The sequence below is a fragment of the Macaca fascicularis genome, chromosome 14 (genome assembly GCF_037993035.2).
Source record: "Macaca fascicularis isolate 582-1 chromosome 14, T2T-MFA8v1.1".
Classification (NCBI taxonomy): Eukaryota; Metazoa; Chordata; class Mammalia; order Primates; family Cercopithecidae; genus Macaca; species Macaca fascicularis.
The window spans coordinates 92,692,191-92,980,548 of record NC_088388.1 but is presented as its reverse complement, the minus strand read 5'-3'; the positions used below and the strand labels follow the sequence as shown (position 1 = coordinate 92,980,548).

The following is a 288,358-nucleotide window of genomic DNA, read 5'->3' as shown; positions in this document are numbered from 1 at the left end:
TCTCAGCTCTAGTGCCCCATTTCTTGTCTACTTGGGAAACAAAACAGGGACACCTACCTAGTCCGGCAGCCCATCGTGCTGCTGGGCCTATCATGCTACTGCTCTTTCTCCCACCTGGTACTACTAGAGGAAACCTGTGGGAATGTCACCACAGACTTTACAAATGTATCTCCCATTTGACAAACAAGAAAGGAAAACCCCAGAGAGACTGAGTGACTGCCCAAATTCACGTAGCTCTCACTTTAGAGCTGGAAGGCATGTTTAGGATGGCAGCTGATCTTTGAGCAACACAGGGATTGGGCGCAAACCTAATAATAGATGTTATTCATTTATCAAAGAAAAAAGGAGGGGAGGCTTTAGCCAAATAAATTTGGGATCACTGGATTAAAACAAAGTTTATAGGTTTCTCTACTGCAAGACTTGGGAACTTTTACAAAGCGGGTACATTACTAATCTCCAGGAAAAGAAAAGCAAACGCACAATGCCCCAGTCTTGTTTAACCACAAAAACCATTTTCTCCTGGGACAATTTTTATGGAGCTAACACCCCATGGGCACACTTTAAGAAATATTGTATGACTCACAGCAATGGGGTAGAACCCACCACATTTAACCCTTAAGAATCCAACAGGCTTTTTTAAACACCAAAGAAGCAAAGAATCATGGGATAAAACAGGTTAAAAGCTACTCATCTATGTTTTCTAAAAAATTAAAAAGCTTTGCTGTAATAGCTGGAATCAGAAGGGCTTTTCCAGATTTTTGTCATAATTATTTGCCATGATTACAACAAACGTTTTTCAGAACTTAATGAGTGGGTAGAAGCTATGGCAGTTCTTAAAGAGTTACCAGACAATGTCCCTGCTTCAAGAAGCTTGTAAACTAATATATCTTGCAGTGCTGACTGTTTCCATAGCAAAACCTAGGGTTTCTGCTAGCCCAAATAGCACCTTTGCTCAAACTGGAGGAGAAAAAAAAAAAAAAAAAAAAAAAAAAAAACTTGGAGAACATAGCTTGGCAAGCAGACAGAACCACTGGCAATTTTTTAACGGTTCCCTTTCCTTCAGGCTGATGAAGCCCATACTGGGTTGAAGAGTGTCCCCTAAAAATCCTGTTCAAACAGAACCTCGGAATGTGACCTTGTTTGGAAATCGGGTCTTTGTGGAGGCAATTAGTTAAAATGAGATCATACTGGATTAGGGATGGCCCCAAATCTAATATAACTAGCATTGTTATAAGAAGAGGAAAAGAAATACACACAGGTACAAAAGAAAGTCCTGTGAAAACAAAGGCAGAGATTAAAGGATGCTGACACAACCAAGGAATGCTAAAGATTTCTGGTAGCCGCCAGAAGCTAAGAACAGATTCTCCCTCTGAGCCTCCAGAATCCAGATGACCTCTTGATTTCAGACTTCTGGCCTCCAAACCTGTGAGCGAATAAATGTGTTGTTTTAAGGCACCCGGTTGGTGACAGTTCGTGACAGCAGCCACAGGAAACTGATACCCAGCCCCATGGCAGGCATAGGTCAGCCTGGCACAGGCTGGATCTCAGCCCCTGACTCAGGCCCTGGATGCTCTGTGCCTTGCCCAGAAACAACCTGCTCAACAAAACAGGGTGGCCCTGCTGAAGACGCAAATGCCCAACAGTGCTGCCAACTCTAGATACTTCTGTAGCTTCCCTTTAGCTCTCCCTCTGGCACGAAACCAGACACAGACTACCCAGAAGATGAACTGAGCACTCTGCAATGGGCCCAGTACGCTACTGCACCTGAGATCATCCTCTTGGCCCTAACAACCCTGGGGGGCTGTTCTCTCTCGTGGAGAAATTGCGCCTAGGGAAAGGACATCTTTAGAACAGTCAGCCCACCAAGCAGAATGACTCTATGCAGCCCGAATACTGTTTCCCCAGGAGGAGAAAAATCCAAAGCATAAACTTTTATAAGCTTTTTTAAATTAAAACACTCTTTGTAAAGTGACGGGTTTGAAGCAAGGGAGGAGAAAGGTTTTCTGGCAAAAAGTGGTGTTCCTTTGGTGAGCAAAAGGAACTCAACTGATGAAAACACCAAAGCACAAACATTCTGTGGCCAGCAAAGTGGGTGGAGGGGGCAATGGAGACAACCTCAGGCAGGGCCCAGCTTGTAACGCTGGCAGGGCTCTGTTAATGTGCTCCATAAAGGGCTTTGGAGGGCAGGAGGAGCACCACCAACATTTTAAATGTCAGGCCAACCATAAAACAATTCATGATTAGTCCACTAAAACGTGTTTATTAGCAAATAGAAAATAAGCAGGAGCAGCTGATTTTCAAGGCTGACTTAGGGCTACTATTCAGCTACTCAACAATTATATCCTAGCCAGGTGCAGTGGCTCACGCCTATAATCCCAGCACTTTGGAGGCTGAGGCAAGAGGCGAAAAGTTCAAGACCAGCCTAGGCAACCTAGCGAGACCCCATCTCTATGAAAAATTTAAAAATTAGCCTGGCATGTGGCTTGTGCCTGTGGTCCCAGCTACTCAGGTAGCTGAGGTGAGAGGATCATTTGAGCCCCAGAGGTTGAGGCTACATTGAGCTGTGATCGCACCACTGTACTCCAGTCTGGGTGACAGCGTGAAACCCTGTCTCAAGAAAAAACTAAAAGTAAAACAAACAACAACAACAACAACAAAAACACAATTGTTTCCTGAGTTCCTACTATTTGCAAAGCAAAAGTGCCTGGAGACAGGAGGGATCAAGGGGCTCTCAGTTATAAAAGAAAGGGTTTAAGTGGAGGGAAAAGTCTCAGAGCACAACACCCAGACATAAGGCAGAAATGGAGGAGGTGGAATTTCCACTTTAATCTCTGTGTCTTTAAGCATATCTCATCTTTTAAAATTCCTTACTCTCATTAAAAAGACAAAATTTAAAGATCTTAATTCATCATTCTAGAATCGGGCAGCTCCCAGAACCAGAGCACGTTCAAAGGACTCCAATCTGCCACGTAGTCAGACAGCGCTGATGAACAGAAAATGCAAATGAGGTACAGAAATGGAAGTGAGGTATGGAGACAGCCCGATTGGTTACTGCTTGTGGTTTGCCGTATTTGAACTTGGTCTGAACAGTTGGCTGCCTGTGATTGAATGAAGCTCAGCTGCTATGATTGGCTGAGACTCCGCTATCTGTTTCCAGTTAGTTTATGTATTAAGTTAGGCTGCAGTGTGTTATGTGAGGACTCCTGTATGGAGACATCCTCAGGTCAAATTTAGTTTAATTTAACACTCAAAAGAAACCACATGTTTTCCAGACCAGAGTTGACTGATATTGTTTTCCAACTCTCATTCTGTACGTTTATAACCATTGTTACATCAAGATACAACAGTGTGCATACACGTGCTATTGGAAGTGTTAAGAATATATCTTTCATTAGTGAATTTGAAAAGTCTTTCCATTTTACCCTATACACTATATGCATAGCATAAAAATTCTCGTGTTGTCTAGAATAAGCAAAAATGCCTTTTATAAACATATGTAGAAAAAAATCATTTTTCTAATTAAGCAAAGTTATCTAAAAGATTCATCTTTCTGCCAAGCCTGGTGAAATGCTCTTACATCCTGACACTGACTTGAGGGAAATATCATGGTTCAAAGGCTCATTGACAAACCAACATCCAGTATTTCTTTCAAACCAAATGGGTAGAAACTAATTTTAAAAGAGGCAGATGCACAGTAGGGAGTGGGGAAAAAAATAAAGCTAATATAAGTAGCTTTAGAAAATTTGGAAAATTATGTTTTGGCTTTGAAAATTTGGAAAATGTTGGAAACTGTAAGGCTAGAGACAAAGGAAATTGTGCACAAACACTGTACTTTAAAGTTGCTTCTCACAGGGGTATAAGTTAAGAATCATGAAATTGCTATGCATGTAAACTAGGGTTGAATGATGGATGGTGAGAGCCAGTGTTCTCACTCTTAGAGGAAGATGTTACAGATAAGCAGAGAGAAGGCTAGAAGGAGTCCATGTGGTGATAGATCAGAGTCAGAGACATCAATCTAAACTCACATTTAGCTTAACATAGATACAGATGGATAGATATAGAAATATATATATGTGTGTATACATGGATTATTATACATACATATGTGTATTTCCTAGCTCTGTCTGCTGCAAAAACTAGAAACAGTTATACCTCAGTAGCAATGAGCATACCCAGAGCCAAAATCTTGAACTCCACTGCCATTCTCAAAAAAATAAATAAATAAAACAACCAGAACTCCGTGAAGAATACAATCTTGATTCTAGGGATGGTGTAATATCATGACATAATGAGAAATATATATTTGGCCTTCATCCCAGGTTCCTAGCACAGAACTCCTAAACTCTTAAAGTTTCCTGAGTGATGGGGTGAGAGGAGTGCCTTTTGTAATAATATTTGGTATTTGTTCCTGGCTCCTGACACAAGAGAGTCTAAAACCCTTGGAATTTCCTGAGTGACAGGAGTGAGAGGAGCATCATTGAGTTACTTTTCCTCAGAAGCCCCTTTTAACCATACTTGAGTTTATGCTGATGAGGTGTCTCTTGGTGGGCCCATACATAGCTTCAGGATGGGAACTGGTTACCAGAAGATCAGCCAGTGATTAGATGGTTGAAATTTTCAGCCCCTCCGTGTGACCTCCAGGATGGGAAGAAGGGCTGGAGATTGATTAATCACCAGTGACCAATGATGTAATAAATCATGCCTACAAAATGGAGACCACAGAAAAACCCTCAAAAACTGGGTTCAGAGAGCTCCTGGGCTGGTGAACACATCAAGGTGCAGCTTGGGGAGTACATGGAAGCCTCGCACCCCCACCTTCATGCCTTGCCCTCTGCATCTATGCTGCTGTTCCTAAGTTGTAGCCTTTATAATAAACTGACAATAGTGAGTAAACTGTTTTCCCTGAGGTCTGTCCAGGGATAAGTTCCATTTGGTGATGGCATATAATCCTTTTTATATAGTTCTAGACTTGGCCAGTGCTTTTTCACCAGTCACAGCTATATCTCATAGACTGTCTCCCAAAGCAAATCTCCTGTGGTGGTACTAGATCATGTCTCTGATCTTAAAAACTGCTAAGTGGCGAATAATAACCAAAAAGCTGAACACGACTCAGCTGGATTCCTCAGGAGGCCAGAAACTTGATGAGACCAGCCACAAAGGTGGCTCAGAGGAGAGAGTGGTGGGAACCCCCAATTTATAGCAAGTTAGTCAGAAGTACAGGAGGCCTGGACTTGCAACTGGTGTTTGAAGTGGAGGAAGGCTTGTGGGACTGAGCCTTTAACCTTCAGAATCTGACTCTAACTCCAAGTAGATAGTGTTAGAACTGAACTGAATTGCAGGGCACCTTTGCTAGTGTTGGAGAACTGGTTAGAGTAGGGAAGAAAAAAACACACAGTTGCTGTCAGAAGTGTCATGGAAGTGAAAAACAGATCTTTGTAGATGGAGATGAAAAATACAAGATGAGCCTGAAGTACCTTGTTCCTGAAAGTAAGGAAGTACTCAAAAACCAAAAGGGTGGGGGCATGCCAAAAGGACACAGAAACAGAGGTCAACCTAAAATAGCTCCCCATGGTCAAAGCAGAAACCATTTGAGCAACAAAACAAATAAAGCAATGTCATGTGTAAATAAATATAAAATATTTATAACTGCATACTGATGTAAGTACATAATTACATAAATAAATGGGGAAGGCTAATCTTCCTCACAGAAGAATTCCAAATAATTTATGTAGATGCTCCCTTCCTAGGAAATAGAATTTAATCCCCCCATCCCTTTGAGTATGGACCGCGCCTAATGACTTACTTCTAAAGAATAAGAGTATAGAAAGTGGGAGGAAAGTCATCTTACAGTGACAAAAACTAGAAAGGACCACCTAGGCCGGGTGATAAAGATTAACATCAGTAGCGATGTCATGTTGATAGCATGTACCACTTAAATGATGTGAATGAAATACAGCTATGTTAGCTTCACCTCTATGGTCTTCCTCCCAAAACCCATAACCCCAGTCTAGCTATGAGAAAAACATCAGACAAATCCAGTGGAGGGACATTCTACAAAATATCTGAACAGCACTCCTCAAAACTGTCAAGGTCATCAAAAGCAAGGACAATCTAGAAAACTGTCATAGCCTAAAGGAATCTAAGGAGACATGACAATTAAATGTAATGCGTTATTCTGGATGGGATCCTGGAACAGGAAAGAACATTAGTGGGAAAACTGGTGAAATGTGAATAAAATGTGGAGTTCAGGTAATAGAAATATCCCAACACTGATTTCTTAGTTGTGACAAGCGGTAATGTTCGATGCTCACAGTAGGGGAAAACTGGGTGGGGGGGTATATGGAAACTCCCTGTGCTATCTTTGCAACGTTTTTGTCATTCTAAAATAAAAAGCTAATTTAAAAAGAAAAAGAGGCCGGGCGCGGTGGCTCACGCCTGTAATCCTGGCACTTTGGGAGGCTGAGGCGGGCAGATCACAAGGTCAGGAGATCGAGACCATCCTGGCTAACACGGTGAAACCCCGAATCTATTAAAAATACAAAAAATTAGCCGGGTGTGGTGGCGGGCACCTGTAGTCCCAGCTACTCGGGAGACTGAGGCAGGAGAATGGCGTGAACCCGGGAGGCGGAGCTTGCAGTGAGCCAAGATTCACCACTGCACTCCAGCCTGGGCAAAAGAGGGGGACTCTGTCTCAAAAAAAAAAAGAAAAAGAAAAAGAAAAAAATGGGTTTCCTTGACTAACTCCTTGAGTTTCCCAGTCTACTCAAGCAGAAGTCTAGGAAACCTGAAATCATTCAAAAATAGAGAGACTCAACCAAGTCTTCCTGTGTCTGAGTATCACTGTCTAAACAGTGGCCCTATCCACAGATGGCTAGAGTGAGCGAAACACAGTGGAAACACACAGGGCCCTTTATGCGAGGGACACTGATTTGGCCCCTTTCTCTAAGGCAGTATGCTGAGAGTGGGTCTAAAGAAATTACATCATGGAAACGCACCACGCCATCCGACCCCTGACAGGCTAACATTTGGCTGTAGAGTGACTGAGAACATGAGTTCAGGAATACAACCATGTCGTCTAATGGATTCCTTTGTATTAGATGTTTTCTTGCCCTACCACATGCAGTCACATGCCCAGTGTATGCCGTCTTACCTTCCATGCAGACAATGCCCTTAGAATAATTGCTGGTCCCTGGTTTGAGATAGGTGCCCCTTCTGTTCCCTAGACGTATCTTAATCACTGCATCCATCTTGTTGGTCACATGCCAGCTCCCTCAACCTGGCTGTGTTGCAGGCATGTGCCTTATTCATCTCTGTATCCACAGTGCCCAGGGCATAATAAGCTCTCAACAAATGTTCAGTGGATGACTAAACATAAGAACAAGTGACTGAATGTTCCAAATTCGCAAAGGCAATCAGGAAATGTGATTATCCAAAGTAGCTTACACAAACTGAATGCACAGCTCTGTAAAAAGTCAGCTTCCTTCTTTTTCTCTTCCTCTCTTTGATCACCCTTTCCCAAATATGGAAATCCCAAAAAGGAACAAAGCCAGTTCTGAGCAGGATTTCATTTTGCAACTGTAGTTAAAATGTACTCTGTCACTTGTCACCAGCATCACTGGGATGTATATGTTCTTAGTAAGAGCCACGCTGTTCTAGATGAAGCATAAAAAATCCTGTAATGATTATGTCTGGGATCTTTGCATACGCTGAATCATCTCCAAAGCTTATTTCCTACATGATCATACCTGACCCTGGAACAGCCTTGTCATGTCTTCCAAGTACAAATAGTTATCAGAATTTACTGAGGAGGAAATTGAGGCTCAGAGATGGCTGTCTGATACGAGGCAGATACGAGGCTCAAATCTGAACTTTTGACTCCAAGTCAAAGGTTTCTTCTATGGAATTTCACTGCTCATCACCTAGAAGAAGAGAGAAAGACCAATACAGAGAAAGGAACTCGAGGGCACCGTGATGTGATTGGAGCAGTAAGGGGAGGGCTTTGGACAACAGGGACTTGAGCTGGATAAGTGGGAAAGAGAGGTTGTCCAGGCAGAAGGAACAGCAGGGGCAAAGGGAGGAAGCAGGAGCTGGCAGGGCCTCTGAGAGGCACCCTCAGGGGGCCAGTGACTGGGACAGTGGGGTAACACAGGCATACCTGGGAGCAGAAAAGCCCTTCTACCTGTGAATTTCAATGGATGGACACTCACACAAAGCTAAGCTGAACCCTGGTGCCAAAGTGCCTTTGACGCAAACATGGTGTGAACATCCTTTTGCCCTCTGCCATATTGTAAGGGCACATACTCTACGCTAGGATGGTTGTAAGGATTTACCATAACTAATTTTTTTCCTTGAGACAGGGTCTTGCTCTGTCACCCAGGCTGGAGTGCAGTGGCACAACCATGGCTCACTGTAGACTTGACCTTCCAGACTCAAGCGCTCCTCCTGCCTCAGCCACCTAGTAATTGGGACTACAGAAATGCACCACCATGACCAGCTAATTTTTTTAATTTTTAGCAGAGATGAGGTCTCACTATATTGCCCAGGCTGGTCTCGAACTCCTGGGCTTAAGTGATCCTCTGCCTCTGCCTCCCAAAATGCTACTATAACAATTAAGAAGAAGAGCATCCTTACAATGGAAACAAAAGTAGCCATTAAAAAGGAGGCTGAAAGTGATAAGGAAAGAACAAATACTATACATCCTAATGTCTGAGGCATTTGACAATATGAGTGATTCTCAAAATCAAATAAATTTCTGCCACATGTGAGGAATGCTATAACTTTGCGATGTATAGCAGTCAGAGATGAGTAAAATGCAAAGATTTTGAGTATGCAATTTGCGGATCAGCATGAACTCTAATTACACATGAGACTATTGTTAGAAATAGGCTAGGAGTTTACTTATTCAATCTTTCCATAAATATTTGTTGAGAATCTACTATGTGCCAAGAACCATTCTAGATACTGAGTATAGAGCAGTGAACAAATCAAGTCCCTGTCCCCATGGAGTTTTTATTTTATAAGGAGAAATGGATGACAAGCAACATATTTATCAGGTGCTGATATGTGTCCTGAAGAAAAATCAATCAGGACAACTGAGTTAAAGAGTACTGGTGTGGGAAGGCCCAAGGAATATTGATGCTTGTGTTCAGTGGTCAGCTAGACCTCTCTAATAAGGTGGCTTTGATCAGACACCGAAGTTCTTTGAGATCCAGAAGTTTAAATATGATGAAAATGCCATCAATGAAACTTTTTGTAAGTTTTAACTTTTTTAATTTTAATTTTAATTTTTTATTCTTTTGTTTTTTGAGACAGGATCTCACTCTGTCACCCAGGCTGGAGTGCAGTGGCACAATATTGGCTCACTGCGACCTCCACTTCTCGATCTCAAGCGATTCTCCCACCTCAGCTTCCCAAGTAGCTGGGACCACAGGTGCACACCACCATGCCCACCTAATTTTTTTTTCTTTTTACTTTTTGTAGAGATGGGGTCTCTCTGTGTTGCCCAGGCTGGTCTCAAACTCCTGAGTTCAAGCAATCCTCCCACCTCAGCCTCCCAAAGTGCTGGGATTACAGGCATGAGCCACTACACCCTGTCAAGTTTTAAATTTTAACTATTTATTTAATTTCTATTTATTTAGTTTGAGAGGCAGTGAATTTATGCTGCAAGACACAGCAAGTCCAGTAGGCTCTAGAAGGTAGGTCCCAAGAAATGTCATCGCGCTCAAGAGACCTGCATGTCAGTCGTGTGGACACCAGAACTGCCAAAGCTTTCTCAGACAGTTGCAAGAATCCTCAAAGAGCAAGGTTACCTGCTTGCCTTGCTCCCGCCTCCTTCAACTGCAAAAGGAATAAAAAGGTGTCTCTTTTGACAAACAATGTGTAATAAAACAGTCACCCCTAATAGGCAATGAGTGTGTCTGAGTTTAAAGCTTACAATTAACTCACATTTCTATTAGGTCGAAACGATCTGTGAGATACAGACTTGAACTCTTTTTGTTCCCTTGGCTTTCAAAACCTACGTTGTTGGTGAGCAGGTAAGGCATGGGAACTCATTTTCCTCTCATTTAGCCCTTCACAGGACAGACACAGAGGCATCTGCTTTGCTTTACAGAGAATGCTGGTAAATCTCTGAATGCTGGGATTTTCAGGCTCTGCCAATGAGTAACATGTGCTCTCAGCTTAGCCCAGAAGGAAAATTCTTTCCAATTTGGAGGGTGTTTTTCACGCATCATGTTGGCATCGGCCTGCCAGTCACATTCATAATTCAAACCCAGCCACATTGTGTGACAAGGCAGAGCAAAGCAAGCAAAGCTCAGAGGAAACTCAAACCAGCCCAGCCACAGCCCTGATGGCCTGACTCATTCATGTCCTCTATCCCCATGGAAGGTGGGTTGGCCCATAATGAATCTCCCACAAGCCAAACAAAGGACTCTGAGCCGGACTGTTCTGGGAGGGAAATGAGATCTTATCCCTTAATTACTTAATGTCCCTAAACACTCTAAAATCCCTCCTCTATGCTGTTTGGACCACAAGCTCTGGGGTCATTACCTGAATTTCTGTCTCAGCTTCACCACTCGCTGTGTGACTGTGAGCAAACTGCTCGGTTTCTCCACCTCATAGGAATGTTAGGATAAAATGAAATTAAACAAAACGAGAACCTACTATGTGCCTAGCACATAGCTCAAAATCACTGCTAGCTAGTGGTATTATTTCTGCCCTTTGTCTCTTGCCTGGACTATTGCAGTGGTATCCTAATGGTTTTCTACCTCCAGTCCCCCACTAAAGCCATCCAAAACATTGTTGCCAAAGTATTCTTTACTCACATAAATAAGATTCTAAAACCCTGCAGTGATTCCTCAGTGCCCTCAGAATATATCTAGATTCACCTGCAGGGCATATAAAACTCTTTGACATCTGACACCTCTGTATACCTGCACTATGCTGTTTGTTCAGCCCAGAATGCCGGTTTCTCACCTTGACCACCTGCTAAGCTCCTGCTCATCCCTTGAGATTTGCCTTGAGCATCATTTCCTCCAACCTCTCTCTCTGTCAATCATAGTCAAGCATCTTTTTCTTTGCTTCCTGTGGAACACTCAGTATTGACTTTATGATGGCCCTTAGTACATTGTGCTGTCATTGTTAGCCTGGCTTTCTTCCTTTATAGCATGTTCAGTTTAGCCATAAGAGTGAGGCCAAAGGACAAGAGAAAATGACAACCCACAGTCAATGGGATGCCTTTACTCTATTTTTTCATCACCTCAGCCAGCTAGCAATACACAGAATACACGCAAAGCCATGCCATCCTATGCTTGTGATGCTAAGGATGTCAGATTTTATTGCGAAGAGGCAATAGTTGTAAGTAGGGAAGTAAAGTGGTTGGTTTGGGAGAGATTGAGAGATCTTACAGAAGCAGAACTGGCAAGGGTGATGACCGACTGGAAAGCAAGATAAAGAAGGAGTTGGTTGGAGATGTTACTAATACAGGTAACCCAGAAAGAGTAGAAGTCTAGGAGAAGCAAATAAATTCAGTTTTAAAACACACACACACACACACACACACAATCAAGGGTACATAACAATGCAATTGGACAGTGCCCTCCCTGGTTCCCAAAGAGAATGTCCAAAGTTCCAAAGTTCAGGGGTCTCAACAGACTGCAGGGAGGAAGGAACTTGCCAGGTCTAGAAAGCCCAGAAGTGAGGGCTTTCTGCCTTTCACACAATTTTAGGACCAGGCTAAGAGTCATATAAGATCCCATCACTGGTCCTAATGTCTGGATGTTGGGTTCATAATATCTTGCAACACCACAGTTAAACATCACACAAATGCAAAGCTGGCTTGCCACACTGCGCATGTTTTGCTGACAGAGACTATTTATATCTACCTTTATATATATATCATATAGTTAAGTGTTCAATAAATGTCTCCTGAATAAATAAATGGAATCTATAAGTGAAGATAATAATACCAACTTCATAAGGTTGTATAAGTTTAATGTGATAACTAGGTAAAGTCAGGCCACTACACACACACACACACACACACACACACACACACACATACACACACACACACACAATTCTAGTGGCATTTACTAGACATTTAGGTAACCTAAATGTTTAGCCTTACCCAAAGAAAATTAAATATTGTTTCATATTCATTCAATCATGCAATAAGTGTTTCTGAGTGCACATTATGTACAGTACATGTCAAACAAATACACATCAAAGAGATTTACAATCTAATGACTAAATGCTATGAATAAGAAGAAATAGCAGGAGGGAATTAAAATCGACAGATGGTGATAACTTTATATGTCAGAGAAGGCTTCTCTAAGGAAAATATTTGAAGAGATACTTAAATGAATTGAGGTGTTGTACAGACAGACCTCTGAGGGAAGACAGTTCTCAGCTGAGAGAAGAGCAAATACAAAGTCCCTAAAAGAGCTCTGGTTCATGTTTTCCTATTTTTGGCACGTCTAGTAGTTTTCATCTGGAAACTGGATTGTTGAGTGTTGAATTTTGCTCTATAAAAAGAGTTTCATTATTTTCCCAGCAGGTAGGCAAGTCTCTTGAAGTTCAGCCTGATCCTTTTGAGTCCTATTGTTAAGTTTTGTTAGGGGGGTCAAAAGGAACCTATGCTCTAGGGCTGGGATAACCCCACAACTAAGGCATTGTCCTTTTGAAGTCTTCACTGAATGCACCAGGAATTCAGTGGTACTTACCCCTTTCTGATTAGAACATAAATGTCTTCTAGCCCTATGTAAGCTCTGGAAATTATTGAAATTCTAGGACTCCAGTCATTCTTTGCCTGGCCTCTTGGAATTATACTCTGTGAGGGCATAGTTTGGTATTCAGCAACAGACTCGAGGAGACCACTATGCAATTTCTTTCTCTGTGTGGCTTAATTATCCTCCTCATTAGTCTGCCTTGAAAATTGTAGCTGCTTCAGCCTCTTCAAACTTCAATCTCTCCTCAGCTCAGCAAGACTGCTTGAATTCTCCCTTCCCACACTATAGTTCAGAAAGTGCTTCCAGTCAGCAATCTGGGGTAACCACAGGGTTCACCATGTTTGTTTCTACTTCTCTGATTTACAGTTTTAAAAGCCCATTCTGACTGTTCTGTGGAGAATAGAATGAAGGATACCAAGAGTGGAAACACAAGACCAGTTAGGACACTACTAAAGTAATCCAAGTAAGGTAGGGTGGAGCAGTGGAGGAGGTGAGAAGACGTTAGGTTCTGGATATACTCTGAAGGTAGAACCCATAGGGTTTACAGGTGATTTAGATGTGAGAGGTGAAGGTCAAGGATGATTCCAAGGCTTTTTGACATGAGCATCTAGATGAATTGTGGCACCATTTACAGAGATGGAGGATTGTCAAGGAGAAGCAGGCTTAAGGATTGGGAGAGTGATGAAAAGTTGGGTTTCGGGAATATCAAGTCTGAGATCCTACTGCATCGCAGAGAAATGATACATAGGCAGTTGATAATGTGTGTCTGGAAAGCATGGGAAAGGTTGGGATTAGAAATGTAAATCTGGATTATAGAATAAATTTAAAGTCAGAACTAGATGAGGTCACCTGGTGAGTGACTGTAAATAGATAGAAAATGTTCAAGGCCTAAGGCTTGGGTGACTTCAACATTTAGAAGGTGTATTAGTCCATTTTCACGCTGTTGATAAAGACATACCCGAGACTGGGCAATTTACGAAAGAAAGAGGTTTAATAGACTCACAGTTCCACATGGCTGGGGAGGCCTCACAATTATGGTGGAAGATGAAAGGCACGTCTGACATGGCAGCAGAGAAAAGAAAAGAACTTGTACAGGGAAACTCCTGTTTATAAAACCATCTTTATAGACATATTTGCTATCATGAGAATAGCATGAGAAAGACCCACCCCCATGATTCAGTTACCTCCCACTGGGTCCCTTCCACAACATGTGGGAATTGTGGGAGCTACAATTCAAGATGAGATTTGGGTGAGGATACAGCCAAACCATATCAGAAGGCAAGAAACCAAGCAAAACAAATTTATATATTCTCCACAGAGTCATAACATCATTTCTCAGCAGCATCTAAGACGTGAGATTTCTGGGAAAAAATACAAGATACATGTCACAATCCAGCCCTGAAGAGCCACATCTTATGCTTAGTAAACCTGGAAAGTACAACCACCAATGTCGCCTGAAGATAAGATTGTGTCTGAGATCTGATTTGAAAACAACCCAAGCAGAGCCAGAGTGAATTTATAACTAAAGTACAGTGTGTGGTGGTGACAAAGGCACAGAAACAAGCATCAAGGGACATGAGTTCTAGTCCAGAAAATGGCTTTAACTAACTGTGTGAACTCATGCAAACACTGACCTCCCTGAACTTTGGTTTCTTCCCTTGCAAAATGAAGAGATTGAATAAAGTGGTCTTTGAAGTTTCTTCCAGTTTTTTATCCTAAAAACTGTGGAGAAGCCATTTGAAAGATTAGAAAAGAGATATTTTCTAATTCTAGCCTCCACTGAAAGATCTTCCCCCTAATTTACCTTTGAGATCTCTCTAAATATTCTGGAACAAGCAGTGCGTCTTCAAGTATCTATCTGCTCTGTGCAACCTGTGCCTTCCTTCCAGAAATGTGGATACCTAGAGAGGAGCCACCAACTCCTAAAAAGGGAGCAACTTATTATTAGAGCTCTCAGGATTTTCTAAGACTCAGGGTATCAGTCAGAGTGCAATCACCTATGCCACACCAACTACCACATCAGGGTTTTTTAAATAGATGTTATCTTTAATACACATTTACATTCACAGCAAAATTAAGCTATATGCCCCCTGCCCCTATACATACACAGCTTCACCCATTATTAACTTCCCTTGCCAGAGTGCCACATTTGTTACAATTAATGACAAATCATTATCACCCAAAGCCCATAGTTTGCATTAGGGTTCACTCTTGGTGTTGTACATTCTATGAATTTAAACAAATGCATTAGGACATGTATTCATTATAGTACCATACAGAATAGCTTCATTGCCCTAAAAGTCCCCTGTGCTCCACCTATTAAACCCCTTGCAACCACTGATTGTTTTGCTCTTTCCATAGTTTTGCCTTTTCTAGAATGTTATACAATTAGAATCATACAGTATGTATGTAGACTTTTCAAATTGGCTTCTTTCATTTATTAATGTGCCTTTACATTTCCTGCATGTCTTTTCGTGGCTTGATAGCTCATTCCTTTTTAGCAATGAATAATATTCCACCATCAGGATATATCACAGTTTATTTATCCATTAACACTGAAAAACATCTTGGTTTCTTCCAAGGTTGGGCAATTATGAACAGAGCTATGATAAACATTCATGTGCAGGTTTTTATTTGGACATAAGTTTTTAACTCTTTGTGTAAATCCCAAGGAGTATAATTGCTGGATTCTTTTGCAGGAATATGTTTAGTTTTGTAAGAAACTGCCAAACTGTCTTCCAAATTGACTGTAGCATTTTGCATTCCCATCAGCAATGAATGAGAATTCCTATTTCTCCACGTACTTGCCTGCATCTGGTGTTGTAAGTATTCTGGATTTTGGACACCCAAATAGGTGTATAGTGGTATCTCATTGTTTTTTAATTTGTATTTCTCTGATGACATAATGTGGAGCATCTTTTCATATGCTATTGCATCTTCATATTGCATATGAAGATCTATACATCTTCTTTGATGAGGTATATGTTACAATCTTTGGCCCTTTTTTTTTTTTTTTTTTTTTTTTTTGAGGCGGAGTCTCGCTCTGTCGCCCAGGCTGGAGTGCAGTGGCGCCATCTCGGCTCACTGCAAGCTCCGCCTCCCGGGTTCCCGCCATTCTCCTGCCTCAGCCTCCCGCGTAGCTGGGACTACAGGCGCCGCCACCACGCCCGGCTAATTTTTTGTATTTTTAGTAGAGACGGGGTTTCACTGTGTTAGTCAGGATGGTCTCGATCTCCTGACCTCGTGATCCGCCCGTCTCGGCCTCCCAAAGTGCTGGGATTACAGGCTTGAGCCACCGCGCCCGGCCCTTTGGCCCATTTTTTAATTGGTTGTTTGTTTTCTTATTATTGAGCTTTAAGAATTCCTTGTATATTTTAAATAACGGTACTTTATCAGATATATCTTTTGTAAATATTTTTCCTACCCTGTAGCTTGTCTTCTCATCCTTCTGTCATTGTCTTTGACAGAGCAGAAGTTTCTTAATTTTAATGAAGTCTAGCTGATCAATTCTTTCTTTCAAGGATCATGCCTTTGGTGTTTTATCTAATAGTCATTGCTATAACCAATATCATCTATATTTTCTCCTACGCCATTTTCTGTGCATTTTATGGTTTTGCACTTTACATTTAGGTCTGTGATCCGTTTTTAGTTAATTTCCATAAAGGGTATAAGATCTCTGTCTAGATGTACTTTTTTGCATGTGGATGTTGTTCCAGTCCCATTTGTTGAATGGGCTATCTTTGCTCCATTTTATTGCCTTTGATCCTTTGTCAGAGAGTTATAGTTTACTGTATTTATGTGGATCTATTTCTGGGCTCTCTATTTTGTTCCACTGAACTATTTGTCTATTCTTTTGACAGTTTCACACTGTCTTGACCACTATAGCTTTATAGTAAGTCTTAAGGCCAGGTATTGTCAATCTTCCAACTTTGTTTTTCTCCCTCAGTATTGAGTTGGCTATTCTGGGTTTTTTGCATCTACATATAAACTTTAGAATCGGTTTGTCAATATCCACAAAATCTGGTATTTTCATTAGGATTTCATCAATAGATGCAATAGAATTGCATCATGATTGAACCTATAATAGCTAAAGTTGGTGCTGAAAGAAATCATAGATGACACAAACAAATGGAAACACACTCCAGGCTCATGGATTGGCAGAATCAATATTGTAAAAATGACCTAATTGCCCAAAGCAATCTACAGATTCAATGCAATTCACATCAAAATACCAACATCATTTTTCACAGAATTGGAAAAAATCCTAAAATTAATACAAAACAAAAAAGAACCTGAATAGACAAAGCAATCCTAAGCAAAAAGAACAAGTCTGGAGACATCACATTACTGGACCTCAAGTTATGCCACAAGGCTATAGTTACCAAAAAAACATGGTACTGGTATAAAAGTAGGCACATAGACCAATGGAATAGAATAGAAAACAGAGAAATAAAGCCAGATACTTACAACCAACTGATCTTCAACAAAGCATACAAAAACTTAAATTGGGGAAAGGATATTCTACTTAACAAATGGTTCTGGGAAAACTAGCTAGCCACATGCAGAAGAATGAAACTGGATCCCTATCTCTCACCTTATACAACAATCAAACCAAGGTGGATCAAAGACTTAAATCTGAGGCTTGAATCCATAAAAAATTCTAGGAGAATACCTTGGGAAAACATTTATGGACATTGGCCTAGGCAAATAATTCATGACTAGGACCCCAAAAGCAAACGCAACTAAAACAAAAATAAATAAATGAGACCTAATAAAACTAAAAAGCTTCTGCACAGCAAAAGAAATAATCATCAGAGTAAACAAACAACCCACAGAATAGGAGAAAACATTTGCAAACTATGCATGTGACAAAAGACTATTATCCAGAATCTACAAGGAACTCAAACAAATCAGCAAGAAAGAAATAATAATAATCTCATCAAAAAGCAAGCAAGTGACATGAATACACATTTCTCAAAAGAATATGTACAAATGGCCCACAAACATATGAAAAAATGCTCAACATCACTAATCATCAGGAAAATGCAAACTAAAATCATAATGAGATACCACCTTACTTCTGCAAGAATGGCCGTTATTAAAAGGTCAAAGAACAATAGATGTTGAAATGAATGTGGTAAGAGAGGAATGTTTATATACTGCTGGTGGGAATGTAAATTAGTACAACCTCTATTTTAAAAAAAAGAAAAACCAGTATGGAGATTGTAGATTCCTTAAAGAACTAAAAGTGGACCTATCATTTGATCTAGCAATCTTACTACTGGGTATCTACCCAAAGGAAAAGAAGTCACTATATGAAAAAGACACATGCACATGTACATTTATTGCAGCCCAATTCACAATTACAAATATATGAAACCATCCTAAGTACCCATTGACCACTGAGTGGATAAAGAAAATGTGGTATATATACAACATGGAATACTACTCAGCCATAAAAAGCAATAAAATAATGTCTTTTGCAGCAACTTGGATAGAGCTGGGGGCCATAATTCTAAGCAAACTAATTCAGAAATGAAAAACCAAATGCCATATATTCTCACTTATAAGTGGGAGCTAAGCTATGAGTATGCAGAGGCATACAGAGTGATATAATAAACTTTGGAGACTCAGAAGGGGGAGAGCAGAAGGGGGATATAAACTAAAAAACTACATATTGGGAACAACATACACTTTGCTGATGGGTGTACTAAAGTCTCAGAATTCACTGCTATATAATTCATCCATGTAAAAAAAAAAAAACCACTTGTATCCCAAAAGCTATTTTTAAAAAATTTAAAGAAGAAAATGAAAAAATAATCATAATAGATCAAGTTGGAAAGAATTGACATCTTGTCAAAATTGGGTCTTCCTATCCATGGACATGGAATATCTCTCCATTTATTTAGTTCTTCTTTGATATCTTTCATCATAATTTTGTAGTTGTCCTCATATAGATCTTATTCATAATTTGTTAGATTTATGCCTAAGTATTTCATTTGTGTGTGTGCTAATTTAAAGGCATTGTGTTTTTAATTTCAAATTTTGCTTTTTCATTGCCAGTATATATGAAAGCAATTGACTTTGCATATTAATCATGTATCCTGCAGCCTTGCTATATGTAGGAAACCAATTGACTCTTATATGTTAACCTTGTATTCTGCAGCCATGCTATAATAATTTACTAGTTTCAGAAGTTGTTTTTTGTTTTTGGTTTTTTTGTCAGTTCTTTATGATTACTTACACAAAGGATTATATCATTTGCACACAAAGTTAGTTTTATTTCTTCCATCTTAATCAGTGTAACTTTTATTTTCTTTTCTTGTCTTACTGCATTAGCTAGGACTTCCAGTATGATGTTGAAAAAGAGTAGTGAGAGGGGATATCCTTGCCTGCTCCTGAACTTAGTGGGAAAGTTTTTAGTAGGTTGTTACCATTAAGGATGATATTAGCTGTAGGGTTTTTCTTAGATATTATTTATCAAGTTGTGTAAGTTCGCCTCAATTGCTAGTTTACTGAGAATTCTTATTATAAATGAATGTTGGATTTTGTCCAGTACTTCTTCTGCATCTATTGATATGATCATGCAATTCTTCTTCTTTAGCCTGTTGATATGATAAATTATATCAATCAATTTTTATATTTTGAACCAGCCTTGCATAACTAGGATAAATCCCATTTGGTGGTGGTATATAATTATTTTTATATATTGATGAATTTGATTTGCTAATATTTTATTGAGGATTTTTGCATCCAGACTTATGAGAGATATTGGTCTGCAGTTTTCTTTTCTTGTAATGTCCTTGACTGTTTTCATATTATAGAAATGCTAGCCTCATAGAATGAGTGAGGAAGTATTTTCTCTTTTTCTATCTTCTGAAAGAGGTGATAGACAATTGGCATAATTTCTTCCTTACATTTTTGGTAGAATTCACCAGTGAACCCACCTGGGCCTGCTGCTTTCTGTTTGAGAAGGTTATTAATTATGGATTCAATTTTTTAATAGATACAGACCAATTTGAATTGTTTGTTTCTTCTTTTATGAGTTTTGGCAGATTGTGTCTTTCAAGGAATTGGTCCATTTCATCTAGGTTATCAAATTTGTGGCCATAGAGCTGTTGATAGGATTCACTGATTATTCTTTTTTTATATTTTTGAGACAGAGTCTCCCTCTATCACTCAGGGTGGAGTGCAATGGTGCAATATCGGCTCACTGCAACCTCCATCTCCTGAGTGCAAGTGATTCTCGTGCCTCAGCCTCCCAAGTAGCTGGGATTACAGGTGTGTGCCACCATGCCCAGCTAATTTTGGTATTTTTGGCAGAGATGGAGTTTCACCATGTCGGCCAGGCTGGTTTCAAACTCCTGGCTTCAAGTGATCTGCCTGTCTCAGCCTCCCAAAGTGCTAGGATTACAGGTGTGAGCCACAGTGCCCAGCCTGATTATTCTTTTAACTATCATGGGATCTGTATTAATTTTCTCTCTTTCTTTTCTGTTGTTAGTAATTAGTGTCTCTCTCGCTCTCTCACTCACCTCTCTCTTATTCATTCTAGCTAGAGACTTATCAATTTTATTGATGTTTTCAAAGAACCAGCTTTTGGTTTCATTGATTTTGTTTATTGCTTTTCTGTTTTTAATTTTTGGATTTAATTTGCTCTTGTTTTTCTCTTTTCCTATGGTGGAAGCTTAAATGATTGATTTTAGATCTTTCTTATTTTCTAATATATATATTCAATGCTATAAATTTTCCTCTAAGAACTGCTTTCACTGCTTCTTACAAATTTTGATAAGTTGAATTTTCATTTTCATTTAGTTCAAAATGTTTTTAAATTTGTCTTGAGATTTTTTTCCTCTGGCCCATATGCTATTTTAAAAGTGTGTTGTTTAATCTCCAAGTATTTTGAGATTTTTCCAGCTATCTTTCTTTTATTGATTTCTGGTTTAATTCCATTGTGTTCTGAGACCAAATATTGTACAACTGCTATACTTTTACATTTGTTAAGGTGTGTTTTATGGCCCAGAAGGTGGTCTATCTTGGTGAATATTACACGTGAACTTGAAAAGAATGTGTATTCTGCTGTTGTTGGATGAAGTACTCTGAAGATTTTATTTATATCCAGTTGCTTGATGATGTCGTTGAGGTCAGCTATGTATTTACTGATTTTCTGCCCACTGAATCTGTTCATTTCTAATAGAGGAATGTCAAAGTCTTCAATTATAATAGTGGAATTATGTTTCTCCTTGCAAGTCTTTCAGTTTTGTTTCATGTATGTTGACATTCTGTTGTTAGGTGCATACATTTTAAAGACTGTTAAATTGTCTTGGAGAATTGATTCCTTTATCATTATGCAGTGCCCCTCTTTTATTTTAATAACTTTCCTGCTCTGAAGTCTGCTCTGTCTGAAATTAACATATTTACTCCTACTTACTTTTGATTAGTGTTAGCATGATCTTTTTTTTTTTTTTTTTATTAGACTTTAAGTTGTAGGGTACATGTGCATAACGTGCAGGTTTGTTACATATGTATACTTGTGCCATGTTGCTGTGCTGCACCCATCAACTCGTCATTTACATCAGGTATAACTCCCAATGCAATCCCTCCCCCCTCCCCCCTCCCCATGATAGGCCCCGGTGTGTGATGTTCCCCTTCCTGAGTCCGAGTGATCTCATTGTTCAGTTCCCACCTATGAGTGAGAACATGCGGTGTTTGGTTTTCTGTTCTTGTGATAGTTTGCTAAGAATGATGGATTCCAGCTGCATCCAAGTCCCTACAAAGGACTCAAACTCATCCTTTTTTATGGCTGCATAGTATTCCATGGTGTATATGTGCCACATTTTCTTAATCCAGTCTGTCACTGATGGACATTTGGGTTGATTCCAAGTCTTTGCTATTGTGAATAGTGCTGCAATAAACATACGTGTGTATGTGTCTTTATAGCAGCATAATTTATAATCCTTTGGGTATATACCCAGTAATGGGATGGCTGGGTCATATGGTACATCTAGTTCTAGATCCTTGAGGAATCGCCACACTGTTTTCCATAATGGTTGAACTAGTTTACAATCCCACCAACAGTGTAAAAGTGTTCCTATTTCTCCACACCCTCTCCAGCACCTGTTGTTTCCTGACTTTTTAATGATTGCCATTCTAACTGGTGTGAGATGGTATCTCATTGTGGTTTTGATTTGCATTTCTCTGATGGCCAGTGATGACGAGCATTTCTTCATGTGTCTGTTGGCTGTATGAATGTCTTCTTTTGAGAAATGTCTGTTCATATCCTTTGCCCACTTTTTGATGGGGTTGTTTTTTTCTTGTAAATTTGTTTGAGTTCTTTGTAGGTTCTGGATATTAGCCCTTTGTCAGATGAGTAGATTGCAAAAATTTTCTCCCATTCTGTAGGTTGCCTGTTCACTCTGATGGTAGTTTCTTTTGCTGTGCAGAAGCTCTTTAGTTTAATGAGATCCCATTTGTCAATTTTGGCTTTTGCTGCCGTTGCTTTTGGTGTTTTAGACATGAAGTCTTTGCCCATGCCTATGTCCTGAATGGTACTACCTAGGTTTTCCTCTAGGATTTTTATGGTATTAGGTCTAACATTTAAGTCTCTAATCCATCTTGAATTAATTTTCGTATAAGGAGTAAGGAAAGGATCCAGTTTCAGCTTTCTACTTATGGCTAGCCAATTTTCCCAGCACCATTTATTAAATAGGGAATCCTTTCCCCATTTCTTGTTTCTCTCAGGTTTGTCAAAGATCAAATGGCTGTAGATGTGTGGTATTATTTCTGAGGACTCTGTTCTGTTCCATTGGTCTATATCTCTGTTTTGGTACCAGTACCATGCTGTTTTGGTTACTGTAGCCTTGTAGTATAGTTTGAAGTCAGGTAGCGTGATGCCTCCAGCTTTGTTCTTTTGACTTAGGATTGTCTTGGAGATGCGGGCTCTTTTTTGGTTCCATATGAACTTTAAAGCAGTTTTTTCCAATTCTGTGAAGAAACTCATTGGTAGCTTGATGGGGATGGCATTGAATCTATAAATTACCTTGGGCAGTATGGCCATTTTCACGATATTGATTCTTCCTATCCATGAGCATGGTATGTTCTTCCATTTGTTTATGTCTTCTTTTATTTCACTGAGCAGTGGTTTGTAGTTCTATTGAAGAGGTCCTTTACATCCCTTGTAAGTTGGATTCCTAGGTATTTGATTCTCTTTGAAGCAATTGTGAATGGAAGTTCATTCCTGATTTGGCTCTCTGTTTGTCTGTTACTGGTGTATAAGAATGCTTGTGATTTTTGCACATTAATTTTGTATCCTGAGACTTTGCTGAAGTTGCTTATCAGCTTAAGGAGATTTTGGGCTGAGACAATGGGGTTTTCTAAATATACAATCATGTCATCTGCAAAGAGGGACAATTTGACTTCTTCTTTTCCTAACTGAATACCCTTGATTTCTTTCTCTTGCCTGATTGCCCTAGCCAGAACTTCCAACACTATGTTGAATAGGAGTGGTGAGAGAGGGCATCCCTGTCTTGTGCCAGTTTTCAAAGGGAATTTTTCCAGTTTTTGCCCATTCAGTATGATATTGGCTGTGGGTTTGTCATAAATAGCTCTTATTATTTTGAGGTACGTTCCATCAATACCGAATTTATTGAGCGTTTTTAGCATGAAGGGCTGTTGAATTTTGTCAAAAGCCTTTTCTGCATCTATTGAGATAATCATGTGGTTCTTGTCTTTGGTTCTGTTTATATGCTGGATTATGTTTATTGATTTGCGAATGTTGAACCAGCCTTGCATCCCAGGGATGAAGCCCACTTGATCGTGGTGGATAAGCTTTTTGATGTGTTGCTGAATCCGGTTTGCCAGTATTTTATTGAGGATTTTTGCATCGATGTTCATCAGGGATATTGGTCTAAAATTCTCTTTTTTTGTTGTGTCTCTGCCAGGCTTTGGTATCAGGATGATGTTGGCCTCATAAAATGAGTTAGGGAGGATTCCCTCTTTTTCTATTGATTGGAATAGTTTCAGAAGGAATGGTACCAACTCCTCCTTGTACCTCTGGTAGAATTCAGCTGTGAATCCATCTGGTCCTGGACTTTTTTTGGTTGGTAGGCTATTAATTGTTGCCTCAATTTCAGAGCCTGCTATTGGTCTATTCAGGGATTCAACTTCTTCCTGGTTTAGTCTTGGAAGAGTGTAAGTGTCCAGGAAATTATCCATTTCTTCTAGATTTTCCAGTTTATTTGCGTAGAGGTGTTTATAGTATTCTCTGATGGTAGTTTGTATTTCTGTGGGGTCAGTGGTGATATCCCCTTTATCATTTTTTATTGCGTCGATTTGATTCTTCTCTCTTTTCTTCTTTATTAGTCTGGCTAGTGGTCTGTCAATTTTGTTGATCTTTTCAAAAAACCAACTCCTGGATTCATTGATTTTTTGGAGGGTTTTTTGTGTCTCTATCTCCTTCAGTTCTGCTCTGATCTTAGTTATTTCTTGCCTTCTGCTAGCTTTCGAATGTGTTTGCTCTTGCTTCTCTAGTTCTTTTAATTGCGATGTTAGAGTGTCAATTTTAGATCTTTCCTGCTTTCTCTTGTGGGCATTTAGTGCTATAAATTTCCCTCTACACACTGCTTTAAATGTGTCCCAGAGATTCTGGTATGTTGTATCTTTGTTCTCATTGGTTTCAAAGAACATCTTTATTTCTGCCTTCATTTCGTTATGTACCCAGTAGTCATTCAGGAGCAGGTTGTTCAGTTTCCATGTAGTTGAGCGGTTTTGATTGAGTTTCTTAGTCCTGAGTTCTAGTTTGATTGCACTGTGGTCTGAGAGACAGTTTGTTATAATTTCTGTTCTTGTACATTTGCTGAGGAGTGCTTTACTTCCAATTACATGGTCAATTTTGGAGTAAGTACGATGTGGTGCTGAGAAGAATGTATATTCTGTTGATTTGGGGTGGAGAGTTCTATAGATGTCTATTAGGTCTGCTTGCTGCAGAGATGAGTTCAATTCCTGGATATCCTTGTTAACTTTCTGTCTCGTTGATCTGTCTAATGTTGACAGTGGAGTGTTGAAGTCTCCCATTATTATTGTATGGGAGTCTAAGTCTCTTTGTAAGTCTCTAAGGACTTGCTTTATGAATCTGGGTGCTCCTGTATTGGGTGCATATATATTTAGGATAGTTAGCTCTTCCTGTTGAATTGATCCCTTTACCATTATGTAATGGCCTTCTTTGTCTCTTTTGATCTTTGATGGTTTAATGTCTGTTTTATCAGAGACTAGTATTGCAACCCCTGCTTTTTTTGTTCTCCATTTGCTTGGTAAATCTTCCTCCATCCCTTTATTTTGAGCCTATGTATGTCTCTGCGTGTGAGATGGGTCTCCTGAATACAGCAGACTGATGGGTCTTGACTCTTTATCCAGTTTGCCAGTCTGTGTCTTTTAATTGGAGCATTTAGTCCATTTACATTTAAGGTTAATATTGTTATGTGTGAACTTGATCCTGCCATTATGATATTAACTGGTTATTTTGCTCGTTAGTTGATGCAGTTTCTTCCTAGCCTCGATGTTCTTTACATTTTGGCATGTTTTTGCAATGGCTGGTACCAGTTGTTCCTTTCCATGTTGAGTGCTTCCTTCAGGGTCTCTTGTAAGGCAGGCCTAGTGGTGACAAAATCTCTAAGCATTTGCTTATCTGTAAAGGATTTTATTTCTCCTTCACTTATGAAACTTAGTTTGGCTGGATATGAAATTCTGGGTTTAAAATTCTTTTCTTTAAGAATGTTGAATATTGGCCCCTACTCTCTTCTGGCTTGTAGAGTTTCTGCTGAGAGATCTGCTGTTAGTCTGATGGGCTTCCCTTTGTGGGTAACCCAACCTTTCTCTCTGGCTGCCCTTAAGATTTTTTCCTTCATTTCAACTTTGGTGAATCTGGCAATTATGTGTCTTGGAGTTGCTCTTCTCGAGGAGTATCTTTGTGGCGTTCTCTGTATTTCCTGGATTTGAATGTTGGCCTGGCCTACTAGGTTGGGGAAGTTCTCCTGGATGATATGCTGAAGAGTGTTTTCCAACTTGGTTCCATTTTCCCCCTCACTTTCAGGCACCCCAATCAGACGTAGATTTGGTCTTTTTACATAATCCCATACTTCTTGCAGGCTTTGTTCATTTCTTTTTCTTCTTTTTTCTTTTGGTGTCTCTTCTCGCTTCATTTCATTCATTTGATCCTCAATCGCTGATACTCTTTCTTCCAGTTGATCGAGTCGGTTACTGAAGCTTGTGCATTTGTCATGTATTTCTCGTGTCATGGTTTTCATCTCTTTCATTTCGTTTAGGACCTTCTCTGCATTAATTACTCTAGCCATCAATTCTTCCACTTTTTTTTCAAGATTTTTAGTTTCTTTGCACTGGGTACGTAATTCCTCCTTTAGCTCTGAGAAATTTGATGGACTGAAGCCTTCTTCTCTCATCTCGTCAAAGTCATTCTCCATCCAGCTTTGATCCGTTGCTGGCGATGAGCTGCGCTCCTTTGCCGGGGGAGATGCGCTCTTATTTTTTGAATTTCCAGCTTTTCTGCCCTGCTTTTTCCCCATCTTTGTGGTTTTATCTGCCTCTGGTCTTTGATGATGGTGATGTACTGATGGGGTTTTGGTGTAGGTGTCCTTCCTGTTTGATAGTTTTCCTTCTAACAGTCAGGACCCTCAGCTGTAGGTCTGTTGGAGATTGCTTGAGGTCCACTCCAGACCCTGTTTGCCTGGGTATCAGCAGCAGAGGCTGCAGAAGATAGAATATTTCTGAACAGCGAGTGTACCTGTCTGATTCTTGCTTTGGAAGCTTCCTCTCAGGGGTGTACTCCTCCCTGTGAGGTGTGGGGTGTCAGACTGCCCCTAGTGGGGGATGTCTCCCAGTTAGGCTACTCAGGGGTCAGGGACCCACTTGAGCAGGGAGTCTGTCCCTTCTCAGATCTCAACCTCCGTGTTGGGAGATCCACTGCTCTCTTCAAAGCTGTCAGACAGAGTCATTTGCATCTGCAGAAGTGTCTGCTGCGTTTGTTTAGTTTACTGTGCCCTGTTCCCAGAGGTGGAGTCTACAGAGACAGGCAGGTTTCCTTGAGCTGCTGTGAGCTCCACCCAGTTCGAGCTTCCCAGCAGCTTTGTTTACCTACTTAAGCCTCAGCAATGGCGGGCGCCCCTCCCCCAGCCTTGCTGCTGCCTTGCTGGTAGATCACAGACTGCTGTGCTAGCAATGAGGGAGGCTCCATGGGTGTGGGACCCTCCCGGCCAGGTGTGGGATATGATCTCCTGGTGTGCCTGTTTGCTTAAAGTGCAGTATTGGGGTGGGAGTTACCCGATTTTCCAGGTGTTGTGTGTCTCAGTTCCCCTGGCTAGGAAAAGGGACTCCCTTCCCCCTTGCGCTTCCCAGGTGAGGCAATGCCTCGCCCTGCTTCAGCTCTCGCTGGTCGGGCTGCAGCAGCTGACCAGCACCGATCGTCCGGCACTCCCCAGTGAGATGAACCCAGTACCTCAGTTGAAAATGCAGAAATCGCCGGTCTTCTGTGTCGCTCGCGCTGGGAGTTGGAGACTGGAGCTGCTCCTATTCGGCCATCTTCAAAAGGAAGATCAGCATGATCTTTTATGCTATATTTCTTTCATGCCATTTACTTTTAATCTATATGTTTCTTTTTATTTAAAGTGGGTTTGGGGTTTTTGGTATACCACACTACAGTCGAGTCTTGCTTTTTGATTCACTCTGAAAACCTCTGTCTTTAATTGGTGCATTTGGACCATTAACGTTCAAAGTGATTATTGATACCATTGAATTAATATCTATCATATTTATACTATTTTCCATGTTGTTGCCCTTGTTTCTTATTCTTATTTTTTCCTTTCATGCTTTTTCTGCCTTCAGTGGTTTTTTTGTTTTTTTTAACCACAACTTTTTGTCCAAACCTTCAGTAGTTTTAGTTGGGTATTTTATTATTCCATTTTATGTCTTTTCATAGTATATCAGTTATACTTTTTTTTTAGTGGTGGCCCTAGAGTTTACAATATACATTTTCAACTAATACAAGTCCCACTTTCAAATAACACAATACTATTTCATGGGTAATGTGAATATCTTATAATAACAAAGTAATCCTAATTCCTTCCTCCCGTTCTTAGTATTATTGCTGTCATTCATTTCATTTATACATAAGCCTTCATAAGAATCTACTTTCTCCATAGATGAGAGATAGGGGCTGCACACAGTGGCTCACTCCTGTAATCCCAGCACTTTGGGAGACCAAGGCGGGTAGATCACTTGAGGCCAGGAGTTCAAGACCAGCCTCGCCAATATGGTGAAATGTCATCTTTACCAAAAAATACAAAAATTAGATGGGTGTGGTGGTGCCTGCCTATAATCTCAGCTACTCAGGAGGCTGAGGCACGAGAATCACTTGAGCCTGGAAGGCACAGGTTGCAGCAAGCCGAGATTGCACCACTGCACTCCAGCCTGGGAGACAGAGGGAGACTCTGTCTCAAAAAGAGAAAGATAAGTAGGTATTTATAATTGAATATACTGTTGCTATTATTATTTTGAATGAACTATTATCTGTTAGAACCACTAAGAATAAGAAAAATAAAAGCTTTTACTTTAAATAGTTTTTTCTCTGATGTGACTCCTTTCTTTACATATATCTGAGTTTTTGACCCATATCGTTTTCCTTCCCTCTAATGAACTTCTTTAACATTTCTTATAAGGCAAGTCTACTAGAAACAAGTACCCTCAATTTTTTTTGTCTGAAAAATTGTTTATTTCTTCTTCACCTTTGAAGTATAATTTTACAGAGTACAGAATTCTAGGTTGGCGGGGAGTTCTCTCTCAAAACTTTAAATATTTCACTTTACTCTCTTCTTGCTTGCATGGTTTCTGAGGGGAAGTTGTATGTAATTCTTATCTTTGTTCCTTTATAGGTCAGTTTTTTGTTTTGGTTTGGTTTGGTTTGGTTTGGTTTTATTTGCCTCTGGCTTCTTTCAGGATTCTTTCTTTATCTTTGATTTTTTGTAGTTTGAATATGATATGCCTCGGCATCGATATGCAACAACATCGTTGTTGTTGTTGTTTAATTGTTTGAGGATTTTGTTTTCATTTTGTTTTGCACTTATTCTGCTCTGTGTTCGCTAAGCTTCCTAGATCTGTAGTTTGATGTCTGGCATTAATTTTGGAAAAATTCTCAATCATCATCGTTCCAAATATTTCTTTCTATTCCTTTCTCTATTTTCCTTCTGGTATTTTCATTACGTGTATGTCACACCTTTTGTAATTTTCCCACAGTTATTGGACATACTGGGACTTTCCTTTGTCTTCTTTCTCTTTGATTTTTAGTTTTAGTTTGATTTTAGTTTCAGATCTCTTTGATCTTAAAGTTCAGAGATTCTTTCCTTAGTTGTGTACAGCATACTAATAAGCCTATCAAAAACATTCTTCATTTCTGCTACAATGTTTTTCATCTCTAGCATTTCTCTTTAGTTCTGCCTTGAAATTTCCATCTCCCTGCTTACATTGCCCATCTGTTCTTGCATGGTGTTTACTTTATCCATTAGAACTTTTAGCAGATTAATCGTAGTTTTTAAATTCTGGTCTGATAATTCCAACATTTCTGCCATATCTGAGTCTGGTTTTGATGCTTGCTCTGTCTCTTCAAACTGTGTTATTTGCCTTGTAATTTATTCTTGGTAGGCAGACATGATGTTCCGAGTAAAAGGAACTGCTATAAATAGGCCTTTAGCAATGTGGTAGTAATGTATGGGGGAAAGCGAACCATGCTATAGTCCTGTGACTAGGTTCAGTCATTTAGTGAGCCTGTGCCTCTGGACTATGACCTTCACACATGCTTCTGAGTTCCTCTCTCCCCTTTATGTGGAACAGGATGGCTAGAGTGAACTGGAGTTGGATATTTCCCTTCTCCCATGTGAAAGGCCAGAAGCAGGTAGAGTTGGATGTTTCCCTTCCCCGAGGTCAGTAAGGCTCAGGAGGGAAAAAAAAAAAAAAAAAAAAAACAGCAGGTAAATACTTTACCTGATTAAAAAGTTTCTCCTGAAGGCAGACCTTGTTAAGAAGAACAGAAGACTCTGGTATATTTCAAATGCTTCTTTTTTCCTGTCCCTGCTGGAAGCCAAAGGGGATTTTTCTCTCATGTTCACTGAGAGAACCTGGTAGAGCTCCAAGAAGCAAAACTCAAAAAAGCATGGGGGACCCTGCTAACTTGGTCCCTGGAGCTTTTATCTATCAGGTTTGTCCGCACTAAGCCTCCAGCAATTGGTCAATTATTATTCAAGTTTTCCTACATTGGCAGTGGTTCCACAGAGGTTTCTGCTAGTGGATTTCTGCTCCTATAAGATGTGATTGTGTGTATTTGTCTGTCTCTCCAGTTTGGAAAGCACAATTTTCCCAGTGAGCTCACTTCTCTTGTGGATCTAAGAAGAGTTAATTTTTTTTAGTTTGCTCAGCTATTTACTTGTTAGGATGGAGTGTGACTTCTAGGATTCTAACATGCCAGACCAGAAATCGTAAGTCTCCATGCCAGCTATTTTAACAGAGAGAATTTCACATAAAGAATGGTTAGTAGATTCGGAGGAACTGAAACAGCAAAAAGAGAACACTGAGGTTTATCACAAAGGTAACAAGTGCAGGATGTAGTTCCCACCCTTAGGACTGGGGAAACAAAGAGGCTGCAATTATTGAGACCTAGAAGCTTAGAGGAGGGGTTTTGTGGGGCCTAGAACCCTTCTGAGGAAGAGGCACTGGCCACTGGAGCTGGTGGCCCAGGTTAGGCAGAGAGCCACCTTGCTGTGAGGCTGATTCTGCAGTTGTTGGGGAAACCACTAATTGGATTCAGCTGATGCCACTGAAACACACTGGCCCTACCAAGGTGAAGAAGCATTGCTGGGGTATCTGAGAGGCACAAGAAGCCAATGAGAAGGGCCGCGTATCTTTCTCTTCCTCCAGCCTTCCTCTAGCACCCTCTACTGGCAGAGTCAAAGAGTGAGCAGTTGTTAAAGGAGAAGGGTGATTTGCAGCGTCCCAGCCCCAAAGCCCATGTATAGGAAGCTGAGAACCCAGCGCTTTGGGAGGCCAAGGCGGGCAGATCACGAGGTCAGGAGATCCAGACCATCCTGGCTAACACGGCGAAACCCCGTCTCTACTAAAAATACAAAAAAATTAGCCGGGCGTGGTGGCGGGCGTCTGTAGTCCAGTCCTTGGCAGGCTGAGGCAGGAGAATCGCTTGAACCCGGGAAGCGGAGGCAGTGAGCTGAGATTGCGCCACTGCACTCCAGCCTGGGCAACAGAGCGAGACTCTGTCTCAAAAAATAAAAAAGAAAGGAAAGCAAGAAAGCAAGCTGGGAACCAAGAATTTAATCATTGAAGCTGGGAACCAAGAGTTTAATAATTGACACACTCAATTATTTTGAAATTACTAGAGACAATACTGAGTTTATAATCTGTAATATAAAATGCAGCATTTTAAAAACTTCTCTATTGAGCAACCTAGAGCTTCCTTTGTTTACTCTTTATGGCATCCAAATTCTGTATCTATAGGTATCCTTTTTATGCCCAGTAAATAAATCCTCCCCACAATACCCAGTAGGTATATACTTAGCACATTCCATTACACACCCAATCATTCTGTCATTCAGTCAACCAATGTTCGAGTGCTTATTCTATGCCACGTGCTATTTTAGGCCCTGAATTCTTAGCTATGTTATTTGAGAGTGACCTGAAATGGAGTTTCATCTGAGCATGACAATAAAGGAAAGAGTATGGTCTTCAGAAATCTTAATTAAAATGCAGACATTACCTGGCATGTTGGTTAGCCCTCTAACTATCTCCCAGCACTTTTTATAAATCCCTTCCTCCATGTGGCCCCCTACCATTCACATTCATTATCCAACTGATCCCCAGAACAACTCATGTAGAAATAGTGAGATATCAATGTACTCATGTCACTAAGCAAAAAAGGCAAGACTCAGAGAGGTTGTCAGTCGATGCACAGTTTTGTGTGTAATTACACACAAGCAAGCACTCAAACCCGAATCTTCGGATTCAAAATCCAAGGCTCTACCCATCACACTGGGCTGACCTTTGTAAGAATTAGCTTATCAGAATGGCTAGTGCTATAGACCTTCTGGGAAAAATTCAGAAACTATTTCATACTCTCCCCACGGAGGCAGACAGATCACCTGTAGCTCCACATCATTACATCAAACCATCTTAGCCACCTCGCCTGAGGGAACACAGATAGCCCCTTTTCTGAAATGCTCCAAGGAGGAAATGCTGGAGCAGTCTGGCAGCTCAGTGGGCAAACTAAGGACAATGGAGAGATTCAGCACGTTCATGACTTTTTCACCAAGAAAACCCGAGAACTGCCAGAAATGATGGCCTGGAACACACAGGGGTTTTTCTATCAACAGTGACATTTCTCGGCCAGTGGAAACAGAAAAACAAAAATTTTAATTGGTCTAACCTGAGGCAAATCTTGGGTGAGCAAGCACCATGACTTCTGAGAGATGCATTCAAGCCTCTAGGCATTACTTCAGAGGTGCAGTAACCATTGCAGGACCTGGTTTCTTGAGAATAAAACTCTGGCCCAAATGCCTAGCTAAAATTCACTGGCCCTCCCACTATAGCAATCAATTCTGATTTTCTTAGAGTTGGACATTTTGTTGTTGCTCTACATTTGGTATTCATTACACTTTCACCAACACATACACTCATATCCTTAAGGCTAGGAGCTCCTATGCATTGACCCTTATACACTCTGACTGACATGCAAAAGAAGTAAAAGAAGAGTGCTTCATTCCTCTCCATTTCACCACCTCCATCCCCCACCACTCCCCATGTAAACATGCACGGCACCTCATAATTACATATCCAGTAGTTACAAGAAGGGATTGTCTGAATGAAGAACATCGGAGCCAATAAGGAAAACCAGATCAGAGCCCTCCTCACCTTCATTAATGAAAACAGACATTTATAGAGCTCCATTATACAGAAGGAACACTGAATCAGGCAGTGAGGATACAAAGAGGTGTATTGCATGTCTGATGTGCACAAATTATTTAATTCCCCTCCGTCTCCAATAGGAGACAAACATATCAATGAGAACTAGTAAAACTCCTTAAGAAATAGAGCATAGCCTTTTATCTCAGGAATTTCAAAGAACCTTTGCAAACACTCATTAGGCCCAACCCATTCCATAGTCAGTGGGTAGAAAATCCAACATTGGCCATAAACTGGTCTCTGCCTCTATCTCTTCCAGTTCATTCTCACACAATTACCTCTCTTGAATACAGCCCAATTAACTGACCATTTTGCTTTACTCATTTGCTTCTTTTATTCAGCCCTCAGGGAGCTAGCCACATATGTTCCTTAAGAAAAAGCAGCTATATGGCTGCAGGGTGGCCTTCTGCTTAGTAACTATCCGAGGAGTGTAGGATGATCACTAGGAGAGCATATTCAGCAAGACAGAGTGGGAGGGACTGAGGCAGTCTCTGGCTTCCATCCTCAGGGCATTTGGTTATCCCCCAAAGCTGAAGAAGTATCAATCCTACCACACTCCATGTGTTATATTTATCATAGGTAATAGCTTATCTTGACTGTTTACTTTGTTCTTAGTGCTTGCACATATCTTCTCATTACAGGGCTGAGAGGCTACCCCTGGAGTCAGAAAGATGTGGGTGTCATATAATAACTATGTGACCTGGGAGCATCCGTTTCCTCATCTGTATAATGAAAATCATAATATTAGTATCAATCTGATAGAGTTGGTGTGAGAATCCAATGAAGAAATTCCTGTAAAGCACATAACATAATGCCAAGCACAGATTAAATGCTCAATAAATATTTTCCAATATTAAAGCTCACCACAAGCCCATGAAGCAAGTATTAGATATTATTATTCCCTTTTTATAGATGAGAAAATGAGGATTCAGAGATAATATCATTTACCAAGGTCACCAGCTGTAAATGATAGCCTAGACTTCATGGAGGTGTGACTGACCCAGATCCCATGCTGACAACCACCACAGAACGTACAGAATGGGTAACTGTGCCATAGCAAAGGGAGCTCGTGGTCACCATCTCAACCTGGCCACAGTCCAGTCATCCCAGGAGAGGAGGGCAAAGAGCACTTCAGGCAACACAGAGATGGGGAAGGCAAAAGATTGGAAGCCTCAGTTATCATGGGCAGGAAGCTGGAACCTTCATATGTAAGTACCAGAGAAACAGCAAGCAAATACACATCTGACTCTGAAATACTATTGTCCTTCCTTTCATTAAAATAAGAAAATTGAGGCTCAGAGAGGTAAGCTGACCTTCACTAAGCCACATAGCTAGTAAGTAGTAGAGCCAGGATTAAAACTCAGGCTTTCTGGTGCCAGAATCCACGCTCTGAACCTCTTCACATGGCCCTAATTGGTTTCACGGCTACAACCCCACAGCCACCACTCACTCTTGAGTCTTTTCTGGATCAGTGGCTGCAGAGTGTGTTTTTGACTCAACTGAAAGAAAAAAGGAATAAAATCAGCATGTATTGAACACCTCCTGTGTGCTCACATGCTTGATAAATGCCTCACAGACATTAACTTAATCATGACAACAACCCAGGAGTTAAATTCAATTTTAGAGAGAAGGAAACAGAGGTCCAGTCTCCAATTAAAGTAAATCTCCCCAGGTGACCACCTCCTAAGAGACTGGGAACTTGAAACTCCACCTTTGCCTACCCTCCCTCCCACATTGCACTGCCTCTGGGGAAGCCTTGGGGAGAGCACCTTTTATTCCTGAGCATAACAGGTTCTGGACATCCTTAGCCATTTGGAGGTTTTCCTCTAGAACTGGTGCAGGAGCATCTCACACTGTTGGGAAAAGTAGACTCAAACCACCATTTTGTGCCCAGATGTGAAGCTGTCATCAAACTCATCAGAAAGATAGATAAAACCTGCCACGTAACACCAGCCTCTTGGATACTCGAAGAGGAGAGATAAGGTGTCAGGACTGATAAGATAGCCCACAAACCTGTAAATTTTTACAGAGAACTCAGGATTTTTATCCTCCTTCCTTTATCTAGCAAATAAGACTAATACATAATAATGGTGTTTACTGCGGAAAGCCATAAACTCAGAGAAGTCGACTGACTTAATTCCAAACTTAAGACCACATTTCAGCTGTGATTTTATCTATTATTTTGCTCCAAGATGATTTCCTGACTTTTTCCCCTTTACTGCAGATGTATTTTTGGCTGTGTGCTATAATTGGAGTCATTAATATGCCAGCAGAAATTGGCTATAATAAATTTTTATCCCTTGGGTTTCTGAGTCTTTTCTTTTGAATTATTTGTATTGTTTAAAAAGCAAACAGGCCGGGCGCGGTGGCTCACGCCTGTAATCCCAGCACTTTGGGAGGCCGAGGCGGGCGGATCACAAGGTCAGGAGATCGAGACCACGGTGAAACCCCGTCTCTACTAAAAATACAAAAAATTAGCCGGGCGCGGTTGTGGGCGCCTGTAGTCCCAGCTACTCGGGAGGCTGAGGCAGGAGAATGGCGTGAACCCGGGAGGCGGAGCTTGCAGTGAGCCGAGATCGCGCCACTGCACTCCAGCCTGGGCGACAGAGCGAGACTCCGTCTCAAAAAAAAAAAATAAATAAATAAAAAATAAATAAATAAAAAAAAAATAAATAAAAAGCAAACAAAACAAATAAGCAGAACCAGGTAGAAAAATTGAGAGTCTGAAGTGGGGGAATCTGCTTTAAGCTAGACCCTTCCCCAAGTCATAGCATGGATAGTGATCCACATTATAGAATGTTGCTGTGATTTGAGCTGGAGATCTAGATGGCCTGGCTATAATGACAAACAGGCTGAAAATTGGGGCATGTAGTCTGATGTCAGACTACAGAAATTTGAAAGTAGGATTGATGTTGGAGATTTGGAACACCAGCTCACTAAACTCAAATGCAATGCATGAACATGGCTCTCTTACACACTGGAAGAGAAATAGCAGCAGCATCTCAGTGCTTCCCCTGAACCACCTTTGTGGCTGGTCTCATCAAGTTTCTGAGGGCCTCCTGAGTAATCCAGCTGAATAGTGTTCAGCTTTTTGGTTATTATTTGCCACTTAGCAGTTTTTAAGATCAGAGATATGATCTAGTACCATGACAGGAGATTTGCTTTGGGAAAGAGTCTATGAGATGTAGCTGTGGCTGGTGAAAAAACACTGGCCAAGTGTAGAACTATATAAAAAGGATTATATACCATAACCAAATGGAACTTATCCAGGAATGCAGGGTTGGTTTAACATACAAAAATCAATCACTGTAGTATACCATATTAATGGAATAAAAGAAGAAACACATGATCCTCTCAATGGTTAGAGAAAAGGCATCTGACAAAATCCAATATCCTTCTATTGTAAAAAAATATTCAACAAACTAGAAATAAAAGGGAACTTCCTCAACTTGATAAAGGGCATCTACAAAAAAACCCATGGTTAACAACTTGCTTAATGGTGAAAGACTGAATGCTATTCCCCTAAGGTCAGGAAGAGGACCAGGATAGCCACTTTCACCACCTCTATTCAACATTGTACAAGTGGTTCTAACCAAGGCAATTAAGTAAGCAAAAGAGGCCGGGCGCGGTGGCTCAAGCCTGTAATCCCAGCACTTTGGGAGGCCGAGACGGGCAGATCACGAGGTCAGGAGATCGAGACCATCCTGGGTAACACAGTGAAACCCCGTCTCTACTAAAAATACAAAAACTTAGCTGGGCGAGGTGGCAGGCGCCTGTAGTCCCAGCTACTCGGGAGGCTGAGGCAGGAGAATGGCGTGAACCCGGGAGGCAGAGCTTGCAGTGAGCTGAGATCCGGCCACTGCACTCCAGCCTGGGTGACAGAGCGAGACTCCGTCTCAAAAAAAAAAAAAAAAAGTAAGCAAAAGAAATAAAGTCATCCAGATTAGAAAGGAAGAAGTAAAATTATCTTTATTTGTAGTTGACATTATCTTATTGATAGAAAATTCCAAGTAATCCCTTAATAAACTGTTAGAAATATTAAGTGAATTGGCCAGGCGCGGTGGCTCATGCCTGTAATCCCAGCACTGCCGAGGCGGGCAGATCACGAGGTCAGGAGATGGAGAAATATTAAGTGAATTCAGCAAGATTGTAGGATACAAGATAATACATTTTAAAATTGTATTTCTATACTCCAGCAATGGGCAATCAAAAATAAAATTAAGAAAGCAATTTCATTTATAATAGTATTCAAAAGGACGAAACACTTAGGGATAAATTTAACAAAAGAAGTACAAGAATCATACACTGAAAACTACAAAATATTGTTTAAAAAATTATAGGCCCACAGAAGAAAGAGAAGACCACAAAACAACCAGAAAACAAAAAACAAAATGGCAGGAGTAGTCTTTATTTATCAATAATAATACTGAATGCAAATAGACAAAACTTTTCAATCAAAAGACAGACAGGTTAAACAGATTTAAAAAAAAAAAAAAAAGACCTAATGATATGTTGCCTAAGAAATACACTTCACCTATAAAGAAGCACTATACACTTCACCTACAAAGAAGCACATAAGCTGAAAATAAAGGGATAGAAAAAAGATTTTCCAGGCAAATGAAAACCAAAATATAGCAGGAATAGCTATACTTATATCAGAAAAATTAGACTTCAAGACAAAAACTAAAAAAAGTTGATTATTAGGCCGGGCGCGGTGGCTCAAGCCTGTAATCCCAGCACTTTGGGAGGCCGAGGCGGGCGGATCACGAGGTCAGGAGATCGAGACCATCCTGGCTAACACGGTGAAACCCCGTCTCTACTAAAAATACAAAAAAGAAATTAGCCGGGCGTGGTGGCGGGCACCTGTAGTCCCAGCTACTCGGGAGGCTGAGGCAGGAGAATGGCGTGAACCCGGGAGGCAGAGCTTGCAGTGAGCCGAGATTGCGCCACTGCACTCCAGTCTGGGCGACAGAGTGAGACTCCGTCTCAAAAAAAAAAAAAAAAAAAAAAAAAAGTTGATTATTATATAATGACAAAGTGGTCAATTCATCAAGAGGATATAACAATTATAAATATATATGCACACAGCACTGGAGCAGCCAGATCTATAAAACAAATATTATTACAGCTAAAGAGAGAGATAGACCCCAATACATAATACCTGGAGACCCCAACACCCCACTTTCAGCATTGTACAGATCTTCCAGACAGAAAATCAACAAAGACACTTTGGGCTTAATCTGCACTATAAACCAAACAGACCTAATAGATATTTACAGAACATTTCATCCAACAGCTCCAGAATACACATTCTTCTCTTCAGCATATGGATCATTCTCAAGGATAGACCAGATGTTAGGTCACAAAACAAGTCTTAAGAAATTTTTTAAAAATTGAAATCATATCATGTATCTTCTCTGACCACAGTGGAATAATACTAGAAATCAATAACAAGAGGAACGTTGGAAACTATACAAATACATAGTAATTAAACAATATGCTCCTGAATGACCAGTGGGTCAATGAAGAAATTAAGAAGAAAATAAAAAAATTTCTTGAAACAAATGAAAATAGAAACACAACATACCAAAACCTATGGGTTTCTACAAAAGTAGTCCTAAGATGAAAGTTTATAGCAATAAGCATCTACTTTAAAAAAAAATATAGAAAAACCTCAAAAAAAAAAAAAAAAAAACCTAATGATGCATCTTAAAGAACTAGAAAAGCAAGAACAAACTAAACCCAAAATTAGTAGAAGAAAAGAGATAATAAAAATCAGAGCTGAAATAAATAAAAGTGAAATAAAAAAAAAAACACAAAAGGTCAACAGAACAAGAAGTTATTTTTTTGAAAAGATAAATAAAATCAACAAATTTTAGCCAGACCAAGAAAAAAGAGAGAAGTCCCAAATAAATAAAAGTAAAGATGAAAAAGAAGACATTACAACAAATACTGCAAAATTTAAAGAATCATTAAAGACATAATCAGAAAAAATGTGAGCAACTATGTGCCAATAAATTGGAAAATGTAGAATAAATAAATTTCTAGATGAACATATCCTACAAAGATTGAACCATGAAGAAATCTAAAACCTGAATAGACTAATAACAAGTAATGAAATCAAAGCCATAATAAAAAGTCTCCCAACAAAGAAAAGCCCAGGACCTAATCACTTCAATGCTGAATTTTACCAAACATTTAAAGAAGAACTAATAGGAATTCTACTCAAATTGTCCTGAAAAATAGAGAACATGTCCAAGCTCATTCTACGAGGCCAATATTACCCTGATACCAAAACCAGACAAAGACACATTAAAAAAAAAAAAAAAAAAAAAAAACCCTATGGGCCAATATTCCTGATGAATACTGATGCAAAAATTCTCAACACAATACTAGCAAACCAAATTCAGCAACACATTAAAAAGATCATTCATCATGACCAAGTGGGATTTATTCCAGGAATGCAAGAGTGGTTCAACACAGGTAAATCAATTAATTTGGTACATTGTATCAACAGAATGAAGGACAAAAAAACATGTGATCACTTCAATTGATGCTGGAAAAGCATTTGATAAAATTCAACATTGTTTCATGATAAAAACCCTAAAAAAAACCCATATATAGAAGAAACATACTTCAACATAATAAAAGCCATACACAACAGACCCACAACTAGTATACTAAATGGGGAAAAACTGAAAGCTTTTCCTCTAAGATATGGAACAAGACAAGGATGTCCACTTTCAACACAGTTATTCAACATACTACTGGAAGTCCTAGCTAGAGCAATCAGGCAAGAGAAAGAAATAAAGAGCACCCAAATCGGATAGGAAGAAGTAAATTATCCTTGTTTGCAAACAATATTATCTTATATCTGGAAAAACCTAAAGATTCCACCAAAAAAACATTAGAACTGATAAACAAATTCAGTAAATTTGCAGGATACAAAATCAACATACAAAAACCGGTAGAATTCCTATATGCCACTAGCAAACAATCTGAAAAAGAAAATAATCCCATTTGCAATAGCAACAAATGAGATCGAAAAGTGAAAGATTTCCACAAAGAAAACTAGAAAGCATTGATGCAACAAATTGAAGAAGATACAAACAAATAGATATTCTGTGTTCAGGGGTTTGAAAAATCAATATTGTTAAAATGTTCACACTACCCAAAGCAATCAATAGATTCAATACAATGCCTATAAAAATACTAATGACATACTTCAAAGAAATAGAAAAAATAATCCTAAAATGTATATGAACCACAAAAGACCCAGAGTAGCCAAAACATCCTGAGCAAAAAATAATAATTAAAGCCCTAAATAAATGGAAAGACATCCCATGCTCATGGATTGGAAGACTTAATAATGTTAAAATGATAATGCTACCCAAATCAATTAACAGATCCCACACAATCCCTATCAAAATCTCAGCTGTCTTTTTTGCAGAAATTAGCAGGCTGGTCCTAAAATTAACATGAAAATACAAGGAACCCAGAATACCTCAAACAATCTTGAAAAAGAAAAATAATCTTGGATGACTCACACTTTCTAATTTCAAAACTTACTACAAAATTATAATAATTTGGCATAAGGATACACACACAGCTTAATGGAATACAATTGACAATTCGGAAATAAACTCATATTTACTGTATAGTCAATTAATTTTGACAAGGGAGCCAAGACAATTCAATGAGAAAAAAAATACATTTTTCAATGAAAGGTGCTGGAACAACTAGATGACTCCAAGAGAAAAAATGAAGCTAGAACCCTATCTCACACAATATACCAAAATTAATTCAAAAGGAATTATAGACCTAAATGTAAGAGCTAAAACTAGGAAGTTTTAGACAAAAGTATAGAAGCAAATATTTGTAACCTTGGATTAGCCAATGGTCTCCTACATAAGGAACCAAAAGCACAAGTAACAAAGAAAAAGTAAATAAATTATACTTCATCAAAATTAAACACTTTTGTGCTTCCAAGGATACTGTCAAGAAAGTGAAAGGACAACCCACAGAATGGGAGAAAATATTTGCAAATCATATATCTGATAAAGAATTTGTAACCAGAAACCAAATACAGTTCTTCAACTCTTATAACAGTAAAAAGACAAATAATCCCATTTTTAAATGTGCAAAGGATTTGAATAGACATTTCTCTAAAAAAAAAAAAAAAAGATATACAGGTGGTCAATTAGCATATTAAAAGATGCTCAATATCATCAACCATTAGGGAAATGCAAATCACAACTGCAATGAAATAAGACTTCATATCCTCCAGGATGGCTAAAATCAAAATGACAGACAATGACAAATGTTAGCAAGAATTCAGAGAAATCGGGACTCTCACATACTGCTGGTGGAAAACTCTGAAAAACAGTTTGGAAGTTTCTCAAAATAAAAGAGGCAATTCCACTCCTAGGTATATATGCAAGATAAATAAAAACATATGTTTACACAGGAACTTGTACACAAATATTCATAGAAGCATTATTCTTAATAGCCAAAAAGCAGAAACTCAAATGTTCATCAATTGGTGAATACATTTTTAAAATGTGATATATTCATACAATAAAATGTTACTCAGCAATAAAAGGGAGTAAAGCACTCCAAAAAAGAAAGAAAGTAAAGGAAGGAAGGAAGGAAGGAAGGAAGGAAGGAAGGAAGGAAGGAAGGAAGGGAGGGAGGGAGGGAGGGAGGGAGGGAGGGAGGGAGGGAGGGAGGGAGGGAGGGAAGGAAGGAAGGAGGGAAGGTTGCCAGATGCTCAGGGGATGGAGATTGATTGCTAACAAGTATGGGGTTTTTTTTTTCAGGGTGATGAAAATATTCTAAAATTAGTGGTAATAGTTGCATAACATTATTAATATACTAAAAAGTACTGAATTGTATCCTTTTTTATTTTCACTTTTTTTAGAGACAGGGTCTTGCTCTGTTGTTGGAGTGCAGTAGCTCAATCATAGCTCACTGTAGCCTTGAATTCTAAGGCTCAAGTGATCCTCCTGCCTCAGCCTCCTGAATAGCTGGGATCACAGGCATGAACCACAAAGCTCAGCTCTGCACTGTATATTTTAAAGAATACATTTTCTGCTATGCAATAAAACTGTTATTGTGGGGGTTGGGGGGAGGAAAGGAAAAGTATTCGACTGGGAGTCCGACCCAAGTTCAAATCCCAGCTCTGTACTTTCAACCTTGGGCAAGTCACATCGCCATTCTAAGTTCCTCCTCAGCCCCTTATATATGACACTAGTTCCTTTGTAGGAGAGCATGTACCCAGGCCTAACTCAGAGAGCTTGCTCAGTGCATCTTATTTTCTCTCTTCCATCTTCTGTCCTCCCAACTCAGTCTTCCCTCCTGGATAATAGAAAAAGGCGTCCCATCTCCCCAGAGCATGGATGATCTTCATAACCATTCACCCAGGCTTGGCACTTACTGGTAGCCATTCAAAACTAAAAGATAAGAGAGAGAAAAAATTAACTAAAAGACAAATTCATAGAGACATAAAGTAGAATAGTGACTACCAAGGCCTGGGGAAGGAAGGCAATGGGGAGTTACTGTTTAATGGGTACAGAGTTTCAGTTTGGGATGATGAAAAGTTTTGGGAGATAGATGGTGGTAATGTTTGCACAACAATGTGAATGTAATTAATGTTACTGAATTGTATACTTAAAATAGTTAAAATGGTAAATTTTATGTATATTTTACCACAATAAATATTCATTAATTTACAATGTGTCTTTAGGCCAGGCACGGTGACTCACGTCTGTAATCCCAGCATTTTGGGAGGCCGAGGCAGGAGGATCACTTGAGGTCAGAGGTTGCAGACCAGCCTGGCCAACATGGTGAAACCCCGTTTCTACTAAAAATTCAAAAATTAGCCAGGCGTTGTGGCACGCACCTGTAATCCCAGCTACACGGGAGGCTGAGGCAGGAGAATTGCTTGAACCCAGTAGGCGGAGGTTGCAGTGAGCCAAGATCATGCCACTGCACTCCGTCTCAAAAACTTTAAAAAATTAAAAAGTTAAAACAAAATTAAAATTAAAGTAAAATGTATCTTTAATTAAAATACATTATTAATCACAAATAATTTTATTCAATCAGCCCCACCTACTGAGAGAATGTAGCTGAATGAGTAACAGGTAGGCTACCTGGCTCTTAGGAAGGAATAAGGCAAGGAGAGAGAAGCCTCTGGATTCGAAGGTTACAAGCTGGGGAAGTGGGTGAGGGCAGAGGTGATTCTGCTTTGATGAACAGAAACTGGGGAGAAACACTATAAAAAGAGTTCAGGACCTTGTCATAGACTGTGCTATCATAGGACATATCATTCCATCCTGTTAGCATGACAAATTGAATCTCAATACTCTTTCTCCAGTTCTCCTGGGAGATAAAATATGCTAACCTATCCAACCAAAATACTCTCCAGGAAAATCCACTAACACCGAGTCCCCCGTAAACCACATCCAATGCAAAGGGAAGCATGAAAAAACCCATCGCAATCTTCTACCCAAGAACCAGGGTGCTCAAACAGAAGCTGGCCAATTTCTCCTTTGTCAATAACCCAATAAATGACCTTTTTATCCTTTTAAAACTGGTATTCAGTTTAGGAAGCGATCATTTGGGTTAAAGCTTGCAGATGGGCCAGAGGAGGATTGAAATGGGCTGTGTGAATCTTCACAGTAGACCTGCATGGATGTCTTTGGGGCTTCCCATTTTCTTGGAGCACCAAAATATTTGCAACTTTTTAAAAAATTAGAAAAAGCTGCCTTATTTATTTTCAATGCATTTCTCCAGGAAGGTCCCAAAGCAGTCTTCCATTCATTCTACTGAGTGCCTGTGGGCATTGGACTCTGTGCTAAGCACTGGTGCTGCAGTAGTGAGCAAGCCAGCTAAGGTCCTTGCTCTTGTGTTGATTACAATCCAAGAGCGCTCAAAATCTCTAATCCTCCAAATCACTGGCCTTGAAGCTCTCCAGTGGATTCTCAGTATTCATCTAAGGCATTAGAGTGTGGTGGTGCAGGTATGGGATTTAGATCAAATAAGACCTGAGTTCAAACCCCATCACTCTCTTCCCAGCTGTGCTACCTTGAAAAAATGTTTTAACCTCTTGAGTCTTAGTTTGTTGTCTGTGAAGTGTGACTGATAATCTCTTCTGCTACGTAGGGTTGTTGGAAGAACTGAATGAGGTAATATATGCAGAGTATTTCCAATGACACCTGGCCAGGTGTGGTGGCTCACTCCTGTAATCCCAGCACTTTGGGAGGTCGCTTGAGCCCAGGAATTCGAGACCAGCCTGGGCAATATGGCAAAATGGCATCTCTACCAAAAATACAAAAATTAGTCGGGTATGGTGACTCATCCTTGTAGCCCCAGCTACTTAGGAGGCTGAAGTGGAAGAATCATCTGAACCTGGGGAGGCTGAGGTTGCAGTGAGCTGTGACTGTGCCACTGCACTCCAGCCTGGGCAGCAGAGTGAGACCCTGTCTTAAAAAAAGAAAAAAAAAAAGAGAGGCCGGGCGCGGTGGCTCACGCCTGTAATCCCAGCACTTTGGGAAGCCGAGACGGGCGGATCACGAGGTCAGGAGATCGAGACCATCCTGGCTAACACGGTGAAACCCCGTCTCTACTAAAAAATACAAAAAACTAGCCGGGCGAGGTGGCGGGCGCCTGTAGTCCCAGCTACTCGGGAGGCTGAGGCAGGAGAATGGCGTGAACCCAGGAGGCGGAGCTTGCAGTGAGCTGAGATCCGGCCACCGCACTCCAGCCTGGGTGACAGAGCGAGACTCCGTCTCAAAAAAAAAAAAAAAAAAAAAAAAAGAGAGAAGGAGGAGAGGGAGAGGAAGAGGGGGAGGGGGAGGGGAAGGAGAATTTTGATCCTGCAACTTTCTTCAGAAGAAACAAGGCCTGATAGGAGACACAGATTCAGGTGTCAGGGAGTCCAGGGTTTAGTCTCCATCCACATCTTCAAAGGTGTCACGAATTTACCACCTCAGTCTTACCAGACATAAAATGGTAATAACACCCACTGCCTCCTTGCTCTGTTGTAAGGATATTTTAATTACTTCTTGCAGGACACTTTGAAGCTGAAAGTGCTGAGTAAGTATCACAAATTAGAAAACAAAAAAGTGCATCATTTATTAGAAAAACACCAAACTGGTGTCTGTCCCTTTGTCACTAGAGATGTGGCCCCCACAGCACCAGCTTCTTTTCTTTGACCCACGCTAAGTGAGATCAGTTTAAATAACACCACGATAAATGGCACACCTCCACCTACCACCCACCTCCAACACAGGGAGAAAACGGACATTTCCAACCACTGTGTTGATAAAATGTGCTTTCAGGATTTTGACAATAATTAGAGATTGCATGTGCATTCCTAAGATGCCAGTGGCCACATCCCAAGGAGTACAGCATCAGTCAGGGTTCTCCAGAGAAACAGAATGAACAGGATGCTATATATGGATAGAAAGATTTGTGTTTTTTTGTTGTGGTGGTTTTGTTTTGTTTGTTTGTTTTTTTGAGACGGAGTCTTGCTCTATCACCCAGGCTGGAGCGCAGTGGCACGATCTCGGCTCACTGCAAGCTCCACCTCCCGGGTTCACGCCATTCTCCTGCCTCAGCCTCCCCAGTAGCTGGGACTACAGGCGCCTGCCACCTCGCCCGGCTAGTTTTTTGTATTTTTAGTAAAGACAGGGTTTCACCATGTTAGCCAGGATGGTCTCGATCTCCTGACATTGTGATCCGCCCACCGCGGCCTCCCAAAGTGCTGGGATTACAGGTGTGAGCCACTGTGCCCGGCCAGAAAGATTTGTTTTAAGAAACTAACTGGCTCATGCAATTGTGGAGGTACGGCGAGTCCACAATCTGATGATATAAGCCAGCAGGCTGGAGACTCTGAGAAGAGTTGTGGTTCAAGTCCAAAGGCAGTTCACTGGCAGAATTCCCTCTTCTTCTGGGGACATGACTTTTTCTCTGAAGGCCTTCCACTGATTGCATGAGGCCTACCCACATCATGCAAGGTAATCTGCATTATGCAATCTACTGATTCAAATGTTAGTCTCATCTCAATAACAACAACCACAAAAAAGACCTTCACTGAAACATCTAAAATAATGTTTGACCAAAGATCTAGGTATCATGGCCTCGCTAGACCATAAAATCAACCATCACAACTGCATGTTCTCAGATGTGTTGCCAGAACCTGCCTTAGAGGGTCACCATCTTTGCTGCTAGGTCCACCTCTGGGGCCCTGGGTTGCTTGCTCCCACTAGCCACCCATATTGATGCCTCATGCCTTCGGGAGTTTCTTGCTCTATGTTGTCGCCTACCCACAGCCTGCCTGTGTGTGGAGAAAAGCCTGCTCTGGCCCAGCCTCCTGATCTTCTCCCTCCCCAAAGAAGATAGGGTGAGTGGAAGACCAGACCAGCTTCCTCCATTTGTTCCCCAAAAACAGTTGGTCTCAAAATGTAGTCCCCAGTCCATCAGCAACCACTTCACCTGGGAACTTGTTAGAAAGGCAGATTCAGGGGCCTCTCCCCAGTCCTACTGAGTCAGACACGCTAGAGTCGGACTCCGCAGTCTGGTTTTAGTAAACCCTCCAAGAGACTCTGATATACAATCGAGTTTGGGGGTCATTGGCTTAAGAGAAGTACAACAAATGCTGCAGGAAAGTAACTCCTGGGAACCTAGTTTTCTCTTTTCTTTCTTTCTTTCTTTCTTTTTTTCAGAGTCTCATTCTGTCACCCTGGCTGAAGTGCAGTGGCACAATCATGGCTCACTAACCTCCGCCTCCTGGGTGCCAGCAAGCACATCCAACTAATTTTTGTATTTTTTAGTAGAGATAAGGTTTCACCATGTTGGCCAGGGTGGTCTCAAACTCTTGACCTCAGGTGATTTGCTTGCCTTGGCCTCCCAAAGTGCTGGGATTACATGCATGAGCCACCGCGCCCAGCAGGAACCTAGTTTTCTTTTCTCCTTTCTCTATCTTTCCTTTCTCCTTTCTGTATCCTTTCTCTATCTTTCTCCTTTCTACTATCTTGACACTATCTAGTAAACACCTTCCCTTTGCGAGATTTCAGGACTGGTTTCTCAGCACACAAGAGTTTCCTAAAGCGTGAATCACACTATGGACTAGGCTCTTTTCTAAAGTGCTTTAATTACATTCAATTGATTTCATTTAAAATCATGTATTTTCTAAGTTCGGGTGTTTATCCTTCTGAAGGGCATACGGCTTAAAACTACACTAAGACATTGGAATATCCCCTATCAGTTCCTTTAATCCTCACAAAGATCCCATAAACCAAGTACTAATATTATTGTCCTTATTTCACAGATCAGGAAACTGACATGCAAAGAAGTTAAGTCATTTGCCAAGGAATCTGGTTCCAGAATAACATCTCTAACCACCATACTGTCTTGCATGGGACTCCGCTCTTCACTTCTGAGATGTGTGTACCTTAGCCTTGAAGGCTGGTTAGACCTTACAGTGGACAAGATAACCTCCATCCAATGTCGCCCACATCTAACCTCGGGCCTCCGCTAGCTTGTGGCTTGCTGGGTGTACCTGCTTCTAGAGCATTTCCCCAAGGGTCTGTGAATTCCCTCCAAGGTGTGTTGCCTGCATCAGTAAATCATGTAATTTGTTCAAACTCTTTCAGCAGCTCCTGCCTACAGTGACCAAGGTCGTCAAGGGGAGTGTGGGATTGCTAAAAAGAGTTTGCAACATGGTCCACTTACCAACTCTGTAGGACCTGGGAGAATAGCTCAATATGAAAGCTCAAGCTCACATGTTTAGCAGTATTTAGTACAAGCAGAAGTTTATGTACTCAGAACTTTAAAAAGTACAAAAAACTGTTCATTACAAGCAGCATCAAGGACTGTTTCATTAAGCAAACATTCTGATTAATAGAAAGCTGCCATATGTTCTGTACATGCCTTGTTAATTTAGACAGATTCCAGAATCATAAATCATACATCTTGGAGAGTTGAAAGAGGTGTTAGGATTTAAGTCAACATACCTTCTCAGTGTCTACATCCCCCAGTCACCATCCCTGTCTTGTTTATCTGACATTACTTGATGGGAATCCATCCCCAAGGCTGTCCGTTCCACATCGGGCAGCCAGAGAGTTTAAAGTGTCTTCTTTCCAATGAGCCAAGATCTTTCTCTCTGCAGCCTCCTAGTTTGACCCCTGGGTCTAATCCATCTTTCAGTTACCTTCAAATACTTGAAGACAGTGTTCCTGTCTTCTCCAAGTCTTCCCACGAGCTCTCAGCTCTGTGATTCCTTTCACCAGTTGAGCATCAGCTCCAACTCTCTCCAGTTTTATCTGTATCCCCCTCTAAGTGTGGTATCCAGAATGGACCTCCGTACTCCAAGGGATGTTCTGATCAAGAAAAAGAAGAACAAAGCAATCCCCTCCCAATAATGAATTGGGATACAGATGTATCTGATGCCACCTGATATGTCTTTGTGGACACAGATGTGAAGTCCATTTCTAAGTGCACGCATATAAATAAACTCCAGATACCTACACAACACATTACTCATTCGCACCATTCCTGAGCTCTTTTATGCTTTCTTCTTTTTTCCTTTTTTTTTTTTTTTTTTTTTTTTTTTTTTTTGGAGATGGGGTTTTGCTCTAGCCCAGACTGGAGTGCAGTAACATGATCATAGCTCACTGCAGCCTCAAACTGCTGGACTCAAGTGATCCTCCCCACTCAGCCTCCCGAGTAGCTGGGTCTATGAGCATGTACCACCTGCTCCTGGCTAATTTTTATGCCTTCGATTTCTATTAGTGTCATGAACACTGCAACAGTGGTTGGTAAATTCCAAAATCAGAGGGTTGGAGGGCCACCGCAGGAGCTGCCCCAGGTCCTCCCAACTTGAGTACTGGATTACTGGGTTGGGAGGTACACCTGCCCCACTTCACAATATATAGTCATGCCCTTGGATGGATGAGGCAGCAACAGGACGCAGCCTCCCTGGGAAACCTGTCTTGTGGTCAGGCAACCTGGACATTTTCCAGCAGCTTTATAAAAGCAGATACAGCTTTCTTCAGGCCCTCTGCAGGGAAAGGGAGGGAAAATGTGTAGAAGACCTATTATGTGCCGGGCACGATGGAATTATACACAGTCTCTCTTTTTACTCCTTTGCCATTTTATAAGGGACATGCGTTGTCCTCAGGGAGCACAGAGCGGTTGTGTAAACTGCTCAAAGCCACATAGATAAGAAGCAGGTGGGAATAAGCCTCTAGGAGGGCAGCCCAGGCTGACGCATCCCTCTGGCAGGCTCCACCCAGGAAGCCATGTGGGTCATCACTCATAATCAAAGGCTGCACTAAACACTGCACTCTGTGAGATGAGCTGGAGGGGTCTGAATGGGAACCACAAATCAGGTCCCTTCTCAGGCGCAGGGATCTGGGCTCTCAGGAACCCCAGGACCCAGTCGGGTCTTAGCATTGCAGCATAATGAGTCACTTTGGTTCCACCTTGGGAAATCAGTCCCGCACTGGTACACAGATGTCTGGGTTTTCTCTGTGGTCTGGGAAAAGCAAGAGCCGGTGCTGGGGATAATCAGTACATATTAATTAATGATAATGAGCACTTTTCTCCCCTCCCTTCAAATCTGGTGAAATGCTTTGAATTAAACAGATTATTCATAATATATAAAAATTGCTATTTTTCAAGTCAGATCATTTTGGGAGAATGTCAAAAGAGAGGGGTAAGACAGAGATTAAAATCACTTTCAGGATGACTGTACATTTTCAAGGCTTTAAAGGTTTACTGTGTGGCCAGCCTGGAGGCTGTAATGTCTCTTGTTTGATTGAAGAGCTGAGAGGCAATTAAAGGACCTCAGCCAAAAGGGCCGCCTCCCAGTGTGTTCGAAGAAGAAAAATACCATTAATCATAATAATGATGTGTACTTATATAAGGTCTTTCATCTGTGCCTCTCAAAGTGCTTTAACCACCATTAATTATAGCTCCCAGTGCACCTCTGAGGTAGGTAAAAGTTAATATACCCATTTTACAAGTGAATAAAGGCCTACAGGGTGAGTAGGAGTGAATTATTTGGGGCCACACATAAACCAGTGGCAAAGGAAGTAGCTCCTGCCCTCCAGGTCAGGACTGAGGCTACCCTATTCTTGGGTGCCCTCCTCTCTGAAGGATTGGGCTCTGAGAGAGAACCAAAGATGCTTCTGTGATGCCACCTCTAAGGGCTAATGGAATTGATCATTCTTAGCCTAGGCTCTTAAAAACAGAAAGTGGCCTGTTGATAGAGAGCATGAAGGCAGGATATTCTCATTATTTGGGCATTGCCCCTTAGGATACATGTGGCCAGTGATCAACAGGATGTTTCGGACCCGTCTTAGGGTATGACCCAGCTGCCTGGGTCTCTCTCCAAGGTGTGTATTTCAGGAAAGTCACTGAGATGGTTCTCAAAGTCAGTCTGAGCAAACAAATTCCCTGCACAGCAGCTCCTCCCTGTGACGAGCGTGCACACCTCTCTGTGGCCCCCCCTTTGCTCTTACTTTCCATTCCCATCACCCACACCACAGGAGCACCTAGCAGGGACACTAACCTTGTCTTGGAGGCTTCCAGAGAAGAGCATGAGTAGGTCAGACTCTTGGTGGGAAAAGAAAACACTGTATCTGAGGTAACAGCGGGCAAAGGTCCAGCTTTCCAGAGGTGAGAGAGAGCCTGGCGGGAGGAACTCCACCCCGTTCTTTACAGATGACACCAGCATGCATGAGGAGGAGTAAGTGGTAAGAGCCAAGATAAGGAATTTTATACAGGGGCATCGGTGGAGAGTGGTGAGCTGTGGAAATACGCAATCAAGTCTGTATTTTCAGAATAGGAAGCCCAGGAGGAGGTGCAGTGCAGGGTGCAGCAGAAATGCTGATTCAGTTGGCACTGTTAATTTGAGGTGCCTGCACAGCACCCAAGTGAAGATGTCCAGTGGACTTTGGGTACTGGGGCCCAAAAGTCAAAATCTGGAATACAGATGGAGATTTACAACCGGGTGTGGTGGCGTGCTCCTGTAGTCCCCGCTACGCTGCTGGACAGGAGAATCACTTGAACCAGAGAGATGGAGGTTGCAGTCAGCCGACATTGGACCCCTGCACTCCAGCCTGGGCAACAGAACAAGACTCTCCCTCTCTCTCTCTCTCTCTCTCTAATATATATATATATAAAATATATAAATATATATTTATATTATATATAAATACAATATATAAATATAATATATAAATATATATTAGCCCAAAGTAGAGAATTATAATATGTATTATAAAAATATATAATATTTTGTATGTATATATAATAAATATATAAAATTTAAAAATATATAACACATAAATATATACGATAAATATATTTATTTATTTTTAGTATGTATGTTGGACCATTTTCCTCTTCTGCTGGGAACCCTCCAGAGGCTTCCATTTCCCTAGGAGTGAAAAACAGAGCCCCACTCGGCTCCAAGCCTGGCCCCTGCATTCTGACCTTCCCTCCCACTCTTCCCTGTATCAGCTTTTTTGCCAGTCTTACTCAAGCAAGCCCTGCTCCCGCCTCAGGGCATTCGTCCTTCTGTTTCTTCTGCCTGCAAGTTCTTGCCCTTAGAGCCACTGGTTGCTCCCTGGCCTCTCCATGCCTATGCTCAAGCATCTTGCCTGGCACATGACCACCTATTTAAAACTGTAGCTTCCTCCTGCCTCCTCACGTACCCCACTCCCTTTGCCAGCCGTGTTCTTCCCTCTCACCACGGTACTTCATGTATGTAGTCCCACATACCATTTACTCATTTATTTTGTTTGCTGTCTTCCTCTACTCTCTACCGTCTCCTGAACCACTCTATGTCTTTCTCTACAGCTCTAGAATATAAGCTAGACATGAAGGCAGGGATTTTTACCAATCTTATTCACTGGTAAACAGTGAAAAATAGAACAGTGCCTAGTACACACAAGGTACTCAATAAATACTTGTCAAAAAAATCACTTAACTAAAATTGATACAACAAAAAGAAGTATAAAGAGTATTATTGGAAAAACTGGGAAATTTTTTTAAATTTTTTTATTATACTTTATGTTCTAGGGTACACATGCACAACGTGCAGGTCTGTTACATACGTATACATGTACCATGTTGGTGTGCTGTACCCATTAACTCATCATTTACATTAGGTATATCTCCTAATGCTATCCCTACCCCCTCCCCCTTCCCCCCAACAGACCCCAGTGTGTGATGTTCAACTTCCTGTGTCCAAGTGATCTCATTGTTCAATTCCCACCTATGAGTGAGAACATGCGGTGTTTGGTTTTCTGTTCTTGCGATAAAAACTGGGAAATTCTAAACATGGATTATAGATTAGATAATATTACTGTTATTACACACACACCAGTATTAAATGTCTTGAACGTGATATAGGTTATGCAGAATATCCCTGTTTGAGGGAGATACCAGCTGTAGTATTTAGGGGGACAGTGCTATGATATTTACAACTTGCATTCCAATGTTTTAGCAACATATACAAATATTTGGGAGTGGATAAAGCAAAATAACTGATGAATCTAGGTGAAGGGCATATAAATGTCCATTATACTATTTTTTCAAATGATCTTTAATTTGAAATTATTTTCTTCAATTGTGGTAAAACACACATAACATAAAACTATGCTTCTCAGCCAGTTTTAAGTGTAAAGGCATTACAGTTCAGTAGTGTTAAGTACATTCACCCTGCTGTGTCATCTCCAGAACTCTTTTCATCTGGCAAAACTGAAACTCTGTACGCATTAAACAACAACTCATTCCTTCATCTCCACAGCCCCTGGCAGCCACCATTCTACTTTCTGCCTCTATGAATTTGACTACTCTGGGCACTTCATATGAGTGGAATCATACAGTATTTGTCTTTCTGTGACTAGCCTAGTTCACTTAGCAAAATGCCCTCAAGTTTTATCCATGTAGCATGTGTCACATTTCCTTCCTTTTTAAGGATGAATAATACCTTATTGTCTTTCAATGCTTCTTAATTCCATTGTGTGTGCATGTGTGTGCAAATGTGTGTGTGCTTCTGTGTGCATTTACATATATTTATATTTACATACCACACTTATTTTATCCATTCAATCATTGATGAACACTTGGGTGGCTCCCACCTTTTGGCTATTGTGAATAATACTGCAATGAACAAAGATACACGAATATATCTTCAAGACTCTGCTTTCAATTTTTGGGGGGTGGTATATGTCCAGTGTGGAATTGTTGGATTATACAGTGGTTCTATTTTTAACTTTTTTGCTTTTTTTTATTATACTTTAAGTTCTGGAATACATGTGCAGAACATACAGGTTTGTTACATAGGTACACAAGTGCCATGTTGGTTTGCTGCACCCATCAACCTGTCATCAACATTAGATATTTCTCCTAATGCTATCCATCCCCTAGCCCCCCATCCCCCAACAGGCCCCAGTGTGTGATGTTCCCCTCCCTGTGTCCATGTGTTCTCATTGTTCAACTTCCACTTATAAGTGAGAACATGTGGTGTTTGGTTTTCTGTTCCTGTGTTAGTTTGCTGAGAATGATAGTTTCCAGCTTCATCCATGTTCCTGCAAAGGACATGAACTCCTCCTTTTTTATGGCTTGTGCCACATTTTCTTTATCCAGTCTATCATTGATGGGCATTTGGGTTCCAAGTCTTTGCTATTCTGAACAGTGCTGCAATAAACATACAGGTGCATGTGTCTTTACAGTAGAATGATTTATAATCCTTTGGGTATATACCCATTGCTGGGTCAAATGGTATTTCTGGTTCTAGATCCTTAAGAAATCACCACACTATCTTTCGTAAAGGTTGAGTTAATTTACACTCCCACCAACAGTGTAAAAGCATTCCTATTTCTCCACACCCTCTCCAGCATCTGTTGTTTCCTGACTTTTTAATGATCGCCATTCTAACTGGCATGAGATGGTATCTCATTGTGGTTTTGATTTGCATTTCTCTGATGACCAGTGATGATGAGCTTTTTCCATATGTTTGTTGGCCGCATAAACATCTTCTTTTGAAAAGTGTCTGTTCATATCCTTTGCCCACTTTTCGATGGGGTTGTTTGGTTTTTTCTTGTAAATTTGTTTAAGTTCTTTATAGAGTCTGAATATTAGCCCTTTGTCAGATGGATAGATTGCAAAAATTTTCTCCCATTTTGTAGGTTGCCTGTTCACTCTAATGCTAGTTTCTTTTGCTGTGCAGAAGCTCATTAGTTTAATTAGATCCCATTTGTCTATTTTGGCTTTTGTTGCCATTGCTTTTGGTGTTTTAGTCATGAAGTCTTTGCCCACACCTATGTCCTGAGTGGTACTGCCTAGGTTTTCCTCTAGGGTTTTTATGGTTTTGGTCTTATGTTTAAGTCTTTAATCCATCTTGAGTTAATTTGTATAAGGTGTAAGGAAGGGGTCCAGTTTCAGTTTTCTGCATATGGCTAGCCAGTTTTCCCAACACTATTTATTAAATAGAGGATCCTTTCCCTGTTGCTTGTTTTTGTCAGGTCTGTTGAAGATCAGATGGTTGTAGATGTGTGGTGTTATTTCTGAGGACTCTGTTCTGTTCCATTGGTCTATATATCTGTTTTGGTACCAGTATCATGCTGTTTTGGTTACTGTAGCCTTGTAGTATAGTTTGAAGTCAGGTAGCATGACGCCTCCAACTTTGTTCTTTTTGCTTAGAATTGCATTGGCTATACGTGTTCTTTTTTGGTTCTGTATGAAATTTAAAGTAGTTTTTTTCTAATTCTGTGAAGAAAGTCAATGGTAGCTTGATGAGGATAGCATTGAATCTATAAATTACTTTGGGCAGCCCCTGGCAGCTGCCATTCTACTTTCTGCCTCTATGAATTTGAGGCAGATTCATAGAGGTATGAATCTGTATGGCCATTTTCAGGCCATGGATAGGATTCTTCCTATCCATGAGCAAGGAATGTTTTTCCAGTTGTTTGCGCCCTCTCTTATTTCCTTGAGCAGTGGTTTGTAATTCTCCTTGAAGAGGTCCTTCACATCCCTTGTAAATTGGATTCCTAGGTATTTTATTCTCTTTGTAGCAATTGTGAATGAGAGTTCACTCATGATTTGGTTCTCTGTTTGTCTATTATTAGTGTATAGGAATGCTTGTAATTTTTGCACATTGATTTTTTACCCTGAGACTTTGCTGAAGTTGCTTATGAGCTTAAGGAGATTTTGGACTGAGACAATGGGGTTTTCTAAATATACAATCATGTCATCTGCAAACAGAGACAATTTGACTTTCTCTTTTCCTATTTGAACACCCTTTATTTCTTTCTCTTGCCTGATTGCCCTGGCCAGAACTTCCAATACTATGTTGAATAGGAGTGGTGAGAGAGGGCATCCTTGTCTTGTGCCACTTTTCAAAGGGAATGCTTCCAGCTTTTGGCCATTCAGTATGATATTGGCTATGGGTTTGTCATAAATAGCTCTTATGATTTTCAGATATGTTCCATCAATACCTAGTTTATTGAGGGTTTTTAGCATGATGGGGTGTTGAATTTTATCTAAGGCCTTTTCTGCATCTATTGAGATAATCACGTGGTTTTTGTCATTGGTTCTTTTTATGTGATGGATTACGTTTATTGATTTGTGCATGCTGAACCAGCCTTGCATCCCAGGGATGAAGCCGACTTGATCGTGGGGGATAAGATTTTTGATGTGCTGCTGGATTCAGTTTGCCAATATTTTATTGAGGATTTTCACACTGATGTTCATCGGGGATATTGGCTTGAAATTTTCTTTTTTTGTTGTGTCTCTGCCAGGTTTTGGTATCAGGATGACGCTGGCCTCATAAAATGAGTTAGGAAGGAGTCTCTTTTTTTCTATTCTTTGGAATAGTTTCAGAAGGAATGGTGCCAGCTCCTTTTTGTACCTCTGGTAGAATTTGGCTGTGAATCTGTCCAGTCCTGGGCTTTTGTTGTTGTTGTTGTTGTTGGTAGGCTATTAATTACTGCCTCAATTTCAGAACTTGTTATTGGTCTATTCAGGGACTCGACCTCTTCCTGTTCTTCCTGGTTTAGTCTTGGGAGGGTATATGTGTCCAGAAATTTATCCATTTCTTCTAGATTTTGTAGTTGATTTGCAGAGAGCTGTTTATAGTATTCTCTGATAAAACAGACTTTAAACCAACAAAGATCAAAAAAGACAAAGAGGGTATTACATAATGATAAAACGATCGATGTAACAAGAAGAGCTAACTATCCTAAATATATATGCACCCAATACAGGAGCACCCAGATTCATAAAGCAAGTTCTTAGAGACTACAAAGAGACTGACTCCCACATCATAATAGTGAGAGACTTTCCACTGTCCATATTAGACAGATCAATGAGACAGAAATTTAACAAGGATATTCAGGACTTGAACTCAGCTCTGAACCAAGCAGACCTAATAGACATATACAGAAGTCTCCACTCCAAATCAATAGAATATACATTCTTCTCAGCACCACATTGCATTTATTCTAAAATTGACCACATAATTGGAAATAAAACACTCCTCAGCAAATGTAAAAGAACAGAAATCATGACAAACAGTCTCTCATACCACAGTGCAATCAAATTAGAACTCAGGATTAAGAAACTCACTCAAAATTGCACAACTACATGGGAACTGAACAACCTGCTCCTGAATGACTACTGGGTAAATAATGAAATTAAGGCACAAATAAATAAGTTATTTGAAACCAATGAGAACAAAGACACAACATACCAGAATCTCTGGGACACAGCTAAAGCAGTGTATAGAGGGAAATTTATAGCACTAAATGCCCACAGGAGAAAGTGTGAAAGATCTAAAATTGACACCCTAACATCACAATTAAAAGAACTAGAGAAGCAAGAGCAAACAAATTCAAAAGCTAGCAGAAGACAAGAAATAACTAAGATCAGAGCAGAAATGAAGGCGATAAAGGCATGAAAACCTCTTCAAAAAATTAATGAATCCAGGAGCTGGTTTTTTGTAAAGATTAACAAAATAGACAGCTAGTCACACTAATAAAGAAGAAGAGAAGAATCAAATGGACACAATAAAAAACTATAAAGGGAATATCACCACTGATCCCACAGAAATACAAACTACTAGCAGCTGCTATTTGAATCTGATGGTAGGGATAGAAGAGGTGAGAGGAGCTCCTTGTCCCTTCTCTCAGACACTATTTCCCTTTTGATATAGGCTGAAACTTTGAATCAGAAGAGTAAGGAGCTAATGGTGGAATTTCAGATATGAGTGAGTGACAGGTAACTGAAGAGCTATGAAACGGATTTTTTTTTTTTTTTTTTTCCATACGAACTTTCACTCTTGTCACCCAGACTGGAGTGCAGTGGCGTGATCTCCGCTCACTGCAAGTTCGGCTTCCCGGACTCAAGCGATTCTCCTGCCTCGGCCTCCCGGGTAGCTGGGATTACAGGCACCTGCCACTACATCCGGCTAATTTTGCTATTTTAGTCGAGATGGGGTTATCACCATGTTGGCCAGGCTGGTCTCAAACTCCTGACCTCAAGTGATTCACCTGTCTCAGCCTCCCAAAGTGCTGGGATTATAGGCGTGAGCTACCACGTCCAGCCAGCAGATTCTTATTCTTCCAGCTCAGGCCCTTCACCCAGGCCCCACCTTCCCAGTGTCTGCTCAGAAACTCCTGACACCTCAAGTTCCCTCAGTCCTGACCCACTTAGCTTTCATCTTAACCTAATTTTCATATCATAGAATCTGGGACTTAATAACCCTGGGCATGGACCTGTACCAGAAACCCACCAGGTCCTGCCTTCTCTTGTTCCCAGAATCTTGTCCATGTCCTGCTATGGGTACTGCAGGTCCACAATCCTGACCCACCCAGGTCCGCTCTGCTCCCCCAAAACAGGCCACGGGGGGCTCTGATACACAGACACAGGGATGGCATAACATGAGAAATCAGAGCTGCCAGCCTGTTGGTAAGCCCTCCTGCCACTGTGCCCTGCAAAGCCCTTCTTTAGGGGTCAAGCAGGGCCCCTTCTCAGCAGGTATAGGTGGTTCTATCAGAGGGATTGTCTCCCCAGGTGTATTTAGTCTGAATCCTTACTCTGAGCCTGAGATACTATTAACTGGCTTGTGAGGAAGAGATACCAGTTACAGGAACTAAAAAGCTGTGTTGGCCAGGAGCGGTGGCTCATGCCTATAATCCCAGCAATTGGGAGGCCAAGGCAGGCGGATCACCTGAGGTCAGCAGTTCGAGACCAGCCTGGCCAACATGGCGAAACCCTGTCTCTACTAAAAATACAAAAAAAAAAATGAGTCAGGCATGGTGGTGTGCGCCTATAATCCCAGCTACTCAGGAGACTGAGGCAAGAGAATCACTTAACTCGGGAGGCAAAAGTTGCAGTGAGCCGAGCTTGCACCACTGCACTCCAGCCTGGGCGACAGAGAGGGACTCCATCTCAAAACAACAACAACAACAAGCTGTGTTATCTCAGTACACCTTAGCACAGCATGAGAACATTGACCCCACTTCATCCAGTAGGTTGGTTATTCAATTAACAGCTCTATCTCCTAGTAGACCTTGTTAGTTGTGCTCACCATTGTATTCCCAGAACCTATCACATAGCAGTGATTAATAAATGTTTGAAGAATGGGTGAATAAATGAACAAATAAATGGAAGACTAGGAAGGGATAGGATTCATGTTGACTACACTCTAAGATACCTCTTCCAGGATCACGGGGGGAAACAGAGGACAAATGGGAGTATAGAGTGGTCCAAAGGTGCACTTAGGAAGCTGAGGGAGACCCCACATGGTGCTTTCCACTTGAGCTGTGAATTGAGGCTTGGAGAGTAGAGAGTCGCCTCCTGAAACAGCGGGATGGGATGAGCAAAGAGGGAGGAGGGAGGACTGAGAAGTGAAGGTTTAAAACAGCTACTGCAGGAATGGGACTGGATGCCAACTGGACTCATGGAGAAACTGCCGAGCAGCAGGGTGGCTCTGAAGTTTTAACTCTAATGCCGGGGCTGGCAGACACCATCAACCAAGAAAGGGAATGGAGGAGGAGGAAATGTAATTCAGGGAAGAGTGTATGGGGTCAGGCTTCCAGACAGAGCTAACTGTCTCAGATTAACCAGAATGTATCAAGCTCCTACTATGTGCTGGACCTTGTATGCAGTACAAAGAAAAATAGGAGAGCTCTGCCCTAGAGGAGCTAGAAAATACTCCTCAAATCTGAGGGAATCATAAATGCCTAAGTAAAATCACAGAGGATCTCGTACTATGGCTCAACTGTGAATGAAAAGAATGCCAAGACCAAAGGTTCTTCTTTTCTCCCTCCCCCTTCTCCTTCTTGTTCCTGTTTTAAACCAAAATGCACAGATTGCAGCTCCTTGGCGGGTGAACAGCATTCTTTTTCAGCAAGTGGGAGCTATACTAGGCAGTCTCGGAGCACCCTCTGTTGGGTCTTCAAGGTATTAAATAGTTAACTGAAGATAAGCTTCTAGATTGTAAACATAGGAGAAAAATGCACTCATTCAGCAAATACTTATTTTTAACAGGCACTGTGACTATAAATATATGCCCTCAAGTTTCTTCCAGTCTAATAAGAAAAAAAATGGCATTGTTCATTAGGACTGGCACTCATTTCTAAACGGAAAGGCTGTATTGAAAGCAAATTTAATGGGAACTCAGATCTGTTGACTGAATTATGGTTACCCCAAAAAGACAAGAGAGTATAGTATCCTGTTAAGTAGAAAATAGAAAAAAATCTAGTACCTGTAAACCGTTTTTCTTCTAGGTCTATTCTCATCTTTTCTAGCTCCCCAAATATTAATCTGATCAGGCACCAGAAAACACTGCAAGAAGCGCTCAAAAACCCACACCTTCACAGGTGCCAGGCGGGGAGGCAAATGTGGGTCAGGGAAAGCGGACAGACTGAAGTCAATAGTTCTGAACTGGAGCTAAATAAAACCATGCAAACTTGAGCAAGTCTTTTTTTTTTTTTTTTTTTTTTTTTTTTTACTGTAAATCAACAAACTACAGTTGTTTATATTCATGGAGTACAAAGTGATGTTTTGATATACATATACAGTGTGGAATAATTAAATCAAGCTAATTAACATATCTATGACCTCAAATACTTACCATGTTTTGTGGTGACAACACTTGAAATTCACTCTCATAACAATTTTGAAATATGGAATACATTATTACTAACGATAGTCACCATGCTGTGCAACAGATATCTAAACACTTAGTCCTTCTGTCTAACTAAACTTTTATCCCCTTTGACCAACATCTCCCTATTCCCTACCCCCAAGTTGCTGGTAATCCCCATTCTACTCTCTGCTTCTATTGTTTGTTTTAGATTCCACATATAATAAAGTCCGCAGTATTTGTCTTTCTGTGCCTTAGTGCACTTAGCATAATGTCCTCTGGGTCCATTCATGTTGTCTCAAATAGCAGAATTTTCTTCTTTTTCAAGGCAGGCAGAATAGTATTTCATTGTATGTATATACCAAATTTTCTTTATCTGTTCATCCATTCATGGAATGAGCAAGCCCTTTTAGCTTCCTGAAATTCTGTTTCCTCACTAGTAAGATGGAAATTAAAATGTCTATTTTCAAGATAGTTATAAGGATTAAATAAGATTAAAATGTAGGAAACTTTGCTTTTTTTCTGCCCATATAATATACAGGAAAGGGAAACACTTTTTAAACTGCTGATCACGCTATTGAAATGAAATATGGAAAAGAAATCAAAAAGCTAAAGTGTTGATCAAGTTTTGGTTATTGCAGTTATTAGTCCACAGAAGGGCACCCTCCATCAGGGAAAAACATGCTTCTGTCTTTGCTGGTGAGCCATCACTGACCCAGGTAAATGAGGGGAAGGTGAGGTAAATGCAGAGGTCTTATCAAAGAGTCTTTTTCATTTCACAAATAGTCAAAGTTTCACAGAAAAAATTTATGTATCTGTGGCAAACAGACTCTACCTTTTTAGCAGCTTCAAAAAAAATATGAAGTGCCTACAAATAAGTATGACAAAATTGTGCATCTTAATGGGAAACGTTGTAAAACATATTGAGAGATATTAAAGATAGCTTAACTAAATTAAGAGATATGCCATGTTCATAAATTGGAAGACTCGGTACTGCAAACATGTCAAGTCTCCCAAATCATTTATAAAATCAATGAATTTCCAGTCAAAATGCTAACGAGGTTTTAGTGGTATTCGAAAAAACTGATCCCCAAATTTATGTGAAGATGCAAAGGACAAAGAATAGCCAAGATATGGAAGAAGAAGAAGAAGAAGAAGAAGAAGAAGAAGAAGAAGAAGAAGAAGAAGAAGGAGAAGGAGAAGGAGAAGGAGAAGGAGAAGGAGAAGGAGAAGGAGAAGGAGAAGGAGAAGGAGAAGGAGAAGGAGAAGGAGAAGGAGAAGGAGAAAGAAAAAGAAGAAATGTAGGACTGGCACTGTCAAATGTCAAGACTTTCTATAAAGCTATAGTATTTTAAACAGAATGGATTGGTACATGGATCAACAAACAGACCAATACAACAGAGTCCAGAAAAAGAACTTTGCATTATATGAACACTTGATACATAATACAGGCAACACTGCAGGACAATGGGAAAGAATGGTTTTTAAATACGTGCTACTGGGACAATTTGCTACCCATATGGGTTAAACAGAAATCAATTCCAGGTGTATTCTAGTCCTTAACAGAAAAGGCAAAACTAGGCCAGGCGCAGTGGCTCACGCCTGTCATCCCAGCACTTTGGGAGGCCAAGGCAGATGGATCATTTGAGGTCAGGAGTTCAGGACCAGCCTGGCCAACATGGTGAAAGCCTGTCCCTACTAAAAATACAAAAATTACCCTACTAAAAATAAAAAAAAAAAAATGGTGGCATACGCTTGTAGTTTCAGCTACTTGGGAGGCTGAGGCAGGAGAATTGTTTGAACCCAGGAGGCGGAGGCTGCAGTGAGCCAAGATAGCACCATTGCACTCCAGCCTGGGCAACAAAGCAAGACTTTGTTAAAAAAAAAAAAAAAAAAAAAAACCACAAATGAAAGAAGTGAAAAGAAAAGAAAGAAAAAACTATAAAGCTGTCAGAAGATAAAATGGGAGAATATTTTCATGACCTTGGAGAAGATAGTTTTCTTAAACAATTACCAAATGGCCAGGCGCGGTGGCTCATGCCCGTAATCCCAGCACTTTGGGAGGCTGTGGCGGATGGATCACGAGTTCAAGACCAGCCTGGCCAAGATGTTGAAACCACGTCTCTACTAAAAACACAAAAAAAATTAGCCAGGCGTGGGGATGGCACCTGTAATGCCAGCTACTTGGGAGGCTGAGACAGAGAATTGTTTCAACCCAGGAGGCGGAGGTTGCAATGAGCTGATATCGTGCCACTGCACTCCATCCTGGGTGACAGAGCGAGACTCCATCTCAAAAAAAAAAAACAATTACCAAATGAACTAACTGTTCAAGAAGATACCAATAAGTTTTTACTACATTAAAATTAAGAAGTTCTGCTCATCAAGTCTTCACCATTAAAAGAGTAAAAAGGCAAACTTACATTCACAATACTTATAACTGATTAAAAATTCATACCCAAAATATATAAGGAACTTCTTCAAATCAGTAAGAAAAACAGACATACCAATAGAAGAATAGGAAAGATATTAGAACTGAACCAGTACTTTACAAAAAAAAAAAAAAGGAAAAAAGAAATATAAATGTCCTATAACTTTTCTTCATTGCAGGGAAATGCTAAATTAGAACCACGATGATATAACAGTATATAAAAAGCAAACACTTGGCCAGGTACGGTGGCTCACACCTGTAATCCCAGCACTTTGGGAGGCCAAGGTGGGTGGATCCCCTGAGGTCAGGAATTCAAGACCAACCTGACCAAAATGGTGAAACCTTGTCTCAACTAAATACAAAAATTAGGCTCATGCCTGTAATCCTAGCATTTTGAGAGAATAAGGAGGGAGGATCATTTGAGCCCAGGAGTTGAAGACCAGCCTGGGCAACATAGCAAGACCCCATCTCTATTGTTTAAAAAAGGATATTGTTTATATCCCTATTACAGATCAAGAAATTAAGAATCAGGGAAGTTAAGACATGTGTCCAAGTTCACAGATTATTAATTAGTAAAGATGGAATGGGACCTAGGTTTGTCAGCCAGGGTTCTCCAGAAAAATAGAACAAATTAAATATATGTAGAGTAGGTATTGGTATATATATACAGAGAGAGATTTATTGCAGGCATGAAGTAGAAATCTACCTTGATAATTATGGGCAAAGATTTTCTTTTCCCTTAGAGCCTCTCCCTTTCCTGTCCAACTTAAACTTAATTAGTTAGGTTGTCCCTGAATTTGCCTGGAAGCCCAGCTACCCAAACTAATGAGGACCTTTCACTCTTCCTATCTCTGGGAGAAAACAAAAAAAAAGTCAGATAAAATCCAGTGTGTTTGTCCCACAGGGAAAAAATCCCAGTGTCCCTGAGTCCCGAAGATGCACAATCTCTACCCTCGCACTACCACCCCACCCCAGAGCAATCGTGACTTGCTGGAAGGGTCTCCGAAACGTTGATGTTATAACTTTGCTTTTCTCTCTCCAAAATTATTGCAAATTACCATGATGCAATGGAAAAAGGGTAAGCTTTGAAGTGCAACAGATCTGGCTTGAATCCTGGCTCTGACCTTTTTTCGATCCTATATTTCTTTGACTTTAAAATGGGATAATAATTTTCATCTCATGAGGTGGTTGTGATAGTTAGGTGAAATAATTTTATAAAGCTACTACATTGGTCCTGGTACATGGTTCCCACCTCCACCAGCATCACTCCTTTCCCACAAAACCCTCAGCTGCCCCAGAACCTCCCTCCACTGTCCATTACCTAGCCTGAGGGTAGTCTCATGGCGTGGGGGAACAGGAACTGGATTTGGTGTCAGGAGCCCTACATTCGAGACACGGCTTTAGTACTTCAATTGGGCGGGTGCCAACACCCAGCCTGTCTGGCCCTCAATTTCTTCATCTGAAAATGCAGATGATGACTGATGATTATTCCAGCCCTGCTCATCTCATGGAACGGATAGGAGATTGAAGTACACTAGCTAATATGATTTGTAAATATCAGCAAAAATGGACTACATAATTAAGTTCATACTAAAGTACCAGTATATGACAGTAGCCTGGAGTGCTCCTTCCCTGGGGAGTATTTGCATTTTTCTCTGCAGTGAAGTGTCATCAGCCATTCACTTAGAAAAACTGTATTGGGGCTGGGCGCAGTGGCTCATGCGTATAATCCCAGCACTTTGGGAGGCCGAGGCAGGCAGATCACGAGGTCAGGAGATCGAGACCATCTTGGCTAACACAGCGAAACCCCATCTCTACTAAAAATACAAAAACAAAATTAGCCGGGCATGGTGGTGGGTGCCTGTAGTCCCAGCTACTTAGGATGCTGAGGCAGGAGAATGGCATGAACGCGGGAGGCAGAACTCGCAGTGAGCTGAGATTGCACCACTGCACTCCAGCCTGGCAACAGAGTGAGACTCCATCTCGGAAAAAAAAAGAAAAACCGTATTGGGCAGCTACCAATCTATGCAAAGAATTTGTTCATAAATAATCCTATTGGATACATAAGATGAACGTGTATTCATTCATGCATGCATTTTAATCAATAATATTTATTGAATCTCTGACATTTGGAAGAAGCTGCAGCATTTATCTCTTTAAGGACATATTTTAGTCTTATTAGTAATTTACTTGGTTGTTACCTCCCACTAACTGGATTGCAAGCTTTTTGAGGACAGGTGGGATCCAGGCAAGGGCCAGTGTCTGTTACTGACCAAAAGAACATGAAAAACTGACCAATTCTTTTTTGTTTTGTTTTGTTTGAGACAAGGTCTTGCTCTATTGCTCAGGTTGGAGTGCAGTGGTGCAAACACAGCTCACTGCAGCCCTGACCTCATGGGCTCAAGCAATCCTCCCTACCATGCCTCCCGAGTAGCTGGGACTACAGGCATGAGCCACCACGCCCAACTAATTTTTGTATTTTTTCTAGAGACAAGGTTTCACCATGTTACCCACACTGGTCTTGAGCTCCGGGCTCAAATGATCCAGCCACCTTGACCTCTGAAGGTGCTGAGATTACAGGCATGAGCCACTGCACCCAGTCAATTCTTAAATAACACAGCTGCCATCAGCCACTTTTCTCTGACCATTAACCATACCCACAGGGGATGCTTATCACCCTGGTCAGGCCAGGAGGATCTGGCCTGACCATGTTTTGATCAATCACCTCAAAAAAACTCCTCCAGGCCCTCCAGACCACTCAGCAGCCTCCAGGCCCTGGCCAGGCATCAAACCTCAGGTTAGCCCCAGGAGGCACCATCTCTGTGAGCACAGCCTGGTGTCTGCCCAACCCACTGTCTCCAGTCCCTTTGTAGCCCACACTGCTGAGGGACCATTAGGGCTGGCTGGAGCCTCTGATATTAATGAGGAACAGTCTCAGCACAACTTGGCTGTACTTCCTGGGCATCAGCCCATCAGGAGCACCGACGGATCCCGCTGGCAAATGCATTTTGCTCCAGTCCTGAGCCATTCAAAGGCTGCCTATTGGATGGCGGCATGGGAAGGATTTGGTGTCTCTCCCTCTCTTTTGTCTCCTTTCTGTCTTCATCTTCCATCTCTATCCTTCCCCTTCTCTATCCCTACTTCACTATCTTTTTTGTGTCCCCCACACACACCTCTTCTTAACCCTATTTCTGCATCTTTTCTCCTTTTTCTTTCTTCCTCATTGTCCCTCTACTCCTTTATCCTGTACCCACCTCCTTTCCCTCACTCTCTATTTTTTTAATCTTTGTCTAATTCCACTTCTTTTTCTCAACGTCATTTTGTGCATTTTCCCTGTCTTTAAATTTCTTTGAAAAGTATCCCTTTTAGTGGGTATTATATATCATCATAAAGCTGTATCATAATTTACCTAACCATCTCCCTATTGTTGGAAAGTAGGGTGTTTTCTAAATTTACCCTATTAGAGATGGTGATGCCATAACAGACATAAATGGAAATGTGTAGAAATGGAAGGTTTTTTACATTGAATTAGTGATTTCAGAGTATGGGCTCTGGAGCAAGATCAGGTGGGTTTGAATCTCAGTTCTGCCACTGACTAGTTGTGTAATCTAGGTAAATGATTAAACTGTCATGGCTTCAATTTCCTCATTAGAAATGGGGGAGGTTGCTTTTATTATTATTAATAAATGTTCATTGACATTTAACAATTGTACGTATTTATGAGATACAGTGTGATATTTTTATACATATATACAAGATATAATGATCAAATCAGGATAATTAGCATATCCATCATCTCAAACATTTATTATTTCTTTGTGCTGGTAACATTTAAAATCTGCTCTTCTTGCTATTTGAAAACATACAACAAATTGTTCTTAATTATAGTCACCCTACAGTGCTATAGAAAGCTAGAACTGGCCGGGCGCAGTGGTTCACGTCTGTAATCCCAGCACCTTGGCAGGCTGAGGTGGGGAGATCACAAGGTCGGGAGTTTGAGACCAGCCTGACCAACATGGTGAAATCCCATCTCTACTAAAAATACAAAAATTAGCCAGGCATGGTGGCACATGCCTGTAATCCCAGCTACTCAGGAGGCTGAGACAGGAGAAACGCTTGAACCCAGGAGGCGAAGGTTGCAGTGAGCCAAGATCACGCCACTGCACTCCAGCCTGGGCAACAGAGTGAGACTCCGTCTCAAAAGAAAGAGAGAGAGAGAAAGAAAGAAGAAAGAGAAGACAGACAGACAGACAGAAAGAAAGAGAGAGAGAGAGAGAGAGGGAGGGAGGGAGGGAGGGAGGGAGGGAGGGAGGGAAAGAAAGCTAGAACTTATTCCTCATATCTAGTAGTAAATTTCTATCCATTAACCAACCTCTGGGTATTGCACGCATCCCCCTACCCTTCCCCACCTCTTGTAACCACGATTCTACTCTACTTCTGAGATCCACTTTTTTAGAATCCACATATGAGTGAGAATGTGCAGCATTCATCTTTCTGTTCTTGGCTTATGGAAATGGAGATATTAATAGTAACTTACCTAATAAAATGTTTGTCAGGTTACATGGTATAATAAATGTAAAGCACTCAGAACAGTGCCTAGCATTTAGTAAGCCCTTAAAAGGTATTAGCTATTATTTGTAATATTATTTGAGGAAGGACATAAAATGAGGCTTAGAACAATGTTGCAAGCACTTTTTTTTTTAAGTATTATTATTGAAGGACGAAGAGAGGCTGGAGAGAGTTATTAGACTACTCTGAAAGCCTACATTTGGGTTAGCAGAATCCAGACTTGGGGTGCATAAGGCCAATTCACACTGACTTCCTAGAACTAAATCAAATGGAAACACTTCAGTTATTACAGAAAATATCCTCTTCATTTACATAGGGTATATACTGACTAAATGACTTTCTAACTTTACCACATCCTCTTCATTTACATAGGGCATACACCAAGAGACCAATGGAAACCTCTAGAAGGTATTTAAATCCCAGAAAATTCAGTAATGGAGTCCTTGAGCCCCAGTGCTCAGGCCTGTACACCTATGGGGTATACTTTGATTTTCAATAAATCTCAGCTTTTGTGGCTTCATTCTTTTCTTGTTTTGTTTGTGCATTTTGTCCAATTCTTTGTTCAAGAAATCAAGAACCTGGACACTTTCAACTGGTAACAGAACCACCTGGGTCGTGGGATAGGCAAACACCCACAATGTTCCCTGGCGATCCCTACCTCTTAGCAGTGACACTCTTGTGTGAGCCTCTCCATTTATTTTTCTTCCTTTTTTTTTTTTTTTGAGATGGAGTCTCGCTCTGTCACCCAGGCTGGAGTGCAGTGGCGCGATCTCGGCTCACTGCAAGCTCCGCCTCCCGGGTTCCCGCCATTCTCCTGCCTCAGCCTCCTGAGTAGCTGGGACTACAGGCGCCCGCCACCTCGCCCGGCTAGTTTTTTCTATTTTTTAGTAGAGACGGGGTTTCACTGTGTTAGCCAGGATGGTCTCGATCTCCTGACGTCGTGATCCGCCCGTCTCGGCCTCCCAAAGTGCTGGGATTACAGGCTTGAGCCACCGCGCCCGGCCTTTTTTTTTTTTTTTTTTTTTTTTTTTATAGAGACAAGGTCTCACTGTGTTGCACAGGCTGGTCCTGGGCTCAAAAGATCCTCCTGCCTCCACCTCCTAAAGTGCTACAATTACAGGCATAAGCCTCCATGCCCAGCCAGCCCCTTCATTTAGAATATGGGCTGGACAGCAAAAGTAATAAATATTTTCATAAATGAGTTATAAAGGATCATGGCTTCCATCTTGCTAGCAGACTCTCTTGCTGACTTATGAGGCAAGCTTCCTGGTTGGAGAGGCCCCTGGTGCAAAGGACGGAAGGTGATTTCTCAGCCAACAGTCAACAGTCAACAAGGAACAGATATCCTCAAGCGAACAGGCTGTGGGGACCTGTGTCCTGCCAACAGCCACTGAGTGAGCTTGGATGCAGATCCTGCCCTGTGGAACCTGGACTGCAGCCATGTGAGAGCCCCTGAGCCAACACCTTAACTATAACTTTGTGAGAAATCCTGAAGCAAGGGACCCAGTAAGTTGCATCTGGATTCCTAAACCACAGAAAATGTGAGATTCTAAACATGTGTTGGGGTAATTTGTTACACGGCAATAGATGATTAAAACAAGTAAAAAGGAAGGGCTTAAAAATAAAAAAAAAAAAACTGATGCAGACTAATTAAATCAGAATCTCTAAGGATGGGAACTAATCATGTGTATTTTTAAAATCTCCCCAGGTGATCTTAATATAAATCCAAAGTCCAGAGTCACTGACTGGACTTCTCAAACTTCCAGTGAATGAGAATCACCTAAGGATTTTGTCAAAATGCAGATCTAGGATGGTACCCAAAGTTTTGTAATTCTAACGAGCTCTCAAGTTATGCTGATGCTCAAGGTCCCTGGAGTACACCAGGAACCAAGGATCTAGAGACCAGACAAAAGACAAAGTAGGCCTGAGCTAGGTGTATGACTCTGGAAATGGTGAGAATCAGGAGTAGGTGAGCTATTTAAAGGAATAAGCCTCAGGTCTTGAATCATTTAGACGTCAAGGGCTAGGATGAGGCATGAGTGACAGCTGCCTTGAGGTTTTAAGTCCAAGGAACAGGGAGGAAGTAAGTATTTGTAGCTGAGATGAGGACTAAAAGAGAAGTTTGGGAAGAAAAATAATAAATGCTCAGAGGAAAAGTAATACATGCTGGAAGTAACCTATTAAGGATGATCAGGACATAAATTGTGGTGCCCAATACAAAATAAAAATGCAGGGCCCCTTGCTAAAAAATTATTGAGAATTTCAAGATGGCAACAACAGAGCATTAGTTCAAGCATGTGAGACCCTCTGAGCATAAAACTTGTGCTATTGCTCAGGCCATACTGCCATGTAGTGAGCCCTGGGACAGATCAGTCAAAATCAAGACTTACCTACTCCAGGAAAATATTTTTGGTGCCTGTCATGCCCTCTCCCTACCCTCTGCCATGGAGATGCCATGTTGTGTGCCTCGGACTCTCTCACATAGTATTCTATAACTGAGGTCTGGCCTGGTTGGCTGCTGTACCTTGCCAGTGAGACTGGAAGCTGCCAGAGGGCCAAAGGAGTGATTCTTTTGCTTTTTCCCCCTACCATCTCAGAGAAGATAGTGTGTGGCTTACACTAGTTCCCCCAAGGTCAGACTGCTAGGAGCAAAGTCAGCCCATTTTTCCTTCATTCTAGCCCCACCCTGGATCCACAGGCCTCTCCCCAATTGGCCACCAGGTAACAGGCTATAAACGGAGTTCACAGCCTGTAGCTCTAAGAATATTTGCAAATAGTTATTTTTAGCAGAGTGCTGTGTGGTTCAAATTGGAAAATGTAACTCCCCAAAGAGTTCACGTTGTCCACTGCCTAGAAAGAGCTGATTTATCAAAACAGGGGAACTGCAACAGAGAAAGAGTAGTTCACCCAGAGCCAGCTGTGTCGGAGGCAGGAATTTTATTATTACTCAAATCAGTTTCCCCAAGCATTTGGGGATTAGAGTTTTTAAGGATAATTTGGGAGGTGGGGAAAGGCCAGTGAGTCAAGAGTGCTGATTGATTGTGTCGGAGATTAAATCATAGGACGTTGAAGCTATCTTCTTGTGCTGAGTTAGTTCCTGGGTGGAGGCCACAAAATCAGATGAGCCAGTTTATGGATCTGGGTGGTGCCAGCTGATCCATCAAGTGCAGGGTCTGCAAAATATCTCAAGCACTGATCTTAGGAGCAGTTTAGGGAGGGTCAGAATCTTGTAGCCTCCAGCTGCATAAATCCTAAACCATAATTTATAATCTTGTGGCTAGTTTATTAATCCTACAAAGGCAGTTTAGTCCCCAGGTAAGAAGGAGGTTTGTTTTGGGAAAGTGCTGTTATTGTCTTTGTTTTAAATTACAAACTAAATTCCTCCCAAAGTTAGTTTAGTCTACTCCCAGGAATAAACAAAGACAACTTGGAGGTTAGAAGCAGGATGGAGTTGGGTAGGTCAGATCTCTTTCAGTGTCTCAGTTATAATTTTGCAATGGGGATTTCAAAAATAGCTGATCCATCCCTTTGGGCTGGTACCTGTCCCATACTGATACCTTTTACATTTACTGGTCCCCTGTGGTTCTTGGTGATTTGCAAAGCCAGGCTGACCACTCTCAGGATTAGACCTCACTCTCAGGCCAGACCCAAGAATGGGCTTGGGAGACCCTTTCTGGGACGTGAGTATGAGCAACTGTTCACAACCAATTTACTAAAAATATATAAAGTCAAACTGATTTATTTGACAAACATATTGAAACTAGGCCTCATAAAACTTAGAAACTAGGCCTCATATATAAAAAAATTTAACACCAGGTGGCTCTGGATAGGGTCCCACCCTGCCTCGATAGGGTCCCACCCTGATAGGGTCCCACCCTGCCAATTCCGGGAAACAACCTCATGGGGTCCCACCCTGCCAATTCCGGGGGTCCCACCCTGCCTCGAAGTTCCCGGAATCAGCAACTCCAAGAAAAAAACCTCATAAGGTCCTGCTCTAACCAATTAGAACAAGACACCTTGCTCAGGCCATAGCTAGACCCAATTACCACGCGCCTAAAGCTTTGTTTGAATTTCACGCCTTAAGCTGTGTTTGAACTTGTGTTTGCCTATATAAACAACCTGTAACAAGCACTCGGGGTCCCAGGGCCAACTTAGAGCTTGGGACCCTAGCGCGCTAGTAATAAATAACTCTCTGCTGTGAATCTCGTGTCGGTGATCCTTCGCGGCGACCCCTGCCCAGGAGGGAATCGACAGTTCGGTTCCAACACTACCATCTTTCATATATGATCCCAAAAGTGTAGGTAAATGGTGAGATGTTTGGCATCTCACTCTGTAACTTTGTACCTAAGAAAAAAAAAACAGTATTTATTGTGAAGGTAGTATGTGTTGGATACTGTGCTAGGCACTTCATATATTATCTCATTTAATAGCATAGAAAAGCAGAATAACAGAATGATGGGGAGAAGAGTTTTATAAGCTAAACAGCCTGGGCTCAAGTAAAGCTCTGCCACTCACTAACTCTGTGCCTCAGCTTTGCAATTTATAAAATAGATAGAATGAAAATAATAGTACCTTTTTGGCCAGGTGCAGTGGCTCATGCCTATAATCCCAGCATTTTGGGAGGCTGAGGTGGGCAGATCACTTAAGACTAGGAGTTCAAGACCAGCCTGGCCAACATGGCAAAACCCTATCTCAACTGAAAATACAAAAATTAGCCAGGTGTGGTGGGACGTGCCTGTAATCCCAGCTACCTGGGAGGCTGAGGCACAAGAATCTTTTGAGCCCAGGAGGCAGAGATTGCAGCGGGCCGAGGTCACACCACTGCACTCCAGCTAGGGCAACACAGTGAAATCCTGTCTTAAAAAATTAAAAGGCCAGGTATGGTGGCTCATGCCTGTAATCCCAGCACTTTGGGAGGCAGAGGCAGGTGGATCACTTGCGGTCAGGAGTTCAAGACCAGTCTGGCGAAATATGGTGAAACCCCATCTCTATTAAAAATGCAAAAATTGCCGGGTGCGGTGGCTCAATCCTGTAATCCCAGCACTTTGGGAGGCCGAGACGGGCGGATCACAAGGTCAGGAGATCGAGACCATCCTGGCTAATTCGGTGAAACCCCGTCTCTACTAAAAAATACAAAAAACTAGCCAGGCGTGGTGGCGGGCGCCTGTAGTCCCAGCTACTTGGGAGGCTGAGGCAGGAGAATGGCGTAAACCCGGGAGGCGGAGCTTGCAGTGAGCTGAGATCTGGCCACTGCACTCCAGCCTGGGCGACAGAGTGAGACCCATCTCAAAAAAAAAAAAAAAGAAAAAAAATGCAAAAATTAGCTGGGTACAGTGCCCCTTGTCTATAATTCCAGTTACTCAGGAGGCTGAGGCAGGAGAATTGCATGGCCCAGGAGACAGAGGTTGCAGTGAGCCAAGATCATGCCACTGCACTCCAGCCTGGGCGACACAGCGCAATTCAGTCTCAAAAAACATAAAAAAGAAAAAGAAACAATAGTACTTTATTCATGGGGTTGATTAACTGATTAAAGGACTAAATGAGTCATTACAGGTAAGGCACTTAGGACAGCACTGGCTTTCTAGCGTCAGAAATTCTCCTTTATCTTCACAACAACCTGGTGAGATAGTATGATAATACTCAATTTAAAGATTAAGGAACCATAGTTCAGAGAGGTGAAGCAATTTGCTCAGGGTCACAAAGCCAATAATGCCATAGCTAGTATATGAATTCAGGAATGCTTCAAGTATAACCTAGGAATGGAATTCCTGGAATTAGTTCACACATGAGCTCCTATCACACACAGGCACTGCAGATAAAGTGAAGAACAAGAAAATAAGATGCTGTTGGCTTAGTTGGGGAAAAGAAGAAAGTCAAATATAAACAAATAGATGAATAAAGTAATTTCAGATAGTAATAATGCAGTGAAGATGATAAAACAGACTGACGTCAATAAGCAAAAACTAAAATTAACACAAATGTTCAGTAAAGATGAATGAATACACTGACTCTAATATATCCATAAAATGAAATAGCAAGGAATAAAGTATTGATACACACAACAAAGTGGATGAATCTCAAAATCATGATGGCAGGAGAAACCCAGACACAAAAACTAAATGCTGTATGATTCTATGTATATAACTGTCATGCGCGTCCGTGTGCAGAGATCACCCACCGGCTTTGTGTGAGCAACAAGGCTGTTTATTTCACCTGGGTGCAGGCGGGCTAAGTCGGAAAAAGGAGTCAGCAAAGGGTGGTAGGATTATCCTTAGTTCTTATAAGTTTGGGATAGGCATACAAAGTACATTCTCAAGGGCAGGGAGAATATTACAAAGTACCTTCTTAAGGGTGGGGGATAATATATCATATCAGTTAGGGTGGGGTAGGAACAAATCACAATGGTGGAATGTCATCAGTTAAGGCTATTTTCACTTCTTTTGTAGATCTTCAGTTGCTTCAGGCCATCTGGATGTATACGTGCAAGTCACAGGGGATATGATGGCTTAGCTTGGGCTCAGAGGCCTGACAATAACATTCCAGAAAATGCAAATGAATCTATATTAACATAAAACAATTCAATGGTTGCCTAGGGCTGAGGGCAGGGGAAAGAATAGACTGCACAGAGGAAACTTTTGGGGGTGATGGAAATATTCTGTGAAAGAAAAATAAATCTTCAGGCACCCAAATCTCTAAGCTAAATGGAAAAGTCAAGCTGAGAACTGCTTAGGGCAAACCTGCCTCCCATTCTATTCAAAGTCACCCCTCTGCTCACTGGGATAAATGTATATCTGATTGCCTCCTTTGGAGAGGCTAATCAGAAACTCAAAAGAATGTAACCATTTGTGTCATTTGTATCACACCTGTAATGCCGACGACCTGGAAGCCCCTCCCACTTTGAGTTGTCCCGCTTTTGCTTCAAGTTGTTCTGTCTTTTCTGGACTGAACCTATGTTCATTTCACATATGTTGATTGATGTTTCATGTCTCCCTAAAATGTACAAAACCAAGCTGTGCTCTGACCACCTTGGGCACATGTCATCAGGACCTCCTGAGGCTGTGTCACAGGTGTGCATCCTCAACCTTGGAAAAATAAGGTGAGACCTGCCTCAGATTTTCAGGGCTCACATTGCGATAACCACGGAGGGATTCTGAGTGGAGATGCCCTGACCTTTGACAAATCTCTTATCAGTGCTTAGTACCAGCATGAGCTAACTTTATGGTCAAACTAATAGCACAATTTGCTGAGGTCTGGGAGCACCCCCTCCAGAAAGGACCTGATCTCCCCAAATTTGGTCAAGATCTAAAGATTGTTTTGCTATACAACTCCCTTTTTTGGGAGTTTTATTTGTTTCCAACAAGAAAGGCAAGTTTTCCTGTTTCCATGATGATGGAAGGCTGGTAACTCCTTTACGCAGTTTGAGCTGGCTTCCAACAGGGAAGATGGGGGTTTTTTCCCTGCTTCTAGGATGGTGGAGAGCAGTCTTCTGCCTGAGACCCATCCCTAAGTAAATAGCTGAATTGGGGTTTTGTCTTGGCTAAAGCTAACAACCAGCGGGTTTTAATTTCTCCTTACCATAAGAGCGCTCAGTAATCATATAAGTTTTGTGATTGTTTTCCTTAACAGTTTTGTTGTTGTTGTACGTTTCTGATTTTGTTGTCCTTTTAATCTTTTTCCCATTGGGTTTTACCAATATTATCTGACTCACTCAAATCCAGAGGAAAGTTTCAAATTATGGGGAACAAGTCCTCTGAAATGGTTAAATTTCCCCCAATACATACCAAAAAACATAGTGTGGTAAGGTGGAGCAAAATGGTCAGAAAAAGAAAAATAAAAAAGAGGAAAGATTTATTATTTTGATTTTGACTACTAAAGGGATTTTATTTATATAACATTTATATAACATTTTGTGAGCCAGGTTAAACTGAAAGCAATGGCTGTTGCCCCACACTGCAGGTCAGTTCAATAGCTAAGGTTCTGCATTATTTTTTCCACCACAACAGGTTGGGTTTGGTTCCTAAATCAAGACCTTTCTGGTTTGACACTTGGTACTTCTCAAACAGGTACTTGGTACCTGTTTGTCCTAGCCGAAATACAGTAATGAGATTTTAAAAGATTTTTTTAAGGAGTTCAGTGGTTAAAGTCAGCTTAATAAAAAGCTAACATCCAAGATATGTGTGTCTGTGTGTGTTTGTATTTAAAAGATCATGTTTTTGTTTTTTTTTCTCTCTTAGGACCTTGTCACTCGTTTTTTTTGAGCAAAAGTTATTTTCTTCTCAGTTGACTGAATTCTGTTTTCTTCATTTGCTTCTGCTGTCTCTCCTTTTTCCCTTGCAACTTTTGCTGCATGAGGGACCTAAACTCATTTATAATAACCTGGGGTTTCTTAAAGAAAATGGAGAAGGTGTCAGACTCCCTTTAGGGGAGAAACCTGTTTTTCTTTATGGAACCTCAAGACTATAAACAGACAAGTTCATCTCAGCTTTTAAACTGCTTCCTTTTGACCTGATTTATTGACTAAACTCATTATTGCAACACAAGCTATTCTTGTTTTTTGTTGTTGTTGTTTTTTGACAGACTCTCAATCTGTCACCCAGGCTGAAGTGCAGTGACCTGATCTATTGACTAAAATCATTATTGCAACAGAGGTTATTCTTGGGTTTTTTTGTTTGTTTTTTGTTTTTTGACAGAGTCTCAATCTGTCACCCAGGCTGGAGTGCAGTGGCTTGATCTTGGCTTACTGCAACCTCCGTCTCCTGGGTTCAAGTGATTCTCCTGCCTCAGTCTCCTGAGTAGCTGTGATTACAGGCATCCACCACCATGCCTGGCTAATTTTTGTATTTTTAGTAGAGATGGGGTTTCACCATGTTGGCCAAGGTGGTCTTGAACTCTTGACCTCAAGTGGTCTGCCTGCCTTGACCTCCCAAAGTGCTGGGGTTACAGGCATGAGCCACCATGCCTGGCCAATATTCTTGGGCTTTTAAAGAAGAGTATAGTTTAGACACTTAGAAATGTCTTTGCTTTTTAAAAAAAATTTATTTAAGTGCACTATATAAACATCATGTGGTCTAGCCTTATGATAATTCTTCCTTTTTGGAAACCCAGGATTCAGTATGAGCTCGCCCCAGAGCTCAGAGATCCAGTTAAAAGATAAGAAGTCCCTATCTAAATAAAACTGGTCTCCTTATACAATTCTCTGATAGATTTTCATAATTTTATGTTTGATTTGGCATCCATCTTTAATCTCCCACCAGCATACCATACTTTTCCTCTCCATACCTTATGATTTAAATTTTGCTACTTGATTTTCACCACAGTTGTTTCCTTTAATATGCAAATATAAGGCTATTTAGCTGACACCTGTTTAGGGTTATAAAACAGTTTATCAAGAATCTGAAAGTCTAAGATAGGGGAAAAAATGAAGGGTTTTATGAATCTATAAGATCTACTTCTATCAGCATGCCTAATATGTCTATATATTTATGTGTGGTGCACACAATGTTCCACTACTGAAAATATATAAAAGAGGTCTAATTAGTTGGCTTAAAGAAAAATAAAAGTGCTTAAATCAAATACTTTATCAGAAAAAAAAAAGACTATTCAAATGCTTTTTCAAGTTTACATGACTTAAGTAAAATATTTAATAGATAAGCTAGCTTTAAAATTATTCATGAAATGGCCGGGCGCGGTGGCTCGAGCCTGTAATCCCAGCACTTTGGGAGGCCGAGACGGGTGGATCACGAGGTCAGGAGATCGAGACCATCCTGGCTAACACGGTGAAACCCCGTCTCTACTAAAAAATACAAAAAAACTAGCTGGGCGAGGTGGCGGGAGCCTGTAGTCCCAGCTACTCAGGAGGCTGAGGCAGGAGAATGGCGTGAACCCGGGAGGCGGAACCTGCAGTGAGCTGAGATCCAGCCACTGCACTCCAGCCTGGGCGACAGAGCGAGACTCCATCACAAAAAAAAAAAAAAATTAATGAAATAATAACAGAAATGTCTTAAGAATTTCCAGCATACATTTTGGTTTGCATTTATTGATCAAGCAATTTTATATTTATCCTGGCCAAATACTATAAGGTGTCAAAATTTGGCATAGGGGTTACAAAACTATAAACCAAGCCCAAAACACAATGTTCTTCACTTGTGTAATTTTTAGTAAATAAGACATTGATATTGGTTTAATGAAAATAGCTACATCTTGAATTTAGGAAGATTACCATAACTTCTAAGCAGCAAATGAGGCGATGCCTCTCCCTGTTGACACCTCCTTGTCTTCTCAACTGTCTTGCAGGCACAGACATGTTTATCTGCCAACCCAACCCTCACAAAAAAACTACAACCGAAGTAGACAGGCCCCTACACTGTGATACTCAGCATGCCAACTGCAGTGAGAGTCCAAGAACTCTCCCACTGGATCCATCGCACCAGGGTCAAACTCACCCCCAAGGCTACTTCTTCCTCCAGAACATTAACAGCTAAGTGTTTGTCTAGCCCAATTTCTCCTACAAAGCTTGAATTAACCCCAAAAAATTTTTTTTCTTAGAACCAGAACACAAGGAAGACTAATCACTGCTTTCAGAAATGGCCGGCCGGGCGCGGTGGCTCAAGCCTGTAATCCCAGCACTTTGGGAGGCCGAGGCGGGTGGATCACCAGGTCAGGAGATTGAGACTATCCTGGCTAACATGGTGAAACCCCGTCTCTACTAAAAATACAAAAAACTAGCCGGGCGTGGTGGCGGGCGCCTGTAGTCTCAGCTACTTGGGAGGCTGAGGCGGGAGAATGGCGTGAACCCGGGAGGCGGAGCTTGCAGTGAGCCGAGATCACGCCACTGCACTCCAGCCTGGGAGACACAGCGAGACTCCGTCTCAAAAAAAAAAAAAGAAATGGCCTGTATCTACCCAACCGCCTGCTGTACCTCACTTCCAACCAAAAGTCTTAATACAGGAATATCCCTCACCACAATCCTAATATTGTCAGTAGCTGCCCTGCTGTCCACAGCAGCCCCTCTGAGCTGCCATGAGTGTTATCAGTCTTTCCACTACGGAGAAAAAATGCAACAATCCTTTATTTACCATACTCATATAGAAAAATCCTGTTATGGAACCTTAATCGAGGAATGTGTTGAATCAGGGAAAAGTTATTATAAAGTAAAAAATTTAGAAGTATCTGGCAGTCATGATGGGGCTATATGTCCAAAAGGTAAGCAGTGGCTTTGCTGCACCAAAATTGGACAAAGGGGAGTAAACACTCAAGTGCTAGAGGATATAAAGAGAGAACAGATTATAGCCAAAGCAAAAGCCAAAACCAACAACTCCCTCCCCAAAAATCACCCGTGGTATTTCCCTTCCCAAGCCAGGAAAAAAAACTGCTTGTAGATCTAGGAGAACGCATTGCGCTTACCATGAGTGTGCTCAATTGCTGGGTATGTGGGGGAGCTTAACATCCCAAAACCCCAGCCTCACTTTCACTCCTCAGGAACACCCACAGTCCTGGACATTTAGCAACCCAGTAAGAGGGACAGTGTGCATATCCCACAAGTTGACTGATGAAACCCATTGCACCATAGGTAAAAGCCCCTGTCACCAAACCCTAACAGTCAATGCCTCCACAGCAGAGTGGTGGCCAAGGTTACCCCATGGAGCTTGGTCTCCTTCTAACTTTAGCTACCTCAATTTTGTCTTGTCCAAAAAGGCCTGCTACTGTACAGACACCACTAACCCTTATGCCACATATCCCCACCTAAGTGCACTATGGGACAATCCTATGAACACTAGCCTACAATGGATTGCCCCTGATGGATTCTTTTGGATATGTGGAACCCAGGCTTACTCATGACTACCTTATCACTGGCAAAATACTTGATTCCTAGGCACAATTAAACCTGGATTCTTTTTACTTCCAAAGCAGGTGGGCAACACCCTTCAAGTCCCTGTATATGATAACCTAAACAGAGAAAACAATCCTTAAAGGTAGGAGGAAGCCAAAGATGGCAAGAGGACAAATGGCTTCCACGATGGATCATCAAATACTACAGCCCTGCCACTTGGGCTGGGGATGGTTCATGGGGTTATTGCACTCCCATATATATGCTAAATAGAATAATTAGATTATAGGCTATTCTATAGACAATCACTAACCAAATTGCCTCAGCCCTGGAAATGCTCACACAACAACCAAACCAAATGTGTGCGGCAATGTATCAAAACAGGCTAGCACTAGACTACTTATTAGCAGAAGAGGGTGGGGTCTGTGGTAAGTTTAATATTTCCAATTGTTGTCTTAACATAGACAATAACAGAAAAGCAGTTCTAGAGATCACCTCAAACATCAGAAAAGTAACCCATGTACCAGTCCAAATCTGGAAGGGATGAGACCCGACGAACCTTCTAGGAGGGTGGCTCTCTAACCGAGGAGGATTTAGAACTCTGGTAGGGACAATAATCTTCATCATTGGGTTTCTCCTATTTCTCCCCGTATTATCCCACTCATAATAAAAGCCATTAAAACTCTTGTTACAGTTAACCACCAGACAATACAGACGATGCTCCTGCTACAATGACACGATGGATACCAACTCATCTTTCAAGAATATCCCCAAAATTAAGTGTTTCTTTTTTCTGAGGTGTCATTGAGAAAGTCATCGCTTTTCCCTTTTCTATAACCAAATGGACAAGAATGAAAGATTCTCCCTGGGGCCTGAAAGCTTGGGGGGATGAATAACTCCTCCCTCCTCAGGCCCAGTCCCAAGTGGCTTTGTGTCAGCAGCATGAGTCAGCAAGATAGCAGAAGCAGGAAGATAGCTGGCTGGAAGACATGTACCCCCTGGAGATCGAGAGAGAGGCGCTGTCTGGGTACCACGTAGCAGTTATGTCAGACCGGAACACTTCCTGTTTACAGTAGACTATAAAACCCCTGTCCCGTCCTCACTTTTGGGGCTGATGCCATTTTAGGCCTCAGCCTGTCTGCACCCAGGTGCTCATTAAAACAGCATGTTGCTCCACACCTCCTTGAGTTGTTTGTTGGTGCCTTCTCAAGGTTTGAACCAATACAAGAGCCTTGCACTTTCCAGTGAAAAAAATTGCATTTCACATTCCATCTTTTCCCCCAAGTTTTAATGAATGATTTTGCAGGTGTGCCTCTTTTTTTTTTTTATTTTAGATTAAGGAATTACATGTGCAGGTTTGTTACAAAAGTACATTGCATGATGCCTAGATTTGAAGTATAATTGACTGAACCCATCACCCAGGAGTTGAATAACATTCCATTTTAAGGCAATGTGGCAATCATGAAATCTTTGTGTGAAAGGTAAAAGAGAGGTTAATCTATAATAAAAGTCAACAGTGGAGAGGGAAGGGGTCTTCCCTGGTGCCCTTTAGCCATTTGCAGCATTTTACAAAACAATGCAGATAAGGAAAAAGAATCTGTATAGTCAGAGATATTAAGGTTTACAACTTTCTAGGTTATAGCTGCCTGTCATGTGACTCAGGACCTGAAATTCACATTCCTTGGAGGCTCAAAATAGTTTAGAATTCCAACAGCTTAGATTTTGAATTACTTATTTTCATAATGTATGCCCATTAAACTACCCCCAATATCAAAATACAGAAAGGTGACAGGTCTCAGTTAATTTAGCAAGTTTATTTTGCGAAGGCTGAGGACTCGCACCTGTGACACAGCCTCAGGAGGTCCTGATGACATGTGCCTGGGGTGGTCAGAGAGCAGTTTGGTTTCATACATTTTAGAAAGACATAAAACATCAATCAACATATGTAAAATTAATATTGGTTCGGTCTGGAAAAGGCAGGATAACTTGAAGTGGGGAGGGGACTTCTAGGTCATAGGTAGTTCAGAGTCAAATGGCTGCGTTCTTTTGAGTTTCAGATTAGCCTCTCCAAAGGAGGCAAACAGATGTATTTATCTCAGTGAGCAGAGGGGTGACTTTGAATAGAATGGGAGGCAGGTCTGCCCTAAGCAGTTCCTGGCTTCATTTTTCCCTTTAGCTTAGTGATTTGGGGACCCCAAGATGTTTTCATTTCACATTTCCCCCCTTTTCTGTTTAAAGTCTTTTGGATTTTGTAACCTCTATGCTGCATCTTGACACCTTTGGCAGGGATAAGTATGAAATTGCTTGATCAATAAATGCAAATAGAAATGTATGCTGGTAATTCTTAAGGCATTTCTAATATTACTTTACCAATAATTTTAAAGCCAGCTTATTTATTAAAGATTTTACTTAAGTCATGTAAACTTGACAAAGCATTTGGCCAGTCTTTCATTTTTCTGATAAAGTATTTGAATTAAGTGCTTTTATTTTTCTTGAAGTCAATTAATTAGAGCTCTTTTATATATTTTCAATAGTGAAGCATTGTGTGCACCACACATAAATACATAGACATATTTGATATGCTGATAGAAGTACATCTTAAAGATTTATAAAAACCTTTTTTCTCCTATCTTAGACTTTCAGATTCTTGATAACCTATTTCATAACCCTAGGCAAGTGTCAGCTAAATAGCTTTAAATTTGCATATTAAAGAAAACAACTCTGGTGAAAATCAAATAGTATGGAGAGAAAAAGTCTGGTGTGTGAAACTAGGCCTCATAATTCCTAAGCCTCATAAAATTTAGAAAGCTTGGCCATCATGAAACTTAAACCCCAGATGGCCACGGATAGCCCCCCGATGTTCCCAGAACCCAAACAGAAAGACAATTCCGGGAAATAGCCTCATGGGGTCCCACCCTGATAACCTCATGGGGCCCCACCCTGATAGCCTCATGAGGTCCCACCCTGATAACCTCATGGGGTCCCACCCTGACTCAATGTCCCTGATGTTCCCGGAATCAGCAATTCCAGGAAAGAACCTCCTAAGGTCCCGCCCCAACCAATCAGAACAAGATACCTTGCTCAGGCCATAGCTAGACCCAATCATCACGCGCCTAAAGCCTTGTTTGAATTTCGCGCCCTAAGCTGTGTTTGAACTTGTAATTGCCTATATAAACTGCCTGTAACAAGCACTCGGGGTCCCAGGGCCAACTTAGAGCTTGGGACCCTAGCGCGCTAGTAATAAATAACTCTCTGCTGTGAATCTCGTGTCGGTGATCCTTCGCGGCAACCCCTGCCCAGGAGGGAATCGACAGTTCGGTTCCAACAGTGTGCTAGAGGGAGATTAAAGATGAATGCCAAATCAAACATAAAATTATAAATACCTATCAGAGAATTGTATAAGGAGACCAATTTTATTTAGATAGGGACTATCTATCTTTTAACTGGATCTCTGAGCCTTGGGGAGAGCCCACACTGAACCCTGGGTCTCCAAAAAGGAAGAATTATTATGATAATAATAATATGTGATGTTTTACAGTGGACTTAGAAAAAAAATCTTTCTTATTACAAAGACATTTCTAAGTGTCTAAATTGCACTCTTCTTTAAGAACCCAAGAGTAGCCTCTGTTGCAATAACTATTTTAGTCAGTAGATCAGGTAACACAGTACGAAAGGAAACAGTTTAAAAGCTGAGACACACTTGTCTGTTCACACTCTTTGGGTTCCATAAGGAAAAACAGGTTTCTTTCCCAAACGAAGTTTGGCACCTTCTCCATTTCCTTTAAGAAACCCCAGTCTTTTATAAACTAGTTTAGGTCCGTCATGCAGCAGAGGGTGCAAGAGAAAGGAGAGACAGCAGAAGTAAATAAAGAAAACAGAATGCAGCCAACTGAGAAAAAACAAACTTTTGCTTTAAAAAAAAAAAAAAAAAAAAAGATCAAGGTCCTAGGAGAGAAAAGAAAGAATAAAAACACAAAGTTATTTTAAACACAAATGCACATGCACACACACACGCATCTTGGATGTTAGCTTTTAGCACATGTCCTCAGTACCTCCTGAGGCTGTGTCACGGGCACACATCCTTATCCTTGGCAAAATAAACTTTCTAAATTTACCAAAACCTGTCTCAGATTTTGGGGGTTCACATTTTGGTAACCACAAAGGGATTCTGAGTGGAGGTGCCTCTGACCTTTGACAAATATATCGGTGCTTGGTACTAGTTTGAGCTATCTGTATGGTTCAAACCAATAGGACAATTTGCTGAGGCCTGGAAGCACCACCTCCAGAGAGTCCCTGATCTCCCAAAATTTGGTCAAGATCTAAAGTTAATTTTGGTTAATTTTGTGGTACAATTCCCTTTTTGGGGGGAGTTTTACTTGCTTCCAACATAGGGAACACAGTTTTTCCTACTTTCATGATAATGAAAGGTAGGTAAACTTCACTTTCAACAGAGAAGATGATTTTTTTTTTCCTGTTCCTAGGATGTAGAGAGCAGTCTTCAGCCTGAGACCCATCCCGAGGTAAGTAACTGAATTGGGGTTTGTCTTGGCTAAAATGAAAATTAACAACCAGCTGGTCTTAATTTCTTCTTGCCATTAGAGTGCTCAGTAATCACATATGTTATGTGTTTGCTTGTTTAGCCTCTCCAAAGGAGGCAATCAGATATGCATTTATCTCAGTGAGCAGAGGGGTGACTTTGAATAGAATAGGAGGCAGGTTTACCCTAAGTAGTTTCCAGCGTGACTTTTCCCTTTAGCTTAGTGATTTGGGGGCACCAAGATATTTTGCTTTCACAGCCTTATAGGGGAACTAAGGTTTGCATGCATCAATCACCACGATTTCTGGTTATAGACGCTAAACACAGGCTGCTGCTTGGCTCAGGCACTTTGTACCATCAGAGTTCAAAGAAGGAACTAGTGACCACCTAGTACGCATTTCCCTTTTACTAGGCTTGGCCTCCATGTGGTTCCAGGGTGATGTCAGGAATACAAATCAGCTCAGTCTGGAGACTTAGCATGCCATATGGCACGATAAAAGCCCAAAGGAACAACTTTCACAAAGGTTTGTATAAGCTTCCTTACTGCATGTATGTCTTCTATACAGTAGCATGCAACACAAGTTCCCCTTGCAGTTCAGCCACCTGCTTGGCACCATAACACACATCGCATAATAAACAACAAACATATTTTCAAGAAAGATGAAAGCACTAAGAACTTATGAGCCATCTGAATATGGTGATCTATTTGCATATTTTCACAAATTCAAATGTACTTACAGGAACAACAGAATAGTATATTTTAATTAGGACTGTTCTCAAAAAGGAGAAATGCATGGGGATGTGTGGCTGTCATAAAGCTAGGTCACTATAAACAGACACCATTTACTTCTCTTAGAAGTGAGAAATATATCCTAGGATTTTGAGAAAACAAACACTGGTGGGTGTTGTTTTTTTCCAGAGTGGCTGACTATTGAGAAGAGTTAAAAATACCTGAGGGCTACAGTGTGTGCCAAAGATTGCAAAGGAAGAGCCAACATTTCATACTAGTTGTGCATCTTGAGTTATATCCTTTCAGCAAAAAACAAGCATCGTGAGGAGTCAGCATACAGACCCAATCTGCTTTTCACACTCTCTTCCCTGCCTTCCCCACCACTGACTCCACCAGCTAATGCCGTGCCTGAGATCTTGTATGCACTTAATTAATATTTGTTGAATGAATAAAATGGTAAATACAATCATGTCTTAAATGGACCCATGCAATCTCCTTCCTCCCCTCTATGAAATCCTGTACTACAGAAAAGATATAATCAACTTGGACCTAAAAAGGCATCACACATGACTGTGAGAAGCCTCCAATCTAGAGCAGTGGTTTTCTACCCTGGCTGCACATCAAAATCATTCAGAGAGCTTTCTAAAAACACTTATGCCTCAGTCCTACCCTCCGAAAATCTGATTCAATTGAACTGGAGTGAGGCCCAGGCCATGGTGTTTTTTGTTTTTTGTTTTTTTTTTCTAATGTGCAGCCAGGACAGACAATTTCTGGTACAGTCCCATCACTTCAAAGGTGCAGAGACTTGATGTCACTTCTCCATAGCTAGAGAGCTCGGAGAAGGCAGAGGCAGGTGACAAAATTCACAGCATCACTGAGTCACTCCATTTGTCAGCTCTTTATCTCATGAGCTTCTTCCTTCTCACTAACTTACATTTCTGACTTCCATTTTTATCATTCTTATATCCACTTAACAAATTGTTATTACGCATCTACCACATGCCAGATGCCAGGTGCCAGGTACATGGCAGTGTGAAAGAAAAATAAATCTTGGGGCCCTTAAATCACTAAGTTAAAGGGAAGAGTCAAGCTGGGAACTGCTTAGGGCAAACCTGCCTCCCACTCTATTTAAAGTCACCCCTCTGCTCACTGAGATAAACGCACATCTGATTGCCTCATTTGGAGGGGCTAGTCAGAAACTTAAAAGAATGCAACTACTTATCTCTTATCTACCTATGACCTGGAAGCTCCCTCCCCACTTTGAGTCTTCCTGCCTTTGCTTCAAGTTGTTCCACCTTTCCAGACCAAATCAATGTACATCTTGCATATGTTGATTGATGTCTCATGTCTCCCTAGAATGTATAAAACCAGACTGTGCTCTGACCACCTTGTGCACATGTCATCAGGACCTCCTGAGGCTGTGTCATAGGCATGCATCCTCAACCTTGGCAAAAGAAACTTCCTAAATTAACTGAAACCTGTCTCAGATTTCCAGGGTTCACGTTTTGGTAACCATGAAGGGATTCTGCATGAAGATGCCCCTGACCTTTGACAAATCTCCTATCGGTGCTTGGTACCAGCACGAGCTAACTTTATGGCTCAAACCAAGAGGACAATTTCTTGAGGTCTGAGAGCACATTCAGAGAATCACTGATCTCCCAAAATTTGATAGAGATCTAAAGTTTATTTTACTGTATGACTCCTCTTTCTTGGAGTTTTATTTGCTTCCAATAAGGAAAGCAAGATTTCCTATTTCCATGATTATGGAAGGCAGGTAACTCCTTTATAGACTTTGAGCTTACTTCCAACACAAAAGATTAGTATTTTTTCCTGCTCCTAGAATGGTAGAGAGCAGTCTTGAGCCTGAGGCCAATCCCTAGGTAAGTAACTGAATTAGGGTTTGTCTTGGCTAAAGTTAAGATTAACAAGTTTGTCGTAATTTCTCCTTACCATAAGAGTGCTCAGTGATCATATACATTGTGCCATCATTTGTTTGGCTTAATTGTTTTGTTGTTGTTGTTGTTGTTCGTTTCTGTTTTGTTGTTGTTTTGGTCTTTTTCCCACTGGTTTTGATTAACTCTATCTGACTTGATCAAATCTGAAGGAAAAATTCAAATTATGGGGAACAAGGCCTCTAAAGTGGCTAAATTCTGCCCCCACCCACACCCACACACAAAAAGTTGGTGTGGTGGTGGCCGTATTTGGCCAGCAAAAAGGAAAAAAGAAAAAGCAAATATTTTTTACATTGACTACTAAAGGGACTTTGTTTACATAACAAGGCCACCTTTTTCTAGCCAGACCAAACTGAAAGCAATGGCTATCACCCCACACTGCAGTTCGATAGCTATGGTTCTGCATTTTTTTTCCGTCATGACCATCTGGGTTTGGTTCCTAAATCAAGCCCTTTCTGGTTTGATACTTGGTACTTCTGAAATAGCAGCAATTTGTCTTAGCTGAAATATAGTAATGAGATTTAAAAATTTTTTTTAAAAGGTACACGATAGTTAAAAGTCAGCTTAATTAAAAGCTAAAATCCAAGATGTGTGTGTATGTGTGCATGTGTGCATATTTGTATTTAAAAGGCTTTCAAGTTTTTGTTTTTGTTTTTTTTCTTTCCTAGGCCCTTGTCTTTTTTTTGAGCAAAAGTTTTTTTTCTTTCCTCAGTTGACTGAACTTTGTTTTCTTCATTAATAGCTATTGCAACTCAGGCTACTGTGGGGTTAAGAAGAAGTGTAGTTTAGACACTTAGAAATGTCTTTGTTTAAAAACAAATTTTTTTAATGCACAGTAAAAGCATCACATGGTCTAACCTCAAAATAATTCTCCCTTTTTGGAAACCCAGGATTCAGTGTGGGCTCTGCCCAGAGCTCAGAGATCCAGTTAAAAGATAGGTAGTCCCTATCTAAATAAAATTTATCTCCTTATACAATCCTCTGATAAATGTTTGTAATTTTATGTTTGGTTTGGCATCCATCTTTAATCTTTCTCTAGCAGTACCAGACTTTTTCTCTCTGTTCCTTATACTGCAAATTTTGCCATTTGATTTTCACCTGAATTGTTTCTTTTAACATGAAAATTTAAGGCTATTTACCTGACAACTGCCTCAGGTTGTGAAACAGGTTATCAAGAATCTGAAAAGGTTTTTATGAATCTATAAGGTGTACTTCTATTGGCATACCTCTGTCTATGTATTTATGTGTTGTGTACACAATGTGTCACTACTGAAAATATATAAAAGAGTTCTAATTAATCGACTTAAAGAAAATAAAAGTGCTTAAATCAAATACTTTATCAGAAAAAGGAAAGACTAGTCAAAATGCTTTTCAAAAATGCATTTGATTTATGATTTTACTTAAGTAAAATCTTTTTTTTTTTTTTTTTTTTTTTTTAGACGGAGTCTAGCTCTGTTGCCCAGGCTGGAGTGCAGTGGCCGGATCTCAGCTCACTGCAAGCCCTGCCTCCCGGGTTCACGCCATTCTCCTGCCTCAGCCTCCCGAGTAGCTGGGAGTACAGGCGCCCGCCACCTCGCCCGGCTAATTTTTTTTGTATTTTAGTAGAGACGGGGTTTCACCGTGTTAGCCAGGATGGTCTCGATCTCCTGAACTCGTGATCCGCCCGTCTCGGCCTCCCAAAGTGCTGGGATTACAGGCTTGAGCCACCGCGCCCGGCCTTAAGTAAAATCTTTAATAAATAAGCTAGCTTTAAATTTATTGGTAAAGTAATATTAGAAATATCTTAAGAATTGCCAGCATACATTTCTCTTTGCAATTATTAATCAGGCAATTTCATATTTATCCCTGCCATACACTATAAGGTGTCAAAATTTGGTGTAGGGGTAACAAAACTATAAACCCAGCCCAAGACAGAATGCTCTTTGCTTCTGTACTCTTTAATAAATAAGACATTGATATTGGTTTAATGAAAATAGCTAATCTTGAATTATTTAGTAAAATTATCATAACTTCCAATCTTCTGGGTTTAGACAGTCTAGCCTACAGGCAGTAAGGAGGTTTGTTTGGGGAAAGTACTGTTATCACATTTGTTTCAAAGCTAAACTATAAATTAAGTTCCTCCCAAAGCCCAGGAATGAACAAGGACAGCTTAGAGATTAGAAGCAAGATGGAGTCAGTTAGGGCAGATCTTTCTCACTGTCTCAGTTAAAATTTTGCAATGGCACATAACTTTAAGTGATGACTATCACAGTTTTCATAAATAATCTAGGTAAATGAATAAAATAAGTAGACAAATGTAATGGGATAAATACTTGTAGACAAACTTGTCATAATTTAGAATCTAAAGTTATATTAAATTAAATAATAGATATGTCAATATCTGGGTATTTTCCAGTAAGAATATATTGTAGGAAAACAGTCTTTCCAAAAAAAAAGTGTCGTTTTTAAAAAGGTGAACGATTTTTGTGTAATTCAAAGCTTATTTAAAAGTTATGTATAAAACAAGGTAAAAGGAACAAGGAAATAAGAGAGATGTAAAGAAAGTTACAGAAATAAAGAGTTTTTATTGTTTGTTTGTTTGTTTGTTTTTTGCAAGAAAGCTTAAAGAGAAATAATTTTATATGAGAAAGAATACTGTATGGTAAACTTAGACCTAGAACAAGATGACAGTAGTTTAAGAAAGAGGGATATTCAGGACAAACCGGAAAGTCCAAGCATGTCATGAATGGTCTGTGTAAGTCACAATAAGAGGATTTATTTTTAAAAATCAAAAACTTTTATGTGATCAAGTTATCTATAATTAAAGGGAAATTATAATGGACTTTCTAGAGATTGGATTTGATGTGAAAAAATACTTATACACTAAGGAATTAGAACAATAAAATTTCCTTAAGGGATTGTTTTACTCTTGATTATAAGCGATTTTAATGTTTTTAATCCAAAGCTTAACTTTTATTGGATCACTCCATTTTCAGTTTTCTTTCTTCTTTTAAAAGGCTCAAAATAATAATGCTCTCCTTCAACTCATTTTCAACTCATGTAAGTTTTTTTCCTCAAGTTCTGTTTGTTGTGGGTTGATGCTAACAATATTTTCTTAAACATCTAAAGGAAATGTTTCTTTCTAACAAAATATTCTGTACACTACAGAAGGTCTTTTCTTTTGCCTTTTGGTAACTGGCCTAACAGACTTTATGTTTTTTTATCAAAATAATTCCTATGCCATTATTATTGAGTTTTGGTTTGCTTAGGGAAAAACTGAGATTTTAAAAAAATTTTAATTAAGGTTTTTACATCTGTGTACCTTTCTGTATGTGCTTTTAAGTACTTGTGACATTAAGTTACAGGACTTTGACTTCTGGGTCTAAAAAGGACACAAAGTCCTTCTAAATGTTAAACACTGACCACAATTAAAGCCTCATTTTCAGGCCCCATAGAAGATGTCAATTAAGGCTGGCATGGTGGTTCATGCCCATAATCCCAGCACTCTGGGAGGCTGAGGAAGACTGATCACCTGAGGTCAGGAGTTCAAGACCAGTCTGGCCAACATGGCGTAACCCTGTCTCTACTAAAAATACAAAAATTAGCTGGGTGTGGTGGCAGGCACCTGTAATCTCAGCTACTTAGGAGGCTGAGGCAGGAGAATTGCTTGAACCTGGGAGGCAGAGGTTACAGTGAGCCAAGATTCACCACTGCACTCCAGCCTGGGCAAAAGAGGGGGATTCCATCTAAAAAAAACACTAAAGATCCCAATCAAAATAAACTGCATTCCTGAGACACACAGGGCCAGAAATTAAAGCCATTCAACTCCTCAAGGCCCAGGGTCTATTGCAGAAGAGGTGAGAGTGTGAAATTATAAGGACCAATTTTAAGGGATAAAATCAATTCAGTTTCTCTATAAATTAACCATTAATGTCAAAGATACACTGATGCAAGACTAGCATATGGGCCCCTGTATCAGATAAACAAGGTTTTCTTGAAGCATTAACCAACTCCTTAACAAAGGTTATAAAGGCTTATGGAAGCTACATCTTATGATCAAGGCTAAAATTTTATAATTGTTTATAAAATTTTGAAAAAGTTAATTGGCCTCATGCTGTTTTCATTAGGGCTTATCATTTGGAAAATTAAGTCTTATCTCTCAAAGAAGGAAGGTTTTTGCCTTTTTAAACAAATCCTTGAGTTATCACTTTGGTTAAATGAATGACTTATTTTACAAGACCTGTAATCCTATTTTGTGTTATCAAGTGTTTTAAACCTTCAATATTTGACTAACTTTCCAAAATCAAATTATAAACTGTCTTTTTCTGACCTAATTAATATTTAAGATATTACTAATAGGTTCCCTAAAGTCCAAAAAATGACATATTTGGCTTATTTATTTGGCATATAAATGCTACAGGAAGCATTGTCAAATATGTCATGGTGTTTGGTTTTCTCTGGGTTGTATTTGTTTAAATATATTATTGGTGTGTATTACAAAATTACAGAAAACTCCTATAATTCTGATATGACTTAGTGTACATTATCAGTAATAATTATAATTGTTATGTTAAATTATTGTGTGCCACAGAGGTAACAAATTTACTTGTCAATTGTGTCTTTTACTATGGCTGCCCTAAAACATTTTGTCATCCACAGACAATTGTTGTCTTCCGTTGGTCCTCTTAGAAGGTGTTTTTATGGCCGGGCGCGGTGGCTCAAGCCTGTAATCCCAGCACTTTGGGAGGCCGAGACGGGCGGATCACGAGGTCAGGAGATCGAGACCATCCTGGCTAACACAATGAAACCCCGTCTCCACTAAAAATACAAAAAAATTAGCCGGGCGTGGTGGCAGCGCCTGTAGTCCCAGCTACTCGGGAGGCTGAGGCAGGAGAATGGCGGGAACCCGAGAGGCGGAGCTTGCAGTGAGCCGAGATCGCGCCCCTGCACTCCAGCCTGGGCGACAGAGCGAGACTCCGCCTCAAAAAAAAAAAAAAAAAAAAAAAGAAGGTGTTTTTATTATTGGCTATACAACTCTAACAGATGCTCTTGAATATAGGTTTCGGATAACTTTGAAGACTGTGACATCCGAATAGAGGAAAACTTTCGGAACTCATGGAGAGCTGAAATGTTCATGAATACCAAACATAACAAAAATTATCTACATGGACTAAGCTAATAGAAGTCTAAAGTAATCTTTCTAACTAAAACATTGCTGATCCTTTGTTTTGTTTTTCAGAGTCAAGAAAACTTTTAAGTTATTTACAACGTTTAACAATTGAGTACCTATGAACAAAAGGTAGAGTACATTTGTTTTCTCTCTACTTGATTTCTACAGAATTTGGAAACTATTTGTGAGCATTATTAACTCATGACAATACACTTATTTGCATAAGTGCAACAAGAATCTGTTTTCATTTGTAACAGGACAAAACTGGAGAAACTGGTTATTTTACCAAGGCTTTGACTGGAATGGTGTACTTTCCTTTAAGGAATCAAACTTGACTTATGGAGCCAATGAAAGCCCTTGGGAAAACTGTCCTCATCCTTGTCTACACAGTATAATGTGGCCTATATCAATTTTTCAGGATTATTCTTTAGTTTACTGTTTTTCTCCCTTCCTCCCCCTATTGTCATAGGACATGAGACTTCACAACCTGCTAATAATGAGCTTTCCTAATAACTCAGCACCTACCTGTCTAGGAATAAACCATTCTAAGCCATGAGAGATCCAATGAAACCAGAACCCAGAGACTCATTTTCTTCTAAAGTGCCTTCTCAAAAAAAAATGGTTTTTTTTGAGACGGACTCTCACCTGTCACCCAGGCTGGAGTGCAGTGGCCGGATCTCAGCTCACTGCAAGCTCTGCCTCCCGGGTTTACACCATTCTCCTGCCTCAGCCTCCCGAGTAGCTGGGACTACAGGTGCCCGCCACCTCACCCAGCTAGTTTTTTGTACTTTTTAGTAGAGAGAGGGTTTCACCGTGTTAGCCAGGATGGTCTCGATCTCCTGACCTCGTGATCTGCCCATCTCGGCCTCCCAAAGTGCTGGGATTACAGGCTTGAGCCACTGCGCCCGGCCTCAAAAAAAATTTTAAAAAGAAAAGGGGGGAAATGTGAAAGGAAAAAAATTCTTGGGGCCCCCAAATCACTAAATTAAAGGAAAAAGTCAGACTGGGAACTGCTTAGGGCAAACCTGCCTACCGTTATATTCAAATTCATCTCTCTGCTCACTGAGATAAATGCATATCTGATTATCTCCTTTGGAGAAGCTAATCAGAAACTCAAGAAAAAGCCACCATTTGTCTCTTAGCCATCTGTGACCTGGAACACCCCTTCCTGCATTGAGTCTTCTCACCTTGCTTCAAGTTGACCTGCCTCTCCAGACAGAACCAATGTTCATCTTGTATATGTTGATTGATGTCTCATGTCTCCCTAAAATGTTTAAAACCAAGCTGTGCTCTGACTACCTTGAGCACGTGTGTTCAGGACCTACTGAGGCTATATCACAGACATGCATCCTCAACCTCGGCAAAGTAAACTTTCTAAATTAAGACCTATCTCAGATTTCGAGGGTTCATAGCAGTAAGCAGAACAGCCAGTTTCCTCTCAACTTAGCCTTAGCAGGAGAAACCTCTGTGTCTGGAAGGCTTTCTCAACTTGAATCATTTTGTCTCCACTAGTTTGTGAGTATTTTGAGACTAGGAGTTACGAGTTATTATTCATCTTTGGAGCTGCAGTGCCTAGCACATTGCCTGATATGGGGGCAGATTTGATAAATGTTTGATGGATAAACAAATGAATGCAAGTGATTCCTGACGCCCTTTATGTCTAATAAAGAAAACAGAAAAATGTCAAGAAGACCACTTGTTTTAGCAGGACATTCTCAATTTTATATCATAAAAATGCAACTTAAATTTGCTGAGGCAAAAGAGGGCATTTATTTGCTGATAAATGGCAAACCCAACCGTGCAGAATCCCAGAACTCAACCCATGTAGTTAGGCCTTTATCTCTTTCCTTAGTTCCCAGCTCAGTTTGTCTCATCTTGGTTTCATTCTCAACCCAGGACCTCTCCACATGACAGACAAGATGGTCCACCAGTACCCCCAGGTTCATATCCCATTTTTAGCATCCCAGCAGTGGCCATACATTTCCAGAGAAGACTCTGATGGCCCTGTCTGCCCATCCTTGAACCAAATACTTTGGTTGGCAGACAGGGTACTTCAAATGGACAGCATGGTTGACAAACCCACCCCAAGCCAGTCAGCAGGGTACCACTATTACCAGCCTCACCAGGAATACATTGGAATCGGTAAGAAATCTCCTCTAGAAACCAGAAGAAGATTGGAAAGTACAGTGGATTACAATAATCTTCTATGTCTTCCTTTGTTTCTTTCTTTTTTTAAAACAGAGTCTCATTCTGTCACCCAGTCTGGAGTGCAGTGGCACAATCACGGCTCACTACAACCTCTGCCTCCTGGACTCAAGTGATCTTCTTGCCTCAGCCTCCCGAGTAGCTAGTACTACAGACATGGGCCACCATGCCCAGGCTAATTTTTGTATTTTTTGTAGAGATGGGGTCTCAGTATATTTGTCCAGGCTGGCCTCAAACTCCTGGGCTCATGCAATCCACCTGCCTCGACCTCCCAAAGTGCTGGGATCACAGGTGTGAACCATCACGCCCGGCCCTTCTAGGTCTTTCTATCTTCCTGCTCCACCATCCTTACTTAGCATGATGGTTTTTTCATTCATTTATGTAACTTAATAGATGTAAGACATATGCCACAGATCTGGACAGAATAAATGTTTTCAAGGCAGAAAGAAAGAGGGGGGGGGGGTAGTCCCAGCCTTAGCTGTCCTTTTTATGAAGAAAGCAAAAACGTTTCCAGAAACACCTCAAAAAGACTTCCCCTTAAATATCACTGGCCAGCACCGGGTCACACTGCTACCCCTTGTGGCAAGTGAAGCTAGAAATTCTAGTTTTGACAAAGTGAAATAGAATTTCGTGACTAGTTTGGACCAAAACTGATTGTCCCACCCCTCCATCGACCTCTCCTGGGGGCTAATTACACTTGCTCTGAGCCCCCAGAGCACGCTGGGCTTCTCTGATCCTAACGGCATATGAATTGTACAGCAGTTGCTCATTTTTTGCAGCCCCCACCCCTTGCTAGGATTTCTTTTTTTTTTTTTTTTTTTTTTTTGAGACGGGGTCTTGCTCTGTCCCCCAAGCTGGAGTGCAGTGGCCCGATCTCGGCTCACTGCAAGCTCTGCCTCCCGGGTTCACGCCATTCTCCTGCCTCAGCCTCCTGAGTAGCTGGGACTACAGGCGCCCGCCACCGCGCCCGGGTTTTTTTTGTTTTTGTTTTTTGTTTTGTTTTTTTTTGTATTTTTTAATAGAGACGGGGTTTCACCGTGGGCTCGATCTCCTGACCTTGTGATCTGCCCACCTCGGCCTCCCAAACTGCTGGGATTACAGGCGTGAGCCACCGCACCTGGCTCTTGCTAGGATTTCTAAAGAGGTGCCCACATCCTTGTATCCCCAGCACTTAGCAGTGCCCAGCTTCGTTCCACCAGTTTCTTTGAGTGACTGCCACGCGCGAGGCCCTGTGCAAATAAGCAGGCGATTGGTGAACATTTCCTGGATGGATGGATGGACAGATGGGTGGATAGATGGATGGATATCATCATTGTGCAGTGGTTCCCATCAGGGTAGCCTGAGTCTCCCCGCCCCCTCCCCTCATCCCTCTCACTCCAGGCTGTCATTTCACTTTCCTAAAAGCCTTCCCTTTGCCCATGATGCCAATGACTAGCTGTCCTGAAGCAATAGCTAGTACTTTCCCTTCCTGCCACCTAGCATCCAGCCGAACCTTGAATCAATACCAGTAAAATGGGTGTGAACGGAAGGAGGCTGCTCATTATTTGCCATTATTTGCCATTATTTACCTCTGAGTCTGTGCATTCCCATTCCTTCCCATATTAATTCTCTCCCCCCGCAGCTCCCCCTCCCCTTCTCTATCCTTGGGAACTGGTTCAACCAGAGTACAACCAGCTCATCTGCATCTGGCCCTAAAGAACCTGCGGGAGCCAGTGGCAGAGGAAGAGAGAAGGCTGCATAGGAGCTGCAGCGCGGTGCAGCGAGCACACACCCCGGCCCGCGCCGCCCCGGGCTCGCCCATGAGGCCTCTGCCGAGCGGGAGGAGGAAGACCCGAGGCATCTCCCTAGGACTCTTCGCCCTCTGCCTGGCCGCAGCCTGCTGTCTGCAGAGTAAGCTCTGGGGGATGCCCCGGGTGCTGGGGGAGCGGTGATGGGTAGGGGAGTGCCTGCGGGTCCCGGGGTCTAGCAGCGACCCCCCTGGCCCTTGCCCACCTTGTCCGGCTGAGGGCACGCGGTGAGCTCGGGCTGGCAGGCACCGCGCTGCTTCCTCATGGGGCTGGGCGCGGCCTGGAGACCCGGCGCCCGACCGTGGCGGGAGGGGCCGGGCAAAGCAGAGGCTACAGACCGCGGCGCCCCGGCCCACTTCGGGGCGCCAGCCCCACCCGGTGAGCCCGGCCTGCAGTTATCAGAGCTGGAAGGTGGCCCAGAGATAACCGGCTCCCAACCCTATGGCCGCCGCCTCTGCAACATTTTTTTCTTTTTCCTGGAATAACCAGATTGCAGTCCGTGTGCCGCCCCCTACTGTGGGGACCCACCATGGCCTTCCCAGGTCATCTCCCGGGAGAATAATCAGGCCTCCCTGATCAGTCAGACGAACCCACAGCAGCCTGCTCCCGTGAGAAAAAAGGTTCTGGGGCTTGGGTTGGGCGTTGTGGCCTGAAGTCCCCAGGCTGGAGGTGGTCCTCTCCACCAGCGCACTGAGCAGATTCGCTTTGGATGGCCGGGACCTGGAATCCCCAGCCTGGTGAGCCTGGATGTGAAGCATAGTCCCACAGGCTCTCTTGGACACAAATAACAGATCCTAGCACAGTTTTACTTTCTCATTTAATCATTACCATTCGCATGCCCATCTTACAGATGGACCAACTGAAGTTTAGAGAATGACAGAGCAGGGCCGCTGGAGGTGAGAGGCCTCCTAGTAAGAGCCAGCATTTATTAAGCATTTATGCATTTACCATCCCTCAGACTTTACAAGACCCGTCTCATTTAGTCCTTAGGGCAACCCTAATAAACTACTCTTATTCCTGTTTCACAAGTGAGGAAACTGAGGCACAAAAATGTTATCAGCCGATCGTGGTGGCTCACGCCTGTATTCCCAGCATTTTGGGAGGCCGAGGCCGGCGGATTCCTTGAGTCCAGGAGTTCAAGACCAGCCTGGGCAACATGGCAAAACTGTCTGTAGTAAAAATATGAAAATATTAGCTGGGTGTGGTGGCCTCTGCCTGTAGGACCAGCTACTGGGGTTGGGGGACAGGGGAGCTGAGGTGGGAGGATCACCTGAGCCCAGAAGATTGAGGCTTCGGTGAGCCCTGATTGTGCCGCTGCACTCTAGCCTGGGTAACAGAATGAGACCTTCTCCAAAACTAAAGAAAAAGAAAAGAAGAGAGAGAAAGAGAAAGAAAGAAATGTTATGTCACTTATACAAGGTGACTGAACGATCTAACACTTTTGACCTTTACACCCCTCTGGCTAGAGCCCAGCTTTGGAGGTTGCAAATCACAGAAACCCAGTAAGACAGAGGCGTGTTCCTCTGGCAGCTGTGGATCAAGAAATAGTTAGTTGTTAGTCTCGAGCAGGTGGATGGGTGTGTTCGTCATTGCAGTGGCTTTTTCTATTATTTCTCAAACCTTTAGCACTTGTTTCCAATCACCATACTTACACATCTGTTCAGATACCCATCATGCTCAGGGACCAGCCATTTGTAATAGTGTATAATTCATTCATTCACTCACTCATTGACTGCACCCTCTCCCTGCAAGAAGCAGGCCACAGTAGGTACCTAGGATATGGTGGTTCACAGTTTTGTTCTCAGGAAGCTCAGGTGTCATGGGGAAGACAGACAAGCGAACAAGAGGGGCAGCCTTGCAATGGCAAGCCTTGAGAGGCAAGAGGTGCCATGTTCTGTGATCCCTAGTGTCTCAAAATCCAGACTTGAGCAAACTTCCCCAGAACAGCCCCACCTACTCATACCTGCCAGATGGGTAGGAGCAGTTGGGGAGACAGGACAAAGGGAATGCAGGGCGTCCCAGACAAAACAGCACATGCAAAACCTGGAGGCCAGGTAAAAGTTTGCAGTTTTCCATTGAGACCTGTCTCATGCACAGCAGTAAGCTCCAGGAGGGCAAGCCCTCTGTTTCAACTCGGGGTCCCTAGCACTTGCCCAGTGCTAGCCAGGGCCTGCCCCTTTAAAAGATGTTAAATGAATGTGTGCCTGCCTGAATGAAGCGTGTGCTTTGGAGCCAGCCATAATGATGAAGAGTAGGCCTCCTCCTTCCTACCAGTTCCCTGCATTCTCTACCTCTTCTGCCTGTGTCAAAAGCTTCATCCAGAACCCCTGATATTCACCATTTACCCTGAAGTCTGAGTTAAAGCATGCCAAACACCCTGCTTTTGAAACATTTCCCCTACAAATGTATGGGTCCTCCCGAGATTCATATATTCAAGCCCTAACCTCCAATGTGATGGTATTTGGAGGAGGGGATTTAGGGAGGTAATTTGGTTTAGATGAGGTCATGAGGTGGGACCCCATAATGGGATTAGTGTCTTTATAAGAAGAGGAAGAGAGACCAGAGCTCTCCCTCCCAGCTGTGTGAGGACACAGAGAAAATGGATATTAGCAAGCCAGGAAGAAGGCCCTCACCAAAAACTGGCACCTTGATCTTGAGTTTCCCAGCCTCTCCAGAGCTGTGAGAAATAACTTTGATTTAAGCCACATCAGTCTATGGTCATCTGTTACAGCAGCCCAAGCCGACTAGGACAAGCACTTATGGGCTTGGAAAGCTGGCAGGCCTCCCCACCAGGCAAGCATCTTTCTAGAACATTTGTTCATGTCCTTTCCCAGTACATTAGCCATCAGGCTCACAAGTACCCACCCAGTGCTCCCTCTCATTTGGAGGCACTGGATCTGAGACCACAGTAGGATAGTTTAGTTAATGGCCTGGGCCAGAATCAGCTTGCTTTGTTCCAATCCCAATTTCGAAGTAACAGTCAGCTCCCCCAACAAACACACATACACACAGTGGGGCCAGTCCTCAGGAACATAGAGGAACAGGGCTAGGGCTGAATCCAAAGCTGAGGAGGGAGTGGACAGACCCAGGGATGCCACAGCCAGAATGGAGCCGTGGGTTCTGGGCTTAGTGAAAGGTTGAGGTGGGTGGGATGAGGAGGGAGCCAGTATAGGAGGAATCCCCTCGAGGCCCTTCATGAGATTCTGGGGCCATCACTCCATAAGTCCTCAGCAGCTGCCCAGTGCTGTCATCCATGTGGCAAATATCTTAGAAGCACCTACTATGCTGCTGTGGGCCGTGTGCTGATCCCTGATCAAACAGACAAATGGTCTCACTCTGCACTGTCCTTTCAGATTTATAAAAAATATTTTTGCATACATACAAATGTACCGACTGGAAAAAAAAAGTGAGTTTCCAATGTACTTTAAAAAAAAATGCAATCATGGGGCCGGGCGCTGTGGTCATGCCTGTAATCCCAGCAATTTGGGAGGCCGAGCCGGACAGATCACAAGGTCAAGAGATCGAGACCATCCTGGCCAACACGGTGCAACCCCATCTCTACTAAAAATACAAAAATTAGCCAGGCGTGGTGGCAGGCGCCTGTAGACTCAGCTACTCGGGAGGCTGAGGCAGGAGAATCACTTGAACGAGGAAGCAGAGGTTGCAGTGAGCCGAGATCATGCCACTGCACTCCAGCCTGGCAACATAGTGAGACTCCATCTCAAAAAAAAAATGCAATCATTCTGTACTGTTTACTCAGCAACTTAGTTTCTACACCAATTTTTTTAGCTCTATCCATGCTGATAAAGGAAGTGCATTCCTTTCAACTTCTCTACATATGTCATCATATAAATATGCTGCTTTTTACTTAGCCAGGCCCCACTGATGGACAATTAAGCTTTCAGCTTTTAGCCCTCACTCAGGGGAGAGAGACTCCTCATACAGGGTGATGTGTGCAGTGCTAGTGATGGCGCACATCGTATGGAAGAGGTGCCAGCTCCCTGGCTGACGGGCACCCCTGCACACACACCTCCTCCCCACCTCAGAAAATGCCTGAAAGACAAAATTGAAGCTGTTGGGGGGATAGAGTCAACCGGAAAGTCACACAAATGTCTTACTTCCTGATCTCCAAGAGCCTTCCTGAGTATACTCCCTACTGGTCTGGAGCAGGGCAAGGGCCAGGAGACTCTCCTCTCCATTATCCCTAGGACCTAAGGACAGCTATATCCCTTATCTGATGTAAGACTTTTTTTGGGGGGGGGAAAAAAACCAAAAAACTTTTACTATATCTAAAGTCAGGATTCATGTTATAAATCAATAGCTTTGGAGCTGGGCACAGTGGCACACACCTGCAGTCCCAGCTATGTGGGAGGCCGAGGTGGGAGGATCACTTGAGCTCAGGAGTTTGAGACCAGCCTGGGCAATATAGTGAGACCGTGTGTCTAAAACTCACAAAAAGGCTTTACTCCAATTTTTGTCAGCCTGGATTGAAGTTGAGTTCTTCCAAAGAGAATGTGTGTTGCTTCTGCCAGTCATGGGAGGCCTCCTGCCTGGAGAGTCAGAAAACGCTTCACGGAGAAGGTGAGGTTGAGTCTTGAAAGATGAGTGTGTACAGCAGGACAGGGTGGAGAAGAGAATTGCAGGCATACAGCAGGTGCTCAAAAAATAGGTGCACAATACCTCTGGGACCTGGCAAGGGAAGAGGGAGTGGAAGCTGCCCTAAGATGCACCCATGGGAACTTAGCCACTGCCCCACTCAGAGACCCCACTGACGCTGGAGCCCCATTGCTTGTGTACTCAAGGTGCTGGCTTCTCTGCACCTGGATTTTCCCTGCAAAATGGGCTTTGGGTTGGAAAGTAATTACTTATCCAGCAGGAATGAGAGTGGGAGGGACAGGGATTGATAAGTTTCAAGTTGGAAATAACTCGCCACTCCTGTAACTGGTTTGCTGTGCTGGGAAGGCACCCGTCATCCCTATAGGAAAAGGAAAAATGACACACTGGACAGTAAAAGGAGCACAGGACACTCTTTGTCCATGCGTCCAACTGGTCAAGGGAGCATACTAGCCTTTCTGTCTGCTGAGGCACACCCTCGGGCAGCTCAGGCGCGTGCCATGCTGACCCCAGAGGAGCCCTGCTGCAGAGAATCCTCAGCTGACAGTGCCCATGCCAATCCCAGTGCTGTGTGTAAGCCCCGTATGTGGGGTCACCTTTCTCTGAGTATATACGGACCTTGTAAGATGCCCACATCCTGCTATAGACCAATTAGATCAGTATCTCTGAGGGCAGGACCCAGACACTGTTTTGTTTTGCTTTTAAGCTCCTCAGTGGTTCCAATGTGTGGCCAGAGAAGTACTGCACTAGACTAGACCATTCCCCTCCATTAGTCTGATCCTATGGAAACAGCTGGTTCAGCACATCTCCCGCCTGCTCTTCTCAGAACACCCAACATTGTGTCATAGAGTCTCACCTGTGTCTTCGTGGTTTTATCCTGGCAAACCTAAAAATACTTTCCCACCAGGCTGAGGGCAGGAGACAAGGCTGCCTTGCTGGGAAGTTTGGTTTGGCTCAATAAATGGTTCCTGAACACCCACTGTGCCTGGAACAGCTTGCCAAGAGCTGGGGTAGCAGCGGGGCCTTGCACTGAGGGATTGTAAGTCAAATCCTAAGCAGCTGATTCGCTGTCAGTTGCCCTGGGGGTACTGAGAAAGGCAGTTAGCTCGGTTTGGAATGGGAGGAGCTTCTTGAAGAGGAGGCCTTGATGACAAAGTAGGAGGTAGTCAGGTGAGGAGGGAGAGAGAGAAAGTTCTTAGCACTGGCGAATTGTGAGGACAACCACCTTCTCTTTGTGGACCAGTAGAAGGGGTGATCATTCTTTACTTTAATCAGGCTTTTCGACTCGTGTTAATTTCCTTGTATTCAGTCTAACTAGTTGTCTGATGGTTAAGGGAATGGAGCTTGGGAAGGTCTTGGAGCTTGGGAAGGCTTTGCATCTTGGGTGGAAGGTGCTGGAATAATTCCTCCAGTAGACCCCTACACTAGTGCCAGAGGAGGAGGGAGATGTGGGTCCTTGGCGGCACTAGGCACAGGTAAGGGGACTTAACGTCAAGCTCCTCTGACAGTTTGCCCTTGTGTAATAATAAGAGATTCCCGCCCCAGGCTCACTCTGGGACTGGATCACAGTCTTTTTTAAAAGCCAATGCCTCAAAGCAGAACATCAGAGCTCCTCTCTCCTCTCCCCATCCACCAAGCCTTCCATGCACTTCGGGATGGGATTTCAGGGGTTCTTGAACCAGAACTTGCTCCTTTATGTCAGGTCAATTCAATTCGACAGCCCGTGCTTGCATGAGTCACATCACATACTGCTGTGTGCTGGTGATTCAGACATAAGCACAATGTGATACCTGCCACACCTTCTAGCAGGGGAGACTGGCAGTCAGTCATCTAACATGAGTGGAAGGCTGGTGTGAGCTGTGCTATGGGAGCCTAGTGGGGCCTGGCAGAGGAGATGACATTAAAGATGGGTTTGAAGAGTGAACAGGAACCTGAGAATGGGAAAGCGGTGAGCTGAGCTGAGGTTGAGTGAATAAAGGCCCAGTGGGGGATGGTCCATAGTTTGGTACAACTGGAATTGGGGGGTGAGGAGTCGTGGGAGATGGAAATGGAAAAGAAAGTTGGGACCAGATTACTGAGGTCTGTCAGAGCCAGGGAAGACAGCTAGATGTGTGGTTTAGAAAGATCACTGATAATAGCCTCCAACCAACTGAAGAGATGAAAAGCCAGTATCTCCTCAGTTTTGTATAACTTAATAAATTAACAATTACAAGATAATAATAACTGTGACTGCTTACCGAGCACTTCATGACAGGCACTGTAACAGCTGCTTTTGATTCATCTTCAGAGTTAGCCTGCAACGAGATGTCATTAGTCCTTATTTTATAGGTGCAGAAACTGAGGCTCAGAGAAGTTGAGGGACTTGCCTAAAGACATTCATTCATTCTGGTACATATGAGAAGCCCACAGTGCCAGGCACTGTGCTAGGCCCTGGGGATTCAATGGTCACCAAGACGGACCAACCACTATGTTCACATAGCTGACGGCAGATCGAGGAGGATGAGCCATTCATCAGGAGGAATTACAACAGAGGGGGATAAGTGTGTTGCTGGAGAGAAACAGGGAACAATGGGAACACAGAAATGGGGCCGTTAACTTGGTGCTAAGGATTGGTGAAGGCTTCCTGGAGGAAATGATGTTTAAACAGAAATTTAAAGGATGAAGAGGAATTGGCCTATTAGTTTTTCTGGAGGAGAATTTACTGTAACCTGTGGTATCCAGTTATGCATGTGCCTGAATTTTTTTTTTGTTTGTTTGTTTGTTTGTTTTTGAGACAGAGTGTCACTCTGTCACCCAGGCTGGAGTGCAGTGGTGTGATTTCGGCTCACTGCAACCTCCGCCTCCCAGGATCAAGTGATTCTCCTGCCTCAGCCTCCTGAGTAACTGAGATTACAGGTGTGCACCACCACACCCGGCTAATTTTTGTATTTTTTGTTTCGCCATGTTGGCCAGGCTGGTCTCGAACTCCTGACCTCAAGTGATACACCTGCCTCGGCCTCCCAAAGTGCTGGGATTACAAGCGTAAGCCACTGTCTCCAGCCCTGAATGATCTTTTGATCACTCTATACCCCTCCTTCAAGTGCTGTCAGGCATCCTGTAAAGTCCCCCCAAAAGAATTGTTGGGAGATAACAACACCTCATTTCTTCCTTTATCTTCCTGTTCAACACACATTTACTGGCCGCACCTTCTAGTTCCCCAGGCTGGCCGCTGGCCCAGGCCTGACTCAGTCTTGACACCCAGCTTTGCAGAGGGCAAACCCAGCCAGGTCCCCAACCCCTTGCACACTGGTGCAGGGTGAGGCAGTCGCTGCTGTCATACCCTGCTTCCTTGGCATCTGATTAGAATCACAGCAGTGACTTTTACATACCCTGTGGTCTTTCAGAAAAGAGTCCAGCTTTCCAGCAAGGGTGGCTCTTGTTGGTGCCTGGAAAAGGTGTGGTAGGAAGATTCTAGAAGGAATTCCACAGGGAAGAATTTCAGGTTGCCCATTCTTGCCACACTTCAGAAGTGAATTGTGGATTTACAAATGCTTATTCCAGTTATATTATGTGATCTGGAGCAGAAGAACCAGCCTCCTCCTCCAACACTCCCGGTCTCAGATCTTCTGCTTTAATCCCTGATCTAACTCCAGCTTCTGCTTATATACTCCCAAGGATGGGGAGCTCATTACCTCACCAAGAAAGCCTGTGCATCTTCAAAGAATTCTCATTAATAATAGCTACTATTTATTGAGCTACCACCAAGTGTTAGAGAGTGATAAGCTCTTTACATATACTGTGTCATTTGAACTTTATTCTGCTGCAGGAGGTAGACACGGCACTATTATATCATCCTTATTTCCTAGGTACCATAACAGGCTGAAAGAAGGTAATTCATTTACCGCAGTTCACACAGTTGTTACTGGCACAGCTAAATTTTGAACACCAGTTAGTCTGACTCTAGAGTCCATGAATGTATCTGTTCTACACACTCTGCCTCAATTCTGTTCACCAGAACCTGTGTCCTTTCACTCTTGATCCATTGACCCTGGTTCCGGTAATGACTGCATGTCCCAAAACTTCCCTTCCCCAAGATAAGAAGTGCTGCATCACAGACTAGCCCCTGCCTGGCAGGAACGGTGTTAGCAGAGCAGTGTGAGAGGGGAGGAGGGCCTGGCCTGCTGGGACCCTGAGGGTATCCTTGGTGTCCTTTTCACTCTAAGGTCTTACAGAATCCTTTCAGCCAAAGTTCTAAAAGTACGGTTCCGGGACCACCAGCAGCGTCACCCTACTGAATGAGAAACTGGGGGCTGCGCCCTGCAATCTGGGTCTGTGATCACCTCCAGGTGGTTCTAATGGAGCTGAATGCTAGAACCACTGGGTTAGAGTTTTGAGGAGGGTGGAGGCAGCATCACCTAGGTGTTACCAGAAGGAAAGCCTTGAGTGAGTTGTCCAGGCCCTTGACGTTTTGAACTAAGAACTGAACAAAACACACCAAGTAACAAAGGAATGAAACACAGGAATGCAGCAGCAAAAGCAGGGATTTGTTACAGCAAGAAAGCACTCCGCAGGGTGGGGGCAGCCTGAGCCAGAGTTTACAGTGTTTTCTGGGTTTTAAATATTCCTTTTGAAGTCCTTATCGGTTACCCCTTATCTGGATGAAGGATTAGGTCCTTGGCTAATTAAAGGCTGAAGTGAATGGTGGCCTATGCAGATTAAAGAGATGGCCCATGCTTGGCCCGAGGCCAATCTAAGGCACTCTCCCTTTCCCTCTGAGACCTGAGGGAGGGGGAAGGGTGTAGAGAGAGTAGCCTTTGGGCCTGCGAAGGTGAGGTTTTTCCTTTTGGTTTAGCTTTAGGAAGTTTTCGTTAATTGGCCTTAGGTTGCCTGCCCCCCCACCCAGGTGTTTTCCCTTTTATTTAATTTAGGAAATTATCATGAATTGGCCTCAGATTCCCTGCCCCAGACCTTGGTGTTTTCTCTTGATTCAGCTTTAGGAAGTCAGCACGAATGGGCCCTAAGTTCTCTGACTGCAGAACCTATTCTTCTACAGAGAGGCACTTGTTAGAAGTGCACTTTTAGGACTCACCTCACCCTACTGAATGAGAAACTGGGGACCGGGCCCTGCAATCCGGTTCAGTGATCACCTCCAGGTGGTTCTAATGGAGCCAAATGCTGAGAACCACTGTGTTAGAGTTTTGAAGAGAGTGGAGGGAGCCAATGGAATGACTTTGCCTGCCTGTTCTTCCTCCTAAGCCCCCAAAGCATCACTAGAAATAGGACTAGCCAGATACAGTAAAATTTCAGTGATGCCAGAAATAGTCCACTTCCCCCAACTATCTTCCTGAAAGAGCTGTCCCTAGTGTCTCCAACATTGCTCTCTCTTTCACATAGTTCTTTGGCTTCAGGCTTTGTGCCCACTGTAAAGGAATTCTAATAAATGGTCTTCAGCTGCTAACACCTCAGTGTGGATTAGCTCAGTGGTTATCAATCTTATTTATTTATTTATTTATTTATTTATTTATTTATTTATTTATTTTATTTATTTTTTTTGAGACGGAGTCTTGCTCTGTCGCCCAGGCTGGAGTGCAGTGGCCGGATCTCAGCTCACTGCAAGCTCCGCCTCCCGGCTTTACGCCATTCTCCTGTCTCAGCCTCCCGAGTAGCTGGGACTACAGGCGCCCACCACCTCGCCCGGCTAATTTTTTGTATTTTTTAGTAGAGACGGGGGTTTCACCGTGTTAGCCAGGATGGTCTCGATCTCCTGACCTCGTGATCCGCCCGTCTCGGCCTCCCAAAGTGCTGGGATTACAGGCTTGAGCCACTGCACCTGGCCCAGTGGTTATCAATCTTGATGCATGCTGGAAACACGTGGGAAGTTTTAAAAAATCACCGAAACCTTGGTTGCACCCTCGGATGCTGAGTTCATTGATCCAGGAGAGTGTTGTAAAACCTTCCCCAGATGATCTAATGCACAATCAAGTTTGATAACAACAGATTAGCTGATTCAGTCCTTTCCAATCAGAAAACTGGGGCCAATTATTTCTGGAAATAAAAGCCACAGAAGGGCATTTGCTAGGGCTACCATAACAAATGACCACAGCTGGGGTGGCTTAAACAACAGAAATTCATTGTCTCCAAGTTCTAAAGGCTGGAGGTCTGGGATCAAAGTGTCAGCAGGGCTGGTTAGTTCTGAGGCCTGTAAGAGTGACTGTTCCATGTCGCTCCCTGGTTTCCGGTGGTTTGCTGGCAATCTGGCATTCCCTGGCTTGTAGATGCATCCTCTGATCTCTGCCTTCATCTTCATACGGCATTCTCTCCATGTGCATATATGTCTATATCCAAATGTCTCCTTTTTAGAAGGGTCATATTCAATTAGGGCTCACCGTAATGACCTCATTTTAACTTGATTACCTCTGTAACAACCCTATCTCCAAATAAGGCCACATTCTGAGTTCTGGTTAGGACGCCAACATATCTTTTTGAGGATACACAATTCAAACCATAACAGGCAAAAGGGGCAGGAGCTTTGGGTAGAGCGCAGGTCTGGATGGAACCAAGCACTACCTAGATTCCATCCTTATCTGTAACCTGAGGCTCCCACCCATGCCCTACCAGCCTTTTCACACCACTGCCCCACTTCCTCAAGCTGGCACTGGTGGACTATGACAATATTCTTTTTAATGCACCTCACAGAGAGTGCTTACTGTGTGTCATACTCTGAGTTTTCACAACCATGCAAAGCAGGCGTTGCTATTCCCACTTGATGCAGGAAGAAACAGATTCAGGTAGGCCAAGTAACTTGTAAGGAACAGGAGACAGCCGAGGGAAAGTGTATTCAGAAGGAAGTAGGGGTATCTGCCAGGGACAGAGGTGCCAGGCCTCTCCCTAGACCTGGAACCAGGACCTCAGAAGCCATAACGGTCCACGGCAGCAGCTCCTGTCCGCAGCAGTCCCTGGGCCACGGGAGCCCAGTCTCTCCTGCTGCCCGGCAGCCTCTTGCCAGGACCAGCTTTCTCTGCTCCACTTACTGTGGCGTTGGGGAAGCAGCCCTTCTCTTGGGGCCACCATAGAGCCTAAAAGGCCCCTCATCCTAAGTTCACGCCCTTGAGACAGAGAATCTGATTGGCCCAGTTCAGATCAGGTATCAGCCTCGGGCCAATCACTGCAAGTGGGTTCGCAAGGCCCTTTCTGCAGGGTCTGGGATGTAAGAAGGCCTGGCGCCCCTGGTTGGGCAGCCGATTTCACTCATTAGGGACTCCGGAATGGAGCTGGAGCATGGGCCCAAGAGCAGGTTGGTTCCCGACCCCATCCTTCCCCAAATGCTTCTTGAATGGAAAGGGACTGAATTCTCTTGGTCTGGAATCAGAGCTTGTGCCCCTGGAATTGCTCCTGGCTGTCTTTCTTACCTGTATAGTTTTGTTCGTTTGTTTGTTTTATTTTTTTGAGACAGGGTCTCGCTCTGTCACCCAGGCTGGAGTGCAGTGGTGCGATCTCAGCTCACTGTAGCCTTGACCTCCCAGGCTCAAGTTATCCTCCCCATCTCAGCCTCCCCAGTAGCTGGGAACACAGGGGCCCGTGCCACCACACCTGACTTTTTTTTTTTTTAAGAGATGGGGATTCACCATATTGGCAAGACTGGTCTTGAACTCCTGGGCTCAAGTGATCTGTCCACCTTGGCCTCCCAAAGTGCTGAGATTACAGGTGTGAGCCACTGCGCTCTGCCTTGTTTGGTTGGTTTTTTTTCTCTCTCTCTCTACGATGGAGTCTGGCTCTGTCGCCCAGGCTGGAGTGCAGTGGCCCGACCTTGGCTCACTGCAACCTCCGACTCCCGGGTTCAAGCGATTCTCCTGCCTCAGCCTCCCGAGTGGCTAGGTCTTCAGGCGCCCCCACCACACCAGCCTGATTTTTGTATTTTTAGTAGAGACGGAGTTTCACCACATTGGCCAGGCTGGTCTTGAACTTCTGGTCTCAAGTGATCCACCGGCCTTGGCCTCCCAAAGTGCTGGGATCACAGGTGTGAGCCACCACGCCCAGCTTTGTTTTTTAAATTGAATCATTGACAGAAAAGCCACCAAGTGGCTCAGAAAGGGGAAGGAGTTTGTGCAGAGTCGCCCAGCTATAGCGTGTGCAGCCCAGACAGAACCTGGGTCTTTCGGCTCCACAGTATGTACTCTCCCTGGTAGGGATTGGGAGGGGTCTTTTCTGGCTTTCCCTGCACACCCACCCCCCCACCCCCCTGCATCTTGCCCTCCTCTGCCACCCTCTGCACCCGCCGGCGGATCCCTCGGCCCCCGTTGCTCTGAATCAGTTGTGTCACGCAGTCGGCTGAGTTTCCCTCTTAAGAGTCAGAGAAGCAGATTGCCTGTTTTATTTTAAAAATTCCTTTTTTTGATGGGTGTGTTTGCAACAGCCTGAGGCACACTATGAATGATCTTCTGATTAGTCCTGAGATTCTTCTTGGTGTGGCTGGCATATAGCCCCAGTATACCCATGACTACCGTTTATTGTTTATTTGTGGGGTGAGTGCACTGTGCTAGGCATTCAGCATATTGCATTCACTTTCATTCTTTCTAACATATCTGATCTGTGAGATGTCTATGTCCATCCTCATTTTACACATGAGGAACAGAGTCAGTGACTTTGAGCTAATTTGGCCAACGTCATGATATTAACAAAGAGCAGATTGATATTGGAACCCACTTCTGCTTGACTGATTTCCTCTGAAGCCCTTGCTTCCCTGGTGCATCTCCAGGGATTCCTTCCCTATGTGGCCCCATTTGCCAGGAATTCAGAAACTGGACTCTGCGTGCTTGAGGGCATATGTAGAAGCATCGGTGCACGCACATGCATGTGTGTGATACAGGGAAGTTTAGATAGAAGGATCAAAAATATATTTCAGGCCAGGCAAGGTGGCTCACACCTGTAATCACAGCACTTTGGGAGGCCAAGGTGGGCAGATCACTCAAGGTCAGGAGTTCAAGACCAGCCTGGCCAACATGGTGAAACCCCATCTCCACTAAAAATACAAAAATTAGCCAGGCATGGTGGCACACACCTGTAATCCCAGCTACTCAGGAGGCTGAGGCAGGAGAATCGCTTGAACCCGGGAGGCAGAGGTTGCAGTGAGCTGAGATCATGCCACTGCACTCCAGCCTGGGTGACAGAGCAAGACTCCATCTCAAAATATGTGTGTGTGTGTGTCTGTGTCTGTGTGTATTTTATTTTTATTTTTATTTTTTCAGACAAAAAGAAGGAGGCAAATTGGGTCCCAAGAGTCACACAAGAACTAGCTGTGGAGTCCAAAGTTCTGATCCTGTGCTCAGCTTGGCATAGTACTGGATTCTGTACCCCACACCCCCAGATCACATGTACAACCCTATAAGGGGAGTCACTGCACAGAAATTCCCATCCATGTTCCAGGCACCCTGTAGAGTTCCGGGGCTGCAACAGGGAACCAAATAGGCAACTCCTGCCCTCACGAAACTTACAGTCTAAAGGGAGAACAGATGTCAAATACCCACACAAGTGTATACTTACAAACTGTGATAGTTACTATGATGGAAAAGTGCTATGAAAACACACAAGAAGAGACCTGACCTAGCCTGGAGTTGAGACAGGCTTCCCAAAAGAGGTGATGACTGAGATCTGAAGGATGAATAAAGGTTAACAGGCAAACAAGGGAGGGAGCAGGCAGGGGGAGTAGCCTATGCTAAGTCCCTGCAGTGAGTGAGAACAAGATGAACCCAAGGGGCTGAAGAAAGGGCAGTGTGCCTGGAGCTCAGGGTATGAGGGCGTGCTCAGGATGCTGAGGCCTAAGTGATGGGCAGGAGCCAAATGACACCTGGCCAGTCAAGCCTTTGAAGAGGTTTGACTTCATTCCTAGAGCAACGGAGAGCCAGATAAGGGTTTTAAACAGGAGGGTGACGAAATACAATGAAGTTTTGAAAATATCACTCAGGATGCTGTGTGGACAGTAAGTTAGTGGGGATTAAGCAGGCATAGTGAGGCACATTGAGAGACCATTGTCACCATTTGTGAGTTGGTGGCTTGAACTACGGTGATGGTGGAAGAAAGAGCACCCAAATCAGATTCAAGTTACATGTTGGAGGCGAAATTGACAGGACCCTGTGACAGATGTGATGTAGTGGGTGAGGAAGGAGGAGGTGTCAGGATGGTGTCCTGTGGAGCTGACTGGCTGGGAGAGCCTTTCACTGAGGTTGGGGACCCCAGACAACCAAATTTGGGAGACAGGATTATACATTTATTGTTTTATTTTAAAATTAATTTGCTTCTTTAGTTTTTGCTTATGTTTGAATAGGTAGTATTTGCACACAGTCCAAAATTCAAAATGTGTATCTGTAAAAGCCTCCCCGTCTTATCCTCCAGCCACCGAGTTCCTCCTCCTTACCCCCTGGAGCCAATAGGTATTACCAAGTTCTTCCGTATCTTTCCAGATAGTCATGGCTGTAAACTCAATTCTGTGTGCATTTAATTTATCTTTGAAGATGTAGATTTTGAAGTGCCTGTCAACTGTGAGGTACAGATGTAAAGCAGATAGTTGGATTAATGAGTCTGGTACTCAGAGATGCAGTTGTGTTGGTGATGTGAATTTGGAAGTAACTGGACTCAGAGCTGCATGCATAGATGGGATTACCTAGGGAGAGAATAAAGAATAAAGGAGAGGGCCTAGGACCAAGCTCAAGGAATTCTGTGATATAATGGCAGATCAGAGTATCTTAGCCTATTTTTGGTTGCTGTAACTAAATACCAAAGACTGCATAGTTTATAAGGAATTTCTTTTTAAATTTTTTTCTAATTTTTAAAGAAACAGTCTTGTTCTGTTGCCGACTTCAGAGCAGTGATGCAATCATAGCTCACTGAAGCCTGAAACTCTTGGACTCAAGTGATTTTCCCCCTCAGTCTCCTGTGACTACAGGTGTACACCACCACACCTGGCTTTTTTTTTTTTTTGAAGATACATGGTGTTGTTTTGCTGCCCAGGCTGGTCTTGAACTCCTGGCCTCAAGCAAGCCTCCTGCCTTAGCCTTCAAAAGTGCTGGGATTACAAGCATGAGCCACTGCACCTGGCCATAAGAATTTATTTCTTACAGTTCTGGAGGCTGGGAAGTCCAAGATTGAGGGCCACATCTGGTGAGGACCTTTTTGCTGGTGAGACCTCTCTATAGAGTCCTGAGTCAGCAGAGGGTATCATGCAGTGAGGAGGCTCGCTGAGAGCCAAACTGCCTTTTATAACAGACCCACTCTCATGAGAACCCACTAATCTATTAACTCACTAATCTATTAATCTGTGAATGGGTTAATTCATTCACGAGGGCAAAGCCTTCATGACCCAATCACCTCTTAAAAACCCCACCTCTTTATACTATTACACTAGGGATTAAATTTCTTATTTTATTTTTATTTTTTAATTTTTTTTCAGACAGAGTCTTGCTCTGTCACCCAGTAGCGTGATCTTGGCTTACTGCAACCTCCGCCTCCTGGCTTCAAGCAATTCTCCTGCCTCAGCCTCCTGAGTAGCCGGGACTACAGGTGTACATCATCACATCCGGCTAATTTTTGTATTTTTTTGTAGACCTGGGGTTTTGCCATGTTGGCCAAGTTGGTCTCGAATTCCTGGCCTCAAGCAATCCGTCCGCCCCAGCCTCCCAAAGTACTGGGATTACAGGCATGAGCCACCACACATGTCCAGGGGCTTAAGTTTCAACATGAGTTCTGGGGGACAGACATTTAAACCATAGCAAAGAGGATGAGCCCTCAAAAGATACTGAGAAGCAGCAACCAGAGAGATGGGAAGAACGGCTGGTGAGTGTGGTGGGGCCAGAGCTACCACCAAAGCAGAAGGAAGTGTCAGCAGCATCCCAGGAAGAGGAGGGAGCCTGTATAGTAACTGTGGGAAAAGGAAGTGTCAATTTATGTAGTAAGATTGTCTGGCAGGATGGGGCCGTGTTGAGTTTGGTGATCTTGAGTCTACCCTGGAAACAGTGTGCTTTGTTGTGCTGAAGAGTGTCTGCCAAGGGACATTCTCCTGCAATGTTGGCTACTCATGTACAGGCAGAGAGAGAGCAGAACATTGTTAGTCCCAGGACTAAGGCCTTTCCAGGTAGATATGATGAAAAGGCAGAAAGTACTGGTGTTAAAAAGTGCTTAGATCGTGATGGGCGATGGAACTGAGGCTGGGTAGGGAGGGAAGTGAGGAGAATGGATTGGGAAAAGTAGAGGGAGTCAGAGTAGAAGGACTGACGAGGCCAAGGGGAGGAATTGAACAGTAAACAAGGAGAAGAAGGTGTAGTTAAAGCAGGCTGCTTTACTGGAGGCTGAGGTTGACTAGAGGGAGGATGTTCCCATAGATGAGATCACTGGATGGGCTGTCCACGGGTATGCTGGTGGGACACAGGGTGATGCTGTAACTTGCAGTAAAAGGAGTCAACATGTTTAAAGAATGAAGAGAAAGGACTGGGGACAGAGAGCTTACATTGTTGACGGGGGAGAGCGTGGAACAATCTCAAGGGAACAAGTTTTGTTTTTTTGGCAAGAGGTTGGAGAAGTGATAGTTTATACCAACATTTTCTGAAAGAAATATGCAAGGCTCACATGCAAGCCACATGTGTAAAATTATTTTATTTTTGAGACAGGGTCTCACTGTGTCACCCAGACTGGAATGCGGCTTACTGCGACCTCTGCCTCCTGGGCTGAAGCTATCCTCCCACCCTCAGCCACCCAAGTAACTGGGACCACGGTGCATGCCACCATGCCCAGCTAATTTTTGTATTTTTTGCAGAGATGGGTTTTGCCATGTTGTCTAGGCTGGTCTTGAACTCCTAGGCTCAGGCGATCTGCCTGCTTTGGCCTCCCAAAGTGCTGGGATTACAGGCATGAGCCACCACGCCCAGCCACATATGTAATTTTAAATGTTCTAGTGGCCATATTAAAAATATAAAAAGAAATGGGTAAAATTAACTTTGAATATATATTTGGTTTAACCTGATATATCCCAAAACATTATCATCTCAACATGTAATCAATGGAAAATAAGTTATTAATTAGATGTTTTATATTCTGTATAACATACTAAGTACTAAGTCTTCAAATTCTGGTGTGCGTTGTATACTTAGAGTACATCTCAGTGTGGACCAGTCAGTTTCAAGTGCTCAACAGCTACATATGGCTAGCAGCTACCATATCAGACAGTCCAGGTCTAGACTTTTGCTTTTTGTCATATCTTTCTCCCAAGTCTTCACCAGCACTGAGCCATGGGCTATTTTGGGAAACATTAAAGAAATGTAAAACTCCACCTCTATACTTAAGTGCCTTACCTTATTAGGGGCAGCTGTGGGACCGTGAAGAGAGACTTGGGTTCCAGTCTCAGCTCTGAATTTTTACTTAGCAAAGACTTGGACACTTAGGTCTCTGAGCCTCAGTTTTCTCATCTGTAAAGTAGTGATCAAATAAGCAAGTGCCTTGGAAGGGAAAAGCATAGTGCCTTAGTCCGAGTCTCCTGCCTGCCTTCACAGACTAAGGTAATGCTCATGGAGTTGTCCATTGTGTATATGTAAAAAACATTTTCAAATGTGAAAAATCTAAGGCTCAGACTCAATCTTGGCATGCAGTATTTGTATTTTTACGGTCACAGTATATTTATTTTTTAAGTAATTAACAAACTTGCTAAAATATTACTATTGTTCAAAAGGATATAGAGTGAAATGTGAAGTCTTCTCCCATTCCAGACACCCCTTCTCCTCCCCAAAGACAACCACAGCTCCTGGTTTTTAGAATAACTTAGAGATATTCTATGTATTTATATGGATAACTGTGTGTCTATCTGTGTATGTGTGAGTGTGTGTGTATACACATATAATTACTTTATTCAAGCGGAATCATTCTCTATACACTGTTCTGCCCTGTACTTTTTTTATTTTTGAGATCATCTAATGTCAACACATATAGATTTGCCTCATTCTTTTGAACATTTTTGTAATATCCCAAAACATGAATACTGATATTTTATTTACTGGTTCCTTACAAGTGAACACACAGGTGCATCTCCAGTCTTTTGCTGCTACAATTGACAGTACTGTGCTTCATGACAACACTGACAGATATATCTCTGCATCTATGTGCCCATCTTATCTGTAGGATAAATTATTAGAAGTGGAATTTCTGGGTCAAAAGGTATGTGCTATTTAAATATTTTTACAGATTGCATCATATGCCCTCCAAGCAGGTTCCACCTATTTACAATCACCACAGTAATGTTTGAGAGTAACCTCCATGCACTCCTGACAACATAATGTTATCAAACTTCTTCATCTTTGCCAGTCTGATAACGGCCAGGTCAGTCAACTTTCCCAGCCTTGGTTTCACTGGGCTGTGATAATGGTGTATAACATCTGATATCTAACAGGTGTTAACCGACAGAAATGGTGACTGTTGCTATTTTCGAGTGATTTTCCTGGTTTGGGTACAAATTCTGAAACCTGCTGAAGGAAACAGCCTGGTAGCCTGCACCTAAACCTGCATCTGTTTACATTGTTTGGGTTGGCTGACATCTGGGTGACTTCCCAAGACCATTAAACAGCAAGATCATGGGGAGCCCCCTCCAAGATAAGCTGAGCTTTGGTTTCTGAGCAATCAGGCACTGAGAGGGGGAATTACCACCTGGGCTCACCAGAGGTATGGGTACCTGTGAACTGTGTGCCCAGGCCAGCCATCAGCGCTGTTCTTCACCACTAAACAGGGAAGCTATTACTTGGGGGTGCTGTATTGACCTCCTACACAAAGCTGTGTTTCCCAAATTACTGGCAGGCAGGTATTTCAAGAATGGCATGAGCTGGGCAGCAACATGGATATTTTAATTGTGGCTTAAAACTGTGCCGCCTGTAATCCCAGCACTTGGGGAGGTTGAGGTGGGAGGTTTGCTTCAGCTCAGGAGTTCGAGACCAGCCTGAACAACATGGTGAAACCCTGTCTCTGGTGCACACCTTTTGTCCTGGCTACTAGGGAGGCTGAGGTGGAGGACTGCTTGAGCCCGGGAGGTGGAGGCTGCTGTGAGCCGTGATCGTGCCACTATACTGTATGTAGCCTGAGCAACAGAGCAAGACTGTGTCTCAAAACAAAAAACAAAAAACTGCCAGGTGCGGTGGCGCACACCTGTAATCTCAGCACTTTGGGAGGCTGGGGTGGGCAGATTGCTTTGAGCTCAGGAGTTCAAGACCAGCTTGGGCAACATGGCGAAACCCCATCTCTACAAAATAAATAAATAAATAAATAAATAAATAGGCAGGCATGGCCAATATGCCTGTGGTCTCAGCTACTCGGGAGCTGAGGCTAGAGTATAGCTTAAGCCCAGGAAGCAGAGGTTGCAGTGAGCCAAGATCCCACCCACTGCACTTCAGCCTCAGCAGTGAGACCTTATCTCAAACAAACAAACAAACAAACAAAAACCAACCAAACAACAACCTGTGCTGTTTCTCCTGCTGTTTGACTCTCAGCGGACTTGAAGCTGGGAAAAGGGTCCCTCCAATGCCTTCCCCAGCTAGATCCAGTAACCCTGAGCTCAGTGGAGATACTCCCTTCCTGCTCTCTCCCGGTTGGCAACAGTTTGACAGGCAGGGCACAGGTCACCATTCGTTCATTCATGCAAGTATATTTTGAGCATCTACAAAGTGTCAGGCCCTGTCCTGGGCACTGGGGGTTCGGAAATGAATAGGACAAGAATTCTGTCTACAAAGATCTTGCGGTCTTGGACAGACCTGCCTACGCTTGCCCACTTCTTACTACCCCTTCTCTCAGAGGCTGGCACAGGGCGGCCAGGGGAAGCAGGGTACCACTAGCTGTTCACGGCTGTTTAGGCTCCAGCCTTAGGTTCTCCCAAAGAACAAGCACCTGTTGGGGGCCCAGGCAGTACATATGATGTATGTAAATGGTAAGATTATGAATTCTGCCAGACTGTCCTTCCAGAAGCCCTGTTCAGATCATGTCATGGCCCTATTTGAACATCCTCCTGAGTCCTGTTCTGCCTCTGCCCTGCCCTACCCCACCCTGCCCCACACTCTGTCAGCTTCCTTATCTCATGGCCACCCTGCACTTCTTAATCACCAAGTCCCAAATCTGAGGAGCCTTGGATCCCTCCTGCCTTCCTGGGTCGTCCTACTTTTCTCTTAGCTGAGACTGGGCTTCCTCCCTTTCCCACACTTGAAAAACCTTGTTATTTATGCCCCACCTTAAATGAGTGTCTTTTCCCTTCCCTGGCTCCTGCAAACTTCCCTGGCTCATTACCAGGGCAGTAAAAAGTACTCAGGGTTTGAATCTCTGCTCAGTCACTTACTGTGACATTGGGCGAATTACCTAACGTCAGGGAACTGCAGGCCAGCACCCGATGAGCCTGTCTCCAGCTGTTGAGGAAGCTGTGGCAAGTGCAGTGCTGAGCTCAGGGACAAGAGTGAGATCCCAACTGAAATGGGGGTGCATGGGATGCTGACCCCCGGAGATGCATTAGGGAGCTGGAGCATTAGGGAAGACTGGCTTTCCTTCTCCAGCCTCTCAGGGCTGGCTGCCTTCACAGCTCTCCTATTGAGCTCCTTTGAGCACCTCAGAAATACACAGTGGTGTATCTTGGAGTTTTCTCTCTGCTCTTCAATATTTCTTTTTTTCTTTTTTACTGAGGCTGAGTCTCATTCTGTTGCCCAGGCTGGAATGCAGTGGTGCTATCTCAGCTCACTGCCACCCTGTGCCTCCCAGGTTCAAGCGATTCTCGTGCCTCAGCCTCCCGAGTAGCTGGGATTATAGGCACCAGCCACCATGCCTGGCTAATTTTGTGTTTTTTTCAGTAGAGACAGGGTTTCACCATGTTGGTCAGGCTGTTCTCAAACTCCTGACCTCAGGTGATCTGCCTGCCTTGGCCTCCCGAAGTGCTGGGATTACAGGTGTGAGCCATCGCAAGTGATCAATTCTGTTGGTTTGCCCGTGACTGTCCTGATTTTAGCCCTGGAACTGCCACATCCTGGGAAATCCCTCAGTCCTGGGACAAACTGGGGCAGTTGGGGCAGTTGGTCAGTCACCCTGAGGCAGGTGACAGAGACCTGATCAGAGAAGGGTAAGTGGTGGGGGCTGCAGCTCCTGGATGAACACAAAGCTCTGTGTCATTGCTCAGTGCCCAGACTGTTTCTGAGCCTTACATGTGTCATTGACCCTCATCCTCACAGGAGAGCTGAGGCTCTCATAGTTAAGAACTTTCTCCAGATCTCCCAGCAAGGAGGTCCCAGGGTAAAGCCTGGGTGTGTCCTGCCCACATCAGGTGTCTCCCCTACACCTCCCTGCCAATTGAAATGATCCATTTGTAATGTCACTCGTCACTCACCTACCCCACTGTAACAGTTTTCTGAATTAGGACTCCTGAACCTTAGGTTCTGAAACCAGTATATGCTAGCTGCTTAATTAAAGGCTTGATAAGGATGACAATGATGCTTAGTTTGTAGTTCTCAGCTGCATCTGATGATCACATTTGCTGAATAAATTGTTTTCCAGATAAATGAGGTGAAAATGAGTTATCCTAATTAAGATGTATTTCTATAACTCCTTAAATGCAGAGACTATATTGGCAAGATATTTGTCCTATCATTAGTTGATATTCTTGTCATCTCAACAGATGTAATTGTCATCTCAACAGTATTGACCTTTGTTGTGATTTCAAGAAATATATCCCCCTTCTGAATAATCAATTTTTTAAAAACTGAAAAGTACAACCTTTGTAATTTATTTGTAAGAAAAGGAGTACGTAACCTTTCTGAGTGTTATATTCCAGCCCATTGCTCGGTAGGTGGTTTCAGCTTCCTAGTACTTTTACTATTTCCTCTTGACAGCTTTCTGATTAGTTACCAGAGGGTCTCACCATCTCCAGGAATTCGGGAAGCCCTTTGGTTCAGGTTCCAGTGACTTCTGCCCTGCTAAAATCTTCTACTCTGTGACCTGTTCTTTAAGAGAGGCTTCCACATCTATCTTGGAAATGCCTAGAAATTTAGTTCCTCTCTGCTTTTCACAAATAATCCAAGTGAAGATGCAAAGGTAAACTTTTAAACTTTAAATTTTGGGCTGGGTGCAGTGGCTCTGCCTGTAATCCCAGCACTTTGGGAGGCTGAGGCGGGTGGATCACGAGGTCAGGAGTTCGAGACCAGCCTGGCCAACATAGTGAAACCCTGTCTCTATTAAAAATACAAAAACTAGCCAGGTGTAGTGGCATGTGCCTATAGTCCCAGCTACTTGGGAGGCTGAGGTGGGCGAATCGCTTGAACCCGGGAGGTAGAGGTGGCAGTGAGCCAAGACCATGCCATTGCATTCCAACCTGGGGGTGACACAGTGAGACGCCATCTAAAAAATAAAAAAGTAAAATAAACTAAATTTTGCTGGCCAAGACTGCGTAGTCTAATCAGGAGAACTTAAAAAGACTTTTTAAAGTACAATTTTTTAAAATTATCAATTCATTAAATAACTGAAAAATTCAAAATTATATAAATAGCTTACATGGAAAATAAAATTATTCTGCCATTTGATATCTGAGGGGCAATCCCTGTTAACAGTTTAGCATATATTACTCCAACACGTTTCCATTTTTCCATACATAATATGTATATACTAGCACATATTTACACAACTATAAATGAGATCACATTAGGTATGCTGTTTTGTACTTTTTTTTTTTTATTCTTTGTTTTTTTTTTGAGATGGAGTCTCACTCTGTCACCCAGGCTGGAGTGCAGTGGCGCCATGTGGGCTCACTGCAAGCTCCGCCTCCCGGGTTCACGCCATTCTCCTGCCTCAGCCTCCTGAGTAGCTGGGACTACAGGCGCCCACCACCTCACCCGGCTAATTTTTTGCATTTTTAGTAGAGACGGAGTTTCACCGTGTTAGCCAAGATGGTCTGGATCTCCTGACCTCATGATTCCCCCACCTCGGCCTCCCGAAGTGCTGGGATTACAGGCGTGAGCCACTGCGCCCGGCCGTACATTTACTTTTTTAAATTTAGTAACATCACAGATGTCTTTCCTTGCCCATATAAAGCTCATTCTTGTGAATGGCTGCCTGCTGTCCTTTTTTTTTTTTTTTTTTTTTTTTAAGACTACTCAAGAGCAGTAGTGAGAAGGGGAGAAAGAGCAGAATAAGGGGTTTCATCTGTAACTGACTGTGAACAATCAGTTGAGATAACTCACTACCTTCAGACCAGCCCATCCATTTTATAAGTGAAATCTGATGTACTGAACCAACCTTCTTGAATAGAACACTTGAGCCAGGCCTGAATATTCGCCCAGTCACTAAGTTTCTCTGGACTCATTCTGGATTAATTTTAGCATGAGATGCAGAGGTGGTTACTCGTTAATTCAACTTTTTAAATAACTGACAAGCAGTTTGCTTTAAAACCATGAATGTTAATTTTTCATCTTTGTTATAGATTATTATTATTATTATTATTTTGAGATGGAGTTTTGCTCTTGTTGCCAGGCTGGAATGCAGTGGTGCGATCTCGGCTCACAGCAACCTCCGTCTCCTGGGTTCAAGTGATTCTGCTGCCTCAGCCTCCCAAGTAGCTGGGATTACAGGCATGTGCCACCACGCCCAGCTAATTTTGTATTTTTAGTAGAGACGGGATTACTCCATGTTGGTCAGGCTGGTCTTAAACTGCTGACCTCAGGTGATCCGCCCGCCTTGGCCTCCCAAAGTGCTGGAATTACAGGCATGAGCCACCGCACCTGGCCTGTTATAGATTATTTATTCCTAATTATATGTGACAATCTTTGATGGAAGGAGAAACCACTTTTTTCCTAACACCTAGTTAAATGCCTGCTTAGTCTGTCTAATTAAGAGGAAGTTTTTCTCAAGTCTTAACAAATTCAAGATTTAAATTATATCAAGTGTCTTTCCTGACCATGGTAATATGAAACTAGAAATCAACAGTAGGAGTAAAATTGGAAAATTCTCACATACCTAGAAATTAAACAACACACTCCTAAATAACCAATGTGTCAAAGAAAAAAATGAAAAAAATCTTGAAACAAAAATGGAAATAGAGCATACCATAATTTACAGGGTGCAGCAAAAGCAGTTTTTTTTTTTTTTTGAGACGGAGTCTTGCTCTGTCGCCCAGGCTGGAGTTCAGTGGCCCGATCTCAGCTCACTGCAAGCTCCGCCTCCTGAGTTTATGCCATTCTCCTGCCTCAGCCTCCCGAGTAGCTGGGACTACAGGCGCCCGCTACCTCGCCCGGCTAGTTTTTTGTATTTTTTAGTACAGACGGGGTTTCACTGTGTTAGCCAGGATGGTCTCGATCTCCTGACCTCGTGATCCGCCCGTCTCAGCCTCCCAAAGTGCTGGGATTACAGGCTTGAGCCACCGCGCCCGGCCCCAAAAGCAGTTTTAAGGGGAAAGTTTATAACTATAAACGCTTACATTAAGAAAAAAGATGTCGGCCCAGGCGCAGTGGCTCACGCCTGTAATACCAGCACTTTGGGAGGCTGAGGCAGGTGGATCACGAGGTCAGGAGACTGAGACCATCCTGGCTAACATGGTGAAACTCCGTCTCTTCTAAAAATACAAAAAAAAATTAGCCGGGCGTTGTGGCAGGCACCTGTAGTCCCAGCTACTTGGGAAGCCAAGGCAGAAGAATGGCATGAACCCAGGAGGTGGAGCTTGCAGTAAGCTGAGATCGGGCTACTGCATTCCAGCCTGGGCAACAGAGCAAGACTCCATCTCAAAAAAAAAAAAAAAAAAAAAAAAGGTCAAGTAATCAACCTAACTTGACACTTCAATGAATTATTAGAAAACTAATAGAAAAAGAAGAGCAGCAGAAGAAAAGAAATAATAAAGATCAGGTCAGAAAACTAAAGGTTTGTCGATTTTATTTCTGAATTTTTATTTATTTTTAATTTTTTTAGAGACAGGATCTGGCTCTGTTGCCCAGGCTGGAGTGCAATGGCATGATCATAGCTCGCTGCAGCCTGGAACTCCTGGGCTCAGGTGATCCAACTGCTTCGGCCTTCCAAGTAGCTAGAACTACAGGTGTGCACCACCACACCTGGCTAATTTTTTGCTTTCTGTAGATATAGGGTTTCACTAAATTATACCCATGCTGGTCTTGAACTCCTGGCCTCAGATGATCCTCTCCCACACTGACCTCTTGAAGCACTGGGATTACAGACATAAGTCACTGAGCCTGGCCCTTATTTCTTTTTCTTTTTTTTTTTTTTTTAATCAACTCTTAGTTTTGTACATCTTTTCTATTATTTTTCTAGTCTCTATTTCATTTATTTTGGACCTTGACCGGGTGGTCAAGGCTGCAGTGAGCCAAGATTGCACCACTGTACTCCAGCCTGGGTGACAAAGTGAGACCGTATCTCAACAACAACAACAAAAAAAAAAAAAAAAAAGAAAGAAAAGAAAAGAAAAAAAAAAGCTGTCCCATTTACAATAAAATCAAAAACAATAAAATATTTAGGAATAAATTTAACAAAGAAGGCGAGAAGTCTATATGCTGAAGACTATAAGACAGTGACGAAGGAAACTGAAGACACAAATAAATTGAAAGATACCCTATGTTCATGGATGGGAAGAATTAATATTGTTAAAATGTCCATATTACCCAACGCGATCTGCAGAGTCAATGCAATCCGTATCAAAATTTCAATGGCATTCTTCACAGAAATCAAAAAAGCAGGCCAGACGCAGTGGCTCACGCCTGTAATCCTAGCACTTTGGGAGGCTGAAGCAGGTGGATCGCTTAAGCCCAGGAATTTGAGACCAGCCTGCACAACATGGTGAAAACCTGTGTCTACAAAAAATACAAAAGTTACCTGGATGTGGTGGTGCACACCTATATTACCAGCTACTTGGGAGGCTGAGGTGGGAGGATCATCTTAACCCCAGGGAGGTCAAGGCTACAGGGAGCCATGATTGTACCACTGCACTCCAGCCTAGGTGGCAGAGGGAGACCCTGTCTCAAAAAAAAAACAACAACAAAAAATCAAATTCATATAGAAGCACAAAAGATCCTGAATAGCCAAAGCAATCTTGAGAAAGAAGAACAAAGCGGAAGGCATCATGCCTCCTGATTTCAAAGCAAATTGCAAAGCTATAGTAAACTGAAATGGTATGGCACTGGCATAAAAACAGGCACACAGATCAATGAAACAAAATAGCCCAGAAACAAAGGCATTTATATATGGTCAACTAATATTTGACTAAAGTGCCAAGAATGCACAATGAAGAAAGGACTCTCCTCATAAAGGGTGTTGGCAAAACTGAATATTCACATGTAAAAGAGTGAAATTGAACCCTTATCTTACATCATTCACAAAAATTAACTTGAAATGGATTAAACACTTAAGCGTCAGACGTGAAACCATAAAACTCCTAGAAGGGAAAATAGGGAAAAACTTCTTGACATTGGTCTTGGCAATAACTTTTTGGATGATACCCAAAACACAAGCAACAAAACCAAAAATGAGTAAGTGGGACAACATCAAACTAAAAACCTTCTGTATAGCAAAGGAAACAATCAACAAAATGGAAAGGAAATCTACAGAATTCAGAAAAATAATTGCAAACCTGGAAAGGGGTTAATATCCAAAATGTAAATGGAACTCATACAACTCAATAGCATAAACCAAACAACAACAAAAAAGAAACAAATGATTTTAAAATGGGCACAAGGACCTCAATAGTCATTTCTCCAAAGAAAACAATACAAATAGCCAACAGGTACATAAATCGGTGCTGAACTGATCAGGGAAGTGCAAATCAAAACCACAATGAGATATCACCTCACTCCTCTTAGGCTGGCTATTGTCAAAAAGACAAGATGACAAATGTTGGTCAAGATATGGAGAAAGGGAGCCCTTTCACAATGTCAGTGGGAATGTAAATTGATATAGCTATTATGAAAAAAAGTATGGAGATTCCTCAAAAAAATTAAAAATAGAGGTACCAGCCAGGCATGGTGGCTCATGCCTGTAATCCCAGCACTTTGGGAGACCAAGGCGGGTGGATCACCTGATGCCAGGAGTTCGAGGTCAGCCTGACCAACATGGTGAAACCCCATCTCTACTAAAAAGACAAAAATTAGCTGGGCAAAGTGGCGGGCACCTGTAATCCCAGCTACTCGGGAGGCTGAGGCAGGAGAATCGCTTGAACCTGGGAGGCGGAGGTTGCAGTGAGCCAAGATTGCGCCACTACATTCCAGCCTGGGCAACAGAGTGAGAGCCTGTCTGAAAAAAGAAAAGAAAAGTGCCATACAATCCACCAATCCTACTGGCTATATATCAAAAACAACTGCAATCAGTGTAACAAAGAGATATCTGCATGCTCTTGTTCACTGCACCATATTCACAATAGCCAAGACATGGAAACTACCTAAGTGTCCATCGACAGATGAATACATAAATAAAGATATATATGAATATTATTCAGCCATATGAAGAAGAAAATCATGCCATTTGTGACAACATGGATGAACCTGAAAGCCATTATGCTAAGTTGCTAAATGAAATAAGCCAGACATAGGAAGACAAATACTGTATGATCTCACTTATATGTGGAATCTAAAAAAATTGAACTCATAGAAATACAGTAGAATTGTTGCCAGAGGCTGGGGCCAGTGGGGAAGAGGGAGATGTAGATCAAAAGGTCCAAACTTTGAGTTATAAGATGAACAAATTCTGGGGACTGAATGTTCAGCATGAGTGGTGATGGATATATTCATTAATTTAATTGTGATCATCATTACACAACAGAGATAAATCATCAGGCTGTATACCTTGAATGTATACAATCTTTATTTGTCAATTAAATTTGAAAAAAATTTTAAAGAAGCTTTTCTAAGCTGGACACAGTGGCTCACACTTGTAATCCCAACACTGGGAGGTTGAGGCCAGAAGTCCAAGACCAGTGCCTAGCAACACAGAAAGACCTCATTGCTACCAAAAAAAAAAAAAAAAAAAAAAAAAAAAAAAAAAAAAGGCAAGAGGTTTCTCTGGTCCAGAGAAAATATAAAAACCAGCAAGAACCAATCAGCCAGTTTCCAGTTGTATCAGCATCTCAGAAAATTGGAGTTGTTATTTTATTTTTTAGTTTTGCAGTTTCCTGGGCCAAAGTAACCGAAATGCTCAAAGTGAAGTTCCATGAGGGTGTGAAAAGGGCTGGTAGTCTCCCAGGATATCAACCTGTTAGTAACCTTGACCAACGTGGTTAACAGAATGTACACGAAATGCACAGAGGTTATAATATAGATTTTTCACTAGTTCTAAATATAGTTCTCTAAATCTTACAGCAGTAATCACTACTGCAACTGCTCATATTTGAGGTCAGAGAAATCAGGAAACATAGATACATGATTGATAGATAGATAGTCACAAAGTAGAGAGATGAGCTGGGCATGGTGGCTCACGCCTGTAATCCCAACATTTTGGGAGGCCGAAAAGGCAGATCACTTGAGGCCAGTCTGGCCAACATGACAAAACCCCATTTCTACTAAAAATATTAATGCAAAAAAAATTTGGCCTGGCGTGGTGGCACACGCCTGTAATCCCAGCTACTCAGGTAGCTGAGACATAAGAATCACTTGGCCGGGCGCGGTGGCTCATGCCTGTAATCCCAGCACTTTGGGAGGCCGAGGCGGGCGGATCATGAGGTCAGGAGATCGAGACCATCCTCGCTAACACGGTGAAACCCCATCTCTACTAAAAATACAAAAAATTAGCCCGGTGAGGTGGCGGGCGCCTGTAGTCCCAGCTACTCAGAGGCTGAGGCAGGAGAATGGCGTGAACCCGGGAGGCAGAGCTTACAGTGAGCTGAGATCCGGCCACTGCACTCCAGCCTGGGCGACAGAGCGAGACTCTGTCTCAAAAAAAAAAAAAAAAAAAAAAGAATCACTTGAACCCAGTAGGTGGAAGTTGAGTGAGCTGAGATCGTGACTCTGCACCCCAGCCTGGGCAACAGAGCAAGACTGTCTCAAAAACAAAACAAAACAAAAAACAAAGTAGAGATCCAGGATTGGAATCAAAACTGTGCTGAAATCCCTCCTCTTCCATTTACTGGTTATGTGGGCATGTTGGTGTGCCTATGTAAAAAATAAAAGAGATGGCTGGGTGCAGTGGCTCACGCCTGTAATCCCAAAACTTTGGGAGGCTGAGGCAGGCAGATCATGAGGTCAGGAGTTTGAGACCAGCCTGGCCAACATAGTGAAACCCCATCTCTACTAAAAATACAAAAAATTAGCCAGGTGTGATGGCAGGCGCCTGTAGTCCCAGCTACTTGAGAGGCTGAGGCAGGAGAATCGCTTGAACCCAGGAGGTGGAGGTTGCAGTGAGCTGAGATCAAGCCATTGTACTCCTGCCCAGGCGAAAGAGCAAGACCCCATCTCAAAAAATAAATACAATAAAATAGATAAGGATTGTAAAGTAGATAACATAGTAACTGGCACAGAAAGTCTTAAATATAGTTCTCTTCCCTATGTTAGCTTTTAGATGTACTTAATTTTTCAAAACACCTAAGCGTCGACATTCCTATTAGGAAAAGGCTCATGTTTCTTGTTGCTGTAAATATTTGGTCATTCACTTATTCATTTACTCAGCAAACATTTATTGACCAACCACCATGTGTCAGGCATTGTACTGGTTTCAGGGACCATAGGGATAAAGAAACGATTCCTGCCCTCTGAGGTCTGGCCTGGAATTTGACCTCTGTTTTCTTCTTTATTCCAGTCGTCTTAAACTCTGCACTTTGTTCTGTGTTAAAGAATAACTATGTCACACATTGAGGGCTTGAGTGAGAGGGAGTGATCCAGAGAGTCATGAGAACAGTCCTTGGGCATCAGAAGGGCTCCCATATACTAGGAGAGAACCTCTGTAGTCCACCTTGCTACAAAGGTGTCAGATTCCTGGTTGAAATAAAAGGGAGCATTCTAAACAGAGTTTCTTCAAAATAGAAAAAGGTTGCTCTGTGTGTAGAGCTCTCTATCTCCAGGGAGCCTTGTGTCTTGTTTAGCATTATCACTTAAGCACCAAAACCTAGAACAGTTCCTGGTATATAACAGGCACACAATAAATATTTGTGAAATAGATTAACGAATTATGTAAGTTCACTTCAGTATAAAGCCATATATATGTGCCCAACATCCAGCATATCATCCTGCAGGTCAGGGCGTGTCCCTGTACATTCCTCAGGCCACCATCAATGCCACCGTCAAAGAAGACATCCTGCTCTCAGTTGAGTACTCCTGTCACGGAGTGCCCACCATCGAATGGACATATTCGTCCAACTGGGGAACGCAGAAGATCGTGGAGTGGAAACCAGGGACTCAGGCCAACATCTCCCAAAGCCACAAGGACAGAGTCTGCACCTTCGACAACGGCTCCATCCAGCTCTTCAGTGTGGGAGTGAGGGATTCTGGCTACTATGTCATCACCGTGACGGAACGCCTGGGGAGCAGCCAGTTTGGCACCATCGTGCTGCACGTCTCTGGTAAGACATCCCCGGGCCCCGGGCACCCCTCTGGACGGTGAGTGTGTGGGAGGTCGATTTCACAATATTAAAAGAAATGTTGTATTCCCCCTTCCCTCACCCTCACTCCATAGAGATCCTCTATGAAGACCTGCACTTTGTCGCTGTCATCCTTGCTTTTCTCGCTGCTGTGGCCGCAGTGTTAATCAGCCTCATGTGGGTTTGTAATAAGTGTGCATATAAATTTCAGAGGAAGAGAAGACACAAACTCAAAGGTAACTCCCTGGGCCTTGTGATAATCCATGAGTGGTTTTGAGGCCAGTGGTGGCATGTGTTACCTTGTTCTCACCAAGAAAGCGCTATGTGGCTTGATTTCCAACTCATTGACTTGTCTTTGCTTTACAGAAAGCACAACTGAGGAGATTGAGCTGGAAGATGTTGAGTGTTAGCCAAGGCTGGGCCTAACTGCATTCCTACCTCAAGAGGAAACTATTCTCCAACAAAAAGAGCAAGCACAGCTATTATACCCATTGTGTGTGGTCCTGTTGCAGCCCGCTCCTGACAGGACAGCAGGAGATTAACAACATTGACTGCATGGAGTTGAGGACTGTGGATGAACAAAGCTAGTTTTAGGACTCATGCCAAGTTCAAGGAGAAGAGTGATTGAGGCCTTGAACCAGGAGCTTTGCTTGGCTGCAGCGTCACAGCAGTGCTGACCCATAACCAATGGGCAAGTGCACGCGTTGGCTGCTTGTTCACGACACTCACTCTGGCGTGCAGGATGGCCTGTTGTCAGAGTCCCTGTATCAGAGGCCAGAGGATTTCCAGATGGGTGTGCAGCCAGCATTAGAACATGCTTTCTGTGCTCCTATCTGCTCTGCAACTGCTGTGCCTACCAGTCCCCCATCTGGTATCCCACAAGCAAGCATGATTGTGGGAGCTATGGTGAGAAAACCTGAGGCTTTCAGACAATCTGCTGCCTCAGAGCAGAGGTGAAGAGACTGGGGGTGGGGGTTGGTGCTGTTGTGCTGCAGTGAGCTGCTCAGAGGTGAGGCCCGGTGGCTGGGAGTTTTATGGGGGAGGAGCTCAGTGGACTCCTGAGAGGCCAGCTTTGCATACAAGGAATAGAGAGAAAATTATCTTTCTCTTCCTCCCTCATTCCAACATTAATTGGATTTTCCCTCCCATGGCTCAAATTTAGGCCATTGGAAGTAAAACAACAGCTCATCTCTGCTATGGGCAGCACCTGGCCTCCTGAAGCACTGGATGCCACCTGTGTGAAAGCTGAGCTTGCACAGTGGGTGATGCAGCTGGAAAATCAGTCATCTCGGGCTTTGGATCCGTCCCCCTCAGTCACTAACGCTTCATGTCTCAAGTCAGGCCCTTGCCCTCTCCTACCTGAGGAACGCTTGGCCTTTGCCTACCTCACAGTCAGGGTATCAAGAGAAGCCCACAGTACGCACAGAGTTCTCTGAGCAACTTATGAAAAGCATGAGGCTTCTTCAAGGATCTGGAAAGCTATACTGGAAAATGCTATTCTGAGTATTAGAAATTGATAAAATCACCTAAGGTCTTGGGGCTCCAGGTGAGATTCAGGACTGGACCACAGCTGGCTGTGGCCATTATTCCCTCAGGTTGTTGGTCACCATGTCCACCTGTTTCTCCATCCCAACTTCCATTTGACAAGCTCTAAATGGAGGCATGGATTTATCTTCCATTCTCTTCTCTCTCCAATATTCATAGCTACAGACCAAAAGTACCACCCCATGATGATGTGTTCCTAGTGCTCAGCTACAAAGTCACCCATGCAAAGGTTAAGAAGTGCTAGAACATTCCTTTCTCTTCTCCCTCCTTTCAGGTCTCCAATGTCCATATCTTCTCTATGTCCTATGTGGCAGAGAAGGATTTGCTTGGATAAGTTACAACCCTTTCCCTCAATATTGAATCCAGAGTTGTGGGAAGGGATCTCTCAGAATATTCAGACAGGAACTGTCAGTATCCAGAGCAGGACTCCCATAGCACTGCTTGATTCAAAAGGCGAGAGCAGTTGGTCTACACAACAGATGTGTAGCTCTAGCACCTGACAGGTAGAAGATACCCTCAAGGCGCCTCCTGTAGACACACGTGTAAACTCACACACTGTGCCCTTTCCCCATGCAGCAGTCAAAGGAACCAGGCCCTGGGCCAGGACAGTTTCCAGTGCTATGAAGAAACGAGGTGAGGAGTATCCAAGGGGCTCAAGGATAATCTGCTGATTTCTTTCTCATCTTTCACACAGAGAGGCCACCAGCAGGAAAGCAGTAGGAGCTGGGTGGCTGCTGGGGGCAGCATGTCCTCTTCCACACTACCTGCCTTTGAGAACTCTGCTCTTCCACTTGTCCGAAGTCAGGGCTGGCAATCTTCATAATCAAAGGGGAGTTGGAAAAGAACACCACTGAGAGGCCTCCACGGCAGATGTCAATTAAATTGCCCCACAAAATCTCATGAGAGTTTATTCACATCAGTAGTGTGGGAAGTTACAATTTTTTTTTAAAAAAAAGCTTCTTTCCTTGGCTTTCCATTTCTTTGAAGAAAGGGTTTCTTTTGAATTTTTAAAGCTCTGCCATCCTGAACATTCCTGTGGAAAGTTTTAAAATCCAAAGGCTGAGGTTTTTGTTTATTTTTTAAATAAATAAAAATCACAGAGATTAGCTAGTGTAAATGTTAAGCTATAAATTATGTTTCAAACTGTGAAAAAAAAAAGTGTTTTAAAGAATGAATGAAATAAAACCTGAAAATAAAGTCCTCATCCTTTGTGTGTGTGCCTGCTCCTGCCGAAAAATCAGAGGCTCTGGGTGCTGTGTCCTGTTAAGCTGAGCATAAACAAAACCCTTAATCACAGCCAGGTCTGGCACATATTTTAAGTGACAATGCAACTAATTACACTGGTTCTAACAGTAAACATTATTTAGCAATTCAGAAAAACTACACCTTATCAGCACCACCATTCTCCCCCAATTGTAGCTACAAGACCAATTTGAAATTTATGCTTTCAGAATATTAACTGCAATTCAATAGCGTTCTTCCTGCTTCTGGAATGGGCCAAAAGTAGGAACTGACAATTGTACCACTTGTTCAGCAGTGGGTAAGACACCCTACAGAACACACATGCTTTATCAACAGACTGTCCTTTCAGAGGTTATGATCTTAGAACCCCAAAAGGTATATATTGTACTTTCTCATTTCATGGTGTTGCGGGTATGCAAGGAGAGCTCATGTCCTCTGAAGGCCACGGAAGATGGTAAATACCTGGGAGCACTTTGTGCTTACTCTGATTTGAAGCAATACCTCACAAAGGTGAGAAGCAAAAGCAGTGAGAGAGAAGGTTATCAGGGTATCTTGCCCCAGGCAAGAATGCAGAGACAAACCCTATAATTCCGAAGAGTTGGGTAAGTGTAACAAGGGATTGAGAAGAGATGGCAGAATAGAATGCTGGAGAGGTAACCAGGACAAAGGAGCCAAATATGATAGGGTGAATCCCCAGGGACATGATTCACATGCTGCCTCCTTGACAACACTGGAGAGGATACTGGGGGAAGTGGAAACTGTCTCACCGGCATCAGTTTTTACATATCCAGCATAAGTTTCTTCTGCCCAGTTTCCAGGGAAGCATCAGACACATCCATAGCTTACTAAAAGCAGAGCAAATCCTTGTGATCACTGTTAGCACATCTATCCCCAACTCAATTCCCATTAATGGTGTGAGTTGCCAGTGTTTGCATCTCTCTGAATCCACCCAACCTGGCTGTCAGCTTTTCCAATTCTTGAGAACATTTCCACTGCCCTTTAAAAATTAAGTGGGTATTTTTGGTTTGGCTTACAGAGGTGATAAATCCTTCTTTAAAATTCAAATGCCACTAAAGTCTATGTATATTAAAGTATCTTTGGCTAGAGTTAATTAACAAAAACTAAATAAAGTAAAAGATCTCTCTCCTTCCCTCAATCCAGAGGAAACAACAGTCAAACTTGGTGTGTATCCTTCTAGACTTGCTTATGCATATATGAACATATCTGTGTATATATATATGCCAAATATACATATTTAACCTATTTTCTTTATAGTCAAATGGGATTCTATCATATATATTACCCTACAACTCACCAGTCTTTCCTTAATGTGTCTTGGGCATTATTTCATGTCTACCTATTCCAAAACTTCATTCTTCTTGCCTACACAATGCAGTCCATAGTATGAATACACTATTAATTGGTTTTTTTTACAGAGCTTTGCTCTTGTCACTGAGGTTGGAGTGCAGTGGTGCCATCTTAGCTCACTGCAACCTCCGCCTCCCAGGTTCAAGCAATTCTCCTGCCTCAGCCTCCCAAGTAGCTAGGATTACAGGCGTGCACCACCATGCCTGGCTAATTTTTGTATTTTAGTAAAGACAGGGTTTCACTATGTTGGTCAGGCTGGTCTCGAACTCCTGACCTCAGGTAATCAGCCTGCCTCAGCCTCCCAAAGGGTGGGGATTACAGGCATGAGCCACCGTGCCCGGCTGGGTATTTTTGAACACACTGTAATTGTTTGTTCACTGAAAAATCACTTTTTATTTCAAATGATATAAACAAAAATCATCTTAGGCAAACTTACTATTGTATCAGGCCAGTTCCTTCAACCAAGATGGCTTCTGCCTGTTAAGTAATGCATTCAATTCTATGTCCTGTGAATCTCTTGGTCTTTTAGGGAATTCAATGTTCCACGATTTCGGTGGGTTTTACCGAGAATTGGTAGAAGATTTTTTGGAGATTGAGTATTGGTGGGAGAGAGGGTATTGATAATGTAAAATAAATCTAAAGTTTTAGTGTTAGATTTGGTTTTATAAAGTAACATTATCAAACCAAACTGGGGTCTGCTCACCTGGCACAGCAAAGCCAAGCACTGACGTTGGGACTGCAGCAAGAGAAATGAGGTATTTATTGTAGGGCACCGAGCAAGAACTCCAACTCCTCAATGGCTTACAGGTAAGGGTTTTAAAGGTGGGGAGGCAAGGCCAGGTACAATGGTTCACACCTGTAATCCTAGCACTTTGGGAGGCCAAGGTGAGAGTATCCCTTGAGCTGGTTTGAGACCAGCCTGGCCAACATAGTGAGACCCTGACTCTACAAAATATTTTTAAAAATTAGACAGATGTGTTGGTGCATACCTGTAGTCCCAGCTACTTGAGAGGCTGAGGCAGGAGGATTACTTGAACCCAGGAGGTTGAGGATGCAATGAGCAGCTGATTGCACTACTGCACTCTAGCTTGGGTAACAGAGCAAGACCCTGTCTCAAAAAACAAAAACAAGAAACCCCCCAAAAACCCACAAAGGTGGAGAGGCAGAGGTTACAGGCAAAGTCATAAATCAATACATGGAGGAGGCTGTACATTCGTTTGATCTAAAAGGTGGGATATCTCGAAGCAGGGCCCAACAGGTCATAGGTGGATTCAAAGATTTTCTGATTTGCAATTGGCTAAGAAGCTTTGTCTAAAATTTGGGTCAAAGAAAAGAATGTTAGCTCCAGCTCACAGGCTTGACCTCCTCCAGGCCCCTCAGGAAGAAATTCAGAACAAAGAACAGCAGTGCAAGTTGTCCTTGCTTATCTGAGGCCCACATGACAGCAAATCCACTTGGTGGGGATCTGAGATTCTGAAAACAACTCAGGGTCATATTTTAAGATGTTATCTTTAGTTTCTATAGGGAACCAAGCATCTGGACTCTTAACTTCCTTGGCAATTGTTTTAAGTTACTATTATCTTCTTGCTTATCAAGTTGCTTGTTTATATCTCAGGACTACCCCGGAAATTCCCTCGAAGGAATTCAAGATTTTCCTTAATTTTCATGCTCAGGGCGCCCACAGGCCTTTAAGAAGGGGTTCCTGCTCCATCTCACACACACACACCTAGGTTAAATTCCTTTGATATTACAGGCTCGTGCTTGTCCAGGTAGTTCTGTCCGTAAAAATATTTTTCTCTCGGGTGCCTCATGTTCTGAATGGATTTTTTTCCAACTAAACAAAGTGGACTTACTAAATAATTTAGTTGCCCCTGTTTTTATTCATCAGCAATATCTAAGGAGGCCAGGCGTGGTGTCTCATACCTGTAATCCCAGCATTTAAGGGCCAATTACAATTCCAGATCAACATGAGATAATCAGGTTATCCCTCTGATTTGATGGTATTCCAGCAAAGAAATCTGATGAAAAGCACTCAATATCTTCACCATATATAAAACATCACGCAAATGTGAATACATGACATTCTGAAATGCTTTCTCCTAATAAATACAGCTGGTATCTCAACCATTTTTTCTAATTGGCTTGACTCTTAGAAGCACACTTGCTTAATGCTTTATATTTACGTAGCACTTTAGAATTTAACATTTATTACCAACCTTATTGAAACTTCTCAACCACCACTGAGGTTAGTAGAGGAGGCATCTCTATCTTCATTTATATATAAGGAAACAGATTCACAGAGAAACGTCACCAAGTTCATACAGCAAGCCAGTAGTAGAGCCAAGATTCAAACACAGCTCCTTGCCAACCTATCAATACTTGTTTAGGGGCTAACTGGTTTTCTTCAAACTGTCTCCCAAGTTTCCACAGCACATCCTTCAAACTCCAGGAAATTCAGGTTAAAACATTAAACTGGAAAATGTAAATAAACATAAGGCACAAGAATTGCTACCACAGCAACTAAGCTACCATTTTCCCACACATTTGCTTTAGTTTCTACAGTTCTTTAGGTGGGTACTGGCTATTCACTACAGTGATGTGACCAAACAGGGAAAGTAAGATATGAAGACCGTAAAGTCTTCAGTTATCCCAGTCTACTCAGACGGGGTTTAAAAGAACAGATGGTAGTATCTGCACATGTATTCTCAGCCATTCTACTCAAAGTGTGGTCCTGGTCCATAAATTGTTACTGATTCATGACAAGCAGAGAAATACAAAATAAAGCATTCAGAAATGTTTATATTTGCGGGGCCTGGGCGCTGTGGCTCATGCCTGTAATCCCAGCACTTTGGGAGGTCAAGGGAGGATCACTTGAGGCCAGGAGTTCAAGACCAGCCTGGCCAATATGGCAAAACCCTGTCTCTATCAAAAATACAAAAATTAGACGGGCATGGTGGCACACACTTGTAATCCCAGTTACTTGGGAGGCTGAGGCATGAGAATCACTTGAACTGAGGAGGCAGAGGTTGCAGTGAGCCAAGACAGTGCCGCTGCACTCCAGCCTAGGTGACAGAGTGAGACTCTGTCTTTAAATTTTAATATTTGATGCAATTTAATTAGGTTATAATCAAATAAATGGGGCTTTTATTTTGTATCATTTCAAAATTTCATTTTAGGAATTCATTTTTATTAGTTTACCAAAGTATCAATCTACAATGGTAGAAGTTTACATAAACAAAAACTGGTCATTCCGCAAAAGTCTCAGACTCACTCTACTAGTGTGAGCCTTCGAAATCACATAAAAGACTCCTCATGTGAACGGAATTGTACAGATTAGCCTATTGGCCAAAGCAAATTTTGTGGGCAACAATAACTTTTGAAGCACTCAAGATTTTTAAATAACCGCAAATTCATACCAATTATTTTAATTTCCATGGATAGAAAGATGCAAGATCTTGATCAGAAGGGGAAAAAAGCACAAAGTTGTTCTATCATGGCCCACAAGCTCCATTTTTCTTTAATGAAAACACGGTGGAGAAATACAAAGGAATTGTATTACTGCACAGTCATCTTACAAATTGTTAAAGCAGGATGTCTGTTTTAAAAATTGAAAGACTTACTTATAAGGAGACCTCACCTATATGATATTACTTTCAGTGGTACCAAAAGGTTTATAAGCCTAAATCTATCTCACATTAATGGGCACACTTTAGGCACTATTTCCAAGAAGTGCAAACCTGTTCCTTGGAAAAGATAATCCACTAATGCATTAGTTTTTTTCCTTTGAAAAAGCAGAGAGCTAATGGAAAGGCCTTAATTGGAGAAAGCAATCCAGGGCTGCTGGGTGGAGGCTGGAGAATCCCAGGTGGAAGATTGGGCATGAGCCATGCACTAGGTGTCTCAAGTGATGAAGTCATTCAAGCGGGAGAACAGACCAAAAAATCTTGATGCCCTAAAGAGATAATCTGCCTCCTATGCCTTCAGCTGTCCTTTCTGAGGATGTTCTTAAATTACCTATGTAGGTTAGACCCAGGCAAGCTTAAAGCAGACAACGGGAGGTTAGAGAGTAGAGAGTTTAGAGAGTAGGCTGGGCATGGTGGCTCACACCTGTAATCCTAGCACTTTGGGAGGCAGAGGCAGGTGGATCACTTGAGCTGAGTTGGAAACCAGCCTGGGCAACATGGAAAAACCCTGTCTCTACAAAAAATACAAAAATTAGCCAGGCATGGTGGTGCATGTGTGTGGTCCCAGCTACTCGGAAGGCTGAGACAGGAGGATCACCTAAGCCCGGGAGGTCAAGACTGCAGTGAGCCATGATCACACCACTGCACTCCAGACTGGGCTACAGAGTGAAATCCATCTAAAAAAAAAAACAGTTTAGGAAGTATTTGGGGGAAGAAAAAGTATTTGGAGATTTTTTAAACCACACACTTTATGTGATGTCCACATCAAAGAAGGAATATTAAAAAGCAAATAGAAACGCTTTAGTAATACTTTAAACTGCATGAAAAACATATTATTTTACATCTTGTCATACTGTATATACAACTGTACATAAACTTCTGCATTTCAAAGCACTTGTCATTTATAAAGCGAAAAGTTTCAAAGTGCTAAATAAACATTTCCTAATTATTGTTTTTAAAAACAGCACTCCTTTGCAAGTTATCTCTTCTTTGTACTTATAGTTGATCTGCAAACATTTCATGTCAAAGTTTCTGGAAACTTCTTTAGGAAACATCTGGAAAAAATCATAGTAGACAAGGGCTAAGTGCAGACATAAGCAGCTCCATTTTATAAACAAAGTTTCGACCTTCCATTTTATTCCACTGAACTTCTTTGAATGGCCCACGAAGATGACTCCATTTGTTATCTTGTAAAACATCACTTTTTGGAAGGTCTTTACATTGGTTACGAGGAAACTGAACCATAATCTTGCTGCCACTTTCAGGTCCGTTACGAACTGTGGAGAAAAACCAAAATATCAATACACTCTAGTTTACCAAACTAGAAATAACAAGGATAAATCCCACAACTTCATTCTACTGTGAATACAAAAACTTTGTCTGCCAACTTAAACATTCTTGTTAAAAAGTGCTTTTTCAGTTTCAACATGCAAGAAAAAAAAATTCTAACTTCTATATAAGAGGATAGTATAAATATTCAGGAGTTATTATTTGTACCACAAAGATTAAGCAAGATGAGTTTTGACCTAGGAATGTCAAATGTCCTCTATAATTTCAGGAAATCATCTTTTTGTTTATTTCCACATGCAGCACTGAAAAACATACAAAGCTTTTTTTGGGAGGCGGTTAAAAACAAGGTCTCACTATGTTGCCAGGGCTGGTCTCAAACTCCTGGGCTCAAGCAATCCTCCCACCTCAGCCTCCCAAAGTGCTGGGATTAGAGGCGTGAGCCACCACATGTAGGACATTCACCTATTTTTTTCAATACATTCCTTTGATAATGTAATCATTCAATGAATTGTTAATACATGCCTAATATGTAATGAAACCTCAACCACTTAAAATCAGGACTGAAAGGGATGAAGGAAAGATTATTCTGAATTAAGAATTTCAGGTTTTAATGAGGTTTAAACTATTACTTGGGAAAGAAGAAAAGGGTATTTTTAAATTCCTAGCAATCAAGATCCAGCAATGACCAAGCTTGCAGACTCACAAGCTGTGATCCTGTGGGGAAATATTTCTAACTACCCACTCTTTCAAATATAGTCATGAGCTGCGTAACATTTCAGTCAACTGCTTTTGTTGTGTTACAACTGTCTAGAGTATTCAGTACAGTAACATGCTATACAGGTTTGTAGACTAGGAGCAACAGGCTATGCCATGAAGCCTAGATGTGTATGTAGTAGGCTGTACCATCGAGGGCTGTGTAAGTGCATTCTATTATCACACAATGAAATCCTCTAACAAGACATTTCTCAGTACCTGTCCCTGTCGCTATGCAACACATGACTATATTTTTAAAGTAGTCAGAGCAGATATTAGAAATGAAGATCACCCTAAAATCGTAAGTGCTTCAAATGTAAATTTAAGCTATGTAATACTCATGCAAGTGCCTATTACGGTGCCTACGCGTAGAAGGTGCTTAATAAAATACTTCTCCTCGGCCAGGTGCGGTGGCTCATGCCTGTAATCCCAGCACTTTGGGAGGCCGAGGTGGGCGGATCATCTGAGGTTAGGAGTTCGAGACCAGCCTGGCCAACATGGCAAAACGCTGCCTCTACTAAAAATACAAAAATTAGTCAGGTGTGATGATGGGCACCTGCAGTCCCAGCTACTCGGGAGGCTGAAGCAGGAGAATCGCTTGAAACTGGGAGGCAGAGGTTGGGGTGAGCCGAGATCACGCCACTGCACTCTAGCCTGAGCGACAGAGCAAGACTCCGTCTCAAAAATAAATAAAATAAAACAAAACAAAACAAAATACATTATTTAAAATGTTTTTATTTAAAAAATTTTAAAAGCTGTTACTATTTTTTTATGTGAAAAAAATAGTATCTTGCATTAGATACTATTAGATACTCCTCTCTCTTCCATCCCTTTACTATTTGTAGGAACAGATATTTTTCTTCCCGTGTTTACAGCAGTATATTTTTTTAAAGTTTTTATCCATTAAACTTTGGAACTGCAGGAGTAACAATGTTGATGACACTTTTCAGACTATCTCAGGAAAATGTGCTGCCAATCTAAACATTTGTTATAATTACTAGAAAGAGAAATAATAATCTCTTGCTCTGAATAATAGCTATGATCAAATAAACGTTCAGTGTAAATACAACATTAACTAATTTATTGCAGAGATGAATTACTCTTACCAATATTTAATTATTAAAACTAAACGTTAAAGCCAAACTCCCAGTGGTCCCTTCTCATTCAAAGCAGCAGAAAGTACCTGAAATAGCATAGTCCCCACTCGGGGAGGCCACCGTGATGGCAGATGCATTACCAATGCTCTCTATGGGCCCAAGTCCCACATGATTACTGAAGCTCAGTACTTGCCAGCCCATAACCTTGGCGAGTTGCTGAACCGCATGTACCTGGTGCTGTGACATCTGTGAACGAAAAAGGACACTTAACTGACAACCAGCAGAGATATGTGCAGTGACCTAACATCACGACCACAAAGTAAACTTTTGTTGGGGTGCTGACTGACTAGTACTGCAACCCTATCTTAGGTCTGAGGAATCCTCCTGTGTGTAACATAAGGGGAGGGAATAAGACTCCACCTTCCACTGCAAAAGCAAAAGTTGCCTGATACTTGCTTCTCCTGCCCACTGGCAGCTTAAGCACAGACATGCGACATAAATTTGCCCAACTGAAGGCTCCTGTCTAGATCACTGAATAGAGTGCAACATTTACCCCTTCAAATCCACTGTCTACCTTATTTTCTGCCCTGGGAGGCTGACACACGTGGTTACATTAATACTTTCTTACGTCCTCTGGCTTTGGGCTGGGTTCAGGTAATGGCAGCCATCCAAAGGGAGCCAGAAGGACGGCAAGGAAGAGTGAGGTCAGGGTATTTATTCCCCTGGCATCCTCCCTGTGAGGTTGTCTAGGCTGGTTGTATCTCTTGACTGGCTGCTAGGCTTCTCAAGATGGACTGTTCTACATGACTCTCCCCGTTAGGGTTCCTGTAATCTGTCCTTCCTCTTAACTTTGGCCTAGCAATGGTGACCACTAAACCCCTGGGGCCTGGTTACCTGGTTACTACGACTAGCAGCAGGTTACCACACTATCCCTGGTGGCTCTCCTACACCCATACCTTTGTAAATAGATTTTTAGTAACTAGGCCCTCCTAAAATTATCCTCCTGAGTCTGCCACCTATTTCTTGTTAAGACTCTGACTGATACAATGGAGGCAATTTAGAATGCATTCTGTCACCAGTGCTGAAGGCAGCAGTGCTGGGACAGCATTAGTGTCATTCCCCTGGCCATGGGTCTCATATCGAGCGTTGATCCCTATCCATTGGTAAGCCTTGTTCTCTAGACCTCCCGTTGATGCTGGGACCTGCTCAATAGTGTTCTAATATATTTTTGTGTGTGTGCTTAAGGTGACCAAACCAATTTGGATGTAATTAGCCAAGAGCTGCCACACCTAACAAATGAATTTTATTTACTTGGCAGCAAAGAAGCAAATCAGTATATAAGATCATTGCTTCTGAGGTGGAAACTGTTTTTTTTTAATGTGAAAAAAAAAAATAGTATCTTGCATTAACATTTCAAAAACCTACCCTTTATCTTATAATTCAGTATTTCACTGGGTCATTAAAAACTCCATGAAGAAATTAGGAAAAATGCTGTTAGATATGAAAAGAAAGAGCTAGAAATTTGTCTGATGTCACAAAGCAAGTTTGTCGTAATGCTGGGGCTAGAACACATCACTTTTTTTTTTTTTTTTTTTTTTTTAAAGAGATGGTATCTCGCTCTGTCATTCTGGGCTGAAGCACAGTGAGACCAATCATAGCTCACTGTAACCTCGAACACCCGGGCTCAGGCAACCCTCCTGCCTCAGCCTCCCTAACAGCTATGACTATAGTTACATACCAACACACCCACCCAATTTTCTATTTTTGTAGAGACAGGGATCTTTCTATGCTGCCCAGGCTGGTATTGAACTCCTGACCTGAAGTGATCCTCTCACTTCAGCCTCCTAAAGTGCTGGGATTATAGGTACAAACCACCATACCCAGCCTCAAACCCATCACTTTCTATACTGCCCCTTGGACTTGAAGTTAAACTACTTTATTTATTACGGATAATGGTCATTATAATTTTTTATATGATCTCCCTTTCTCTAGTTTTCTTCAGTTTCTACAACAACTCTGGAGATGTTGTAAACCTTATAGATTTTGTAAACCTTCACAAATATGACATGAGGGGAAAAAAACTTGCCAGTCTCAGAACTGGTCCTTCATCTTAAGATCAACTATGTGAAAACCTAGGACAGCTTATCAGTACTTTCAATTAATCAATAGGTTGTAAAATGTGCATTAGAAATTAAACAGAATTTAATTTCTACTGGAAAAAAATTTTCTTCTTACATAATTTATTACATTTTTAACTACTTTTTAACCAATTTGTTCTTTAAGTAGCTATGCGAAGAAGGAGGGCTTAAAACACAACCTGCAACTGTTACCTGAGACAGAAGAAAATCCTGTAGCTCCTGCTCCTGATACGATAGTGTGATTACTCTTCCATCTCTATGTACAACTCGAATCTGCTCAACTCCAATATTCAATTGCAGTTGAATGGACCTTTATAGACACACATACTAAAAATCAGAGATGTTCAAAATTATCTTATACAATATCATAAATAATAAACCTCAATATCAAATTAAAAATTATTATTATTATTTTTTTAGACAAAGTCTCAGTCTGTTGCCCAGGCTGGAGTGCAGTGGCACGATCTCAGCTCACTGCAACCTCCCTCTCCTGAGTTTGAGATTCTCCTGACTCAGCCTCCCAAGTAGCTGGGATGACAGGCACCTGCCACCACGCCCAGCTAATTTTTGTTATTTTTAGCAGAGACGGTATTTCACCATGTTGGCCAGGCTGGTCTCGAACTCCTGACCTGAAGTGATCTACCTGCCTTGGCCTCCCAAAATGCTGGGATTACAGGCCTGAGCCTCCGTACCCGGCCAAAAAGAAAACGTTTTAATAACCCACACCAACATCCATAGAGGAGATGCAGGGGTCTTCTTAGGTTCAACTAAACAGACTCACCCCAGAATACCATAGACCACACCGAGTACCAGTCTACCCAGAAGGATGTGAAGGGACCACGGCTTGCCAGCAGGCCATGCAACTGTCTATATAGCAGCAGAACACCTTTGCTGCAAGGAGAAGAGATCCACATTGGGTATATGTGGGACCTGCCCTAACAGGAGCCATAAGGTCTTGTAACTACTCCATAGGCATGGTTTCCACAAGCTAAGCCCAGTTTTAAAAGTCACCACCATCCAGGGAAGTCCAAAGGCATTCCCATCAGTTATTTAAAATTTCTCCCGGTTCAGATGCATTTTACCAGTTTGATATCATTTTTACTATAAGCAATGTTGCCTAGTAATACAGATGACATCTTTCCTTAACAGGTTTCCAAGGGATTAGAGCCAGTGTTAACAAAGAGCAAATTCTCATACAGAAAGAGAAACGGTTTTGTTAACTCTTTACCTTCTCCTACTGAAAAAACTGGTAAACAAGTCAGAATATATATACTCCATTAATTTGGCTTAGGCCAAATAAAGAAACTCATACAATAGCCAGTAAATAATAAGCAGATCACTGCACTCTTCCAAAAGAACTTCTAAAATTTCAGCGTGTAATACATCCAAGAAACCTGAAATCCCCTAATAACATAGATGAACAAAATGCAGGAAAAAACAGCTTTATATCCTCTCACATTTGAAAATAGCGCTTGTTTCTAACTTTGTTTTAAAGTAAGTATTTCACAATAAAGCATTTTGGTGATTGTCTATATAAAGTTGAAATTAAAAAAAAAAAAAAAATAGAGGCCAGGTGCAGTGGCTCATGCCTGTAATCCCAGCATTCCGGGAGGCCGAGGCAGGCCATCACAAGGTCAAGAGATCGAGACCATCCTGGCCAACATGGTGAAATCCCACCTCTACTAAAAATACAAAAATTAGGTGGGCGTGGTGGCACACACCTTTGGTCCCAGCTATTCAGGAGGCTGAGGCAGAAGAATTGCTTGAACCCAGGAGATGGAGGTTGCAGTGAGCCAAGATCATACCACTACACTCCAATCCAATGACAGAGCAAAACTCCGTCTCAAAAAAAAAAAAAAAAAAAAAAAAAGACAAGGTCTTGCTATGTTGCCTAGGCTGGAGTGCAGTGGTTTTTTCCATGGTGCCATCATAGCGCACTGCATCCTTGAAATCCTGACGTTGAGTAATCCCCTCCCGCCTCAGCCTCCTGAGAGGCTGGGACTTCAGGTGTGTGCAACCTTATGCCTGGTTTAAGTTGTAATTTTGATGAACTAAAGTTTACACTGTTTTCTCAAAGAAAAACAAAACTCAAAAGGCTTAAAGATATATACATCATACATCTAACAAACATTTTAGAATTATTTTCTTAAAACAAGGTGTGAAGGAACAGGGATTCTTATCACTCACTGTTGGTGAATGCATACTTGTGGCAACCAATTGAAGAAGAATTTGGTAGCACTAATTAAAAATTTAAATGTCCCTATCTTTTCTTTGAGACGGGATCTCTATCACCCAGGCAGGAGTGCAGTGGCGCAATCTCAGCTCACTGCAACCTCTGTCTCCTGGGTTCAAATGATTCTCCCACTTCAGCCTCCCAAGCAGCTGGAACTACAGGCATGTACCACCGTACCCAGCTAATTTTTCTGTTTTTAGGAGGGACAGGGTTTCACCATGTTGGCCAGGCTGGGCTCGAACTCCTGGCCTCAAGTGATCCGTCCGCCTCAACCTCCCAAAATGCGGGGGATAGAGGCGTGAGCCACCGTGCCCAGCCAAATGTCCTTCTGTTTTAACCCAGCAATTATACTCATAGGACTTTACCCTATAAATGGATATACCTGTATATGTACAAATTATTTGGCTGATACTCAAACAAAAATGTTCAGCAACAGAAGACTGATTAAAAGTTTGGGACATATAATGGAATACAAAAAGGCTGTAAGAAAAAAATGAGGTAGACCTATGTGCTAACAAAATAATGTTTACTGACTCATATACTACTACTGAGCAATAAATTGTTTATTATGTGTACCTGTCTGTATTTCTGGACCTTATGGCAACATGAATAATTTTAACTCAGAATAATGCAGAATAATCCATATATTTTAAACCTTGTTAAAACAGTCCACATAAAATAGTCCACATTTACTACTCTGTAAAGCATTTCCTGTATACAGTTTTTCCTAATTGATTCCATTATATTCTGATCATTAAACCTACCTGCGTAAGTTGAACTATTTCACGAAAATACTACTGAGTTTAAAAAGCACGTAAATTGCAAATGACTGCTACTACGTATAGAGTTTCTTTTCGGGGGTGATGGAAATGTCCAATAATTAGATGATGATGGTTATACAACACAGGGAATACACTAAAGACCACTGAACTGTGTCCACTTTAAAATGGTGAATTTTGTTATGTGTAATACGTTTTTAGAAAGCATACAAAACTGTGTAAGAGAGGTAGGGTTGCATGTCTTCTACATGTATATGTAAAAAAAAATTCTTTTTAAAGAGAGGTAGGGTACAGGAACAGGTAGGATATATATGCTTGTAAGTACATAGACATTCCTAGAAAGATGTGGAAGAAACTGTTTTAAATGACTGATCCAAAGGAATTCTGAGAATTATTTTCAACTTTCAACAGCCTAAGTTGAGCCCAGCTGTGATGGTTAATACTGTCAACTTGATTGGACTGAAGGATACAAAGTATTAGTCCTAGGTATGTCTGTGAGGATGTTAACATCCTCATCCAAAGGAGATTAACATTTGAGTCACTGGGCTGGGAAAGGCAGACCCACCCTTAATCTCGGTGGGTACAATCTAATCAGCTGCCAGCATGGCTAGAATATAAATAGGCAGAAAAATGTGAAAAGAGAGACTGGCCTAGCCTCCCAGCCTACATCTTTCTCTCTGCTGGATGCTTGCTGCCCTTGAACATCAACTCCAAGTTCCTTAGTTTTGGAACTTGGACTGGCTCTCCTTGCTCCTCAGCCGGCAGATGGCCTATTGTGGGACCTTGTGATCGTGTGAGTTAATACTAAATAAACTCCCACGTGTGTGTGTGTGTGTGTGTGTATATATATATATTTTCAATTAGTTCTGTCCCTCTAGAGAATTCTAATACACCAGCTATAGAAGATGAGGAAAAGGGCATTCTACTACTGCCTTCTACTTCTCCTCCACTCCTGATTCTGTCAAGGCTACATCATCACTAACTTTTCTTCATGGAAGTTTAGCACGTTTACATTGGGACCTGCAATCATAATCCCACAGTTTTAGTCTTAGTTCTAAGTATAAACAATTCAATGATGATAACTTTCTCTTTTCCTTCCCATTGCACTCAGTCTCTCTTAACTTTTTACTATGGAAAATTTTAAACACAAACAGTAGGAAGGCAAAAGGCTTATCGGCAAATAAATAATAAACACCAACAGAAGTATAATATAATGAAAGCCTATAATTCCATCACCCAGTCTTAACAGCTAAAAATGCAATCCAAACTTGTTTCATCTATGTTCAACACCTACTTTCTCCCACCCCACCCTCAAATCACCCCAATTATTTTATTATTTCTTTAGACAGGGGAAGAAAACTCTATGACTCCACTTTACTCCACCATCTTTCTCTGGAAGTTTCAGGACTAGTTTCCTTCCCATTGTGTATTCTTTCATACTCTACATCTGCTCTCACACTTATCTACTATTTTTTCATTTTTTAAGTGAATTAAAACCTCTACATCAAAAATAGCATTATATTGGGAATGACTGTACATAGGAAAAAATCAAAAAGAAAGAAAAAAATAGCATTATAAAAGTATTTTCTGCCCCTACTCCCAAGGGTCATTATTCTGTGTTTCACAGTATGTTTTGCTTTACTGTGGCTAGTTACGTCTGTCTGAAATAAAGCAACTGAGAAGGGTATGGTAGTGCACACCTGTAGTCCCAGCTACACAGGACGCAGAGGCGGGAGGACTGCTTGAGCCCAGGAGTTTGAGATCAGCCTGGACAACAGCATTGTGAGACGCCATCTCAAAAACATAAACTGAGACAAAAAGGAATTAAACCAACTAACACTTTAAAAATAAAACGTAGTCACAGACCCTGACAAATGTCAGGTGTTAAATTTCAAAGAGGCTCAAAAGGTAGCCTAAAAAGTCCTTTAATGGCTACTGGCCAATTGTATTAAGTCGTGATTTGTGAATGTAAATCAAGTAGACTGCATTCCTATGAAGGCTGGGGACAAAAACCATCTCACCTCCTTCACAGACACACAGTTATCAACCCAGTTTTTAGGGCATAATCATGAACTGGATTAGACCCAGGATCAACACCAGGTCATGAGAGCTATAAAACTTAGGCTGTTCTAGGCATAACATGCAGTACAGGCTAGAATACAAATGGCCTTATTAACTTCAAATGTACTAGACCTGCCATAGCCATTAGGCAAGAACTGAAGCAGACCTGGAGTCTCAAGAGGTAAGGCAGCCTTCTGCTCAGTGCTGGGATTCATTGTTTATCCCAGCTCAAATATGTGACATTTACCTAATAGAGACTAGTTTTTAGACATTCTTACCTCTCATTCTTACAATGTTTAAAAACAGACTTCATGAATTTTCTCCTAATAACTAATTGCCATCAAAAACAAAACAAAAACAAAAAAACAGTCGCCGGGAGTGGTGGCTCATGCCTGTAATCCCAGCACTTTGGGAGGCCAAGACAGGAGGATTGCTGAAGTCCAGGAGTTCAAGACCAGCAGGGGCAACATAGACCTGTTTCTCAAAAAAAAAAAAAAAAATTTTTAATTGGCTGGGCATGGGGGCACACACCTATAGTCCCAGCTACTCAGGAGGTTGAGGCAGAATTCCTTGAACCCAGGAGCTTGAGGCTGCAGTCAGTTATTAACATCACTGCACTCCAACCTGGGTAAAAGAGTGAGACTCCACCTAAAAAACAAAACAAAACAAAACAAAAAAACACACTCTCTTTGGGAGGCCGAGGCGGGTGGATCACGAGGTCAGGAGATCGAGACCATCCTGGCTAACACAGTGAAACTCCGTCTCTAATAAAAATACAAAAAACAAAACAAAACAAACAAAAAAACGCTCTACAGTTTATATAATTTACAGAAATGTTATGCCACCCTAGCAAATAAAAACCAAATGCTTAATACAATTACTCAGCAAACATCAACATCCATTAACATATTAAATACAAAACTTTTATTTTGGCCACTTACTTGCATATTTGCTCATAGCCTTGTGATGTGATTAAAACTTTCACACTAGATTCATAAACATCATTGATATTTGACCAATGAGCTTGTATCTGAGGATCCTCAATTCGGCTTGCTAAGCTGTCAATGGTTGCAGCAGCTCTTTTAAACACAAGAGGTTAAAAAACTTTTTAAGTCAACATACAAAATGATAGGACTATAAATGATTCATCAATGTTATGAAAATTTTAAAACTACTTTTTAAAACTACCACTATGTGTAAGGCAGACTTTAAACGAAGGCAGAGGTAGTTCTAAGAACCCTTTCATACTGCTTGAATGTGTAGGTTCTCAGCTTCACACTACAATACACTCTCATCACACACCCCTGATTATCACGATTCATGATAGATTTATTCCCATTATTCATTTTCTTCCACTCAGAAAAGCTTATCAGGAAATGAATGAGAAGGATATTCGATATTCTAGGGTATAAACCTAATATAAATCATTCATAACTGTCAGTATTTGATCCCTGGTAGAAAAGACTTGGGACATACCCACATTTAGACCCATTACTGTAATGAAATTATAATCATATTCAAGAGAAGCTAGAGATTTTTTGCACAATCAAAACCTTATACTCCAAAAAAAAAAGAAAAATACCAATACAAACGAGAAATAAGACTCATCAAGTATTCATTATATAGCAAGCATTATAGTAAGTGCTTTCATGAATTATATCATTTAATCTTACTAACATATCATTTAATCTTAACCTTATTAGGTAGGCACTATTATTTCCATTCTTATAAGAGGAAAAACTTTAGCAATGTTAAGCAATTTGCCCAAGGTCACATAGATGTAAACTGGGATACAAAACCTGAGAGTCTAAATCCAGAGCCAAAAACCTGGGAATGTAATTCCAAAGCCAATAATCTTATACACACTAATCAACAGCCAACACTTAGAACCAAAGCATAAATCATTTAAATTAACCAACCCTCAGTTTCTAATTATCTGATTTTTAACATTTTACTGGAAAAAGAAAAATGGAGGTGGCTCACACCTGTAATCAAAACACTTTGCGGGGACAAGGAGGGAGGATCGCTTGATACCAGGAGTTCAAAACAAACCCAAGCAACGTATCGACAACCAGTCTCTATAAATAAAAAGAAAATTAGCTGACACAGTGGTGTGCATGAGTAGTCCCTGCTACTTAGGAGACTGAGGCAGGATATCACTTGAGCCCAGCAGTTCCAGGTTACAGTGAGCTTTGACCCCACTACTGCACTGCACTCCAGTCTAGGCCAGAGTAAGATGCTGTCTCAAATTTTTATTTTTTTTGAGACGGAGTCTCGCTCTGTCGCCCAGGCTGGAGCGCAGTGGCCGGATCTCAGCTCACTGCAAGCTCCGCCTCCCGGGTTTAGGCCATTCTCCTGCCTCAGCCTCCCGAGTAGCTGGGACTACAGTTACCTGGGACTACTAGCCACCTCGCCCGGCTAGTTTTTTGTATTTTCTTAGTAGAGACGGGGTTTCACCATGTTAGCCAGGATGGTCTCGATCTCTTGACCTCATGATCCGCCCGTCTCGGCCTCCTAAAGTGCTGGGAAATTTTTTTTTTTTTTAAGAGATGGTCTCACTCTATCACCCAGGCTGGAGTGCAGTGGTAAAATCTTAGCTCACTGCAACCTCCACCTCCCAGGTTCAAGCGATTCTCCTGTCTCAGCCTCCAGAGTGTAGCTTAGACTACAGGCGTGTGTCACCACGCCTGGCTAATTTTTCTATTTTTAGTAGAAACGAGGTTTTGCCATGTTGGTCAGGCTGCTGTAGAACTCCTGACCTCAAGTGATCTGCCCTCCTTGGCCTCCCAAAGTGCTAGGATTACAGGCATGAGCCACCATGCCATGCCCCACCTCAAAATTAAAAAAAAAAAAAAAAAAAAAATTTAATTTTAAAAGAAAACGGGAAGAAATGAGAAGAGCCAGTAGGCACAAGGGGCTTTTACATTAACAGACTTAGGGTTTGGTCTGCTGCTACAGTACTGGCTTCTTACAATACATTCTGAATTTATTTTCCTTTTTCCTTGGTATGTTTCCCTGACAGTGCTTCATAATTCCTATAGAAGATATGTATGTGTGTGAGCATTACAAGAACCGTTAAACTGGAAATAAAATTATCTAGCAATGGAAAATTGGGAAATCATGAAGTATTTATATAATAGGATATTATACAGCTATTAAAATACATTTAAAAACCTTTAATAAAAGATGAAAAACTTTATAATACAATATTAAATGAATGCAAGGTATAAAGTTTTCATTTGTTCTGGTGTCACCTCTGAGGTATGAACTCAGAAGGATATAAAATTTTATAATCTCTGATTTCGTTTTTAAAGACACACATACACTCTGACATATATACATAAAAATATATTAGCATGTCAAGAGATCTCACAGTGCATGGTATCATACACATCAGTCTTTTTTTCCTTTTTTAACATATGGCTTCGCTCTGTCACCATAACTGGAGCGTACTGGAGTGATCACAGCTCACTGCAGCCTCAACATCCCAGGCTCAAGCGATGCTCCAGCCTCAGCCTCCCAAGTAGCTGGGACTACAAGTGCATACCACTACAGCTGGCTAATTTTTTTTATTTTTTGTAGAGATGGGCCATGTTGCCCAGGCTGGTCTCAAACTCCTGGAATCAAGGGATCTGCCTGGCCTCCCTGAATGCTGAGTTTACAGGCATGAGCCACCACACCAAGCCCAGCTATTTTTTAAAAGACTTCCTGGCCAGGCACAGTGGCTCACGCCTGTAATCCCAGCATGTTGGGAGGCCGAGGTGGGCAGATCACTTGAGGTCAGGAGTTCGGGACCAGCCTGGCCAACATGGTGAAACCCCATTTCTACTAAAAGCACAAAAATTAGCCAGGCATGGTGGTGCATGCTTGTAATCCCAAATACTCGGGAGGTTGAGGCGGGATGATTGCTTGAACCCAAGAGGCAGAGTTTGCAGTGAGCTGCGCCACTGCACTCCAGCCTGGGTGACACAGTGAGATTTCGTCTCAAAAAAAAAAAAAATAATTTCTTGTAGAGACAAGGTCTCACTACATTGCCCAGGCTGGTCTCAAACTCCTGGGCTCCAGCAAGCTTCCCATCTTGGCCTCCTAAAGTATAGGGACAACAAGGGTGAGCCACCATGCCCAGCCAGGGTCTTTTTTTCTTTACTAAGCTTTTTGCACACCAGAAAGAAGTAACATTTTTAAAGCTTTGCTGCTTCGAAGGCTACACTTACTACTCTGAAATTTATAATGGTTCTAAAAACAGCTATTTTTATGCTGATCATTTAGTTTGGGGAATATATAAATTTGTGGTCAATCAGAAATTTGGAAGACTACTCAAATTATCAGCTTTTTAAGTTGAACTGTATTAATGGTAAGAAACAGTAACCTACCATATAATACTTTATTACTTACAAGAAACTTCTACATACATCACGTAATATGACCCTAAGACCCCACTCCTATACCTCCTATTGACAGGGGATTAAGTGGGGGACCATAGACACTAAATCCCTTGCTCGAAGTTATTTAGCAAACGATTGAGCCTTGGCTTACACACCTTTCATCCCTAGTCCCCTACTCCTTTCACTGCATCATGCTGTCTTCTCTAACATGTCTCCCTAATTCCTTTTACTAAAAGTTGAAGGACCTAAATTTCCACTTTAAGACTACAAACTCATGTACTAAAAAAAAACTGTATTAACAAGAAAAAGACTGGAAATCAAAAATAAAATATCATCTATTTAATGACAATGCCCATGCCTGAAATTCTGGAGTACTACCAAGGCATAATTACAAATGAAGTAAAAACAGGCCTTTTCACTAAGTACCAATAATAAAATAGAAAAGCACCCTTTAGCACTGAAAAAGATACATTTATTTGTAATCATGCCACGTTATTTTGTAAGCAGTATATATAAAGGAAAAAAAAGAGCTTTGGCATTACATAGACCTGGGCATAAATCCTGGTTCCGCAACTTTTTAGCTGTGTAACGTTGAGAAAGGTGCATAACTTCTTTAAGCCTCAATCTTATCAGTAAAAACAGGGTTAATACTTCCTGCCCCAAAGAACAAAGATTAAATAAGTTAACACGAAGGAAAGTGCTCTCCAAACTCTAAAATGTGCAAGAAACAAAACATACAGAAACACTCAAGAAAAACATTTAAATCAGTTCAGAAATAAGTATCTCGGCCGGGCGCGGTGGCTCAAGCCTGTAATCCCAGCACTTTGGGAGGCCAAGACGGGCGGATCACAAGGTCAGGAGATCGAGACCAGCCTGGCTAATACGGTGAAACCCCGTCTCTACTAAAAAATACAAAAAACTAGCCAGGTGAGGTGGCGGGCGCCTGTAGTCCCAGCTACTCGGGAGGCTGAGGCAGGAGAATGGCGTAGACCCGGGAGGCGGAGCTTGCAGTGAGCTGAGATGCGGCCACTGCACTCCAGCCTGGGCGACAGAGCGAGACTCCGTCTCAAAAAAAAAAAAGTATCTTATGGCTGGGTTACTGAAGAAAGTATAGTGTTGTAAGGCACATTCCTAGTCAGTTGTCTCTGCAAAAAAGTGACAGTGTTAGAAAGAATACTGTTAGATCAGACATGGATCTAAGTCTTCCCCAGACTTGACAGGACCCAGTCTATGACCATAAATAAACTCTTACCACTTCCTCTGCCTAAAATTAAAAAATTAAAGCATCCCAAAAAAGTGTATGAAATAATAGAAGAAAACAAACTGCAATTTCAAAGAAAAAACAGAAAACAGTAACTTTGTTCAACCTTACCTACTCCTTAGAAAAATATGCTTTGCTTGTTTAATTATTTTTTCCAGAAGCCCTTCACTGGACTGTAATGAATTAATTTCATTTTTATCAAAAGCTTGAGGACCTGAAAGTCTCATTCTCTTGTGGCCAAAAGGTGCACTTGCTGGATGAGGCATCATGATGGAACTCAAGGTCTGTTTATGAAACTAACAAAAACAGTCATTTTAAATAACCAATATCCACATTAGTAAATGCTACACAATATTTAATCAAAACACGGCTGACATCTTAGAAACACTGAAAGGAATGGATTTGAACCACATATGAAAACAATCCAACCTTGGAGAAAAATGCTAGCATCTACTAGGTCACACTTAATGCAAGTCTGTAGAGAGAAGGGTCCCTCTCAAGCTGTAACTTTTTTCCTTTTCTCATGTCAGATGGGTAACGCGCCGACATCCTAATAAGGTTTGAGGGAGTCACAACTCACGCATGAGCATGAAAGCCCAATCATGCTTTTGAACCACAAAAGGATCTCAAGCTTTTTTATTTTAAAAGTTTTAAAATATAAAACAATCCTCTTCATTGAGTCTCATAAATAGAACATATACAATCAGTAAATAGTTCTTTCACTATACCCTAGATTAGAGGTTCTCAAACCCGGCTGCCTATCTGAACCTCCTGAGGAGCTTTTTAAAAACAACTCTTGTACCATCACAATCAACTGAACCAGGTTTTGGGGTTGGGCAGGGGAGGCTGTAATATATACTTCCATGAAATTTCACAGGATATTCTTTTGAAATTATCCTGTCCTGTGAACCAGCTCCCTGGAACAGTTGCAGGTGATCTACAAGTAGAACATGTCCCAAAATAAAACTAGTCTGTTCACAGACTCTGGCAAGACATTTTCCCTTACCTCCCCCCAGTCAGAATCACCCTTCCCTCTGCACTTTAGCACCATGTTTCTTACACCTCTACTTTAAAACCTGTAAATCTCTACCACTAGAAGGTATGCTTGGGAACAGGGACAGTATTCTGATTATCTCTATTCCCCTAGGAAACAGCAAGGATCTTTCATACCAGACAATGAATGTTGGTGCTATGTGAATAATCAAGACTCAGCAGAGGAGCGGGATGCTTTGTGCATACTCACTGCCCTGGACATGCTCACCACAGTGCAAAGAAAAACATTTATTTCCTTACCTCTCTAATCAGTAGATGCAAATTATGCTCTAGGACATAAAGGTGGTCCTCCGGACATTGCTTCTCAGTAGTAGATTTTTGGGATTTCTTATCATTTGAGGAATGGCACAAAGAAATAGATAACTGCAAGTCTATTTATAAAAAGGAGGAGGACAGATGTAAATAACCTGAAATATGGAAAGGTACAAACTGTCTTCATAAAGTATAATCATAGCTCATTTTCAAAAGGTATATTCTAAACTTGAAGATCAGACCTAATGATTAACATCTGTATATCAAGATTACTATTCGGCTGGGTGCGGTGGCTCACGCCTGTAATCCCAGCATGTTGGGAGGCCAAGGCGGGTGGGTCACAAGGTCAGCGGATCAAGACCATCATGGCCAACATAGTGAAATCCTGTCTCTACTAAAAATCCAAAAAAATTAGCTGGGCATAGTGGCGTGTGCCTATACTCCCAGCAGCTTGGGAGGCTGCGGCAGGAGAATCGCTTGAATCAGGAGGTGGACAGGATGCAGTGAGCCAAGATCACACCATTGCACTCCAGCCTGAACAATAAAATGGAAACTTTATCTTAAAAAAAAAAAACAAAAACTATTCATGAATACAATAAACTACCATGTATTTTAACAATTCAAATTCTGTTGACATATAATATGGCTGCTGCCCTTGAACTGTGGCTAAAGACTGGTGAAAAAGCTATATATTAATTCGTTTTTTCCTTTAAAATAAGAGTTGGTAGTCAGTCTTACTGCGTAAAAGACAGTCTTCCCTGCTCCCATGAGAAGTAGGATGGAATTTCTCACTGCTAAAACCTACTTCCTTCTAAAGACGACAGTCCTTAGAATTCACGTAAAAAACAAGTGCAAAGCTAAATACAAACTGATCCCAGGGCAAGTCTACCTGCTTTTGAATAATACAATGAAAATCCAGTTTCTACAAATTTGAGACTATTATAAGTAAACTCTTTCTTTTTTTTTTTTATTTTTATTTTTATTTTTTTTGAGACGGAGTCTCGCTCTGTCGCCCAGGCTGGGGTGCAGTGGCCGGATCTCAGCTCACTGCAAGCTCCGCCTCCCGGGTTTACGCCATTCTCCTGCCTCAGCCTCCCGAGTAGCTGGGACTACAGGTGCCCGCCACCTCGCCCGGCTAGTTTTTTGTATTTTTCAGTAGAAATGGGGTTTCACCATGTTAGCCAGGATGGTCTCGGCCTCCCAAAGTGCTGGGATTACAGACTTGAGCCACCGTGCCTGGCCTTTTTTTTGTTTTAGTAGAGATGGGATTTCACCATGTTGGCCAGGCTGGTTTCGAACTCCTGACCTCAGGTGATATGCCCACCACGGCCTCACATAGTGCTGGGATGACAGGCGTAAGAGTAAACATTTTTAAATTGGCCTCTCATTTAGACAATAAGGCAGGATCCCTGAAAAATCTCCCTTCAAAGCAACTGCTGCTAAATAACTGTAGCTATGCTAGCGCAAATTTTCTTTTCTCTTGACCACAATAATGACTACATAAGTGCAAATTTTAAATATGTAGCTTAAAAATCCAAGGGTCGGGGCCGGGCGCGGTGGCTCAAGCCTGTAATCCCAGCACTTTGGGAGGCCGAGACGGGGGGATCACGAGGTCAGGAGATCGAGACCATCCTGGCTGACACGGTGAAACCCCGTCTCTACTAAAAAAAATACAAAAACTTAGCCGGGCGAGGTGGCGGGCGCCTGTAGTCCCAGCTACTCGGGAGGCTGAGGCAGGAGAATGGCGTAAACCCGGGAGGCGGAGCTTGCAGTGAGCTGAGATCCGGCCAGTGCACTCCAGCCTGGGCGACAGAGCGAGACTCCGTCTCAAAAAAAAAAAAAAAAAAAAAAAAAAAATCCAAGGGTCACACTATTTAGGACAGAACAGATTCCACAGTGTAGTTTGTGTTACATGCTTTACTGGCTGTCACTATGGATAGCACACTATTTCTTTGCTCTCCTTATTCTCCCAACACACCCTAAGAGCTACCTTCTCTGTCCTATTCCCCAAAACACAAAGTCCTGTTCATAAAGTCGAAAAAGGGCTGCTCTTACTCGGAAAGGGCTGAGAGATAATCTGGTTTTTCACCACAATGTGAGGGATTTGTGATTTAATTTGAACAGCTTCCCGAGAGAGCTGTGCAAAAATTTCTTTACATAAGAGAACATTCTGTGCCGCTTCTAATTTTGTCTGCCAATGTGGGGAACCTGAAAGACAAGAAATATATGTATCAATTATCTAACCATATTATGCATTAACTAGTTTAAATGGTGATCTGAATACATATGACAACAAAAGTTTAGAAAAACACTACATTACAGTATATTCTTTTTTTTTCTATTCAGTCTCTATAGAGACTGTCAAAAATTGCCAATGCCAACTGTTACAAATCATCCCAGCAGGGTATTGAAAAGTTCCCTGCCACCCCAAGCTTTCATTCCTGAAGAAGTTGTTTCAATTCCTGAAGAGGGAAGCATCAATTAGCAATAATCATGCCACAGATAAACCTCATTGGATATGATACTACCACTGTGCAAAGCTATATTCTTTCCAAATTATAAAAATCTCACTTCTTTAACAGAGAAAACCAGTAAATAAGTCCAATCTTTAAAAAAAAGTTGGCCGGGCGCGGTGGCTCAAGCCTGTAATCCCAGCACTTTGGGAGGCCGAGACGGACGGATCATGAGGTCAGGAGATCGAGACCATCCTGGCTGACACAGTGAAACCCCGTCTCCACTAAAAATACAAAAAAATTAGCCGGGCGTGGTGGCGGCGCCTGTAGTCCCAGCTACTCGGGAGGCTGAGGCAGGAGAATGGCGTGAACCCGGGAGGCGGAGCTTGCAGTGAGCCAAGATCACGCCACTGCACTCCAGCCTGGGCGGCAGAGCGAGACTCTGTCTCAAAAAAAAAAAAAAAGAAAAAAAAAAAAAAAAAAAAAAAAAGGTGCCGGTGGCTCACGCCCTTAATCCTAGCACTTTGGGAGGCTGAGGTGGGTGGATCACCTGAGGCTGGGTGTTCAAGACCAGCCTGACCAACATGGAGAAACCCCATCTCTACTAAAAATACAAAATTAGCCAGGCATGTGGCGCATGCCTGTAATTCCAACTACTTGGGAGGCTGAGACAGGAGAATCGCTTGAACCTGGGAGGTGGAGGTTGCAATGAGCCGAGATCGTGCTACTGCTCTCTAGCCTGGGCAACAGGAGAGAAACTCAGTCTCAAAAAAAAAAAACAAAACTGCACAGCTATTCACTAATGGTTTATTGACAAATTTTAGAAGTATATTTTGAATTGTTCTTACTTCAAAATATCTATTTTTCCTACCTATTTTTATCTTCAGTTTATTTTAAAACGTCAGCTCAAATAAGACCAGAAATTAGAGGATAGAACATAACCATACCTGGTTTGGATTTGGGCAAAGGTCGTTTGAAGAGGTTAACGGTGCCGAGGTCGCCTATATCTGGAGCCTGTTTTTGTATTGAAACCTACATGACAACAAAAACAAAAAGGGTTAACAAATTAACTTCAGGCTATTCATAAGAAATTACTTGAAAAATATTTTGACAAATACCTTGATATATGCAGACCCCTCTAAATCACTTGGAATTTGGACATCAAGAGGACAGTAATCTTCAGGTATCTTTTTATCCAGATCAAGATCTGTATTCTTTATTACTTCAAATGTCCCGTGATGAGGAAAGAGAGATCCTAATGTTGTATGAAAAACAGGAAAATAAAAAACAGTTAACATATTATTCTGACACACATTATTAACTATATAATACTTGACATCCACATCACTGAATCACAAAGTTCCCACTAAAAAACATGTTTTGGGGGAAAGGGTGAGGAGTGGTGAGCAAAGGAAAGAAAGATAACAGTGTTGGGGGGGTAAGTTATTTACCTTAAAAAAATAACACTTCTTAGTCTAATGACATCACTATAATAAGAATTCCATAGAAAATCCAAATTGTTTTATTCTAATGGAGTATTGATAAAAATGGGTGTACTCACAGGGCGAGTGCAGTGGCTCATGCCTGTAATCCCAGCACTTTGGGAGGCCGAGGTGGGCGGATCACCTGAGGTCAGGAGTTCAAGACCAGCCATGACCAACATGGAGAAACCCCCGTCTCTACTAAAAATACAAAATTAGCCAGGTATGGTGGCGCATGCCTGTAATCCCAGCTACTCGGGAGGCTAAGGCAGGAGAATCGCTTGAACCCAGGAGACGGAGGTTGCGGTGAGCTGAGATCGCACCATTGCACTCCAGCCTGGGCAACAACAGCGAAACTCTCTCTCAAAAAAAAAAAAAAGAAAAAGAAAAAAAAAAGGGTGTACTCCTAGAAAACAATCCCTCAGATTGAAACGTTGGAGATGAAATACTTCTGGAGCTTAGCCTCTCTACTAAGGTTTCAACTAAGTGCTCTGCATCCAACAAACAGAAAGACAGAGGATAGTGCACATAGCAACTTTTTTTCAACCAGTCTCCTAGATTTTTTACTTTATTTTTTATTATCTTTTTAGAGACACGGTCTCCCTCTGTCTCCCAGGCTGCAGTGTGGTGGTACAATGACAGCTCACTGTAGCCTCAAACTCCTAGGATTTAACAATCCTACCACTTCAGCCTCCGAAGTAACTAGGACTGCAGGTACATGCCCATCGCACCCAGCTAATTTTTATTTATTTATTTTTTTTTAGATATAGGGTCTATGTTGTCTAGTCTGGTCTTGAACTCCTGGGCTCAAGCAATCCTCCCACCTTGGCCTCCCCAAGTGCTGAGATTACGGGCGTGAGCCACTGTGCCCAGCCCAGTTCCTAGATCTTATGTGATGTGTTTTTGTGCAGTTCAGAAATTTGGGTGAGTTGCTCTGGGCCACTGAATTATGTAAGAAATAGATGGTTCAATGTAACTGGTTTTATAACAAGGGAAGATGCTAAAGATTTTCTTGCAATTAAAAACAATGTGATCAAATCCTTTCACAATCATGAGTGACTACCCCAAAGAAGGAATTAAAGTTCCTATACACAAATTATTTGTGGAAAAGAAAATATCCAAAACAAGAAAGCACTGCTTCTACAGACCACCTATTAAAATTTTTAAATGGTCTGGTCATCTTTAATTCGTCTTTATAGTAAGATTTAACCTTCAGGATTCAAAATACCCCTATTAATAATAGTGTTGAAGCATGTCATTCCTCCAGTATTTGACTTAACCACCTTATCTTTTTTTAATTTTAGGATAATGATAGCTTACTCTGGTAAATGAATCTTTCAGGTATCACTCTACCATTATCTCAACTATCCAAGCCAAGACTCCTTGCCTCCTCCCCTGATATTCACAGCTTTTACCCCATTGAGCTATGAAGTTTTTCCATACAGCCAGTCCCTCTGATTGCCTCAGCAGCTTATAAAACATTGCCATTATTACCCTGTAAAACCTACTATTTGTTATAGCTCAACAACTAAGAATTTATATCAAAAAATATGAAGTCAACATCATCAAACTTTAGTATGCCCCCAAAAGTTGCATGCCCTAAGTTAGTGTTGTAGCCCTAGTTTGATGGGAAAAAGGAAAGCAAACGTTTCTGCCACCCTTTCTCTTCACTCAGGACATAAAAACAGCTTAGCAGATTAATGGGAAAAGAAACAGTAAAGAATAGAAAGTTTCTTTCCTCCTTTCATGTCCAGTTTTTTTTTGTATAATTCTCAGAAGAACACTTGCATCAGGTCCAGTTTTTTTGTTTGCTTGTTTTTTGAGACACGGTCAGGCTGGAATGCAGTGCTGCAATCTCGGCTCACTGCAGCCTCGACCTCCTGGGCTCAAGGGATCATCCTGCCTCAGCCTCCTGAGTAGCTGGGACTAACAAGCATGCAATACCACGCCCAGCTAATTTTTGTATTTTTTGTAGAGACGAAGTTTTGCCATGTTGCCCAGGCTGGTATTGAATTCCTGAGCTCAAGCAATCTGCCCACTTTAGCCTCCCGAAGTGCTAGGATTACAGGTGTGAGCCACTGCACCTGGCCATGTTCAGTTTTTAAGGGTTACAGGTAAGGCCTCGATTGAGGAGTGTAGTTCTACCTCATTTCTAACAAAAAAGTCAATTATGCTTCAAGGTGTGCCAGCACATAAACCCCATCTTTGAACTTTCTGTTACGTGTACCTCCAGGGTTTTGAAATAGAAACTAGGCTATTTATTATAAGGCTCTAATAAGAGTGGTTTTGGCTTAAATGAACAGAAATTAAAATTTTGAAACATAACACATAGCTGAGAAATAAAATATTATAGAAGGATGTTTAACATTATACTTACACAGAAAGCATAGTTTTTTGTTTGTTTGTTTTTGAGATGGAGTCTCGCTCTGTCCCCCAGGCAGGAGTGCAATGGTGCGATCTTGGCTCACTACAACCTCCACCTCCTGGGTTCAAGCAATTCTCATGCCTCAGCCTCCCAAGTAGCTAGGATTACAGGTGCATGTTACCACGCCTGGCTAATTTTTTGCATTTTTGGTAGAGACGGAGTTTTGCCATATTGCCTGGGCTCGTCTTGAACTCCTGGCCTCAAGTGATCCCGACGCCTTGGCCTTTCAAAGTGCTAGGATTATAGGCATGAGCCACCGCGCCTGGCCAGAAAGTATAGTTTTTAATAATATTCATACCTGCACTTCTGTAGCTCAGATCTCCAAGAATTTTATCTCCAACTTTTCGAAGTTTCCAGTGTTGCCGTAATCGCAAAAGCTCCGAATTGAAGTCTCTTTGTAGCTTGTTTTCTTGGTTTTCGGTAACTGATTTAGTCAGTCTTTCTGCCCCCTTCAATAGGATTTGTGCTGCTCCAGCAAGTGACTTCTTTTTAGATATCAACTGCAACGTCTGAGGATTCTATCGAAAACAACACAAACATGCAGTTCTGCAGGATTTTTAAATGCCTCTAAAATTACATATTTCATCAATAATACAATGAAGTGAAAGAAGAGCAAAAAAGAGGGGCAAGTACACATAACGGTGGTTTTTATAAAATAACCTTCACCTATTTATTTGTTCAACTCACCCAAAGCTTTACTTATGTTAAATCAAAAACATTACAATGGCCTCTAGTGAGAATTTACCATTGCATCAACTTTGTCCAGCCTGTTAGGTCCCCTCCTAATGTACTGCCATTCCTCTCCTTATATATTGCCGCCCCCCTATCCTGCACATACACATATAGAGTTATATATAACCTTTTTGGCACTCATTATACTTCTGATTAACATCTATAATCTCTGCTTCAATGTAACCTGCATTGGCAGAAACCGCTATATCCACAAACCCTAGAACAATGCCTGGCACATAATATTTGATTTAATGAATGAATGAATGACTGCAATGGGTATAACTGTAAAATTATCTTGTATTTTGTAGCTTACCATAGTTTGTATCTTACCATAAGCTATTAAAGTGCTTTTGGAATTAAGACTAAAATCACGAGGCATTAACTTTTTTTCTTTTGAGATGGAGTCTTGTTCCGTCGCCCAGGCTAGAATGTAGTAGCCCCATCTTGGCTCACCATAGCCTTGACCTACTGGCTCAAGCGACCCTCCCACTTCAGCTTCCTGAGAAGCTGGGACTCCAGATGCGCAACACCAAGCCTGGCTTGTTTTGTTTTTTGTTTTGGTAGAGACAGGGTCTCCCTATGTTGCCTGGGATAGTCTCAAACTCCTGGCCTCCTGTTTTGGCTCCCCAAAGTGTTGGAATTACAGGCATTAGCCACTGCGCCCTGCCATTGTTAATATTAAATGTACTTCACTGAATCCTAATTTTTTGGAAAACTGATCAGAAATCAAAATCTACATATCATATATACATACATAAATACCCACCATTACCATAATTTGTGTATTTTACTAACCAGTTTAATAAAGTTTTCTGGCTGTATGAGAGTCAAAAATCACATAAAAAGCTTCATAAAAATATCAAAATAATCTTTTGATCATATTGAGGAACGTAAATAAAAGAGTTCCTGGAGATCTTAAGAAATTCCTGGAGTCTCCTTTCTGGGAAAAGCACAGAATAGTAGAAAAGGCAGTGGGGCTATGAGTTAGGTGCTGGAGTTCTAGTCTTGGCTCTCTAACTACTGGCTTGACAGCAACTTGCACATATTACAAATCTCTTTAAGCTTTAGTTTTCTCTCTGTAAAATGAAGAAAGCCGATTTAGGGAACTCTATCAGTCCCTTAGCACAATGTTTCTAGATTCTGAAACTATTACTATGTGAGTAATTCTATTCAATTAATTGTATTTACAAATGGGTTCTAACAGTCATTACTTCCTCTCCATGACTAATTTGGTTATGGTCCTGACACTTGTTTTCCTTAAGGACCTAAGCAGCCTCAATGATTTCAGACTATTCACCAACTCCTCTTTCTGCTGCTTCTCTTTCATCTTCAAACGTTCAAAAATGGAATATATTGTTTATGAAATATCAGCAATTCTACCCAGCTCTCAATATGCTCCATAATTTGGCCTAACCTTTCTAATCCATCCCCTAAAAAAATGGAAGGAAGGATTAGATGGAAAAACAGGGACTTAGAGAAAATAACTTCTTAATTTAAGGTCACACAGTTAATGAAGGCAGAGGCAGGACTTGAATCCAGGTCTACCTGATTCCAAAGCCATTATATCATCACATTTTTGTGTAATATATCACAGACCAAGGATATATTACAATATCCTTGAGAGAGAGAGAAAAAAAGAAATACAGAAGTATTTATTACATTGAATGGCAGACAGCTCACTTAGTTTTAAAAAGACCAAGGATCCAGGCTATAAGAATTTGTTAAGATTTGGTAACCTTTAAAGTATTACTTTTTTTTTTTTTTGAAACGGAGTCTCCGTCACCCAGGCTGGAGCGCAGTGGCGCAATCTCGGCTCACTGCAACCTCTGCCTCCTGGGTTCAAGCAATTCTCCTGCCTCCACCTCCTGAGTATCTGGGGCTACAGGTGCCCGCCACCATGCCTGGCTAAATTTTGTTATTTTTAGTAGAGACAGGGTTTCACGGTTTTAGCCAGGATGGTCTCGATCTCCTGACCTCGTGATGTGCCCACCTCAGCCTCCCAAAGTGCTGGGATTACAGGCGTGAGTCACCACGCCTGGCCTTAAAAGTATTACATTCTTAACGAACCTTAACTCTTCCAAGAATCATAGGTATATAACACAAAAATAAAGGAAATGCAGTTGTATGGTTTTGTTTTAGACCAGTTAGTCTTTAAATCTTCATCTGGACTTAATTTTGCAAGAAAGGAAAATGGAACAATATGCACAAAGCCAAAAAAGGGTCCTGGGATTTAATAAATAAAATTTTATTATTCAATTAAAGTCCACAAATACCTGTTTTGGAGGAAGTGCATCCTGAGAGACAGGATCAAGAGTCATAAATTTTTTATCCCTAACAATACTGAGAACGTCATAGAGAACACACATTTCTGTCAGGGCACTTCTCAAATTGTTCCTCACTGAGTCCCAAGGCCAAAGGGAAGGTTGAAATTTTACCACTCCTAAAAAGAGAGAGAGAGAAAAAAAGAAATACAGAAGTATTCATTACATTGAATGGCAGACAGCTCACTTAGTTTTAAAAAGTACTAAAAGGAGAAATAATAAATTTAATTTCAAATTGTTCTCTTACTTATCCCATCCCCTCCACCCTTTCTTATATCTTTGTTAATATTCACATTAGCATTCCTACAATTGCAAAATGAATGACATCTATTTTCACAGGTTAAATTTATCATTACAACATTATAGAGTCAAGTATCTTTCCAAATTTATGTAAACCTTTTTAATAATCTTCTTACAGTTTTTAGAACTTGAATTTACAATTGTATACATTTTCCAAAATACAGAAAGGTACAAAACGAAAATGACCTGTAATGCCAGCCACTATTAGCATATCTTCCTTTTAACCATTAAAAAAACATATTGTTATTAAATACATGAACATTCACCATAAAGAGTTCACAAGATAAAAGAATTAGAGGGTAGAAAGTGAAAGTTTTCCTTCATTCCCCACCCCTGATTCTCTCCCCTCCTGAGAGGTAACCACTATTAACAGACAGAGTATACCCTTTCAAAGGTTTTTCTATGCACTTACATACATCTATTTCCAATTTTCTATTACTTGCTTTTTGCCCCGCCCTCACTTAATATTTCCTAGAGACACTTCCATGTTAGCACTTATAAGTCTACCTAATTCTTTTAACACTGTATGATATTCTGGAACATGGATGTACGGTATGTTTAACCTATTTAATGGACATGTAGATTGCTTCCAACAGGTAGATTGCTTCCAACAATGCTAGCAGTGGTAAACACCTTGAATATATACCCTGTATACGTGCACCTTTTTTGCAGGTTCAATTTTTAGATGTGGTAATAGTGAATCAAAGAAGATACACATTTAAAAGTTTCGGCTGGGCACAGTGGCTCAGGCCTGTAATCCCAGCGCTCTGGGAGGCTGAGGCAGGGTGGATCACCTGAGATCATGTCTTTAAGACCAGCCTGGCCAACATGGTGAAACCCTATCTCTACCAAAAATACAAAAATTAGCCGGGCAGGGTGCCGCATGTCTATAGTCCCAGATACTAGGGAAGCTGAGGTGGAAGAATCCTTGGAATCCAGGATGCAGGGGTTGCAATGAGCGGAGATCGCACCACTGCAATCCAGTCGGCGGCAGAGCAAGACTCCGTCTCAAAAAAAACAAAACAAACAAACAAACAAAAGTTAAAATTAAATTTTGGCACATACTAAACTGCCAGATTGTCTTTCAAAATCACTATCAGTTCACATTCCTAACCGTGAATATTAAAAATCTTTTCAATTTCTGCCAATTTTGTGCATGGAAAGAGTATCTTCATCATGTTTTAATTTCCCAGCCCCTACTAATGAGATTGAGTCTATGTTTTGTTTATTGGTATCTGAAGTCTCTCCTCTATGAGCTATTTATATCTTTGGCCCATTTTTCCAGGGTCATCATTTTCTTTTCAGTTTGAAGGGACTTTTTGAATACAGAAGATATAAACTAAATGTGTGTTATATGGGTAGAACTTCTCCCAGTCTGTCATTTATCTTTTTACTTTGCTTATGGCATCTTTTCCCATTGTTTTTAAATTTTATGTAAGTAATATATCTATCGTTTGTAAAGTAGGTGGGTGAGTGTGTGGTTGTGTGTGTGGCTGTTAGGGTCTTGTTCTATTACCCAGGCTGGAGTGCGGTGGCACAATCATAGCTCACTGCAGCCTTGATCTCACTGGCTCAATCCATTCTCCTCCTTCAGCCTCCCCAGTAGCTGGGACCACAGACGTGCACCACCACGCCCAGCAAATGTTTTTTAATTTGTAGAGACAGGAGCTCCCTATGTTGCTCAGGCTGGTCTTGAACTCCTGGGCTCCAGCGATCCTTCCATCTTGGACTCCCAAAATGTTGGGACTACAGGTGTGAGCTACCATGCCTGTCTCGTTATTTCCTAAATTAAGAAGATCTATCCTACTCCCAGAATAATACAACTATTCTTTCATTATTTCTTTTAACACTTTGTTTTGCTTTCTTCATTTGGCACCTCAATCCTCAAAAATTATTGTGGAAATAATTTTTGTGTGAGGTATAAAGTAGTATTTACGTTTTTCTGCAAATGGACTCCTAATAATCCTAACAGCACTGCCCTGAAAAAACATCTTTAAATTCCCATTTACACCGAGTCTGCTGCATAATTAAATTAAGAATTGTGTTTTTTTTTTTCAAAAATCCTTGACAATAATGAGAATCTGAAACCCACTCATTGTTTCTTCACTTCCCTCCTAACCAGCCCCCTTCCTTCCAGTTTTGCTTTCCCTATAATTCATTTACTGGAAAGCATCTAGAGTAACCTTTAACAAAATCATGTCTCTACTTATCCTGCGAAAGTTTGCAGTGGTCTCAACATTAGTCAAACGTTTATCATGGCCTACTGGGCTCTACAGGATCTGGACCCGCCTACCTCTTGGACCTCGTCACACATTCCAGTCAACACTGACTTCTTTTCTGTAGGTGCTACTATCATCATCCACACCGAACAAGGATGCAAAGTAACTCGCCAAAGGTCACGCAGCAGGCAAGGGGCAGAGCCCCGATCTAAGACTCTTAGCCACTAAGTGGGCCACATTAAAGGCCTTCTACAGAGAAGCATTCATTTAAACATTTCACCGTTTGACAGTGTCTCAAACGCTCCCACTCAAGGAGACCCGCAGGAGTACTGCGTAAAGTCGTGTCCTAACTTGTCCGGCAGCAACAAAAAGATGACGACCAGTATCCTTACGCTTCCACTCGTGGGACACTCAAAAGTTCTCGCACGCACAGGATCTCCCCCACCGAGGAAGAGGAGGAGGGCAGCCACCCGGGCGGGTGCTGGGACCCAGACCGGAGGACTCGGGCAGCGGATGCAGGCTTTACCTTCCTCGTCGTCCTGGTCTGCGCTGGACCCGGCGCCCGGCCAGTCCTGCGCGTCGCCCTCGGTCCCCGCCGCCTCCTCCTCCTCGGAGCCCGAACCCTGGCTGAAGTCGATCCGCTGGGCTAGACGCGCCAGATTCTGCGACATGGACAGCGGCGGCAGGTACGTCTCGGTGCCATCGAGGCCCACCTCATGGACCTGCTTCTCGCAGGCCGATTCGATGCTGATGCGCACTGCGCGCACCCCGGACATGCTGGCGGCGTCGGCCAGCGGTGGGAGGACCCCCACACAAGCCAAAAAACGAGGTACGGAGAGGAGGCCTCCCAGCGAAGAGCCGGGAACCCAGCACCCCGGAGCCGCGGTGCCTCAGAAGACCCTCGGGAAACCGAAAGCAACGCTCAGGCTGGAAACAAAAGAGCTGGCCCAGCAACTTTCCCAGAACGCACTGCAAGCTCCCCTCCCGGCGTCTTTCGGAGCAAAACTGGGCAGGCGCGGAAGCTCCTGGACTCCCGAGAGCGCTTCCGGTGAATCACCATGCAGGGTGGGGTAAACTTCCCGGCCCATAAGAAGCGTGGCCGGCAGCGGGAGGCAAAGACCGGTTCAGGAGCCGAGACTGGCTCTGTTTTTAAGCCTGCCTTTGTTTAAAAAGCGGATGAGGAAAGAAAGCCTACAGAGGCGAAAAGAGTCAAGGAAAAAGAAATTAATGGATGCTTGTATCTTAGCAATGAGAGTCCTGTTGAGAGAACTGAGATCTGATGGCGCGCGCCTGTGGTCCCAGCTACGCGGGTGGCTGAGGCGGGAGGATCGCTTGAGCCCAGGAGAAGGAAGCTGCAGTGAGCCGAGATCTCACCACTGCCTAGGCAACAGAGTGGGATCCCTTCTCAAAACGAAAGTTTTTTTTAATTAGTAAGAAACTTTTTAAAGACTATCTGAAGAGTTAGAAATTAACGGCATGGCTTGGGGGAAACAATTGTGCTTATCACCACTTAAAATTATACTAATTATTTGGTTTCATGTTATAACTCTATGACAGCCAATATTTGCAGCAGACATAATAGGCTCTGGCATGTAATAAGTACTGAATATTTATTTTATGCCCGAGTAACAATAAATAATGTTGATCTCACTTTTTTATTAGTGATGGGGTCCCGCTGTGTTGCCCAGGCTGAGTGCAGTGGTTATTCACAAGTGCTAGCAGCACACTACAGGCTGGAGCTCCTGGGCTCAAAGGGTGCTCCTGCCTTAGCCTCCTGAGTAGCTGGGACTATAGGAGTGTGTTACCATGCCTGGCCTACAAATAATATTTAAAAGATTAAGAAGAAGTGGTATAACTTCAGTCTTTGGGTCTCCAAGAATGTATTTCATTAGTAGGAAATCCACAGAAAAAGATGGATTATCTTATATTACAAACCTCTATATTTCATTTAAGGAATTATATATACTGTTTATCGTGAGTGTTGACCAGGTTTTGTTCTGACCAAGATATATCTAGGTTTTGAACTACTTTCCTAAGGTATTTAGGGAAATACAGTTGCCCTGGTGTTAGTCCCTGCTGAAGAAGAAAGCAGATGGCCGTGTGCGGAGGGGTTTGAATTTTCATGAGAGAAACCTATTTCTGGCAAGCTGCACTGTCTGTCGCACAATCATGTTTGAGAACAGTACTTGCTTTTCGTGTAAATTTGTAAAAAAAATTTTTTTAACTTTATTTTAAAATCTGATTAATAGCCAGGCACAGTGGCAGTCTAACAGCCGTGCAGACAAAAACAAGACAACAACAAATGAACATGATTCCCAGAATAAGTAACAGCTTTTGCCACCAAGTCTTCAAGATCAAAACTAGCTGCTTAGCCAGTTGTTTAAAGATGTATTGAATCTGAAAGTTTAGTTGTTGAGGTTTTCATATTATCCATTAACATAGTCACATTATCTGATTCATCTGGGATACAGACATAACACACAGTTTTTATGATAGTGCAGGTTCGTCCCTGGGCTTCAGTGAGTATGTCAAAAGTCATATGGTTTTGTAATATAGCCTTTTCAATAAGAGTAACTTTATTGTTTAATAATGGAATACCCATGTAGCTATAGTTTGGGTATAATTGGTTAGGACCTCTATATGCCAAATAACATCTTCAACACTCAGTTGTGGTATGAAGATGGAAGCTAAATGATCATACCAATGGAACACAGAATGAACCCAATGAGATCATAAATAAGGAAAATGTGCAGGTTTTGGCAAAGTACGAACTACTCGACCATATGGTTAAGCATAACCTGAAGAACATCATCCTAACTATCCTGGAAGTAACCATGGCCATAGGTTAGTGCCACATAGCCAAAATGTTCCATTTGGAGCTAATCAATAAATACATTCAATGGCATGCCAGTCAGTACTTTGTAATATAATGGTGTGAATACATAGTTCTTTGGGTATCCATCCCATATCTCCAGTGCTTTTGGGCCAGATATCTTTGGTATGATTTCTCTGTTCCCAACATAAAGGGGCAAAGTGGCTGGGCACAGTGGTTCATGCCTATAATCCTCCACTTTGGGAGAATGAGGTAGGTGGATCACCTGAGGTCAGGAATTTGAGACCAGTGTTGCCAACAGGGTGAAACCCTGTCTCTACTAAAAATACAAAAACTAGCTGGTCGTGGTGGTGCATGCCTGTAATCTCAGGTACTCAGAAGGCTGAGGCAGGAGAATCACTTGAACTCAGGAGGCAGAGATTACAGTGAGCCAAGATCTCACCACTGCACTCCAGCCTGGGCAACAGAGTGAGACTCTGTCTCAAAAAAAAAAAAAAAAAAAAAAGGTCGGGGGTTGAGGAGGCAAGGGCAAGGTGACTGAGCTGACAGAAGGAGGGGTAAGCCAGATAAAACCATCCCAAATTTGTGTTATACCATTCTGAAATCAAGGTGTCTTATCTCTTAATTGGGGCAGTGTCATTGTTTCATTACTTAGTTGGAGCAGTGCCAGCATTAAAGTTAACAACTAGTTTCTTTTACTAAGAAGCTCCTTCCATGCCTTTTACTCTGTAAAGGTTTTTTTTGTTTTGTTTTGTTTTTTTGAGATGGAGTCTTGCTCTGTCATCCAGGCTGGAGTGCAGTGGTGTGATCTTGGCTCACTGAAACCTCCACCTCCTAGGTTCAAGTGATTCTCCTGCCTCCTGAGTAGCTGGGACTACAGGTGCACACCACCACAACTGATTAATTTTTGTATTTTTAGTCGAGACAGGGTCTCACCTTGCTGGCCAAGCTGATCTCAAACTCCTGAGCTCAGTCGATCCGCCTGCCTTGGCTTCCCAAAGTGCAGGGATTATAGGCATGAGATACTGTGCCTGGCCTGTAAAGTATTATTAATAAGATAGTGACGTACTTTATCCTTCATCATTCTAGTGTCAAGCACCATGACTGTTTAACACAAATATATTTCTGATATTCTATGCAATATCTTCTCTTCTTGGAGCAATATATTTCTCTCCTTGGAGAGAAGATACCCACCAGGAAAGCCAAAACTACTGGAAAGGGGCACGAGACCACATATTCAACCAGCATTTTAAAAAATAATCTATTAGCATAGTCCTAAGCCCATTGCAAAAAGAGATTTGCTTTATGGGCAATAGTTAATGATAGTAGTGCCAATACATGAAAACTAAGGACAAAAAGAAAGAAGTTTAATGGGAGCTTGTAAAGGAAAGTCTTCCCCATGTATTAACATTTGCTAATATTAAGCATTTGTTTAGATACAGCCCTGGTTTGGAGACTTGGGTTTTAGCCACCTACATCAGATGTTATCTTGTTCTAGACCTGTCATTGACTTATTTTGAAACAGAGATCACCTTCTGGGGAAACAGTCCCTCAGGAGATGGAGCCTTCTTCAGATGAGAAATGTGGATCCAGGAGTCTATTCCAGTTTTTGTTTTTTGTTTTTTTGAGATGGAGTCTCATTCTGTCATCCAGGCTGGAGTGCAGTGATGCAATCTCAGCTCACTGCAGCCTGTGCCTCCTGAGTTCAAGTAATTCTCCTGCTTCAGCATCCCCAGTAGCTGGGATTACAGGCAGGTGCCCACCACCACACCCGGCTAATTTTTGTATTTTTAGTAGAGATGGGGTCATGCCATGCTGCCCAGAATGGTGAACTCCTGAGCTCAGGCAATCCATCCGCCTTGGCCTCCCAAAGTGCTGGAATTACAGTCGTGAGCCACCACACCCAGCCAGGAGTCTATTCCTTCTAATATAATAGCAAAAGGGTTACTAAGAAGCACTTGGTAAGAGCCCTTCCACTTGGTTGGAGAGAGTCCTTTAAAGGATGTTGTTTCCAGTAGATACAATCTCCTGGATGAAAATTGTGGGTCTTGAATTTTTCATATCCCTGGAGCCCACTAGGAAATAATCTTTCACTAGGTAATAATTTTAGTTAATTGTCTCATAAAGTTAGAATGACAAAGGGGTATGTCTCCCCTTACAGTTAAGGAGTTACCATTTCCTGGGACAGATTCATAGGTATGTGAGTTATTATTTCAAATGGGTACAACTGATGTTTTCTAAAGGGGTTGATCTTGGGTTAAACAAAGCCAACTGGCCTTGGGATCTTAAAAATTTGTTACTGGCCGGGCACAGTGGCCCAAGCCTGTAATCCCAGCACTCTGGGAGGCCGAGGTGGGTGGATCACAAGGTCAGGAGTTTGAGACCAGCCTGGCCAATGTGGTGAAACCCCTTCTCTACTAAAAATACAAAAATTAGCCGGGTGTAATACTGGGCACCTATAGTCCCAGCTACTCGGGAGGCTGAGGCAGGAGAATCGCTTGAACCCGAGAGGCGGAGGTTGCAGTGAGCCAAGATCGCACCACTGTATTCTAGCCTGGTGACAGAGAGAGACTCCGTCTCAAAAAAAAAAAAAAAAAAAAAAAAAAAGACTTGTGTTATTTTTTGTCAATTTAGTGTTTTCTTTTTGTAAGGACAGGATCTCACTATGTTGCCCAGGCTGGTCTGGAGCTCCCAGGCGCAAGGTCTGGAGCTCCTGGGCTCAAGCCATCTTCCTGCCCTCGCCCTCCCAAAGTGCTGGGATTACAGATATGAGCCACTGCGCCCAGCCCAGCTGAGTCTTAATTATTCCATATGTATGCCCCACCAATCCAGATAATTGGGAATGATAAACACAATTAAAGTGCTGGAGGATGGACCAAATTCTACATACTGACTGAATTCTGTCCAATAAAATGAGTACCTCAGTCTCTATTGAGTTCTAGAGGAACTCCCTGAGTTGGAATAATCTTTTCTATAAGAATTTTACTTACTGCTGGCTGGGCACGGTGGCTCAAGCCTGTAATCCCAGCACTTTGGGAGGCTGAGGCGGGTGGATCATGAGGTCAGGAGATCGAGACCATCCCTGGCTAACATGGTGAAACCCCGTCTCTACCAAAAATACAAAAAACTAGCTGGGCGTGGTGGCGGGCGCCTGTAGTCCCAGCTACTCGGAGGCTGAGGCAGGAGAATGGCGTGAACCCAGGAAGCAGAGCTTGCAGTAAGCCGAGATTGCGCCACTGCACCCCAGCCTGGGCGACACAGCGAGACTCCCTCAAAAAAAAAAAAAAAAAAAGAATTTTACTTACTGCTAAGGAGGTCGCTCTTTGGCATGGAAATGCTTCTACTCAATGAGAAATGTGCAAATCACTAAAACTTGTATCCTTGTGACTCTGTCAGCTGAACAAAATCTAATTGCTATACTTCCAAGTGGTCTTCAAGTAAAGGAAAATATCCTTGGGAACTGTGTAAAAGGTTTCCCTGGATTACATTTTGGGCAGATAGGGCAGAAATTGTATACCTTATGAGTTATAGTCAGAAAGGGTTCCAAAAATATTGTTTTCCCCAAGCAACTATTTTATCAGGGCTCCAATGAATTAGATCATGTACATAGGTTAAAAATGATTACTGTGAGGGTGGGTGCGGTGGCTCCTGCCTGTAATCCTAGCACTTTTGGAGGCTAAGGTGGATGGATCACTTGAGCCCAGGAGTTCAAGACCAACCTGGGCAACATGGTGAAACCCCATCTCTACAAAAAATACAAAAATTAGCTGGGCATGGTGGCATGTTCCTGTGGTCCCAACTATGCAGGAGGCTGAGGTGGGAGGATGACATGAGCCCAGGAGGCAGAGTTTGCAGTGAGCTGAGAATGCACCGCTGCATTCTGGGTGGCAGAGCGAGACTCTGTCTCCAAAAAAAAAAAAAAAAAGATTACTGTAATTCAACAGAGAATATAGGCAAATTGTTTGGCCCATGCCATACCTCATCTTTGATAGAGTATGTTCCCCACTTTGTTTTCTGGTCTATCCAATGGGTTCCTGATTTTAACTTTTTTTTTTTTTAAGAGACAGGGTCATTCTCTGTTGTCCAGAGTGGAGTAGAGTGGCACAGTTACAACTTACTGCAGCTGGTCTCAAACTCCTGGCCTCAAGGGATCCTCCCATCTAGGCCTCCCAAGGTTCTGAGATTACAGGCATACGCCACCACAGCTAGTATATGTATTCTTTTAAAACAAAACAAGCCAGACACCCTGCATTGGACTAAAGAAAATCAGTTAACATTGAAAGGGATTAAAAAGGGCCTTAGAGATGCCCCAGGGTGGGACCCCCAAGTTATAATATTCCATTTTCATAGTTTGTTTTTGAAAATCAGGGAAACACCTTAGACATTCTGACATAAAAACAGGGAGCCCAAAACAGACCTATAGGCTACTATAGTCAGCAACTGCACCTTTTTGCTAAAGCATTGCCCCCTTGCATGAGGGCAATAACTTTCCACTGCTTTGTTAGTAAGAGCCACCAGAGAAATAGTGATGGGAATTTCCTGTCAGTTCCACATTCTGTGAAAGCACTTCAAAACTGGCACCACACTCAACATTATTCTGTCATCAGACTACTTATGAAGTTCTTTTTTCTGGACCTCATATTACAATCTTTAGGTGCAATAATCTAAACTCTGCCATTCTTCTGCGAGATGAGATGTTGCACAATTGCATAATCTTTATTTTTATTTTACTTTATTTTTTTCAAGGCAGAGTCTTGCTCTGTCACCCAGGCTGGAGTGATCTGGTCCCAGGAGCCCCCCCAACCAGGGAAGGGCCATGAGCTGGACAGAGGGGAGCCCCAGGTCACCCTTGAGTGCCAGGGCCATGTGGGGAGCTCACAGCAACCCCTGCCCTGATGCTGGCCTGGGACTAGCAAGGACCTGGAGCTCCTGTCCCAGACTGCAGGGGACCTGGCTGGGGCTTCATGCTCCACAGAACTGGTGGGAGCTGCGAGCAGGCAGCAGCGCCCATCCCCCATCCCCCACCCCCACCCCAGGTGCAACTGCAGCTGCCCAAGTCAGGGCTGTGGACTCAGGCCTACCTGTGTTCTTGGGGGTCGGGAGCAGGCAGGCACCCTGCATGCCCCACACCCCCAGACCCGGGCCTCTCTGTACTCTTGGAGGCCTGGGAAGTACCCCAACCCCATTGTCTCAGAAGTGACTGCTCCCACTGCCTGGCTTCTCTCTGCTGTTGGCACCTGCTCTGATCTGAGAGCAACATAGGGCCCAGCTGGGGTTCTGTCACAGCCCAGCCAGGTGTGCACACACTAGGGGCAGTGCTGACATGCCAGCCCCCTGCTGCCTTGGCCCCTCCAGACTTTGGGCACCAACAAGCATAGTAGGGTAGCCGAGGTGGGCGCTGAGGGTGGTTCAGCACTGGCCTACAGGTGCCCCTTGGCTTGAGCAGCCTGGGCACCATGGACAGCGGCAGGAGGCAGACAGGCTTCTGGGCAGAAAAATGTGGGTCCCCGGTGAGGCCCCACCTTCAGGCCAGAGAGGGCCTGAATGCTGGGGGCCAAACTGCCAGTCCTGGGAACCAGAGTGAAGACTTGTGGTGCCTTTTCTTGGCCCATCCATGGCCACCCTTGGACCAATGAGTGCATACTTCTTCCTCTCTGAGGCCCATAAAAGCCCCAGGCTCAGCCAGAACAAAGCAGAGGACAGAGAGATAACAGGACAACCTGCCTACAGAGAGGAACCACCAACTCTAGAGCCTCCTCTCTGGTGAGAGCTACAGGTGATGAGACAGCCAGCTGCAGAGAGGAGCTACTCTCTCTGCTGAGAACTGAACAATTGCTGGGATGACCTGCCTGCAGAGAGGAGCTACCCTCTCTGCTAGGAGCTGAACACTCATCAGGACACCCTGTCTATGGAAAGGAGCTGCCCACTGCAGGTCTCCTCTGAGCTCTTCTAATGCTCATTGAAGCTCCTTTTCATCTTGCTCACCTTTCACTTGTCTGCATACCTCATTCTTCCTGGTTGCAAGACAATAACTTCGGACTCGTTGAAAGGCAAGACTTAAAGAGCTGTAACACAAACAGGGCTGAAACATGCCCCTTGCTCACCACATTGTGGGTGGAGAGAAGAAGAGCTGCAGCCCTTTGGGGAGGCCAGACCTGGAAACTCCCTGAGCCAGGGTTGTGACTCCCTCTTTGGGGCCTGTGGTTCCTGATGTCTCCAAGCTTCCGGGCACCACTGCATTCCCTAGTGCCAGCTGGGGAAGCAGCTTGTGGTGCACCTGGTCCAGCCAGCATGTCTGACTGTGCAGTAGCTGGATCCCTTGTTTGCTCAGACAGCCCTCACCTCTCCATGCCTGACTCACAGTCTTTCTTGGAGGCATGGGAGCAAAGCTCAAGCAAAGGCACTACCAGCCACAGGTTTCCAGCCAGAAAAGTGACACCCCAAACATCCCATAACAAAACTCCTGGGCTTAAGCAATCCTTCCACGTGGGCCTTCCAAAGTGCTGGGCCTACTGGCATTAGCCGCCATGTCCAGCCCATTGTTTAATTTTCAAGTGTTCTGAAAGGGATGCTTTTTGTTTTTCATGCAAAGTTTTATATTTTGTAATTGTATGGGAAACAGGCTCTTGTGCTAAGTCTTGGTGCTGGGCAATGCTTATTCCATCTTGGCCAGCACCAGAAGTTCAAATTCATGTATTTTTTTTTTTTTGAGATGAGGTGTATTAGAGTTCTCTAGAGAGACAGAATAGGATAGATGTACATATGAAGGGGAGTTTTTAAATAGGATAGATGTATATATGAAGGGGAGTATTGACTCACACAATCACAAGGTGAAGTCCCATAATAGGCCATCTGCAAGCTGAGGGGCAATGAAGTCAGTCTGACTCCCAAAACCTTGAAAGTAGGGAAGCCGACAGTGCATCCTTCAGCCTGTGGCCAAAGGCCCGAGAGCCCCTGGAAAACCACTGGTATAAGTCCAAGAGTCCAAAAGCTGAAGAATTTGGAGTCTGATGTTTGAGGGCAGGAAGTATCCATCATGGGAGACACATACAGCCTGGAAGACTCAGCAAGTTGGCTTCTCCCACCTTCTGCCTGCTTTTTTTTCTAGCTGCACTGGCAGTTGATTGGATGGTGCCCACCCACATTGAGGGTGAGTCTGCCTTTCCCAGGCCACTGACTCAAATGTTAATCTCCTTTGGCAACACCCTCACAGACACATTGAGGAATAGTACTTTGCATCTTTCAATCCAATCAAGTTGACAATATCAACCATCACACAAGGTGTCATTCTGGTCACCCAGTGCAAAGGCAGGATCTCAGCTCATTGCAGCCTCTGCTTCCTGGGCTCAAGCGATCCTCCAGCCTGAGCCTTCTAAGTAGCTGGGACTGCAGGCATGCACTACCACACCTGGCTATTTTTTTGTGTTTTAGGTAGAGACAGAGTTTCTCCATGTTGCCCAGGCTGATCTCAAACTCCTGGGTTCAACAGATCTGCCCACCTCAGCCTCCCAGAGTGCTGGGATTACAGTTGTGAGCCACTGTGCCTGGCCCATGTGTTCTTTAGTAAATTTCTCTTGTGTTTATGATATTCGATTTCCTCTAATGTGTTGTCAAAAGAAAAATTTTAGACAAATTAAACGGAGCTTAATTGAGCAAAGAACAATTCTTGAATTGGGCAACCCCCAGAACAGAATAGGTCCAGAAGTGACTCCAGTGCTGCCAGATGGTTGGAGAGGATTTAAGGACAGAAAAAGGAAAGTGGCTTACACAAAATGGAAGGGAGGTACAGGAACAGTTGGATTGGTTACAGCTTAGCATTTGCCTTATTTGAAGGTGGTTCAAACAGTTGGCCACCTGTGAGTGGCTGGAGTATGGCTGCTGTGATTGGTTGAGACTTGGCTACTTGTTACAAGAGTAGGTTACAGTCTGTGAACCCAAAATATCTGAGACAGGTCTCAGTCAATTTAGAAAGTTTAATTTTCCAAGGTTAAGGATGCCCTGTGACACAGCCTCAGGAGGTCCTGACGACATGTGCCCAGGATGGTCAGAGCACATGTTGGTTTTGTACATTTTAGGGAGATATGAGACATCAATTAATCTGTGTAAGATATACACTGGTTCCGTCAGATAAGGCGGGACAACTCTATGTGGGGACATCCAGGTTAGAAGCAGATAAAGAGGTAAAAGGAAAAGGTTGCATTCTTTTGAGTCCTTGATCAGACTTCCACTTAATACACAATTTAGTTTGGCTCAGTGAATGTGCATATTGTTTTTACATAAACAGGAGGGCAGAGAAAGCAATCAGATATGCATTTGTCTCAGGTGAGCCTCAGAGGGATGACTTTGAGTTCTGTCTGTCCTTTGTCCACAAAGTACTGTGGACAATTGTGAGGGAGGTATATAGCTTTTTATCTATGTAGCTACCTTATTTAGGAATAAAATGGGAGGCAGGTGTCTGACATATTTCCCAGCTTGACTTTTCTTTCGGCTTAGTGATTTTAGGGTTCCAAGATTTATTTTCCTTTCACAAATCCATTTACACATCCAGTTAGATTACATTTCACTAGGTATGCAGAAACCTTTAGGCCAACTTAAAATATGTAAGGAGGCAGCTTTAGGCTAAACTTAATTTAACAGTGTACAGTACAATATAGGGCAATACTGGCTGGGTACGGTGGCTCATGCCTGTAATCCAAGAACTTTGGGAGGTGGAGGCAGGCAGATTACTTGAGGTCAGGAATTCGAGACCATCCTGGCCAACATGGCAAAACCCCATCTCTACTAAAAATACAAAAATTAGCTAGGCCTGGTGGTGTGTGCCTGTAGTCCCAGCTACTCCAGAGGCCAAGGCAGGAGAATCACTTGAACCTGGGAGGCAGAGATTGCAGTGAGCCAAGATTGCACCATTGCACTCCAGCCTGGGCAACTCCATCTCAAAAAACAAGAAACAATATAGGGCAATACTGATAGGATTTGTTCTATTTTATTTCAATTGTTTTTTCACCTAAGTTAGGGCTTAGAAAACGAAATTGTAAAACATGGCACTTTGCCATGCTGAGTGCTTTGAATTAAGGAATATTAAAAGGTCTCAGAAATAAGCCTCAGAACCAACAGATCTCTCTGACCTTCCTCTGCTTCCCCATCTCTCTGACCTTCTTCCTTTCCTGAAGCATCTGGAAGGACTCTGGAACATTCTTTGTGAGTAGGGAAGCTTCTTTCCAAAAAAAAGAAAAAAAGAAAAAGAAAAAAAGCAGTGATTCCCCTTTCTAGGAATCTCATCAAATAACCAGAAAAGGTTAACCACCAAAAAGATAAGACACTGAGAGTTGTCACTATGTCCAGACAGGCTTTTCTCTGTTTTGTTTATTTTTGTTTTTTGAGACAGAGTCTCACTCTGTCACCCAGGCTGGAGTGCAGTGGCATGATCTCCACTCACTGCAACCTCTGCCTCCCACGTTCAAGTGATTCTCCTGCCTCAGCCTCCGGAGTAGCTGAAATTACAGGTGCCTGCCACCATGCCTGATTAATTTTTCTATTTTTAGTAGAGATAGGGTTTCTCCATGTTGGCCAGGTTGGTCTCAAACTCCTGACCTCAGGTGATCCACCCGCCTCGGCCTCCCAAGATGCTGGGATTATAGGCATGAGCCACTGTGCCCGATCTGGCTTTTCATTTATTCTTCTGAGTGCAGCTCCAAGAGGATTACCTGGGAGATATTATCTATATAAGATAATCTTTGCTCACAGTTAAGTTCTGCCTCTCATCTTCCTGCCACCTCCCCCAGAGTTCAAAATAACTTTCTTCCAGGTGATTGTTCTTGGAGCTCATTCATTTCCTCTAAAAATCTTTTATTCCTATACCCCCCTGCCCACCATCTCCTCTTCCTCTATGAAGAAGGGTATATAAACATCTGGACCTCATTGGATTATTGAGTAATCATTCTCCTGAGGTTCTCTCATGCTTATGCACATTAAATAAAGTTTGTATGCCGTTTTCTCCTGTTAGTCTGCTTTTTGTCAGTTTATTTTCAATGAGCCTTCAGAAAGAGTGAAAGGGAAGCTTGGTCTTCTCCTCTATACATGTCAGTGTCCCCACTAGACTGAGCTCCTCCAGGTCAGGGACTATGTCTTATTCATCTTTGTATTCATAGTATCTGGCACAGTATGTACCAGTACAATATGTACCATGTATACCAGCAGAGTACGTACTAGTATATACTAATACCACTACAGCATGTACCAGAGCACCTAGTATAGTATGTAATAGTTGCTACTGAATGAAAGATTAGGCCACACAGAGGCTTTACAGATAAACCAAAAGGAAGCTGAGCTTTAAAACCAAAAGCAACTGGAAATCTGCGTTTAGGTGTCGTATTAGTCTGTTCTCGCATGCTGTGAAGACATACCTGAGACTGGGTAATTTATAAAAAAGACAGAGGTTTAATGGGCTCATGGTTCTGCGGGTTGTACATGCGTCTGCTTCTAGGGAGGCCTCAGGAAACTTACAATCATGGGGCTAAGGCAAAGGGAAGCAGGCAGGCTGGGAACAGTGGCTCATGTCTGTACCCAGAATTTTGGGAGGCTGAAGTGGGAGGATCACTTGAGTCCAGGAATTCGAGACCAGGCTGGGCAATGTGATGAAACCCTGCCTCTAAAATAAAAAACAAAATTAGAATAAAATAAAAATTAGCTGGGTGTGGCATGTGCCTGTAGTCCCAGCTACTCTGGAGGCTAAGATGGGAGGATGGTTTGAGCCTGGGAGGCCAAGGTTGCAGTGAGCTGAGATCATGCCATTGCACTCTAGCCTGGGTAACAGAGTGATATCCTGTCTCAAAAAAAAAAAAAAAAAAAAAGGAAAAGAAAAGAAAAGAAAAAAAAATTTAAAAGGGGAGGCAGGCACATGTTCACATGGCCAGTAGGAGACAAAGAGAGAGTGAAGTGGGAGGTGCTTTCAAACAAGCAGACCTTGGGAGAACTCTATCACAAGATAGCACCAGGGGAATGGTGCTAAACCATTAGAAAACCACACCCATGATTCAATCACCTCCCACAAAGCCCCACTTCCAAGCCTGAGGATTACAATTCAACATGAGACTTAGGTGGGGACACAGAGCCAAACATATCAGGTATCTACTGTAGCGACAAATATTAGGTTGCCAATGCAAATAATATCAAGTGTTAGTCTAAATTTGAAGAAGTTAATTCTCATTGTGGTTAATATGAGTCAGAAAAACAGAGCATATCAGAGAAATGAGGCTAAAGGTAGGAGTTCTAGGAAGAGTAATCATAGATTTAACCAATGAATATACCAGATTTTCTGCAGAAAATTCAGTGTTTAATATTTCATTATTTTAGTCACATAATTGCCCTGTCAGACTGTGTTCTGTTATCTGGAAGATCAAAATGAATGCTCTTTATCAACTAAGAAGAACCCTAAAGTTAAGAAAATGAAAGTTACCTATGGGTGGAGGGTTCAGGGCTTGGTTGGCATGGGAACTTTGCAAATTCCTAAGGCTACAAGAAAAACCACAATCTTGCTAAATTCGCTAAAAATAGGAGCTATTGGGAAAATTGTCAGAACCTTACCAAACCTGATTTACAATCCAAACCACTATAGCTCTGATTGGACAAAGGACCAGCCTTACAAAAATTCTTTCCGGATAAGCAAATGAAGACCTCAAACCAGTTTCAGCCAGTTTATAGAGACTGCATGCAAACTTTGTGTCCAATAGTTCACCTTTTGACATGAAGAGCCAAGATCCACCTTATTTTAATGTTAAAACCTTACCCCAAAGTGAACACGGTATGTGTGTTATATATATGTTTATCCATTGTACGTGTTCAACTTCCCTCGTAGATATGTATAACTTTTCTCCCAAACCTGCTGAATATGTTTTACTCTATTGTGCGATACAGGTCCTGTGAGGCATAAAAACCAACCTGCCCTTTTCCTTCTGGGAAGAGAGCACCTTTGGCATAAGCTGGAGACTCTCTTTTTGCTGTGCAAACTGAAATCACCAATATAGTGCTCCTTTCTACTATTTAGCCATCCTTGTGGTCTTTTGGGTGACATTTTCTTTTTCTTTAAAGAAACACGGTCTGACTCTGTTGCCGAGGTTGGACTGAGGTGATGCCATCTGGATTCACTATAGCTTCAGCCTCCAGGTCTCAAGTGATCCTCCCACCTCAGCCTCCCAAGTAGCTGGGAAAACAGGTGTGTGCCACCATGCCCAGCTAATTTTTTTAGTTTTTGTAGAGATGGGGTCTATGTTACCCAGGCTGGTCTCAAACTCCTGGGCTCAAGTGATCCTCCCACCTCAGTCTTCCAAAATGCTGAGATTTACAGGCATGAGCCATTGCACCTGGCTGGATGACAATTCTTTAGGTTTATCTGTGCTCTTATTTTAGGTTTGGAAAGATGGTACGACACTGTGATGTATAATAAGACATGCAGTATGTATAGATAGTCTTAGTCCCAGTGTTCTGGCACACAGCTCCTAAAACCCTGGGAATCTCCAAAGTGATAAATGGTTTTTGTATGCTAATAAAATGACAGTGTTAAGTGGGTTTCTGCATGCCGGAAGCTCCTGGATAGCTTCAGGATGGGGGCTCCTTGCCCAGGAACTAACCAGTGATTAAAGAGTTATGACTTTCAGCCCCAATCCCAACCTTGAAAGAGAGGAGAGGCTGAAGGTTGAGCTGATCACCGAAGGCCAATGATTTAATCAATTCTGCCTACATAAGGAAGCCTCTATAAAATCCCAAAAGAAACGCAGAGGCAGGTGGATCACTTGAGCCCAGGAGTTCAAGACAAGCTCGGGTAACATGATGAGACCCCATCATGTTGGGGTTGGGCATCATGGCGCGCACCTGTTAGTCCCAGTTCCTCAGGCGAAGAGGGGAGGATTGCGTGAGCCTGGGAGGTGGAGGTTTCAGTGAGCAGAGATCATGCCACTGCACTCCAGCCTGGGTGACAGAGTGAGAACCTGTCTCAAAAACAAAAACAAAGTCAGAAAAGGGTTTGGATAGCTTCCAAATTGCTGAACATGTGGAGATGCCTAGAAGGTGGGGCACCCAGAAACAGTGTGGAAGCTCTGGACTTTTGCTGGCCTTTCCATATGTATCTCTTCTATCTGGCTGTTCATCTGTATACTTTATTATATCCTTTATTAATAAACTGGAAAATATATGTAAAGTGTTTCCCTGAGTTAAATGATCTGCTCTAAGCAAATTAATCAAACCTGAAGAGGCAGGCATAGAGACTCCAATTTACAGTGGGTTGGTCAGAAGTACAGGTCACAACCTGAAGCTTGTGATTGGCATCGGAAGTGGGAGGCAGTCTTGGAGGACTGAACCATTAAACTGTGGGATCTGATGCTATCTCCAAGTAAATAGTGTTAGAATTGAATTAAATTATAGGATCCCCAGCTGATGCCTGCTGGAGAATTGCTTGGTGTGTGGGAAAAACCCCCATGCATCTGGTCACAGAAGCATTCTATGTTATACTGAGTGAATGTAAGAGTAAGAAGAGCACTTTGGGCCAGGTGCAGTGCCTCATGCCTGTAATCCCAGCAATTTGGGAGGCTGAGACGGGCAGATCACTTGAGGCCAGGAGTTCGAGAACAGCCTGGCCAACATGACGAAACCCTGTTTCTATGAAAACAGAAAACTAAGAAAAAATTTAAAAAGAAAAGCATTTTGATTTTCCCCCCCATCATCTCTATTAGATGGTGTGAATGTACCTGGTTTCCAGGCTTTTTGAATTGTGTCTATAAGCAGTACAATTTTGAACTGAAATCCCTAACATAAGAAATGTACACAAAACTATAGAAACTTAAAAGGATGAAATAAAATATATAAATAGATGTTCTAATATTCCCACACCCCTTGGAAGGTCATGTGTACCTGCTGCCCATGCACCTCATTTTGGAGGACACTAATGGAAGAGTAAAGGCAGTGTTTATATCTGTAGTGTGAAGAGGCCCAGGACTGCTTCAGATGATCTTCACACCTGGAATCTGACCTGAAATAAGCTCTGATCTGAAATCTATAATTAAGAATGTGACTTAATGTATGTTTGGCTGCCGGTGACTTTTAAGCCTTATCCCGCCCCTCGTCCCATTATGCCCCACACCTCTGGCAAGCTAAGCAAGCCTGGGTGCTGGTAGGCGGAGCTTGCAGTGAGCCGAGATGGCACCACTGCACTCCAACCTGGGCGACAGAGCAAGACTCCGTTTCAAAAAAAAAAAGCCTGGGTGCTTGCCAGATACGGTGGCCCATGCCTGTAATCCCAGCACTTTGGGAGGCCGAGGCAGGAAGATGACTTGAGCCCAGTCTGGGCAACATAGTGAGACACAATCTCTTAAAAAAAAATAAAGCAAGCAAGCCTGGGTATTTCCTTCTTTGATACCAGTGGGAAATTCAAACCACATGCAAGAAACATTACTCTGGCCCTACTCTCTAACCACCAAAAAACCCCAAGTCAGTCTCCTTCCCTGTTGTCAAATCCTGCTTAGGAGCTGCCCTGCCTTCCCCAGAAAGCTTATGTGAGTAACAACCCTTTCATAGTCTGTTGGTGTGTGTGTGGCTTCATCAGTCATTTTTTCTTTTTTTTTTTGAGACAGGGTCTCACTGTGTTGCCCAGGCTACAGTGCAATGGTACAATCATAGCTCACTGCAACCTCCAACTTCTGGGCTCAAGTGATTCTCATGCCTCAGTCTCCTGAGCAGCTGGGACAACAGGTGTGCACAATCATGCCCAGATAATTTAAAAAAAAAAGTTTCTTTTTTTGCAGAGATGGGGGTCTCTGTATGCTGCCCAGGCTGGCCTTGAACTCCTGGCCTCAAGTGATCCTCTTACCTTGGCCTCCCTAAGTGCTAGGATTACAAGCGTGAGCCACTGAACCTGGCTATCAGTCTGGACATTTGAACCAAATTTTGAGTGTGGAATGCATCTTGTCTCAGTGTGGGATGGCCACACAAAAAAAGCATCCTCCTTTACAGTTCACCTACTGCTTTATTTCTTTTCATAGCACTTAATACCACCTGACATATTACATATTTATTGTTTGTCTTCTGCACTAGACAGATCCCCAGCTTTAGTAAAGTGTTTGGTATAATCATTCGAGTGGCTACTTTGCTAGCACTGTTAAAGGCACTAGTGCTATAGTTGTGAACAAGGCCCTTGCCTGTATGAAGTGTACACTCCAGAGAGCAGGGTAGGTGTTCAATACATATTTGTTAAATGAAAGAGTATTAATATTGTTTTTGTCTGGAGGTAAGATACTAGAAACATAATATATCATACATTAAATTTTTTATTCATTTTTTTGCATCAAAATAGTGCTTAAAATAATAGGAATTTATACTCACAAGACATAGCTAACATCCAGAGTAGACAATTAAAAAATATTATTTGAAAATTATGTACTTAGTACTAAAGACTTCCTAAATTTGTACATTAGCAAGATTGTCATTAGCACCATTAGAGAGTTGATCTTTGGCTAATGATTATTCAAAGAACATTCAGGAAAATTTCAACCATTACAATCAGTGAGTATAATTTTATATTTCAGCAAGGATAGTGGTCATGTTCAGCAATAGCCTCACTTACAAATTAAAGTAAGCTCACTTCAATGTTGCACTTTGATGCTGTTTTTTTTACCCCTTCTCTTGCAAATAACTAGTGAAATAAAAATTGCTTCTAACTGGCAATCGAAACAAGGGAGGAATTATGGCTAGCCAACTAGTTGCTAATGTTTGTGTTTTTATTTTTTATTAAAGAAAAAAATTTTAAATAATAGAGATGGGGTCTCACCATTGTGCCCAGGCTGGTCTTAAACTCCCAGGCTCAGACAATCCTCCCACTCGGCCTCCCAACATGCTGGGATCACAGGCTTCAGCCACCAGGCCCGGCCTGCTAATGTCTGTGAAAGGCAAATTGCAAACTTCTATGGTTTAACTTCATCAGAAGGGTAAAGGGCTCCCCACCTGCCACCTTGTTCCAAGAAAAAGGTATACTCTGATTACTAGAATGGATTTTTAAAATTCAATACAAAGATTCAATAACTATCAACATTTCTAAACACTGATTTTTCTTTTTATCTTTTTCAAGTGTTTTTCAATGTCCTGCAGGTAATAACACTGATTTTTCTAATACTCAGAAACATCTACTTAGCAGTTGTGATACTAATTTGCAAAATATAATAATGTTATACAAATATAAGGTACTACTAAATACATAGCAGAAATAATTGCATGATTCCTAATGTTTATATTCAAGGTATAAACATGACTGATTTTGCTGATACTATAGAATTAAAAAAAATAAAGTTGCTATGCAAAAAATTAAAGAATATCTCAATTAGATATTTTTGTTCCTAATCTCTTTCAGACAGATCTATTAAATAATATAGAATATACTATCAATATATCCTTTCATATGAAGTGAAAAAGAATGGGGTTTAAGTAGTGAGATCACTTCTATTTTTTACTTTTTTAAAAAAACAGACAGGGTCTTGCTATGTTGCCCAAGCTGGTCTCAAACTCCTGGGCTCCAGTGTGACTCCTGCCTCAGCCTCCCAAAGTGCTGGGATTATAGGCATGAGCCATTGTGCCTGGCCCGTGGGATCATTTCCATTGGTTTTATGTCAGTATCAATTAATGAGTCAATCAATTAATTAACCTTAATGATTTCTTTTTCTAAATAAGTATCAGCTGATTTAATCTCGCCCAATTGAATGAGACTCTTTTGGTTGATCAATGCGATAGAGAAACTCTGCAGGTAAGAAGTACCCAAGATATTCCACTGTATCTGGAGTAGTGTCATAATGGTAGTGTCCACCTTCTCCATGATGACTGAAAAAATGAGTGTGCTCCAGTCGCAAATCAAACCCCTAGGATAACAAACAATATGTTAGTACTCAAAGTATTGATTAGAGTTTAAGGGGGAAGGGATAACTTTTTATGTTGCAATAGTTTTCATTTTTTAAATAGGTAATACATTCACATGTTCTAAACTCAAAGGGGGCAAAACGATATATTCAGTAAAACGTATCTTCCTCTCTCTTGCCCTCACCACTTACACCCCTTCTTAGCAGTTGACCAATGTAAGCAGTTTCTTGTATATCCTTCCAGAAATATTTACTTTTATTTTTACTCAAATGTAGTATTTTGTACACACTTTTCTGCATGTAACTTTTTTTCATGTAACAATATAGTTTTGAGATCTTTGTATATCAAATCATAAAACAGCTTCCTCATTCTTTTAGACTTATGTGGTATTCCATTGTGTATGTAACTTAACTGACATTTGCATTATTTCTAATTCTTTTGCTACTACAACACTGTAATGAATAACCTTTTAACTAGTAATTTTACACAATTATGAATATATTTAAGTATAAAATCCTAGACATGTAATCACTGGATCAAAAGATATGACCAGGCTAGGCGCAGTAGCTCATGCCTGTAATCCCACCACTTTGGGAGGCTGAGGCGGGCGAATCACTTGAAGTCAGGGGTTTGAGACCTGCCTGGTCAACATGGCAAAACCCTGTCTCTACCGAAAATACAAAAATTAGCCAGGTGTGGTGGTGAGCACCTGTAATCCCAGCTACTCAGGCGGGTGAGGCAGGAGGATTGCGTGAACCCAGGAGGCGGAGGTTGTAGTGAGCTGAGATCGCATCACTGCACTCCAGCCTGGGCAACAGAGCGGGACTCTGTCACAAAAAATAAAAAAAAGAAAAGATAAGACCAATATTTTAGTAGGTATTTGCTTTGAATTGATAATATTTTTTCTAGTGTATAGTATTATAATATAACGAACACCAAACAAGATGACAGGAGACCTGAATCCTAGTTGTGACTCTACTATTTTTTTTGAGATGGGGGTTACACTGTTACCTAGGCTGGTCTCAAACTTCTGGATTCAAGTCAGCCTCCTCGGTACCTAAGAATACTGGGGCATGCCACCATGCCTAGCTACACCTGCTATTTAATAAAATAATTTTGGGTGTTATTTAAAATGCCTGTGCCTTCATTTTCTCAAAGGTAAAATCTGCTCTGCCTAACTCATAGGATGGTGAAGAGCTCCCTTATCTTCCAAAATAATTCTAGAGACTACCCTAATTCTTAAATAACACCACCACATGGCCGGGCGTGGTGGCTCACACTTGTAATCTCAACACTTTAGGAGGCAGAAGTGGGTGGATCACCTGAGGCCAGGGGTTTGAGACCAGCCTGACCAATGTGGTGAAACCCTGTCTACTAAAAATACAAAAATTAGCCTGGCATGGTGGTGCATGCCTGTAATCCCAGCTACCCGGGAGCCTGAGGCAGTTCAATCACTTGAACCCAGGAGGCGGAGGCTGCAGTGAGCTGAGATTGTGCCATTGCACTGTAGCCTGGGCAACAAGACTGAAACTCTGTCTCAAAACAACAACAACACAAAAATTGCCTAGTTCTTAAAGATTATCCTGCCAGGTGCGGTGGCTCACGCCTGTAATCCCAGCACTTTGGGAGGTCGAGGCGGGCGGATCATGAGGTCAGGAGATCGAGACCATCCTGGCTAACACAGTGAAACCCCGTCTCTACTAAAAAATACAAAAAATAAGCCGGGCGTGGTGGCGGACGCCTGTAGTCCCAGCTACTCGGGAGGCTGAGGCAGGAGAATGGCGGGAACCTGGGAGGCGGAGCTTGCAGTGAGCCCAGATCTTGCCACTGCACTCCAGCCTGGCCACAGAGTGAGACTCCGCCTCAAAAAAAAAAAAAAAAAAAAAAGATTATCCTAAAAATCAAGCATTATCATTATAGTATAATATAAAAAACAGACACAGACTTACTGGGTCTCTGGAGACAAAAACTGGTAGACAAACCAAAGGAGCCTTCATCTCATAAAAATGCAACCATTTATTCACCTCTTCATCAGAGTTCAAGGGGCAGGAAGAAAATTCTGCAGGCTACAACAAAAGATAATTATATAGGTAAACATACTGAATATTACGAAGAATTAAAAATTTTAAAAATATATTTTATTATTAATTTTTAATTATACTTTAAGTTCTGGGTTACATGTGCAGAACATGTAGTTTTGTTACATAGGTATACACGTGCCCTGGTGGTTTGCTGCACCCATCAACCCATCACCTATATTAGGTATTTCTCCTAATGTTATCCCTCCCCTACCCCCCCAACCCCCGACAGGCCCCAGAGTGTGATGTTCCCCTCCCTGTGTCCATGTGTTTCCACTGTTCAACTCCCACTTATGAGTGAGAACATGCGGTGTTTGGTTTTCTGATCTTGTGATAGTTTGCTGAGAATGATGGTTTCCAGCTTCATCCATGTCCCGGCAAAGGACATAAATTCACCCTTTTTCATGGCTGCATAGTATTCCATGGTGTATAGGTACCACATTTTCTTAATCCAGTCTATCATTGATGGACATTTGGGTTAGTTCCAAGTCTTTGCCATTGTGTATAGTGCTGCAATAAACATATGTGTGCATGTGTCTTTATCATAGAATGATTTATAATCCTTTGGGTATATGCCCAGTAATGGGATTGCCGGGTTAAATGGTATTTCCAGTTCTAGATCCTTGAAGAATCGCCACACTGACCTCCACAATGGTTGAACTAATTTACACTCCCATGAACAGTGTAAAAGCGTTCCTATTTTTCCACAACCTCTCCAGCATCTGTTGTTTCCTGACAGGGTCTGGCTCTGTTACCCAGGCTGGAGTGCAGTGGGATGATCACGGTGGGCCTGGAAAAGGCACAAGTTTCCACTATGGTGTGTGGGATTGGCAGCTGGCCCCCTGGCCTGAAGGCAGGGCCTTACCGGAAACCCGCCCCCTTCTCCTCCTAAACCTGTCTGCCTCCTGCTGCCAATCATGGAATCCAGGCTGTAGGTGCCAAGGGGTGCCTGAACGCCAGTGCAGAGCTGCCCTCAGCCCTCGCTCAGCTTCCCTTCTATGCTCGTGTCAGCGCCCAAAATTCAGAAGGGGCTGGGGCGGCAGGGGGCTGGTGTATCAGCAGTGCCCTGAGTGTGTGCACATCTGGCTGGGCTGTGACAGCAACCAGGCTCTGCCTGACTTTGCTCCTGGATCGGAGCAGGCGCTGACAGCAGGGAGAAGCCAGGCAGTGGGAGCAGGCATTTCCAAACCTGCAAGAGCAGTTGGGGCCTTCCCAGACCCCGAAGAAAGGAGGAATGCCTAGGTCCGCAGCCACCGTTTGGGCAGCTGCAGCTGCATGGAGAAGGCGGGGCTCCTGCCTACTCCGTGGAGTAGGAGGCCCAGGTCTGCAGCCACAGGTTTGAGCTGCTGCAGCTGTGCCTGGGAAGATGGGGCTCTCGCCTGTTCCAGCCGGGAGAGGAGAGGGATGCCAGGGACCACAACCATAGCTTGGGCGATTGCAGCAGCACCAAGGGAGCTCCAGCGCTAACTCGGAAGGGGCGGGACTCCCACTTGTCTTCAGCTCCCACCCGCTCCATGGAACGTGTAGCCTCAGCTGTGCCTCCCTGCTGCAGTCACTCCAGACAGCCTGCTGCTGCCATCATCACTATGTTGACCAGGCTGGTTTTGAATTCCTGGCGGTCCTCCCACCTTGGCCTCCCAAAGTGCTGGGATTACAGGCATGAGTCATTTTGCAGGCCTTGAATTTATCTTGATCTTAAAAACAAACATATCCAAAATAAAGTTCTAATATATTAACATGGATAAAAACATTATCTTATAATCTGATTTACAATATTATCATTTAAATTTTAAAGTAATACAATCATAGTAAAAAGGATTTGTTTAGAGTGTCTTTGAATGTAGAATTCCCAACATATACCTTACAATTCTAAGATGTGGCCCAGCGCAGTGTTTCACATCTGTCATCCCAGCACCTTGGGAGGCTGAGGCGGGTGGATCAGCCTAGGTCAGGAGTTCGACACCAGTCTGGCCAACGTGGCAAAACCTTGTCTCCACTAAAACTACAAAATAAGCCCAGCGTGGTGCTGCATGCCTATAATCCCAGCTACTCAGCAGGCTGAGGCAGAAGAATCCCTTGAATCCGGGAGGTGGAGGTTGCAGTGAGCCAAGATCGTGGCACTGCACTCCAGTGTGGGCAACAGAGCAAGGTTCCGTTAAAAAAAAAAAAAAAAATCCTGAGATCTTAAACATGTGCACACATACAAACTCCTTCATGCATGTATGCACACATGGGCTCGTACCATAATGTGAGACTTCACTTTTCCCTTCTGAATTATGAAAGTACCTCCCATTCCTACAGGCTTATTTCCATAATGTTTTTCCAGGGTCTGTCTCATACAAGTCACAAAGTTAAGTGGTCCAGTTCTTCTTTTGGCTTTCACCTCAATTACCTATAGAGGACACAAAGATGCGTATCATTGACTATGCTGCAAAATAACTACCGAAGTAAAACATTATATAATTTAATGCTATCAAACAAATATTCTGTTCTTTGCATAGAGCCCCCAGATCTGAGTTGAGATGTTGCAATCCCATGAGTCTTGATCAATCATATATACATATGTATACACACACACACGTACATATCAGTTATATGTAATTTATAAATAAGTCTTAAGCATGCTTTCTTGAACTGAGAAACTGAGAAAGACAAGTTTCTCAGTGTAGACAAGTCCTACACTGAACTCTAGAGACTCTTAACATGTGTGTCAAGGCAGTCAAAGATTGAGAATTACCTGCTTTAAAGGAATTAACCTTTGGTAAGTGGGGATGAGGAGAATATGATTACATTTTCTCACTTCCCTTAAAAATCTGTACTGTATCATCTCCACAACTTGGAAGTTAAGTATTTTCACTTCTCAATCTCTTATCTCAAAGTAGTCGAAGAGGCTATCTCTACTTACAAAACTGGAGAGTCTTCACAAAAGCTAACACTGAAATCATCTTTTTGTGTAATAACAGGAAGTAAATATGAAGTATGGCATTAGTTTTCCTTACTTTCTTCTTGCTGTAAGTTTTTGCTACCACCATTTCTATCTAGAGCAATGTATGATTCATCAGAAAGAAACAAATAACCTATTTACTACCTGTAAGTAGGCATTATTTATTTTAGCTGTATGGTTCATGTAGATGACTTACTTACTCCCCAAATTAATATTCTATTACCTTTTAGTTCACAGAAAAAGGTCTTCCTGACTAAGTAGTCTTCTGTTTTTTTTTTTTTTTTGAGACAGGTCTTGCTGTCACCCAGGTAGGAGTGCAGTGGTGTGATCATAGCTTGTTGCAGCCTCAAACACCTGGGCACAAGGGATCCTCCTGCCTCCTGAGTAGCTAGGACTATAGGCATGTACCACATCTGGCTAATTAAAAACACAAAATTTTTTTTTTTTTTGAGACAGGGTCTTGCTATGTTGCCCAGGCTGGTCTGAAACTGCCAGACTTAAGTGATCCTCCAGCTTTGGACTCTCAAAGGACTGGAATTACAGGCATGAGCCATTGTGCCAGCCGTACTATTCTTTTTTTTTTTTTTGGAGACAGAGTCTTGCTTTGTTGCCCAGGCTGGAGTGCAATGGTGCGATTTTGGCTCACTGCAACCTCTGTCTCCCAGGTTCAAGCAATTCTCCTGTCTCAGCCTCCCAAGTAGCTGGGACTACAGGCGTGTGCCACCTTCCCTGTCTAATTTTAGTATTTTTAGTAGAGACGAGGTTTCACCATGTTGGCCAGACTGGTCTCAAACTCTTGACCTCAGGTGATCCACCCACCTCGGCCTCCGAAAGTGCTGGGATTACAGTCGTAAGCCACCGCACCCGGCCTCCAGCCATATTATTCTTAACCTTAGTTTGAAAGATGACTTTTGCTCTGCCTTTAGTACTCTCTGAATCTTTCATTATTGGGTTAAAGAGCTTTGACTTAGGAAGCTCTAATTTTCATTTTTTTTTGAGACAGTGTCTCACTCAGTGGCCCAGACTGGAGTGCAGTGGCATGATGTTGGCTCACTGCAACCTCTGCCTTCCGAGTCTGAGCGATTCTCTCACCTCAGCCTCCTGAGTAGCTGGGACGACAGGCACATACCACCACACCCTGCTAATTTTTGTATTTTTTGGTACAGATGGGGTTTCACCATGTTGGCCAGGCTGGTCTTGAACTCCTGACCTCAAGTTGACCTCAGGTTATCCACCCAGCTTGGCCTCCCAAAGTGGGAAGCTCTAATTTTCTTAGCAAAATCATATTTGTGGCAGTAAAAGTTCACATTTTTAGCTATCTGAGAACATTTAGGGAATACTGTATTTTTATGGACAAAATCACCTTGCCAGGTTGGCCCTCACTGGCGAAAAGATTAGCCAGTAATGCACACTCAAAATCATGATGTTTCTCACTGTATTTCTCCAGGAGGCACCCTCCATCTGCAGGGTTTACATGGGCAAAGTAACTACCATTCACAGGAGGCTTGTGTTCACTTTCTGTCTGAATAACTGGCATAAACTGAAAAGAAAGTGAGGCAATTAGTCAATCTTTGTATCTCTGCAAAGAGAATATCTTGAATAATGTTATAAAACATTTAATCCTTTTAAGGCATTTCAGTTCAAGTCCTAATAAGAGAACATACAATACATAATATTTAATTTTAGACATAAAAAACTTGAAAAACTTTTTTTTTTTTTTTTTTTTGAGACGGAGTCTCGCTCTGTCTCCCAGGCTGGAGTGCAGTGGCCGGATCTCAGCTCACTGCAAGCTCCGCCTCCCGGGTTTATGCCATTCTCCTGCCTCAGCCTCCCGAGTAGCTGGGACTACAGGCGCCCGCCACCTCGCCCAGCTAGTGTTTTGTATTTTTTAGTAGAGACGGGGTTTCACCGTGTTAGCCAGGATGGTCTCAATCTCCTGACCTCGTGATCCGCCCGTCTTGGCCTCCCAAAGTGCTGGGATTACAGGCTTGAGCCACCGCGCCCGGCTAGAAAAACATTTTATAAGATATTTATAGGCCGGGCGCTGTGGCTCACGCCTGTAATCCCAGCACTTTGGGAGGCCAAGGGGGGCAGAACACGAGGTCAAGAGATCAAGACCATCTTGGCCAACATGGTGAAACCCCGTCTCTACTAAAAATACAAAAATTAGCTGGGCGTGGTGGCGTGTGCCTGTAGTCCCAGCTACTCAGGAGGCTGAGGCAAAAGAATTGCTTCAACCTGGGAGGTGGAGGTTGCAGTGAGCCAAGATAGCGCCACTGCACTTCAGCATGGCGACAGAGTGAGGCTCTGTCTCAAAAAAAAAAAAAGAAAAAAAAAAAAGATATTTATAGTATTTCTTACAGTGTATCTATAACTTGCATTAAATATCTTATTTTAAATTTTAAACTGTTTTCCCTAACTTGAACACTAGGCAAATTGTATTAATGTTTCTGCAAAGAACTTGTATGACTATTAGTCATATCTGAAGATGTTATGAGACAATGAGCAGACTTAAGTCTTGTATTCATGAGATTCAAAGAAACAGTAATATTTTCATATGGTAATAATGTATATTAGTAATAACTATTAACTTTTATAAATAACCATCATACTATTGTGATGGTTTCCTACTATTTGGTCTTGAAGAAGTTGACTAGATCACTAATATTCCATTCACCTTCTAATCCAAAGCTGCCTGCATACCCAAAGCAAGGATTTATAGAGAAATTAGGAATCCTATAAGACTATAAATGTTTTATAATCCAGAACCTTCAACAGAATACCATAGAACCCTGCATTTATCTAAGGCTGAACCTATAACCTAAGAAAATCTAAAACTATAAGTTAGTACTCCATTACAGTTAGTCCAGCTGGAGTGTGTGCTATAGCAGAAATCTATATCAAGCAGTATTAAACCTGCAGAGAGACTTACAATTCACTCAGAAAGTAGGATTTTTGGCACTAAAAGCAAAAAGACAAATCAAATGTCAAATCAATAAAGTAAAATAATTTTCTTATACATGCTGACCTCAGAATTGAACCCGAGAGTCTGAAATGGACCTGCTCCTGCTCCAAGAATAAAAGCTCCAGGCAGCTTGATTTCTTTTGCAATTTTATTCAGATCATAAACCTATAGAAGAGGAAAAAATATTATTTAAGTCACAACTTGTACAAAGTCCCTAGTTTACCTTTTATTATTGATCCATTAGCACTTCCTTGCCAATTGATCAACAGGTCTTCTAATAATAAACAGAGTAATCAACCCAACTTCTACAATCTTCATGTGAACATGCAGAGTAAAAGTACTTACTTTTTTTTGGTTTACAAGAGGCAATAAGTAAGGCACACCTCCTACTTCTGCAATTCTAGTTTTCCCACAGATGCCTAAAAAAAAAAACCAAAAAACAAAAACACAAGCCATCTTAAAAATAGGCAAACATCTAATTTAATAATAAAATGCCAAAAGACATGAATTTAATTTATTAACAGTACATAACTTCTCCATTCTCATAAAGTTTTACAAATAACAGGGATTGGAAGACATAAGTAGCTAGAACCCCTGTCCTGTTTTAAGTACCTGTGTCTCTAATATCATCATAACCAAGCATGGCTTATATAGTTGGTGGCATAAAGGTAATACAAGGCAAGGGCAAGGGTTAGAACTGGGGCCAAAGTTTGGATTGGGTAAGGTTTCTATAATGTTTTTAACGCCTTATTTCTTAAAAAAAAAAATCTATTTTGGGGTTGTTTTTGTTTTTTTTTTGGTCTAAAATTGTTTTTTAATTTTTAATTTAAAATATTTTGTTCTGATAGAATGTAAATTCTTAGGCAGTGGCTCACGCCTGTAATCCCAGCACTTTGGGAGGCCGAGGTGGGCATATCATGAGGTCAGGAGATTGAGACCATCCTGGTTAATACGGTGAAACCTCATCTCTACCAAAAATACAAAAAATTAGCCAGGCATTGTGGCATGTGCCTGTAGTCTCAGCTACTCGGGAGGCTGAGGCATGAGAATTGCTTGAACCTGGGAGGCGGAGGTTGCAGTGAGCTGAGATCATGCCACTGAACTCCAGCCTGGTGACAGAGCGAGACTCTGTCCCAAAAAAAAAAAAAAAAAAAAAAAAAAGAAAACTATAAAGAAGTATTATGCTAGCCGGGTACAGTGGCTCATGCCTGTAATCCCAGCACTTTGGGAGGCCAAGGTGGGCAGATCACGAGGTCAGGAGATTGAGACCATCCTGATTAATATGGTGAAACCCCGTCTCTACTAAAAATACAAAAAAATTAGCTGGTTGTGGTGGCGGGGGGCTGTAGTCCCAGCTACTCAGGAGGTTGAAGCAGGAGAATGGCGTGAAGCCGGGAGGCGACACTTGCAGTGAGCCGAGATCGCACCACTGCACTCCAGCCTGGGTGACAGAGCGAGACTCCATCTCAAAAAAAAAAAAAAAAAAAAAGGATGCTAAATGCTTTGAAGAAGTTAAAAGACATTGCCATATGGTACACAAGCCTTCTAGAATTTACAGCTCTACTTAAAATAAAAGATTGTTTAAGCTAGAAAGGCCCCCAAAAAACATTCAATTCAAATGCTCCCATGTTAATGTATCTCAAAGTCAGGTTTAAGACAGAACTGGAGTCCAGAATTTCTATGGCAAACTCCTTTTTAGCAAAGATGTTAATTACATAATAAAAAGAACACTTTGCGTGTTTATTCTCAAATTCCTCATCATAACAGGGTATAACGGGAGAGGGTTAGACTTTGGAAAGAGACAGACTTGCATTTGAATCCTGATTATGATTTACACTGAGCTTATCTAGCCTCTCTCCTTTTCAGTTTTCTCACCTATAAACCAGGGGTACTACTTACCTTGCGGTGTTATTGTAAAAACTGAAACATCAAATAAATATCTATCACACTGACAAATTATTTTATTCTCCTAATACTAATTTCCCTTCCTTCTCACTTCAAACAGTGGATGCTCACTTGGCAAATTTGTTGAAGGATTAGTTTTAATAAATTATTCAAATACAAGGCTTTTAGGATCCCTTCTGGTCTTGAATAAATAAAATCATAAAAATTAAAATCAGTTTCCATAACAGTCTGAGCAACTAAAAGCAAAACTCTCATGTGATACAAAGAATTCTTACCTATTGGATATCTATTCTATAATCTGTAAAGGTTACATAACTGCATAAAACATAATCCTTTTCCACAAGAGTATGAAATGAAATTAATATCAGAAGAGTGAGCACAGAAATTTGGCACAATTTAGCCTAAACGTTGTGACAATATCCTTTATTTGTAGATAATTTAAGATGTTCTTAAAAATAATTCTAGTTTCAAAAAAATATTTAGACTAAAAAACAAAAGCTAATTGCAAAAATAGCTTACCTTTTACAGGAAAGGTAAAGGGTTCCTTAGTCAAATCAGGGCAATCAACTACAGAGACCTGGACATCAGCAAAGTTATCTTTTAACCCCTTCTGCATAACTAATAAAGACAAGGAATAAGATTATTTAACATTATGTAAAAACTTAGCTACCACATATCAAAAGTGCCCCCAACACACTCCCAATCTCAACTTGTATAATAAAAAAAAAAAGGGGGAAATGGTCTTATTAATGAATATAACTAGACATTAGACATAATCATATAGTACAATGTAGACTAAGATACATAAATACTTCCTCTACAGTGATTTCCAACTGTTGAAGATAAACAGCCTGCACTTGTGTGAGGATGAGGATTACCTTCTTTTTTGAAATGTGAACATTTAAACTTTTTGAAAAGTAATCACATGTAACAACTTCAGTGAAGGTAACAGACAAAATATTGAACAAACCAGCCAGACACAAAAGACTATATACAATATTACTTCACTTTATGCATCTCAGAAACAGGCAATGGATTAAGGCTGACTGGGAAGGTATGCAAAGGAGCCTTCTGGGATGTTGAAAATATTTTACATTTTGATCTGGATAGCAGTTACATAGGTGTAACTATTGTTAACATTCATCAAGCTATACACTTAAGATTAGTGTACTTTACCTCAATAACAACGTAAAAAAGCACAGGTATCTCAAAGTTATTAATTTAAGACCGATAATATTTCCCTCTCTCTCTTTTATATGTAGAGACGAGGTCTTTCTATATTGCACAGGCTGGTCTCTAACTCTGGGGCTCATGTGATCTTCCTGCCTTGTGTCTCCCAAAGTGCTGGGATTACAATGAGCCATCACACCTAGCCTCAACGGTTTTTTTTTTTTTTTTTTTTTTGAGACAGAGTCTCACTGTGATAGCCTCACCCTGTCGCCCAGACTGGAGTGCAGTGGTGTGCAGCACGATCTTGGCTCACTCAGCCTTGATCTCCAGGCTCAAGTAATCCTCCCACCTCAACCTCCCCAGTAGCTGGGACTATAGGCGGATGCCACCATGCTTGGCTAATTTTTATAAAAATGGGGTTTTGGCTTGTTGCCCAGGCTGCTCTCAAACTCCTGGGCTCAAGAGATCTGCTCACCTTGGCCTTCCCAAATGCTGGAATTACAAGCATGAGCCACTGCCTCAGCCTATGTACTTTTAAGGATCAAAAGTTCTTACAAAATTTCTTTCTTTTTTTTTTTTTTTTTTTGGAGATGGAGTCTCACCCTGTCGCCCAGGCTGGAGTGCAATGGTACGATCTCGGCTTACTGCAACCTCCACCTCCCAGGTTCATGCAATTCTCCTGCCTCAGCCTCCCAAGTAGCTGGGGTTACAGGCACCCACCACCACACCAGGTATTTTTTGTATTTTTAGTAGAGACGGGGTTTCACCATGTTGGCCAGGCTGGTCTTGAACTCCTGACCTCGTGATCCACCTGCCTCGGCCTTCCAAAGTGCTGAGATTACAGGCATGAGCCACTGTACCTGGTCAATTTTTTTTTTTTTTTTTTTTTTGAGACTGAGTCTCACGTTGTCACCTAGGCTGAAGTGCAGTGGCGCGATCTTGGCTCAACATAACTTCTGCCTCCCGGGTTCAAGTGATTCTTTGTGGCTCAGACTCCTGAATAACTGGAATTACTGCCACACACCATCACGCCCAGCTAATTTTTGTATTTTTAGTAGGGATGGGGTTTTGCCATGTTGGCCAGGCTGGTCTTGAACTCCTGACCTCAAGTGATCTGTCCACCTCGGCCTCCTAAAGTTTTGAGATTACAGGCATGAGTCACTGTACCAGGCCATAAAATTTCTACTTTTACTGAATATATCCTACACATATAGAAGGAAAAGAGAAACAAACACAAAAGTGAAAACAGGTTCTAGAAAAGTAATAAAAGAAAAAATCTGGCCAAGCATGGTGGCTCATGCCTATAATCCCAACACTTTGGGTGGCCGAGGCAGGAGGATCAAGTGAGGTCAGGAGTTCAAGAGCATCCTGGGCAATAGAGCAAGATCCTATGTCTACAAAAAGAGAAAAGAAAAAGTAAAAATTCCTAGCTACCCTGTCATATTAGGGAAGACAGATTGATGAAAAAGAAATACAGGCCAAACAATACAGATTGTTTACTAGCTACCATTCAATTAGGGGGGGAAAAAGATTATAAGATTATAAAAAAAGTTACAACAAAGCAAAAATGAGTCTATTTCTTGACTTCGACCTTATCAGGATGACAAATGAACTACCAAAACAACACATCTTCAGAAACAAGGGAAGGTATATAGTTACCATCAGAACAGAATCTAGAGGTTGTCAAATAAAGGTTGGTATTCTGACAGACTTTACAGTTTTGGATAAGAACTATTCCTGTCTTCATTTTGTGTGCCCGTTTTTGTTTTCCTTTTTTTGCCTATGTTCCCTCCTAATTTATCTTGGGAAACTGCCTTAAATACTTGTTTGAACAAGGTGAAATATATAAAAATAAACACAGAGAGAAATCAAAGCAAGTTCACTGGCAGTCTGTCATTATCAGTGGTGTGGAGGAATTATATTGGGAATACGATTAACATACAACAGTAGAAAATACATTTAAAGAATAATGTAAGTGAAAAAAGTTAAAGCAAAATTGTGCAACTCTTTGGGCATCACACATGCTTAAGTCTTGGATTACTAATCATTTACATCTTGTAAAGTTGGTATCATCAATAATCTGTAAGTGAAAGAAAAAAGAATTTACAAATTATAATTTTAGTTTTTTTGGAGGGACAGATTTTTGGATTTTCTCAATAAAAATGGGACAGAACAGAAACTGAAATGGAAAATGAATTCCATACCAAAAGTATTATTTTGATAAGTAAGATATAGATATAGGTAAGTAGTAAGATATAGATAGATCTTAGAATCTTTTTAAAAGAATTTTCTCTTGGGATAATTTTTAAAAATCCAAAGTTAATATTGTTTTTACCTCCAGCAAGCTCTTCTAGACTTGGTACATGAAAAGAAAACTCAGCACAAGTCATTTTCTTTCTTCTTTAGGTGTGAGGTTGGACAAATAGAGTTACTCTTGGTTAATTATCACAAGAGTCCACAGTGCACCAAGTATGAACTGCTTCTGTTTTGGAAATGAACCTTTAGCATTCAAACATATAAACAGAACAAAAGGGCATTTAGGTTTCTATCTTCACAAAAAGGCAAACACAGCTTCTAGTATTTAATATTCCAAGTGAGAAACAGACAAGTGACCTTTTAATACTTATACTTTATTTTAATTTAAAATTTAAAACTAATTTTTTAATAGAAACACGATCTTGCCATGTTGCCTAGGCTGATCCTGAATTCCTGGTCTCAAGCGATCCTCCCACCTCTGCCTCCCAAAATGCTGGGATTACAAGTGTGAGTTACTGCTCCCGGCCAATTCATTTTCTTTTTTAAAATCATATAGCTGGAGTGAACATCCAATTTTCTAATGGTTGGTCTAAGGAATATAGGTCTTGAAGCAAAAGGTACTTATTAGGAGTTTATGGATAAGTGTTTAAATGGTTGTAGATAACAGTACATACAGGATTTGTACAGTACATATAGTATCTCAAATATTTCTATAATAGATATGTGTGTTTTCTATTCTATATTTCACATTTAGGCCAAAAATTAAATGAGCTCCTTAGACTATCATTTTGTCAAAATAAAATTTAAATTACAAATACGAATGGAAACTTTTATGGAATGATTAGCCTTTGAAATTCAAATTTTTATTTTCATTTACAAATAAATATACTTTCTTGGTAAACAGATTTAATGTTCAATTCTGATAATCTACCCAATTATAATTTGATAGTTAAATATATGCTTTTCTATCATTGCAACTAAAAAATAAAATACATGCCAAGTATACTTTGTAACAAATAAGTACACATACACATAGATTAGTATCTTACCTTAAGTGTTCAGTGATGAAGTGTGCAACCAGAGGGAGATAAAATGAAGGCAGGGAAAAATACAAGTAATATGAGGTAGACAGGTATCCTACTCCAGGCCAATCACAACAGGGAACACAGACAAGACTCTTAAGGGTGTTTCTAAGAGTACTGCAGGAGTTTTCATTAAAATTGTTAATAGAACACTTCATTAATCTGAGTGGCCTCTGCCCTTAATATGCCTGTTTAAAAGGCGATCTTCAGTCATCTGAAATATTCTTCTAAATTTTTTTTTCTAATTTTCCAAAGAGTTGTAGGTTGTTTAGAAACTGGGTTTCTAGTTCCGGTACTTTTCAACAACATATCCTCTATAACCATTCTATTACATACCTTTAGGATGTTACATTTACTTCAGTACTTTATCAAATACCAGCTTTTATTGTTCTTGATTTAATATATGTAATCTAATCTTCCAAATATATATAACTGTTTATAAAGCGTCCCAAATCTTTTTTTTTTTTTTTGAGATGGAGTCTCGCTGTCACCCAGGCTGGAGAGCACTATGGCACCATCTTGGCTCACTGCAACTTCCACCTCCCAGGTTCAAGTGATTCTCCTGTCTCAGTCTCCCTAGTGGCTGGGATTACAGGCGTGTGCCATCATGCCCGGCTAATTTTTTGTATTTTAGTAGAAACGGGGTTTCACCATGTTGCCCAGGCTGGTCTCAAACTCCCGAGCTCAAGCAAATCCACTTGCCTCGGACTCCCAAAGTGCTAGGATTACAGGCGTGAGCCACCACGCCCGGCCCCCAAATCTTACATAATCATACTTAAATTATTTTAAACAGAGTTTTGTGTGAGGAAAAGAGAGATCAGACTGTTACTGTGTCTATGCGGAAAAGGAAGACAAAAGGAACTCCATTTTGATCTGTACAAAGAAAAATTGTTCTGATTTGAGATGCTGTTAATCTGTAACTTTAGTCCCAACCCTGTGATCACAGAAACATGTGCTGTATTGAATCAAGGTTTAAGGGATTTAGGGCTGTGCAGGATGTGCCTTGTTAACAATATATTTGCAGACAGTATGCCTGGTAAAAGTCATCGCCATTCTCCATTCTCTATTAACCAGGGACATGATGCACCACGGAAAGCTGCAGGGACCTCTACCCGAGAAAGCCTGGGTATTCTCCAAGGTTTCCCCCCACTGAGACAGCCTGAGATATGGCCTCGTGGGAAGGGAAAGACCTAACCGTCCCCCAGCCCCACACCCATAAAGGATCTGTGCTGAGGAGGATTAGTAAAAGAGGAAGGCCTCTTTGCTGTTGAGATAAGCGGAAGGCCTCTGTTTCCTGCATATCCCTGGGAACAGAATGTCTCCGTGTAAAGCCGACTATTCGTTCTATTCTGATACAGGAGAAAACCATGCTGTGGTTGGAGAGGAGATATGCTGGCAGCAATACTGCTCTGTTACTCTTTGCTACACTTAGATGTCTGGGTAAAGAGAAACATAAATCCAGCCTATGTACACGTCCAGGCACGGTACCTTCCCTTGAACGTATTTATGACGCAGATTCCTTTACTCACGTTTTCCTGCTGACCTTCTCCCCACCATCACCCTGTTGTCCTGTCATACTCCCCTTTCCGAGACAGTGAAAATAGTAATCAATAAATACTGAGGGAACTCGGAGACCAGTGCCGGTGCCGGTCCCCTGGGCCCACTGTTCTTTCTCTATACTTTGTCTCTGTGTCTTATTTCTTTTCTCAGTCTCTTGTCCCACCTGACAAGAAATACCCACATGAGTGGAGGGGCAGGCCCCTTCAGTTTTGGGTTGAATAATTTATAATTGTTCAGGAATGAGACAGTTTAACTTTTTCTTTTAAATAATTTCAGATTAACAGATATTACATACAAATAATTCCTGTATATTCTTCACCCAGATTTCCCAAATGTTAACATTTTATCACATTCTTTATCAAACAAACATTGGGTACTTATTTATGAACACGTCAAAATCTGCACAACGAATAGTATATTCATTTATAATGATAATAAAAGCACTTTAGATATTTTTGCTGGCAGTAGGAATAAAAACACAAGTTAAAATCCAAATGTAATCTTAATTTTATTCCCTTTATTATCTCTTTTCTTTACTAAAAAGTTAGGTCAGTTGTTTCTGTTTATTTATGCCCCTACCAAAGTAGAAACAAAGTCCAATCCTGGGAGGATGTAGCTTGAATAACTGGTTTAGAAATGTACTTATTAGGGGTCCTTACTAGGGATTTGTGGATAAGTGTTTAAATGGTTGTGGATAACAGTGCATACAGGACTCTCAAGTATTTCTATAACAGATATTTGAGCTTTCTACTCTATATTTGACATTTAGACAAAAAATTAAATGAGTTCCTTAGCCTATCACTTTTTCATAATAAAATTTAAATTATGAAGGCCCGTCCAATCCTAAAATGAGGTGAACTTCAGGCAGGGTGATGGCACTGTAGGCAGTGTGGTAGCACGTGTATGTGTGTGTTGAAGGTGGGGAGAGGGTTACAGTTGGAGCTGAGAAAGGGGTTAGGTTCTCACATAAACTCCAGGAACATAGCCTTGGGCCAGATAGAGGCAAACAATATTTTCCTACCTAATTGGTGGGAGGCGATGGCCCAGAAATAGGGTCTAGAAAGGAAATGGAGCTGCAGAGGTTAACACCTGAAGGGGTAGACCAACTATCGCAACTAAACTGGTTACCATTTGAGTGCACACTGTGTACCAGACACCGTTAGACACTGTGCAGACATTCTCTCAACTTTTCACAACCATGACAGATTGTGAGACAGGTTGTGGGTCTTCAGGAGTCGCGGGCATCCCTCAGACACAGCCGCACGGCCTGCATGGAGTTCGCTCCTGCCGGCGACCACTCGCTCGGGCTCCAGCATCTGCTCACCCCTACGCACCCTCCCATAAAGGGTGGGGCGCAGCAGGCCTGAGTGAGTGGAGTTCCTAGCTTCCAGCACTCCAGTTCCCGCCTCATTCACTCGCGCGCCCCTTCCCGCGAGGAGTCGAGAGCTACGGGCTGAGAAAGGGAGACACCGCAGCCCCAAGAACCGCGAAGGGGTCTGAGAAATATCTTGCTTCAACTGCACTCCAGCCTGGGTGACAGCGCAAGACCGTCTCTATAAAACAAACAAAGGAATATGAAATGTGGCCGGGCGCGGTGGTTCACGCCTGTACTCCCAGCACTTTGGGAGGCCGAGGCAGGTGGATCACTTGAGGTCAGGAGTTTGAGACCTGCCTGGCCAACATGGTGAAATCTAGTCTCTACTAAAAGTACAAAAATAAGCCGGGTGTGGTGGCGGGCGCCTGTAGTCCCAGCCACTTGGGAAACTGAGGTGGGTGGATCTCTTGAGCCTGGGAGGTGGGGGTTGCAGTGAGCTGAGATCCGGCCACTGCACTCCAGCCTGGGCTACAGAGCAAGACTCCGTCTCTTAAAAAAAAAAAAAAAGAAAAAATACAAAATGAAATGTGAAATTTCAGTGATTCTGCATTAGGAGTTAATTGTTCCTTCCCTTTAATACCACTTTTCCCCTTCTTTTTGGACAAGGGACGCTGCATTTACATTTTGCATTGAGCCTCACAAATTACAGAGCTAGGCTTGCTGCTGAATATGGCAGTGAGGGACATGCCATACCAGTCCTGGAGCTTAGTCACTGCCCAGCCCCTGTGGATCAAATGCAGTGTCAGACTTTTTATCCCCGAAATTGTCCAATCTATGGAGCAAAGGAGGGTAAAGAGACCAGATTACTTTTAAGGCACGCGCTATCCTAAAATGATGTAAACTATAAAATAAGATTAGACAGCTTTACTGGTTTTTGCGGTGTATCATATGAAAACAGAAGTTTGAAACCAGAAAAATCAAACCAGTTCAATCCTTTTAAAAATTTCTTTGGGAGGCCGGTGGCTCACGCCTGTAATCCCAGCACTTTGGGAGGCCGAGGCGGGTGGATCACCTGAGGTCAGGAGTTCGAGACCAGCCTGACCAACATGGAGAAACCCCGTGTCTCCTAAAAGTACAAAAAAATTAGCAGGGCATGGTGGCACATGCCTGTAATCTCAGCTACTTGGGAGGCTGAGGCAGGAGAATCGCTTGAACCCGGGAAGCGGAGCTTGCGGTGAGCCAAGATCGCGCCATTGCACTCCAGCCTGGGCAACAAGAGCGAAACTCGGTCTCAAAAAAACCCCAAAAAACCGAAAAACAAAAAAAAAAAACAAAAAACTTTCGAAGAAAAAAACCCCACCAAAACTAAACTAGTTTACACAGCTTAATCTTAACTCAGGAACTGGTCAAGGAACTAATGGTGGGGGGCGGGGGGGATGTAGGAGGAAACTGAGGAAAAAGAAATCCTCCACAGGTCTCACTTGTGACGTGTTAGCCAATTCCTGGGAGGCAGAAAGGGTGAGCTCCCGAAACAGGTGCAAAGGTGGGGAGGAGACCTGGGCGTGCTACGGCATAACACTGGCGTCCAGCACAAAGGTTACAAACTTCGAGTAACCTTCCCGAATATTTTCACACACAAGGGTTTTGAAGGCAAAAGTAGACACAGGATGACAAAACACTCATTCACACATCCCACCCGTCACCCTCACCACATACTCGGGACCAGGTTTAGAAAGCCGGGAGACAGCTCAGCAAACGCGAGACCACCGGAAACGACCCGGGCTGAGAGGCTGTTTCCTCGCAGTTCTCATCCACTCACAATTGGCCGCACATTTTCTTTTTGTTATTTGCCGAAATGTTCTTGGCTATTCCACTTACCGAATCGGTCACGCAAGCAAAACACCAGAATCCCGATCTCCGCCTACGCCAACCCCGCCTCCTCAGAGTAAGCGAGCTACAGCTCCGCCCACGTTAGTCGCTCCTCCCTGCGCGGCGAGAAAAATGGCGCCCCCGCGTCGCGACTCCTCCCACCGCTCGCCTTCTTCCCGGGAGCTAAATTGTATCGCGAGATTTCTGCCTGACTATTACTTGGGCCGCGGGGATATCCCACCCTTTTCTTCCGCGCGGTTGGAGGACATCGGCTAGTTTTCCGGAGTTGGAGGACTGAAATCGGGAGGGTGGTGTGTGCAAATCTCCAGGACTCACGCACCAGGCCAGTCGCAGGTTTTGGCCCGAGGCCTGGGTTACGGGCAGCAAGTGCGCGGTTGGGGCCGGTGTGAGGCGGTTTTAGGTAGGTTGCCAAGAGGGCAAGGCCGTCTGGGCTTGTTGGGCAGGGGAGGCATTGCATATCTGGGGTTTCGGCCCCTGCGTTGTTCCGGAGGATTGAGCCTCGGAAGTCGGGCCGAGAGGGTGAAGGGATCACGGTTGCAGGCCACTCCGCGCCACGCGGCTGGTATGAGGCCCACAAACGTGGTTGTAGTGTGGGCGGGCTTCATTATATCTTGAGATGGAGGTGTTAAAACGTGTTGCAGACAAGTTTAACCTTCTTAACGTAATTTAAATGATTTAACCTTCATATGTGAGGTACCCATTGATAGCGCCGGTTTCCTGGAGGTTAGGCGCTGCCCGGAGAGACGCGCTGGTGGTCACAGAATTAGCTCCGGGTAAAGCGCCGCTTTCTGCCCACGTGGCCTCTAAGAATTGCAGAATTCCAGCGGATGCATCGACACCCAAGTAGGAGTGTCTTCTAAACACTAAGAAAAAAGTGATTCTTGAGCTAGCTTTATTTTGATAATCCCTACTTTAAAAAAAAATTAACCACAGGTATACCATTAATGCATGGGGCCAAATTTTTGTTGAATTCCGTTTTTGAGCATTCGATATATAATGACTTCGTAGAATCCTGTACTTAAGCTAATAAGACGTACTACCAGAAAATTACCACAGGGGTCCATTGGGCATTTAACAAATCTGAGCTCTTGGTAACCTTATCGTTTTATATTTTAAATGTTTTGCTAGTTCATCCTAGGATTTATATGCAATGACTCATGTTAGGTCCCAAGAAGCTACAGAATGAGACAAGAGATTGACTAAGGCAAGTACAATAGTGAAATAAGTAGTTATCCTTCATTTTTGTTGCCATGCCTATTTTTTTTTTTTTTTTTTTTTTTTTCTGAGACAGGGTCTTGTTCTGTCGTCCAGGCTGGGGTGCAGTGGTGCAATCTCGGCTCACTGCAACCTCCACCTCTGCTCAAGCGATCCTCCCGAGTGGCTGGGAGCACAGGCACGGGTCACCACACCTAGCCAGTATCTTAAGAATTTTTTGTAGAGACAAGGGTCTCCTTGTGTGCTGAGGCTCACTACATACAACTTCCACCTCCCAGGCTCAGGTATTCACCTACCTCAGCCTCCTGACCACAGGCGCGCGCCACTAGCCCGGCTAATTTTTGTATTTTTTGTAGAGACGGAGTTTCACCACGTTGCCCAGGTTGGTCTTGAGCTCCTGGGCTCGAGCGATCCGCCCGCCTCGACCTCCCAAAGTGCTGTGTTACACAGGCCTGAGCCACCCAGACCAACCTGTTTTTTCTTTTAGCTCACAAGAAGGAATCTTTTTTTTCTTCTTTTTTTGGCATGTTGTATACTCTACCATGGGGATGAAAACACAAAGAATTATGATAGTTTATTGAAAAAGGTTGAGAATTCAGAACTTGTCAGTTTCCACCAATAATGGCAAAGATACAGTATGACAAAGTTCAGTTACTTAAATGAATCTAGGAATGAAGAATCTAGGAATTATAATGGAGAGGTGATCAGGGTCTGTTGATTGGAGATCCTTTTCCTGGTTTATATAGGGCACATTTTGCCTTAGGAATTCCCTCTTTGATCTTGGAAAATGGTTTTTAATTTTACATTAATACTGTATTGGTAATTGCACGTTAGTAAGTGGCTAATGATAAAACTGTATTTTCTACTTATATTGAAAGATGCTTTTTTTGGAAGTGACAGTACTTTTTTGGAATCTTGTTCCATTGAATACATTTAGAGGGTAAAAACTGAAAGAACCTGTGAATAGAATTTCTGGATTTCTTTTTAAAGAAATTGATCTGAAATGGATAAGAAGGTTAACCCCGGCAAATGATTTTGCCTAAAATCAGTGGCATAGTCTGACCATGTTGAATATTATAGTAGATACTGTGTCAATATTTAGGGAAGCTTTGTCACATTTACTAAATTTCATAATTTCAGAAAACTGTTATAAAACAAAGCAATTGATGGATAAATCAGGAATAGATTCTACCGACCATGTGACATCTGATGCTATGGAACTTGCAAATCAAAGGTAAGTGGGTTTTTACTGGAGAACTGAGTGGATTCAATCATATTTATTGTATCTGAATTATGAGAAATTATTTTATATAATGAGTGACAGTAAAGATGATTTTCAGGAATTGGGAAAGAAGGAAAACCAGATTTCACTGACCTTCCAGGTTTATCTAGTTAATGTAGATTGATAATAGCATTGCAAATACTTTAAATTCAAAATGTGAATATATTATAATGGGACACATTCTTCAAGAAAAAAATGTATTCTTTGGGTCATATTAGCATCTCTTCCAGACTACCTCTTCCTGTTTCTGTCTGGTAGGCTGTGTTTGTTTTACTCACTCTTAGCAGTGAACCAAACCATACAGCCTTTGTGGAGCTCATACACCATACAGCCTTTGTGGAGCCATACGTTATCTTAAAAGATACATAGTTTTTTGCTAAGCTGAGCACAGTGGTGCATGCCATTAGTCCTAGCTAGCTACTTGGGAGGCTGAGTCAGGAGCATCCCTGGAGTTCCAGGAGTTTGAGGTTGCAGTGAGCTGTGATTGCACCACTGTACTCCAGTCTGGGTAACAGCAAGACGATGTCTACAAAACTCTTTTTAATAAGAGCTGTAGCTTTATGAGCTATTTAAGTAGGATGGTCAGCAGAAAGGCAGCTGGTTCTGAGCCCATCCTTTAAAAAATTTTTAATTCTGGATATGTTTTCCTGAGTTGGTCTTGGAAGAAATGTATATTTGGGACTGGGTATTACTGGTAATAAGCATTCAGTAAGAAAGGAAGAGGAAATTAATTTTTTTCTCATTTTTCTAGTGATAACTCTTCTGATAGCAGCTTATTTAAAACTCAGTGTATCCCTTACTCACCTAAACGGGGGAAAAGAAACCCCATTCGAAAATTTGTTCGTACACCTGAAAGTGTTCACGCAAGTGATTCATCAAGTGACTCATCTTTTGAACCAATACCATTGACTATAAAAGCTATTTTTGAAAGATTCAAGAACAGGAAAAAGAAGTACAAAAAAAAGAAAAAGAAGAGGTACCAGCCGACAGGAAGACCAAGGGGAAGACCAGAAGGAAGGAGAAATCCTATATCCTCACTAATAGATAAGAAGAAACAATTTAGAAGCAAAGGATCTGGCTTCCCATTTTTAGAATCAGAGAATGAAAAAAACCCGCCTTGGAGAAAAATTTTAACGTTTGAGGTGAGTCAGCATTTTATATATATGGCTACACATAACTCAGATGCCCAAAATGATTTGTTGGCCAGTTTAGAATTGTCTCAGATATGCTGGGAACACACTGTCCGCAATTTTGATACTCTTCTATACTGACTTCCCCCTAAAGTCCACCCCATCCTTTAACTGAAACTTGACTTGTATCTCTTCAATTACTACACTTTGGCCAGATTTAAAAGATAGTGCTCCAAGGCTCTTTGTATAAAATGCTTTGATCTCATCCCATCTCAGGTCTTAAACACAACCCTAAAACTCAGTAGGGATAATAAAAGCTCACATGAAATTATTTTTGCAGTAACCTAAACCAAAACCACACATGCCTTATGTTCAGTGGATACATTCTTAAGGCCTAGGTATTTCTAAGCCAGTCATCTGAAAAATACCCTAATACTTAGGAGTAGACTTTTTAAAAATATTTGAGAGTTGTATGTTGAATGAATGCAGAGTTTCAGGTTCTTGCCAGAACCTGAAATTTTATCTGGGAGGATTAATACATGTTAATCTCTTCAGTTAATCTCTTAAGGTGATTATAGTAAACATTAGAAATCTTATTCCTGTTTTTACATTTTAAAATGCCTTTAGTAAGTCCCAGGCATGACAAGATATGTAGTACTTCACTTTTCCTTTGTACCAGCTTAGGTAAGTTTATAATTGTAATGTGAATTTTAATAAACAGCATTTGATATATCCACAAGTGGGGAGTAGTTAAGATAGCAAATTCAGAGTCTTTGGTAAGGGGGGTGTTGAACATTGGCACTTGCTGGGTTGTGAAAGAAAAATCTTGACATACTTACGGTGTTTTTAATATATAGCAAGCTGTTGCAAGAGGATTTTTTAACTACATTGAAAAACTGAAGTATGAACACCACCTGAAAGAATCATTGAAACAAATGGATGTTGGTGAAGATTTAGAAAATGAAGATTTTGATAGTCGTAGATACAAATTTTTGGATGATGATGGATCCATTTCTCCTATTGAGGAGTCAGCGTAAGTGGAATCATATGAAATAGGTTATAAATTTTTATGTTAATTGCTTCATTTTTTGCCTTTAATATAGTTATACTTAAATAATGAACAAAGATAGAGTATGACACTTGGGATTATTACAGTTGAGCCAAGCTTAGCACACAGTACATCTAGAATTCTCTAGAACACAGCATTCTCAAATTTTGTTTGCTTGACTAGTATTGCAGTTTCAGTTTTCAGAGTGGAATATACAGCTAATGAGGTCATAGAAGATTCTGTCATCTCAATGATGATAAATTTTAATGTTACAGAGCAGAGGATGAGGATGCAAAACATCTTGAAGATAATGAATGTGATATCAAATTGGCAGTAAGTGACTTTTCTGTTCCATTTTGGGAAGGCAGGAGTTGGTTGGTACAGAAGGAATTGTATTTAGTTTTTCTCTTACACTTCTTACACTTCATTTAACTTTTGAAAAGCTCAGTAAGTTTACTGCAGGAAATGCAGGAAGGAAAATACTAATTTTTTAGAGACTTGATAAAGAACATGGGGTTTCCAGTACTATTTTTAATAAATAGCATTCTGATACGTAATATTGCTAGTTAGGATATCAAATGAAAAAATAAGCAGATGTTAATTTAGATTTTTAACATCTACATGTAGTCTCTAGGTTATCTGAAGTAATCCAGGGCACTCAGCTATATGTAATTACTAAGCCATTTGAGTTATTGCTTAATCCATGATTTTTTTGTTTGTTTGTTTTATGCAGGGGGATAGTTTCATAGTAAGTTCTGAATTCCCTGTAAGACTGAGTGTATACTTAGAAGAAGAGGATAGTACTGAAGAAGCTGCTTTGTCTAAAAAGAGAGCTACAAAAGCTAAAAATACTGGACAGAGAGCCCTGAAAATGTGACAGGATCATGAATGTCAAAGGTGAAGCATATAGAAAAAACAACTTCATAGAAATGAATAAAGATGATAAATGTGGATATATATATACCAGTCTGGTGGTGAAGAAATGCTGAAACCCAGAACTTTATAACAAAAAAAATTTCAACCCTGTGAAGAAGTTTGTGAAAGAAACTTGTGAAGTAGTAGTAATTAGAAAAAAAACCCATTAAAACACCAGAGAAAATACATAGAAAAATTTGAAAAATTGTCAGTTGATTTCTGAATAAGAGCTTGCAGGTGTCCTGTGAGTATTAAAACAGTGAAGTGTAGTGATTTTAATTTTGAAAAGAAAATCTTAGACAAAATAACTTGACACCCAACCATCTTCAAGAGGGTATTTGAAATGCTCTTATTCCAGCTTTGTTCAGACATGACAAAAGTGACCTCTCAGATGTTTAGTATTGTAATAACCTCATTTCCCTTCCCAAATTTAGAGTATCTTTAACACTTTTTTTCTTTTTTTTTAAAGACAGTTCTTGATCTGTCACCCAGGCTGTAGTGCAGTAGTGCAGTCTTGGCTTACTGCAGCCTCTGTCTCCCAGGTTCAAGCAATTCTGCCACAGCCTCCTGAGTAGCTGGGATTATAGGCGTTAGCCACCACACCCAGCTAATGTTTGTATTTTTAGTAGAGACAGGGTTTCACCATGGTCTTGAACTCCTGACTTCAGGCGATCTGCCTGCCTTGGCCTCCCAAAGTGCTGGGATTACAGGCGTGAGCCACGGCACCTGGACTAATATTACTTTGAACTACCATTTTCACTTTATTAGTTCAAGAAAAGGCATACACATTTATTTAACATGGACACACAGGGAGAACCACAGTGATTACCCCAATGTTCATTATTTTGATCACCACGATAAAGCTGACTATGTAGTGCATTTTAGGACTGCACTTAACGTATGTTTTTGTTTAATGTGGACAAAGACTTATGGATAGGTGCAAAAAATAAATCCTCTTTTGCAACCCAGAACTCATTGTTCAGTATGAGTTTTGATACATATAAGAAGGGATATTATGATACCTGAGACAGTTATAAAGGTTGGTTCCAGGCCAGCTGCAATGGCTCAAGTCTGCAGTCCCCACATTGAGGTGGGAGTATTGCTTGAAACCAGGAGTTCAAGACCAGCCTGGGCATCTCCACAAAAATTGAAAAATTAGCTGGGTAATGGGGCATGTGCCTGTAGTTGGAGCTACTCAGAAAGGGGAGGTTGAGGCAAAAGGATTGAGCCCAAGAATTGGGGGCTGCACTGAACTTTGATGGCATCACTACTCCAGCCTGGGTAACAAAGACAGACACTGTCTCTTAAGAAAAAAAGGTTGATTCTAGGACTGTAGAATAGATAAACAGCATGGATATGAGGGAAATCCTCAGCAGTATTAATTTTGCATTCCAATTTCATGTTGACGATATATATGATGGCTTTTTGTTTTAAAGGCTTTTATCTTGAGAACATGATGTCTGGAGTTAAAGGTATGTCTCAATTTGAGTTGTCACATATTTATGTGTAGGAAACAGTATGTTGTCAGAGCAAGCAAGTTTTATTTTATTCAGAGACATTTCTACCATACTTTTAATTCCCAATTATATTGATTTCTGAAAAGAATCCTAGATTCTTCTTAGTGATGTGTCAGATTCATTTTAGTTGCAAGCATTAGAGGGTTCTGAATTTGTTAGTTTGTAGCAATAATCAGAACTTTGGAATTCCTACTTGAAGCCTACAACATTATTTTGTATTAATGTACAATCTAAAGTGAGGTAGAGGATTTTATGGTTTAATGCAAATATAGTATAATAAAAGATTACATAGGTCATAATTCATAAATTTGAATGATGCAGAGTTTGATTAAAAGTTATATAATGCCAAAGTCATAACTTACAGACACATTTTCCTATATTTTATAATGGATGACAACTAATTTTGAGCCAAGAATTAAAATTTGCTGAAATCTTTGAAATGGGAAAACAACATCCTCTATTTGCAGTATTGAAGTTCATAACAAGAGTTATGCTTTAAACTTAAATCTTAAGTTTAAATCCTTTTCCTTTGGCTCATCTACAGGAGCTACTTGATGGTATTTATTTTTATTTTTCATTCCTCTGGCTCCTAAGCACAATGTGATTGTGAAATTATTGTTTTTGTAATTAAGGTGGTAGGAAGTTTTTACAGTTTGCAATATTGTAAGAGCATATTGCAGTTTCTGCTCATAATTTTTTCCTATGGAGTGTTAGACTTTGTTATTTATATATATAAATACTAGCTGGGCACAGTGGTGCCTGTGGTCCCCAGCTACTCTGGAGGCTAAGGCAGGATAATCCCTTGAGCCCAGTGGTTCGAGGCTACAATGAGATGTGATCCTGCCACATCTCACTGTAGCCTCAAACCCTTGGGCTCAAGCGATTCAGCAAGAATCACACGATTTTCAAAAGACACGGCAGATCCTGTGTCTTTAAAAAAAAAATCAAAACCTTGTAAATAGTGGTTGAGGTCTATCCCGATGGGGCTTTTCCTGTAGCCTGCACGTCGTTGGAAACGCCTCATAGAGTAACTCTGTGGTTTTACTTTACTCACAGGACTATTGTTAGGTCTGTGGGAAGGAACTACAAGACAGTTGCTAAAAGTTTTAACGTTATGAAAAACCAGATTTACTTTTTTACCTTAGGTATTGGCAAAAACCACACATCTGTACCATTCTTGAGTGATCGCTTAGGTAAGTTTTAATTGGTGACAGTATAATCTTTTGGGAAATATGATTACAGTTCAGATGATGAATTTAACTGTTCAACTGCTGAATGATAAGGGCATGAACTAAAACTTAATTCTGACAGAGCTGGATGTGGCTATATAAAACTGGATCTTAAATTTATACTTGGGTATTAGTTTTAATAACTGGAAATATATCCTTTCTAAATCTTTAATTGGTACTTTCTATAGGAATGAATGTGATTTGAACTCATTCATGTTGAGAGGTAAGTAAAATATTTAACTTTTAATAATCAAGGACTCAAAAGATGAAAAATAGAAATTAAGTACACCATCCCAGTATTTCAGGTATAACACAGAATTAGTAAGATACTGGCAAAAATGTTACTATATATTTGTATAGAGAAGGAAAATGAAGAGACTGCATGTCTAGACCTACCAAATGAAATTACCTGTGTGCTTTGCATTGTTATTGAACTGGCAGTTACACATACTTCATCCTAAAGTCACGTAAACCTGTATGGATATGTTGAATCAATAGGGATATGAATTACATTAAAAGAGGTTTGTGTAACTGGCAGTTTGAGCAACAATGAGCTTGACATTTGTAGTCTGCTTGATCTGTTAAGTTACATGTATATATTCCATTTGTAAGTTATATGGAGACTGGGCAAAGATTAGGAAAAGACTAGAGTTGTAGCTTAAAATACAGTTAATGCAGCTTATTACAGTGACAATTAGGAAAAAAGGTCAAATTATTGTACTTGTTAAAGGAACTTGAATTTGAGAGGTTTGTGAAAGCTTTTCTCAGTAGAAACATTGCACATTTGGGAATACGAATATGAATATGAATGTGACAGTTGAGTCATAATTGCACTGCATGGTATCTGCACTCAGCAGTTTACTCCTGCTAGGGTGTTCAAAGGTCAGTGCTATAGAAATTCAGTATCTGGCATCGTTGGTTTTCTTGGCTTTGTGCTTGTTAAACCTGGTATTTCTATTGATACAGTATTTGTATAGGTTCCTCAGTGTTCAGTTTGATATACTCTAAAATAGTAAGCAATGCTTTTCTTTTTCCAGGGTGTCAAATTGAGAACCAGGCAGATCCCCACCACCTACAATCAAAAGGTAAGATTCTCTGTTAATATTGATTCTGCTTGTTTCCCTCTATTGGTAGCATTGCCAGCGTAACAAGGACTTCGTACAAATACACTACTAAGCTTTAAAGAAACTTCTACAATGCCTCATTCTAGATGAGAATGGGCACTGCTGATCATCATGGTGTCCAAAAATAGTTAATGTGGCTAAATTGAGACAGGTTATGCTTCCATCACAGTATGCATATTGCAGTGGTGACAATGAGACCTGTAACATTTTGCCATGCTTATGAGTAAAATATGTGGGAGAAAAATGTTGACTTTTCAATATTAGAAACAATAAGTTTCTATTGTTTCTGATGTTATTTCTAAGTTTCTATGTTATTATTTAGGTAATAAGGAATTTTCAGCTCTTAATAGGACCACTTTCTTTTGTATGCTATCTATTGACTGAAACATTGTAATGTACATGACTGTGTCTTGGATCAGGTGTCAAAATATTTGTACTTTGTACAATTCAACTTCTAGGACCCTAAAGCAAATTGGTTGAAGAAATTAGATCCCAAAGATTCTTGGTAAGTTAATTCATTACTTAAAAGGCCATGCAGGTTATTTTGTTGAATACTAGCTTTTTTCCAAGTGTTATTTTAGGTTATATTTATTTATCTAGTAATGCTATTGCAACATTTGTCACCACTTAGGAGTAAAAAAAGACTAGACTTACATTATTACATGTTTAAACTTGATTATTAATGATGTTATGATGATGGGCGAAATGTTCAACTGCTCTGAATGGGCTGAATGAAAATGGCCTTTCTGAACATCCATTTACATTAAATATTCCATTGTATTTGAAGGTAAAAGTTAACCAGAAACATGATCATAGAGCAAATTCGGATGTGAATGGGCATGGGATTATTGTTTTTAAAAAATACCTCTTGGTTTAAATAGCTATTTTAAGCATGGAATTTTCAATACCTTAGTTGGGGTGCCAGGTTTTAGGATAATTTGGAACCTAAGCAACCTCATTCTGAAAGATAGATTTCTGTACTTAATAAATACAAATTTGAAATTCACATTTTTCCATAGGTGAATTTTGAAGTCTTCATCAGTATACCCATATTAAAAGGAGATGACAGAAGCCAAAGTAATTATGGCAAGTAATGGTTTTTATCTTAACCATAAGTTATTTGCTCGAGGGTATAATGGTCATTACCAAGGCTTTTAGAATGCAGTTTCTCATTTGCTGTGGACATGACCATAAAAAAATTTCCCAGTAGGTTTTCTATCTGCTACTTTGCTAGCAATCAGCTTATTGGGAACAGTTGATTAACTGTAATAGAAATGCAATGCAAATACAATGTGAATCACGTGATTTTTCTTTTTTTTCTAATAACTTTCATCAGTAATCAATGAAATTTTAAAATTCTGCTAGATCTCTTGAATCATGCAAATGTGCTTTGCCTTTGTATTGTAACCCTTGTGGGATGCTAATAACCAAGCAGTCTGTAGTAGAGTTAACTCGGGCTGGTTCTAGGACTCATTCATGTTCACTCGCTGTACAGTCATCTCTGGAAATGTAAAATTTACTTTTATATTGTTATGTAGGGCTGACAGGACAGCTGGATCAGTTTCATTAAAAAGGTATGTATGCATTAGAAAAGACATTTGTATAGGTCATTTCAAAGAGGGCTCATGAGGCTGTGAAACCCAGAGCTCTTAACGCTGTGACCAAAGATGGAAGTTCTCTATAGGATGCCATAGCACTCCTATGTTTGGTGCTATGTTTTCCTGAGGAGATATAAAACTTAATAATCCACAATTGTTGCCATGTGAGAGTTTTAAAGGTTAATCAAAATTTCTCTTCTTCAGGGCAAACTTGAAGATCTTTTGACTCCAGCTTTTTAGGGGATCTAAAGTGACCTTGATGGACAGTGGAAGAAATCACAACATGGAATTCCTTGAATAAAAATTTATTGACTTTAAATAATTTTGTCTAATGCTACATATACACAATTTAAAAAAACCTCTTTACACTGTTTCTAGAAAGTCAGCATGTATTTCTGGCTCGAAGTTTCTCTAGTGTTTTCTGTGGAAGGAATAAAAATTTAGTAGTTTCAGTTGTGTACTTCAGGCTTGAAAAATTAAGTCCTTCCCCCTCAGTTACACTCACCTTATGGAATTCTTTTGCCCTTGCTCTGTTTTGGGCATAAGCCTCTTGTTTTGCTTTTTCTTCCTTTTGTTGTTTCACTTCAGCTAGTTGATTGTATAACCTGTAAAGAACTTACATAGAATTAGAGACAAACATTGCAAAAAGTGAATCACTAAAAAGAAATAAAATAAAAATAAAATCAACCTTACCTTAGACCCCTTTGGTGCCTTAGAACCTGTGTGGTCTTTCTGTCTTCAGGAAAAGATGCTCTGACTTTATTCACGCCCTTTAGACGACTCACAGATGAACCTGAGGAAAGAAAAATGAAATCAAGTTGTAATCAGAAGGCTTTAAACATTTCAGGGAGTTGTTGAAGATTTTAAAAATTCAACATACTTATAGATGGTTTCTCTTTAACTGTTTTGATATGAGAATTTTCAGAGAGACGAATTTTATTCCTTATTTCTTTCTCCCTCTGGTGGGATCTCTCCATAAATGATTTTTTTCTCTTTATAAATGCTTCTTGTAAGCTCCCTGGTATAGGTGTAAACCTTTGAGGGGTGTCTGTTGGGGGGAAAAGAAATTTATGACAGAAATAGGCAAAGTATCTACTTCCCATTAGAAGTGTGGAGACCATTCAAGGCTTACCAGTAGATGCTGTCCTTGGTTTTTCTATGGAAAGTTCTGATACAGCTGGATAATCTGAGGCTTCTGTTTCTGATACAAGAGGCAGAAACTCACTCACCTAATGGCAAGAAAGTTGCATGTTTTATTCAACTTTTTAAATGCGCACCACCCCCGCCGACTTTTTTTTTTTTAAGAAGAAGTCTTGCTCTGTTGTCAGATTAGAATGCAGCGGTATGATCACAGCTCACTGAACCCTCAGTTTTCGCTGGGTCTACAGAGACCCGCCACCATGCCTCATTTTTGTATTTTTTAAGGGACTGGGTTTTGCCTTGTTGCCCAGGCTGGTTTTGAACTTCTGGGCTCAGGCTCTACTGCCCTCACACCTCTAGGCTTCTGTTTAGATAGCTTTATTCTTACTGCCTCCCTACTACTGTAGTAAAATTACCAGTTGTTCTGAAGTCATTTTTCAATATCTTGGAATAAGTTTACGTAAAACTTCCAACTTGGCTCTGTAGTTCTGCCAGTCTCGGAGACAGCCATAAATTGGAGTGGGGATTAAAAGAAAATGCAGTGGTTGACAGAATAGTGAAAAAGTTTAAGACAAATTGAGAGTTGGTGGGGGTGTCAGGTTAGTTAAATCCATAGCATAATTCCCTCCAATGAGTACCTTCTGATAAGTTGTAAGAGACAATCAACTGGTTTGCTCATAATGGGATAAAATGGAATGCTTATTAAATTTACCCGAAAGCTGTTTTTTGCTTCATTCTCACTCTTTTCTTCTAGGGTTAAATTTGCAAAATCCGTTTCAGCAATACTGATATCACTGGTGCTTACTAAAGTTAGTTCTGGTTCTTCCATTATACCATGGCCAGTTTCTGTTTCCTGTGAACCATAATTAAAAGGAAAACCACGTCAAAATAGCCTTAAAACACTTAAAACTAATAATTTTGTATATAATGCATTTTTTGCAAGTGTATATAAATGTGAAAATGGAAGAAAAAAAGCAGTAATTGGCAAAGAGCAACAGATCAGATTTCCTTAGGTTTCTGTAACTCCAGCATTCAGTTGTAGAAATACTGGAGTCAACTTTGGGGAAGAGATGAAATAGTGTGACAATGGACTGCAAGTATCTACCACAATGATTACAAACCTAAATGCTTGTAGTGTTGGGCAAAAAATACAAATGCAGGTTGGCTGGGGCTGTGCAGAACTGTATCCTGTCTAAAGGGAGCAGGGGTTGACTGGGCTGCTGCCAAATGTGGGCCACTGACAGCCAACAGATTATAAGTGTTTCAAAGGAAGTATCTAAACACTGAACAAGAACAAAAGCAGCCAAATAAAACTAAACATGGTTTAGTTGTAATTCTTATTTTCAATCTGTTGTGCTTATTTGTGGAAGGATAAACTGCACATACTGCTAGATGAAAACCAGTCACCAGTTGACTGGTGTTAAAAGCAAGCAGATTATAAGTTGCTTAGTATGAGGAGCAGGGTTCCAATACTTATTCCAATAATGGATTACATTGCATGAGGCTCAACACTGAAAGTGCTGAAGCACAGGCAGAACCACCATTTTTCAGGGAAGTTGAAGAAAGGATATCTGAATTGGAAGAAAAAGGATCTTTTGTAAAATACAATCAGAAGACAGCTTTCAAATTTTTAAGTTTCTTCATTATGCTGGATATTTCCAGTGATCACAAGGAATATTAACAAGTAGTTTTGCTTGTATTTTGTTTCAGGTTTTTCCTGCCAGGCATTGTGGTGTGTCCAAGCTACTTGGGAAGTTGAGGCAGGAGGATCCCTTGATCCTAGGAGTTTGAGTTCAGCCTGGGTAACACAGTGAGATCTTCATCTCTAATATTAAAAGAAAAATATTTTTTCCCAAAAAGGAACTTAAATGTTATTTATACAACACTGATTTCACTTACCCAGACTGGTATAGAGCTCTGTAATGAAAATGATCCAGAACTTGTAAAAAGCTCTGATTGACCTAGTTGAGATAGTTTTTTGGTGATTTTTGGAATGTCTGTTTCAGCTAAATTCTCAAAACATTTTTCATTTTGAGTAGTTAAGGAATATGGTGCCTGAATTGAAGTCCCCATCTCCACTGTTCTTACACATAATCGAGAGTCAATTTCCTCTATCTGTGGATTTATGTCTAAAACCCTACAGGTTTCATTTTTATTATCTTCAGTGAGTCCTTGACTTTGTAAAATTGTAACAACCCCTCTTTTTGATAGTTCTTCAAAGCCCATCCTTTCCTTTCTGCTTTCTAGTTGGTGTTTTATTGAGCACTCACTAGAGTTAGAACCACATGGAGTGCTATGCTGTATATTTAACTGATCAAATACATTAGCTTCATCAGATGAACTGTAGACTGAACTTAAGTTTCCTACAGAAAGCTGGAAATGAACACTTTTTTTCTTGTTTTGTAGTATTTCAGTATGTTCTTCAGAGGAGTAGTTCTGATTTTTCATGCCTTGGGAAGAATCCCTTGCTTCAATGCTAAAAATACTTGGTAGATCAGCATGCTGGCTCTCCTCCTGTGAAGAATATTCTGGCAGAAGCTGTTCAAAACATTGTTCAGATCCTGCATTAAGAAATTTAAAAACCAGTTAATCATTGTTACATGTTGTAAAACTTGGATACTGACAGTCTAATAGTTTGTCATTCAATTGCAATTTTAGGCATACAAGTTGATGTGTATAAACATGAATACAAAGATAAGGATGGTCACAGTGATTTCTCAAACTACAGCTCACGCCAAGTTTTTTTTTCTATTAATATTTAATAAGGGCAATATGGCTATAAACTGAAGATGTTTTTCCTTTGTAAGAAGTGAATATGATTTTAATAATAGAAAAGAGAACAAAGCATCCATGTGTCTTTATGTGTATATATAATTTGTACATCCTTGTGTATCTCAATTATGTATGTATGTATATATAATTGTACAAAAAGCTCAAGAAGAATACTTGTTTTCTATGTTGTCAGGCTGGTCTTGAACTCCTGGGCTCCAGGGATCCTCCTGCCTCAGCCTTCCAAAGTGCTAGGATTACAGGCGTGAGCCACTATACTTGGCCTAAGAATACTTAAAACAGCTGGGTGTGGTGGCTCACGCCTGTAATCCCAGCACTTTGGGAGGCCAAGATGGTGGATCATCTGAGGTCAGGAGTTCAAGACCAGCCTGACCAACATAGTGAAACCCTGTCTCTACTAAAAATAGAAAATTAGCTGGGTGTGGTGGCACATGCCTGTAATCCCAGCTACTTAGGAGGCTGAGGCAGGAGAATCGCTTGAACCCTGGAGGCAGAGGTTGCGGTGAGCCGAGATCGTGCCATTGCACTCCAGTCTGGGTAACAAGAGTGAAACTCAGTCTCAAAAACAAAACAAAACAAAACAAAACAAAAAACCAAAAAAAAAAACAAAAAAAACGTAAACTGTTAACTGTCATATAATGATTGAGGTAAGGAAATTGAGGAACAAGAGGCAACACTTTTCCTTTTATTTGATAATGTTCAGTATTGTTTAAAAAAAATGCATGTATTACTTCTGTAATTTAAATACTTTTTTTAACACCCAGGATAGGGGTGAGAACAGGGGTGAAGACAAACCAAGAGGTGCTAGGCTTAATTTCTAAGGAAATGGATGTAAAAAATCATGAAAACATTAACTTTTTCTGACTTAGTCGTACATACCCCCAATATTTTCTGTAGCAAAACTGTGTGCTCCAACATGAGCCAAGTTAGTGTCAGGTTGCTGATTCGGGCTTGTGTTAAGAGAAGAATGCATGCTGGTCCTCCTCAGCGCTGTGAAATAAACTGTACTTTTGGATGATCCAGTAGCACAGTGGCTTTCAGATGAAGAATCTGATCTCTGGCAGGAAACAAAAGGGAAAGGCTGAAATACTGATTAGGTATTACCAATTGACTCAATAATCACTGTGTTCCTTTGGTATTACTCTTCCTTCATTACCACTTTACTATGACAGTAATGATTTGCTTTTTCAAATCCGGTTCTTTTCAATCAATATGAAAGAGACTTTAAAATGTCAGGCTATCAGGAAGTGGAAGCAGAAAGACTCAGGTTTAAATCTCAGCTCCTTTGACTGTGTAGGAAGATACTTGAAATTTTGCAAAATTGTATTTACCTTACTGTTTAAATATGTTCCACAATTAAAAGTTGTTATCAAGCCTTTTATGGCATCATACTCCCTAGGTGGAGATAGGTAGATAGGACAAACAAAATTCTAATGCAGCTGTTTTCTTTTTTTTTTTGGAGACGGGGTCTCACTATGTTGTCCAGGCTGGAGTGCAGTGGCATGATCTCAGCTCACTGCAACCTCTGCCTCCCAGGTTCAAGTGGTTCTCAGTCTCCCAAGTAGCTGGGACTACAGGCATGCCACCACACCCAACTGATTTTTGTGTTTTTTTTAGCAGAGACGGGGTTTCACCATGTTGGCCAGGCTGATCTCAAACTCCTGTCCTCAAGCAATCCACCTGCCTCAGACTCCCAAAGTGCTGAGATTATAGGTGTGAGCCAACCACACCTGGCCCAATGCAGCTGTTTTCAAACTTGGTTCCACATTAGAATCACTTGGGGAGCTTAAAAAATAATAATAATAATTAATACTATCCGAGCACTCCCAGAGACTCTGCTTTAATTGGTCTAGGGTGTAGTCTGGGCAAGAGGATGTATTTATTTATTTATTTATTTATTTTTTATTTAAGTTTTCCATGTGATTCTTTTTTTCTGTTTGTTTCTTTTTTTAAAGACAGGGTCTGGCTCTGTCACCCAGACTGGAGTGTAGCGGCACAATCTCAGCTCACTGCAGCCTCTGTCTCCTGGGCTCAAGCGGTCCTCCCACCTCAGCCTCCCGAGTAACTGGGACTCCAGGTGCCCACCACCAGGACTGGCTAATTTTTGTATTTTTAGTAGAGACAAGGTTTTGCCATGTTGGCCAGGCTGGTCTCAAACTCTGGGCCTCAAGTGATCTGCCCGCCTTGGGCTCTTAAAGTGCTGGGATTACAGGCATGAGCCACTGTGCCCGGCTTTCCATGTGATTCTAGGTTAAGGTTTAGAAGAACTCTTGTTCCAGTAGAAGAAATGCCTTAAAACTATTTTTAGATATTCACTGCAATGGGACATCTGCTTTAATATACCTGGTAAAAGTCTCTGTTGTCTGGAGAAATCCCAGAGGATGATGATGATAAGTCAAAATCTGGATGTGGTTCTAAGGGTTTAAACAGCTGATGATGCAAATTAGGAAAAATGTGTTCCAATTCTGGAAAGTCAAGGTCAACTGTTGGAATTTTTGAGGGAAAAAAACCATAAATTTATTTTTAAGGTAAACACTAGAAAAGGAATATTAAGAACATATTCATAAAAGCTTATTTTCAGGTAACTCCAGTGTAACAAAAACTTCAGTTTTCCCCCCATAATCAGCAGATGCTTTAAAGTTAAGTCCTATCATGATTATTTCAAAGGTCCAAAAATATGGATCCTCTCAGTGACCAAAACTTTTTAAGTTTTATTTTTAGAGAAATTTAATTTTACATTTTTTTTTTTTTTTTTTAAATAGAGATGGGGTCTCAGTGTTGCCCAGGCTGGTCTTGAAATCCTGGGCTCAAGCAATCCTCCTGCTTCAGCCTCCCAAAGTGCTAGGATTACAAGTATGAACAAACTTTTGACAAATACAAATTTCTATTTCTAAAGCCTTATGAGGCCAATTAGGATCAACAGGACATATGTAACCATTGCTTCAGTATAAGCTTAAAAAAGGAAAAAGTCCCACTGTATTCAGTGTTACTATGGGCCAGACATTGTGCTTTATGTGCACTATCTCATTTAATCTCTAACATTCCTCAAAGATGAAAAAGTAACTTGCCCTTGGTTTTACAGCTAGGAAATGGTCAGGCTATGACTCAAATCCACAACTGATTTCTGAGCTCCTGCTCTTATTTATCAGTAATACTGTCTCAGCCGTAATAGTTAACTCTGCAATGGTAAAGGAAGATTTGCTAATTAATCTCCTGTACACGTGCCTCAGTGAGTCTAACTGGTTCCAGATCCCCTTTCTCACTAAATGCCCTCAATATTTTCTGTGGTATAACGGTGTTGTAGCAGGCCATAAGAACTTGAAGCTCAAACAATCACTGCATAAAATTAAAAATGACGAAAGGTGAAAACTTAAAAAATAATTTTACCCCGTAAATCTGTTTTTTTCAGGTATCAAATTTGCTTCATTAATGTACTTGTCTATCATTTGCCCAAAGTGTGTGTGACCACATGTAGTTTCATCCACTGCAGGCAACAGAGATTTATGAATGTCTGAAGAGTTCCGCCACTGATAAATATCTTGTGTTGAAGGAACTATGGAACTTATGTTTGTTTCCTGTTCTTTACTGGCAGTAGATTCTTGCTTGCTATCATCCATGTGCTCTGAAAATGACTCTGAAAATTGAGTTTAATGAAAATATGTAAATAGGTCAAGCGTGGTGGCTCACGCCTGTAATACCAGCACTTTGGGAGGCCGAGGGGGGTGGATCATGAGGTCAAGAGATGGAGACCATCTCGCCAACATGGTGAAACCCCGTCTCTACTAAAAATACAAAAATCAGCTGGGCGTGGTGGTGCACACCTGTAGTCCCAGCTACTCTGGAGGCTGAGGCAGGAGAGCCGAGATCACGCCATTGCACTCCAGCCTGGCGACAGAGCAAGACTCCATTTCAAAAAAAAAAAAAATGTAATTGACAGCGACACTATATTCCTTTTAATGTAATATTCCTTATACACATACTGTACTGGGTACTTCCTTACAGACATATTTTAGTGGAGAGGCATGGTGATACATGTTGTTAAGAGATCAGTACAACCATGAAATTTGCTCAGCTAGGTTTCCACTGAATGGAAAAATATATTAGCAACTGCTTCTCAAAAGTGTTGTTGGGGATCCACAGAGCATCCCTGTTACTTCCAGTAATGTTTAGAATACCATACGCTCCAATCTTTTGCTGGGTGTGAATATTTTATTTTATTTTTTGAGACAGGGTTTCACTATGTTGCTCAGGCTGGAGTGCAGTGGCGCGATTGTGGCTCATTGCAGCCTTGACCTCCCAGGCTCAAGTGATCCCCTTACCTCAGCCTCCTGAGTAGCTGGGACTACATGCACATACCACCACACCTGGCTAACTTTTGTATTTTTTGTAGAGATGGGGTTCTACCATGTTACCCAGGATGGTCTCAAACTTCTGGGCTCAAGTGATCCTCCCACCTCAAGGTGCTGGGATTACAGGCATGAGCCACCACGCCCAGCCATACTTTACTTTTGAAATTTAGAGTAACAGTTCCCCAAGGTGTATCACGAAAAACCAATGCTTCCTTCCATCACTGTATTGCAACTCAACTGGTGCTGGTCTTTCAACTTATTTATAAACATTTTGACCTTATTACCTGGATCTGTAAGGCTCAAATCTGTGTTTTCATAACTTAAAAGGCTTCCAGTGGAAACGGTTACTGAAGATAATGGCTCATGAGAAAGTGTTTTAGCCTAGAAATTAAGGGGAATATCAGATCACAATGTAGCAAGTAGTATGTAGGAAAACCCCAAATCACCAACCCCAGCAGTTGTCATTTCTGAGCTCAGGTCAAGTGTAGAAACCTTCATAGTTACAAAGATCAGTAGTAAAACCTTTTCATCATTGCCCAGAAATGATTAGGCTTTCATAGACATACATACGCACCCCCCCACCCTCAATCTCATTCATTCCTACAGCTGTTATCTTTATAAACACATGTGCATGCACACACACACACATACACACACCCACACACACACACTCCCAACATATGCCCTTATTGTTTTACATTGTTTTATAGTTTTGCTTCTCAGAACTGTAGAGATCATGCATCAGGTAGACTGGAAAGCCTTCTGATGCTCAGATTTGGCTAGTTTCATCATTGATCCACTTCAGTAAAAGCAGATCTCAGATAATATGGACTTTAATGTTATAATATAGCTTCTGTAAACTAAACAGAAGACAATTATCAAAGCCAAACAGCTCTAAAAATCGAGTGAACATTAAGACATTACTAACCTTATCATCTGGCTTCACAGTTGGACCCAAATATGTATGTTCTTCCTCCACAGCATAACTTAACACTGCATGATTTTCAACAACAGATTCCTTCACCTTAACTGAAAAACGGATTTTGGAGTTCAACATGGGAGAAAAATATAGTTGGGATAGGACAAATCAAATTCTTAGCACCACAGGACACCATTCCCTGCTTTTCTACAATCTACTTTCTCATTTTGCTTCTTAAAGTTGTATTTTCTTAGATGAAAGAAAAAATTCACCTTATTTGTTAAAAACATTTCACTAGTCAGTTTTTCCTGGAAAACTGTGGCTATTGTTATTTTATGAATAAAATGCTTTAAGAAATTTGAATATTAGGTCTACAAGCTAGAAAAGAACCAGTGTGATGAGAAATGCTTTTGCCACTATTTTAAGTGGAAAAGCAAGAATATTAAATCATAAACACAGTATCGTCCTAAAGATGAGAAAACATGCATATAAAAGAGACAATAAAGAAAACACCAGTGCCAGGCACAGTGGCTTACACCTGTAATCCCAGCACTTTGGGAGGCTGAGGTGGGCGGATCACTTGAGCTCAAGAGTTCCAGACCAGCCTAGGCAACATGGTGAAACCTCATCTCTACAAAAATTACAAAAGTTAGCCCGGCGTGATGGCAGGCACCTGTAGTCCCAGCTACTCAGGAGACTGAGGTGGAAGGGCGGCTTGCTTGAGCCTGGGAGGCAGAGGTTGTAATGAACCAAGAATGTGCCATTGCACTCCAGCCTCTGCAACAGAGCCAAACTGTCTCAAAAAAACACACCAAACTGTAGCCAGTGGTTGTTTATGAATGGTAGCACAAGGAGTAATTTTTACTTGTACTGTACCTTTTAGTGCCTTCTATTATTTTATTTCATTATTTTAGAGACAGAGTCTTGTTGTTTCCCAGGCTGGTCTTGAACTCCTAGCCTGAAGTGATCCTCCTGCCTTAGCCTCCTGTGTAGCTGGGATTATAGGCATGAGCCACTACGCCCAGCTTTTTTTTTTACAGCTTTCTAAATTCACAATGAACGTATATTACTTTTATGATGAATTATTCCTAATTATATTTGATATATTAAAACATTAAAATTATACTTTCTGTCTCATATTAACAACTCATGTATTATGAGCTTATTTTCCTTCTTATTCCAAGTGACCAACTGACACTTGTGCGAAAGCTCACCAAGACATATTGTAGTCTGTGGCTCTGAAAAATACAATTAAAACTGCTTCACTGAATATAAACAAAATTCTGCTTCATAATCTCAATGATATTAGAAGGTATGCACATTAGAGGCATATTTCTTAAATGTTTAAGAATTATTAATCATTCATTTTATTTTTTTAAAGACTAATCAAGTGCAGTAGTGAGAAGAGGGAAAAGAATATAACAAAGAGTTCGATCTGTGACTGTAAATAATCAATTGAGATAACTCATTACATTCGGACCAGGAGAATTAGTTTTCAAATGTAGACCTAGTAAACAAACAGATAGGCACGGTGGCTCACCCCTGTAGTCCCAGCAACTCAGGAGGTTGAGGTTGGAGGATTGCTTAAGGTCAGTAGTTTCAGACCAGTCTGTACAACCTAGGAAGACCTCATCTCTACAAAAAAATAAAAAATTAGCTGGGCATGGTGGCATGCTCCTGTAATCCTAGCTATCTCGGAGGCTGAGGCAGGTGGATGGTTTGAGCCCAGGATTTTGGATTTTGAATGAGCTATGACACCACTGCACTCCAGCCTGGGCAACAGTGTGAACAACTGTGCCTTGAAACAAAATAAAACAAAAAAAACAGGAAAAAATAATAAAATAATAAAATAAAAATTAAAAAAACCTCACACACACACGTACACATCTATCTGTGAGTACAGATATTTATTCATAAAATAATATATATTATGGTTAATGAAGCAGAAACAAAGCTAATAGCAAATCTTTGTCTTTTTTTTTTTTTTGAGACAGAGTCTCACTCTGTTACCCAGGCTAGAGTGCAGGGGCACAATCTTGGCTCACTGCAACCTCTGCCTCCCAGGTTCAAGAGATTCTTCTGCCTCAGCCTCCCGAGTAGCTGGGACTAGGTGCGCACCAGCACGCCTGGCTAATTATTGTATTTTTAGTAGAGATGGGGTTTCACCATATTGGCCAGGCTGGTCTTGAACTCATTCCTTGTGATCTGCCCACCTCGGCCTCCCAAAGTGCTGGGATTACAGATGTGAGCCACCGCGCCTGGCTGATATTTGTCTTTAAATGCAATATATTTTTTGGATGACAGGGTCTTGCTCTGTCGCCCAGGTTGGCTGGTGAAATTTTATAGTGAGATTTTATTTTTTCTTCTATTCGTAAGCAGCTCATTTTAAAAGCTAACTGGGAAATGAGAAGCTAATCTGGGTTGTTCAATTCAATAATAATAATTACAATTACTTACTGTTATCTGTAATATAACTAGAAGACTCCCTCAGTGGAGGGATGAATGAATAAGACAGCATTTGTGTAGTAGTAAGAAGTGAAAAATAAAAGTGAGAGAAAGGAGCAAGATCAGAGTCACTGAAGATGTTCAAAGATTCAGTGGATAGGTCCCTGAAAGCTGAAGAGAAATAACTGTCATATTTGGGATGTGGTTCACTGATAACAGTTCCTAAAAAGGGAAAGTGACATAATGAAAGTAACACCTTACTGTTATCTTTTCATGCCATGCAGGAAAGCACCATTTCCTGTTTTCCTACAAAGGCAGACAGTACAAAGCTTGCAGTTAGTGGCTCCATCTTAAAAAATCTATTAAATCAAGGTGTGGGGTGGAAACAATGGAACAGTAGTAACAAGACAGACCTTTCTAAAATGGAAACAATCTGGGCCAGGCGTGGTGGCTCACGCCTATGATCCCAACACTTTGGGACGCCAAGGTGAGAGGACTGCTGAAGCCTAGGAGGAGTTCAAGACCAGTCTGGACAGCACAGTGAGACCCTGTCTCTACAAAAAATTAAAAAATTAGCCGTTGGGGTGGTGCATGCCTGTAGTCCTAGCTACTCAGGAGGCTGAGGTGGGAGGATCAATTTAGCCTGGGAGGTCAAGGCAGCAATGAGCTGTGGTTGTGCCACTGCACTCTAGCCTAGGTGACAGAGCAAGACCCTGTCTCAAAATAGAATAAAATAAAATTGAAACAATCTGAATCTGGGAATGATTCTGAGAAAGAGAAAAGGTGTCCCTGGTATCCAGGAGCTGACCAGACACTATCAGGTAGGCCCTGGTGTTCTGTTAAACATCAACAATTCCATGGAATGCCAATCTCAGAAACGGCCACTCTGTGACCATGATAAAGAAAAAAAAAATGAGACCCTTTGTAACCACATCTGAACACAGACAAAACCATGAATACTGTCTAAACCACAAGAATGGCCAAGCATTCCCTCATCCTGGCTAATAGGAGTGACTGCTGCTGTTTTACCAGTTACAACTTTAGCTTCACTTCCATTCATACCACCTCCCAGATAAGAACTTTTCAGGTACCGAAACAGAATTACACCTGCTTCCTGACAACATCCAATACTAATAATCAAAAAGCCCTGTTTCCTCGAATCCTTCTCCCAATCCCCTAAAACAAGCACAAATCCTGTAAGTCCTTTCTAAATATCCATTTACTGAGATGCCTCGTGGTTGCCCAGGGTATGCATTCCCCCTCACTGCAACAGGTCAGCCACTCAGCTTTGTTCAACTATAGTTGTGTTCCTCGTAGTCTTCAGCTAGAGGATATCAACGAGTAGAATAAAAAGAAAATGCAAATATCCATTGTGTAAATAAAAAAGAGTAATGCGGGGGCGGGGTGGGGGTAGAGCAAGAGAGATGAATAGAAGCTTCCACCAACTGTCCTCATCACAGGAACTTCAAAGTTGGCAACTGAGGTGGGAAATTAAAGAAAAATAAAATTAAAGAGAAATAAGCTTTCCTGTATTAGGCTGACTTGTCCCAGAGGCAGCAACAGGCACAGCCCAGACCCAGGAAAAGTCTTAATAATATTATCTAATGTGCTCTGGAGACTCTCCCTCCCAGCACTCCCTCAACATAAGGAGAAGAAAAACAAGTTTTCCTTTGTTTTATAGTATGAGTTTATAGATTCTTGTTCTCTGTAACTAATAACTTCAAGTATTCTGTTTTTTTTTGAGACGGAGTCTTGCTCTGTCGCCCAGGCCGGAGTGCAGTGGCGCGATCTCAGCTCACTGCAAGCTCTGCCTCCTGGGTTCACACCATTCTCCTGCCTCAGCCTCCCGAGTAGCTGGGACTACAGGTGCCCGCCACCACGCCCGGCTAATTTTTTTGTATTTTTAGTAGAGACAGAGTTTCACCGTGTTAGCTAGGATGGTCTCGATCTCCTGACCTTGTAATCTGCTGGCCTCAGACTCCCAAAGTGCTGGAATTACAGGCGTGAGTCACGTGCCTGGCCAAGTATTCTGTTTTATCTAAGAATTACAACGAAGGTCATGAGAAGCCTAAGCAGGCCTGAACTACAGCTGTCTGGGCACCATAGTGAAGGTTATGAGATAAACCAGTGCAAGGCTCTTCAGAGCAAAACTAGATAATGGACATCCGGGCTGCATAGCAACGGTTTATGAACCTGTTACAATTTGATTAACTGTCTTTGTCCTGCCTCTGTATCCCTGCTTTCACGCTGCTGTAAGCTTGCTTGGAGCTAGCCCACCCTCTTTTGTGAAATGTGTATAAAAGCCAAGTACTGTCTTTGTTCTGCGCCCAGTCTTTGGACATTGAGTCTGCTGGGTCTGAGTGCACTCAATAATAAAGACATCCTCCTGTATACACCCCAAGTACTGTATACATCCTTCTGTATACACTCTCTCTGGTCCTCCTGTATATACCCCAAGTACTGTATACATCCTCCTGTATACACTCTCTCTGGTCCTCCTGATTCCGCAACACCAACTATATAAAAAAGTACCTTCATATGAACCAAAAATCAGGTGAGCAATCACAGTACTTGGTTTTCACTTCATATCACTGACAGAGGCACTGAAGAGGACAGCAAAGACAGTCTTGAAATGCCAACACCACCCTTCCCTCATCTCCAGACAGTGGCCACATGGTGCGGAAAGAGAATCTGCATGCTTGGGGGAAGGAGAGCCCAGCCATTCTGGGACTTTGCATTGGAACTCAGTGTGGCCAGCACCAGGCAGAACTCAGCAAATGCCCATGGAGGGAGCATTTAGACCAGCCCTAGCCAGAGGGGAAGTACCCACTCTAGCAGTTGGAAGTTGAGTTTTGGCAACTCTTGTCACTGCGGGCTAAATTTAGTGCCCTGGAGTCCTAAATAAACTTGAAAGGCTGTTTAGGCCACAAAGACTGCAACTCCTAGGCAAGTCCTAGTGCTGTGCTGGGCTCAGAGCCTGTAGACTTGGAGGGGTCACACGACCTAGTGAAAACCAGCTAGGGTGGCGAAGGGAGTGCTTGTGCCACCCCTCCCCAAATCCCAGGCAGCACAGCTCACAGCTTCAAAAGAGACCCCCTCCTTTGGCTTGAGGAGAGAAGGGGGAAGAATAAAGAGGACTTTGTTTTGCAAACTGAATACCCACTCAGTCACAGAAGAATAAGACACTGGGCGGATTTATGAGGTCCCCATACTAGGACCTAGCTGTTGGACGACATTTATAGACACATCCTGGGCTAGAAGAGAATCTGCTGCCTTGAAAGGAAGGATCCAGTCCTGGCAGGACTCATCACCTGCTGACTAAAAAGTCCTTGGGTCCTAGCAGTGGAAGCCAGGTAGTATATGCCATGGGCCTTAGGTGAGGACTCTGAGACATGCTGGCTTCATGTGTGACCCAGCATATTCATAGCTGTGATGGCTATAAGAGACTCCTGTTTGAGAAAAGCAGAGGGAAGAATAAAGGGGACTTTGCCTTGCAGTTGAGGTACCAGCTTGGCCACAGTGGGGAGTAGCACCAAGTGGGATCTTGAGGTCCCCGATTCCAGGCCTTGGCTCTTAGATGCCATCTCTGTTGCAAGAAGTCAGGGACCTCAAACGGAGGGACCGGCTGAAGCAGCGGCAGAACCACATAAATTGTGAAGATTTCATGGACATTTATTAGTTCCCCAAATTAATACTTTTATAATTTCTTACGCCTGTCTTTACTGCAATCTCTGAACATAAATTGTGAAGATTTCATGGACATTTATCACTTCCCCAATCAATACTCTTGTGATCTCCTATGCCTGTCTTTAATCTCTTAATCCCGACATCTTCGTAAGCTGAGGATGTATGTTGCCTCGGGACCCTGTGATGATTGTGCTAACTGCACAGATTGTTTGTAGAGCATGTTGTGTTTAAACAATATGAAATTTGGGCACCTTAAGAACTGGATAACAGCGATTTTCAGGGAACAAGGGAGATAACCTTAAAGTCTGGCTGCCTGTGGGCCAGGCAGGACAGAGCCATATTTCTCTTACTGAGGGAAGAGAGAGACCCTCTCTTATTGTTTTATATTGTTTTATACTCAGTACCTGTTTTAAGAAAAAAAAACAAGAAAGTGAAACCAGATAGGCAGCCTGGCGCCAGGCTCGAAACCAGGCCGGGGCCTGCCTGGCCTAAACCTAGTAGTTAAAAATCAACTACATTGTATAGAAGAATATTGTGAAACTCCCTGTTCTGTTCTGTTTCACTCTGACCACCAGTGCATAAAACCCCTGTTACATATCCCTTAGATTGCTCAATCAATCACGACCTTTCATGTAAAATCTTTAGTATTGTGAGACCTTAAAAGGGACAGAAATTGTGCGCTCGGGGAGCTCAGATTTTAAGACGGTAGCTTGCCGATGGTCCCAGCTAAATAAAGCCCTTCCTTCTACAACTCGGTGTCTGAGAGGTTTTGTCTGCGGCTCATCCTGCTACATTATTACCGAAAACGGGTAAGAGAAATGTTGCTGAATTCTTTCCCCAATAAGGAATATTAATAATAAACAGCCACAGGAAAAGACTGCATTCCCAGGGTGGGGCCTCTAAAATGGCTGCTCTGGGAGCGTCTGCCTTTATGCAGTTGTAGATAGGGATGAAGCACATCCTAGTCTCCTGCGGCGCCCCCAGGCTTGCTAGGATTAGGAAATTCCAGCCTGGCGAAGTCTCATCAGACCGGTTCTCTGCTCTTGAACCCTGACAATGCATGCACAGCAGGACATGGAAGTTCATTAGTGATTCTAGTTTCTCCCTGACCTGCTGCCTTGTGATCTTTTGTTGCCCTTGAAGCATGTGATCTCTGTGACCCACACCCTATTCGTGCACTCCCTCCCTTTTGAAAATTGCTAATAAGAACTTGCTGGTTTTACGGCTCAGGGGGCATCACGGAACCTGCCAACATATGATGTCTCCCCTGGATACCCAGCTTTAAAATTTCTCTCTTTTGTACTGTCTCCCTTTATTTCTCAGACCGGCCAACACTTAGGGAAATAGAAAAGAACCTATGTGAAATATCGGGGGCTGGTTTCCCCCGATACTGAACCTACCCTGGGTCAGAGAGGAGGAAGCCCACTGCCCTGAAGAGTCCCATGCCTGGCAGCATTCACAACAAGCTAACTGAAGAGCCACTGGGCCTTAAGTGATTATCAGTAGTACCATGACAGTACTCTCCATAGGCCTGTGGTGGTGGTGGACAAGGGGAGACTCCTTTGCCTAGGGAAGGGAAGGGAACAGTGGAAAGGACTTTTGGTTTTGGTGCCTGCTTAGCCACAGTAGAGTACCCGATAGAGTTCTAAAGATTCTGATTCCAGGCACTGGCTCCCAGACAACACCTCTGCATTTGCCCAGGGCCACTTGCCGCCCTGAAGGGAAGGATGTAAGACGAGCTGGCTTCACCACCTGCTGACTGCAGAGCCCTAGGGCCTTGAATGAAGGCCTTGATGGTAGGCAGGTAGTGGTTGCAGTGGGCCTTGGCAAGACCCAGTAGTGTGCTGGGTCAGGTCTGACCCAGCACAGTCCCAGAGATGATGGCTACAGGGGTACTTGTGTCACCCCTCTCCCAGCTCCAGGCAGCTCAGCACAGATAGAGAGATAGAGATAGAGATAGAGAGAGAGAGAGAGAGAGAGAGAGAGAGAGAGACTATTTGTTTGGGAGACAGGAAGGTAAAGAATAAGTCTCTGCTGGGTAGACCAGAGAATTCTTCTGGATCTTATCCAAGACCACCAAGGCAGTACCTCTATGAGTCTGCAAGAACTACAGTGTTACTGAGCTTGTGGTATCCCCTAATGAAGACATGGCTGCAGGGACCAAAAACTTAGATCACAACACTGAAGTCCCTTTGAATACTCAGAAAACTGTACCAAGATGGATGGGTACAAGCAAGCCCAGACTGCAAAGACTATAAGAAATACCTAACTCTTGGCAGGGCATGGTGGCTCACGCCGGTAATTCTAGCACTTTGGGAGGCTGAGGCGGGTGGAACATGAGGTCAAGAGATTGAGACCATCCTGGCCAACATGGTGAAACCCCGTCTCTATTAAAAATACAAAAATTATCTGGGCGTGGTGGCACGTGCCTGTAGTCCCAGCTACTTGGGTGGCTGAGGCAGGAGAATTGCCTCAACCTGGGAGGCAGAAGTTGCAGTGAGCTGAGATCGTGCCACTGCACTTCAGCCTGGTGACAGAACAAGACTCCGTCTCAAAAAAAAAAAAAAAAAAAAAAAAGAAAAAGAAAAAAATACCTAACTTTTTAATGCCCTGGTACAAATGAACATCTACAAGCATTAAGACCATACAGGAAAACATGACCTCGCCAAACTAAATAAGGGACAAGGGGCCAATCCCAGAGACACAGATATGTGACATTTCAGACAGAGAATTCAAAGATAGCTGTTTTGAGGAAACAAAGAAACTCAAGATAACACAGAGAAGGAATTCAGAATCTTATCAGATAAATAAAATGAAGACAGTGAAACAGTTAAAAAGAATCAAGCAGAAATTCTGGAGCTGAAAAATGCAATGGACATACTGAAGAATGGATCAGTCTCTTAATAGTAGAACTGATCAAGCACAAGAATGAATTACTGAACTTGAAGACAGGTTATTTGAAAACGCACAGAGGAGACAAAAGATAAGAGAATTAAAAAGAATGAAGCACGCCTACAAGATCTAGAAAATAGCTTTAAAAGGGTAAATCTACAAGTTATTGGCCTTAAAGAAAAGGTAGAGAGACAGGGAGAGAAAGTATGTTCAAAGGGATAATAATAGAGAACTTCCCAAACCTAGTGGAAAATATCAATATTCAAGTACAAGAGGAATAGAGAACACCAAGCAGATTTAACCCAAGGAAGACTACCTTAAGGCATTGAATAATCAAATTCCCAAAGGTGAAGGATAAAGAAAGAATCCTAAAAGCAGCAAGAGAAAAAGAAACAAATAATATACAATGGAGCTCCAATGTCTGGCAGCAGACTTTTCAGTGGAAACCTTACAGGCCAGGAGAGAGTGGCATGACACATTAAAAGTGCGGAAGGAAAAAAACTTTTACCCTAGAATAGTATATCTGGCAAAAATATCCATCAAAAGTAAAGGTGAAACAAAGACTTTCCTAGACAAATAAAAGCTGAGGGATTTCATCAAAACCAGACCTGTCCTACAAGGGATAATCAAGGGGGTTCTTCAATAGGAAAGAAAACATTAGTAAGCAATAAAAAATGATCTGAAGGTACAAAAATCATTGGTAATAGTACACAGAAATACACAGAATATTATAAAACTGTAATTGTTTTGTGTAAACTAATCATACTTAAACAGAAAGACAAAAAGATGAACAGATAAAAAATAATAAGTACAACTTTTCAAGATATAGACAGTACAATAAGACATAAATAGAAACAACAGAAAGTTAAAAAGCAGGGACACAAAGTTGAAGTACAGGGTTTTTATTAGTTTTCTCTTTGCTTGTTTATGCAGTCATTGTTAAGTTGTCATCAGTTTTAAATAATGGGTTATAAGATATTATCTGCAAGCTTCAGGGTAACCTCAAAAACATACAACAGATACACAAAAAACAAAAGGCAAGAAATCAAAACATACCACCAGAGAAAATCACCTTCACTAAAACAACAATAACAACAACAAAACAGAAGAAAGAAAAGTAGGAAGAGAAGACCACAAAATAACCAGAAAACAAATAACAAAGTGACAAAAGTAAATCATTACTTATCAATAATAACATTCAATGTAAAAGGACTAAACTCTCCAAGCAAAAGACATACTGTGGCTCAATGGCTAAAAAAAAACAAGATCCAATGATCCAATGATCTGTTACCTATAAGAAATACACTTCACCTATAAAGAAACACAGACTGAAAACAAAAACATGGAAAAAGAGGCAAATGGAAACCAAAAAACAGCAGGAGTAGCAATACTTACATCAGAAAAAATAGACTTTGGCCGTGTGGTGGCTTATGCCTGTAATCCCAGCAGTTTGGGAGGTCCAGGTGGGCAGATCACCTGAGGTCAGGAGTTCGAGACCAGACTGGCCAATATGGCAAAACCCTATCTCTACTAAAAATACAAAAATTAGCCAGATGTGGTGACACATGCCTGTAATCCAAGCTACTTGGGAGGCTGAAGCAGGAGAATCGCTTGAACCCAGGAGGCGGAGGTTGTAGTGAGCCAAGATCCTACCACTGTACTCCATACTCCAGCCTCGGTGACAGAGAAAGAAAAAAAAAAAAGACTTCAAGACAAAAACCATAGAAAGAGAAAAAGCAGATCATTATATAATGAAAAGGGGTTAGTTCAGCAAGAGGATATAACAATTATAAATATATATGCACCCAACACTGGAGCATCCAGATATATAAGGCAAATATTATTACAGCTAAAGAGATAGCTAGACCCCAGTAAAATAATAGCTAGAGATCTCAACATCCCACTTTTAGCATTGGACAGATCTTCCAGACAGAAAATCAACAAAGAAGCATTGGGCTTAATCTTCACCATAGACCAAATGGACCTAATAGATATTTACAGAACATTTCATCCAATGGCTACAGAATACATAGTCTTCTCCTCAGCACATGTATCATTGTCAGAGATAGACCACATGTTAGGCCACAAAACAAGGCTTAAAACATTCAAAACAAACAAACAAAAAAACTCAAATAGCCCAGGGGTGGTGACTCACGCCTGTAATCCCAGCACTTTGGGAGGCTGAGGTGGACGGATCACTTGTTCCTGGGCGGTCAGGAGTTTGAGACCAGCCTGGCCAATATGGTTGAAACTCCATCTATACTAAAAATACAAAAATTAGCTAAGCATGGTGGCACATGCCTGCAGTCCCAGTTATTCGGGAGGCAGAGGCAGAAGAATTGCCTTAGCCCGGGAGGTTGAGGCTGCAGTGGGACAAGATCGTGCCACTGCACTCCAGCCTGGATATCAGAGCTAGACTCTGTCTCAAAACAAAAACAAAAACAAAAACAAAACTGAAATAATAACACTTATCTTTTCTGACCACAGTGGAATAAAACTAGAAACCAGTAACAAGATAAAAACTATACAAACACATGGAAATTAAAGCAGTAGGCTCCTGGATGACCAGTGGGTCAATGAAGAGACTAACAAAGAAACTGAAAATTTCTTGAAACAAATGATAATGGAGACACAACATACCCAAACTTATGAAATACAGTAAAAGCAGTATTAAGAGGGAAATTTATAGCTATAAGTATCTACATAAAACAAGAAGAAAAAATTCAAATGAACTACCTAAAAATGCATCTTAAAAAACTAGAAAAGCAAGAGTAAATCAAACCTAAGGTTGGTGGAAGAAAAGAAACAATAAAGATCAGAGGAGAAATAAATGAAAGGGAAATGAATAAAATAATGCAAAAGATCAAGAAACCAAAAATTGGTTTTATGAAAAGATTTTAAAAACTGACAAATCTTTAGCCAGACTAATTATAAAAAAAAGGAGAAGACCCAAATAAATAAAATCAGAAATGAAAAAGGAGACATTATAACAGGTACCACAGAAATTTAAAGGATCATTAGAGACTACTATTAGCAACTATATGCCAAAATTGGAAAACTAGAAGAAATGAATAAATTCCTAGACACATACAACCTACCAAGGTTGAACCATGAAGAAATCCAAAACCTGAGTAGACCAAGAACGAGTAATGAGATCAAAGCTGAAATAAAAAGTCTCCCAGCAAAGAAAAGCTCAGGACACCATCACTTCACCACTGAATTTTACTGAACACTTAAAGACAAACTAATACCAATCCCACTCAAACTATTCTGAAAAACAGAAGAGGAAGAAATACTGCCAAACTCATTCCGCAAGGCCAGTATTTCCCTAATCTCAAAACCAGACAAAGACGCAATAAAATAAAATTTACAAGTCAATATCTCTGATGCATACTGATGCAAAAATCCTCAATAAAATACTAGCAATCAAATTCAACAACACATTAAAAAGATCATTCACTACGACCAAGTGGAATTTATTCCGGGGATGCAAGGATGGTTCAATGTATGCAAAACAAACAATGTGATATATCCTATCAACAGAATGAAGGACAAAAACCACATGATCATTTCAATGGATGCTGGAAAAGCATCTGATAAAATTCAACATTCCTTCATGATAAAAACCTTAAAAAACTGGGTACAGAAGGAATATACCACAATAAAAGCCATATATGACAGACCCACAGCTAGTATCATACCAAATAGGGAAAAACCTGAAAGCCTTTCCTCTAAGATCTGAAACACAAGGATGCCCACTTTCACCACAGCATTTTTATATGCCAAAAGCACATCACCTGAAAAAGAAATCAAGAAAGTAATCCCATTTACTACAGCTACAAAGAAAATTAAATACCTAGGAATTAACAAAAGAAGTGAAAGATTTCTACAACGAAAATTGTAAAAGATTGATGGAAGAAATTAAAGAGGACACACAAAAAATGGAAAGATATTCCATGTTCCTGGATTGGAAGAATTCCAACATTATTAAAATGTCCATACTATCCAAAACAATCTGCAGATTCAATGCAAGCCCTATCAAAATACCAATGACATTCTTCATAGAAATAGAAAAAAAATCTTAAAATTTATATGCGACCACAAAAGACCCAGAATAGCCAAAGCTATCCTGAGCAAAAAGAACAAAACTGGAGGAATCTACCTAACTTCAAATTATACTACAGAGTTACAGTAATCAAAAAAGGATGGTACTAGCATAAAAATAGACACACACAGATCAATGGAACAGAATAGAGAACCCAGGGACAATTTCATACATTTACTGTGTACTCAGTTTTGAGAAAGGTGCCAAGAACATACATGGAGGAACAGAGAGTCTCTTCAGTAAATGGTGCTGGGAAAACCGGATATCCATATACAGAAGAATAAAACTAGACCCCTGTCTCTCACCATATACAAAAATCAAACCAAAATGGATTTAAGATTTAAATTTAAGATCTCAAACTTGAAACTACTAAAATAAAACATTGGGGAAACCCTCCAGGTCACTGGTCTGGGCAAAGGATTTCTTGAGCAATACCCCACAAGCACAGGAAACGAAAGCAAAAATGGACAAACGGAATCACATCAAATTAAAAAGCTTTTGCACAGCAAAGGAAACAATCAACCAAGTGAAGAGACAACCAATAGGATGGGAGAAAATGTTTGTAATTACCCATCCATCTGGCAAGGGATTCATAACCAGAATATATAAGGAGCTCAAACAACTCTGTAGGAAAAAATCTAATTATCTGATTAAAAAATGGGCAGAAAATCCGAACAGACATTTCTCAGAAGAATAAATGGCAAACAGGCATATGAAAAGGTGCTCAATCAACACCAATGATCACTAGAGAAATGCAAATCAAAACTACTTTGAGATATCCTCCCAGTCCAGTTAAAATGGCTTTTATCTGAGACAGGTAATAATGAATGTTGTGCAAAGATGTGGTAAGAAGGGAACACCGTTGGTGGGAATGTAAATTAGTACAACCACTATGAAGAGCAGTTTGGACGTTCCTCGAAAAACTAAAAATATTGCTACCATATGATTCAGCAATCCTGCTGCTAGGTATATACCCAAAAGAAAGGAAATCAGTATACTGAGGAGATATCTGCATTCCCATGTTAACTGCAGCCAAGATTTGGAAGTGACCTAAGTGTCCATCAACAAACAAATGGATAAAGAAAATGTGGCACACACCACAATGGAGTACAATTCAGTCATAAAAAGGAACAAGATCATGTCATCTGCAATAACATGGATGGAACTGGAGGTTATTATGTTAAGTGAAATAAGCCAGGCACAGAAAGACAAACTTCATATGTTTTCACTTATTTGTGGGAACCCAAAATTAAGACAATTGAACTCACGGAGATAGAGAGTAGAACAATGAGTTATCGGAGGCTGGGAAGTGTAGTTGGGGGTCGTTTGGGGAGTGGGGATGGTTAATGTGCATAAATAAGCAGTTAGATAGAATAAAATCTAGTATTTGCTAGCACAACAGGGTGACTATAGTGAATAATTTCATTGTACATTTTGCAATAACTAAAACTGTAATTGAATTGTTTGTAATTAAGTATAAATGCTTGAGGTGATGGATACCCCATTTACCATGATGTGAATATTATACATTGTATACCACTATCAAACTATCCCATATACCCCATAAATAGGTACACCTACTATGTAGCCACAAAAATTAAAAATTAAAAAATAATGTTTTATTTTAAAATGTCAAAAATTATAGTTCACTGAAAATTATATCCTTTACAGTTATTTTAATCCACAATTTAAAGAGGAGATATTGAAGTTAATTTTTTTATAAACCCTCAAAAGAATATCCCTTTCCTTCATCTCTCATTCCACTCAACTATAGATACAAGATATCAATTATCTAAGTAGATGTACAGCTAAAATAAAAATAAATCTGGCTATAAAACGTAACTTCTCTCTTTTTTTGAGATGGAGTCTCGCTCTGTCGCCCAGGCGGGAGTGCAGTGGCTTGATCTCGGCTCACTGCAAGCTCCACCTCCCAGGTTCACACCATTCTCCTGCCTAGCTGGGACTACAGACGCCCACCACTACACCTGCCCATTTTTTGTATTTTTAGTACAGACAGGGTTTCATGGTGTTAGCCAGGATGGTCTCAATCTCCTGACCTCATGATCTGCCAGCCTTTGCCTCCCATAGTGCTGGGATTACAGGCGTGAGCCACTGTGCCTGGCCAAAATGTAACTTCTTAAAAGATGCCTTACAACTAATAAAATAGTACTACAATTATGCTTTGTAGGATCAGTACACAAATTATATATAAAATATCCTGTGTTATATATATATATATAAATTCAGAAGTGAGAAGATTAACATTGGCTGTCTTTGGGTGTTAGGATGAAGTGATTTAAATATTTTTCCCTGTAATTATCTTTATTTTCCAAATATTTAGAAATAAACATAAATGAGCTTATTTAGAATGCCCACAGATAGACTTTTTAAAATATTTAACAGTACTTAATTAGATATGGATTGTTACAAATAAGCTTAAAGATAAAATTTACGGATGCTGCCAATTGTATAAAACTCATACCTTGATAAACTTCTTACTGGTATTTAGTAAAACAATTTAAAAGCAAAATTACTCATTTAACGACTGCATAGAAAAATATAGTAAGGGTGCATCATAACGATTCCATTAACAGCAGTAACTAAGGTTATTTACCATTTTTCACCATTACAAATAACAAAATAATAAATATCTTTTGTCCACGTATCCTTGTGCATACAATTCTACTTTCCATTTATTTCTCACCTGCTTCATCATAGTCATCACCACAGACATTCTCTTGGCCAACCTGTTGAAGACAACTAAATGGATCACAGGCCAATGGGCTCCCAAAGAAACTTTGTTCTCGGCTTATTGAGACTCTCAGGGGGTCTCTGTCTTGATAAATACCTGGTTTACCTGGGGGAAAAAAAAATTTCCACTTCAGTTTCTGGAACTATTAATAGCTAGAACTAAAGTGCCAATTTAGATTATGGGTAGAAATCTAAACCCTTAAAGACTTAAAGTACATAGCAAGAAAATAATTCCTTATCTTTCACAGTCAAGCTTTTACATTATTTGTACTCAATTTTACTAAGCTTTTAATGATGCTGCTACCTCACCACATCAGATTATGCCCCAGTATTGACTAATCACAAAGAAAATTCATGGAGAATTTACCAGCCATTATAACATGCATTCACAATTTATACATAAAGTTCAAAAATAACCACAACTAATTTGTGGTATAAGAATCAAGATATGGTTTAGAAGAGAGGGGATGATAACTGAGAAGGTAAAAGAGAAGTGTTTACTGGGTTCTCTAATGTTCCACTTCTTGACCTGGTGGTGTTTACATGGGTGTGATTACAGTGATAAACCACTGAAACAAACATGATTTGTGCACTTATTTGAAGGTTATATTTTGATAAAGCATCCCCCCAAAAACTGGGGAATTAAGGGTGCTAGGCACTACTACAAAAGGACTACATGCAGCAGGAAACTAAAAACAGAACATTTAAGACTATGTACTTGGAAGACTTATATCCCTCTCCTGAGATCCCTGTCCATCAACAACATCTCCAGAGGAAACTAAAGGTTTATTCTCCGGAGAAACCGAATCTGATACACTCTGGGGTCCAGGGGATCAGACACAGAAAGGAGGTAAGAGTGGAAGGGGGTGACAGAATGCCATAAGGAAATCAGAGGGCATTAAAACAAAGTCTGTATCCTCAATCCAGATCTCTTAGGTCTGGCTCAATAATATCAACAGCCAGGCTTATATCAAGCTTAGAAGGTATTTCTTTGAATAAACTAAACTTCCCTCAAGGAATGGAATGACAGATACTAAGGTGAGTGTCCTCTCTACAAAGCCATACTTTTTCTAATAAAGTCCAACAGCATATATGGCCCCTCACCCTGACAAAACCTCCAACTGGCCTTTTAGCATCCCGTTCAAATATGAAGATATTAGAGGAAAGGCTCTAAAGTATAAGACAGAGACAACAAAAATGAAAGAACTCAAACAAAAAATATAAAACCCCAAACCAAAAAATCCACTATAAATATTTGAAGTAGATATTCTGCATCCATGAAACAACAGCAGGATGCTATAAAAAAGGAAAATAATCAGAGAAAAAGAGTAACCTTTTAGAAACTACAATTTGATCAAAAGTTCAAAAGAAAAGTCAGAAGACAAAATTAAGAAAATTTGCCCAGAAAACAAAACCCAAAGAAAAAGAAATGAACTACAAGGAAGAGAAGAAAAAATGGAAAGATCAATATAGATCAGTATTTCTCAACCTTATTTTTATCATCCCTTAAGGAGTCTTTTTAGACTTTTCCTTTTCAAACTGCCTCTATCCTCATTCAGTTTTAATAACCACAAATATACTGCATATCTGTTTATGCATATTTGTGCTTTGTACATATAAAAAGTTTTTTTCACCTCCCCAAGAACCAATTTTTATCCCTGTAGGGGGAAAAACACCCTTGTTAAGAATGCATAGCATGGCCCATAAAACTTCCAACTAAAAGGTGTTCCACACAAAGAGAAAATAGTCCAAACTACATTATACTGAGAAGTATTTAACTGAAGTAGTAGAAAGTGGAAAGACAGACACTCTAAAAAAACTTTAAGCAAATTAAAGAAGACAATTTACTACACGAAAAAAAGTTTAGAAAAATAAAATATAATCACATAATATACTAATGAACTCAGCAGTGAAAAAGGTCTATGTATCACCATAATGATAATTTAGCTTAATTTTTGCTTAAACCCACTGCAACTATGGAAGTAAATACAAGAAGAAATACTTAAAAGACTTGAAAAGTAACTGCCTCTGGTGAGTGGTATTAAAGGGTGTGTAGGGGGCAGGAAGAACTGCTGTTTCATGTTATACCTTTGAGCGCTATTTCCCTTTTTAAATTACTTGCATGTAATATGATGATACAAGTATTACCCTAAGAAGTATGGTAAAGGCTATGATGAGAACAAGATTTCATGAGAAGGAAATCTGAATAAGTTTACCAAACAAATGACACTTACTAAGTCTTGGGAGGAAGAGAAAGATCATGAGGGCCCGGTAGTTCACCTACTGGGGGTTTTGGTAGGGATTTTAGTTCACCTACCTAGGGATCTTGACTTATTTAGACTTATTCCTAGACTTAAAAGAAACCACTGCAGTCTCAACCCCCTGAGCTTAGGTGAGTCTCCCACCTCAGCCTCCCAAGTAGCTGGAACTACAGGCAAGCGCCACCATATGGGGTTTCACTGTGTTATACCAGGTTGGTCTCAATCCTCCCATCTTAGCCTCCCAAAGTGCTGGGATTACAGGTGTGAGTCACTGCACCTGGCATACCTCCCTTAATTCTTTCAAACGCTCAGAAACACAGGTACAATATTTTATAGCTGAAGATCAAAACAGCTAATATTAACATTACAGCTTTTTTTTTCAACTACTATACTAACGAGGATACAACTTTTAAGTACCTTTCTATTGACAAAACTAATTTTCCCCTTTAAAAAATAATTTATTTTGATAAGTTTGATCGAGAAAATTATTTAGTGAATCTGAATTCTAAAAAGAATTATGAAATTCACATAAGACTATTGATTAAGAATTACAGGGATGGGTGTTTTAATATTTTTTTCTGACACCTGCATGTAGAAAGTAGTACAGTGAATAAATATATCTGTTCTAATTGACCATAAAGCCAGGATTTAAGCATAATAATCCTATAAAAATACAAGAAAAGAGCAATGAAGGTAGGAAAGTAAAAAGTGACAAAGGAAAAGAGAAAAAAAACAACCTGAGTGTATCCTAAAGAAACACATTTAGAAGGCAGACATGAAAGGAAGCAGAGGGAACAATAGTGTCAGAACACAGAAAATCAAAAAATTTTTGTCTACAATAAGTTGTTTTCCCCATAAACAAGATAAAGAAACTGTATAGTCATAGTTATTACCCATGCCACATTTCCTTAAGTCCTAATTTTAAATACTGTTTACATAAACCATTTTTTCCTTTTCATAAAAGTCAGTCTAGGTTTCTTTTTTTTTTTCCAATCTCCCTTTTCTGCTATAAGTTTAACAAAAAACATTTTACACTCTGAAAAAATGTAGACCAGGTATGGTGGCTCACGCCTGTAATCCCAGCACTTCAGAAGGCTGAGGCGAGCAGATTATCTGAGGTCAGGAGTTCAAGACCAGCCTGGCCAACACGGTGAAACCCTGTCTCTACTAAAAATACAAAAATTAGCTGGGTGTGGTGGTGGGCACCTGTAATCCCAGCTACTCGGGAGGCTGAGGCAGGAGAATTGCTTGAACCCTGAAGGTGGAGGTTGCAGTGAGCCAAGATCACACCATTGCATTCCAGCCTGGGCAACAGAGCAAGACTCCATCTCAAAAAAAAGTAGAAAACTGGCAAATTATTTAAAAATCTTATTTTATCAAACCATCTATTTACCTAGTAGAGAAGTTCTGCCACTTGCTGGTGACTCTACTTCTTGTATCGCACTAAGTTCATGCTGGTTTAAGTCCAAACCACACTTGACTTTTGCTACAGGTGGTTTTGAGAATCTTCTCCCCAGATCTCTTTCCAGATGCTCACCTATTAAGTCAATGACAAGGTTGGGTACAATACAAAATCTATTAACATACTTCTAACTTTTCTTCAACTAGCAAACTACAGGGGATGAAAACAAGGAATAATCAGTGAAATAATTAAACACAATTATCTTACCACTTTGCTTGGCACTAGTGTCGTCTGAAGCCAAATGATCATCATCAGAGTTGTTCCTATCTGCATGCCTAATGTTTTCCTGATCATTTCCTGCTAGATCTTGTGTGTTAGGAAACCACTCTCTGAGCTGTCCCATCTTCTGGGTTTTTAAATCATTTTCAACTGTGGGCTTACTTATCTGAAAAAGTGGCGATGAGGGTGGGGAAACACAAGTTGGGGGATCATGTGAAGAAGTATTCATAAGATTTTTATCTCCCTTCTTAAATTAGAAAGTCAACCAAATAAACAGTTCCATCAATCACACTTTACATTTTTATCTATATATAAAAAATAAGATATGCTTCTAATGCCAAAAGGATTTCCACTGAAAATACAACCATTTGGCCGGGTACCGTGGCTCACGTCTGTAATCCCAGCACTTTGGGAAGCCAAGGTGGGCAGGTCACCTGAAGTCAGGAGTTCAAGACCAGTCTGGCCAACATGGTAAAACCCCATCTCTACTAAAAATACAAAAATTGGCTGGACGTAGTGGTGCGTGCCCATAATCCCAGCTACTGAGGAGGCTGAGGCAGGAGAATCACTTGAAACTGGGAGGCAGAGGTTGCAGTGAGCCGAGATCGTGCCATTGCACTCCAGCCTGCAGCCTGGACAACAGAGCAAGATTTCGTCTCAAAAAAAAAAAAAAAAAAAAGAAAGAAAGAAAATACAACCATTCACAGCCTTGGACTTAAAAACTTAGTCTCCAGCCAGGTGCAGTGGCTCATGCCTGTAATCCCAGCAGTTCGGGAGGCCGAGGCGGGCAGATCATGATGTCAGGAGATTAAGACCAACCTGGGCAACAGGGCAAAACCCTGTCTCTATAAAAAATACAAAAATTAGCTGGGCCTGGTGGCACATGCCTGTAATCTCAGCTACCCGGGAGGCTGAGGCAAAGGAATTGCTTCAACCAGGGAGTCAGAGGTTGCAGTGAGCCAAGATGACGCCACTGTACTCCAGCCTGGTCACAGAGCAGGACTCCATTTCAAAAACAAACAAACAAACAAAGAAAAAACAAAACAAAAAAAACTTAGCCTCCATTGCATCTTTCCGTAAGAGATTATATTTGAGTATTTCCCTCTGCTTTTCTTTTGCCATTACTTTTCCTTTAAATGACCAGTAAATCTCTAGACGTTAACTCTTCCTAAACCCAACTTAAGCTTCTTTTCTACATTAAAGGATTTGTAGAATTCTATTTAGACTAAATAATAAATTTAGGAAGTAGCCTTTCATTTATTTATTTTTTTGAGATAGGGTCTCCCTCATTACCCAGGCTGGAGTACAGTGGCATAATATGGTTTACTGCAGCCTCAACCTCCTGGGCTCAAGTCATCCTCCCACGTAAGCCTCCAGAGTTGCTAGGACTAGAGGTACATGCTACCATGCCTGGCTAATTTTTGTATTTTTTGTAGAGACAGGGTTTTGCCATGTTGCCCAGGCTGGTCTTGAACTCCTGGGCTTGGGAGAACCACCTGCCATGGCCTCTCAAAGTGTTGGAATTATAGGCCTGAGTCACCATGCCCAGCGGAACTGGCCTTTTAAAATAAAAAGGATACATTCAAATTTAGAATATACCCTTGTCTCCCCGGTAGGGCAACTATGAATGAGTCACTGGGCCAGAGTCTTATGAACAATTCAGATATAAGCAGCAGGTCCAGCTCTACATCAGCCTAAAATCATTGCCAGTTTTACACCAAGCCATAATAGTGTCACTTGAGAAAAAAGGATGGTATTGATTTTGATTTGTATATGTCAACAAAGAGCACAATGTCCGTTGCTGCATAAGATAAATTCTGCTAACCAGTTATTTTTTTACAATTTTAATCTTACAGTAAGCTTAAAATGCATTAAAACAAAACTCCAAAATAAGAATCTACATTGTTTTGTGGTGTGTTTGCATGTGAAATTAACTGAAATTCGGGCCAGGTGTGGTGGCTCACACCTGTAATCCCAGCACTTTGGGAGGCTGAAGTTGGTTTCAGACCAACCTGGCCAACATAGTGAAACCCCATCTCTACTAAAAAAAAAAAAATACAAAATTTAGCCAGGTATGGTGGTGCACGCCTGTAATCCCAGCTACTTGGGAGACTGAGGCACAAGAACCACTTAAACCCAGGAGGTGGGAGTTGCAGTGAGCCGACATGGTGCAACGCACCGCAGCCAGGACAATAGAACAAGACCTTGTCTTAAAAAAAAAAAAAGAAAAAGAAAAAGAAAAAACAAAAGAAAATAAAAAAAATAAATTAATTGGGCTTCACGTAACTCTTAACCTCATAAATACCATGTGGGTGGATTGATTTTTGTTTTAACTTCCATATCATTTAGGGTGGAAAACCAAAGCACAGTTAAGGTCAAACTACTTATTCTCAATAATTGAAAACTTGTAATACTAGTATTAAAAACTGATTTCGGTTTAAGCTTCTATTGTTTCATTATTATTCAGGTTTAAAACATACCTGACTGTCTTTAAAGAAATCCTTCAAAGTCTCTTCATGTTTCTGCATCTGCTGCTGCAATGCTGTTTGTCTCTGCACAAGCAATTTTTCTTGGGCTTTCTGGCTATAATGCAAAACTTCTCTTTGTAGATCCAACTGCTTCTGAAGTCCCAAGTTATCTTGCTGAGCTAAGACAGGCTGTGAAAAACTCAGAAGTCTATCTTGAAACCCTGGGATCACAGGACCACTTGGGGGAGCTGCATGTTCATTCTGGGATGAATACAATTCACAAGTGCTTTTAGGTTTAGCTTCTGCAAAAGGTAGTGGAATAAACGAATGCTCTGTTTCCTTGGGTGGCAACAAAGAGGGGATAGTATGCTCAGCAGATTCACTTTTGTTCAACTTTCTTTGTTTGTTTAAAGGCAGTTCTTCCTGGGGTTTCTCATAAGAATACACCACTTCCCTTTGTGCATCCAATTGTGCTGTCAAATTATCTTGCTGAGGCAGAATAGGCTGTGATAAACTCAAAAGTCTATCCTGTAATCTTGGGATCTCAGGATGACTTGAGGGAACAGTATCATTACTTTTGGTTGGGAAAGACTTCTGGGTTCTTTCAGAGTCAACAACAGGCAGTACTACCTGGGATAAGAATGAAGAGGAGCTAACTTGTTCAGATGATACTCTTTTCTCCAATTCACTTAATCTTTGCAAAAGCAATTCTTCTTGGACTTCATGTATAGAGCGAATGGCTTTCTTCTGTGTATCCAACTGCTGTTGAAGTGCCTGCAAATCACCATGGTGAGACTGGATAAAATGCTCAGAAGATACCTTTTCCTCAAATTTACATGGTTGTGACAAAACCAGTTCTTTCTGGGTTTTCTCAATAGAAGGAAGGAAATCTGTCTGTGCATGCAAGTGTTCGTCGAGTGCAATCGAATTATCTTGTTGAGGTAAAACAAGATGTGATAAGCCCAACGGCCTATCAGGCAATGTTATCTCTGAGGGACCTGAGGATACCATATTATCACTGTTAATTGAACATGGTTCTTGGTTTCTTTCAGATTCAGTAAGAGGTAATGAGGTGAATGAATGCTGTGGTACTAGGGGTAAGGAAGAGGTGTCAACCTGCTCAGGAGATATTCTTCCTTCCCATTCACTCTGTTGATGTAAAAGTAATTCTTCCCGAGCTTCTTGTCTAGCTAGAATGATGGCTTCTCTCTGTGTAGCTAACTGTTCTTGAAGTGCCTTCAAATTATCTTGTTGAGGCTGGATAAGTTGCGATATCCTCAAAAGTCTATCTTGCAATTGTGGGATCTGAAGGTGGCCTGAAAAAATTTTACTTTCACTCTCTGTTAAAAGAGGCTCCAGGATTGTGCCAGACTCAGCTGAAGCTAACGAGGTAAATGAAAGCTGTATCAACTGGGGTATGAATGAAGATGAGCCACTTTGTTCAGAAGCTGTGTTTTCTTGGGTTTTCTGGCTGAAATGAAAGGCTTCTTTCTCAGTGTCTAGCCATGCTTGGTGTTCCTCCAAATTATCTTGTAGAGGTAGTATACATTGTGAAACTCTCAAAAGTCTTTCCTGACATCTTGGGATTTTAGGATGGCTTAAGGGAATGGTAGTGTCACTCTTGATTGATACACATTCCTGGAATCTCTCAGATTCATCTACCTGGGAGAGGGATGAAGAGGTGCCAGTCTGTTCAGAAGAAATCCTTTTCTCCAATTCACTTTCTGTGTGTACAAATTCCTGAGTTCCTTCTTTAGCACCAAGTATTACCCTTTGTATTTGTGACTGTTCTTGGAGTATTGTCAAATTTTCTTGCTGTGGCAGGCTATGCTGTGGAAAACTAAGAGACTTATCCTGAAATGTTGGGATTATCAAATGACTGGAGGGAACTACCTTCTCCTTCTCAGATAAATAAAGCTCCTGAATTCTCCTAGGCTCAGCTTTAGCAGAAGCTTGTGAAGCAACTGAATGCTGAACAACCACTGGTGAGGATGAAGAGCTCACTGGCCCAGACTTACTGTCCCCCAAATCTCTTTGTCTATGTAAAAGTAATTCCACCTGAGCTTCATGCCTAGCCTGAAGAGTATCCCTCTGTTTAGTCAACTGTTCTTGGAGCAACTTCAAACTATCATGTAGAGGTAGGAACTGCTGTAGGAAACTCAAAGACCCATCCTGAGATTTGGGGATGTCAGATTGGCAGGAAACAAGTCCTTTATCGCTCTTAGATGAATATTGCTCCTGTGTTTTTCCAGATTTCGTATCAGTAGATGGTAGTGAAGTAAATGTATGCTGAGCTACCTGAAATGGGAAAGAAGAGGGCTCAGCCTGTTCAGAACATACTCTTCCATCTAATTCACTCTGTTTATGTACACACAATACTTCCTGGGCTTCTCGCCTAGCCTGAAGGCTATCCTTCTGAATATTCAACTGCTCTTGGAGAAATTTAAAATTATTTTGCTGTGATAGGATAGGCTGTGAAAGACTCAAAAGCCTATCCTGAAGTTGTGAGATCACATGATGGTCTGAGGAAACTGCAGTATTATTCTTGGTTGGTGAAGATTCCTTCGTTCTCCCCAAATCTGCTTTGGCAGAAGGCAATAAAGCAGATAAATCTGGAGTTACCAAGGGAAGGAATACCGAGAGGCCAGTTTGCTGTTCCAATTCTTTCTGTTTGCACAAAAGCAACTGTTCCTGAGCTTCCTGTCTTGCCTGAAGAACTTTCTTCTGTAGGTCTAACTGTTCTTGGAGAGCCTTCATATTACCTTGCTGGACTGTGATATTCTCTGAGGGTAGTAAAGGCCTATCATACATTTGATTGATTATAGAATGGCTTGTAGAAACTGTACTTTTGCTCATGGCTGAAAAGGGTTCTTGAATGTTTCCTGATTCAACTTTAACAGGCAGAGAACTAAAAGAATGCTGAGGTACCAGTGGTACAAATGAAGAAGGTTCAGTTAGATGGGAAGATATATTTTCACTATTCTCTGAGAACAATTGTTGGGAATCTAAACTTTGAAAAGTTGTTGCCCTAAATGTTTCAGATATTTTTCTAGCATCCTGTGATATTAGCCGCCTGTCATGTGACAAAGCCCTTGAAAGTGTCTCAGAATTTTCGGGGACCAATTTATAGTCTCTCTGTTGTGTTTCAGTCTGAGAGAATTGCCTCAGATGTTCTTGTGATTCTAAAGACTGATTGGTTAAAGTATCTGAAGCTCCTGATGTTTCTGCTGTTTCCACCTGTCTTTGTGGAAAGTGATTTTGTTTCGCTACTTGAAAATGATCTTGTTCTAATTTGGAGGTCTGTACAGGTTGTATGGGTTGGTATTTGTCAGGACTCAACTTGAGTCTCTGACCTTGATCCCAATGCTCTGATATAGCAGTTGGTCTCTCAGATTTCCATGACGGCACTGATATGACAGAATCAGTTATCAGTGATGGAGCTGACATCGATGGGCACCTTCCTTTTAACATAGTTTGATATTCAAGTAATCGCTTCCTGGCTGTTTCAACAGACTGCCTGTGTAACCTAACAAAAACAAAAGCAATTATTCTTTTTTAATGAAAAACAAAAAGCCCCATATCTATACATTAAATTTAACAAACAGCAATCTAGGATTGGCAATACTCATGGTGAAAAGAAATTACACTCACACTGTCCTTTAAGAATGGCAGTTCTAAATGCCATAGTTCTAAGGAAATCCAAATTAGATCTTCATATAAATGAAATAATAAATCCTAAAAATGTAGCCACATATGATCACATACAAATTATAACCTAGCTAATACCTGTTTTGTTGTAAAAGCTGATGTTGATAGTTACGAATCATCTGCCTATGACTATCTTCATCAGAAATTACAGCGCATGATGCTGGAGCAATGCCAACCTAATAAAAGACAAAGTTACTAATTAAAAAGCAAATTTAGAAATAAGTATTGAGGTATTTTTTACATCCAGTTCTATAATTGTAAACTTCTATACAGCTTTATTTTTTACAAAATGACTGGCATTTCCATTAGTAAGAAATGAACTAATCTGTCATTCTCCTTTAGTGCAGGTCCAAAAGCTCAACGTACACATTACCTACAAACCATGTTCATATCTATTAATATCCTATAGAAACTGAAAGATGAAAGCTGTAACTGATGCAAATTTATTCATATATACATACATTATATTAAAAAAAGACCAAATAAGAATTATAAAGGCATTTTACTTTTATTATTATTATTATTGTTGTTTTTTGAGATGGAGCCTCGCTCCGCAACCTCCACCTCCCAGGTTCAAGCGATTCTCCTGCCTCAGCCTCCGCAGTAGCTGGGATTACAGGGACGTGCCACCACGCCCAGCTAATTTTTGTATTTTTAGTAGAGATGGGGTTTCACCACATTGGCCAGGCTGCTCTCGAACTCCTGACCTGAAGTGATCTGCCCATTTCGGCCTCCCAAAGTGCTGAGATTACAGGCATGAGCCACCACGCCTGACCATCCATTTTACTTTTCTTAAATGCTACAAGTGCTCATATTTTCTTGCCCCCCTCACCAAACGATTTATGTAGTGATGAGATTTTCTGCATCCTACCCCAGTCGGTTGAGTTTTTTTTTTTTCTTCTTCCAGCTGAGCCCTGAAGCAGTCAGTTTCTAATCTTAATTTTTGCTGTTCAATTTGTTCAAGTAATTCCAATTGCTTTTGCTTCTGCTCTTCTATTTCCATTATCTAGGTAACAAAAATACTATTGATCTATTAACAACAAACTCATACAAAGGCAAAGCTAACACACATTCCATTTAAAAGAAATTAGGTTTCTTCACCAAGAGTACCAATTTTCAAAGAAGTAAGTGGTGATGCTTTATCTCTGTTGCTGTCACTGAATAGCTGTTGAACAGCTATTCTAAGTAGTTTTGAAGTTTTAGTAGAGACAGGGTTTCACCATGTTGGCCAGGCTGGTCTCAAACTCCTGACCTTGGGTGATCCGCCCACCTAAGCCTCCCAAAGTGCTGGGATTCCTAAACTGGGGATGGGATTAAAAGATGGGAAATGGGAAAAAGGGATAGAAGTAAAAAAGAGGCAGAAGGAAAAGAAAGAATAAATAAATAAACTATTTCTACTTTCTGAGAGCACAGGGAAACCGTGATCACCACTGAAGAACTACCCTGAAGTAGCAAATGATGTACAGCCAAATTCTATGTTCACACATTTAATAGTATAAATAATGAGTAAAGAAATTAAATATCAAGGCCTCCTAAAATACTTTGATTTCTTAGCCATACTCATTAAGAGGTATAGTTATTTAGAAGCAATGAAAAACATTCTGTGTCTTTTTTGTCAGGCATGGAACAGAAGAAAATGGCAGAAAGATAACACATAAACTCTAATATTATACAAGCATACTCACACTCTAAGTAAGAACGTGTTTGAGTTCATGAGGACAAAACTAGCCTGCCAAATCCAGCACCTTAGTCTCCTCCTATCTGCAATTTAGCTTTTGTGGTTTAATTACTCAGGGTCAATAGCAGCCAGAAAATCTTAAACAGAAAATTCCAGAAATAATTCATGTTTTAAATTATGCACTATTCTAAGTAGTGTGATGAAATCTTGTACTGTCCTGCTCTATACTGCTGAAAACATGAATAATCCCTTTGTCCAGCATATCCATGCTGTAAACTGGACCAGGCCATTTGTTACTTAGCAGCCATCTTTGTTACAAAAACTTGCCTGTTGCAGCATCACAGTGCTTGTGTTCAAATAACCCTTATTTTACTTTATAATGGCTCCAAAGCACAAGAGTAGTAATGCTGGCAATTTAGATATGTCAAAGAGAGGCTGCGAAGTGCTTCCTTTTAGTGAAAAGTTGAAAGTTCTCAATAAGGAAAGAAAAAGAATTATAAGCTGATTGTTAAGATCTATGGTACGAGTAAATCTTCTATCAGTGGAATTATAAAGCAGGAAAAATAAATTCACCCATAGTATATACAGAAATCAAAAATCAATATTATCTGCAGTTTGGTACTATCAAGCATCCACAAGGGGTCTTGGAACATATACCCTGTAGATAAGCAGGGACCACTGTACAGTCCCTGACAGACAGATAAATATTTACTGAATAAGTAAAAAAAGGCATGCACATTGTTTTATTACATACAGAACTAGAGATAATGAACAATGATCTTGTTTTCAAAATAAAAAATGTTTTGACCTGATTCTTTACCTATTCCTAGTTAGGCAACAGTGGCTTAAACTGAGTTCCTAGACAGCTCTTCTTCCTTACTCATAAGAACCCCTGAATTTAGATTGTTTACAGTTCTGTAGTACATCTATGACCGTACTATCCATACAGTGGTTACTAGCTTTATGTGACTACTTAAATTTAATTAAAATTAAATAAAACTTAAAATTCAGTTCCTCAGTTACACTAACAACATTCTGAGTATTCAACAGCTCATGGGGCTAACAGATACATACTGGACATAGATATAGAATATTTCCATCTTCACAGAAAGTGCTACTGTACAATACTGTTCTAGACTATTGACGAAAAAATTTTATTTCTTTTTTTTTTTTTGAGATAATTTTGTCACCCAGGCTGAATGCAGTGGCACAATCTTGGCTGACTGCAACCTCCGCCTCTTGTGTTCAAGCGATTCTCCTACCTCAGCCTTCTGAGTAGCTGGAATTATAGGTGCGCACCACCACGCCCAGAGAATTTTTGTAGTTTTAGTAGAGACGGGGTTTCACCATGTTGGCCAGGCTGGTCTCAAACTCCTGACCTCGGGTGATTCACCCACCTAAGCCTCCCAAAGTACTGGGATGACAGGTATGAGCCACTGCGCCCGGCCTCAGAAAGTGTTTATCTGAGAAGAAATACTGGCTCATGGAATTATCATTCCCCAGCTGTATTTCTGAAAAAAACTAACTAGGACTATAAACTGGTTTGCTTAGTAATAATTAGCCTCCTTCAAGGTAAATTGGGTTAAAAAATATTTTATTAAAAGTAGATGAGACCAAAATTATGTTAAGTAGATTTTTCTTCTTTTTTTTGAGATGGAGTCTCACTCTGTCATCCAGGCTGAAGTGCAGTGGTGTGATCTTGACTCACTGCAACCTCCATCTCCTGGGTTCAAGCAATCCTCCCACCTTAGCCTCCCGGATACCTGGGACTACAGATGTGTGTCACCACACCTGGCTGATTTTTGTATTATTAGTAGAGACGTGGTTTCACCATGTTGGCCAGGTTGGTCTCAAACTCCTGGGCTCAAGAGATCTGTCCACCTCAGCCTCCCATAGTGCTGAGATTTCAGGCATGAGTCACCATGCCTGGCCTAAAGAGGTTAAAGTTTAGCTTGGGCAACACTGCAAGACCTCATCTCTACTAGGAAAAAAAAAAAATTAGCTGGTCATGGTGGCCCATACCTGTAGTCCTAGCTACTCAGGAGGCTGAGGTTAGAGGATTGAATTGAGGAGGTCAGGACTGCAGTGAGCCATGATCATGTCACTGTACTCCAGCCTGGGCGACAGAGGAAAAAAGGGGGTTGTATATTAAAAGTTTTTCCTCTAAAGTATTATTTTTCAAAAAACTTGTGAGATTACAAAGCCCATCTGAGTGTCTAATATTATGACAAGGACTTGTTAATTCAACAATTATTTATTGTATACTTGCTATGTACAAAGCATTGTATCAGAAACTGTGTAGGATAAACTGAATTTTTTTAAAGAAGATAGTCTCTGCTTTTTAAAAGCTAATAAATTTTATAGGGAAGATCTATACAAATATATAAAATATAAAGCAGACAAAATAAGGGTTGAATGAGCAGTATGAGCAAAGACAACATGCATTTTATCAGCTAAATGTTTGTGTAAGACAATGTCAAAAACATGATATCAAAAGTAGCCAGACATTAAGACAAATTTCATTGGCCAAACAAAATTATATAATAGTACCTAGGGGAAAAAATAAACCTTTAAAAATAAAATTTCAAATTACCTGTTTCTGTCTTGCTGACATTCTAATCCTGGCTGCTTCTTCTTGAGGATGAAGTAGAACTGAACTCTGAGCTACAGTTGTGATAGGCAGAGTCTCATTTATTTCTAGGGGAATGCCCCAAACAAAAATTAGTTTCAATAATTTAGAATTTTGACACCACTATAATGCCCTTTCTTATCACATGTAATTTTATTAAAAAAAAAAAAAAGCAAGATGCCAGGAGTCAAATTTAATTTTAGGATGTGATAAAAAGAAATACCTTGTTCTTTTCCAGAGTTTGTACCACACGAAAGTGGTTTATCTTCACTGGCAAGTGGTCCAGACTCAATTGTTAGTGTATCACTTTCAACAACTGTAATAGATAATACCACTGTTATTATGAATATATCATCATTGTCAAACTTAAAGCAAAATAACAAAATTCTGGTATTAACAGATTCAATCTAGGGCCATCTGAATGTCTCATCTAGTTAAGATCCAGTCACCTTCCTGATGATCAGATACATTTCTCATTAAACCCAAGCCTGATAACAACAGAGATGAAAGACTAAAATTGTGAAAACGTGAAGAACTGATTTAAAAGATACGCTGATAGGGTTTCAAACACAGGAGAAAAGCATAAACAGAGTGGAAATAACAAGATATCAAAGTTAAAAAAGAGAAGCTAACAAAATGTCAATGTATCTTTGATATATTTGGATACTAGGTTTTTAAAAAATAATTTGTGAAACCAGAGCAGAGAAGGAAGTTAAAGCAATTTGTTCTGATCATAACTGGGTAGCCAGATACTCTGCATGGAGCTATCCGTTCGTTCACTCATTAATTCATTGGGCACCTACTTATGTGGCAGATGCTGGGGATACCACAGTGAATGAGAAAAGGCCTCAAGGAGGCTTTACAGAGTAGGTGGCAGAACCATCACATAATTATCCCAGAAAAAATTATAAAATTAGAAATTGTGGGCCGGGCGCAGTGGCTCACACCTGTAATCCCAGCACTTTGCGAGGCCGAGGTGGGTGGATCACGAGGTCAGGAGATTAAGACCATCCTGGCTAACACGGTGAAACCCCGTCTCTACTAAAAATAGAAAAAATTAGCCGGGCGTGGTGGCGGGCGCCTGTAGTCCCAGCTACTCGCCTGTAGTCCCAGCTACTCGGGAGGCTGAGGCAGGAGAATGGCGTAAACCCGGGAGGCGGAGCTTGCAGTGAGATTGCGCCACTGCACTCCAGCCTGGGCGACAGAGCAGATTCCGTCTCAAAAAAAAAAAAAAAAAAAAAATTAGAAATTGTAATAAGTACTATATAAAAAGAGTGAAGGGTTATACAATAGAGTATAATAAATAATAGATTTCTGGGCAAGATGAAATTTCTCTGAGGAAAGGATATTTAAGCAGACACTTGAAAGATAAGGAAGAACCAGCCAGGTAAACAATGTGAAGATGTATGGGAGATCTTTCCAGACAGACCAAAGAGTATAAAAGGCCCCATGAAGATAAAGAAACAAACCTTGGCCCATTCAAGGAACTGAGAGATTAGTGTGCATGGTTTTAGTGAGGCAAGGGGGGGAATAGAGCAAGATGAGAATGGTGAAAGCCTGCTCATATAGGCCCTTTATCTTTTTTGTTTGTTTGTTTCTTTTGAGACAGAGTCTCATTTTGCCGCCCAGACTGGAAGACAGTGGCGTGATCTGAAGCTCCATCTCCCAGGTTCACACCATTCTCCTGCCTCATGCTCCCGAGTAGCTGGGACTACAGGCGCCTGCCACCACGCCTGGCTCATTTTTTTTTCTTGTGAGATGGAATCTCGCTCTGTCTCCCAGGCTGGAGTAGTGGCCTGATCTCGGCTCACTGCAAGCTCTGCCTCCCGGGTTCACGCCATTATCCTGCCTCAGCTTCCCGAGTAGCTGGGACTACAGGCGCCCACCACCACCACGCCTGGCTAATTTTTTGTATTTTTAGTGGAGACAGGGTTTCACCGTGTTAGCCAGGATGGTCTCGATATCCTGACCTTGTGATCCGCCTGCCTGGGCCTCCCAAAGTGCTGGGAGTACAGGCATGAGCCACCGCGCCTGGCCAGGCCCTTTTATCAAAAGAACTTGGTCATGGATTGACTATGAGAGTCCCCTTGTTTGGATTTCAACACCATATTCTCTCCTACTTCTCTGGCCACTCCTTTTACTGACTTTGCTATCTGCTCTTTCTCTAGCCATCTTCTAGATGTTGGAATCCCTCAGATGGTCTTACAAGCCCTCTTTTCACTAAATTATTTCCCCTCCAAGAGGTTTTCTACGCCTATGGCTTTAAATATCATATGTATGTCTAGATTCCAAATTTACCTCTCTTGCTTTAAATTATTCGATTAATTCAACAAATGTTAACTGAGCACCTATTTTGTACAAGGCAGCAGTCCAGACTCTGGGGACATAGCAATGTACAAAATCAAAGTTCCTATCCTTATGGATGGGTGGGGTAGGCATTAAGACAATAAGCAAAATAAGCACCAAAGTCACTTTACTGGGCCCATCAGATATTGATAAGAGCTATGGGGGGAAAGCAGGGTAAAGGGGATAGGAAGTGAAAGGTGTGGAGGTTGGGGTAGAGGTGGGGAGTAGTAGAAGTGTGCCATTTTATATAGTCAGAAAAGGCCTTATTGAGAAAGGGATAGTTGAGTAAACATGTGAAGGAAGTGAGGGAGTGAGTCAAGGAAATACCAGAGAAAAAGAGAAGTCTAGTCAAAAAGACTAGCAATTGCTAAGACCACGAGTCCTATGTTTGCTGTTTGAGAAACAGCGAGCAAGCTGGCATCTACAGTGTAGAAGATGGGGAGGGAGGTATGGCAGGCAAATGAAGTCAGAGAGGTAGTGAGTATGGGAGTAGTGGTGGTGGGGGTGTATGTATGCAGGTCATATAAGGCTTTGAAACCACTATAAACTCTCTGGTTTTTACTGAGTGAAACTGACAGTTATTGGAGGGCTTCATCCAAAGAAATGACATGAGATTACTTGCTTTTAAGAGGACCACTGTGTTAAGAGACGATAATAGGGAGGTGCAAAGGCTGACAAAAGCAGGCTACTACAAGAATCTACCCTAGAAAATGAACATGGCTTAAACTAGGATGTAGGTGGAAAAAAATGGTTGGACTATGGATATATTTTGAGGGTAGGGCCAACTGGATCAGCTAATGGTTTGGACATAGATATGAAAAGAGGGAACCAGAATGATTATAAGGTTTTTGGCTTGAGCAAGGGAATTAACATATTGCCAGATACTGAAATGTGGAATACTGTAGGAAAAGCAGGTGTGTGGTGGGAGGGGATATCAACAGGTCACTTCTGAACAAATTTAAGATATTACTAGATATACAAGAGAAGGAAACAGTTAAATAAGTAGGCGAGTTCAAACAGGAAGCCAAAAATAGAAATGCACACTTGGGAGACATCAGCATATAGATGATAATGTAAAGTGTGACATTTGAGATCAACTAGGGAGTTTTGATATAAAGAGAAGGGACTTGAGGAATGAGCTCTAGACTAAGCATATCCACATGGAGATGTGGATAAACAGCGAAGAAAATGCAACAGAAAATAGTAAAGTAGGAAAACCAAGGGAAGGTACTGTCAAGGGGCCAAGGGAAGAAAATACTTCATGGCTTCCTGTGGGACGCAGGATAAAATCCAAAACCCAAATATAGACCACAAGTCACTTTTCTCAAAAGCACAGAAGGAAAACATTTCTATACAAATCCAATCGCATTTTAAAAATAATCGCAATCAAGGAGATACTTGAATTATATGTGAACAGATACTTTATAACTTCTGGAAGTACAGTTAATAGCCTGTTTTTCCTATCAGAAAATTATTTAACATTAGCAAATAAGAAACTAAGTATCTGGTGGGAATACAACATGTTCAAAAGCCATTAACATGTTCATATATCCTTTGATCAGGAGTTATTCTTTAAAGAGTCCTTCCTAAGGAAGGAAATAAAGATGTGGGCAAAGACTTCACTAAAAGGATGCCCGCTGTAGCACAAAAATGCCAAGAAAAATCAGAAAACGGCCTGAACATCTCAATAAGGAACTGGTTAATTTTGATTCATTGATCAGATTGGAATGAATATACGTAAATAACAATACTAGATTAAAAGTGGTCTGAAAGAAGATTAAGGGTTTTATAATGTTTCTTTGTTGCTTTTAATTAGCAGGATTATGTTTTGTTCCTTTTAACTGCTATTTGATTTTTCAGAAATGAACCTACTTTTGAACAACTTAAAAGGGTTTATATAAAATGAGACTCTTAGAGAGAAATACCTTGTTCCTGCCCAGAGGATAATGTTCTCTCTTCACTGGCAATTGTTCCTGACTCAACCGTTGGTGCTTTACTCTCAATTTCACTAACAGTCGTAATCATTTCACTTTCATCCTCAGACATGGATTTAATTGTCCAGAGAGATTTTTGGCTTCGGATCTTATTTAATAATTTTTTAAAAAGAACTTTTGAAGGAATCTGTTGGGTCTTCATTACCAAGGGAACTAAAAGAAAGAAAAAAGGGAAAAAACTTATTTAGCATCTATTGTATTACCAGACAAATTGTTCCATCTTATATTCGGTCACTGCTATAACCACTAGTTAAAAGCACAATTTTATTTTCCTCGATATTTACAATTTAACAGTGTACATGACAATGCTATTTGACGCCAATCATTATAACCAGAAATAATTTTTCAAATGAAAATAGTAAAAGTGCCAAAATTCAGGTATTTTCCAGAAACATGTATGCAACACAAATTTCAAGCCTAAAAAACTTAACAGGAAGATGTTTATTTTGCTCGTTAAATAACTGAATAACTTCTACTTAATTTGCGGGTAAGATTAATATTGAAAATATATGCTGTGAGGTTCTATAGTCTACACTAGAGAACAGTCCCAAATATGGTTCTGTACTTCTTAGTGTGCTACAGAGGAAAACATCATAGCTATGAAAGCAAATCAACTGCTCCCAAATTATTCTTGGCACCATCTGGGAAAAATGTCTCCCACCCATCTTCACACAGAGATCCCTTCAGTTAAAAACAAAAACAAAAACAAAAAAACAACACAAGTATTTCTTCAAACATTTTCCCATGCGGGCTGATAGTTTAATGCCAAAACTCAGTATAATACGAACAGTTCTCTAAGAGGACAAAAGTGTGATGCAAGTATATATTTCTCTGGCTTAGTCAAGGAATAAAATTTAAGAATATCTTGAAGAGGCTGAAAATGGGCAGATTGTAGTTTTGTCTAACTTACATTAAAAAAAGAAAATCCAGGCCGGGCGCGGTGGCTCACGCCTGTAATCCCAGCACTTTGGGAGGCCGAGACGGGCGGATCACGAGGTCAGGAGATGGAGACTATCCTGGCTAACCCGGTGAAACCCCGTCTCTACTAAAAATACAAAAAAATTAGCCGGGCGTAGTGGCGGGTGCCTGTAGTCCCAGCTACTCGGGAGGCTGAGGCAGGAGAATGGCCTGAACCCGGGAGGCGGAGCTTGCAGTGAGCCGAGATCGTGCCACCGCACTCCAGCCTGGGCGACTGAGCAAGACTCCGTCTCAAAAAAAAAAAAGAAAAAAAAAAATCCAATTGAGTTATAATTTACAAAGAACAAGGTGCACAAAACCTAAGTGTATAGCTTAATGAATTTTACATGTCGATGTAACACCTTTCAGATTATGTGGAACATTACCAAGACTAAGCTTCCTTCATGTCCCTTCCCAGTCAATGCACCCCTAAAAACAGCCACTACTTTAACCCCAAGATCACAGATTAGTTTTGCCTTTTTTTTTTTTAAACCTTCATATAAACATGGAATCATATATTTAGGTGTTATTTTCTGCCTGGCTTCTTTCATTTACCATTACTCCACAACCCACTCGTTTTTAAGAAGTAAATTCATTGCTCATATTTAAAAGTAAGGATTTTTAAAAACAATGAGATTCCTAACTTCAAACAAACAACTTGGCAACACCAAGTCAATAAGACCAAATAAGATCAGCAGGAGCTAAAGTGTAAGTGTCCCTTTAGATTAGGCAAGACTTCCATTGTGACAAACTAGATATTGAATGATACTCCCAATGGAAATAACTGAAAAAGTTGCATAAAAGAGTAAAAACATCTTCTTTTTTAGATGGAGTTTCACTCTTGTTGCCCAGGCTGGAATGCAGTGGTGCGATCTCGGCTCACTGCAGCCTGTCTCCCAGGTTCAAGCGATTCTCCTGCCTCAGCCACCTGTGTAGCTGGGATTACAGGTGAGTGCCACTACACCCAGCTAACTTTTGTATTTTTGGTAGAGACAGGGTTTCACCATGTTGGCCATGTGGTCTCGAACACCTGAACTCAAATGATCCTCCCACCTCAGCCTCCCAAAGTGCTGGGATTACAGGTGTGAGTCACTGCGCATGGCCGTAAGAATATCTTTTTACAGACACTGCTGGCTGGGTGTGGTGGCTCACATCTGTAATCCCAGCACTTTGGGAGGCAGAGGCGGGCAGATCATGAGGTCAGGAGTTCGACACCAGCCTGGGCCAACACAATGAAATCCCGTCTCTGCTAAAAATACAAAAATTAGCCAGGCATGGTGATGTGTGGCTGTAGTCCCAGCTACTCGGGAGGCTGAGACAGGAGAACCCAGGAGGCGGAGGTTGTGGTGAGCCAAGATCGTGCCATTGCACTCCAGGCTGGGGCAACAGAGCAAGACTGTCTCAAAACAAACAAACAAAACAAACAAACAAAAGACACTGCTGACCTAGCATGAAAAGAAAAGGTTCTGCAGCAGACAGAAATGAAATTTAAGTGGAAAGCTTGGAGGGAAGGCAAGTCAGTCCTGAAACCATCTTCTGCCAAACTTACGCCAAAGTCAAAACACAGTAACCTTAAGCTGCTGCTGCTTTTTTTTCTCCCAGTTGCTGGTAGTAACCTTAGGCTTCTGTTTGGACAACAATGTAGGCATAGGAGACATGAATAAGGCCTAGAGCCCTTACTTGAGGAGTCTAATGGGAGGCCTACATTAAGCTGGAATCCCAAAAGGCTATGTTCAGGGTATAGGGCGAAGATGATAAGAAACCCTGAGTGGTTTTAAACAAAGGCAATACCAGTAGATATGGGGCAAAAATAGCTTAAATCTGTGAAGAGGACTTGGTCTTTAAGGAGACATGCAGGTAAAAGGAAAGTGTTAAAGGTAACTCCCAGTGGTCTGGCTTGGGTAACTACAGACTGTGATACCATTCACTAAGATAGAAAAGATAGGTAGAGACTGTTTCAGTAGGCAAGAGAAGATCATAAATTTATTGCTTGACATGGAGTTTTAACTATGGGACAGTCAAGTAAAAAAGTTCAGAATGTTGGCGATAGAGATGTTTGAGAGATCAAAATTTGTGCTATCCATCATTACACACAAAGTACCTAGAAATAACTGAATACCAGTAGGATCTCTGATGATCTGACCAGTCTGTGCTGACCTTTGTTGTGCTGAATCTCTACTCCCTCAAATGGGGATGGCACCAGATTCAAGAGGCCAAATAAGAGATCCAGAGCTAGTCAATGAGATATGGGGTTTCACTGAGGGCATACATACAAGGGGGAGCCCAGTGGCAGCAGGCTGGACAGAAGAACTGCAACTGCTTGCAAAAAGCATGCCGTTTAAATAGCACTGTCACTTAGTACCCTTTTCCTAATGACCTCCACCTGACGACTTTCATTCAACCCAAAACTTGATACCTTGATCCTCTGTGTGGCTCATGTTCCACAGGATGGGACAGGGGCTCAGGTATTCCTCATAGACAAGAAAGAATCTCCAGGTTGGCTATTCCCAGATTCCCTAGCTCAGAACACACATTCAGGTGTGTATGCCACACAGGGTCATTCTCAGGATATGCTGAAGTTATTGCTATCAGGTATGTTTACCATACAATCTTTCAAATGAATTCAGAATTGAGCACCTAACTCAAATAACCTGAAAATCTTCAGATCATCTGTACGTCTGAATAAACTTTCCTCCTACGCATATGAAAAAGTATCATCAGTGATGGATATATAAAAACATTGTTTCCTTTAGCTACCGATCCCATCAGTATTACTCATTGCTTGCACTTAAATCAGACCAGATTTTCCGAACTGCTGGCTAATGGTTAGCATTTCTTTTCCTGTGAAATATTGTAATATTTAGCTCAGAAGGGTTTTTACCATCTGTTTCACTAGAACATATTATTTCAGCTTCTGTCACTGGAAGGTCTTCAGCTGCACCCAAATTTTCTTGTTCCATTGAAAGGTTCAGCTCTTCATCTTGAATCTGATCAGTCACAGTGGGCAAGGGCTCTGGTTCAAGGTGCAGAATCAGATTCCCTTTCACCTCTTAAAAAAGAAAAATAGAGACATGTTTCCATTCCAAAACGATTAAAAATAACTGGATCACAAAAATGCAAAGGTCACAGTAATGTCTCAATCTAAACTATGGGGGGCCTCCTTCAAATTGAGAACTCATTTCAAGATAAAAACTGCTTTATCATTACAAACATATTTTCCCACCAAAATGTTAAAACCACTACTGAAAGCCCTACTGAAAATATCTTACTCCTGTCTGCATTGTACATATCTTCAAAGGCAAATTCCAGTTCTCTCTGCCAGTCTTCTTTCAGTTCACTGCGTTTGTATGGAAGTTCAACTAGTTGTGGTGGCATTTGTGCTACAGTCTGTCTCCTACGTGCCAGGTCCTCTTGCTGTAGCTGTTTGAGTTCTTTCATTAGTTTCTCCTGATTCTTCAAGAATGAAGAGAATTAACAAAAACTGAGTCACAAACTTTGTATGGTAATATTAACAGTGTTGCAGGTAGGGGAAATGAGGATCAGGGTCTAAGCTTCTCTCCTCTCCTCTATTATTTGTTCAGCCAAAAGACAGACATTTACTCATTCAACAATTATTTGTTGAATACCAGATACCACATTAAGTGCTAGGGACACAATCTCAACCCTACCCTAGTTCCCTAGTAGTAAGACCAACAAACAAGTAGTATTATGTTATAAGTACTATGAAAAAGTGGTACTGGTTAGGCCATTAGCTGCAAAAAGTGTCTGCCAGCTACAGTTTTCCATTCTGAGGAAAGTCATGAAGTTAATTTCTATATAAGTTACTATGGCTCTCGTGATGTATTTTGTTCCAGTTCTCCATATACCTATCTGAGGTAAGCACCAAGACCCAGAGTTGACTGTGGCTTAACATAGAATATTTCTTGTTACCTCACATTCTTATGAATTTCTATTATTAAAGGAGATCTGAATGTATTTCTTTAAGCTTAAAGAGTATGGCTAATATGAAAGTTTAATCAGTGTTTTAGTGAGGTTATCTAATGGAATTTTGGTGATAGAAGGAAGGAGAACAAGGCAAGAATTCTCATTCCTTGCGATAAGGATTTAGCCAGACAAAAGTGGGTGAAAGAGAATGAGTCCATGTAAGAAAAAACTGTAGCAAAACAGTATGGAGACGAAGGCATGGGATATTCAGAAAATAGCGCACTGTTCACTATAGCTAGGGTATGTAAGGCAAGGATGATTAGGGAAAGAAGATAAAACTGGAGAAGCAGGTAGAAGTCAAATATTAGTTAATACAGACACTAGAAGGAAATAAGGTCCCAGGCCACAATACAGTATGCAGCAAAAAGATTCAGATAGGAAAAATGAAATCTTCTATTAGCAGTGAGATTGCATGGTTTTTAAACAACCTTCTTATATAAGGAACATTAACCCTACTATAACATAGAGAAATCCTGCATTGAAAAAGTGGTAATGGGCCGGGCACAGTGCCTCATGCCTGTAATCCCAGCACTCTGGGAGGCCGAGGCAGGCAGATCACCTGAGGTCAGGAGTTTGATAACAGCCTGGCCAATATGGCGAAATCCCGTCTCTACTAAAAATACAAAAATTAGCCGGGCGTGATGGCACGTGCCTGAAATACCAGCTATTTGGGAGACTGGGGCGGGAGAATCGTTTTAACCTGTGAGGCAGAAGTTGCAGTGGGCCAAGATTGTGCCACTGAACTCCACTCTGGGCAACAGAGTGAGACTCTTTATTAAAAAATAAATAAAAATAAATTAAAAAGTGATAACATATATACATTACTTATTCTTTTCTAAAGTTTTAACTATTTTGTCTTTTGAGGATGAATTTTTTTTGCCATGCCCTGAAAAAGAGTAAAATTATAAATGAACTTATTTCATTTATACTGATTCTAATTATCTAAAGTTATTTGAGTAAGTATACTATTTTAGCTCATTGCAAGCTAGCATTTTTTTTTTGGATTATTTATAACAATGACCCCTATCACTAACATTTACTGAGCTTATGAAATTCCAGGTACATTTCTAAAGGCTTTACTAAACTCATTTAATCCTCACAAAACAGATGATCAGGAGAGGTGTGGCAGGGGAGGTTAAAAAACAAAAAACAAAAAACAAAAAAAATCCAGCCAGGCTTGGTGGCCTACACCTGTAATCCCAGCACTTTGGGAGGCCAAGGCAGGCAGATCGTTTGAGGTCAGGAGTTCCAGCCTGACCAACATGGTGAAACCTTATCTCTACTAAAAATACAAAAAAATTGGGCCGGGCACAGTGGCTCATGCCTGTAATCCCAGCAATTTGGGAGGCTGGGGCAGGCGGATCATGAGGTCAGGAGATAGAGACCATCCCTGGCTAAGATGGTGAAACTCCATCTCTACTAAAAATACAAAAATTAGTCAAGTGTGGTGGCGTGTGCCTGTAGTCCCAGCTACTCGGGAGGCCAAGGCAGGAGAATCGCTTGACCCCGGGAGGTGGAGGTTGCAGTGAGCCAAGATCATACCACCGCACTCCAGCCTGGGCGGCAGAGCAAGACTCTGTCTCAAAAAAAAAAAATTAGCTGTGTGTGGTGTCGCGTGCCTGTAGTCCCAGCTACTCAGGAGGCTGAGGCGGGAGAATTGCTAGAATCTGGAAGGTGGAGGTTGCAGTGAGCCAAGATCCCGCCACTGCACTCCAGCCTGGGTGACAGAGTGAGACTCCATCTCAAAAAAAACACATGAAACAGAACTCAGAGAGTTTAACTAATCTGCCTGAGATCAAACAGCTGACTGGTGAAGGAGAGAGATAAATCCTGGCAGAATGACTGTGGAGCCCACTTGCTTTACTACTAAACACTACTGCTTTTATGGAAGAATCTGTTCAATTTATGACTGCTTTTTGTGTCTGTTTTACTATAGGTTTAAACCTTAGATGGGGAGAATTACTGATAACAATTCAGACATTCAGTTATTTTAATCATAATTCACTCCTAGTTTATAAAAGCTAAAAATTTAAGGGAGAAGCTCATGATTTAGTTCAAACTATAAAAATAAACTTTCGTAAGAAAATTTAATTTCCAATGCATTTTTAAGAAGTACTTAAAAACTTATTCCTAACATGGGTATTTAAAACATCCAAATGCATTAGTCAAATTCAGAAAATAAAATCAGACTTCTAATAAGATGAATCAGTTTTATGCAATCCTCCCAACTCAGCCTTCTTGGGAAATGAGGTGCCAGGCTACAATACAGTCCCAAACTGGGACTGACTGTATTGACTCTGTAGTCCCAGGTCACCATGCCTGGCTAATTTTTGAATTTTTGGTAAAGACAGGGTTTCGCCTTGTTGCCCAGCCTGGTCTTGAACTCCTAGGCTCAAGCGCTTTGGCCTCCCAAAATGTTGGGATGACAGGCATGAGCTACCTTGACTGGACTTGACAGTCACTTCTTAAATTTTTTTTGAGACAGGGTCTCACTCTGTGGCCCAGGCTGGCATCCAGTGGTGTGGTGTGATCTCAGCTCAAAGCAATCTCCTTGTCCCGGGCTCAGGTGATCCTCCTCCCACCTTGGCCTCCGGAGTAGCTGGGACTACAGCCACATACCACCACCCCTGGCTAATTTTTCTGTTTTAAGTGGAGACGGGGTTTCTCCATGTTGCCCAAGCTGGTCTTAAACTTCTGGGCCTACACGATCCGCCTGGCTTGACATCACATAGTGCTGAGATTACAGGCATAAGCTACCATGCGTGGCCTATGGTCACTTTTTAAAAGCTGCGGTAGCAAGGATCATGACTTTATTTTTGAAACAACATTCTACAAAACCAGAAAGTGGCTTGCTCAATGCATATTTAATGAACTGAATCCTCAAATTTATAGAGCACATATGCTACTTAAATAATTAAATTAGGAAAGTGATTTTTTTCCCAGGTTGTTTTTGGACATATTGAAATATTAAACTTTTAATAAATTCATTAGTAAAATTTTTAGAACAGCAATACACTGGGAGAATAGCTTAACCCAATCAGAACTTGAAATGGGAGGGCAAAGAAAGTTGGGAAACTTGAAATTATATGAATCAGAGACTATATTGAACACCCACCCTTCCCACCTTTCTTTGAGCTCATTCACTAATCAGTCCTGCAATGCTATTAGTAAGTCCATCAGTAATGGTCACGGGTAGAATTTAAGTCTTACTTTAGCCAAATGGATCTTCTTCATTGCTTGGAATCCCCGTACATGTGCCTTTTCAAACCGTTCCATTCTCTCTTGTGCTGCCTGTTTTTGTAGCTCTTCCAATCGTTTAGCTTCCTCTTCAGCAGCCAAATGAGCATCTGGCTAGCAGTCATTAAAAAATTTTAGGCAAAAGTTTTAAAGTGTGAGACAAGCAATAACTAAAAAACAAAACAACCTTGAAATCATGTTTTCTACATATATAAAATTAAATATAAGAAGAGTTATATTTTAAAATTCCCACAATTATCAATGGCATGTATCTATGAAAGTGATCAAATTGTTAGTATAAAGTTTTGAGTTACTCATTTTAAACCAGATTAGGTTATACTCCTCCAAACATATTTCTCCATCACTTTGTAAGAAAAGAAATCTCTTGCTGGACGTGGTGGCTCATGCCTGTGATTCCAGCACTTTGGGAGGCTGAGGTGGGCGGATCACCTGAGGTCAGACTGTCCAACACGGTGAAACTCTGTCTCTACTAAAAATAGAAAAATTAGCCAGGCATGATGGTTGGGCACCTAAAATCCCAGCTACTCAGGAGGCTGAGGCAGGAGAATTGCTTGAGCTCGGGAGGCAGAGGTTGCAGTAAGCTAAGATTGTACCACTGCACTCCAGCCTGGGCGACAGGACAAGACTCCGTCTCAAACATAAAAAAAAAAGAAAACCTCAGGCCGGGCGCGGTGGCTCAAGCCTGTAATCCCAGCACTTTGGGAGGCCGAGACGGGTGGATCACGAGGTCAGGAGATCGAGACCATCCTGGCTAACACGGTGAAACCCCGTCTCTACTAAAAAATACAAAAAACTAGCCTAGCGAGGTGGCGGGCGCCTGTAGTCCCAGCTACTCGGGAGGCTGAGGCAGGAGAATGGCGTGAACCCGGGAGGCGGAGCTTGCAGTGAGCTGAGATCCGGCCACTGCACTCTAGCCTGGGCGACAGAGCGAGACTCCATCTCAAAAAATAAAAAAATAAAAAATAATAATAATAAAAAAAGGAAACCTCATTAAAATGACAGTATTGAAAGGTAAATACCCATAAATCTCATTAACATAAATAACACAAAAAAGAGAAAGGGGCACAGAGTCTGGATTTACTTTTTTTTTTTTTTAAAGAGATGAGGTCTTGCTATGTTCACCAGGCTGGTCTCAAGCAATCCTCCCATCTCGGCCTCCAAAAGTGCTGAGATTACAGGAGTAAGCTACCACATCCAGCCTGGATTTACTTTTATTATCTGAATATTCACTTTCAAGTATAGGTAAATATTCTAAATGTAACCAGCAGTAAAAGTCTTTTTCTGTCTTTTGTATGTTGAAATTCTGCCAGCCAGTTGCAACAATTAATGACGACCAAGAAAGCTGTTAACTTCAAGTGTAAGATTATTAAAAATTCTCAAATGGTGAGATAAATAGGTAAAGAGATTGACGGTTAATAAATTAACAAGGAGTACACTGGCCAAACAAATTTATCAAAAATATATCCTCTTTGAGCCACTAAATATTCATGCAAAACTAAATAACATCAGGCAAGACAAAAAAAGTTAGATTAAATCAAAATTATAATCTCTGGAAGTATTTAGTATATCAATATGTATATTAAATAAAATAACCTCTGAGAACAATATTTCAATCCATTTCAGCCATGAGGTTTTCAAGAAAAAAGTTGTTTATGAATTCTTCACATCTCTTGAAGATAAATTAAAAGCAGTATGTCAATTTTGGCAAACCAAAATTTTAAAGAAAGGAAAAATTTCAAAATAGCATACAACATGAATGATAAATATCAGCTCAGATATAAAAAGTCATATAAAGGATATGAATAAAGGGTCAGAGAAAAAGTTAGGGACCACAAACAAATTTTGTTCTTATTGATCATACTTCAAAACAAGATTTGTAATACAGCTTTAGGAAGACAATCTCCTATAGATTTGTGTCAATGTAATTAAAAACATAACCATAAATCTGGTTGAAATAATGTTAGATTCTATTTTCAGTATTTGAAGATCAAAGATATATGAATGATAAATGCTATTAATAAATACATTTCTGCATTTTGCACATCAGATATTTGGACAGAAATCTTTTTAGATATAATAGAGCATGGAAAATCGATGATGAATTTAACTGATTCAGCTGCACTTTTCTGCAGACATTTCTGGGTCTCACCACAAACAATATAGTGAATCTGACTCAAGAAATATTTTCAGAATGCAACATTCATTTGAAAAAAGTGCTATGTAACTGTCACTGACAAAGAATAGACATGATGAAGGCTATGAATAAGTAATGTAGGACTTTTAAGCATATGATGTTTTGTTTAGTTGTGTGTAGAGGTAGCGAATGTAACAAAACAAAATGTAGACAACTACTGGCTGTAAGTAGGACTACAGCAGGTCACTTTCATAATTCTTCTTCAGCCAAAGATATATATTATGACATACAAGAGATTTTGGAATTACTTTATCAGGATGTTAAAAACACACACACATAGGACAAGACTCCGTCTCAAACATAAAAAAAAAGGAAACCTCAGGCCGGGCGCGGTGGCTCAAGCCTGTAATCCCAGCACACACACACACAATAGCAGCTCTTATGTGCTAAAAAGTCTGACTGAACAAATGAAAGTTTGTTTGCAGAAAGCTGCTAAAGAAAAATACCCAAACATACATGCCAAGAGTGCAAATATTTTTTATATGATACCTGCTATAAAGATCATATCGTTCTCCTCCAGGGAAGATGCTAAAATTATTGTGCATGTGAGCTGAGTGCAGATGAAAATTGAGGTAATTTTATCTTGAAAGCCAAACACATTAATCATCACATTTTAAATCCAAGGTTTAAGGACAGATTTTTCCTCAGTGATGGAGTAAAGCAGCAAATAAAAGAAAATATTCGAATAAGAAGGGGTACAGTAATAAATCTATTTCTGGAAATATTCAGAAATCATATCTCCAAACTACACAAAGCTTTAGTTTGTGGGACCACTTTCATAAAACTGTTAGAAATAAAATTTGTTTGTGGTCCCTAACTTTTTTCTAACCCTTTATCATTGTAACTACTGATCTAATTTTTAAGTCCAAAATTGAAAAGGAGGTAGGTCTTCTAGTTACTATCAAAAAAGAAAGCTTATGGATATTAATTTAATACCAGCAGCACCCTATGCTGATGGAGTTAGGTAAAAAAATAATTCATCATCAATCTTAGTTAAAAGGTAACATCTTTTTAATATCACAAAAATGCAGTGAATAGTACAGCATTTAGCAACAAATTGAAGTTATTGTTCCTACATTATAATGTTGAAAATGAAATAATACTTTACAATTTTAAATAAATCTCAGATTTACTCTTGCATCTTAGAAGTTCATTCTGTGATATTCATTTTAGTTCTTAACTGAATATTGCTTTTAATACCTGCTATTAAGCAGTCAACCAAAATGTGTATTTGTTGCATTCTAAATGCCACAGGAATGCTATAAAATTTATTTTCCTAGTAGCCAAATATATTCAACATGAAAAACATTAAAACCCCCATTGACACAGAGAAATAGCAATTATAATAACAGTATATCATTTCTTACTCTTAAGACTGGCAATAAGTTTTAAAACACAATATTCCGTGCAGACAAGGTTATGGTAAGGTGGCCATTCTCCTATGTTGTTGATGCTTTTAAAAAGCAATTTAATGATCTGTATCAAATGTTACACAGTTTGGAGCCAATACTTTCTCTTTTAGGAATTTATATATAATCAGAGATGTGGATAAAAATGTGCAAGATAATGATTACTTACAGAAGCAAAAAATAATGATTAAATAAATGGTACGATGAAATATTAAGTGGCTACTAAAAATCATGTTTTGAAAAGTGTGTATATGTTTATATTTAAATAAAAGTTATAATGAATTTATTAAAACATTAACCATATTCCACTTTGATGACAGAACTGGTGTTTTCCCAATAGTTTACACTTATGTGTATAGTTTCAAATTTTTCACAAATAGCATGTAATATTTTATGATTAAAAAAAGCTTTAAAATCTGTTATTTTAAAATATAACCATTTAAATAGCCAACTAGTTTCTTTAATTCATATTAAACCATCATATGCCTGACATAAAAATTCAAAGCATTTAAAAGGTTTTTGATTATTACCAATTGTACAAATTTTGAAATCTGGGAACACCATAATATAATTAAGATATAATTCAATTCAATGCACACAGAAATAATAAATCGAGGGCATGAGGAAACAATAAGTCAATCACCTGTTTTGTGTCTGTCTCTCTGCTCACAAAAGTGTGAAGATGGTGGTAGGTAGAACTATTGGTTTTGACTGCAGAAATTCTTTTTACTTCAATGTTCTGGAAACAAGAACATAAAAAAATAGGTTAAAAGCATTAATTTTCACTTAAAGCTGAATCCAATGCAAAAAAAGTTATTTTGTATTTTATTGAGTTCTCCGCATCCAAAACATGCTAAAATCTGCTCATAATGAAATCAAATTTTTAGTTAAATTACTTCAAATTTTAATAAAAGTACCAGACTCATCAGTATTTCAAATCATCTTCAAGGTGTCGCTAACTAATCAATGTGCTTTATTCATCTCAATTTTTAAGTTATTTATAGAGAAATTTCATCTTTAAATCTCCTGAATATAGAAGGGCTTATAGGCCATCAAGTGAAATGAAAATCATTTCATTATATTTATAAGAAAACAACATGCCTCATTATGTCCTTTTCCATATCTAATCACAAAAATTCTACTGTAGTTCACACCAGTCTTATTTTCTCAATGTTTAATGATGTATTTTGAGTTTTGCTCCTGAAACACTTGCCAATATATTTAAATTACACTTATTCCAGAACAAAACAACTCTCAGAAGAATGACAGTAAACTACCTTCCCCCTTCTCTTTCCTGTATTTTGTAGTAAAGGCAGATTCAACCCATCACAACCTATCACACACTGATGTTAATTAATTAACTAAACTGACAATATTAAGTGCCTACTATGTGTTAAACATTACACAAGGCATTGTGAACGACAATGAGAAGTAAAATAAAAGAATGGCTGCTGGCTTCAAGGAGCTCACAGTAACAGTTCTAACAACTAGAAGTTCTAACAATTACACATAAGTTAAATAATAAACCATGCATTTTACAGATAACATGATGAAAACCATATCCAGAAAGAAATGCTAACACTTCTGCTGGATGTCTTCTGTATTATATCCTAGTAGTGAAAAGTTAGCAAAGTCCCTCAACTTTTCTGTCCCTCAGCTTCCTTAAGAAAAGTGGATTTATAGCTATTGCTATACCATATGATCATTGTGACAATTACTGTGAGAATCAATTAATGTATAAAAAGCATTTTTAATTTTTTTAAGGCCTGTTGACAAGGCCAGAGTACAGAGGCATGGCCATAGCTCACTGCAACTCCTGGGCTCAAGTGATCCTTATGCTTCAGCCTAACATAGCTAGGACTACAGGCATGTATCATCATGCCTGGCTAATTCAATGACATCACGAATGCAACACAGGTTGGGAGGGAGAAAAGTTTAAATAAGAATAGGTTCAGAATTAACCAGTTTTAGCTATAACATATATGAATGTGGAATGAGGAGGAGGACTCAAGTGAAAAGAAACAATATAAAAGACAAAAAGGGGCTGGGCGCGGTGGCTCACACCTGTAATCCCAGCACTTTGGGAGGCCGAGGCAGGTGGATCACTTGAGGTCAGGAGTTCGAGACCAGCCTAGCCAACATGGTAAAACTCCATTTCTACTAAAAATACAAAAATTAGCCAGGCATGGTAGCACACACCTGTAATCCCTGCTGCTAGGGAGGCTGAGGCAAGATAACTACTTGAACCAGGGGTCAGAGGCTGCAATGATGCAAAATGAGCCAAAAGTGTGCCAAGTGTGCCACTGCACTCCAACCTGGGTGACAGAGCAAGACTCTGTCTCAAAACAAACAAACAAAAAACAAACACACACACAAAAAGAAGGGGGGATTAAGAAAATCCAAGTAAAAGTGAACAGGCTAATGTAAGCAGAATTATTTGAGTAGTTTTTAAGAACTTTTTTCTTATCTGAGAAACTTTCTCTTATCTGAGAACTTATTTCTTACCTGAGTAGCTTTTAACAAGTTTTTTAAGAACAGAGCCCAGTATTAGCGCTGTTAAAAAGCTGCGGCCAGGCGTTGTGGCTCACACCCATAATCCCAGCACCTTGGGAGGCCAAGGCAGGCAGATCACTTGATGTCAGGAGTTTGAGACCAGCCTGGTCAACATGGAGAAACCCCTTTTCTACTAGAAATCAACAATTAGCCGGGCATGGTAGCACACACTTGTAATCCCAGCTACTTGGGAGGCTGAGGCAGGAGAATCACTTGAACCCAGGAGGCAAAGGTTGCAGTGAGCCGATCTTACACCACTGCACTCCAGCCTGGGTGACAGAGTACGACTCTGTCTCAAAAAATAAAAAATAAAAAAAAGCTGCACAGGTGATAAATGTACAGCCAAAGTTGAGAATTACCTAGACCAGTCAGAAGATAACTAATTGGCAAGCACCTGGAAATACATCCAGGTATGTACAACAGAGGACCTTATTCAGGGTCTTATCATTCAGGTAAAGAATTAAACTGACCACTAATGAAAACATTAACTAGCATATAGATACACATATACATATATATATATATGAGACAGGGTCTTGCTATGTTTCCCAGGCTGGTCTTGAACTCCTGGGCTCAAGGAATCCGCCCGCCTCAGCCTCCTAAGTAGCTGGGATTAAAGGCAGGTGCCACCACACCCGACTTTAACTAGTTAATATTAAAGTTCAGTAAGAAACTGGTCACAAAACAAAAATTCAGACATGGTAGTACACATTAGAATGCTTCACTCTACAAAGAATCTTAGTAGCTGTTAAATCAATGCCTTGAAAAAAATAAACCATAGGACTCTTGACAAGGAAGAACTCTGAAGAAAACAAGTCTCTAAAATTATGTAATTTGATATACAAATGTGATTCAGTTTACACATTTTAAAGCACCAGTACTTCCAGAGTAAAGGCAATTATGTATAGATTGAATTTGGAATCCTCCCAAAATTGGGATCACAATTTGAGATTTCGATTACTATGAATCCTTATTGATTATAACAGGATTTCCAATGAATTGCACCTAAGTTTTTAGTGAAATCAGTCCTTAGCCTGGCAGAATTAGGATGATCTGTTAATAATTTAATCACTCAATTTACTTCCCGTGTTCTATCTTCCAGCCTTAGTTTTGCTCCACACTAACTATTTCTAGCTTTATCTACCCAAGTACAGGACAAAACCAGCTTTCTACACTGGAGTAGCTGACACTGGCTCATGCAGCAATGGAAAACAAGAAAAAAAAATGCCAGGCACTGTGGCACATGCCTGTAGTCACAGCTACTCAGGAAGCAGAAGCAGGAGGATTGCTTTAGCTCAGGAGTTCAAGGCTGCAGTGAGCTATGATGGTGCTGGTGAAGAGTCACTGCACTCTCACCTGGGAAACACAGTGAGATCCTGTCTCAAACAACAACAACAAAAAAGGTACAAGCAAGGGAAGAATAAAACAAAGCTCATTTTTCTCTTGCATCTGGTATAGATATATGAGAAGTCTTCATAGCATCTCAGCGTTTTCAATACAAACTTCATTCTTTAACAGACCTATGAAAAGACTGTGGTTGTTTACATTTCTAGACTTTAGTACATAAGTAGTTAACTTTAACAGTTAGCAAGAACTCTGAAGAAGTATATTCATGGGAAGCTAAGTGTCGCAGTAAAAAGATCATGAGTTTTATAGAATTTGACGTTGACATAAACTCTGGTTCTCGCACTTACCTACTAAAGGACTTTGGTTACGTTACTTAAACTCTGACCTTCAATTTTCATCATTTGTTACATGGAAATATCTAACATGCAGGGCTAATGTGATTAAATTAGATACGAATAAAAAAACCTGACACAATTAAATTCTTATGTACACAAGAAGTATCAATTCTCTTCACCATGTAAACAGCTCTCTCAAAAAATAATATTTTCTTAAATTAACTAAGGAAATACCTTGGTTTGAGAACACTAAATAGTCTAGGTTTATTTCCTCAGGCTTCTCAGCATTTATATTTTTATCTGCTTGAAGAAACAGTGATACAGATGCATCTATATCCTGTGTATGTGACACAGTGTTCTTATATGGTGCATTTCCCTGGCCCCCAAATACCCCACAACCTAGTTTTTCCCAAACCACAATCCTGTCCCTCCCTTCTATGTGATAAATTCACAACCATCTCAAGACATTCAGAAACACTGCCTTATCCCAAATACCTTTATAGGCTTGGGTAATGGATTTTTCTAAAATAATGCCTTTTAGTGAAACAAGAATGCAGTGACCCAGATCTTATTTATAAGTACCATTTCTCCACTAAAAAGAATCAGGGGTCTTTGGAGATACCAGATACGGGACAGAGTAAATTAAGCCAAGGTCATTTGCTGAGCCACAGAGCAAGGAAATGCTCATGGAGTCACGGGGATGCAAGAAACAACTTCAAGACTCTCCTGCTGACCAAATTTCAGATATTACAAACATCAGTGAGAAGAAAAACAATAATGACTACAATTGAACTATGTAATATTGAGTAAAAAACCTCCACAAGTTAACAGTGATAGTCACAAAAGAGAAAGGAAAAAAAAAAGCCCATTTACCACCAATGGCATTGATTATTACACCAACTCTTCACTCTGAAAACTGGCAGAGGGAAAAATGAGGAATATGTCCTGTTTTCTTAAAAGGAACTAGGCTGGGTGCAGTGGCTCACACCTGTAATCCTAGCACTTTGGAAGGCTGAGGTGGGTGGATCATCTGAGGTCAGGAGTTCGAGACCAGCCTGGCCAACATGGTGAAACCTCGTCTCTACTAAAAACACAAAAAGTAGCTGGGCATGGTGGCGGGTGCCTATAATCCCAGCTACCTAGGAGGCTGAGGCAGGAGAATCGCTAGAACCCGGGAGGTGGAGGCTGCAGTGAGCCAAGACTGCACCACTGCATTCCAGCCTGGGTAACAGAGTAAGACTCTGTCTCAAAAGAAAAAAAGAACTAAATAGTTCATGCCCACTGATATAATTCATGCTTGTCAAAGCACTTACCGAGTTTTGTTTGCTTTTTATAAATTTTTGACTTTGGCTTGTTATAAATACTAAGAATTAGTACAAAGATAATCAAAAGGCATCATGGATAATATATTGCCTGGCTTTTATCGTGTCACTTTGTACTGAGGGAGTGACTGAAATACGACTTTTACGTCTCAATTTTGTTGGATCAAATGTTACACGGTAGATAGCTCAACGTAAAAACGCAGGAAGTCTGACAAACTGAAAGGCCTAAGAAGTGAATATCTGCTACTTACGTTTATACAGATTATACTTGTATGTACAACTATATTAGACATCCTTGTATTTGTGGGTTTACTTCTACTTAATTTTTCAGGTAAAAATAACTAGGTAATTTTGACAATCATCCAAATAGCCATTTCAATAACTGTAACAAGCTAATGTGGAGAACAAATATTTTGAAAATTTTCTGCTTTAATTATTTTTTTAAAACAAGCTTCAAATCACAAAAGCACACATTTTACTCCCATAAAAAATAGATCCCTCTTTGTAATTTATAACATTGTTTTCCTCTTTTCTTTTTAAAAATCACACCTGGATACTTTATAATCTTATGCATATTTATTAACTTAACTGAAACTTAATTTATCTGTAAAATATCGACCATTTAAAATAAGCCAAACTCAGAGTGTAGGAAAGTCTAGAGGACAAATAGTCTAGTTTTTTCCCCCAATAAATAAATAAAGGGTATTTTTTCAAAAGGCAGAATTATTAAAAGTTTTTTCGAAACCAAAACCATTATAGTTTTCTAAACAACAAAATTTTTTTGATATCATTGAGGAAGGGTGAACAAATACTGGGTATTAAATAATACTGGAAACAATATTAGTATTATACTAAGAAAAAAGTCCTTATACATCAGAGATACACACTAAAGTATTTACAGGTGAAATGATATCTAGAATTATTTTAAAATACTTGATATATTCCTGTAAAAGTTTTTAATTGTACAAGACGACTTGTACAATTAAGTGGTAGTCATTCCGACCTCCAGTGAATTATAACAGTAAAGAAGAATCATGACCTAGTTCCTCTTAATACTCGAACTCACCTCAAAAAGAGTTGGAGGAGGAGGTGGCAGACTTGTAATTTTGGCTGATCTCTCTTTTTCCACAAGCAGTGCTTCCTTTCGAGCTTTTATATGCCTTAAGAAACAAGAGATATCATCAATTAATCTACCAGTGATAATATTACAGTACAACTCTCTGGGTTAAAAATATACAAGTCATAGGCTCAAGAAATCCTCTAGTCTGATTCCACAGCCTCAGTAAGCTTTACATGTGTAAAGAGTCTGTACACATGTTAAGAAAATGTTTAGAAATTGAGAGAGGCCTATCTAAAGACAGAAAGCTCTATGGTGGGGACCAACCCAAGAAACTTACAATGTTCTTTAGAGTGAAAAAAAACCCAGAAATTTTGTTAAAAATGGCCATTGCTAACTAGTAACAGGGCCCTTAATTTTTTACTTTCCTTCACTCGTATTTCCTGTGAATGGCCCTTTAATTTTTACAACATGCAAAAAATACTGATGACTTCCAGAGTCTACAACCTTTTTTAATGTTATTTATCACATCAATTTTTATTTCATGTTTACATCAGAGACAGACATTGGTTAACATGCATTCTGAACTAGTCATACATTTCTTCAGAAACTTAGTAACTGCTGCTGAACTCAAACTACAACTAGAAAAGAAAGCTCATTAGTTATTATGTTCACCTAAGCAAATCACTCCCTCCCCAGCATTATTTTTAAATCGTTTAACAAATGCAATGAATATGCTACTGTGATGTTTAATATTTGCTTACACCGTATCCTATGTATCCTCTACTTTCAACCATGTTAGTTTCAGTTGAGATTATAGTAAAAATTATTACTTTACCAGGTTTTTTGTTTCATTAATATTTCTTTTTTATTTTTCTGTACTTTCAGGGCTTCTTTATGCCTCAAATCTGCTTTTCTTTTCCTTTCTGCTGCCTGCTGTGCCAGAGCATCCAAATCAGGTTCCTAAAAATATACATTACTTAAAATGTCATGTTAAACAAGAATAACAGAAATGTATCTTGTATGATGTCAGAAGTGATTTATCAATTTTGTCATCTTCTGTCTACAAACTATAGCAGTGTTTCCCAGAGCATGATAACAGCACCACTGATGATATGCCATATTAGGGGGGACAAACACAAACATTTTAATGTAAAGTTAATGCAATCAATTAACCTATTATTACAAAAATATAAATAGGATATCGAACTACTTAGGACATGGTTAAAGTAAGTAATAAAAGAGTCCATCTAAATTAAAATGTCAAATATATAGTGATATGGGTAGTTTCCCAATAAGGGCAAAAATTGTGAACATGGTATTCAAATGACAGAGGTTTGGGAAACACTGCACTAAGGCACGAAGTGAATGTGGCACACATAAAACCACAAAAATCTGAGTCAGAACTTAACGGCTATTACTAAAAACACAGGCTAAAACCAAGCACCATGAAACAGACTGCCACAATCTTTAAGATAGTTTCTTCCTCACTAGTTGTTATCAAAGATTTACTTTTTTTGTAATTAGCCTGTTTATTGTATGTGACTGATTCTGGGACTGTAGTATTTCCACATCATAAATCACAATAAATCAAAATAATGGGGCAGACTTACCATGAGTTTCTGAAAGTCATCAAAAAATGTTTGCTATTAGTAAATGAAATCCAAATGTATATACATTCAAACCACATGTTTAAGGGAAATATACTGAAATGAGAAATCTGAATTCGCCCCACCAAATCTCTCTAAAATGCCTGAGATGGACAACAACTTCTGATTCAGAAGATTATTATTTCCCCAGATAGAGGAGTACTGGAAGAGAATAATGCTAATTTAAACATCATAGGAAGACCAATTTTGTTTGACATGGATTTTACTTGAAATAACTCTTAGTAAGAAATGAGCCTATTATTCACAAATTCCATTAAATTTATAAAAAAAGCTCAAGCTGCCCCAAAGAAATTCAATACATGAAAATGTTATCCGAAAAGCATTCAACAACTATAATTTACTTTTGACTAATATTACTGCCACAACTGGGTAGTCAAATAAGATCTCACATTTTCTTTGGCCTGTCGATGTCCCTCTCCCATACTTCTCAAACTTGCCAAATACAGTTTTTCCAAGTTCTGTATTTTCTGAGTTTGTGATTCTTCCCATTCTGCCCTTAGCTCCTCTGCCAAACGTGTAAATTGTTGATTTCTCCTGTGTTTTATGTCTTCTCTTATCTGTAAGGCGATATCTCTTTCTTGTTCTCGAACCTAAAGAATGCGTATTTAACAGGTTATATGAAAGGAAGTTCACTTAAACTTTTTTGAAAAGCTATTTGGAAACAGGAACTCAAATGAATTCTCTTAAGTCTGTCAACTCTCCTTGATACTCATCTTGTATTAGATAAGGACTATTTAAAGCAGAAAATCTGAGTGAATGTACAAAAAGTAAAAATCTCAAGACTATATCTAATGTCTCCTAACTGATAGCTTTTATTCAGCACCCACTCCCAAAAGGACTGCCATTATCACTCTAATAACCTATAAAAGCTAAAGTGATAAATATGATTCAACAAAATCTATAGCCCAGAGTATAGATAGAGCCAGGTGAGAACTCCATTTCTGTTGTACATCATCTCTGATTCTAGACAGAACGGTACCTGAAACATACTTCACCAAGACTTTAAAAACACTTCTAGAAAACGGTTATCTACAATTTCCTGATAAATTTGTTTCAGCAGCTAATAATCTTTCCAATTAGTGTTCTTCAGTCATTTAAGCTTCCTGTTATCAATTAGACCATTTTTAAAAAAGATAAAGAGCAATTTTCAATATTTGAGTCAAATAATACCTATCTTCCAACTCTTCTACAATCTGCTTACCATCTCAGCCTGTTTTTCAAGTGTTCCAAAACTAGTTAATACCGAAGAACCAGGGCTCTTGCATACCCAGACGAGGTTTTTAAATATAACATTTAGAACATTCTAATGTAAAAGAATACAAGTAATTTGAGGAAGAAAGGAATTTAAAACTTTATTCCAAATAAGTCATACCTGTAGCAATCTTAGTTTTCGTCTTCTTTCATAATCTTCCTTCAAAATGAAGGCTTCCTCATTAGGACTCAATCTCAGCTTGCGAGCATTCACAACTTTTCTTTTCATTTCTGTGTACTTCATGTATGACAACTCTGAATTTAAAAAGGAAAATGTTTATAAAAATAATGTAACATTAAAATAGGGCAGCAAAGATTAGAATTTTGTTGTTTTGTTTTTTTTTTGAGACAGTCTCGCTCTGTCATCCAGGTTGGAGTGCAGTGGTATGATCTCAGCTTACTGTAACCTCTGCCTCCCGCTTTCAAGCAATTCTCATGCCTCAGCCTCCAGGGTAGCTGGGATTACAGGTGCCCGCCACCATGCCTGGCTAATTTTTGTATTTTTAGTAGAGATGGGATTTCACCATGTTGGCCAGGATGGCTCGAACTTCTGGCCTCCAGTGATCCACCTGCCTCGGCTTTCCAAAGTGCTGGGATTACAGGCATGAGCCACCATGTCTGGCGGGAATAATTTTTAAAATTCGTGTTCATATTTTTGATATTTAAAGGTTTATATACATGCAAGGAAAATTTGAGTAAATGAAGTCCAACTTATTTACAAACAGCAATTATAAATTCACACTTAGATCAGTGATACTCAGAAGGGTGGGAACGGGGAAATGAAGACTGAATCAGAATTACTCAGGAAAGTTTTCTCCCGTCTATAGCAGATTGTCTACCTTGCGTATCTGGACCTGACTTATTGCTGGGTAGCATTTCCAGAGGTTACTGAGCTTAAATGTGAAAAAGCACAAAGACCTAAAAAGATGTTAGCATAGAATAAATGTTTTCAAAACTACAATTTGATACTTTAGAACTTTTATAACTTGTTCATAACTAGCAAAGTTGCTACAATTTCAAGGGTTCTTCGTTCCTAGATTCAGCTCCCAGTCTACTGTATATAACTTGATCACCAAGCGTCATTGTTGCCTCATGAAATCACATCAATCCCATGTTCTATATTCTACAGTAAACAATTCTTCAATAATTATAGTGATGCAAGTTTTACATGAATGACCTGCTCGGCGGTATCAAGTGTTTAGGTTTCCAGATCTATTATTCTTTTCCTTTTTTTTTTGAGATGGAGTCTCATTCTGTTGCCCAGGTTGGAGTGCAATGATACGATCTCGGCTCACCACAACCTCTGTCTCCTGAGTTCAAGTGATTCTCCTGCCTCAGCCTCCTGAGTAGCTGGGATTACAGGCAGGCGCCACCACACCCAACTAATTTTTGTATTTTTAGCAGAGACAGGATTTTACCATGTTGGCCAGGCTGGCCTCGAACTCCTGACCTAAAGTGATCCACCTGCCTCGGCCTCCCCAATTACTGGGATTATAGGTGTGAGCCACCACGCCCGGCCCAGATCTATTCTTCTGTTGCTACTGTTCACACCCGGTGTTCTCTCTCTCCTCCCTAGGTTATAACATGCTTCTTTTTGGGGGAACGAGACAGAAAGAAATGGAATAAATATGAGAATCTATAGTTCTATAATCTGAATACCCACCTCAGGTAATTCTGATATTAACTGACTCCCATTACTGCCATTTCCAAAAAATTAGACACTTTACATCAGTACACGACCATTTTATCTGAGACAAGTCAACATTTCTCAGGTCTCCCTCACAACGACCAGGCAGGCAATCTGTTACTGAATATTTACATCTTTCTGAAGCTGGCTTAAGCCCTCCTTCTTCTACGAAGCTGTCCTCTGATAATTCCTGTTCCAATTTCCCACTCCTGATTTGCCCACCTCTAATACATTATTACCTGTACATTCAGATGTGGACAAATTTTATGGTGTCTTGGTATTATCTCCTGTAGTTTTTCACAAATTACAGTTTGCTCTTTCTAGTTAGATTCCTAACAACTGAAGGACAGTGGTTATGGGTTTTTTAATAAAAATTTTAATATTCAATTAAATTTAATAAATAACTACCAGGTAATATTTCACATACTATGGATGGACAATGTTTTCAACCAAGTGTAAACACAATGGGGCTAGGAGACTGTGGGGTTACCTAACAGGGACTAATACCTTTCCAGTGACTTCTCCATCAGAATGTAAGCTCATGAGGGCAGAATGGACTTATTCACCATTTTATGTCCATAGCCTAAAAACAGTGTCTCGCCCATAGGTAGTTACTTCAGTAAGTGTGTTGATTGACTGAATGACTCAATAAGTTAATTCATGTAAAGTGCTACAGAGCTATACGTAATCATCACTATCTTCAATAAGACTCTAATGCCAAAAAGGAGGAACTGCTTGCATTAAAAAATCTTTTAATGCATCCTACTCATCTAATATTCACACGGCTTTGGTAAAGGTAACTAAAGTACTGATTATATTTTTCATGCTATACATGAAGCAACAAGGTCTCTTGGGTTAAAGGACTTTCCCTGAGTCACAACATCTAGTGGAAGAGCCAAGGGAAGAATCTGGTTTCCTTATTCCAAATGGCTCCTAACTTTCCAACACACAAAAACGTGGAGTGGCGAAAATTTTATTTAAGCTGTGGTTGAGAGTGAGACTTTAAAAAACAGAAAAGAATTTAACAAAGAAGAAAAAGGAACAAGATTAATCCTCACAATGTATCTTTATTATTTTGTCTGAAGGTCTAAGAATTCACTCATATTTAAATAATTAAGACTAATTCCTAATGAATCTCATAGACATAATATCACTGAATTTTTAAAAAGCCAGACGCAAAAGAGTACAATAAAATTGATTTATATAAAGTTCAAAAACAAGCAGAACTAATCCATGAGAGGTAAAAATAAAGTTGCCTTACTGGAGGTTACTGACTCGGAGATGGCACAAAGAAGCTTGCTGGGGTACTGAAAATATTCTATATTTTGATCTGTATGATGGTTTACACAGGTGTATACGTATGTAAAAATTCCTCAAATGGTATACCCAGATTTGTGTGTTTTATTCTTCTACTTTAATATATGAGGAAAAAACCCTAATATTTCAGATTTTGAATATTCATTACTTCATCTCAGAGGATTATCGAAAAACATACATACATTTTATTATTTTTAAGCTCCTAAAATGCGATAGAATAACTGTTTCCTCTTGTGTATAATTTTTAAATTTTTAAAACTTTTTATTTGGAAATTTCAGGCTTAGAATTCCCATTTGCCCTTTCAAAATCTGAATATTAACACTGGCACAATATTTTTTACAGTATTCAATTTCTGTCAATTATCACACTAATGTCTGTTTTCTGGACCAGGAGCCAATCCAAGGATAACACATTGCATTTGTTGCTGTATAACTGTGGGTCATCTAAAAAGCAGATGCTAAGATGGGAGTCAACCTGCAAATATTTTCAGACTTCAATGTAAGTCTGACACTGAACGGAGGGAAGTAACAATGGGTAGACCCCTCTTAGCCATGCACTGTAAGAAAGGTTCAGCAAGACCTGTGGGAGATCCTCAGGAACAGGCCTGCCGCTGTCAGTGGCTAGGAGCAGCCCATGGGAAGCACGGCCCAGGGCAAATGGATATTTCAGAATGCAGGGGATTAAGATATGTGAGTTACATTTTCATAATGCCAACGTTATTATGTCTCCCTTAATCTGGGACAGTTTCTCTGTTTGTCTTCAAGACCTTGTCATTTTTGAAAATACTGGCCAAGTACTTTGTTGAATGTCCCTCCATTTAGATTTGTCTAATATTCTATGATTAAACTGAGGTTATGTATTTTTTGGCAAGAACACCACAGAATTGATTACGCACCTTTCTCAGTGCACTGCTATCAAGAGGTAAATGATGCTGAATTTTGGTCACTTGGTTAAGATAATGTCCACCAAGTTTCTCCTCTGTAGTTATTACTTTTCCTTTATAAGTATCTCATGAAGACAGAGTGGAGGCTACAGAAACACGCTTTTCATCATACTTTTGCCCAATGACTTTAGTGTCCACTGATGACTTGTCTGAAACAACTACTGTTGTGTTTACCAAATAGTATTATTTCCATTATTCCTTCTACAATTATCAATCGGAGTCCTGCTGTAAGGAAGTTTTCCCTGCTGCCCCATTTACTTGTTTATTAATTATTTATTCTTAGTAACACGGATTTTTAAATTCTACATTTTATTACTATCCAACATTGAAGATGATACTATTTATCTCGCAAGATGTCGTCCTGAGGATTAAATGGCTCCTGGTACATAGTAATCACAAAATTAACACTAAACTTGGAAGATCTGGGTTCAAGACCCAACACTGACACTCATTAGCAGGAAGATACTAGCCAAGTCATTTAAGTCGCTTTGTTCTCGTTTTCTTAAACTGTATAAAGGGAATAATAATATCTGCCCCAACAGGTTTGTTCCGACGTGATTTAGCGTGAAGTCTTCAAATACACTCTAAGTATTAAGGACTCAAAAGTTCACCATTGTTTTAAAAGCTGAGTTTGGGACACGATTGAATAACTGAGAGATTAATGTGGCAAACACCAAAAGAGAGCGCGCTCTCTGCATGAAACGATTCCAGGGAAGGCTCTTAACAACTACCAGGCGGCAGGCCATGGCCGCGGGTGATCTGGGGGAAGCGCCCCTCCCCCGGCACGGAAGCGCCGGGACAGGAGAGGCTGCGGGGAAGCTCGCGCGACCAGACCCTAGGAGAGCGCGCAAAGCCTCTCGCACTGAGCTGCCGGGTCTGGACAGGACACTCCTTACAGCCGCCAGCCCGACCGCGGGCAGGGCCCACGGCCTGCGGAGCCTAAGAAACGCGGGCCGTACCTGCGTTCGCAACAAGGCGCCTTCCTGGGATCCCCTTCCTTCGGAGCACAATCCCAGCTCCCGGGCCTCGGGGAGCCGCGCTCCTACGGGGCGACTGGGAAGCCGGCGCGTCCATCACTCACCTGAGAACCCGGAGCCTGGACACAGTAACCGCAGCTCAGAGCCAGCCGGCCTGGTAAGCTCCTGCCCATCAGCTGCCCAGCAGCCGTTTCTGCGCCTGCGGGAGAGCCATCGCCGAGCCGCCGTCACTTCCGTCATTCAAACCGCCCGCCAATGGCGGGACTAAACCGCGGGAATAGGCCCGGTCCCGCCTTCCTCGGGGGCAGCCTGGAAGGCCGCGCGGTGTTAAAACCCCGCGCCCCGCGCACGCGCACAGGCACGCGTCAGTCCCAGCCTGCGTAGGGGCCCATTATTTGTCACACCTGTTGGGCTTTGACGTTTTCCCCCCTGGGCCGCTCTCGGTGACTCGCGCCTGTAATCCCAGCACTTTGGGAGGCCGAGGCGGGGGGGATCACTTGAGCCCAAGAGTTCAAGACCAAGTCCTTTTAAAAACATGGTGAAGGCCGGGCGTGGTGGCTCACGCCTGTAGTCTCAGCACTTTGGGAGGCTGAGGCGGGCGGATCACAAGGTCAGGAGATCGAGACCATCCTGGCTAAGACGGTGAAACCCTGTCTCTGCTAAAAATGCAAAAAAAAAAAAAATTAGCCGGGCGTGGTGGCAGGCGCCTGTAGTCCCAGCTACTTGGGAGGCTGAGGCAGGAGAATGGCGTGAACCCAGGAGGCGGAGGTTGTAGTGAGCCGAGATCGAGATCGCGCCACTGCATTCCAGCCTGGGCGACAGAGACTCCGTCTCAAAAAAACAAAAAAACCATGGTGAAACCTCATCTTTACAAAAAATACAGCAACAACAAAAATTAGCCAGGCGTGGTGGTGGGCGCCTGTAATCCTAGCTACTGGGGAGGCTGAGGCAGGAGAATCGCTTGAACCCAGGAGGTGGAGGTTGCAGTGAGCCGAGATCTCGCCAGTACTGCACTCCAGCCTGGGCGACAGAGCCAAAGCCTGCCTTAAAAAGTGCAGAGCCATGAGGGTGACTTTTGTTTTAAGGCCCCATCATGAAGGTATCTTGGGATATGCATCCTTTTCTGTACTGACTACAGAATTCATTGGTACTATTATGTGCAGTTAATGTCTTATAGCTTTCATTTAAGGCCTCCAGCTCATAACAACAATGAGCCTTTATGTTACTCTGTGCCTCCAGAGGTCCAGCGCACGGAGAGCACCTCACGGATTTATCTGCTGTAAATAACCAATAATCAGGTGATGAGCACAGGTTAATATTTATTGAGTATCTGTTATGTGCGGAGTACATTATGTTAGGTGCAGGGGAGACAAGGGTGAATGGATTACGATGCCTGTACTAGATTTTGCAGTCTGGGTCATGGGGGTTAAACATATCAGGAATCGAAGGATTAAAAATGGGGGATGGGGATGGGAAGTTGCTGACACGATCAGATCTGGCTGCACTGTGGAGAAAAGGTCAGAGGGAGTGAAGACAGAAGGCCGGATACTACTGCAGGAAGTGAAAGAGAATAGCAGTGAGAATGGAGAGAAGTGGGTAGATTGAATAGGAAGCCAGACATCAGGAATTGGTGGTTACCTGGTTATGGGAGGCAAAAGAGGAGAAAACAAGGGTGATGCTCAAGTCCCAGATACCTAGCACCTGGGTAGATAGTGATAACATCCTCCTGGAACACACAGGAAGAGAACCAGGAGGGAGAAGTAATGAGTTACACTTTGAATATTTTGAATTTGAGCTGTTTATGAGATATCTAGACAAAGGATGCATTTCAGAAACTTAGCACACAAAATTAGCAGTACTTGACAAACAATTGCATGTGAGATTGAGAGAAATGGGAAAGTGAAGTTAATTTCATACGCCACTAGCTTGGGTAGCAGTGTTGATTCTTGATTGTAAAGAGAGAAATCAAAAATGGGAGTTAAGTGGGCAAGGTGATGAGCCAAGCTCTGTGTATATTGAACTTCATGTGCCTGTAGAACATCCAGTGATGTACTATAAGCAGATGAATACATTGGTAGATACCCCACAGAAAGAACTAGGCTAAGCATAAAGGAATTTCCTTGTTATATGAGTAATAACAAAAGCCAGCAGAATGGATGAGATCACTTAGGGAGAATTTGCAGAGTGAGAAGAGCAATGAGCAAAGAACCAAACTCTGAGGAACACCAAAACTTAAAGGGATGGAGTTGGAGGAAGGAACTGTCAAGTACGGGAAGAAATAATGTGATTCCATCTCAGATTTACAGATCAGGATACTGAGTTGCAGAGAGGTTCAGCAACTTGGCCAAGGGCACATTTAAGTCAAGGGTGAACCAGGACTAGAATTCACGTTTCCCTCCCAAATATTAGAGTTCTTCTCAGCGTCTCTCCCCGTTTCCTGTCACATTTATCTTGAAGAATAATTATATTCATTTTAAACATTTTTCAGCATCCTCCATATAGACACAGAGATACTCTTCCACACCCAATAAAACTGTGCATATTATTTCATGCCTTGGGCTAAGTTTAGGGCCTGGACATGGGTTCCTGCACATGCTGCCCCATGGCACTTAGGAGTTCTTATTGAAATGAGCTGTTTATAGGGCTCTCTATTGGTTACATTCTAAGTTCCTTGAGAACGAGGAGTGCACTTTGTTCAGTTGCCTGGCATAAATGAACAAAGCTGAATAGATGAACAAATTATATGCTTCACTTCCTCAACCTGCATCCTGGGCAGAAATTCTACACTTGGAGATTTTGAATCGAGGCTTGTTCTGTTTTTAATAGAAGGCAGTGAGGAATCAAAGCCCTAGTGGGCTTAGAGTCAGAGCATCTGGCTTAGCATTACCACAGATACTTTGTAGCCATGGGACCTCGATCAATTGCTGCCAACCAAACCAACCTGGAATGTCCAACATGGGTCACTTACTATGGCTGGCAGTTGATATTGGCTGGCAGCTGAGAGCTCAGCTGGAACTGTTGACTGGAGTGTCCACTCATGTGGACATCTCTATGTAGATTGGACATCTCACTCCATGGTGGCTGGTTTGGAGAGGCAGCATCTTAAGAGTGACCGTTCGCAGAGAAAGAAAGTGGAAACTGCAAGTCCTTTAAACGGTGAGGCAGAGAATGAGTTGTAGTAAGTTGTACCACATTTTATGGGTTAAGTAACATGGAGCCAGCCCAGATTCAAGTGACAGGGAAATGAACTCCGTCTCTCAATGGAGGCAGTGACAAAGAATTTGTAGCCATCTTAATCCACCACTATTTCTTAGTAATACTTCATCTCCCCTCTCTATAGGGTGGTTGTGAGACTCAAAAGGCATGAATCATATGAGAGCACTTTGTAAACTCTAGAGGGGTATACACATACTAGGTAGTTTAGCAGTTATTTTTTTTTTTTTCTGTCCAGCACCTTTCTCTCCTCCTCTGGTACAGACCCAGACCTCTAGGCCACAGGTAGGCATATGACACAGACTGGACAAATCGCAGTTCTTGTTTCCATTGCCATTGTGACCAACGGAGGTTTGGGTGCATGACCTAATCGGGGCAATCAGAGTATTTCACAGGAATTGGCATTGGAGACAGCAGAGACAAATATTTTCCTCTCTGGGCTCATGTTAGGAGGGAAACCTGGAGCTTTCCCAGGTGGTCCCCCACAAGCTGGTCTGAGAGAATGAATGTGACAGCAAGGAGCGCAGAGAGAGAATTCGGATAGTGTTCAAGTCCCTGGATCTAGCCATCCCTGAGGTCAGTATGCCTGCCTATTCTGTAGCAAACTGGTAGCAGCCATTCAATCTTTTACTGAAGCTGCTTTGAATGAGAATTTCTATTTTTTTTGCAAGTTAAGAAGGACTGTAGATTTTTATTTAAATTCTCATAGACAAACAAATTTGGATGTCTTGGGAGATAGTATAGAATAATGTTTAAGATCTTGGCTGAGCGCAGTGGCTCACACCTATAATCCCAGCACTTTGGAAGGCTGACGCAAGAAGATTGTTTGAGCCCAGGAGTTTGAGACCAACCTGGGAAACATAGGGAGACTCAATCTCTACAAAAATATTTAAAAATTAGCCGGGTATGGTGGTATGCACCTGTAGTCCCAGCTATTTGGGAGACTGAGGTGGGAGGATAGCTTGAGCCGAGGAGGTCAAGGCGGCAGTGAGCTGTGATTGTGCCACTGCAGAAAGTAAAGTTTGGGCAACTGAGTGAGACTCTGTCTGAAAAATAAAAATGTTACATAGAGTTCTTCCGATTGGATTTAAATTTCTGGCTAACTCTGTGACTTTGTGCTAGTTACTGGACTTCTTTAAAAGTCTGTTTCCTCATCTCTTAAAGAGATGAAGTAAAAGTACTCAAAAGGTTCTTGTGAGGTTTAAAGCTCTTAAAACAATGTCTGGCACAACATGTGCAATAAATGTTATCTTTTTTGGCTTTTATTTTAATACATTCATTTTAGAATACAAGAGAGGGAAAAAACCCAAACTCTTTAAATGTGTTGATTGGTGTTTTGAATTTGATTTTTTTTTTTTTTTTTTTTTTGGTAGAGATGGGCTGTTGCTTTGTTGCCCACATTGGTTTCAACTCCTGAACTCAAGTGATCCTCCCACCTTGGCCTCCCAAAGTGCTGTGATGACAGGCATGAGCCACCACACCCGGCCTGGTTTGATTTTTAATTCAGTTTTTTTTTTGTAGAGTTTAGGCCTAGGAAGAGGTATGTATATTTAGTTTCTAGCATTGTTAACCTATTGAGAATGAACATCAATAACCAGTGATCAAGAGGGAGAATTGTCCTCAGCAGTAATGACATTAGTGTCACTGGTTTCTGTGTAATGCTGCCACTCTTCAAAATGCAACTGAAGCCATTTAGGATTGGAACAGTTTAAGATGTTTCTCTGGTGGCAAGGATTTCACTGTTTCATCTTTATCCACATCCAATATAAGTAAATGATATTTAAGTGG

The 288,358-nt window shown here is 41.1% G+C and overlaps 5 protein-coding genes, 11 non-coding genes and 1 pseudogene across 66 annotated transcripts; 10 read left to right on the top strand and 7 right to left on the bottom strand.

Moving 5' to 3' along the window:
* Positions 1 to 94,952: 94,952 nt before the first annotated feature.
* VSTM5 (V-set and transmembrane domain containing 5) lies at positions 94,953 to 128,977 on the top strand. Of its 2 annotated transcripts, XM_005579368.5 has the most exons (4): positions 94,953 to 95,203; positions 125,891 to 126,217; positions 126,331 to 126,471; positions 126,602 to 128,977. In XM_005579368.5, the coding sequence occupies exons 1-4, from the start codon at positions 95,113 to 95,115 to the stop codon at positions 126,643 to 126,645; spliced, it is 603 nt and encodes a 200-aa protein (XP_005579425.3). In that variant the 5' UTR covers positions 94,953 to 95,112; the 3' UTR covers positions 126,646 to 128,977. The 2 variants fall into 2 exon arrangements, with proteins under 2 accessions (XP_005579425.3, XP_073871181.1); XM_074015080.1 differs by lacking the exon at positions 126,331 to 126,471.
* A 4,583-nt stretch (positions 128,978 to 133,560) lies between these two features.
* On the bottom strand, positions 133,561 to 164,312 carry MED17 (mediator complex subunit 17). Of its 3 annotated transcripts, none has more exons than XR_012423610.1 (12): positions 163,833 to 164,312; positions 160,740 to 160,906; positions 158,033 to 158,252; positions 154,947 to 155,083; positions 154,776 to 154,860; positions 153,431 to 153,583; positions 151,364 to 151,494; positions 150,182 to 150,366; positions 145,366 to 145,503; positions 139,544 to 139,678; positions 137,300 to 137,459; positions 133,561 to 135,350 (listed from the first exon to the last, which is right to left on the bottom strand). XR_012423610.1 is itself a non-coding variant. In XM_074015073.1 (12 exons), the coding sequence occupies exons 2-12, from the start codon at positions 160,830 to 160,832 to the stop codon at positions 135,139 to 135,141; spliced, it is 1,632 nt and encodes a 543-aa protein (XP_073871174.1). In that variant the 5' UTR covers positions 160,833 to 160,906; positions 163,381 to 164,312; the 3' UTR covers positions 133,561 to 135,138. The 3 variants fall into 3 exon arrangements, 2 of the variants coding, with proteins under 2 accessions (XP_073871174.1, XP_045227096.1); XM_074015073.1 differs by having other exon boundaries at positions 139,544 to 139,661; positions 163,381 to 164,312; XM_045371161.3 differs by having other exon boundaries at positions 139,544 to 139,661.
* LOC123568962 (small nucleolar RNA U13) lies at positions 150,595 to 150,695 on the bottom strand. Its single transcript, XR_006692511.1, has one exon. It is a non-coding gene; the product is annotated as a small nucleolar RNA U13 (small nucleolar RNA).
* Positions 153,722 to 153,917, bottom strand: LOC123568992 (U4 spliceosomal RNA; annotated as a pseudogene).
* Positions 164,313 to 176,553: 12,241 nt separating the features above from the next.
* Positions 176,554 to 202,251, bottom strand: C14H11orf54 (chromosome 14 C11orf54 homolog). Of its 10 annotated transcripts, XM_065528861.2 has the most exons (10): positions 202,183 to 202,251; positions 196,427 to 196,590; positions 193,441 to 193,539; positions 191,362 to 191,435; positions 191,080 to 191,181; positions 189,415 to 189,591; positions 187,350 to 187,499; positions 184,979 to 185,095; positions 182,931 to 183,031; positions 176,554 to 176,787 (listed from the first exon to the last, which is right to left on the bottom strand). In XM_065528861.2, exons 2-10 carry the CDS (start codon positions 196,479 to 196,481, stop codon positions 176,733 to 176,735), a joined length of 930 nt encoding a protein of 309 aa, XP_065384933.1. In that variant the 5' UTR covers positions 196,482 to 196,590; positions 202,183 to 202,251; the 3' UTR covers positions 176,554 to 176,732. The 10 variants fall into 10 exon arrangements, 6 of the variants coding, with proteins under 6 accessions (XP_065384933.1, XP_005579423.3, XP_005579421.3 ...); XR_012423622.1 differs by lacking the exon at positions 176,554 to 176,787 and having other exon boundaries at positions 181,438 to 183,031; positions 187,394 to 187,499; positions 202,021 to 202,251; XR_012423620.1 differs by lacking the exon at positions 176,554 to 176,787 and having other exon boundaries at positions 181,438 to 183,031; positions 187,394 to 187,499.
* Positions 202,252 to 202,383: 132 nt separating this feature from the next.
* Positions 202,384 to 213,949, top strand: TAF1D (TATA-box binding protein associated factor, RNA polymerase I subunit D). Of its 25 annotated transcripts, XR_012423630.1 has the most exons (14): positions 202,384 to 202,594; positions 204,550 to 204,643; positions 205,443 to 205,833; positions 206,679 to 206,854; positions 207,145 to 207,202; positions 207,603 to 207,766; positions 209,221 to 209,256; positions 210,447 to 210,494; positions 210,719 to 210,753; positions 211,568 to 211,615; positions 212,113 to 212,159; positions 212,674 to 212,740; positions 213,193 to 213,228; positions 213,457 to 213,949. XR_012423630.1 is itself a non-coding variant. In XM_074015078.1 (7 exons), exons 2-6 carry the CDS (start codon positions 204,576 to 204,578, stop codon positions 207,744 to 207,746), a joined length of 837 nt encoding a protein of 278 aa, XP_073871179.1. In that variant the 5' UTR covers positions 202,384 to 202,594; positions 204,550 to 204,575; the 3' UTR covers positions 207,747 to 207,766; positions 209,221 to 210,809. The 25 variants fall into 25 exon arrangements, 1 of the variants encoding a protein (XP_073871179.1); XR_012423646.1 differs by lacking the exon at positions 207,145 to 207,202; XR_012423642.1 differs by lacking the exon at positions 207,603 to 207,766.
* On the top strand, positions 208,673 to 208,799 carry LOC123568946 (small nucleolar RNA SNORA40). Its single transcript, XR_006692497.1, has one exon. It is a non-coding gene; the product is annotated as a small nucleolar RNA SNORA40 (small nucleolar RNA).
* LOC123568942 (small nucleolar RNA SNORA18) lies at positions 210,266 to 210,397 on the top strand. Its single transcript, XR_006692493.1, has one exon. It is a non-coding gene; the product is annotated as a small nucleolar RNA SNORA18 (small nucleolar RNA).
* Positions 210,543 to 210,614, top strand: LOC123568953 (small nucleolar RNA SNORD5). The gene has a single exon (XR_006692503.1). It is a non-coding gene; the product is annotated as a small nucleolar RNA SNORD5 (small nucleolar RNA).
* LOC123568933 (small nucleolar RNA SNORA8) lies at positions 211,360 to 211,498 on the top strand. Its single transcript, XR_006692484.1, has one exon. It is a non-coding gene; the product is annotated as a small nucleolar RNA SNORA8 (small nucleolar RNA).
* LOC123568935 (small nucleolar RNA SNORA1) lies at positions 211,728 to 211,863 on the top strand. The gene has a single exon (XR_006692486.1). It is a non-coding gene; the product is annotated as a small nucleolar RNA SNORA1 (small nucleolar RNA).
* Positions 212,338 to 212,410, top strand: LOC123568932 (small nucleolar RNA Z40). The gene has a single exon (XR_006692483.1). It is a non-coding gene; the product is annotated as a small nucleolar RNA Z40 (small nucleolar RNA).
* On the top strand, positions 212,791 to 212,911 carry LOC123568940 (small nucleolar RNA SNORA32). Its single transcript, XR_006692491.1, has one exon. It is a non-coding gene; the product is annotated as a small nucleolar RNA SNORA32 (small nucleolar RNA).
* On the top strand, positions 213,259 to 213,391 carry LOC123568934 (small nucleolar RNA SNORA25). Its single transcript, XR_006692485.1, has one exon. It is a non-coding gene; the product is annotated as a small nucleolar RNA SNORA25 (small nucleolar RNA).
* CEP295 (centrosomal protein 295) lies at positions 213,542 to 283,539 on the bottom strand. 15 transcript variants are annotated; one of them, XR_012423606.1, is made up of 30 exons: positions 283,462 to 283,539; positions 278,554 to 278,687; positions 277,571 to 277,771; positions 276,350 to 276,474; positions 275,521 to 275,614; positions 269,541 to 269,636; positions 265,247 to 265,387; positions 261,322 to 261,505; positions 260,934 to 261,101; positions 257,027 to 257,248; positions 252,979 to 253,071; positions 252,720 to 252,823; positions 249,320 to 249,454; positions 248,527 to 248,624; positions 244,753 to 248,266; positions 242,261 to 242,438; positions 241,985 to 242,128; positions 238,284 to 238,436; positions 222,460 to 222,560; positions 221,816 to 221,912; positions 220,570 to 220,816; positions 219,526 to 219,665; positions 218,062 to 218,239; positions 216,292 to 216,953; positions 215,105 to 215,245; positions 214,385 to 214,481; positions 214,133 to 214,300; positions 213,946 to 214,045; positions 213,758 to 213,857; positions 213,542 to 213,673 (listed from the first exon to the last, which is right to left on the bottom strand). XR_012423606.1 is itself a non-coding variant. In XM_065528856.1 (30 exons), exons 2-30 carry the CDS (start codon positions 278,674 to 278,676, stop codon positions 213,635 to 213,637), a joined length of 7,824 nt encoding a protein of 2,607 aa, XP_065384928.1. In that variant the 5' UTR covers positions 278,677 to 278,687; positions 283,462 to 283,539; the 3' UTR covers positions 213,542 to 213,634. The 15 variants fall into 15 exon arrangements, 11 of the variants coding, with proteins under 11 accessions (XP_065384928.1, XP_065384924.1, XP_073871171.1 ...); XM_065528856.1 differs by having other exon boundaries at positions 219,526 to 219,658; positions 220,582 to 220,816; XM_065528852.1 differs by lacking the exon at positions 220,570 to 220,816.
* On the bottom strand, positions 222,000 to 222,069 carry LOC123568944 (small nucleolar RNA U2-30). The gene has a single exon (XR_006692495.1). It is a non-coding gene; the product is annotated as a small nucleolar RNA U2-30 (small nucleolar RNA).
* LOC123568945 (small nucleolar RNA U2-19) lies at positions 222,249 to 222,328 on the bottom strand. The gene has a single exon (XR_006692496.1). It is a non-coding gene; the product is annotated as a small nucleolar RNA U2-19 (small nucleolar RNA).
* Positions 283,540 to 288,358: the final 4,819 nt, after the last annotated feature.

Coding starts and splice junctions, on each gene's coding strand:
- C14H11orf54 (XM_005579366.5), bottom strand. CDS start 196,481: ATGACTTGTGCTGAGTTTTCTTTTCATGTACCAAGTCTAGAAGAGCTT. Junction 191,436..193,440: donor CTTTACCTTTCCTGTAAAAG/GTAAGCTATTTT, acceptor TTTTTTTTTTAG/GCATCTGTGGGAAAACTAGA. Junction 189,592..191,079: donor CTCTCGGGTTCAATTCTGAG/GTCAGCATGTAT, acceptor CTTTCTTTTCAG/TTTATGCCAGTTATTCAGAC.
- MED17 (XM_045371161.3), bottom strand. CDS start 164,082: ATGTCCGGGGTGCGCGCAGTGCGCATCAGCATCGAATCGGCCTGCGAG. Junction 155,084..158,032: donor TCTGAGCTACAGAAGTGCAG/GTATGAATATTA, acceptor ATACAACATTAG/GATCTCTCTTTCCTCATCAC. Junction 135,351..137,299: donor TGGGGACTATGCTATTTCAG/GTACTTTCTGCT, acceptor TTTTCTCCACAG/TTCGTAACGGACCTGAAAGT.
- CEP295 (XM_065528856.1), bottom strand. CDS start 278,676: ATGAAGTACACAGAAATGAAAAGAAAAGTTGTGAATGCTCGCAAGCTG. Junction 276,475..277,570: donor ATCGACAGGCCAAAGAAAAT/GTGAGATCTTAT, acceptor GTATATTTTTAG/GAACCTGATTTGGATGCTCT. Junction 220,817..221,815: donor TTTGAGCCTTACAGATCCAG/GTAATAAGGTCA, acceptor CTCAATTTTCAG/AGTCATTTTCAGAGCACATG.
- VSTM5 (XM_005579368.5), top strand. CDS start 95,113: ATGAGGCCTCTGCCGAGCGGGAGGAGGAAGACCCGAGGCATCTCCCTA. Junction 126,218..126,330: donor CATCGTGCTGCACGTCTCTG/GTAAGACATCCC, acceptor CTCACTCCATAG/AGATCCTCTATGAAGACCTG. Junction 126,472..126,601: donor GAGAAGACACAAACTCAAAG/GTAACTCCCTGG, acceptor TTTGCTTTACAG/AAAGCACAACTGAGGAGATT.
- TAF1D (XM_074015078.1), top strand. CDS start 204,576: ATGGATAAATCAGGAATAGATTCTACCGACCATGTGACATCTGATGCT. Junction 206,855..207,144: donor TCTCCTATTGAGGAGTCAGC/GTAAGTGGAATC, acceptor TTAATGTTACAG/AGCAGAGGATGAGGATGCAA. Junction 207,203..207,602: donor AATGTGATATCAAATTGGCA/GTAAGTGACTTT, acceptor TGTTTTATGCAG/GGGGATAGTTTCATAGTAAG.